We start from the raw sequence: 223,925 nt of genomic DNA, 5'->3' as shown, positions 1-223,925 counted from the left end.
TCTGCACTGCAGGGACAACAGGCGGCGGGCAGTGGGGTAGGACCCCCACGTGTGCACTGCAGGAACAGGTGGGGGGCAGTGGGTAGTGCCCCCACGTGTGCACTGCAGGAACAGGTGGGGGGCAGTGGGGTAGTGCCCCCACGTGTGCACTGTAGTGGGGTGACACAAACCCCAATTAGCTCCCCCCTCTGCTTTGCAAGACAACGGGGAGGATGGGGTGTAGGTAATACACCCCCAAATACGCATTTCATGGCGGGGGTTGATACAGACCCCAGCTGACTCCCCGCCCCTGCCTGCATCACGCAGGGAGAACTGAGCTGGCTTTCACTTCTGCTCAAACTAGACAAGGAGCTGCAGGGCCTTGGGCTGGCCACACCCAGGAGCGTGTGCTTTCCCTCCCCCATTGCCTCAACCTTTGGGAAGCTCCTTAATCTGTAGTCCGGCCCATGCTGAGTCACGCTGCTCTTTAATCCATTAGCAGCCGGACTCTCCTCCTCAGCTCAGGCCAACAGCTGCAGTAAGGACAGGCTCAGCAGCAGCTGGTTACCTTGGTGACCCACTGACCAGGCCTGATGCTCCCCACCCTTCCTCTAACAAGTACACAACAGCATCACCCCACTGACATGATCCAATACAGTGGTTTATTGAATCCAGCCCCCTCCTTGCCCTTGCTACAGCCACACAGTTGTTGTGTAACCGCAGGAAAACATCGCAGGAGGTTTTCTTGTGGTCATTCACCATTTCCACTTTTTGACCTTGAAGACATCACTGCAGGGCAGCAGTGTCAGCCAAATGGTTCTCTTCTCCATATGCAGTGATCCCCTGACAGGAGAGGGGTCTGGTGAGGACTCAGACTGTGGTATATAAGAGTATGTCACAGTACAGCTGGGAACATGCCTCCCACCCCAGACAGACAGACACACATTAGCTCTGCTTGAGCTACCAGCTATAAATAGTGCAGACGTTGCATAAGGCCTAGGCACAGGAGCTCAGAGCTGTGCGGAGGGCAGAGAGGCTTCTGCCGCAATACAGAAACGCTGTCCTGTAACTCTTTAAAGACTAGCAAAATAATGTATTAGGTGATGAGTTTCGTGGGGCAGATCCACCTCTTCAGAGCTGGAAAATCTGCCACAATAGTCACAGTACATTTTTTCACTTCGTATCACAAGCAAAACTAGCTGGGTCTGTCTGTCCTGCCTGTATAGCCCATCTTGCCACAGCTCAGCATGTGACCACATCCATGGAACATGCTGCTTTTCAGGCTTCTGCTCACATCTGGAACAACAGGTTTGGCAAGCACTAGCCCAGGCTGTGCTCATTTAAACCAGGCTCTGGTGGCTAAGCAGGAGTGTAAAACATGCTAATGCTGCTAGACCCACTCTCAGAACTGGGACTGAGGGGGAAGGGGCAGGAGACCACTTCCTCTTAAGACTTTGTCATTGCAGGATTAGGAACCTTGTAAATAAAAAACCAAAACTCCCCCAGCTTCACAGCTATCGTCGTCATCCTCCCCGCTCCTGCCTGGAGCTTGCCCTTGCAGTCTCTCACCCACACCCGCAGCCTGAGTCTAGGACCCAGGAAAAAGTTCTATCTGCAAGTCAGGGCCTTCCAGGGCAAACAATGATTCTGTAGCAAGTTGGGTTATTTCTACTCCAACAGCACTCACATACACGGCTGTACAAAATTAAAGTGCCGGCCCTAGTGTTGAAGGGCTGTTCACACCCTGCCTGGCAGAACAGCTGTGAAAAATCAACTGCTTAGAGAAGTTTAAGGCAGCAGCACTCTCTGAGGAGCATCCCAGACATGGGGTAGCTTCTTTTTAACTAGAGAGGAAGTCCAGCTTTCACTGAGCCCTTCTCCCAGCATTCCCCTCTGGTCAGAGCCCAGGCCTGGAACGTTAAGCTACAACCAGCTAAAGAGAGAGTTAGAATTTAAGGGCTTGGGCCCTGAGAACACCCCCACATATCCAACATCCACACTGCAAAGGGAAAAAACAGGAAGAGGAAAAGCAGCAATCTGCCCAGAGGCCGAGTTAATGCTAGTGCCAAGTGGCAGTGTTTTAGTCCTGGGGGCAGGTGGTATGAAATCTGATCTGAGAACTAGCAAGAAAGTTAAGAGCGTGGGGTGAACAGAACCCAGGGCGTGCTAACAGCAAACACCCTGCTCCATCCAGGGGACAAGATCAGAGGGAGTACAGAAATGGATCATAAGGGCCTCCCACACAGTAGCTGTGGCCCCACTGTGTTCCCAGAGCGGCCGGACAACCCACACCCGGCTCAGCAGAGAGGTGTCTCCATGCCAAGCCACACTGGACAGACTGCAGCTCTAAGCAGGAGCTCAGGGCCTCCACTGGTGTCAGCCTTGGGGATGGGCCAAGGGAGAGACAAAACTCCTCTGGGAAATGAGGCGAGCAGGCTGGAACCAGGGAGCCTGTGTTTCAGCCACTGTCCACAGCTGGGCCGGGTGTGAGCACAGCAGCAGCTGTTGCGGTGGAAGCTGAACCAAGACAAGGCAAAGCGCTGAGCTCAGCCCGCTAGGTCCCACTTCCCCCAGGGCCAGAGGGGCAGCCCTACTGCCCAGTGCTGTGCCCTCCCCTTGCCACTGGCTCAGGATCTGCCCCATGAAAACACCTGCTACTGACAACCCAATAGACCTGTCCTGCAATGGGGGGAGAAGGGTCTCAATAGCTCCTCCCCTACCCCGCAACACCTACCCTGCACCAGGGACATGGACCCCAGCTAGCTTCCAGCCCAGCGCCAGCAGCAGCTTGGCAGCAGAGAGGGGAGCACCGGGAGACCCCGGCACTCTCTTTTCCACCCACTCTCTTTTCCTGGGGCGGGGTCGGTTGGAGCTCCCTGCTCTGGGTTCCCAGGCACTGTCCAATTAAAGGATGGCTGTGACCGTCTCCTGCCCGTCCCGCCATGGTGAGGGCCCTAGGGAGGGCTGGATAGCAGCCGGTTGAATTCCGCCCTGGTGGCAGGGCCAGAGTACTCTGCCCCGTGGCTCAGGCAAGGGAGGCCAGTGCCACTCTTCACTCATGGAGCCAGCAGGGGCTCTCCAGCGGCACTCAGACTGCGAGCCCCAAGCGCCCAGGAGACGCTGGCACTGCCTGCTGGACGGGCTCCCGAGCAGCATGGCAGGGCTGGGAGCGGGCTCACCCTGAGCGCTGTACGTCACAGCTGGGCTACCCGCCCAATCCCATCTCAGGGTCTCTTTAGAGAGCGTGAGGGGCCATGTGTGCTGGGGTGTCTGCAGGGAGCCAGTGGGCACCGGCCAGGCACCGAGCTCCAGCCTGCTGCTACGGCAGCCGCACCCCCTCAGCAGAAAGCAGGCGCTGGGGAGGCCAGCGAGATCAGCCCAGCCAGGCTGGGGGCCCAGCGTGACCCATTCCACCAACATGCGCCGGTTCCCCCACCCTCTGTGCCATCTCTGCCCTGCAGGCCCGCGCCCAGGAGCGGGAGAGATCACCTGGATGGCTCCACTGGCCCGGCCAGGGCTGAGTAACACAGGTGAGGATGGGGGCCTGAGGTGGACCCTTGTGCCCTGGTACGGGCCTGAGTCTCACACCCCTGCACACGGGCACTCCCCAGCTGGGCCAGGGCCTGACCCCTGGAGGGGAGGCTGCCAGGGCCCAGCGTGGAGCCAGGCCAACCCAACGTGGCCTTTCAGAGGCCAATGCCCCAGCCTGAGAGCACAGGGCGGCTGGCAGAGGGAGGCTGGGGTGCCGAGGCATTTTCAGAAACAGGCTCCTCCAAAGGCGGGGTCGAGCCGTGGTCAGCGAGGCAGTACACATGGCCGCTCTCCTAACCACGGCCACCTCCCTTCCGGCCGAGGCCCAGCCCGCCAGCAGCTAGGGTGGGGAATGCAGCACAGGCCGGGAACATGTCCCCTGCAGCAGGCTGGTCCCACCCCGCGAGAGCCAGGCCCAGGTCCCTGCCACCCCGTGCCCTGCTCGGTCACACAGCTGCCAGCCCATCACACACACCCCAGCCAGCACAGAGCTGGGCTCAGAACCTGCTGAGCTGCCTCCCAGGCCAGTTCCCAGCACAGGCAGTGTCCGGCTGCTCCCACAGGCCCAGGCCAAAGTGTCCCTTCGGGCCTCTCCGCCCCTTGCGCCCTGGCCTGGGGCCGTCCCCGGAAGCGAGTTCGGCGCTCGCAGCCCCTGGGTGCCCCAGTGCTGCTGCTGTGCCTGTCTGGAGGGCCCAGTCCTCGTGAGTGCTCTTTGGTGCCAAGGCCTAGGGGCGCTGGGGCCTACACCTGCTCCTCCGTGCTGGGGCCTCGGAAGAGCGACTGCTTCCTGAGGCTGAGCCGGGCGCACCGAGGGCACGTGGTCGAGTTGTCGTAGTAGCAGTCCCTGGAAGCGAGGAGGAAGGAGGTTATGCCATCAGCCCGGGCGCTGGGGAGCGCAGGCTGGAGACAGGCAGGGCTCTGGCCTTGCCGGGCCTGCTGCTGGCAAGGAGCTGCACAGCCCCCACATTCACGGCCAGCGCCCACCAGCTTGGGGGTACAGAGCCTTCTCGGCCAGGCGGCAGGGCCTGGCCAGTGCCTGGCGCCGGGGCCATGGCTGCAGAGCACGTGAGCCACATGCAGAGCACAGGGGAGGCACCCTGCCAGGGACCAAGCTGCTTCTCCAGCCAGGCAGGGCCTGGCCCCACCCCGGCATTGCAGAGGCCCAGGGGCTGTACTCAGCCCCTGTTCACCCCACTGCACACGCACACACTGCCAGCCGTGATCCCCAGAGCCCAGCGCAGCCAGGCAGGCCCAGCAGAGGCCCTCGCAGCTGGACCTCAGCCCGTGCCAGCTTAGGGCAGACCGGCGCTGGGACCTTGCACCGTGGGGGCAGCCTCCAGGCCTGGCTCTGCCCGCGGGGCAGACGCTGGCCCCCAGCCGTGCAGCCCACGGCTGCTCCCCACCCACCTGTGGAAGACGGCGGAGCAGTCTGTGCACACCGAGGTGTGGCTGTCGAATGGGAAGAGCACGTCCCCTTCTTTGCAGAGCTCACACACAAAGCCCTTCGCCTGGCACCGCTGGGGACAAGAGTGCAGCTCGCTCAGCCCTGTGCGGCGCGGGCCCCTTCTCTGACCCGCCCCCCCGCTGCCCCAAGCCGCTGAAGCCAGCAGCTCACTGGGCTGGCAGGGCCCTGGGGCTGCAGTGCCTCACCCACTCCCACCTGGGAGGGCCAGGACAACCGCTAGCGCTGGGAATGCAGCCTCCCCCGGGGGAGAATCCCCCGCCTGCCGCCCTCTGCTAGGGCCGGGGCTGTCTGGGCGTCAGCCTCGGCACAGGCGCAGGAGGAGCAGGGGGAGGGGGTGGTTGCGGCGTCCCTGATCCCCGGGCCAGGAACGCCCCCGTCCCCACCTCGCAGTCCAGCTTGATGTGCTTGGCAAAGAGGGTGTGGATCTCCGTCAGGGAGCAGCTGAGCCGCCCCGCCTGGACGTCGATGAGGTCCTGCAGCGAGTACATCTCGTCGTTCTCCACGAAGTGCTGCCGGTCCTGCAGCTGAGGGGAAGAGCCGTCACTGCCGGCCTGCCACTCTCGGCCTTCCCTAGCCCGCCCAGCTGGGGCTCAGACCGGCTCCCCAGCGCCACGCCCTGGCCCGGGCTCTGCACCTAGCCATCCTGCAGCCCGACAAGTCGCCAGGGCACAGGTGCAGGAGCTGAACTTCCATGACGGACCCGGGATGAGTGGGATACAGGTCACCCAGACCAGGCTTGGGCTCACAATGGCCATCAGCTCCATCTCCCCTGGGTCAGCTGGGCTCGCTGCCGCCACCCGCTGTGACCCGAGTCCCCCCCCTTGCCCTGGGGGAGGCTCCCCTGCATGCGGCTCCTGTCCTGTAGGGACTCCACGTACCCTGCTGCAGCGTGCGGCTGCCACACCCCAGGGAGTCGGTGTTTTCCCAGCCATGTGCGGAATACATTTTAGTGCACCCAGACCTGTGCGGACGTGCACCACCACCAGACCCACCAAGCTGGCTGTGGGCGCTCTGCTAACCGCCTGGGCAGCCACCCAAGCCCCCAGCTTCCAGGGAACGCTGCACAGGCCCCAGACTGGAGCACAGCCTGGTGTGTTCCACCTCTGGGCTCAGGGCACCCCGAGGCAAAGCTGCCCCCAGACAGGGATGGGCAGTGCCCTGCCTGGCACCAGCGGGCACAGGCAGAAAGTTTGCACCCTGCCGGGGTTCCTGCCCCCAGGAGTTCAGCACTTGGCCCCGCAGACACGCCCGCACCTGAAGCAGCAGCCGCGCCTCCATGGCCTCTTTGCAGGTGATGAAGTAGGGCTTCATGAGCAGGATGTCCTGGCGCAGCTTCTGTGGGCAGAGGGGGCAGGTGGGCTCAGGACCCGGGGCTGATCACCTCACCTTGCACCTGTCTGACAGCCACCGCGGGCACACGCAAGGGCCTGGCAGTACCGGGAGGGGGTGATGGGAGTTGGCCCAGGGTGGAGCAAAACTGTGTCTTCTAATTAGTATCTGTTACAGGGCCCGGCGAGCCGTGGAATGACTTGCCTACAAGTCCTGCTGCTTCTACTGCTCTGTCTCTCATGCAGGGAACACTGACTGTCCTGCTCCCTTCTTGGCATTAGCAATGAAGCCGTGTCCCTGGTCTGCATCACAACCCGCGCTGGGTCTTCCAGCAGCTCCGTCTGGCCCGCTGTGTGAGCGGGAGAGGGGGTGAGCGCCACCAGCGCCCAGGTGATCGAGAAGTGGAAGCTCTGAAGGTACCAGGGAACAGGCATCGGGTCCTGAGGCTGCACTGGCTTAGCAGCTTGATGAGTCCCGGAGACAAGCACAGACCCCCCAAGAGTGAGGCAAGGCTGGGCAGCCTGACAATGCCCACCCCAGGGGCACGCCTCCGAGGGCGGGTGACTGTGGCACACCACCGCACAAGCCAGAGATGCACACGGGACGTAAGAGTCTCAGATGGGAAGCGCCTGCGACAGGGCTCTGGGCTCTGTCCTGCACGCCACATCGTGGAGCAGCCCCGACCCCTCGCTCGGTCAGCCTGGCCTGGCCCAGCCGGTAGGACGGACGTGAGCCACCAAGGACATGGTCTTTCCAGAGCAGATGCAACCTACGCCCCTGCTGTATTCTCAATACACGCGTCGTTTGCCTTCTGCCCTCGGAAAGCTCCCATGTGCTCCTCAGAAGCACACCCAGGGGAGACACAGCTGGGGCCCCACACAGCTCCCCTGCCCAGCGGGAAGAACAGGCGTAAGCCAGGCCTGGGGGCGGGAGCTCACCGTTGCGGCCAGCCGAGCCCAGCAGCACTCACCCGGATCTCCACCAGCTCCTCCACGTAATTGAAGAGAAGGGGGTTGATTTCCCGCAGCTTGAGCACCGGCCGCGACACCATCAGGGCCAGGTACCGCATGCTGCAGCGGGAGACCTGGGCCCGGAGAACACAGCACCCAGCTATTGACCGAGGCCAAGGGCAGCACCACCCTGCGCCCATGGCCTCCGCTGCCGCCCGCCAGCAGCATGAGCGCCTCCCCTTACAACCGCCCAATGGCGGCGCACGGGGCGGGGAGACGCCACACAGGCCCTGGGCAGGGACTCTCTGCTCCGCCGTCCATCCCAGCCAAGCAGCTGCCCGAGCGCCAGGGAGTGGGCTGCAGCCCAGCTGGGAAAGGCCCTGCCACGCTGGGGCACCAGGCCAGGCCCCTGGAGCGAGCCCGGCTGAGTCCTGCATCAGCCCCCAGCCGCAGACGGGCACTGACTTTGGTCCCCGCTGGCTCCACGGCCCCCCAGCCCGAGCCCCTCCCCCGCGGGCCACTCGCCTTGCGGGCGTCGAAGTCCCAGTTGTGGATGGCGCGGGCCGGGATGACGGCGAGGTCGTTCCAGTGGCAGCTGCTGCAGTAGTACAGGCCAGTGTAGTCGCACTGTCTGGCCTCACTGGGCACACCGCCTGCACAGGCCGCCAGGTCAGTGGGGAGCCACAGCCCTGCCAGAGCCCCACCCCAGAGCCAGCCGCCCCGCTCCCCAGACAGGGCGCTCTGCTCTCCCCGGCCTGCCCCCAGAGCCCGAGCTCGGCCGGCTGGGGAAGCGTCACTGGCCCTGTTCTGCACCTGCCAAAACAGACTCAGAGGGGGAAGTGACTCACCCACCAGTGCGGAGTGAGTTGGGGCAGGGCTGGGACCAGGAGCCCCCAGGGGCAATGCCTCCTCCCTGGAGCTCTGCTGTCGCCTCCTCCTGCTCCCTGTGCTCAGCCCAGCTCCTTTGTCCCCACACGCCAAAAGCAGCCTCCTGGCAGGCCCCAGCCACGCCTCGCACAGCCCCAGGGCTGCCCAGAGGGGGCTGCACACAGGTGCTCCCGTGAGCTAATCCCACTGGAGCCCTGCTCTCCCTGGGGCGGTGGCAGGAGGCCCTGCGCTGCTCCACGCCCAGCCTGGCCATGCATCAGCCAGGGGACCCTACCGACGCACAGGCCCCGAGCACGCAGGCCATGGGGAGCGACCCCATTCTGCCAACGGTGGGAGCGGGGGGCCTGGAGAGGCCGTTACCAGTGCCTGCCCCGGGCACTGCTCAGCGCGGGCGGCCCTTACGCAGGGAGATGGGCGCCCGGCACTCCGCGCAGCGGTAATCCTGGCTGTCCAGGCCCGTCTCGGGGCAGATGTTCAGCTCGTACTCGGCCTGGTGGCTGACCTTGGACCTCACGCAGGGCTTGGTGATGAGATTCAGGCACTTGCTGTGACAGCGATAGTAGCAGCCTGGGGAGGACATGGCACAGAAACCGGGGTCACTCGCCCGGCCCAACACCTGCCCCCTGGCCAGCAGGAGACGGGCCCGCGCCTCGGGGCAGGGGGGCAGCAGAGAAGAGAGGGGACACGTAGGCCCGCAGGGGGCTGCGCACGTCTGCCGCCTGCACACCCCCTCCCACTCCGGGAGCTCGGCGGCCAGCACCGGAGGGCAGCTCTGCCTGAGCAGGGCCTGGCAGGGCTGCCCTCACCGGTGCAGGTGTACCAGGTCTGAATCAGCCCCCAGATGATGGCGTTGCACTTGTCACACGTCTGCTTGACGCTCTTGCTCTTTTCCTTGTAGAAGCGATGTTCCAGGAGCACCCGGATGTTGGGCTCCTCTTCGCCGGGGTCCTGCAGCGAGATACACGGTCGCCCGCTGCTCGCTGGGCCCCCTCCCCAGCCGGGGGCAGCCCTGGGCCTTGCTTGGCAGGTCAGCAGGCAGCGTGGGGGAGCCCTGTCCTTGGCTACCTGCAGCGGCTGCCCCATGCCACAGCCACAGCCACTAGAACACACGGGAGCCCAGCCTGCAGCCGGCTGCATCCCCCTCCCTGCCCCAGCCCCACACCTTCAGCTCCTGCAGTTTCAGGCGCAGGTGGATGAGCCTCACCACGGCGTCCTTCTGCCTCTCGGAGTGCTCGGGGAGCTCCAGGATCACCTGCTTGCACTCCTCGATGGCCTGCCGCAGCTGCTGGATGTCGGAGGCCAGGAACAAGCCCTGCAGGCGAGAGAGGTAAAGCCAGTGAGTGGTGCCGGCCCCATAGTGCCCTTCCCTGCCTCTCCCACAGCTCCCCGGCCACAGCAACTTCCCAGGTGACTGGCCTGGCCTCCCCATGCTCCCCAGCCCCCGAGATGCCGCCCCTGGTGGCCTGGCCTCCCCATGGCTCCCAAGCCACCCACCTGCCCCCGAGATGCTGCCCCTGGTGGCCTGGCCTCCCCATGGCTCCCAAGCCACCTGCCTGCCCCTGAGATGCCGCTGCCGGTGGCCTGGCCTCCCCATGGCTCCCCAGCCGCGCATGACTGCCCGCATAGGCACTCACCACCGGGCGGGAGAAGTGGTCCTCTGCCAGCCCCAAGTCCATCACTCGCTCGGAGCCTGGGAGTCCAGGGTCCCCCCGGGGCAGCCCCCGCAGCAAGTCTGCAACAAGCAGAGCATATGGAGAGGGGAGGGAGCCCTCCGCCGGGGCAGGGCCAGAAATAGCCCCACCCCTGCCTACAGGCTCACCCCCTGCAGCACGCAGCCCAGAACCCCACAGCCCCGGGCATGGGCCCAAGGGGCAGCCGCATTTACTGCCCTCCAAAACAGGAGAGGTGCCTCTCAAGGGCTTCCCCTGCTAGGACCTTCCCAGTGAACTGCCCTGGAGCAGGACACTGCTGGTTCAGAGACCCCTCGCTCCCCCCACCCTGGGAGGCTGCGCTCCCACACCTGGCGCCCGCAAGCCTGTCTCACCTCGCAGCTCCCTGTGGCCCCGCCCTGCAGAGCACGTCTTGGGCCCAGGCTGCCGAGCACCTCCTGTCTCCCGCACGGTCGCCTGCCCTGCAGCCGTGGGCGGACGAGCCAGCACAGACCCAGGGGGTCCTGGAGCCCCAGCTGCTCAGCCCCTCTTCTGCTGGGAGAATCTCATGTCTCCCCCGCGCCAACCCCCAGGCTGCAGGGAGCCTCCCAGGTAACAGCCCGTAGGTCTCCGGCAGCCCAGAGTCAGGCTGGGAAGGCCCCCACCCCTCTGGCTGCGGCTCTCAGAGCTCCCAGGCATGGTGCCATGCCCTGGTCACTGCGTGCTCCCCCACCAGCAGGGCAAGGGCACCCACACTAACCTTGGCAAGACAGGTCCTCCCCAGCCTCCTGCTCATGCTGGCCTTGCCCTGGCTGCTTGTTGAAGGGGTTGAGGTGGGCCTGGCGAAACCGAGCCAGCTTCTCGTCATATTCCATAGCAGGCCAACCTGTTGGGACCGCCAGAGGTGAGGGGAGCTGCGGGCACCAGATGCTGTGATGCTAGAGCAGACAGTGCCCAGCCTGGCCTGGCCCAGCCCGACTCCCTCCGCCCAGCACAGGAGCTGACAAATGATTTCATCCAGCCACTGCCCTGCAGCGCCACCCCACGCCGCCGGCTCTGGGGTGTGTGCCACAGCTCACCAGGTAGACAAACCCGCTTCTCTGCCTGCCTGTGTCACCGGAACTGCTTCTAACCCAGGCAGCCACACACCTGACAGCCAGGCCCTGGCGCCCCGACAGGACAGCCTGCTGCCCGCACCAGCCACCTGCAGTTACTGCCTACCAACAGCTCTGGGCTCACGGGTCCAGCTCCCAGGCTAGTCCCAGCACTGACACCTGGCCAGCAGCGTGCCCTGGGAGCTCAGAGCCTGGGTGGCCGCCCGGGAGAGGTAGGTGCCGCCCAGCTAGTTAGCAGAGCGCCCCCAGTGGGCAGCCTGGGGTTTTACCGGTGCCTCTGCCCAGGTGCACATCACATTTACTCTCCCCACGGATGGAAATATGAGCGGGAGCCCTGCTGGAAGAGCGCGTGCTCCAGCCCGGCGGCCCCGACCCTGCCTGTCCCTGGGCGGATCTCCCCATCCGCGTGCAGGAGCAATGTGATGTGCGCTGTGGCGTCCGCAGCTGTGCCTCACCGGTCCGAAAGCTGCCCCCTGTGGGCGCTCTGCTAACCAGCACTCGAATTTCTCCCCCGTGGTCACACAAGGGCCCAGCCTACAGGGAACCCTGCTCCAGCCCAGAGGAGGGCGCCTGCAGCCCCCGGGTGCTGCGTGGGGCCCACAGACGTTGCCTGGCCCACGCGCAGAGTCTGCGGGTTTCAGTCTGTGTCGTTTCCTTGCAGCAGCACTGCCCTGGCATGCGCACACACAGCACGGACGCAGGAAGGGTGCCGCGTACTGACCGCATGCAGCACTGACAGAGATCAGCCACCAGCCCACCCTGCACACACCAGGGACGCCACTGCAGGGAGCAAAGCTGCCCCGCGCCGGGAGGCCGTCTGGGATACGACACCCCTGCCGCCCACTCACTAGCCTGGGTTGCCCACTGCTGGTCCAGACAGACCCCTCCCACGTACAGCTGAGGAATGGAGGCAGAGTGGCGACGGCACTGGTGACCCATGCCCAGGTCCTGCTCCAGTCCTCTACCCACAGGCCAGCCTGCCTCCGATGGCCAGGTCTGCACACCAAGACTGATGCAGCTGGGTCATCCTCTTGGGGAAGAGAACCCTGCCCCCGGCACGCAAAGCAAAGGCCACCTGGCCCCCGGCATGCAGAGTGTGAGGCTGATGGAGCCCTTCCGGCACAAGGCGAGCTGGAGGAACTCCGTAGGTGGCCACACCCCTCCCCACGCTGCAGTGGGGCAATACAGAGGAGCCCCCATTTTCACAGGAAAGCACCACAGCTTTGGGTGTCTTCTCCTTGGGCAAGCCCTCCTAGTGACAACCTAACACAGTGGGGGGTTAACACCTCAGTGTGCTGGAGAGAAGGTGCGGCCCTGCCCTCCCCTCCCCTCCCCACTGCCACCCCCCAGATGGGCAGAAGCCCCAGAGCTCATTGTGCTAGGGACTGCACAAACAACGGGCAATGCACACAACGCCCCAGGGACTGGCGTGTCCCCCCTGCACAGGACACCGTCGTAATACACACAGGCCCCAGTGGGGCCCAGCCCCACGTCCCATCGCTGCTCCTCGGCCCACGTCAGCCAGTGCACACGGTCAGCGGGACTGGCTGACTCCCATCAGGACGTCCAGGTGCCGGGGGCGACAAGCCAGCTCCCAGGGGACAGCGCAGACAAGGCTGCATGGAGGTAACGGCCCAGCCACTTCAGCACCGGCTGGAACACACGTGGGGCTCAAGGCGGGCGCTTACGAAACAGTCCACCACAGCCAGCTCCTCCCTTGCCCGCTGGTCTACACAGCGCCTGCACCGCTGCACCTCGGGAGCCTGGCGGGTGATTGTCACAGGTAAAACCCTCGTGCAAGCTCCGTTCCACGGGCGCAAGATGCTTACCAGGGCGGTTGCCCCATGGGCAGGGGGCTAAGCTACACCAGCCCACGTAATCGGACGTCATTGTCTGCGGTGCAGCTCCTGCGCTTGCACGGGCCCTTCGAGCTGGTGCTGGCGCCCAGGAACAGGAGGCTCTGCCTTCCCGCCGGGGAGGTCGGCCCAGCAGAGCCGTGGCTGCTCCCTGCTGGTCTCTGCAGAGCCGAGCACGCTGCCAAGGCTACGATGGGAATCCCACTGCGGTACTTACTGAGTGAGCTGCCTGGCGACCGGCGAGTAACTCCGGTGTCAGCACTTTCACTTCTGAGTTCCCCGAACTCGCCAGCAGCCGGAAGGGAAAGTCCAGTGCCGGGTGACGCTCTCCTGGGGCTACGCTGCAGCGCCTGCTTAATTCCCATTTCCAACCCCAGTCCGTGTAAAGACACTGGTGGGAGCAGCCTGGCCCCTGCAATGCCGCAGACCCTGACCGCCACGCTCCGGCTTGTCCCCCAGCCAGGCCGCACAGGGAGACAGGCGCCTGTGCTCCCAACTCCAGGCCAAGCGGGTCCCTAGCTGAGCCCCTGCATGGGCCTGCGACACCCAGCCGAGGCAGCCCCGGAGCAGAGAGGGCCGAGCCTGGCCAGGGACAGGACTCACTTCGGCCAGGCCGCACTTGGGTAGCAGCCCAGGGCAGGACCTCGAACTCGCACCCCGGGGGGCCCGGGACCTCCAACTCGCAGCCCCAGCCTAGCGCCCAGGCGCTGTGCCAAGGAAGGCAGGTGCCAGCCGGAGCCGGGCCCCACATACAAGCACCTTCGCCCGGCACGGGGACCCCCAGGAGCAGAGCCCCCCAGTAACCGGCCCTGGCCCCCAGGCCCGGCTGGCAGCTGGCGGGTTGAGTGCCCCCGGCTCCTGCCTCCGGCTGAGCGCCCTGGGGCTTGAGCGGCTCCCGAGGGGAGCCGGGGCCGGCTGCACCCCACGAGCCCCGTCGCCATGGGGCAGCCGCGGCCGGCCGGGCGCAGGGCGGCAGAGCGGGGCTGGGTGCGCGTTTCTGGGGGCCCAGCTGCCTCCCGCGGCACCGCCCGCCCCACTTCGCACCCGCGTCCCGGGACCCCCCGCCCGGCCTCACCTGCTCATGGCCCACCGGCTCCGCCGCGCCCGCCCCGCTCCGGCTACATTGCAGCGCGCCGGGCCGGGCCGGGCCGGACCGGGACCGGCGGACGAGACGCCGCTGCTGCCCCCACCGGCCGGCGGACCGCGCGGGGCGGGACCGGCCCGGGAGCTCCGCCCACCGCCCCGCCCCGCCCCGCCGGGGAATCGGGCCCCGCCCCGGCCCTGCAGCTCAGTGCCGCCGCCGCGGGGGGTCGCAGCGCCTGGCGGGGCGCGCGGTGCTGCCCCCTGCGGGCTGTTGGCGGAACTGCTGCTCCGCGTGCCCCAGGCCAGGCGCTGCCCGGCTCCTCGCACCTGCGCTCCCGGCCAGGCCGGGCACAGACGCCGCAGGCCGGGCCCCCGCCCGCCCCGGCCCGGCCCGCTGCCCGAGCGCTGGCAGGTCCCGGGCCGCCCACGGCATCAGCCTGTGATGGGGTTCAGGGGTCCCCCTGCACTGCACCCCGGCCGCTGGCAGGAGAGACTCTCACTCAGCGGGTACGACAGCAGGTTTATTAGGCAACAGATGCCCAGTTTCTCACAGAAGCGTCAGTGCAGCCGCCAGAGACAGTCCTTCCAACCCGTCCTGGGGGGAAGGCCCCGAGCGGTGCCCCTCTGGGGTGTAGCTTCCCCCCTCGCCCGGCTGGCTGCCTTCCAGCTCCTCTTCCCCCAGCTTCCTAACTGCCGCCCCCGATTCAAAACCCAGCTCGGCTCCTCCCTGCTCTTTGTCCAGGGCAGAGGTGTTACCCGCCAGTTGTAGCCCCAGGGTCATCCTTAGCCACTGGGAGCTGCTGCTTGCCTGGGACATCCAGCCTGACTCACACATGCACCCCCCCCTCCATCACACAGCCCTGCCGGGACAGCCCAGCAGACGCCCTCTTCCCCGCCTGCCAGCGGCTCCCCCAGCGCCTCCGCCGCCGGGCAGAGCTACACGGGCCGCGGGCCGGGGCCTTGGCGAGGCAGCCCCCGCTGGGAGGGGCTCTCTGGGGTCTGGTGCAGAGGGGACCGAATGCCGCTCCCTCCATCTGCTCTCAGCTGTGGGCACCAGGGAGCAAGGGGTGAGGCCAGCAGATGAGCTGGCGTGAGGGGCCCTGGGGTGAGGCTGGCATGCGAGGGGCCCAGGGTGAGGCTGGCATGTGGGGCTCCCTGGGATGAGGCTGGCATGCGAGGGGCCCAGGGTGAGGGTGGCATGTGGGGCCCCCTGGGATGAGGCTGGCATGTGAGGGGCCCCAGGGTGAGTGGGCCCAGGGCAGGCCAACGGGGAGCAAGGCCCACACAGCACAGGGGAGAATGAAACAGTGGGGTTCAGCTTTGCTTCCTGCCCCCTTAAGGAACAGCTGCCCTGTGCCCTCCGCAGCAGCTGGAGCCTGCCTGGCGGAACAGCCGCCTTTGGGCATTCACTGCTCGCCCCCCGGTGGGCTGGGCTGGCGGAATCCAGGCTCCCGGGGGACACAGGCCTCTGCGTGCTGAGCACTTCCCCCAAACCAGGGACTGGGCTGAGCACCAAGCGTGCCCATGAGTGCCATGCACGGCACAGTGCTGGGGACTGTGCAGGGGAAGATGCCTTCTGTTTGCTGGGCCACAAACCCCAGGGCTAACGGCTTCCTGGGCAGTGCCTCCCTCAGCACCCAGCCAGAGCAGCCTGGCAGCACCCAGAGCGATGGTTCCCATGGCCGGCAGCACAGCCTTCCCTCTGCTGCAGCCAGGCTGGGCCTGGCCTGGGGCCAGGGCTGCCCCAAAGCCAGTGTGAGGGAGTTTGGGAGTGAAGGGGATGCAGCCCCAGGGAGGGCCAGACAGGGCAGGTGAGGACACAGCCAGCTCCTTGCCAGTGTGGTGCATGTAGTCCCCATCCCGCCCAGCTCGGTGTGAGGTCACACAGGTGCAGACTCAGCTCCAGGCAGGAAGGGCATGAGCGCACTCCAGCAGGAGAGGCTCCGGTCTGCTCAAGGCAGGGCAGAGACACTCTGCAAACCAATTAGCTAATGAGCTTAAAAACCCTGGTGCAGGCAGCACCTCCCAGCCCCCACCCTGCTCCGAGCTGGGCCATCAAAGGGGCTGCCCCCAGCCTGCACTAGGAGGGGCAGGAAGAGGAAGGAGAAGCCTGACTGCCCCTTTGCCAGAAGGCTTTTCCCTGGCTGAGGCTGTGGGACCTTGGGGAATGGGAGCAGGCCAGGGTGGGAGGACGGGAGCCCTGGAAGGGAGCATGAGGCACAAGGCAGAGCTGACCTGTCCCGTCCCAGCCCCACCACGGAGATAGAGCCAGGGGGACCAGAGAGCAGAGTGGGGCAGAAGTTTGGTTCGTTGACAGAGGGGCCCTGCCAGAGGCCCAGCACATGCAGACTGAGCTGGAGCCTCACAAGCCAGAGGCAGGAGTGACCCTCCCAGCAAGGCTCAAGCTGCTGCTGTGTCCTGGCTGGGAGCTGGCCTCAGCGGCAGTCAGAGGCTTCTGCCCCAGGACAGCCCAGAGCACCCAGGGCCAGGCTGGCAGGGCTGGGCAGGGCCGGGCAGGGCAGGGCAAGACAAGCTGCTTCCCAGGGCGGGTGCAGGATGGCAGGGCAGGAAGTGCCCCTCTCATTGCCTCAGCCCTCACTTCCTCTGAGCTTTCCCATGTCTCATCCCTCCAACCCCTGGCAGCCCCTAACCTGAGGGGAGATTCCTCCTCCTCCCCACAGCTGACCAGTGCCTCAGCCAGGTATCTGCCTCCTGGAGCATCGCCCCCCTCAGGGAGGAGTTCGTGCTTGTGCCCTGGGAGGCCACGGACCAGCCAGCTCTCCGCAAGGGGCTGGGTGCCATCGAGGATGCCAACAGTAGCTCCTGGAGCTATGGTGGGCACGCCCAGACTTGCCGAGTCCCACCCCTGTCAATGGAAGGGCTGTGCCCAGCAAGCCCAGGAGAGCCTGGCAAAGAGTGCAGTGCTGGTGGGGCAAGGAGAGGCCAGCCTCTGCACTAGGGAGCCCTGCGCCCTAAGGTGTGAGCCACATGCAGGGAACCAGCTGCTGCCACGCTGCAGGGTCACCTTCATCTCCTCATCCCATCAGTGGCCTCAGGGAGTCCCCAATTGCCCCTCCCCACCCAACCCAGCTGTTCTGTCCTGGCTTGGGGCAGGGCCAATGCCTGGGGCAGGATTCTGGGGTTTTGCCAGGGCTGTGCCACACTTCCTCAGCCATGGAGCTCGCTGCAAACCCAGCCCTGGTGCTCCAGAATCCAGATGCCTCCAGGGGCCAGACTGGGCAGCGTTGTGGCAGACGAGCCTGAAGCAGTGGCAGAGGTGGGAACTGCCCATCTGTTATCTGGACAGGGCAGGGCTTCCCCAGCCCACAACTCCTGGGAGCCTGTGCACATCCCCTGCTCCCTGCAGCCTGCCACCCCCACCCAGCAGTTATCACACCCCTGGTGCAGTAAGAGTCGAGGGACAGGCTGGGCTGCAGGGCCCCTGCCACCTGCTTACCATGGCTGGTGGAGAACTGCCAGCTGCGGTGTTGGGCCTGGCCTGCTGCAGAGCCCCCAGGACCTGGGCCAGCCATGGCATGGTACAGGGGGCTGAACGCTTGTAGGTGGGTTCTGGAACCCTTCACGTCCCACGCCCACTCCCAGCCAGGCAGGGCTCTGGGGCCCCAGGGCAAACACTTCTCATGCATGGACGGGTGTTGCCCAGCTCACTTATGGGGGTGCCCAGGGAGGAGCAGACTGATGTCAGGGGCACATCCAGCTGGCACCAGGCACAGCTCTTATGCATGAGCCCTGAGACAGTTCTGGGAACAGATGGCTGGGGTGGCCCAGAAGGGTCTGCTTGTGTGACCACATGGGAGGGGAGAGGAGTTTATTCACTGGTTTAGTTGCATGTGTTTCCTATTGTCCTGTGGCAACACCCAGTGATGCCTCAGTTTCCCCAGGCACAGCATCAGTACACAGTGGTGAGGGGAGTTTCAGTGTGATGACTTCTCACACCTGCCACAGTGGGCCCCCAGATGACCCCTTTCTTCCCTGGGACAGAGGCGGAGGAGGGGCCTGGCGGGTTGGAATTGGAACTGAGCTGGTGAGTGGGGCAGTCTGGGCTGGCTGGAGAGGGAGAAAGGAGGACCAGGGTGTGATGGAGTGGGGGGGGGGGGGGTGCATGTGTGAGTCAGGCTGGATGTCTGAGGCAAGCAGCAGCTCCCAGTGGCTAAGGATGACCCTGGGGCTACAACTGGCAGGTGACACCTCTGCCTGAACAAAGAGCAGGGAGGAGCTGAGCTGGGTTTTTGAATCGGGGGCGGCAGTTAGAGGCTAGGAAAAGGGAGAGCTGGAAGGCAGCCAGCCTGAGGAGGGGGAAAGCTACACCCCAGAGGGGCACCCCTCGGGGTCTTCTCCCCAGGACAGGTTGGAAGGACTGTCTCTGGCTGCTATGCTGTTGCTTCTGTGAGAAACTGGACATCTGTTGCCTAATAAACCTGCTGTTGTACCTGCTGAGAGAGAGTCACTCCTGCCAGCGGACGGGGTGCAGTGCAGGGGGACCCCTGAACCCCATCACACAGGGCCCGGCTCGGGGACCCCTCTGGGCCCCTCTCCCCCAGCTGGATTGTCCTGACGGCTTCTGGTTCCTGTGCTGACAAGTCTGTTCTACGCTGTGTCCCTGTCTCCCGTCACCTCCTGTTCTCCTGCTGAGCGAGAGCCGCCTCTACCTGCGGCTGGGGCAGGGCCTGGGTCCCCCACATTCTGTGACAGCTGGTTCCTGAGGCCCCCCCATGGGTACAGGCTGCATTTCAGTGCAGCTCCCCACCCCCCCCGGTTCCCACTGACACCCATTAGGCCCCTCTCAAACCTCTCACACTAGCCCCCCAGGAATCCAAGAGATGTTCTGCCTGGGGCATGGAGAAAGACTGCACCCCCACTCTGCTCGCAGCTGGGAAGTGGCAGTGCCATGATTCCCACCAACGTCCCCCACTGACACCCTCGGCCCAGCCCTGGGGCTGGACCAAGGAAGAGCTCACCAAGTACTGGACAGCAAGAAGTTTATTAAGTATTCAAAAGAAACAAACCAGTAAAAAACCAAACCTCGGGGTCATGGGCACGATGGAAGTCAGGAGGGCGGGAACAGCTGCGCTAACTCAAGGGCAGGAGGGGACGGTTAGTAAATACTGAATGAGTTAAAATTTGGAACCCTTAATCAGAAGCCACTAAAATATTGGCTGTCTAGTACTCAGCTAACAGGCAGTGAAGACGAAGGACTGTGCTGGACAGGAGGGAGCCTTAGGACCTTGACCTTCAGGGTGAGAAACTTGACCCAGGCCAATTCTACAGGCTTCACTTGGCACCCTGGGCCTCAGATTCCTCCTCGTCGTCTTCATACATCTCCCCTTCCTCTTCTGCCGTGGCATCCTGGTACTGCTGGTACTCTGACACCAGGTCATTCATGTTGCTCTCTGCTTCGGTGAACTCCATCTCGTCCATGCCCTCGCCGGTGTACCAGTGCAGGAAGGCCTTGCGCCGGAACATGGCCGTGAACTGCTCCGAGATGCGCTTGAAGAGCTCCTGGATGGCCGTGCTGTTACCAATGAAAGTGGACGACATCTTCAGCCCCCGGGGTGGGATGTCACAAACTGCCACCTTGACGTTGTTGGGGATCCACTCCACGAAGTAGCTGCTGTTCTTGCTCTGGATGGCCAGCATCTGCTCGTCCACCTCCTTCATGGACATGCGGCCTCGGAAGACGGTGGCCACCGTCAAGTAGCGGCCATGACGTGGGTCGCAGGCAGCCATCATGTTCTTGGCATCAAACATCTGTTGGGTGAGCTCAGGGACGGTGAGGGCGCGGTACTGCTGGCTGCCACGGGCCGTGAGGGGGGCAAAGCCTGGCATGAAGAAGTGGAGGCGAGGGAAGGGCACCATGTTCACTGCCAGCTTCCTCAGGTCGGCGTTGAGCTGGCCAGGGAATCTCAGGGAGGTGGTGACGCCGCTCATGGTGGCGGAGACCAGGTGGTTGAGGTCGCCGTAGGTGGGCGTGGCCAGTTTCAGGGTTCTGAAGCAAATGTCGTACAGGGCCTCGTTGTCGATGCAGTAGGTCTCATCTGTGTTCTCCACCAGCTGGTGGATGGACAAGGTGGCATTGTAGGGCTCCACCACTGTGTCGGATACCTTGGGGGAAGGCACGACGCTGAACGTGTTCATGATCCGGTCAGGGTACTCTTCACGGACTTTGCTGATGAGGAGGGTCCCCATGCCTGAGCCGGTGCCACCACCCAGGGAGTGGGTGAGCTGAAAGCCCTGCAGACAGTCACAGTTCTCACATTCCTTCCTCACCACATCCAGGACTGAGTCCACCAGCTCGGCTCCCTCTGTGTAATGCCCCTTGGCCCAGTTGTTGCCTGCACCACTCTGACCTGTGGGGGAGAAGACACAATGGATCTCCTCACTTCCATCAGGGGAGGGGGCTGGCAGTTGCCAGGTGTAAGCCATGGCTGGTGCCCTTTGCTGCAAGAATTCTGTCTGCTTGAGGCAATCCCAGTCTCTGCTGGGCATGCCCCGCCATTGGGTTCAGCAGCCACTGTATGCCCAGCAGGGTTGCTGTCGGGATAGGAGAGCCTGGCCATCTCATGGGAACAAAGGCAGTGAGCGGCCTGCGTCAACCCCTCAGCCTGGCACTGCCCACCACCTGGAGCACCATGTGCAGGTCTGGAGCCCTTTCCCCCACCTGGCTCTGGCTGCTCAACTGACTGAGCTCCTCTGGGCTGGGAGCTTATCCTCTCTGCGCAGCCCTGGGGCACCACTATACCCACACTGCGCTCCAGACATGGCCCATGGCAGCAGGGAGCTGTGCCCCAGGAAGCCTCCCACGGCGGGAGCAGGCGAGCCCTGGCTGCCAGGAGAGGAGGCCACACAGAGCAGGAAGGTGGCTGGGAGCAGCTGCTGGGGGTTGGGACCTACCAAAGATGAAGTTGTCTGGTCTAAAGAGATGTCCAAATGCCCCAGATCGAACGCTGTCCATGGTGCCAGGCTCCAGGTCCACCAGGATTGCACGGGGCACGTACTTGTGAGCTGGAAAAGAGACCACCAGTTCCCTCTTAGCTGGGCCGGCTTCCACTGCATAGCCGTAGGGGCCTAAAATGCCAGCTCATCCACTGAGACTCCAGCCTCAGCCCCAGCGCTGCTGGCCCCTCCAGACCCTGCCAAGGGCAGAGCTTTGGCACAGCCACCAGGATGTGGGGACGAGCTCAGAGCTCCATGTTTGGGAGCAGGCTGGGGACTTCCCTGTCTCTACACTGCTGCCCCTGCAGGCAGGCGCCTCTCCCTCACACCCACAGGCAGACCACTGACTGAGTGCCACTGGGCCCTGCTCCATATCCCAGACAGGCAAGTCAGGGCCTGCTTGGCCCTCCTGTTAAGCCCAGCCGGCTGCACCAGCAGCAGCAGCTCAACTCCCTCTTCTCAGCGCAGGCAGAGGCGTTGTCCCAACTGCCCTGCGAGGCTGGACTGGCCGGCAGGGGCAGCACAGGAGCCAGGCAAGTCCAGGCCATGGTGCCTGGGGCAGCCCAGCCAGACATGCCATGGCAGCAGGGCTCTTCCAGGAGTGCGCAGGGCAGTGTCCCCCAGCAGAGGGGGCAGGGCTCCCCTTTGTGGTAGGGCAGCTCAGCCAGACAGCATGGAGAGGAGGTTCTGGGTCGCTTTGTGCATCCCCAGGCAGCCCTGCCCAGGGCCAGAGAGGGAACCCCGGCACCGCCACACCCAGAGCCCAGCACGGCACTCACAGGAAGCTTCATTGTAGTACACACTGATCCTCTCCAGCTGCAGGTCAGAGTCTCCCACATAGTTGCCGCTGGGGTCTATGCCGTGCTCATCGCTGATCACCTCCCAGAACTGCGGAAAGACAAGCAGGAGGGGCTGAGCTGTGGGCACCGCCCGGCGCCCTACGGGCTGGCATCTGGGCACTGCCAGGCAGCGCATGGTGCTCTAAGGGCACAGGCTGTTTCCTTTGTTCTGCAGCTGAGGACAGTGCCAGACTGCTCCACTCCAAAGACAGCCGCGGGCTGCAGCTTGGCCAGTGGGGAGAGGCGCCTGGCCCCCAGCAGGTGTGGAAGCAGCCGCTGACCCACACACCACAGTGTGGCGGTGCCCCACTCTGGGCGCGCTCTGTCCGGCCTGAGGTGCCCCCTGCCTGCTCGGGGGAGAGGCCTGGCCTGGGGCTTGGGCCGAGGGCAGCTGTGCTGTGTCCTTGCTCTGGCCAATGGTCGGCTGAGACACACAGAGCCAGGGCGGCCTGTGGCCCAGCCTGCCCAGCGCTGCGACCAACCCAGGCAGTGATGGGCAGCAAGGGAGGATGGGAGGGCCAAGGAGGCCGAGGCCCAGGCCGCTGCTGGCAGAGCCCAGGAGCTAAGGTGGGATGGTCCCTGTGCGCCTCCCGGCAGGGGCTCGTGCTCCCTGGGGCGCCGGGGGGGGGGGGGGCTCTGTGCTGCGCCCGGGAGGGGCTCGTGCTCCCTGGGGCCCCGGGGGGGGGGGCGCTGTGCCTGGGCCGGGAGGGGCTCCTGCTCCCTGGGGCCGCGGGGAGGGCCTAGCTGGGCACCCGGGTCCGCTTGCACCTTCTGTGCCGGCGGAGCTGGTGTAATGGCCCCTCCCAGCCATTGGAGCGGGCCGGGCCGGGCCGAGGAGGGCGGACCCGCTCCACTCCAGCAGCCGCCCGCGATCACCGGGCAGGGCGGCGGTACAGCGCGGCGGGAGCTGGCCATGGTGCTGCAGCGCGCCGGCCTCCAGCCCCAGCCTCGGGCCAGGCCGTGCGGCGGGCTGGGGGCGGGCGGTGCCCGGGGACCGGCGGCAGGGGAGGTGTGGGCCGTGGGGTGGGCGGGGGGGGGCCGGGCTCCCAGGAGGGAGTGGGGGAGCGCAAGGCGGGGGGGGACACACCCTCCCCCGGGCTCCCAGGAGGGAGCGCAAGGCGGGGGACACACCCCCCCCGGGCTCCCGGGAGGGAGGGGGGGAAGCACAAGGGGGGCCCTGTGTCGGGGGCGGGGCGCTGCCGGCGGAGGACTGACAGGGCCTCTGCGGGGCTGGCCGGGGGCCGCACTTTGCCACTGGAGGAGCCGGAGCGGGCGCTGGGAGTCGCTGCAGACGGAGCGCGGCTGGTGCGGGGCTGCGGCCGGCCAGGAGGACACAGGAGAGCGGCCCGCAAGGGCAGGGCGCTCGGATACCCCCGCGCCGCGCCCTGCAGTGGGGCTGCGGGGACCTGCCGCCAGCCTTGGGCCGGGCACCCGCCGCTTCCAGGGCTAATCACGCCCTGCTCGGCCTAGCGGCGCCCGGGGCCCCAGGAGAAGGCGCGGCCCCGGCAGTGATCGGCGCTCAGCCCCGGGGCACAGCGGGGGGACCAGCCCGGCCCGCTCCCCCTCGCGGCCGCTGGAACAAAGGCAGCGCCCCCCCCGCCCCTCCCCGGGCAGGGCAGGAGGCCGCGCCAGGCCCAGCGGAGCGCGGTCTCACCCCCAGCAGCGGCTGCCAAAGGGCCAGAGCTCCATTGTCCGCCCGGGGGCCTGGCTGCGCCAGCGGCCCGCCAAGGTCACCCAAGGCCGGGGAGCCCCGGCCCAAGGGTGCCCAACAAAGGACCCCGCCTCTGCGGCCAAGCGCGCGTCACCCCCGCGGGCAGGTCAGCGCCGGGGCTGCGAGGCCGCTCCGCTCCGGCCCTGCGATGCGCGGCGCTGCGGCGCGGCTCGGGCCCGGCCCGCGGGAAGGGCGGCCGGGGAGCAGCCCTCGGGCGGGGCGGGGCAGCGCGCCCAGCGGCCAGGCTGGAGCTGCCCGAGCGCCCGGCCCGGCCCGGCCCTTTGTTCCCCAGCTCCGCAGTGCCGGGGCGTGGCCCGCTCGCCCCCAGCCGCCCGCCGGCACCGCCCACCCCGGGCGCCGGCCGCGGCTCGTCCCCCGCCCTCCGCGCCGCCTGGCTGGCCCGGGCCGGTACCTTGGCTCCGATCTGGTTGCCGCACTGGCCCGCCTGGATGTGCACGATCTCTCTCATGCTGCCGGGGCGGCGGCTGCGCTGCGGGCGGGCGGGCGGCTGGGGCAGGAGCGGGGCGGGCTGCGGAAAGCGGCCGGGCTCCGGCCGGGGCCTTTTATAGGCGCCTCCCGCTGCATCGGGCCGGCCGCTGACGTCACCCGGCCGGCCCGCCAATCAGCAGGCGCCGCTGCCGATGCTGCGACATCCCTGCAGCATCAGCACCAGCGCATCCCTCGCCCGGCGCCGCCCGGCCCCGCCCTGCGCCCCGCCACAATGGGCCGCCGCCGCGCCCTGGTGGGCAGACGGGGACCCCGAGAGAGCTGTGGGCGAGGGGAAAAGCCCCTCCGCCGGGAGGGGGGCGGGGGCGCTGCTTTCAGCGCGGCCTAGGGTGAGTCTGGGCTCTGGCCCGGTCCCCCTGCCTGACCGGCGGAGTCACCGAGGCGCCCTCGCTGGGGCTCAGCGCTGCGTGTCCGGGGGGCGCTGGCCAGCCTGGAGCCTCCGCAGGGCGCTGCCGCGGGGCGAGGGCCGGGCCGCTGCTTCCCAGGCCCTTTGCACGGCCGCTGGCTCCATCCTCCTCCCCCGCCCGGCTGGGCCCTTCCCCCCGGGGCAGAGTCTGTGTGCGGGGCCGGCGCAGGGCGGCTGCCGCCCTCAGGAGCAGCCCGAGCGGCAGGTAGGAGCTGCCCGCCCGAGGCGGCCCGGCAAGGGGCTGTTACTCGGTGCCGCCCCGCTGAGATGGGCCCGGGCGGGCGGGCGGAGCTCTGGCCAGCCGGTTCTGCTCGGCGGCGGAGGCCCCGGGAGCGCCGGTGGCCGTGAGTTCCCCAGGCACACGGGTTATTGTGCGCGGCTCGGCTTTCCTGCCTGTCGGCCGGCCTCGCCTGCTCCGCTCCGGCCCCGGGCCTGCCTGGCGGAGTGTCCCTCCCCGTGTCCCGAGCCACGGCCCTTCCTCGCCGCCTGCCCCGGCAGCAGAGGGGCCCGGTCCGGCGGCGGCACGCGGTACACGGGGCCTCAGAGGAGCCGACCATGGGGCGCAGCTCCGGGGTGCAGAGCCCCCACGTCTGGGGCCGGTACCCCTCAGCAGCTCCCCACGGAGCCTGAGTCCCCCCGCTCCGGCTCTGGGGTCAGCCAGGGCAGGCGGCTTCCTGCCCGCCCAACACCCGGCCTGTCCCCGCTCCCCCGGCTCGGACCCGGCCCGGGGATTCCCGGGGGCCATGGCCCTGGCGGGTGCGGAGCAGGGCTGAACTCCCCGCCTCGCTCCGCCGCTGCAGCTCGCCCGGGCCTCCCCCGGATCCTGCGGCGGGGGGGCAGAGCCAGCGGCCCCTCCCGGGTCAGTCCCTGGCCGCGGGCCTGGGCGGCGCCACGGAGGAGCCCCGCCCGGCTCCTCACGCTCGAGCCCGGGCCGGCGGCTCTCCAGGCTCGACGGGCCCCAGGTGCCGGGGGAGAGGAGAAGCGCAGCTGGTCCGCCCGGGAGAACAAAGCCCCGCCCGAGCCACCGGGCGGTTCCCTTTGTTCAGTCCAGCCCCCGGCCGGAGCCCCCCCGGCTGCCATGGTCCTGTCTGCGGCGCCCCCGGGCGGCAAGGCGGGGGGGTGGGCTCGGCTGTGCCCCTCCCGCTGGCTCAGACCCTTAGCCCTGTGTCCGGGCAGCCTCAGCCTCCCCTCCCCTCCCCGGCAGCAGGCCGGGCCCCCGTCTGAGCACGGCCTGGCAGCTGCATTGCCCAGGGGTTCGGCCAGGTACGGCGGGTCCCACCCCCGGCCGGAGCAGGCCCGCTGAGCCCACCGGGGGAGGGGCTGGCAGCTGGGTGCTTAACGCGGGTGAAGCCTCCACCGGCGACGCCCCGTCCCGGAACCCTCCCGTGGGGCAGCTCACTGCACCCGGCGTGACTGCGGACTCAGACCGCGGCGCCCCGCCTGCAGGGCCCCCTGCTTTACCCACTAGGCTCACTGCCCCGGAGAGGCCGCGCTGCAGCGCCCTGCACACAAGGCCTGAGTCTCCGCAGGAGCCGGGAAGGCCAAAGCTCCGGCATTCCGAGCCCTGGCTCCCGCTGCGGAGCAGCCTCGGGGCTGCTCTACGTTCTGTGTCCCCTGCCCTGGCCCCGTGTCCCAGCAGCAGGGCCTATGCCCCAGGGCAGGTAGGGGCCTGAGCGCCCCCGTGGGGACCCTGCTGCTGTGGGGTGCTCAGGGCCATTGCTACGCCGTACCCGGCCCCGTTGTGCGGCAGGAGCAGCCCACCGGGGCGGGGTCTGACCCAGCGGGACCCGGAGACGCTGGAAGAGGTGATGGGCGCCTGCCCCCGGCTGTCCGGTGGAGGGGTGGGACCGCAGCAATGTGATACCCCCTGGCGCTGAGCCCTCCCCGGAGCTAGGAGAGAAGGGAGCCCCCCACGGGCACGGGCAGGGACCCCCCCGAGCACGGGCAGGGACCCCCCCGGGCACGAGCAGGGACCCCCCCGGGCACTGGCAGGGACCACCCGGGCATGGGCAGGGATCCCCCGGGCAGTGGCAGGGACCCCACCCCCGGACACTGACAGAGACCCCCCGGGCACGGGCAGGGACCCCCCACCAGGCAGTGGCAGGGACCCCACCCCCGGGCATGGGCAGGGACACCCTGCGGGCCCGGGCAGGAGCTGGGCTGGAGAGAGGCGAGCTGCAGGGCAGTGACAAGAGGCCCTCCCATTGCACTGCCCCACTGAGAACCCCCCGCCCCGGCCCAGCCCCTGGGGCTAGAGCACTGACCTGAGCCCTGCGCTGGGGGCAGCCCAGGCCCCGCCTCACCCTCGCCAGCTGCAGACAGTGCAGGCCCGCAGGGCAGCCAGGGACCAGCCTTTGGCAGCCGGGATTGACACTTGGGCTCACCCCACGGCCGAGGGGAGCCGCGCCCCACTGCATGCAGCCGGCTGGCTTGAGAGGGAAGCCCCTTGCTGGGGGCCTGAGACCACCATCTGGAAACCAGAGCAGGCAGGGAGCTGGGAAGGGACGTGGAGCCACAATGCCTGGGCCAGGGCTGAGGTCCTGGCTGCAATGGGGTCCAGGGCTCCCCAAGCGCTGCCCCCCCCCACGCAGGAGTGACTCACTCAGCAGGTAGAACAGGCAGTTTATGAGGCGACAGAGGCGCAGCTGAGCACAGAGGTGTCGGTGCAGCCGGCAGAGACAGTCCTTCCAGCCCATCCTGGGGAGAGGAGCCCGAGGGGGGCCCCTCTGGGGTGTAGCTTCCCCTGAGCCAGGCTGGCTGCCTCCCAGCTCCCTCTCCCAGCTTCTAACTGCCACCTCCCATTCAAACCCCACTCGGCTCCTCCCTGCTCTGTGCTCAGGGCAGAGGTGTTACCTGCCAGCTCAGGTTCCAGCCCCAGGGTCATCCTTAGCCACTGGGAGCTGCTCTGCTTGTCTCACACACACCCAGCCTGAGTCTCACACATGCACTCCCCCCACTCCATCACATCTCTCCCCTCTTCCAGACCGAACTGAGCGGGGTCACTTAGCCAGTGACCTGGGGAAGTTCGGGGCCCTCCCTGCGTGACAGGGCATCGGCTATGGTGTTGTTCCCCTTCACATGGACCACCTCCATGTCGTAGTCCTGCAGGAGCAGACTCCACCGCAGGAGCTTGGCGCTGGCCCCTTTCATGTGATGCAGCCAGGTCAGGGGTGAGTGATCGGTGTACACGGTGAAACGCCGTCCAAACAGGTACGGCTGCAGCTTCCCCAGAGCCCACACCATGGCCAGACATTCCTTCTCTATGGCTGTGTTGTTCTGCTCCCAGGGCAGCAGCTTCTTGCTCAGGTACACGATGGGGTGTTTCTCCCCCTTGTCGTTCACCTGCATTAGCACCGCTCCCAGCCCCACGTCTGAGGCATCGGTGAACACCAGGAAGGGTTTGTTGAAGTCTGGATTTGCCAGCACTGGGGCCCTGAGCAGAGCCTCCTTCAGCGAGCAGAGGGCCTCTTGGCACTGCTCGGTCCAGACCACCTTGTCAGGCTTTCCCTTTTTACACAGCTCCGTGAGGGGGGCTGCGATGGAGCTAAAGTGGGGCACAAACCTCTGGTAGTTCCCCGCCATCCCAATGAAGGCCTGGACCTGCTTCTTAGTCTGGGGAGTTGGCCAATCTCTGACAGCCTCCACTTTAGCTGGCTCTGGCTTTAAGCAGCCACTGCCCACCTTGTGGCCCAGGTAGGTCACCTCAGCCATCCCCACCTTGCACTTCCCTCCCTTGATAGTCAGCCCGGCTTTCTGAACTCAGTCCAGCACCTGGCTGACCTGGGACACATGGTCCTCCCATGTCTGGCTGAAGATGCAAATGTTGCCCATGTGGACCAGGGCAAAGCTCTCCATCCCTTTCAGTAGCTGGTCCACCAGACGCTGGAAGGTAGCGGGTGCCCCCTTGAGGACGAAGGGCAGGACCAGGAACTCATAGAGCCCCACAGGGGTGATGAAAGCTGACCTGAGCCGGGCATCTTGATCCAATGCCAATTGCCAGTACCCCTTGGTGAGGTCTATGGTGGTGAGGTAATGGGCTCCTCCCACCTTATCTAAGAGGTCATCAGGCCTGGGCATGGGGTAGGCATCCAATACACTGATGGCGTTAAGCTTGTGATAGTCCACACAAAATTGGACAGACCCATCTTTTTTTAGGGCCTAACACCACGGGAGAGGCCCAGGGGCTGGAGAAGGGTTGGATCACCCCCCCAGAGCCAGCATGTCTTCAACCTCCCGCTCTATGTCCTGAGCCGTCTTCCCTGTGGCTCTGAATGGCACGCACTTGATAGGGGCGTGGGTGCCTGTCTCTATTCGGTGGGCAGCCAAGTCAGTGCGTCTGGGTCTGTCAGAGAACAGCCATTGGTGTGAACACAGCACCTCCCTGATCTCCGTCTGCTGGGCAGGGGTCAGCTGGTCTGAGAGGGGAATAGACTCCAGCAAGGAGCTGGAGCCAGTCACTTTGAGCAAATCCACCAAGGGATCATCCCCCTGCCCCTCCCAGTGCCTGCACACGGCCAGCACCAAGTTGTCCCTGTCCCAGTACGTTTTCATCATGTTCATGTGATAGGCCCAGTGGCTGTGGGCCCAGTTCGACAGTTCCACCACATAGTTCACCTCATTTATCTGTTTGACGACCTTGAAGGGGCCATCCCAGGGATCTTGAAGTTTGTTCCGCCGCAAGGGTACGAGAACCATCACTTGGTCCCTGGTGGCATAGACTCAGGCCCTGGCGTTACGGTCATACCAGATCTTTGGCTTCCTTTGGGCCATGGAGAGGTTCTCCCCAGCCAGGCCCATGAGCTCGGTGAGTTTTTCCTGGAAGGTCAGTACATACTGTACCACTGACTCCCCTTCAGGAGAGGCCGTCCCCTCCCACTCTTCTCTGAGCAAGTCCAGGGGTCCCTGTACCCTCCTTCCGTACAGCAGCTCAAACAGGGAGAACCCCGTGGATTCCTGGGGCACCTCCCTGTATGCAAACAGCAGGTGGGGTAAGTACTTGTCCCAGTCTTGGGGGTGCTGATTCATGAAGGTTCTCAGCATCTGCTTCAGAGTCCCATTGAACCTCTCCACCAGCCCATTGGTCTGCGGGTGGTAGGCTGTGGCCCAGGTGTGCCAGACCCCACACTTGTCCCACAAGCTTTGTAGCAGGGCTCACATGAAGTTGGACCCCTGATCTGTGAGGACCTCCTTGGGGAACCCCACTCTGCTGAAAATGGACAGCAGTGCATCCGCCACAGTGTCAGCTTCGATAGAGGTCAGGGCCACTGCTTCTGGGTATTGCGTGGCAAAATCTACCACCACCAAGATATATTTCTTCCCAGAATGCATTGCCTTACTGAAGGGCCCCACTATGTCCATAGCCACTTTCTGGAAAGGCTCCTCTATGATGGGCAGTGGCTTCAGGGCGGCTTTCCCCTTGTCCCTGGTCTTCCCCACCCTCTGGCAGGGGTCACAGACGGGCAATATTGATGGACAGCTGCAAAGACCCACGGCCGGAAAAAGTTCTGTAGCAACCTTCTCCTGGTGCAGTGGATCCCCTGGTGTCCTGTGAGTGGGACATCATGGGCTAGGTACAGCAGCCTGCGCCAGTACTTTTGGGGAACCTCTGGACCTCCCATGGCTCCGCTTTGTGTCTGGGAACCCATTCCCGGTACAGGAATCCCTTCTCCCACAGGAATCTCTCCCTGCAGCCCTCCCCCAGCTGTAGAGCTGGGCTGAGACTGGCCAGTTCCCTCAGCTTCTGCAAGGAGGGGTCTCTCTGCTGCTCTGCCTGGAACTCTTCGGCCGGGGCAGGGGTTGAAGCCACTTCCCCTTCCTTGCCTGGCTCCAGGACCACTGGCCTGAGACCTGGTTTTTGGGGGCCCCCTTTCTCCCACGGTGGGCCCCTGTGGCTTCTGTGACTTTGGCTGGGTATCTACCCCCAAACCTGGGAGAGCCCCCCTTGCCTTCTTTGGCTGCGGGTCAGGACCAGGGCACGAGGGTGTTCACCTGTCCAGTTCTCCAGATCACCCCCCATTAGTACATCCGCAGGCAAATGGCTGTGCACCCCCACCTCCTTGGGGCCTTCCTTAACCCCCCATTTTGGGTGCACCCTCGCCATGGGCACCTTGAAAGGGGTCCCGTCAATTCCCCTTACAGTCAGGTGGGAATTGGGTATCATGAGGCCCGGTGCCACCACCCCGGGCCAGGCCAGCGTCACGTCAGCGCCTGTGTCCCAGAACCCTGTGGGCTTTCTCCCATCCACCTCGAGGGGTGTGAGACACTCGCTCCACAGAGGCGGTGCTGCCCCCACTCTGTAAACTGATCTCTGTGCATTTAGACCCCCTGAGGAGCTGGTCTGTGGGGTCGGCTTGGCCCAAGCTGAGGACACAGTGTCAGCACCACCTGCCTTGGCCGCCAGCCCCTCTCGCTGCTGGGACTCCACCCGGTTGATTCCATGAGCTGCCAGCCTGCTCAACCTGTCTGGGAACTTGGGGCACTGGGCTGCTCTATGCCCCTTCTGCCCACAGCCCAGGTCTTGCTGTGTCCCTTGGGTCAGCTGCTCTGTCCAGGCCCTGGCTGGCCCTCTGGGGGGTGGGGGGGGCTGGCACCTCTTTCCTAGGCTCGCCCCATAGGTGATCCCCTCTGTTGTACAGCCAGGAACCGGTCTCTCTGAGACTCCTGCTCTCCCTCTCTCTGGGACTCCCTGTCTTTCTAGGGTTCACTTTCAAATCTGGCCTGGCTGTTTATGAAGTCATCTGCCAGCCCCCCCTGCGCTGTGTGGCTCCCCGGGCACCTGGTCCTCCAGCCGCACCCTCAGGTCAGGTGAGCACATCTCGTAGAATTCTTCCAGGACTGTCAACTTGACCAGGTCCTTTATGGTCTGGGCTCCCATCCCAAACATCCACTTTTGGCAGTATTGCATCAGGCAGGAGGCTGCATTAACATAGGTTTCCTCTGGCCTCTTCTGCACCTCCTGGAACTTCTTCCTGTGAATCCCAGGAGTCAGCCCGACCTTATGCAGCAGGGCCTGTTTGACCCATTCATAGGCCCCAGGCTGCAGCCCCTCCAGCTGGCTGAGCACGGCTGCGGCCTTCTGGCCCAGAGGTGTCGGCGCCATTAGGCTGGGGGAACCTCGTGCAACTCACAGGCTCACTCAAAGGAGGTAAGGAACTCGTCCATGTCCCCTGGGTCCTGACCCTGGGCCAGCAAGTGTGTCTCCAAGTGACTGGCCCCACGAGCCCCCTGGCCTTCTCCCTGCTCACCGCAGCTGGAGCCTCTTTGCGTCTCTTCTCCGCCACGGCCTGCTCATGCTCCCACTCTCGCTCTCTCTCCTCCTGCTCTCTCTCCCGTTCCTGGCGCTCCTGGTCATGCTCTCTCTCCCATTCCCGAGCTTCCAATTCCTTTAATCACACCTTGAGCTCCAGCGGTCCAGCTCTGCCCAAGAGCTGGGAGTCACTGCACGCCACTGCTGGCCCGGGGGAGGGTCACTGCATCCCCCACACAGGAGCTGGGAGTCACTGCACCCCCGGGGCTGGGGGGGGATCACTGCACCACCCCTCACTCAGGGCCTAGGCATTACAGCACCCCTCGCAGGGGCTGAGGGTACCTCACCAAAGGCTCTTGTATAAATTAGGTTGTCGTGGGATAAGAGGGAAGATCCTTTCATGGATTGAGAACTGGTTGAAAGACAGGAAACAAAGGGTAGGAATAAAGGGTAAATTTTCTGAATGGAGAAGGCTAACGAGTGGTGGTCCCCAAGGGTCAGTCCTAGGACCAATCCTATTCAACTTATTCATAAATGATCTGGAGAAAGCGGTAAGTAGTGAGGTGGTAAAGTTTGCGGACAATATTAACCTGTTCAAAATAGTCAAGACAAAGGCAGACTGTGAAGAACTTCAAAAAGATCTCACCAAACTGAATGACGGGGCAGCAAAACGGCAAATGAAATTTAATGTGGATAAGTGTAAAATAATGCACATTGGAAACAATAACCCCAAGTACACATTCCATATGTTGGGGGCTGGTGTAGCTACAACTAGTCACAAAAGAGATCTTGGGGTTATGGTGGATCGTTCTCCAAAAACACCCACGCAGTGTGCAGCAGCAGTCAAAAATCAAATAGGATGTTAGGAATTATTAAAAAGGGATCGAAAATAAGCCAAGGAGTATCTTACTGCCCCTAGATAAATCTATGGTACGCCCACATCTGAGATAGTGTGTAGATGTGGTGGCCTCACCTAAAGAGAGATATCCTGGCACTGGAAAAGGTTCAGAAAACAGCAACTCAAATCATTAGGGGTTTGGAACAGGTCCCGTATGAGGAGAGGTTAAAGAGACAGGGACTTTTCAGTTTAGAAAAGAGGAGGCTGAGGGGGGACATGATAGAGGTATATAAAATCATGAGTGGTGTGGAGAGGCTGAATAAGGAGAAGTTATTTACTTGTGCCCATAATACAAGAACTAGAGGCCACCAAATGAAATTAATGGGGAGCAGGTTTAAAGCTAATAAAAGAAAGTTCTTCTTCACTCAGTGCACAGTTAACCTGTGGAACTCCTCGCCAGAGGAGACTGTGAAGGCTGGGACTGTAACAGAATTTAAGACAGAGCTAGATAAACTCATGGAGGTTAGGTCCATAAAAGGCGATTAGCTAGGAGGTAGGAATGGTGGCTTTGGCCTCTGTTTGTCAGAGGCTGGAGATGGATGACAGGAGACAAGTTGCTTAATCATTGTCTTCCGTCCACCCCCTCTGGGGCACCTGGCACTGCCACTGTCACAGACGGGACGCTGGGCTGGAGGCACCATTGGTCTGACCCAGTAATGGCCGTTTTTATGTTCTTGTGTGTTGGCGGCATGGCCAGGGAGACCAGGCCTGTGGGGCTGGGGCTGGCAGTGTCGGTGTCATAGGGGCACTGAACAGACTCCGTGGCCCCCTCTGCGCCCCGGGGCTCCCCACTCGGTGACTGTGATACAGGCTGCCCAGCCACGTGCCTGGGGGAGGGGTGGGTGCCGGGGGACCCTGTGCCCTGGCACTGAATGGCTGCGGCCCTCACGGCGCACTGCCCTTTTCTCTAGGGCCACCAGGGCGGGTTCCCACAGCAGCTGGCCGGGCCCTGGGGCTGAGGAAGAGCCGGGGGCTGAGAGAAGGGCTCTGGGCTGTGAGGACTTCGCCGCTGGTCCAGGAGTGGCCGCAGGGCGCTGGGGAATTCGCGGCAGAGGAGCCATTCCTGGGAGCCAGCGCAGCATTGTTCCCAGGTGGGCCGCCAGTGCCAGGCAAGCGTGGCCGAGCCATCCTCGGCCTCGCCCGGCGCCGCTGCTTCCTGGGGGGGGCCAGGGCAGAGGAGCCAGCACAGCCGCCCTGCGCTTTGCCCAGGCAGGTTCCAGCGCCTGGCTGCGGTACTCGCCCAGCCGCCAGGCCTTGCGCGCACCTCTGGACCGGCGTCTGCTCTCGGGGGGGTGTTGTGCATGTGTGTATGTGTGTGTAGTGCATGTATGTGTGTGTCTGTTTGCGTGTGTGTCTGTCTCTGTGCATTTGTGTGTGTCTGTCTGTGTGTGCGCGCGCGCGTGTCTGTATGCGCGCGTGTCTGCGTATGCGCGCGCGCGTGTGCGCGCGTGTCTGTATGTGCGCGTGTCTGTGTGCACGCGTGTCTGCGTGCGCGTGTGTGCGCGTGTCTGTGTGTGCGCGCATGTGCGCGCGCGTGCAGCGTTCCCCGGGCTGCCGGGGGACAGGCTCGGCGGCGCGGCGGGCCCGAGGGGTGCAGAGAGACGGTGCAGCCGAGGCTCCCGCAGGCTCCCCGAGGTGCCTCCTGCCGCTTTCGCCGGGCGGGGCGAAGGACGCGGTGTAGCCGGGGCAGGGCGCGCGGGTACCCGGAGCCTCCGGCAGCGCCGCCCGGGCGGGGCTCAGCACCCTGGGGAGCGGCGCGCGGCCGCCTTGGCAGAGCGAGGGGGGCTGGGACCCGGCCGGGGGGCGGGGGAGCCGTGCCAGCCAGGGGAGCAGGGACTGGCACGGGGTGTCTGCGGGGGGAGGGGCGCCAGGTGGGGGGGGTCTGTGATGAGGAGTGGGGGAGGGGCGTCGGCTTGGCGGTGTGTCTAGTGTGTGGGGGAGGGGAGCTGGTGTCAGTGTCTACAGTGTGTGGGGGGAGGGGCACCGGCGTGACGGTGTGTATAGTGTGTGGGGGGAGGGGTGTTGGCCTGGCAGTGTGTTTTACGGGAGGGACATCGGCATGTCCGTGTCTATAGTGTGTGGTGGGAGGGGCGTTAGGATGCTGGTGTCTATCGTGTGGGGGGGCCTTGGGGTGGCAACGTGTACAGTGTGAGAAGGGAGGGACGTTGGCTTGGGAGTATCTATAGTATACGTGGGCAGAGGTGTTGGTGTGGCGGTGTGTATAGTGTGGGGGGGGGCGCTGGCGTGGCGGTGTGTATAGTGTGTGAGGGGAGGGGCGCTGGCGTGGCGGTGTGTATAGTGTGTGAGGGGAGGGGGGCCGGCGTGGGTGTGTGTTTAGTGTGTGAGGGGAGGGGCGCTGGCGTGGGTGTGTGTTTAGTGTGTGGGGGAGGGGCGCTGGCGTGGCGGTGTCTATAGTGTGTGAGGGGAGGGGTACTGGCGTGGGGGTGTGTTTAGTGTGTGGGGGAGGGGCGCTGGCGTGGCGGTGTCTATAGTGTGTGAGGGGAGGGGCGCTGGCATGATCGAGTGTAGTGTGTGGGGGAGGGGCGTTTGCATGGCAGTGTCTATAGTGTGTGGGGGAGGGGCTTTGGCATTGTGGCATGTATAGTGTGTGAGGGGAGTGACGTTGGTATAGTGTGGGGGGGGCATTGGTGTGTTGTGTATAGTGTGTGGAGAGAGGGGCATCAGCATGATGGTGTATACAGTGTGTGTGAGGAGGGGTGTTGGCGTGGCGGTGTCTATAGTGTGAGGGGGCGTTGGCGTGGCGGTGTGTACAGTGTGTGAGGGGGCGTTGGTGTGGCGGTGTGTATAGTGTGTGGGGGGTGTTGGCGTGGCAGTGTGTATAGTGTGAGTGGGCATTAGCGTGGTGGTGTGCATAGTGTGTGAGGGGGTGTTGGCGTGGCGGTGTGTATAGTGTGTGAGGGGGCATTGGTGTGGTGGTGTGTATAGTGTGAGTAGGCATTGGTGTGGCGGTGTGTATAGTGTGAGTGGGCATTGGCGTGGCGGTGTGTATAGTGTGTGAGGGGGTGTTGGTGTGGCGGTGTGTATAGTGTGTGAGTGGGTGTTGGCGTGGCGGTGTGTAAAGTGTGTGAGGGGGCATTGGCGTGGCGGTGTGTATAGTGTGAGTGGGCATTGGCGTGGCAGTGTGTATAGTGTGTGAGGGGGTGTTGGTGTGGCGGTGTGTATAGTGTGTGAGCGGGTGTTGGCGTGGCGGTGTGTAAAGTGTGTGAGGGGGCATTGGCGTGGCGGTGTGTATAGTGTGAGTGGGCATTGGCGTGGCAGTGTGTATAGTGTGTGAGGGGGTGTTGGCGTGGCGGTGTGTATAGTGTGTGAGGGGGCATTGGTGTGGTGGTGTGTATAGTGTGAGTAGGCATTGGTGTGGCGGTGTGTATAGTGTGAGTGGGCATTGGCGTGGCGGTGTGTATAGTGTGTGAGGGGGTGTTGGTGTGGCGGTGTGTATAGTGTGTGAGTGGGTGTTGGCGTGGCGGTGTGTAAAGTGTGTGAGGGGGCATTGGCGTGGCGGTGTGTATAGTGTGAGTGGGCATTGGCGTGGCAGTGTGTATAGTGTGTGAGGGGGTGTTGGTGTGGCGGTGTGTATAGTGTGTGAGCGGGTGTTGGCGTGGCGGTGTGTAAAGTGTGTGAGGGGGCATTGGCGTGGCGGTGTGTATAGTGTGAGTGGGCATTGGCGTGGCAGTGTGTATAGTGTGTGAGGGGGGCGTTGGTGGGGCGGTGTGTATAGTGTGTGAGGGGGCGTTGGTGTGTATAGTGTGTGAGGGAGCGTTGGCGTGGCGGTGTGTATAGTGTGTGAGGGGGCGCTGTAGTGGCGGTGTGTATAGTGTGTGGGGGGCGTTGGCGTGGCGGTGTGTATAGTGTGTGAGGGGGCGCTGTAGTGGTGGTGTGTATAGTGTGTGAGGGGGCGTTGGCGTGGCGGTGTGTATAGTGTGTGAGGGAGCGTTGGCGTGGCGGTGTGCATAGTGTGTGGGGGGTGTTGGCGTGGCGGTGTGTATAGTGTGTGAGGGGGCGCTGTAGTGGTGGTGTGTATAGTGTATGAGGGGGCGCTGTAGTGGCGGTGTGTATAGTGTGTGAGGGGGCGCTGTAGTGGTGGTGTGTATAGTGTATGAGGGGGCGTTGGTGTGGCGGTGTGTATAGTGTGTGAGGGAGCGTTGGCGTGGCAGTGTGTGTAGTGTGTGAGGGGGCGCTGGCGTGGCGGTGTGTATAGTGTGTGAGGGGGCGTTGGTGTGGCGGTGTGTATAGTGTGTGAGGGGCGCTGGCGTGTTGGGGTGTATAGTGTGTGAGGGGGCATTGGCGTGGCAGTGTGTACAGTGTGTGTGAGCAGGTGTTGGCATGGTGGTGTGTGAGGGGGTATTGGCATGGCGGTGTGTATAGTGTGAGTGGGCATTGGTGTGGCAGTGTGTATAGTGTGTGAGGGGGTGTTGGCGTGGTGGTGTGTATAGTGTGTGAGCGGGTGTTGGCGTGGTGGTGTGTATAGTGTGAGTGGGCATTGGCATGGTAGTGTGTATAGTGTGAGTGGGCATTGGCGTGGCGGTGTGTATAGTGTGTGAGGGGGCGTTGGCGTGGCGGTGTGTATAGTGTGTGGGGGGTGTTGGCGTGGCAGTGTGTATAGTGTGAGTGGGCATTGACGTGGCGGTGTGCAGTGTGTGGGGGGTGTTGGTGTGGCGGTGTGTATAGTGTGTGAGGGAGGTGTTGGTGGGGCGGTGTGTATAGTGTGTGTGATGGGGTTCTGGGGTCCCCCAGGCTCTGCACCCTGTCCTCAGGCAGGAGAGTCTTTCACTTAGCCGGAGAACAGCGGGTTTATTAGCCGACAGGACACAGCATCGTACAGAGGAGTCAGTACAGCCGGCAGAGACAGCCAGTCCAATTCATGTTGGGGAGAGGAGGCCCCGAGGGGCCCCCAGAGCCGGGGCCTGGCCCCCTCCTTTGTCTCTCTCTCCCTCAGCCCAGACTAACTGCTTCCAACTCCCAGTTTCAATTCAAACCCCTCAGGCTCCACCTCCCCCTTTGTCTGCAGTACAAAGGTGTTACCTGGTTGTTAGGGTTACCCTCAGCAGGAGCCCCGCACCCTCTGTGAGCCACTCACACACACACAGGTATCTCCCACTCCATCACATCTCTCCCAACTTCCAGACCGAACTGAGTGGGATCACTCAGCCAGTGACCTGGGGAAGTTTGGGGCCCTCCCCTCGTGATTGGGCATCGGCTGCACCCTCAGTGCTCCCCTTGATGTGCACCACCTCCATGTCATAATCCTGCTGGGAGAGGCTCCAACTCAGGAGGTTGGTATTGGCCCTTTTTATGTGATGCAGCCAGGCAAGTCCCTTTAGTTTCCTCAGGTTGGTTGGTCTCCCTGCTTCTGTCTCTGGTCCATTAGCCATGTTCTCAAGTCGGGCAGGCAGAGCCCATACAGATGCTGCAGCACCAACAGATTAAATATTTTTTTTTTGGTCTGGGCCTTGCCCTGTCTGACCACCAGTTCATACAGCCGCTTCAGCCAATGTTTGGAATTCAGTTACAGTCCAGTAAAGGAAGGTACAAATGCTTCCACCCTTGGCATTTAGCCAGACCACCAAAATGGTTGTGTGCCTCAGTTTCCCCTTCCATGCCACACAATAGGTTTGGAATGTTCCTTCTTATGTGAGAGGTTGCAAGACTAGTTACAGGGAACAATGGTGACATTTCAGAGTTACAGACTTCTTCAACATACAACTCATGCTTTTACATTAGTCATTATGTTACATGGCTTTTTCCAAACATTTAGTACATGGTACAATTTTACAGCTTTTGGTAGCAGCACCCCTTGGTTACAGCAGTTAGCGTGAGTAACAGAACAACCCCATTGCAACTGTACATTTACGTTGCTCTTTGGTAGACCACAACCTTTGTGCAACATCCTTGAAAATTTGGTATTTTGGGGATAAATGGCTGAGGCCTTTTTTAGCACCATTAAGTTTTAATCTTCTCTCTTGCCCCCTGGGGTGGAAATTTGATCTCTCTGGCTGTGCCCTCCCTTCTAACAAGAGCTGGGCCATTGATGATCTCAGGGAGACGGCCCCCTCCCAGCCAGCCTGGAAATTTGCAAACCAAACTGCTTTCTGAGAGTTGTTTTGTGAGTCCCAGACGCAGAATCCACATGGATGAATTCCTGTTTATCCCTTACTGGCCCACCAGGACCACAGCTCCTTTGTCCTTCCCCCTCCAACTACTGCCTCCCCATGGAATCAGAAGTGGAGTCCAGTATAAGAATATAAGTGTTTTCACCATCTGGAGATGGGGAATTGCTGGCCCTCTCCTGCATTCTACAGAGACTGACTGTGCAGCTGTTTTACTTGGTTCTTACAGGGCTGCTTACACTACCTGATAGTTTTTACTTTACTTGCATCAACTTCCAATTCCCGAGAAACTTTTACCCTGCCTGCTTTGGACCCTTCCAGAGCACAGCCAGTGTTTCATACTCAGGCAGGTCCTGGCCATCAGGAGCTGAAACAAACTTCTCCCCAGGCAAAGGGTTGCTCTGGTGCTTACAGACAAGCACCTTTCCTGTTCACTCTCCTCCACCTCACTCCCATTTTCTGCAGTCCCCACAGACGGGTCAGGAAAAGTTTCAGGGAAATTCTTTTCCTCAAGAGCTCCCCCAAACAACAACTCACCCCTGTCTGGCTTCACAGGAGCACTGCTCCCTTGAGCCACAACCAGCTCCTGGGTTTCACCTACACCCAGGATCACTTCTGGCCCATTAGGCAGATTCCCATGTAATCCCCCTCCAGGCAGACAGCCAGTACCACCGGACAGAAGGTCAGGGTCCCTTTCCTCCCTTCTGCTACCAGCTCCTTTATCTTTAACACTCAGCATAACTTCATTGCCCATCTGTTCTTGTGTCCTGGTGAGAGGATGACTCTGGTAGGACAGAGTCCTCTCACCCCCTCCCAATAACACCTCAGCATCAGGCAAAGAACAAGTACCAGAATCGTTTGGTCTCTGGGATTCCCTGATGATACTAACTGGATCAGACCGAGTTAAAGCATCATCCCCCCTGAGAGACACAGAGGCAGGCCCACTTCCCATCTGGGCTTCAGCTGCCCTTAGATCCAGCTCTGGGATCTTGGCTCCATCTTGAGCCCCCACAGGCTCAGGCAAAGGATTCACTTCCCCAGAAGCAGAAGCACTTTTCTTGCACCAAGGACCAGTGTCCTTAGCAGGGATACCACTGCCCATCCCAGAGCCATTTCCTCTGTTCCAGCCCCCATGGCTGGATTCAGAGACACACCTGGAATGCTCTTTTTTGGTGGATCCTTCTCCAGCCACCCCAGGCTGGTGAATCTTCCTCAGACAATGGGCTAGTTTTCTCATTGGCACCTTTTCCAAACGCAGGCTCTGCTCTCTCCCCAGGCTGCTGCTGCTGTTCAACACAGACAGACAATGGGAGACACTCTCTCCTTTGTCCCAGCCCCCCGGCTGGTCTCCACACACACACAGAAGGTGAAGCAGCTTCTCTCACATACAACTTGCCATTCCCAGTGGACAAGCTGCTTTCCTGCACAGACACACAGGCACCTTCCTCGGCCCAGGCCTGGAAAACTCTTCGCAGGTCCGTCTTGGCCACTAGTAGATGATGGGTTGGAATCGCTCCTTCCCTCCTTGAGCTGTGGCAGGCCACTCGGTTCAGAACTCCATGCAGTCCAGGGTTCCCTGCCCCGATCCGGGCTCACCTCTGCAGGATTCTCCCCAGCCCTCAGCTCCGCCACTGCACATCCACGCTGCCTTGTCCAACTTCTTTAATCTCGATTCAGTTTCCAGGTGCTGCCACTTCACAGCGGAGTTGCTCAGCGTGGTTGCAGGCTCTCAGGCTGATGCCCTCTGCACCCCACGATTCCTGGAAGAATCCCTTCAGAGTGCCAGGCTCCTTGCGGGTCACAAGCTCCCTGCGGTTAGGCCGTAGGCCCCTCCGCCCTCTGGGACCGACTCCAACAGACTCCCAGGAGTAACCCCTCCTCGGGTGTGACACCCCCTCTCGAGGACCACGACCGCAGTTGCTTGGGTTCGGCTGCAGGCCCCTCCGCCTTGGGGAGCTGCACCTCACTGCCCTTCAGCACACCTGGGTCTCGCAGGCCCCCCCTTCTTCCAGGGCCCCGGTCACTTACTGCTGGATGCTCCATCCTCGGGGTGCAGAACGTCCCACTTCTGACACCAGTGTGATGGAGTTCTGGGGTCCCCCAAGCTCTGCACCCTGTCCGCAGGCAGGAGAGTCTTTCACTTAGCAGGAGAACAGCGGGTTTATTAGCCGACAGGACACAGCATCGTACAGAGGAGTCAGTGCAGCAGGCAGAGACAGCCAGTCCAATCCATGTTGGGGAGAGGAGGCCCCGAGGGGCCCCCAGAGCCGGGGCCTGGCCCCCTCCTTTGTCTCTCTCTCCCTCAGCCCAGACTAACTGCTTCCAACTCCCAGTTTCAATTCAAACCCCTCAGGCTCCACCTCCTCCTTTGTCTGCAGTACAAAGGTGTTACCTGGTCATCAAGGTTACCCTCAGCAGGAGCCCCACACCCTCTGTGAGCCACTCACACACACACAGGTATCCCCCACTCCATCACAGTGTGTGAGGGGGCGTTGGTGTGTATAGTGTATGAGGGGGCGTTGGTGTGGCGGTGTGTATAGTGTGTGAGGGGGCGTTGGCGTGGCGGTGTGTATAGTGTGGGGGGGCGCTGTAGTGGCGGTGTGTATAGTGTGTGAGGGGGCGTTGGTGTGGCGGTGTGTATAGTGTGTGAGGGGGTGTTGGCGTGGCGGTGTGTATAGTGTGTGAGGGGCGCTGGCGTGTTGGGGTGTATAGTGTGTGAGGGGGCGTTGGCGTGGCGGTGTGTATAGTGTGTGAGGGGGCGTTGGCGTGGCGGTGTGTTTAGTGTGTGAGGGGGCGTTGGCGTGGCGGTGTGTATAGTGTGTGAGGGGCGCTGGCGTGTTGGTGTGTATAGTGTGTGAGGGGGTGTTGGCGTGGCGGTGTGTATAGTGTGTGAGGGGCGCTGGTGTGTTGGGGTGTATAGTGTGTGAGGGGGGCGTTGGCGTGGCGGTGTGTATAGTGTGTGAGGGGGGCGTTGGCGTGGCGGTGTGTATAGTGTGTGAGGGGCACTGGCGTGTTGGGGTGTATAGTGTGTGAGGGGGGCGTTGGTGTGGCGGTGTGTATAGTGTGTGAGGGGGCGCTGGTGTGGCGGTGTGTTTAGTGTGTGAGGGGGCGTTGGCGTGGCGGTGTGTATAGTGTGTGAGGGGGTGTTGGCGTGGCGGTGCGTATAGTGTGTGAGGGGCGCTGGCGTGTTGGTGTGTATAGTGTGTGAGGGGGCGCTGGCGTGTTGGGGTGTATAGTGTGTGAGGGGGGCGTTGGCCTGGCGGTGTGTATAGTGTGTGAGGGGGCGTTGGCGTGGCGGTGTGTTTAGTGTGTGAGGGGGCGTTGGCGTGGCGGTGTGTATAGTGTGTGAGGGGGCGTTGGCGTGGCCCTGTGTATAGTGTGTGAGGGGCACTGGCGTGTTGGTGTGTATAGTGTGTGAGGGGGTGTTGGCGTGGCGGTGTGTATAGTGTGTGAGGGGCGCTGGTGTGTTGGGGTGTATAGTGTGTGAGGGGGCGTTGGCGTGGCGGTGTGTATAGTGTGTGAGGGGGCGCTGGTGTGGCGGTGTGTATAGTGTGTGAGGGGCGCTGGCGTGGCGGTGTGTATAGTGTGTGAGGGGGTGTTGGCGTGGCGGTGTGTATAGTGTGTGAGGGGGTGTTGGCGTGGCGGTGCGTATAGTGTGTGAGGGGGCGTTGGCGTGGCGGTGTGTATAGTGTGTGAGGGGGCGCTGGTGTGGCGGTGCGTATAGTGTGTGAGGGGCGCTGGCGTGTTGGTGTGTATAGTGTGTGAGGGGGCGCTGGCGTGTTGGGGTGTATAGTGTGTGAGGGGGGCGTTGGCCTGGCGGTGTGTATAGTGTGTGAGGGGGCGCTGGTGTGGCGGTGTGTGGGGGAGGCGGGGGATGGGGCAGGGTGCACAGTGTGGGGGGGAGGGGCGGGCGGGGCGTTGTGCGTGGCGGGTGCTTCGCTGTCTGACTCCCCGCGGTTGCCCCGGCCCCGCTTGCAGCCCCTCGGCCTGTCCCTGCCCAGGCCCGATGACCCGGAGGCCCCGCGCTCGCTGCCCCCCCGCCTTGTCCCCCTGCAGGCCGGGGCGCTGGCGGGCGAAGGGACCGGGCGGGGCAGTGCGGGCTAGTGGCGAGAGGGGCTCGGAGCCAGGCCCCGGCACGGCCGCCTCGTGTCACCCCTCCCGGGCCGGGCTGGGCCCAGCGCTGCCCAGAGCTTTGCCGCGGGGCCCTTCCCGGCTCCCGCCCGGGGCGCAGGATCGGGACCCAGCCCCGCAGCGCGAGTCCAGGGCCCGGCCGGGGCCCGGCGCTCCCCGGGGCTCTTCGGGACCTTCTCGCCGCCGGCCTCGGGCACACGTGGCTCCGCTCCCGCGGTGGCAGCTCCGGGGCCGCCCCCCGGCAGGGAAACCCCGCCCAGCCCAGGCCGGCGGTGGGTAACCCTGGGCCGCTGCCTCGCCCTTCCCGGCCGCGGGGGCACGTCCAGGCCGGGCCGGGCCGCAGCTCCCATTGGCGGCACCCGGCGGCGGCCCGTGACTCCCCCCGCCGCCCTCCCTGGGCGGCCCCTCCCGAGGGGTGCGCGGGGCCCCCCGGCGGCTCCGGACAACGGCGCACGGGCCCGCGCTCAGCACAACCGCTGTCAATGGGCTCGGGCTCCGACGGGGCCGGGCACAGCGACCGCGAGCCGGGCCGGGCACGAAGAGCCTGGAGGCCGGGGCGGGAGACGCCGGGGGGCGAGCGGGGAAAGGCCCTGGAGACGGGGGCGCGCAGAGCAGCTGCGCTGGGCCGGGAGCGCCGGGGGCCCCGCAGCCGAGCTCGGACGGGCCGCCAGGGAGGGGCGCCGGGTCCGGTCCGGGGGCGGCGGCGGCCCGCGCGGGGCCAGATGCGCCCGGAGCGGGAGGGGGAGTCCCGGGCCCGGCCCGGCGCCAGAGCCGCAGCCCCGGAGCGGCCCGGGGAGCCGGAGGGCCGCTCGCCTCGCGTCCGCCGCACGAAACGCCAAGGCCCGGCAGCGCCCGGCGCCCCTGGGCCGCGCGGTCACCGGCGGCAGCAGAGCATCTCCCGGAGCGTCCGGCGCAGCTCGCGGCTGCGGCAGGCGTAGATGAGCGGGTCCAGCGCCGAGTTGCAGATGACGAGGAGGAGGAAGAGGTTGAAGTAGCTGAAGGCGCAGGCGCAGGCGGGGTGCCGGGGGCAGGTGACCAGCAGGGTGAGGTGCAGGAAGAAGGGCCCCCAGCAGAGGAAGAAGGCCCCGAGCAGGATGGTGAGGGTGAGGGCGCCCCTGGCGCGGCCGAGCGGGTAGGAGGCGCGTTGGCGCCGCAGGCGGGAGATGCGGCGGGAGTGGCGGCGCGCCAGGGCCAGCATGTGGATGTAGAGCCCGGCCATGAGCGCCAGCATGGCGAGGAAGAAGCCCACCAGGCAGACGAGCACGGCGCTGTTCTGGTGGTAGGCGATGAAGATGCCGCTGGCCACGGTGCTGGCCGCCCAGATGCCCGCGATGGCGGCCGCCACGCGCCGCGCGGTCATGATGCTGTGGTAGCGCAGCGCGCAGAAGATGGTCACGTAGCGGTCCACGGTGATGGCCCCCAGGAAGGAGAGCGAGGACACCATGGAGGTGCAGATCATCATGTCGATGGCGTTGTCTATGTGGCGGAGCAGCCCGGGCCGCAGCACCAGCGCGCCGCGCTCCAGCAGCGCCATCACCGCCGTCTCCAGCAGGTTGCCGGCGCTCACCAGCAGGTCGGCCACGGCCAGGCAGCAGATGAAGTAGTACATGGGTGAGTGCAGGTTCCTGTTGCGCCCGATGGCCGCCACCACCAGCAGGTTCTCCAGGACGCTCAGGACGCCCAGCGCCAGGAAGAGCTCGTGCGGGATGGCCACGCTGGGGCAGGCGCCGCTGCCCGCCGGGCCGCTCCCGTTGGCGGCGGCGGTGGCGTTGAGCGGCGGCTGCGGAGGCGCCGCCGCGGCCATGGCGCGGGGTGGCCGCTCGGGCCCCGGGGGGCGCAGCACAGCCGGGCCGCCGCCGGCCGCGCGAGGCACCTGCAGGGCCCCGGCCCGGGCCAGCCCCGCGCGCGCCGCAGCCCCTCCCGGCCGAGCCCGACCCCGAGCGCGGCAGCGGGGAGCGCCCTCGGCGGCCCCCTTTAAAGGCGGCGCGCCCAGCCCCGCCTCCCCGCGCCCGGCCGGGGGCGGCCACATGAGGGCGGGAAGTGCGAGCGGCGCCCTGCCGAGCGCCCCGGCAGGCGGGGGAAAGGGCTGCACGCGCCACAGGGGCCCGGGGATCCCCCAGCGCTGCCCCCCCCAGGCCGGAGGGACCCCCGCTCAGCCGGCACAACAGGCACATGAGCCGGCGACCGAGGCGCAGCTCAGCACAGAGGTGTCGGTACAGCCGGCAGAGACAGTCACTGCAGCCCAGGGGCGCCTCCTGCAGGGCCGCTCGCTGTGCCCGGCAGGGACCCCGGGGCGCCTCCTGCAGGGCCGCTCGCTGCGCCCAGCGGGACTCCAGGGGCACCTCCTATAGGACACACTGCCACAGACAGCTGGTGGGTACCACATGGGAACCTGCCTCTGGGGCCACTCGTCACCAACACCCAGCAAGTGCCATGGGAGCGCCCTGCTCTGGGCCCATCTCTGAAGACACCCAGTGGGCACCTCCTCACGGGCGGGTCCCTGCAGCTACCCAGTGGGTACCACGCAGGTGTCCGCCTCTGGGGCCATGCACAGCAGACACCCCCCCATGTTTAGTCACAGCCAGATGCTTCTTAGCGGGGCTCACAGACGGATTCTGCCCTGCAGAACAGGGGCTGGGAACTCCAAAGGGCCGGCTTTCCGCCTGCCCGTGTCAGCGGGTCACACGGCCCTACCGCTGCAGGCCAGGCAGCGCCAGCGCAGGGAGCAGTAAGGCTTTGCCCGGTGACCACCTCCTCCTGGCCCCACAGCTGTGGGGTGAGCCGTGTCTATAAGCAGCTCACTGACTGGCCCCCAACAGCTGGCTCCCCCGCACGGGGGCCTGGGCATTCGGGAGCTGGTTCAGCCAAGGCCCAGCATGGCCACTCACGCAGCCCATGGATTTACTGAGGTGGGACTCACGGCTCAGAGCGCTGCCTGCTCGGGCCCATCTGCTTTCTGGCTCAGCAGCTTCGTGCACACACGGCCGAGGCACAGCTGTGGTGTGCGGACCCCCATTGCAGCCCCGGCCTTTCACTGCTCCCAGCCCTGCCTGCGCTCCAGGGCTGTAAAGTCAGGGCTGGGGCAGGAAAGTACCAGGGAAATGCTATTTACTCCTTCCTAAAACACAGGAGCTGGGCACCCAGGGAAAGTCACAGGTGGCTCGGCACGGCACGGCACGCCGGCCAGGGCCAGGGGATGCTCCGCAGGGTTCAAAAGAGAACTGGGTGGGTTCATCCATGGCTACTGGCCAGGGACAGGCCCCTGCTCTGGCTGGGCTTAGACTCTGGCTGCCAGCGCGGGCCTTGGGGCGATCACGCCGTACAGCACCATTCTGCTCTTTCCCTCTGGCTGCTGGTGGAAGAGAGGGCGCTATGCAGACGGCGGCCCATTGCTCGAGCCCAGCTGGCAGGTCTCATGATCTTAGCCGCTCCATGCAGCCAAACGAAGGGCAGGTTGTTCACAGGAGTAGGGAGCCAGACTGCAAATGCCTCAGCCCGTGTCCCAGCAAAGGAGCATTGGATGAGCCCGGCACCATCAGGACAGAGCAGGAGCCATGTGTACATTGGAGCTGTGAGCGGCAGCAAAATGAGCTGAGGCCAAGGGGGCCCGGGTGGGGGAGCACTGTTCCAGGTACTCAGGCCCAGGTGTGGCTGAGGCAGGGCTTCCCCAACCCGTTTCTCCCTGCACCCATTCTGCCTTGGGGCACTGAGCACCCTCTCTGGTGGCAATCCCCTTGTGACACTAGGAAAGCTGCAGCAGAGCCCAGAGTCCAGGCAATGGCTGCAGGGCATTGTGGGTACTAGAGAGCTTGAAGGGAAGGGAGACTGACACCCCCCCGTCAGCAGCAGCCCTGGGTGCTGCTCGCTCCTGGAGATGGGGGTGTGCCTGCCAGGGGAATCGGGCAGAACAGTTGTAGGTTGCCAGGCCAGGAGGCAAACAGCCAAGGGCAGGCCCAAGCCAGGCCAGAGAACTTTCTGGGACTCCCGTCTCAAGCCAAGAACTCCTGGCTGAGCCGTCGGGTAAGGACAGCCAAGCTCGAGTCACTTGTCCAGCAGCCAGAGCCTGTGACAGCCCGGGTCACTTGCTCCAGGGGCTGTGTGATGGAGGGGGGAAGTGCATGTGCGAGACTCAGGCTGGATGTGAGAGACAAGCAGAGCAGCTCCCAGGTGCTAAGGATGACCCTGGGGCTACAACTGGCAGGTAACACCTCTGCCCTGAACAAAGAGGAGGGAGGAGCCGAGCTGGTTTTTGAATTGGGGGACGGCAGAGAGGCTAGGGGAAGGGAGAGCTGGAAGGCAGCCAGCCTGAGGAGGGGGAAAGCTACACCCCAGAGGGGCACCCCTCAGGCTCCTCTCCCCAGGACGGGTTGGAAGGACTGCCTCTGACTGCTGTACTGACGCTTCTGTAAGAAACTGGGCATCTGTTGCCTAATAAACCTCCTGTTGTACCTGCTGAGTGAGAGTCACTCCTGCCAGCGGACAGGGTGCAGTGCAGGGGGACCCCTGAACCCCATCACACTGGTGTCAGGAGTGGGATGCACTGCACCCACGGATGAGCTCCCAGCAGTGGCTGACTGAGCGCAAGAGAAGGAAGGAGCCTCACAAGAGCCAGAGGGGGAACAGAGCAATTCCTGCAGCTGCTGCTGGTGAGTGGATGACCCGGGAGACAGCGGGGAGATGGATTATACCCGACTCCTGAAGGCAGAGCTAGCGGGGCTGTGCAGAGAGAGGGGCCTGACCGTGGGGAAAGCAACCAAGGCCCAGCTGATTGCCCAGCTGGAAGAGAATGACCGATCCGGGGTGGCAGAGCCTGTCCCGGCAGGAAGTGGCCGGTCACCCTCAGGAAGCGTTTCGGATTCTCTGACAGGAGCGGGGGCTCGACGCTGTCAGAAGCACACGGTGCCCACCAGGTCGCGCTCAGCTAGCGGTGGTTCATCGCAGGCAGAGTCCTCCGCCGCAGAGCTGCGACGGCTGGAGCTCGAGGTGAGATTAAAGGAACTGGAAGCCCAGGAACAGCAGAGAGAACATGACCGCCAGCTACAAGAGAGAGAGCGAGAGCGGGAGCATGAGCGGGCCATGGCAGAGGCAAGACGCCAAGAGGCCCCAGCTGCGGTAACCGGGGAGAGGGGCAGACGGCTCGGGGTGGCCAGTCACTTGGAGACGCGTGTGCTGGCCCAGTGTCAGGACCCAGGGGACATGGACGAGTTCCTTACCGCCTTTGAGTGAGCCTGTGAGTTGCACGAGGTTCCCCCAGCTGAGTGGCTCCGGCATCTCACCCCCTTGCTGGGCCAGAAGGCCGCAGCGGTACTCAGCCAGCTGGAGGGGCTGCAGCCTGGGGACTATGAACGGTTCAAACAGGCCCTGCTGCATAAGTTCGGGCTGACTCCGGAGATGTACAAGAAGTTCCAGGAGGCGCAGAAGAGGCCAGAGGAAACCCATGTAGATACGACCTCCCGCCTGAGGCAATGCTACCAGAAGTGGGCGTTCGGAATGGGAGTCCAGTCCGTAGAGGACCTGATTGAGCTGGCGGTCCTGGAACGATTCTATGAGATGTGCTCACCTGACCTGAGGGTGTGGCTCGTGGACCGGAGACCAGGGGATTCACACAATGCAGGGAAACTGGCAGATGACTTCTCAAACAGCCAGGCCAGGTTTGAAAGTGAGCCCCACAAAGAGAGGGAGTCCTGGAGAGACCGAGAATCTCAGAGAGACCGGTTCCTGACCGTACGACAGAGGGGAACACCTCTTGGGTGGGCCCAGGAAAGAGGGGCCAGCCACCCACCCCGCAGAGAGCCAAGCAGTGCCTGGACCGAGCAGTGCCAAGAGGCCCTCTGCACGCTGAAGGAGGCTCTGCTCAGGGCCCCGGTGCTGGCAAATCCAGACTTCAACAAACCCTTCCTGGTGTTCACCGATGCCTCAGACGTGGGGCTGTGGGCGGTGCTAATGCAGGTGAAGGACAAGGGGGAGAAACACCCCATCGTGTACCTGAGCAAGAAGCTGCTGCCCCGGGAGCAGAACTACGCAGCCATAGAGAAGGAATGTCTGGCCATGGTGTGGGTGCTGGGGAAGCTGCAGCCGTACCTGTTTGGACGGCGTTTCACCGTGTACACCGATCACTCACCCCTGACCTGGCTGCATCACATGAAAGGGGCCAGCGCCAAGCTCCTGCGGTGGAGTCTGCTCCTGCAGGACTATGACATGGAGGTGGTCCATGTGAAGGGGAACAACACCATAGCCGATGCCCTGTCATGCAGGGAGGGCCCCAAACTTCCCCAGGTCACTGGCTAAGTGACCCTGCTCAGTTCAGTCTGGAAGGGGGGAGAGATGTGATGGAGTGGGGGGAGTGCAAATGCGAGACTCAGGCTGGATGTGAGAGACAAGCAGAATAGCTCCCAGGGGCTAAGGATGACCCTGGGGCTACAACTGGCAGGTAACACCTCTGCCCTGAACAAAGAGGAGGGAGGAGCCGAGCTGGTTTTTGAATCGGGGGCGGCAGTGAGAGGCTGGGGGGAGAGGGAGCTGGAAGGCAGCCACCCTGAGGAGGGGGAAAGCTACACCCCAGAGGGGCACCCCTCAGGGCCTTCTCCCCAGGACGGGTTGGAAGGTCTGTCTCTGACTGCTGTACTGACGCTTCTGTAAGAAACTGGGCATCTGTTGTCTAATAAACCTCCTGTTGTACCTGCTGAGTGAGAGTCACTCCTGCCAGCAGATGGGGTGCAGTGCAGGGGGACCCCTGAACCCCATCTCAGGCTGATTTCTCTCACTATTACACATTGGTGCCCTGCCACCCTCGGCCCATCAGGGTCTGACCACGTCGCACCACACAGGCACCAACAGCCCAAGGGCACAGTGCCACTGTGGCCATGGCTGTGCTAGCCAGGCTTAGGGTAGGCCTGAGCTTAGGCCCCCGCCCCCTGAATTTGCTAGAATGCCCTGAGAGAGAGTCCTGCCAAGACCCACAGCTGTGCCAGGCTCGAAGCCCTCCCCCGCCTCGGGCGAGCCCTAGCTCCAGGGCCTGAACAGCAGCTGCCTTCTCTACACCATTCGCCTCCCAGTTGCCAGAGGCACCAGCCAGGTATGATCCAGAGCCCATCAGGGCACAGAGGAGAGGTGGGGCGCAGAGCTTGGATCTCTGCCCTCATGGGGGTCTGAGGAGTCTGGGGCCCAGATGGCTTCCACGTACGGTACAGGCCCCAGGGCAGCCAGGGGGCACTGGCCCCTTGCAGAAGGGCCCCAATCCTGGAGGCTCATGGCCTCCAGCCACAGCTGGGCAGGGAGCAGCCGTGCTGCTGGGAGCCTGGGCCCCATCCCTCCTCAGACCAGCACCTTCCCGCACACACAGACCCAGTCAGGTTACACCCTACAGGGACCAGGCCTGTGCCAGCCACTTGGGACACCTGCTGCTGGGGGGTACCACAACGGTACTCAGGCCTGACCCAGCCCCCTGGCTGCCCAGCAGCCACCGCTGCCGGCCTGCGCTGGTGCGGTGTGCTGCATGTAGTGTGTGCCAGCCTGTTCCTCCCTGCAGCCGCACAGGTAATGTGCTCCTGCAGTCAAGGCCCGGGGCATGCTGCAGGTGTGCCGGGGGCAGAGTTAAGGTTACATTGGTAGGGCGAGTGCTGTTTCCAGGGACATTGCCAGCGTGCACCCCGGGCACTGCCTCCCCATAGCACGGGCAGCACAAGGCCCAGCAGAGGAAGCACAGACGGACTGCCAAAGCCCACACCAGCTGAAACGAAAGCCGGCAAAGGAGACAAAGACAAGCCTGGCCACTCCCCCCATCCCCGGTGCACGTCCCGCTGCTCAGAGGAAAGCAGGAGCCCCTCCACTACTAGGCCTTGTGCTGCCTGCGTTCTCCCAGGGCCGGGGATAAAGGCGAGTGTGTTTGGGCAGGAGGGATGTGGCCCAGCTGATCGTCATGTGCCTTTGGGTTCTTGTTGATGCCTGAAGCTGCAAATCTGCCAGGGAGGAATTGAAATATTATCCAGCGGCTGATCCCTGCTGCAGCTCCCAGGCCCAGGGTGTCGACCGCCTCCTCTCCTCCCCTCCCCTCCATCCCTCACTGGGCACGTGGGGACTTGCCGGCTCCAGGCAGCCATAGCGCAGAGCATGGCTGGCACGCAGGGTTCCCAGGCTCCAAATGCAGTGCAGCTGCTGCCTTGCCTGGCTCAGGCCCTGCCCCGCACACGGGGTGGAGACGCTGCTTCTCCTAGGGTTGGTGCAGAGCCCCAGGGCCGAGCTGCAGCCTGGCCAGGAAGCCCAGGGCACTGAGCTGTTCCGTGCTCACGAGCGCCATGTGAGCTCTGGCCGGCCCATTCACACGGGGCCATTCCCAGGGCCAGCCAGCCCCTTCCCCAGTGCAGGTCTGAGAGCCAGCCACCAGGCGCTGGAAGAACCCCAGGGTCTCTCTGGGACATGACTGCTGGCAGCTCAGAGCCTGAGCCAGCCAGGCAGCCCGCCCTGGCCCTGTCAGTCAGAGGACAAAGGGAGAGCCACCCCTGCCCAACCTGGGCCAAACCATTTCCACCCCAGTCACCATGGGCTGAGGAGAGCCCTGCCGCTAACAGCCCCCCTGTGGGACAAACCAGGGCCCCTCAGGTGGGTGCCAGGGAGGAGTGGCTGATGGGGCGCACTCCAACCGGCTAGGGGCCACAGCCAGAGTCGGGCTGGGCCTGGCATCCCAGGGGGAGGCAGGGAAATGGAGAAGGAATTGAAGCCAGGACAGAAACACTCCTGCCAGCTGACAGCAGCTTCCTTGGCTCCAGCAGCAGACGGACAAGCCGCAGTAATGGTTTCAGCTCTATCAACGGGCCCTTTGAGAGCCCGGCTATGAAAGGCCTGTCTGCTGCTTCGAAGAGTGGGAACGGGACTGCCAGCTGCAGCTCCAGCAGCTGCTGAGACATGGCGAGGATCCGAGGGGGGATGCGCAGGCTTTGGGCTCCCCGCAAGAGCCACTTGTCAGAGCAAGACCTGCTGGTGGGCCTTGCCATCGTGCATTGACACAGCAACACCTCCCAGCACCTGCGCTTCCCCGGGGGAAACGGGGACATGTGAGCATTGGGGGAGGCACCCCCAAAACCCCAGAGGGGGGAATAACGGGCCTTTCCCTTTCCACCCAGGGCATCACGGGCCTGCCCTGAGCCTCCAACCTGAGGGTCGCAAGCCCAAACCACCTGTAGCCTGGAAGCAGGGTTTGACCTGGCCAAGTACGGAGCCGAGCGCGACGCTGGGAAGCTGAAACGAGCAAGGAGCAGAGCGGGGGAGAGCCGGACCCAGCCGGGCAGGTGGAGACGTCAGGAAGTTCGACAAGGCTCTCGGCACTGGGGCCGGGGAAGGCCCCTGGGTGGCTGTTATTCAAACACAAGGCCAGAGAAGTGAAGGTGGGACTAGGCTGGTGTAACCTGGCTCCAAGAGGCTGACCGGGATGGGGTGGAGCCCTGGGTAGGACACGCTCACGAGGCTGTGCGGCCAGGGAAGGCCTGGCTGCGGCGTCCCCGCTCCAGCGTGCCCCATGGGTGCGTGAACGGCCAGGGCACGCCGGTTTGCTCCAGAGCATTTCTCTCAAACTAAGTTTGGCTGCCAGTCCGGGGGCAGGGGGGCTCACCGAGGGAGGCGCCTGGTACCCGCCAAAAAGGTGCGAAGGGGGGACGCCAAGGGTGGGTCATCACACCCTTTACTCTAATGCCGGGTTACGCTGCAGCTCACATGCGCCATTGGCCTGGGCTGCTCCTGAGGGTGCCCGCTTTCCAGCGTGACCCTTCCCTGCAGGAGCAGGGGACACGTGAGCAGAGGAATGCACAGCGGCTGCAGTCCCTGGTCGGGGGCCAGGCCCTTTGGCGGGCTCCCGGCAGGACAAGAGTTAAAACGCCACGCCAAAGCTCTAACTTTGTTACACAGTGGAATTTTAATTCCCTCTGTGCGACTCAAAGCACAACAGCTGCTCACATGAGTCCCATTAGCTGGACGCAGCCTGTCCCCAGCAGGCACTGCAGCGCCCGGGGTGAAGCAGCGCACAGATGAAAGCGGAGCAGGGGGACAGGGAAGGCTTTTTTTCCTTACCCGCAGGGGCAGACGGCCTCTTCGGGCATCCTGGATCTCCACCATCACGGGCCAGACTAGGATTCCTGCCCTCCACGGTGCTCTGCCCTGACCCATTTTAAAGTCACGCTCGGGAGCTCGGCGACGGATGAAAAGCCAGCCCCATCCTCCCAACCCAGGCACAGCAGCCACTGCTCCTGCCTGCACCAGGGTGTGTGGAGGGGCAGCACTGGAGCCACCGAGCTGTCACAGGAGTGTCCTGGGTCCCCTCGAAGGGGAGGCACTGCTCTGGGCCACTGAGCTTCGGGAGCTGGCTCCCAGCAGTGGGTGCTTTCGCCTCCAGCTGCAGAGGCTGCCAGACTTTGCCCTGCCGACAGGCTCCTCCTCAAACAGTGCCCACTGCGGGGCAGGGAAGAGAGAGCGGGGCCTGGCAGTTGCCCTGAGCGCTCGCAAGCCATGGATGGCTGCTGCCCTCTTCAAGGGCTGGGTGTTACGCAAGGTGGGCAGGAGGGGGGGACACACCGCCTGCCAGGCCTGCACCAGACTCAGTGGTGTTGACTCGGCCTCGCCCCGCAAGCAGCACCCCAAGGACTCCACTGCCAGCGGCTGGAAGCTCCGGAGAGACCCGAGGGAGCTTTGAAAACCCGCTGCTCAGCTGCAGCCTGTAACCCCCATGGGAAGAAGCAGAACTGAAACCAGGCCCGGCCTCTCTGCTCGGTGACTTTATTCCGCTGCAGCACATGCAGGAGGGCAACAACACAGCACCGGGTGGGGCAGGGGAGCTCAGTCCCAGTCGGCATCTCCATCGGGGTTCTCGTCCTGCGGCGGCTCCTGGAACTGGATATTCGCCAGCATGTCCCGCATGGCTGCCATCAGCCTGTTCACACCCTGGTTCAGATCTCGCCCAGCTCCAGCCTCATCACGTCCGTCCTGTCTGACTTCCCCCTGCAACACGGCGCCAGGCAGGTCGTGAGCACAGGGGAGCCCAGCGCTGAACCGCTCCCAATGGCAGCGCCTCTCCGTCGGCGAGGCCCTTAACCCCACGGGTCGGGTCAGGGCATTCAGCTCCCAGACTGCTCCGGGCTCTGAGACCAGGGAGGGACTTGATCTAAGAGTGCCACAAAGCACTCACTGCCTGAGCAGCTCTGGAGAAAGAGTGCCAGGATTCTGGGCCACTCAGGGAAAGCGGATGTGGAGTGCATCAGGAGATGCGGCTTCCATGTCTGAGTGACTGTCACTTCCCTGCTGTGTGCCTCAGTTTCCTCATCTAAGCAAGGGAAGAACAAACGTGAGGTGTGCTCTGGAACGGCTGTGCAGCACTGAGGAAGTGTTATAAAATCATACGTCAGCAGCTGCTACGGGTAAGGGAGCAAAACTGGCCATTATAAACTCACTGCCTGAGTCAGATCAGCACAAACCAGGGTGCAAAATTCCTTCAGCTGGCTTAATCACACAGTGGTTAAAAAGGCCCAGCCCAGCTTCATAGGAGGAGCTGTCGTCTTGCCCAGCTGCAGGGGTATGATATGGCGGGACCAACACCCAGCCGGGCCAATGAACAGCTCCCACCAAGACTGGTCTCTGCAGCTTCTAATACAAAGCTACATGTTTGAAAATGCAGGGCTCAGCATACAGCTGTGCTCTGCCATCAGCTCAGCATCCAAGGGGAGGCAGCCAGGTACAGCTCTGCACACCAGCAAAGCTCTTCAAAAACCTCAGCTGTCCTACCGAATTAGTGCCACGCACGAACCCTGCAGCCAGAATGCCCACATGAGCAGTGCCTCGGCCACCTCGTTTCTCTGACTGGATGGCGCGTCTGCTGCTAACACGACCTCGCGACTAGCACTCCCCAGCTTCCTGGGTGGAGGGAAGTGGTTTGTCTTCACGTGATTCTCTTTCAAATACTCTGCCCCGGCTGCAGGAACGAGACCGCGCTACCGCACTGGCGGAAAGGAGGAGTCTCACCCGCCTGCAGGCAGACAGCCCAAATGGGGCCCTCAGATCTCACGGGCACAAGACATTAAAGGCAGACATGAAAAGGCTTTGGATCTGAGGACACGTCCTTTCCCAGGGCACAACCCTCCCCCTTCCGCAGTGTAGAACTCCGACTGTGGCCGTTACACCCACAGCCGCCAGTGTGAGGTGCTCTGGGTTGCTGGCACGCACAGACTGCTGTGCAGGAAGGGCAGGTGTAGAACTGCAGCGTGCAGTAACTCTACGGTCACCCACGTACCTGGAGGGTGAAATTTGGCAGCAGCGATCGGAAGAAGAGCGATAAAGTGCTTTCGTTGGAGGGACGATTCGTCCTGCGAAAGGCAATGCCACACACCCCAGTCAGGGAACAAAGGGCACAGGACTGGACTCACCCCAGCTCGCTTTGTTCCTCAGCAATGCAAAGGTTTGCCATGAGCACCATGGTGGGGCGACTGGAGCACAGCGCTGAGATTCACTCTGGCGGGGGGTCTCTCGCCCCCTCTACTTGAGGCGGGAGCATTTCCATGGGCAGGCAGGTTGCACCAGAGCTCCTCACACCTCTGCCAGGCACACGATGCTCAACAGAACAGCCTGGATGCTGACCGGCCTGCCAGGGCAGCATCCAGCCCAGCCAGCCTACAGGCGATTCCCACCTCATTCAGAGAGGCTGCTGCTGCCAAGGGGTGCTCTGAAGCTGTGCTTGCCCTGCGGGGTTCCACAGACTGTCTCAGAGCGACCCACAGGCAGAGACCACCCCCCCACAAGGCCAGTGCTCGCTGGCCGGGTCATACAGATTACTGGGCGCTGCGGGTCACACTGAAGGAGGGAAAGATTGAACGCCAAGCCCTGAGAATGTTTAGTTAGCATCCACCTGCTGCGCGCCTGGGCACCCCCCAAAGCCACCAGCTGTGCTATGCAGACAGCCCCAGGCAGAGCAGTACCTTTCTGGTCTTGTATAGGAGATGATGGAGTCCAGAGGAGGCAGAGGGTCAAAGCCCATGACGGGCTGAGCTGTCACCTCCTTCCAAAAGAGGGACAAAAATCAGAGTGGTGCCAAAGCAGTGCTAACATCTCCTGCCTGCCTGCCTGCAGGAGCTGCAGGGCCACGCCGTGTGGCGGGAAGGTTGCTGCTTGAGCCTGGACCGTCCAGGGCTGCTGGGACAGAGCCCTTTGTAACGTGAAGACACTCACAGCAGCCCTGTTGTGGCGGCTGGTGCGGGTTCCAAGACCCTAGGTGATGGCTGCCAGACACCCTGGCCCAGCCCTGGTGCCCCGGGGAGGGATGCACTCTGCAGGGAATGCGTGCGGAGGCATGTCCGCTGCTCTTAGCTTGTGACATTATTAGGCCTGGGACCTCCTTCCGGCTTGGCTTCCTCCCTTCCTGCCACAGGGCTCTGCCTGGCACACCGGGCTGCCCTGCTCCCAGAGGAGGGCTTCTCTGGGGCACCTGCAACGGCCTTGCTCCTTCTGGGGTAGGCAGCTGTAGAGACCGAAGGGGTGAGGGACGTGACAGACGCGGCCAGCAGGGGACACAATGCCCCACTGTTACTCACCAGGGGCAGTGCTGCCGTGGCTTCCTTCAGCTCCGAGAGAAGGACGTGGCGATAGATGTTCCTGGGCGCGCTCTGGTACCGCACCTCCCGCCTGAGGACAGAGGGAAGAGCGTCACCGACCCAGCACGCGGCGCCACCAAGGTTTCGTCCCCAGTCCCGCTTCGTCCCAGCCACCTGTGGTCACACGTGTCGCTGCGAGCACGGCCGGGCGCCCAGGGAGGTGGGGGGGTTCTCCAGCACTGACCAGCCCCAGCCTTTCCCTCCCTGCACCCTGCAGAGCTGGCGAGCCAATCCCTACCACAGACAGCCCAGCCCACCAACCCTGCCCTCAGCAGCGGGCAAGGCCAGCGCTTCCCCAGCCGCCTGCTTGTTCTCCGTCCCGCAGGGGGCTGCCTACGTGCCCAGGGAACCCGCCTGCTCCTCGGGTTCATTTCAAGGCCCGTCGCACAGCCAGGTCGGAGTGGGGAAAGCAAATCACGGGACCACCACCAAGCTAGAACCAGAGCTCTCGGCTCACCCCCCTGCTGGCCCCTGTATCACCACGGAGACCTCGCCGTCCCGGCCCCAAAGAGTCTCCTGCCACTAGGAGCAGCCGCACTGGGCCAAGAGCCTAAAATGGGGCCAAGGTGCGGCCATCTCTGCCCCAGACGGGCAGTGCTGCTAACCCTGGGGCAACAGGACCTAGGCGGTGAGCTCTTTAACTAACCCCTCCCACACCGGGGAGCCTCGAGGCCATTTACTGCCCCGCGCTGCTCACTCTGCCTGTCCACCACCCCTTCGCACCCTGCCTCCGCTGGGGCTTGTAGGTGGCGCGGGCAGGGCAGGGCCTGTCCAGCACCCAGACACGACCGGATCAGAACAACTGCAAAGGGCCTAGATGTGGCTGTTCGGGGCTTGGCTGCATGCGGCGGTTCCCCTCGGGTGCTCCCGAGGGGACAGAACCACCGTTGACTCCCTGAAGGAGCAGCTGAAGGAAGTTCTCAGGCTCAGATCCTGGGGCGCCGATCTCCAGCCCGGCGCAGAGTGAGGGGTGCAGGGCACAGCCTTTCCAGCAGCACATCACTGGCACGGCTGAGTCCAGGCTGACTGCGCTACGCGGTCCTATGTGCCAGACTGCACCCAGCAGGGGAATACCTGCGACGGGGCCCAAGTCCAACAAGGCCCCTTCGTCTGGACCTCGCTACCCTCATCAGAGCCTCTCGGGGCCTCCGGCTCTAACATCTGCGCTTCTGGGTCTCTGCTGGGGAAGCAGGATCTGCCCCAGCCCCGGGTACTCACTTCTGTGCAGCCTCCTCCACCACCGCCTCCCTCGCCTCCACTCTGCGCAACACTTCATGGACGTTGGTTTCCAGCCACGCCATGACGGCGGGCTCCTTCCACAGGGAGTGAGTTCTTCCTACGTACAGGCAGACCAGCTGGTTCAAGGCAGGAGGCTGGCTGTGGGGGACAGTGTGTTATAACAGCAGGCCCTGGGGCCCCCGTCTCAGATTCGCACAGCTGCCCTCTCCCCAGCCTCCACCAACTTATTCTGTCTTGTAGGGTTGTTCTCAGACAGGGAGGAGGTGAGAAACTGCCTCTGAGATCCAGGTAGGGAGATAACACCAGAGCCAGACAAGCCCCAGGAGGAGACAGCCGGTGCCACTCCCATGCACCCACTCTTCTCTGCTGCAGCTGCACCAGCGCTCACAAGGCCAGAGACGAACTGCTGGGCTACCCATACCGAATACCGAACTGGGGGTTTCTACTGAGCATCCTCTCATACAGCTCCAGCTCAGCCTGCTGCACAGGTGCAGACCGCACTCTTCCCCGCCCTGCCGGGACAGGCAGGCACTCCGAAGGACTGCTTGGATGCAGAGCGAGCTGAGAAACCCTGGAGCGCTGCAAGGCAAAGCTTTGATTCGCCCCGTTGGAAAGCTCGGGGAGCCCGTACCTTAGCTGAGCTTGGAGTCCAAAAAAAGAATGCGAGGCAACCATGGAGTCTGGCTGCACGCTGCAGTGATCCAGCAACAGCATGAGAGCTGCAAGAGAAAGCCAGCGGTTGCCTTCAGCACACCAGCCAGGGCCAAGGGGCTGCAGAGTGCTGCTGGGGCGGGACAAAGGCCAGCTGGGAAGAGCAGGTCTCCCTGGGGCGCCGGACGGAGAAGACAACAGCTGCCAACGTTAGCGCCGAGGACTCTGTAGCCCACGGCCGGCAGAAACGGGCCCTCTGTTCACACTGCGGGCGCCAAACCCTTCAAGGGGTCCTTTGTTCAGCCTCGCTGCCCAGAGCTGAGCAGAGGCTGCTCAGGGACCGTCCGAAGGAATCAGGTAGTGTCGGGTGGGTAACACTGCCGGCCCCTGAACGCAAACGCAGGGCTTATTCTCCTCCTCCTGACCAGCAGCAGGAAGGCCGGGGCAGGGGCAGGGCCAGGCCCAGGCCCAGGGCCAGCCCAGATGAGCCCCTTGGTTCAGAGAGCGTTGGCTAGTCCTGCCTGGAAAGGCCAAGCCGTTCGGGCAGCCATGTCCCAGAGGTGCCGTGCCATGCGGCTCGGCTCAGCTCTGAGCAGGTGGGTGAAATGGACAGCGACAGCAGCATGACGCTGCCTCGGAGGAGGACGTCCGGATCAAAGCATTGCCTGCGATGACTCAGGGTCTCCGCCCCAGCCTGGGCAGGTGCGAGGTGTGAGCTTACCCCTGGGGTAGAGGCACTGAGGCCTGGGCAGGACAGGAGGGCATAGCATGGGGGGGTGGGAGGGAACCCGGGTAGTTCCTCACCCCTTTCTAACCAGTTACAGGCCGAGGGTGCAGAACATTGCCCCCCACTCCCACGCGCTGTACATGGCCAGTTCCCCCTCAGCCAGGAGCCGCCACCACCACCCCAGACCAAAGGCCTGGGTGATGGTGCTGAACTGCAGCTGGCCTGGCGCCCGAGAGCCACACACGCCTCTGTGCTGGGGTGACCCCTCAGCCCACCCCCGCAGGAGCGCCAACCTTGCCCTTGGGCACGGAGACCCTGGCTGCTGTGCTGGGGGGTGAATCCAAAACCCACGTCAGGTGGGTTTGCTGCTACACTTACCACCTGGGAACATGATCAGCGCGTTCTGCAGAAGGTGGGCAGCTCGCTCCCGCGCTTGGCTTAGCTCTGCTTCCGAGAGCTCAGCGTCCTGCTGGCTCAGAAAGAAATACGCCAGCGGCACCGAGAAGGCGAAGTTTGGGAGCTGGGACAAGTTCCGGTGACCCTGAGGATAGAAGACAAACGCCCCCTGAGATGGTAACACTGGTGCCTGTCTCAGGGCTGCTAAGTGACGCTCCTGGGGATCCCCACTCACTGTGAGACCTCCAGGGAATTATTGCCTGCTCTGTGCCTCAGCGTGCGCATCCGTACAATGGACCAACTCGCATGCTGCTGGCACAACACTCAGGACACCTGGCTCGAGAGCCAAGCACAGTACCTCACGGTATGTCCCACGCAAACAGCTCAGACAGCCCGTGCCTGCAGTTCTGCTGGTACAAGGCCCTGGCCCACGCCCCCCGTCAGCGCACCGCCCTCCCTTCTCAGCCCTGTGCTCACAGAGACAGGTCACCGAAGAGTATGCAGCCCTAGGAATCGGTGCTTGTCCAGTTCCCACTCGCCTCCTGCCTGGAGAGCCTGTGTGATGGAGGGGGGGAAGTGCATGTGCGAGACTCAGGCTGGATGTGAGAGGCAAGCAGAGCAGCTCCCAGGGGCTAAGGATGACCCTGGGGCTACAACTGGCAGGTAACACCTCTGCCCTGAACAAAGAGGAGGGAGGAGCTGAGCTGCGTTTTGAATCGGGGGCGGCAGTTAGAGGCTAGGGGGAGAGAGAGCTGGAAGGCAGCCAGCCTGAGGAGGGGAAAGCTACACCCCAGAGGGGCACCCCTCGGGGCCTTCTCCCCAGGACGGGTTGGAAGGACTGTCTCTGGCAGCTGTACTGATGCTTCTGTGAGAAACTGGGCATCTGTTGCCTAATAAACCTGCTGTTGTACCTGCTGAGTGAGAGTCTCTCCTGCCAGCGGACGGGGTGCAGTGCAGGGGGACCCCTGAACCCCATCACACCTGCTGCTGCCTCACCTCCCACTCCTGGAACAGGCGTGCCAGGAAGGCGTACTCCCTAGCTCGGAGGCACAGCCAATCCACGAGCAGCAGCACACACAGCGGGTCATTCTCCGGGTCCAGGCTAGGAGGGGCGAACCAGAAGAGCAGGGTTACGAGCGCTCCTGGCACAGCTACTTGCCTGGTTGAGACGCAGAGCACCAGGCTGGGCAGCACAGCTCCGAGCCCACGTCTATGGGCCTGGAGGGAACTGAGAGACTGTACAGGAGCCGTCCCAGCTGGCCACAGTGAAAAGTCCAGGCACGGAGCCCAGCTTCCCTGCAAAAGGCTGAGGTCAGGGTCTCCCACGACCAGCCCGAGAGCGCCCTGACAGCTTACGCAGGCAGCGCTGCTCCTGGGTGCAGGATACTGCACCCGACGCAGGGAGTGATTCAGGGACCTCCTGCCTGCCAGCGCAGAGGACGTCAGGTTAGACAATCACAGGCCAACAGCCTGAGAGCCATGGAACAGCCAAGCGTGCCGACCGCCCCGCAGAGCGCGAAGGCGGTGCAGGGCAGCCATCAGACCCAGCCCTGATCTCTGGCTCCTGGACCCCGTGACACCCAACGTGTGTGTGGGGGGCGTGCGCGGGTCCCATGTGCAAAGCCCCACCTCGACCTGATCAGCAGGGCCCCCGGACAGAGCGTCAGCATGGCCTGCCCTAACTCCATGGCCGTGCCTGGGCTAGCCCAGCTCCTTTGCATGTTGTCCAAGGCAGCAGAGCAGGGAGATTCCCTTCTGCCAGATCCCTGGTCCATCCCAATCGCTCAGGCTACACCAGTCTGCACCAGGGCCTTTCAGCATGGCTGGACTTGCAATGGTGGGCAATTTTTGACAAGCCTGGTGCAGATAAAGGCCCCCAAGTGGTGATCAGAGCCTGCGCTCCGTGGGCAACCAGAAATCTCAGCCTCAGCTCAAGACGGACGCCATCCACATTCCGCGCACACTCCCCAAGGGGACCCTGCCCCAGACCTGCCCCTCACCTTAGGATCAGTTTGCAGAACTCCAGGGCTGTGCGGGGACAGCCTCTCTTCTCCAGGAAGACCATGTGTTTGAAGAGAGACAGGTAGAAAGCTCTGCAGGGGCCAAAGTGGAAAGGTTGAAACATACAAGACTCTGTACGTCTGGAAAGGGGAATACTGTGGACCTGGCCCCTCTGCCCGGTGTGCCAAGGACTGCTCCCCCGTCAGCATTCAACCCTCTGGCTCCAGCTGAGGACCACCCAGGCAGGACTGTGGACAGCCAGGTGCTGGCTCCTCTTTGCAGGACTGGTCCGTGTTTCTGCCTGAGCCGAGGGAGCCCCGCACAGCCTCTGGCTGTGCCCCCAGAGCTGGGCCAGGGGATATGGAAGATGGGAGAGGGAGTGTGGCATTCCACTCTAATTGCAGGGCCCAGGCTGACGACAGGCCCCTCCACCCCAGTGGCTGCCACGTGCGACTCCTGGCTCCCCGGTTACAGACGCTGGTGAACTGCCGGCAGCCCCGGGTGGGCAGCACTGAGCCACCAGCGGTTTCTGCTGCGTCCCGACCGACCAGTCCCTGCGCAGCGGCAGAAGCTGTGGATCCGATTCACTAGGCACTAACTGAGACCCTCCGCCCGGTCTCATTCCGCCCCAGCACCCCGACAAGAGCGAGAGGGTGGGAGAGCCCCCACCTGTTCTCAGGTCTCCGATAATCCAGCCTGCAGGTTCCACTGGTGAGACTGAACACAGGGTGAAATGCGCACTCCAGGCTGTACAGCGCTCGCTCTGCACAGAACATGGCACAATGAGGGGCCTGGCCACACCTCACCCCATCCCCCCGCCTGGCAGCGAAAGGCAGCACTCGGACACCCCGGCAAATGGCGACTTGGGGCCCCACGGGTCTTGCTGGCTGTGGCTCCGAGCAAGGAGTCTCAGCAGAGACCCAAAAGGCTGAGTTCCTCTGAAGGTGAGAGCCAAGCAGAACCCCCGTGGCCCTGGCTGAATCTCTGCCGTACGGAGGACTGCAGGTGAGCTCTCCTCCCCCACACTATGGCCTGGGTGGCACAAATCCGGCAGCAGGAGGCCAGGGCTCAGGGATGGCTACCTTAGCATGAGGAGCCAGAGATTCTGTCCCACGCGCGGGCCTGGTATCACCCCAAGCGATACCGCCCAATCAGCAGCAAGCCAGTGCTGACCTCCCTGTTGTTCCCACTCTCCAGTGACGGCCCCATCGATGAGAGAGAGCCATTATCTGTGTGTTTCAGGTCTGTGATAACACCCAGCTCTCTTGTCCACAAGGCGGGGACTGGAGCATCCCCAAAGAGGCCCCAGCCCTGACTGGCTCTCAGCACCACATTCACACCCTGACTGACAGCTGGCGAGAGCGTCCCTTCTCAGAGCTTCGCTGCTCCCCGCTCCCATCGACGGGAGGCAAGTTGTGCCTACAGAAAGACAGGCCGGCGCTGTGGGCGCTCTGCTAGTCCGCTGGGCGGCTGCCCCAGTGTTCAGCCCATGGGGACACAACTCAGCAGGGACCCTGACTCCCCTGCAGGGTCTTAGCCCACTGAGCCTAGCACGGCTGAATGGAAGACCCCTGCATCCCTACAGAAGGGCTCAGAACTGGCACTCAGCCTCCAGACACTTGCTACAAGCGCACACATGCTTTCCCAGGGCTCAACCCATAAGGTCCCCTAGCTTCTGGCCACACCCAGGGGCTTTGCAAAGGCTCTGGACCCCCCAACCATTCAGCAGATGTATTTTATGTCTATCATCCCCCCACCACCGAGCATTCTGGGGGAGGCGGGTCCTCCAGGAGCCCCTATCCCCCCTCTGCCATCCCCAAAGGTCTGGCCAAACCCTACTCCTCCTACTGACCAGCACCCACCAAACCGCCTGATGATGCAGCTGCAACCACGTGGGACGTAACTGAGCGACCAGCTGGTGAGTTGCGGATTCTCACCCTGGCTTGCTGCACAGCCCCGAGCGGGTTGGAAGCCATGGTCATTACGCAGCAGAGCTCAGAGGCTATTTCCTACACTGTGTCTGATCGACCTGCTCTCACACTGGGATACGGCAGGATGCCCTGAATTCCCTCCCTCCCTCCCCAGCAAACAGCTCACTGCCTGGCTGACACAGGGCCGAGTGTTCACCCACCCTCTGGGAAGAACTGCCCGAGCTTAGGAGACAAGGAGAGACTGGAAGTCATAGCCCCAGAGGGGCTTGGGAGCTGGCTCACAAATCTGTAAATCCCTTCCACCTTGGTATGAGTGACCGGACACCACGGAGATGCGGAGCTGGGAGAGCCCCTCTCACCAGGGGCGACGCTGACCACAAGGGCTGCCCAGGCACGCGGCAGTGCAGTCCCATGCCACCTGCCCCCGACTGGTTTTGTTCCTCGCTCCCAGTTCTCACCTACAAGGTCTCGAGCCATCTCCTGATCCTCCTGCATTCGACACACCTCGCTGAGCTGCAGCAGCGAATCCACGTGGTACGGGTTCATCTGGAGCAGAAGCTACGGGAAGACAGGAGCAGCGGGGTGGGTTTGACTAGGCTCTGACACACAACAGCGCTTCTTTTTGCCTGGGGCCCTGGGGAGTCATAAACCGCGAGACCGGCAGAGTGGGAAACCCTGTGCAGAGGGCGGGGGGAAGCGAGCATGAGACAACCGGCCATGCTCCTGCGGGTGAAGGTTATGGGATCACATCCTAACCCATAACCCAGCGCTCGGTGCTGGCACTTCCGAGCAGGCGTGGGGCAACCCCTGCGGACAGGCCAAGTCTGATGGGAGAAACTGCCCCGACCACTAGCTACTGAAAGGTTCTCCCATGCAAGCCAGCGACACCACTGCTGGGAACCCCGGCGCTCCCCTATTCACGCGTTTGTGCTCTACGGAATCGGGTTAGACACGCTGCCTAGGGGCCTGCAGGCACCGCCATCGTCCCAGGCACACAGACTGCTCGGCATTAGGAACCCCCCAGCCATGTAACATTTCACCTGGACTCAGCTCAAGAGAGAGAAGAGAAGAAAGCGGTAGGACAGACACATGCCAGCACTGAGCAAGGGGCAGGGGGGATGGGACCAGAGGTCCTGTAAGAGGACCAGAACATGGTACATGGGAGGTCAGTCCAGCTCTGCGATACGACATGGGGAAGCCTGGGCTGACCCAACCCAGCTGTCTGGCGCTCAGCTGAAGCACGCTTGGGGAAGACGTGCACTGCACCTTTGCAGCGATCCCTGTGGCTGGTTAATAAGTAGAGTTGTCAAGCTCAGGAGAACAAACTCAGCAACCATGACCAGAGGACAGGAAAGCAAAAGGGGGTGGAAACAAGGATCCTTTAGGGAGTCAGAAGAGACCTTATTTACCAGACAATGGCCCCTTTAAAACACATCTCCTAAGGCATGTGTTTGTGCTCTTCTAGGGCAGGGGTTCCAGAGAAAACATGTTTCCATTACACTGCACTGGGGCCCAGAACAATTCTACTATAAGCTTGTTACTGCGTGCTATAAATGGCGTTATCGGCTATAATTAACTTGGACACACACAGTAAAACTTCAATGCACAGACTGTTCTGCTAACATACCGGGAAAAGGCTACACATTTTTCTCTTCCGTGCCATTTAGTTTACAAACAGAACGTCTGTTATTTTAGACCTTGCCCTTAAAGGTCACTTTACGCTGCGCAGTATTTTTGACTTTCCCAGCTGAAGAGCCAAGACAACAGAGCTTTATTTGGGAGGTTAGTTCTCAGTGGCTACCTAGAACGAAGAGCCATCCAGGGGCTTAATCATGGGCCTCAACTCTGCCCGGGGACATGCTGGCAAACTTGTCAGGCACCCCCAGGGTCACAATTCCCCTGCATGATGTGCAGCAGCTAGCAGAGCTCACTTGTGCTTGTGAAGAGCTGTGAGCCACAGAGATTCCCCATCTCCCCAGGTAATACCCCTCCTGTGCCGAGCTGCTGGCAGACAGGAGGCTACATGTCCTAGTCTGCAGCTCAATGAAACAAAGGCTGGGACTTTTCGTCCTCACATCACACAGCCACACTCGAGGTGACGGTGTGTAGATGGCTCTGGTGGCAAAGCACCAGGCGTCCCTTTTTTACAACATACCACGATATTGTTTGGGTCCAGAGACTCCACTGCATCCAGGAACCTGAACTGCACTTGCTGGTACTCTCGATGGTGCTCAAATGTGAAGTGCAGGACCCCTCGGCTTGTCTCCAGCAGCCTCATGGCGATGCCTGAAGGTGCACAGGATCAGCCCGTGAGCCCTCAGGGAGACAGAGGCAGTGTCCGCCAGCTGCCAAGAACGAGCTGGTAGCACTTGGGAAGGAAGGTGGCGCCCATCAACGGGACCCCAATATGCCTGTTTTCAAACTAGCTGTTTGTGCAGGGCTCATCTAGGGGATTTCCCCCTTCTAGGAAGTCCCTCCTGCCCACCACTTCCACAAAACACCGGCGGCCTGCCCTCCCAGGCGCCCATCCAATCTGCGGGCACAGCAGCCAAGGGAAGGAAGCAAGCTCAGCTGAGACCTCCCCAAGGAGGAAAAACGTTCGGAAAAAACGCGAGACCCCACGTGCCAGTCCTCGGAGACCTCTGCCCGGAGGAAGGAGGGCTGCACCACTGCACTGACAAACTGACTAACTGCTGTATCAGCAGGGGCAAGCGTGGCCTTGGTGGCTTGTCAAACAGGCTGCATTCTCCGCAGGCTCCAGGAAGAGCTGTGCTGGCAGCGCTGGGAGGTGGAGGCAGGCTGCAAACAAGAGACGTGAATCTCAGAGCACCCATGGACCAGGCAGAGCGCCTGACAGCTCCCCCGAGAGCAGGGAAGAACTGGCCTGTTTTGCTGTAGCGTGGCCAGGTGTCCTTGGGAACAGTCAGCCATGTACTGCGGACGTACTGACGCTGCCTCTGCCGTGGCCTGTGGGAACCAAACACTACATCAGAGCTTCTCTTCCCTGGACGCACCACGTGGAACAGGACCGAAGCTAAGCATGGGATGGGAAGCAGATGACAACTCTCCAGTACCGGGACATGGAACAAGCAGATCTGACACAAGTTACGAAATGAATCAAATCCCTCTCGGTCTCCCCTTGCCCAGCGGGTTTTTGCTGTAGTTTGACCATGGTTGCCATGTGCAGGGTCCCGTCAAGGCTCAGCTTTCACCCTGGCTTGGCCTCTTCGCCTCTCTGCTCGCCAGCTCCCTTCCCCAGCTCCCATGCCGACAGACCCTCTCCTGCCACTAGGACTGGAACAGCTTCCCACTGCCTGTTCACTCTGACAACAGCCCAGCCCAACCTGCTCCCCAGAGCCCAGGCCTCACAAAACACGTATAGGACCAGTGACAAGGAAGAGCCAAGGAACACCCGACCACCTTTCCAGGAACGCAGCCAGCCCGCTCCCTCTGCCCTCGCACTAGTCACCCGCTCTCCGCCTTCCCACTCCTTCTTAATGAGCACCCTGCTTCCCAGAGCCTTTCAGAAACAGCCTCTCCAGCTGTCACTGCAATGGCTTTGGGCTTGCACTTCTTCTGTACTGCTCCGGCCTCCCCTGCGTGCAAGCCCTCTGAATCAGGGTATCAGCATCTCGTTTCCAGGGACGATGCCCAACATGTGACAAAGACATAACGAGACCTGCCCAGGTACAGCACATGCAGAGGAGATAGCTGGACTGCATCTTGGGGTCTGCAGCACCCAAGGATATGTGAGCCCAGCTGCGGGGACTGGCCCACTCAGACCCCAACCCAAAAAGCCACACAGAGGTTGTACAGTAGCAAAAGCCAACAAGAAAGATGAGAGGCATAGCAAGAAACCGCGAGGGATACAGAGCAGCTAGGGCGCTTCGGAACAGCAGGTGACTAACGAGGGAGGAGAATGAATCTGCTGCCGTTTTGACTTGCTCCACACAAGCCTGTCGCACTTCACGTTTACAAAGTAATTACTTCTGTCTCCCTCGCGGTCCTTTGCAGGCAAGGGAGTCCGGAAACGCTTCTGGGCACGCCCTCTCCACCCGCCGAGCAGAGGGGTTGGGGCGCAGTCTGGAACGCCCCGGACATGGAGAGAGGCTGATGCAAACGCAGGCAATATTGCAACCCTGGTCTCACCTCTGATCGCCCAGAACGGCCCGAGCCCCGAAGTATCTCTTCAGCTCAGTCTCTGGATTCAAGTTTCTGGAAAATTTAAGAGACAAGGGAGGAAACCACCAAGAATTAATTCAGAACAAGCTTTTCTGGAGCAGTGTTCCACGCCAGGGTCCTCACTGGCACCACCTGTTTCTGGTCCTGCCCTGATGCCCAGAGCTGGGAACTACGCAAGGGTTTCAACCGGTTATTCTATGGTGCGTTTCAAATAATGTGCTGAGTCACAGAATCACAGTGCTGCTCCCTCTAAGGCAGCCGGTGTGCTTAGTCTAACGCCTCAACAGAGACGTTCTCTGTTCAGGGCTGATTTATGGATATTTATGCTTGATCCTAAACAGAAAAACACAAAGGGCCCCAGTTTCTCAACTGTTACACTTGTGAACTAATTGCTCTGCACAGGCCATTATCAGACCCGCGAAGAAGCCATCCACCCACACAGCAGATACTGCCCGGGCAAGGCAGCCTGTCGCCTGGACAGGACACGTGACCTACCAGGGCCTGCCTGAGTTAAATTACAAACTCACTCGCAGGGTGCGTGGAAATGTTGGATGCTGACTGAGCAACCCCAGCCACACCCAGAACCAACCCGCCAGCCTGCTCCGGCTAGCTCTCTGCCCAGGAAAGGGCGACAGGCTGGGCTGATGGATTAAACCCTGATGGTTACAATCTGGGGCTGACAACTTGACCATCATGCTTTCTACACATGGGCTGTGAGGGGAGGGGCTCACATGACTTGTGGGCAATGTTCCCTCTAACCTTCTCCACCCATGTGCGGAATACATGTTTTACACGCACCATGCCCTATGGACGCGCAGTGTCAACAGAGACACAAACCCTGGCTGCGGGCGCTCTGCTAATCGCTGGGCAGCACCTGAATCTCTCCTGGGCAGCCACACAAGTGCCCTGCCTACAGGGAACGCCGCTCGTGGGTCTGTAGCTTTTCGGCCTGAGCACATGTACAGTGGGTACATCTGGGCTGCAACAGAATCCCGTCGGGGCCAATTCGTTTCTCAGCTGTTTGTTGAGCAAAGCAATGGAGCCAAATTGGTGGTGGTGACACGTGGACAAGTTTACCGCTGGCAGGCCCAGCTGGGGGAAGCAAAAGCAGTGCCATACAGACCCCCTGCGGAGGCTGGGCCATGCTGTGCTAGGCACCAAGGCTAAGGCCACACTGCACTTTCACTGGGAAAACTTTTGCTGCTTGGGGGTGTGAAAAAGACATCCCTGGCCCAGCAGAAGTTTTGCCAGGAGAAGGGCTGGTGTGGACGGAGCTGTCGGTGAGAGATGCTTTCCTGTGACAAAGCACCCGCCCTTCATGCAAGAGGTTCTCTTTGGTCGGAAGGAGAACTCTTTCCTGCCGACAGTGAGTGGCTACGTTGAGCGCCTGAGAGCAGCCAGGCTTTAGCGGTACAGCTGTGCAGTGTTGTTATAGTCTGAGTAGTGCTGTCAGGAGGAAGCGCAAACCCGTCTGGATGCAGCTGCAAGGTATAAATCACCTGCCCAGATTTGGTGCCTTACCCCAGCTCTTCAGAGGCATCTCCATGAGCATTACGAACAACTCAGCCTTTCAAATGAAGCAATTGGTGGGCAGAGTAGGGGCTGCCCTCTGTTACCAATGCTGCAGCCCCTTTCATGCAGGGTCCCAGCTCATAGCAAGAGGAAGCATTTTATTGCAAGACTCCCAACGCTGCCTCGGGATAGCACAAGATCAAAGACCTACAAGCCACAAGCAAGGAAAGGGTGCCCCTGAAAAGCGCCAGGGAGACACATTACCTGTGCTCCACATAGAGCAGAGGCCGATTGTCTGTGGTTACACCACTCTTGGTTTCATAGGACAGCTCGCTGGAATCCTCCATCTTCTCCAGAAGGCTGTCAATGTCTTCCAGGGCATCGTCTTCCTTACGGCACCATGCAAAGACATCATGACTGTTACAAGGACTTGGGGAGGAATTAAGGGAAAGGGACAGAAAGTGAGAGCCCATTGGATCCCCCCAAACCACAAAACCATCAAGGGGAAAGATGCTGGTTTGAAAGTTCCCCATTTAGTAACTTGCAGCTGCACACAGACAGGCGGGCAGGCAGGCTATGAAACGGGAAGACAAATCCATGTAAGCAAGTGCAACCCTGCTAGGTGCTGTCTGTGCGTGGGTACCAAAGCACTTCACAGAGATGGACAACTGCAGTCCAGGCCGCATGTCCCAAGCATGGAGAGGCAGGGGTGGTACTGACTCCCAGTTCGAATGCAGACATACCGGAGCCTCGCCAGCTGCATTTCTCTTGTTCTTCCGTTTCTTTTTCTTCTTCCGGGGCTTGTTAGTTGAGACGGGCTAGGGAGAAAAACAGAAGAGGTGCCAGTGAGTGCGTGGGATGGAATCAGCAAGGAAGGGGGAGATGGCATTTCAAACAGGGACACAAGCTGCCAAGGATTGACCGAGACTGCCAGGAGTCAGGGAAACAGGGAACAAGATTGTGACCTCTTGCCCTCCTAGTTCCCAGAGTGCGTCAACTGTCCATGCCCAGACCGAAGAGGTTAAATGCAAACCTCAGCGTTCGCATAACAGTTTCTGGGACAGAATATTCGATACACGCTCAGACAAGGAACACTGCAGTTTCTCTAGGGCTGGAGAAAGTTGTTTTAACCTCCCTTTGCTTTCCCAAGTCTCAGCAGTCATCAACATTCGTTTTGTTGGTTCCTTCCTTTGTACTCGGGAACCTCAAAAAACACTCATTACCACAGGCGCCTGTTTGTTTCTAAAACATCACTAATACAGACTCCCCGCTCTGCCCAGGTGCAATGACTGCACCATATGGTGCTACTTGGTATTGTACAACAAGGCAGACAGGCGCAGTCTTCTCCCCCTGCACACAGGCCTAACGACTCATGGCCAGAAGTACTGGCTCCACACAGACACTGTGTCTGGAGAGAGGTATCAGAGAGGTCGCCGTGTTAGTCTGTAGCTTTGAGAACAACAAGAAGCCCTGTGGCACCTTATAGAAAGCTCACGCTCCAAAATATCTGTTAGTTTATAAGGTGCCACAAGACTTCTCATTGTTCTCTGTGTCTGGAGCTGTACCCACAGCTCAGGCGTGCTGCAGGCAGACGCCAGCTGTGAGAGAGCATGTACATTTCATGATCTGAACCTCTCAACTCACTTGCCCCTTCTCTGACGAGCTTCCCACACAGCACACCACAGCCGGGCTGTTCTCCACCTGCACCTCCCTCCTGACACTGTTAATCCCCCGACTTCTCTTCAACGGAGACCAAAACTGAGACACCCCACAACACAGCATCCCTGTCAAGCCCTCCTGAAATTCAGCTCTTCACCTGCACTGCCCCAGGCCTGTTTGAAACCTTTATGGAATTCTGCGTATGCGCCTCTTTGCTAAGACAACAGACCCGTCCCCGTAAACAACCAACAATTACCGCTACTTCTACACTCACCGGGAACGTGGACGGCTGCTACGCAGTTTTAGGTCTGCCAACTGTGTACCTAAATATCAACTTTGCAGCTGTCAACACCGGTCCCTGTCTTCACTGCAGAATGTCAACAGGCTCCTGCTGACGCTCCTTAATCCTTGCGGCTCGCAAGGAGTTCTGGGTTTGACACTGAGCCTGGAATGCACCATTTCACACAGGTGTGCAATGGCGCCCCGGACAATCGAACCTAAGGCTAGTGTAGACCTAACCTAAGGCTGGTGTCCAAAGGAGGGAAAAGAAAAATAACTTCTATTTCATGCTAGCCAGGCTTTCCCCATCGCCCACTTCGCATGAATTTAGCACAGCTTGGACCTCTGAAACCCGAGACACTCTGGTCCAACATCACTTATGGTTCAGCAGAACCATGGATGTTGCTGGACCAGACAGCCCCAGCAGCTGGGATTGGGGCCAGCTGAGTGGCTGGGAGCTTTAGCCTGGGCCAGGCAGCCACAGCTGGCAACAGAGGGACTGAGAGCAGCCAGGGAGCTGCTGGCAGGAAGCTGGGGAGTCGCAGCCCTGGTGTGATGGCCAGAAAGCCGGCAGGGCTGTGGCACTGCTGGGAAACGGCAGACCGTGGCAGCAAGGAAGCCGCTGGCCTGCAGCCCCACTTTAGCAGTCGAGAAGCTGGTGGGGCTGTTGTAGCCAGGGCCAGGAAACCGCAGTCAGGGTGAGAAGCTGGTGCCCAGGGCTGGAGAGCAGGGTCCAGGAACAGGAAGCAGGCTGCCTGCAGTCAGGCCAGGAAACTGACAGTCCTGTGGCCGGGCCTAAGGAGTGGAGGCTGGTAAGGGCCACTCGTGGTGTCAGAGAAGCATCCGAGGCTGACAGCTGGGAGCAGGTCCAGAGGGCATTGGCATTCCTGGGTCCGGGACTGCTCAGGTCCTGAGGGTGCCGGACCAGGGAAGTGCAACTGCTACCATAACTTTCTCTTCACAGCTGACCGCGATACCCAGCTCACTAGCACCTCCAGGTATTCCACCATGCAGGTGAGATTCCACCCTAACCCTAACCCTCTACCAGTGCACCTTCCTCCCACCATAGCAATGCCCTGCCATTCCAGTCCTAGACCTCACGCTGCCAGCCAGGCCCAGGTGCACAGTGCTTTGGGGAGGTGGACGAATAGCATCTCGGTTCAAACCTGCCAATTTCTCTTGCTCCCTAAGGCAGGGCGTTGAGCTCCGGTCCCCAGAGGGCACGGACAGATGCACTAGCCCCTTAAGGCTTGCTGCCCCAGGTGCCAGTAAGATGAGGGAGCGAGAACTCTTGCCATAACAACGACCAGTCCTTAATTGCTGAACATTCCCAGGTACCTGCAGTTTTGCCACTGTCTGGTCCTGCTGCTGAACCTCTTCACCTTCTCTCTGCCCATTGCTCTGCGGCTCTTCAGCTTCAGCCTTCTCGCTGCTCCCGGGGCCATCCTGCTCCTTCAGTCTGGAACCTGCTGCCTCCTCTTTGGGTCCCAGATCCTCCTCCGACTCCTCGTTGGGTATCTATGCCGACAGGGGTACAAGTCTCAGAAATCTGGGGAGAACAGAGGGATGGATACTTGCGAAGTCTGCATCGGCTCCCACCAGCACAACGTTGCACATGGGAGCAGGGATCTGTAACCAACTCACTTCTACAGACAGGGAGAGAAAAACCCCACCAGCACCAGCCTGACGGGGGGTGGGAGGGCAGAAGCCAATACCGGCCATTCAACAGGAGCCTACAAGAAATCTGACAGCAGACTGGCTGTGGGTGTGCCGTGGCTGGAGCCTGCCCTGCGCACCAGCGCTGCCTCCTCGTTTTCTGGTGCCTCCTGTCCACCTGGGCCCATCCGTTCTCGTGTCCCACTCCACTCTTTGGAACTGAAGCCGTGTTTGTACAGCACCTGATGCAATGGGGGTCCGACCCCGACCAGGGCTCCCAGAGCACCAGGATACACACCAGAGCAGAGACACGGGGCTCAGCCTGGCCGGCTGCCTACGCACATCAGTGGCGGGCTGGGAAGACAGTGCAGCCGGGTGGTACCTGCCCTACTCCAGCACCGCTGGCGTGGCCTGGGCAAGCGGCTGTGGGCAGAGAGTAGGGCACAGGCCGGGGCAGGGCGGGCAGGGCTGGCACACTCCCTCACTGCCACAGCAAGGCGGGTGCCCGACCCAGCTCCTGCCAGCCAGGATGGCCCAGCACCCACTGCCGCCCCCGCCAGCACCAGGACAGCTCTGGCCCGTGGGGGCAGCTTGCAGCATTACAGCCCGGCCCAGCCCGGCACTTCCTTCCTTCCTACCGACCTCCCAGGCCAGGCCAGGCCAGGCCAGCCCCACCCCTACCGTCCCACCCGGTCCCTGCCAACTCCTCCTGCTCCCCCCTGCTCTGCCCCTACCGGCCCCGCCCCACCCGACCCCCTACTCTCTTCTCTGCCCTGCCCAAACCCCCACCCGACCCCCTGCTCTGCCCTGCCCCGCCCCACCCCACCCCTACCGACCCCCCACCCCCTGCTCTGCCCTGCTCTGCTCTGCTCTGCCCTGCCCAAACCCCCACCCGACCCCCTGCTCTGCTCTGCCCCGCCCCGCCCCACCCGACCCCCTGCTCTGCCCTGCCCCACTCCGCCCCACCCCCACCCGACCCCCCACCCCCTGCTCTGCCCTGCCCCGCCCCACCCCATCCCACCCCTACCGACCCCCCACCCCCTGCTCTGCCCTGCTCTGCTCTGCTCTGCCCTGCCCAAACCCCCACCCGACCCCCTGCTCTGCCCCGCCCCGCCCGACCCCCTGCTCTGCCCTGCCCCACTCCGCCCCACCCCCACCCGACCCCCCACCCCCTGCTCTGCCCTGCTCTGCTCTGCTCTGCCCTGCCCAAACCCCCACCCGACCCCCTGCTCTGCCCCGCCCCGCCCGACCCCCTGCTCTGCCCTGCCCCACTCCGCCCCACCCCCACCCGACCCTGCCCCGCCCCACCCCACCCCTACCGTCCCAGCCGGTCCCTGCCGACCCCTCCCCCCAGCCCCGCCCCTACCGACGCCCCCCCGCTCCTCACCAGCTCGAACAGGTTGCTGACCCCGCCCCGCTCCGGCCCCCTCCTGCCGCGGCCCGGCTCCTCCCCCGCCCCCGCGGGGCCCAGCCGCAGCCCCCCCGGCTCCAGGGGCTCCTGGCCCCGCTGCTCCCCCCGCAGCCTGCGCAGCGCCCGCCGCGACATGGAGCCCCGGCCCGCTCCGCTCTGCGCCTGCGCGGCAGGCGGTGCAGGGGCCCTGCGCGCATGCGCATGCGCCGCTCTCCCTTCAGTCCCCTGGTTCACGCTCCGCCCGGGAGGAAAGGCGTGAGATAAGTCGCAGCGCGCGTCAGCGGCTCCCCGGCCCTGCGCCCGGCTGCAGCACGCGGGGCAGGAGAGGAGCCGCACCCCAGGGTGTCCCTGACCCGCTGCCCCTTTCCCCCTTGGGCACAATAAAGTGTTCTGAGCAGCCAGGCGTGTGCGGCTGTGCACCCCCCCCAAGGAACATACGCACCCTGGGCGCTCTGCCGGCACCTGGGCTACCCGCGCTCACCGCTTACCGGGGGCACTGGTGCCCAGCCGTGGATGCGTGCAGGAGGGACGAGCAATGGACAGAATATTGCCGTCACACCCGTTTGGTGTGTGCCAGGTCCCTTTGTCCCTGGCAGTGCTCATGCAGCTTATGGCACGGCACGGCACGGCGGCGACGCACTCCCCTCCCAAAAGGACTTTAAACCCACCATGACTCGGGGCCCTCACAGGAGTGAAGGCGAGGAACAACCACGTGTCAGTTGAGTGCTTCTTATAAGTAAGCCAAACCCTGCTATTTTGCGGCTGCCGGGGGTGCTGCTGGGAAGCCAGGCAGCACTGGCTCTCGGTAGAGCTGCTGCTTTCGGATGCGCAGCCCTCTGCCCCTTTGACCTCGCTCCACTCCTCTGTTTGAGTGGTCCAAGGCAGGACTATCAATCCATGGGCAGTGCCTACCAAACAGGGTGTCACGTGTGGCCCTGGCTGGGCCTGAGGCACTGCCACAAAACATCATTAATAGTGATAAAAATTATGCACTCGTCTCTGGTTGCCTCATTCCGCTGCCATCTGCTCCAGCCCTGGACGTCCCCTTCTCAGCTCCTGCTTCCTTCTTTGTTGCCTCTTCTGATCCCACCTCCACAAGATCCACTTCTGCAGAGCTGCCCACAAGCCCAGTGCCCTTAGTCAGGCTGTAGGGCCAGCAGGCATTGCTGGTAGGAGGTGGAACGTGCTCATGTGCTTTGTAACCACAATGGCAAGGCCATTGTTCGCCCAGGTGACAATCTGGTCTCCCTATTCGCCCCTCCTCCCTGCCACGCTCCATTCATTGTTTTCATTCACTGCATCTTGTTTCCACGTAGACTGTAAATTTTGGGGGCAGGAACCAGGCCTTCCTGTGTGCACAGCACTCAATGGGGTCCCCAGTCCAGTAAGGCCTCACTACTGCTGCAGTGCAAGAACATTAATTGTCAGGCGTGTCTCCCCGACCCCCGAGGTGCAATGGCTCCTGGGGGCCACACCTACAGCCTGCACCTATTGGAAGAGGCAAACTTTTATTCCCTCTCCGCTGCGCACAGAGCAGGCATCACAGGGCCTAGGGTTCTGCTCCCAACAAGGATGCTCTTGCTCCTGGCATCACCACGTCAGCAGCCATCTGCAGTTTTCCAGAGCTCAGACACAGGACTGCTGTGCTCCGCTGGCAGCACGCAGGGAGTGGGCAGCTTGTGATGCTCACTGGGAGTGCACATCATCTGTGCCTCTAGGTCCTCCCATGCTCCTTCCTGGGTTCTCTCCGCCAGCTCTTCCCCCACGTCCAGAAAGAGAGGCTCTGGCAGCGCAGGCACAAGTGACATCATAAGGGACACATGCTGCTCAGACAGGGCTTTGTTCCCCCCACACCACACAGACATACGTGTTACGCACCAGCAGGCTTCCTCAGCCTGTGCAGATTGCAGTGACGCTTGGGAGCAGAGGGAATTGAGGGTTATGCAAATTAACTGCACAGGGCTGGTTTACATGGATGGGTGGGGGCTCAGGCTGCCTGGGGGGCACACAGTGGCACTGGGTGACTGCTCCAGCTCTGTCGTGTTTATATATGCGTCAATGAGACATGCCAGGAGTGAGAGGGACTACCAATGGAGGCTCACGCACATACTGCGCCTGCTGCCTGTGCTCCGAGGACAGAGGGGTCCCTCTGCTGGGCTGCCTTTCTCTAGCACTGAAATTCACAAATCAGTGTCAGCCAGCCCTGGTCTGGAGAGCTCGCTCTGCGCCTGAGCCCCCTGTTGCACCAGGAGAAAGCCATCCACAGCAGGAGCAAAGCAGTTCCGCAGGGCTGGAAAAGCTCCTTGCAGGGTTCCGGGGCCCACAGGGACAGCAGCTTCTGTAACCACAGCAGGCGGTCCCTGTGCAAGGGACCAGATTCGGCCCTAGCGTAAAGAAGTGCAGCTCTCATATGGCTGAATTTGGACTGAGACTGTTCTTAGTTGCGCCAGCCCAGTGGGGCCCCAATCCCAACTGCAGCTTCAGGCTGGCACACAACACACGGCTCATGAACAGGCCATGCGGGACAAGGTGCTGAAAAGCACTTGCCTTCCTCTTCTCCGCACAAGCCCAGGGCAGGCTGGCCCAGCAAGCGCGCTGCCCTGGCCAGCAACTGCCAGGTCCAGGTCCCCTCAGAAGAGAGATTAAAGAGACTAGCAGTTTTCAGCTTAGGAAAGAGGAGACTCTGGGGGATGTGACAGAGGTACATAAAATTATGAGCGGTGTGGAGAAAGTGAACAAGGAAAATTATTTACTTGTTCCCGTAATATCAGAACTAGGGGACACCAGATGAATTAATGGGCAGCAGGTTTAAAGGAAATTCTCCTTCACACATCGCACAGCCAACCCGTGGAACTCCTTGCCAGAGAAGGCTGTGACGGCTAGGACTATAAGAGGATTAGAAAAGAGCTAGATATATTAACGAAGGTTAGGTCCATTAATGGCTATTACGCAGGAGGAGTAAGGAATGGTGTCCCCCGCCTCTGGTTGCCAGAAGACGGAGATGGACGGCAGAAGAGAGATGGCTTGACTGTTACCTGTTCGGTTCACTCCCTCTGGGGCACCTGGCTCTGGCCACTGTCGGCAGACAGGACACTGGGCTGGAGGGACCTTTGTTCTGACCCAGTGTGGCCATTCTTATGTTCTTCCCCCACAATTCCTCCCACACCAATGTCAGGAGCTCTCTGAGCTCTGTGCAGTGAAGTGCTCGCTGGGTTGGCCTCCATCCATGCAGAGCTACTCAGCTAACTTCCCAGTCCAGGAATCCGTAGGTGCTGACAAAGTGTTATGAAACCAACGCTGCAGCTCAAAATAGGGATTTATTAATACGGGAGCAACCGTATGTACAAAAGCAACCCTGCCAGGTCGGGTGCCCAGTATTTACAATGTACATTTCAGCGGCACGGGATGGGCTGTGTACAAAACACGGCCGGTGAGTCAGCCATGGACAGGACGTGAAGGCAGGGTCACTCTCAGGCGCCTGTCAGCTGTGACACGGGCAGGAAGGTGCGTTATTGCAGACAGCTGGCAGGAGGATAAGGCATTGTTGTTCTCACGCATCAGCAAAATGTGGCCAAGTGAAACAGGGAGAAGCAAGCAGGGCGGCACCGAAGCAGGCTGATCTCGCCCACCAGTGCCCAGGGCTGCGGCGTGTCACTGGCATTCACCAGGATGGCACCTTCAGTGTGGAAAGGAGCTGCCAGGTCCAAAGCTCAGTCACTTCGTGCTGTGCAGAGATCCCTCATGTGCCAGCTGCGGCCAGGCTGAGGCTGGGCGGCACTGAGAAGTGTTGGGTAGCAGTGTGAAAGTCGCGCTCCGGCTTTGCACCTCGAGGCTGGTCAAAGCGCCAGGGTGGACACAGTCAGACCTGCAGGAAGGTGCTGTCTGCCAGCACAGCTATTTGGTTTGGGGAACGGGAAAAGCGCTCCTGGACCAGCGTGAGCTGTGTTCCCTCCACAGGGCCGGCCGGCGCAACCAGCTGACACTCCCCAGCGCTGGCCAGGCCAGTCCTGAGCGTCTAACAGGCCCTCCGCAGGCACGTCCCCTGGCTGTCCGTGTACCAGGTGTGTGAAGTAGGCCTTCTGTGGCACGGCCCCAGGGCCAGAGCTACTGAACTCAGGCCCTGTCCCAGGCTTGTTTGAGCATATGGCTGCCGACAGGGCGGGCAAAGGGGGCAGCTGCCTCAGGGGCTGAGGGCTGGCTGCCATGGCCACACCCCTTCTGCCTGAGGCCCCGCCCTGTCCAGGGGCACTGAGCCGGCCCCCGTTGGCTCCCCGGACACAGGTTGTATTTCCCTGGGTCCCAAGATGGTACACCAAAGGCTAGTGGCACATTGTGGGACGGTCCCCTTGCCCACCCAACTGGGGTGCTTTCCCTGGGCTACGGCCCCTGGGCAGGTGCAGTCTGGGGGGAGATGGTGCAGGCTGTACGCTGAGCACCTGCCCACGCGGGAAGCCCGACACACGAGGACAACTGTGCGTGGCTGAATTCCCCATGTCTCGCTAGGCCCTGGGCCAAGGAGCGCACAGCCTCACTCAGCCGCCAGAGGCCAGGCTACCTCGCGCCAAGGATGCTCTGGGGCACATCTGAACAGCAGCCGTGGCTGGCGAGCCGTGCAGGCTGCCCTGGTGAAGCAGCAGGAGATGGTGCTGAGGGGTCAGTTGGACCCCACAGGGCTCCAGACACTCAGTTCTAGGCTGGGGCGATGTTGAGCCCCCTCTGGATGCACTAAGACAGGGGAGAGTACAGACCTGGGACCCTGGCCTTGCCTCGCTCCAGGGCTTCCCTGTCGTTCTGTGACGAGGCAGGTCCAGGGACCAGACCGGGTGACCCACATGAGCACTGGAAGTGCCAGGAGATGCCAGGAGCCCGGGGCTGGGCATGGCAGAGGGTTGGGCATGCTCCCCATTCCACGCAAGCAGGGCCTTTTCTCTCCAGCTCCTTCCCTAGAGAGCAGCAGCTGGCCAGGCTCTGCTGGATGGTAAAGGGCAGCGGTGAGAGCCAGGGAATGTCAGTATCACATGGGTACCACCTGAGCCCCCCCACGGAGACGATGGGGGGGGCGGGAGGAGGCTGAGGCTTAGCACACGCACGCCGCGGAACGGCAGCTGCCGCCATCAGGAGCACAGGGCACACCGGCCTTGCCACGCAGGCTGTGCTGCCTAGCCCATGCCAGGGGCAGCCAGGGCAGGGCACCCTCGTCTGTGCTCCCCCGACCCAGCGCTGGGGGATAGCACTGGCCTGGCCCCCGGGGCCGGGCAGCTGCTGTGTGCAAAGCCCCACTGCATATTAACTGCAGCGCGCTGCAAGGGAGGGGGGCAATGGAAGGGGCGGGGAGGTGGTTTGTAGGCAAGGGCATGGCCAGCTTCACTCTAGCCATGCCATGGCCCTGCAGGACCTGCTGCTGGCCTTGCCCCGGCTGCCTGCGGCCACTCTCTCCCCTGCTGCTGCACAGGCCCAGTGCAGCCACCCATCCCTGGAGAGCAGCACACACAGGCCAGCCCTTCCCAGGGACCGACCCCGGTGCCACACACGCAGCCTCGCCTCCCACAGACAGATGTCCACAGCCCAGTGCTGGGGACACAACCCAGCTGGCGTCTGTGCGCAGCAGGCGGCACTGGCAGGGAGGCCCCCGGGGCGTAAGAGTCGGGGCTGACAGCATCAGGCAGCCAGGGCCGGAACAGGAAGGGGAGGTAGCAGTGAGGACAGGCCGACGGAGAGATCCCCACCTGCTCAGCTCAGCCAGAGAGGAGCATGGAAGTCCCCACTCTCAGTGGTGTGCAGGCATGGGGCTCTCTCCTGGGCAGCAGGGGACGCCAGCCTATGCCTTGGGCAGGGCCTCGGGCATGGCCTCACAGGGCTCTGCATCCCATCGGCTGCCCAGCTCAGGCTGTCACAAGCACCAGGCCTCGGATTCAAGCACAGGGCCCAAAGCCCAGCCTGGGCTTCTAGCCAGCCCAGCTCCGGCCGGTTCCTGGTGGGGATGGAGTCCTGGGGGCCTCCCAGCCCTTGACCCCAAGGCTGCGCTGCAGGGCTGGAGGGGCTGGGGAGGGGAGTGCAGCCATGTGCCTGAACCCAGTGGAGGCATCTGGCCACAGGGCAGAACCAGCCCCTTGCCTTGCGCTAACCAGCAGCACAGCCTGGCCCAGGAGCCTCCACCACCTGCAAGGAGCCTGCTCCTGTCCGGAGAATCAGCACAATGCAAACAGAGCAGCTCCTCCCTCCACAGCCTCAGCCAGCTCCGCAAACCAGCTCCCCCCGGGGAAGGAATGAAATGCCCCAGGGCTACTCTAAGAGCCTGGGTCCTGCCCAGGCACATCCTGAGCCAGGGGTAGTGAAGGCACTGGGGTCCTCCTGCCCTCCCCAGAGACACCTCGCCCGCGGGGGCCTCAGACGCTAGCCACAGCCTGGGGACTGCCACGGGCCGGCGGGCCAGCTCCCTGCTCGCTACAGTCGGTATGTACCCGTCCCCGTCTCCAGGGCACCGCCGCGGAGGCTCGGAGGGGCACGCGCAGTCAGGCGGGGGGGTGGCAGCAGGCCTTGGCTGGCAAGTGTTGGGCAGCAGGGCCATACGGAAGCCAGCTTGTGCCCGAGCGTCGGTGGAGTGGGAGGGGGCGCCCGGAGAGCCCCGGCTTCTGGGAGGTGTGCTCATTGGCAAGCCAAGGTCTGCACAGGTGCGAACACTGCTGAGTTGCCTGCGAGGCTGCCAGGCCCCCCCCGTGCCCCAGGGTGGCATGGCCCGGCAGCGTGCCGGCGGAGTCCTTCACTGGGGTTTGGCAGCGTGGGTGGGCTGGATGTAGAGGGACTGCGTCTTCCTGCCCTTGCGCGGCGAGGTGTTCAGGATGTCCATACTCTTCCGGCTGGAGCTGATGACATCAGTGACAAAGCTGGCGCAGTCACCGCAGATGTCCTTCAGCATGGAGCCGTGGGCATAGATGTGGGGAAACTCCTCCTCCACCCGCTGCCAGTGCAGCCCCTGCAGGGAGCTGCAAAGCACGGCCTTGAGAAGCAGGCGGGTGCTTGGAAATCCCCATCCCACCCACTCTGAGCCCCTCAGCCGAGGGTTCTGCACGCGCCAGTACTGGGGACGATACCCCGCTGGAGCCACAGTAATTTAGAAGCTTGCCCGAGCTCAGACGCCGAGAGAGAAGGGGTGGGGCGGGGCGGGGGACGGGACCCTGCGGGCACATGCAAGGGAAGCTGGAGGTGGATCATCACAGCAGGACCCCGGTGGAATGGCCAGAGAGGTCGGAGGAGAACCAGGAGAACCAGCACTAAGGGAGCCCAGCCCAGCCCACAGGACTGCAGAGCCTCCTAGGGGTGAAGGAGATGTGAGTGGGACAGCCCCTGGATTGGGCCAGGGGTCGGAGGCTGCGGGGGTCAGCGGCTGGGGGAGTCAGCGTCTGGGGGAGTTGGCGGCTGGGGGGTCAGTGGCTGGGGGAGTCGGGGGCTGGGGGGGTCAATGGCTGGGGGAGTCGGTGTCTGGGGGAGTCGGGGGGTGGGGGAGTGGGTGGCTGGAGGAGTTGGGGGCTGGGGGAGTCGGTGTCTGGGGGGTCAATGGCTGGGGGGTCAGCGGCTGGGGGAGTTGGGAGCTGGGGGAGTCGGGGGCTGAGGGAGTCAGTGTCTGGGGGGCCAATGGCTGGGGAGGTCAGCGTCTGGGGGAGTCGGGGGCTGAGGGAGTCAGTGTCTGGGGGATCAATGGCTGGGGAGGTCAGCGTCTGGGGGAGTCGGCGTCTGGGGGAGTCGGGAGCTGGGGGAGTCGGGGGCTGGGGGAGTCGGGGGCTGGGGGCGTCAGCAGGAGCAGGTTTGGTGGACTGGAGAAGCTGCAGCTGGCCTGGAGCGGGAGGAGAGCCCCAAGGCAGTGGCTGGAGCCGGCAGGATCTGTGAGCCTGGGGGGTGGGAAGCAGGTGGGTGTGAGAAAGGAGAGACCAGACCCTGTCTGCACCTTGAGGGAGGGGCTGGGACAGCTCTGGGCTGGGGACCGTGGAAGGGCTGGGTGGAGACTCAGTGAGTGCCGGGAGGGGCGAGATCTGGGCTCAGCTATTGGGAAGCCCCCCAGCGCATCAGCTGGTGAGTGCAGGGCAGCAGCGCGGCCAGCGGTGAGAGCCTGGGGGGTCAGGGATTTGGGGTGGGGGGCTGCCAAGGAAGGCGAGGGGCTGGCGGGAAGGAGGAGGGGAACAAATCCGAAGTGAGGGAGGAAGCCTGGCTAAGGAGGGCCAGAGTGAGGTCAGGCACGGCCGACAGGACACTGGTGCTGGGTGGCGCTGTGCTGGCAGGAACGGGGAGGTGGAGGTTTCTGCTCTGTGATGATGGGTGCTCCCCACTCTAGTTCGTCTCGTGCCCGCTGGAGGCGCTTGGAGCTCTGCAAACAGCTGGCCCTGCACAGGACGGCCGGGACAAGTGGCTGGAGAAGAGCCAGGAAGATACAACCCATCCTTGCCACGGGGTATCAGCGGGAGGTGCCCGGCTCTCTCTGGATTGCCCTGTCCACCAGCCCAGCCACAGGCTTTCCCTACAGGTTCCCTGGCCTGCCCACAGGGCTGCACCACCGCTTCGGCGCTGGGTGCTGCTGGTGCAGACACTTAGCTTCCTGGGGCCGGACCCCACACCGTTCACACCCACAGCAGCCTCGGGCCCCTAGGTTGCCCTGCCTCGGGTTCTCCCACTATGGGCCCCCTGTCCAGCAGCTCTAGCTGCCGGGGCTGTGTGCAGGCTGTGTGGGGAAGGCCGTGCGTGGGACAAGGCCACGCTGCAGAGCCGGGTGGGCGGGAGGAGGCACTGGGGGGCACTTACTGGAAGGCGTCTCTCCTCCTCAGCACTGGAGCTTTGGCAGTCAGAGACCCAGGGAGGCTCTCGAAGCCCAGGGCGTAGACAGGAATGTGAGCAAGCTTCTTCGAAGGCATCTTAATCTGCAGCCCAGGCACAGAGGGGAGTGTCGGGCGGGGGCCTTTCTCTGCCGTGACGCCCCTTGGCCAGCAGAGCTGTACCAGCATGACGCAGGGTGACACGGCAAAGTGACACAGGGACGGGGGCACAGACGGGAGCCAGCCTGAGGCCAAGGCCTGCATTCCCGCACGGAGGAGCTGCCAGCTGAGACAGGGTTACACCTGCGCAGGACGGTGCCTACCCCAGGGACCAGGCCAGGCGTGGACTAGCTCGTGCCTAAGGAGGGACTGTGACATGCTTAGCAGCCCCCGGCACTGAGCTCACAGCCTCAGCATCATGGCGAGCCAAGGCTTTCCTGCCAGTGGGGGCAGCAGGTCCCAGCTCCCCCCACAGAGGGGGGTCCTGTCATGGCACGTGGGAGCAGGCCACGTCCTGCAGCAAAGCTGGGAGCAGCAGCCCGGCGGTGCCTGGCCTCCCCTCTGATCAGCTAAATGCTGGGGCCTCGCCACAGACTGTGCATGGGGGGCTGAGAGCCCCCGCCCCAGCATCTGATGGAACCCAGGCCCTGGCTGTGAGGGTGGCAGCTTCCCTAGGGCCAGCGCCCCTATTAAATATGTGGTATGCCACAAAGAATCACCTCCCGGACCCTCTCCACTGTGCGATGGCCAGTGTCCTTCCTGGGGGCTGACCATGGTGGCCAGAAACGGTTAACTGGGGGCCCCCAAATGCTACAGGCCTGACCTCTGCTGCAGCCCCCAGCTAGCTCGGTTCGGCTCAGCTCAGCTCAGCTCAGCACGGCACACACAGCAGACTGTGGGCTTCCAGCGCCTGGCCCATCATCGGCCCTCTGGCACGCTGAGCCAGGCATGCTATGTCTGCGGGAAGGGCCTTCCAAAGAGAGGACCAGGCAGGGCAGAGAGGCAGGAGGTCCCAGCAGGTGTCCGGTCTCTTACCTTCAGGCTGCAGGCGGTGCAGACGGATCTGAAAACAGAGCAACAATGCCAGGAGTCAGTACAGACCCTCATTCCCCCGGGCCAGGGGCACCCCCAGAGCAGAGCACCCTTTGCTCACCTCTTGCAGAAGAGACAGGCTGGTGGCCAAGAAAACAAAGGGAACTTCGTTTTGCAGCAGCAGCAGATCTGTGGATGGAGAACGGTCGAGATAAAGGATCACTGCTTGTTCCTGCTGGGTCCCTGCCCCCCACCCCGGGGCCTCCCTCCCAGGTCCCTGCCCCCCACCCCGGGGCCTCCCTCCCGGGTCCCTGCCCCCCACCCCAGGGCCTCCCTCCCGGGTCCCTGCCCCCCACCCCAGGGCCTTCCGGCTGGGTCCCTGCTCCCCCAGGGCCTCCTTGCTGGGTCCCTGCCCCCACACCACAGGGCCTCCCTCCAGGATACCTGCCCTCCCCACCCTGGGACCTCCCTGCTGGCCCTGTCCTCCCACACCTACGCCACCCACAGCTCATGGGAAGGCTGCGGTGCCGGCCCAGCCCCAGCACTAGCCCTCACCTTCCCTCTCTTGAGGCTGGTGTAGAGCTCCTTACTCTGGAGGAACTTCTCCATCTCGGCCGTCACCAGCACTCGGCGCACGTTGACCATCTCCTCCACCGTCAGGGCCAGGCTCTCCACGGGGTGCCTGAACTCCTGCTGCGGAGACGGGAAGTGGGCACCGGCACCTGGCTGATCACTGCCCCCCGCCACGGGGGGAAGGAACTAACTCAGGAGGTGTCTCTGGCCCAAGCCCCTGTAAGGGCTCTGCAGGAGATGCAGCTGCTCACGCAGGGGTGGAGCCAAGACCCAAGGGACAGCAGCGGGGATGAGTTCCCAGGCTCTCCCCTGCCCGGGTCCCACAGCGATGCTTGGCTGGGCACGGCCGGGGACGTACGAGCGGGGGGGCTGTGCCTTCCGGGGGACCCAGACTCGTCCCTCTTTGCACCATTTTCTCTGCTAAAGCCACTGTGGGGATTGGGTCCGGCTGCTGCGTATCAGCCCTGTTCTCCGCACGCCCTCCCCCGGCACTCCCCAGTTAGTGCCCCTCCCAGCTGCAGCCCCTTCCTCCCTCCCTCCCTCCCAACCGCAGCCCCTCCCTCCCTCCCTCCCAGCGCCCCCTCCCAACCGCAGCCCCTCCCTCCCTCCCTCCCTCCCTCCCAGCGCCCCTCTCAACCGCAGCCCCTCTCTCCCTCCCAGCGCCCCTCCCAACCGCAGCCCCTCCCTCCCTCCCTCCCAGCGCCCCTCCCAACCGCAGCCCCTCCCTCCCTCCCTCCCAGCGCCCCCTCCCAACCGCAGCCCCTCCCTCCCTCCCTCCCAGCGCCCCCTCCCAACCACAGCCCCTCCCTCCCTCCCTCCCTCCCTCCCTCCCAACTGCAGCCCCTCCCTCCCTCCCTCCCAGCGCCCCTCCCAACCGCAGCCCCTCCCTCCCTCCCTCCCAGCGCCCCCTCCCAACCGCAGCCCCTCCCTCCCTCCCTCCCAGCGCCCCTCTCAACCGCAGCCCCTCCCTCCCTCCCAGCGCCCCTCTCAACCGCAGCCCCTCCCTCCCTCCCTCCCAGCGCCCCCTCCCAACCGCAGCCCCTCCCTCCCTCCCTCCCAGCGCCCCTCTCAACCGCAGCCCCTCCCTCCCTCCCAGCGCCCTCCCAACCGCAGCCCCTCCCTCCCTCCCTCCCAGCGCCCCCTCCCAACCGCAGCCCCTCCCTCCCTCCCAGCGCCCCTCTCAACCGCAGCCCCTCCCTCCCTCCCAGCGCCCTCCCAACCGCAGCCCCTCCCTCCCTCCCTCCCAGCGCCCCTCCCAACCGCAGCCCCTCCCTCCCTCCCTCCCAGCGCCCCCTCCCAACCGCAGCCCCTCCCTCCCTCCCTCCCTCCCTCCCAGCGCCCCTCTCAACCGCAGCCCCTCCCTCCCTCCCTCCCAGCGCCCCCTCCCAACCGCAGCCCCTCCCTCCCAGCGCCCCTCCCAACCGCAGCCCCTCCCTCCCTCCCTCCCAGCGCCCCCTCCCAACCGCAGCCCCTCCCTCCCTGCGCCCCTCCCAACCGCAGCCCCTCCCTCCCTCCCTCCCTCCCAGCGCCCCTCCCAACCGCAGCCCCTCTGGCCAGCCCTGGCTTGCCCCCCACCCCACTCTGCTGCTGCCCCTCAGTGGCGAGCACAGCTCCTGGCTGCTCCCGCCCTGGCTTCCCCTGCGGGATGCTGCAGAGCTCAGGGCAGCCTGGCCAAGCCCCTCCAGGGACCAGCAGCAGATCGGCCCGGCCCAGCAGCCAGGCCCGCCTCTTTTCTTATTCTTCAACGGAGACACACATCTCCCCGAGCTGGCAGGGGCCCCGGGAGGTCATCGAGGGCAGGACGCAGCACCATCCCGGCAGATTTTTGGTTTTAGTCCCTTTGTCCCAGAGCCCTTGGCCTGCTCAAGGGCTGAGCTCACAGCCCTGGGTTTAGCAGGCCGATGGTCACACCACAGAGCACCAGCGGCCGACCCCCACCCTACCCAGCCGACCTCCAAAGCTGAGCGAGTGGTGTGTGACCCAGAGCCCGCGGCCTGGCACCCCCTGCCCGGGGGACTAAACACTATCTCCGGCGCTGGCAGGTTTCTGGCTGTGAACGGGCGTGTCGCTCACCCCTGGGGGACTGGGCCCCCATGGCGCAGGGCTCTAGCACCAGCCAGCTCAGAGTGCGCAGCCTGGACACCTACCAGCCACAGCTGCTTGGAGCCGGCATCTGGGGCGGGCCTGGAGCCGCCCTCCAACCTTTCCTGCACGGCGCCCAGGGAGCTGCAGCCCTCCGTCAGTGGCATGGCACCGGGGCGGGTCTGCTGGTAACTGGCCGGGAAGGAGCCTGGCCGAGAAGAGTGCAGGCAGCCAGTCAGTCCTGCTGAGCGTTGCTCCTCCAGCACCAGCCTAGAGGGAGCGCTGGGACCCTCCGGCCCCAGGGCCAGAGCACGGGGGGCAGGGGGCAGCTGTGCAGGGCCTGACAGGGACCAGGGTGGGGAAGGGCTCCAGCACTGGGTCTGCAAGGCCAGCACCAAAGTTGTGTGGCCACAGGTATCCTCTCCAGGTGCTGAGCTGGGAGGGAAGGGAGGCGGGGGAACGCTGGCGGGGCTGGGTCCCAGTGCTGGGCACTGCTGCCAAGCCAGGGGTGGGGCCAGGAGCTAGGGGGGCAGGGCTACTGCAGCACCCCTGGATTTATGTGGGGCTCTGCTCCTGGCCCTGTGCCAGGGCTCTGCCCCCACCCCCTGCTGTGGCCCAGCCTTGTCTGTGTCCTACCCTGGGAGCCACAGCCCTGTCCCAGCCCCAGCTCGAGGGGGCAGTGGGGGTGTGGACTGGGTAAGGGGGTTGCAGCCCCCCCCGAAATGCTCTGTACTGTGCAGCTGAGATGCAGAGGAGCCCCCGGCAACTACTACAAACGAGGACTGGCCCCTTCCTTGGTCGCTAAACTGCGACTCTCTAGAGCCTGGCACCTGCTGCCGAATCTCTGGGAGGCACCTTCCCGTAACCAGGGGAGGGGCAACTGGGGACCCAAGGGGGGGACCTTCCCGTAACCGGGGGAGGGGCGACTGGGGACCCGAGGGGGGCACCTTCCCGTAACCGGGGGGGGGCGACTGGAGACCCGAGGGGGGCACCTTCCCGTAACCGGGGGAGGCGCAACTGGAGACCCGAGGGGGGCACCTTCCCGTAACCGGGGGGGGGCGACTGGAGACCCGAGGGGGGCACCTTCCCGTAACCGGGGGAGGCGCGACTGGAGACCCGAGGGGGGCACCTTCCCGTAACCGGGGGAAGGAGCCCCCTTGCAGGTGCAATCCCCAGTGCTTGTGCGGGGAGGGGCTGTATCAGCTGGGCGGGGAACTTGCCCTTACCTTCCATGCTGGTCCGTGCAGGGCTCATGCTCCCTGAGCGGGGTCTTGGCTCCGACTCGTGGGGTCCCAAGTGCCCGGAGCTGGGCTGGCCGATGCGCTGCTTGCTCTGGAGCTGGGCCAGGTCCTGCTCAGAGAAGGAGCGGTCCCGCTTCAGGGGGAGCGCTGAGCCCGGCTGGCTCCCCATCTCGGCGCTTGGAGACTCCTCCTCCTGCAACGGTGCACAGAGCAGCGAGCACACGGGCCCTGGCCTGGGGCCGGGCGGCGGTCATGGGCCCATCCTGCCACCACCAATGGGCAGCTTGCCGGAGTGCCAGGCCCTGGAGCCAGCCTGGCTGCTGCTCTCTGCACACCCTCCCGTGCCCAGAGAGCTGGTCCGCACAGGGGCCAGGGGGGCCAGGGCTGGGCTGGTGGCGGCGGCTGCGGCTGCGGCAGGGAGGCTGGAACTGGCCATGCCTTGAGCAGAGGTTCCAGGGACCCAAGCCCACTGGGCCACCTCCCTCAGGCCAGTCGGGGGTCAGTGGGGGAGCTCCCACAGCCGGGCTGTCCCCTCAGCCATCGCAGGAGCCACTCAGCCTCCTGGCCCAGCAGGGGCCTGTCTCCTCTCCCGGGACCCTGGGAGCAGTTTTCCCATCACTGCCGGAACTGCTACACTTCCCCATGGCCCCTCTCCCTCAAGGCCTTCTCCCCCTTTCCTCGGGGCTCCCTGCCCTGGGGCTAGCTGGCGTCCGTACTGCCCAGCCCTGCAGCAGTGCCTGCTCTGCCCGGACTGACTGGGGGGCTGTTAAACGGGGTGAGTGGGGCCTTCTTTGGATCCGAGTGTCCACATCAGCCTCACGGCCTCGGCTGCCCCTGCGGGTTAATTGGAATGAGGTGAGGACGTTCGCCCGGAGTAGCCGTTGTGCCGGGTTGTTCCAGGAATGGAAAACTGCTTATCCAGCGGCCAGGCTGTCTGCCTTCCGTTACCCTGCAGCACCCCCTGGCGGGGCCTGTCACACCACCCCTCCAGGGGACGGCTGCCAACGAGAGGAGGAGAGCGGAATGGCGGTGCCCCACTTAAGGGAACAGGTGACGCTCTCTAGCAAGCCGGCCAGCCGGCCGAGACCTTGCCTCGGTGGGTGGTTTGGTTCTGGAAGTGCTGCTTCAGAGTGCAGAGTCTAAGTGATACCAGGCAATAAGCTGAGCATGTGCCGGATGCAGAGAAACGGGCTCCCTCAGGGATCTCTCTGCCCTTGCGCCAACATTTTTCTATCATACTTATGGGTCGGGGCCACCAACTGGGCTGTGTGCAAAGTGGGCAGCTGTCCCAGGACCCAGTGATTTAAGAGGGCTGCGGGCCACCACGTCCTTTAAATTACTGCCGGAGCACTGTACGGCATGGCCTGGGAAGCGCTGAGAGCTGGCTGCCCCTAGACCGGCCCCTTCTGTCCAAGACTCTGCCCCTTCTAGAGGGGGCTGTGATGGAGTGGGGAATACCTGTGTGTGTGTATGGCTCACAGAGGGTGTGGGGCTCCTGCTGAGGGTAACCCTGACGACCAGGTAACACCTTTGTACTGCAGACAAAGGAGGAGGTGGAGACTGAGGGGTTTGAATTGGAACTGGGAGTTGGAAGCAGTGAGTCTGGGCTGAGGGAGAGAGAGACAAAGGAGGGGGCAAGGCCCCGGCTCTGGGGGCCCCTCGGGGCCTCCTCTCCCCAACATGGATTGGACTGGCTGTCTCGGCCTGCTGTACTGACTCCTCTGTACGATGCTGTGTCCTGTCGGCTAATAAACCTGCTGTTCTCCTGCTGAGTGAGAGACTCTCCTGCCTGCGGACAGGGTGCAGAGCTTGGGGGACCCCGGAACCCCATCACAGGGGCCCTAGAGCCAAGGCCCCCCTCACCACCTAGGGCCCAGCAAAGTCTGTCACCAGCCCTTATATGGATTACCTGCCTGCAAAAATGTCACGGCAATTCAGAGACGTGCCTGACACCTGTCTAACGGCAAAAGACGGAGACTGCAGAAAGGCTGGACTAACACACGGCAGCCGTCAGTGGCTATTGCCAGAAGGGGAGACTAAACACAGGCTGTCAAAGTATCAGAGCAGACCAAGATCTTCCTTCCATCGCCTCAAGATAATAACATAACAACACAAGTGTGGAGGGGGGAAAATTAGGCAAAGGCACAAAACGAGCTCAAACAAACTAGAGACATAACAAGTAACAAGAAAACATGCTACGGGTATATTAGGAGCAAGCGGAAGACCAATGACCAGGTAGGACCATTGCTCAATGAAGAGGGGAAAACAATAACAGGAAAGGTATAAATGGCAGTAGTGCTCAATGACTTCTTTGTTTCACTTGTCATCAGGAAGGCTGGTGGTGCCTGGATGCCTAACGTAGTGAATGCCGGAGAAAGGGAGGTAGAGTCAGAAGTTGAAATAGGGAAGGAACAAGTTAGACATTACTTCGAAAAGTTACATGCCTACAAGTCACCAGGACCTGATGAAATGCACCCTAGAATATGCAAAGAGCTGATTGAGGAGCGATCTGAGTCATTAGCTATCATCTTTGCAAGGTCATGGAAGACTGCAAAAGGGCCAATATGATGCTCACCTATAACAAGAGAAATAAAGACAACCCAGGAAACTACAGACCTGTCAGCGTAACTTCTGTACCAGAAAAGATAATGGAGCAAATAATTAAGGAATTCATTGGCAGAAAATCTAGAAGGTAATAAGGTGATAAATAGCAGCATGGATTTGTAAAGAACAAATCTTGTCAAACCATGGCTTAATCACTTTCTTTGATAAGATAACCAGCCTTGTGGATAAGGGGGAAGTGGTATGAGTGGCATACCTAGACTTCAGTAAAGCATTTGATATTGTCTCATGTGATCTTCTAACAAATAAACCAGGGAAATACAACCTAGATGGGGCTACCATCAGGTGGGTGCATAACTGTTTCCAGAGAGTAGTTATCGGTGGTTCACAGTCATGCTGGAAGGGCATAACGAGTGGGGTTCCGCAGGCACCAGTTGTGGGGCTGGTTCTGTTCAATATCTTCATCAATGATTTCGATAGTGGCGTCGAGAGTATACTTATAAAGTGTACGGATGATACCAAGCTGGGAGGGGTCGCAGGCGCTGTAGAAGAAAGGATTGTCATTCAAAATGGTCTGGACAAACTGGAGAAAGGGCCTGAGGTAAAACAGGCTGAAATTCAATAAGGACAAAAGCGAAGTGCTCTGCTTACAAAGGAACAACCCTCTGCACACGACAAAATGGGAAATGGGGGCTAGGAAGGAGTACTGCAGAAGGGGGCTAAGGGGTCGCAGCGGACCACAAGTTTGTGACACTCTTGCGAACAAAATCAAACCTCATTGTGGGACGGATAAAAGGGAGTGTTGTGAGCAAGACACGGGAACAAGTATCAGAGGGGTGGCCGTGTCAGGCTGGATCTGCAAAAGCAACAAGGGGTCCTGTGGCACTGTATAGACTAACAGAAGTGTATGAGCATGAGCCCAGAGAGCTTATGCTCATACACGTCTCTTAGTCTATACGGTACCACAGGACCCCTCCTTGCTAAGACATAGGAAGTCATTCTTCTGCTCTACTCTGCACTCATTAGGCCTCAGCTGGAGGACTGTGTCTAGCTCTGGGCACCGCAGGTCCGGAAAGATGTGGAGAAACTGGAGGTGGTCCAGAGAAGAGCAAGAGAGATTATTAAAGGTCTAGACAGCTCTCCGTGATGCAGCTAGGACTTTGCAGACGCACTGCCTGGCAGCTCCTCTTGCGCCAGTCTCTCAGGGTGAATCTACACTCACCGGCTGATCAGCCGCAGCGTGGTCGATCGTCCGGGGTGCAATTTGGCCGCGTGTTAAGATGTGGCAAAATTGGTCTCTCTGGGCTCGGCTGTCGACCCTGGTACTCGGTGCTATTGTACGGAGTCAGGGAGATGGGCGCGCGCCTGAAGGGCCCTGGTCTCCACTAGGTAAGAAAGTCGATTCGGATATGTTGATTCGAACGACACTAGCGGTGTAGCCTGACCTGCACGTTGGAAATGGGCTTTACACCCCAGTGCAGATCTCGCCTCCGGAGTCTTTCCTGCATGCCCCCCCCGCTGCTGAGGTGACGGGTCAGCTGTAACACGGCACCCTGCTGAGCCCCTGGGGCAGAACTGGCTTGTTGTGCCCGACGCCTCTCTCTGTGGTCTGCCTACCTGGTGTTTTGAACCTTCTGTCACCTGTAGTGGCCACCACAAACCCCCAACCAGCCAGTCAGTCCACACAAGGAGGCAATGCTAGAAAAGCTCCCAAGAGGCTGGGCGCCTAATTCCCACCCAGCTGGGAGCCTGGGGCTGTTGCTTCATTTATTTGACTACAGAATTTAGCCCTGGAGTTCCAGCCCCATAGGTGCAGTGTCAGCTCACACCCACCTCCAGCCAACCGGGAGGTCCCCTGTGCTGACGCTACTCATGAGGGCAGCTCTCCTGGGTGTTCTGTGGGATGGCCAGAGACCAAAGCCTTGGCTGTTCCCAGCCAGCAGAAGGCAGCACCTTGTAAGTCCTAGTGTCCTCAGCTGGATTTGAACCAGTGACCTGGAGGAAAAAGGCTTTGCCCCTGGGAAGGGAAGTACGACCCTTCTGGGGTACAACGCAGGAGCCTACAGCTGGGCCAGACAGGGGGGTTGGGGTAACGAAGGGGGCCCTCCCCCACCGCAGCTGTGGGCTATAGAAACAGGAAGAGGAAGTCAAGCCTAAGGCATGCGGGTAGCAGTGGGCCGTGGCTGTTTTCTTAGGCCCTGGGAAGCCAGCTTACCCAGAGAGCGTCTGTGAACTTCAACTCTGGGAGCTGCCCAGGGCCCTGTGGTGAGGGTCTTCGGTCCCACACCTCAGACCTTCTCCTGGCCTGAGGCTCTAGTACAGTGACGGGCGGCCCAGGCTAGCGAGTGGGCTGCACGAGTGGTCCTCCTTCACCTCCATGGGCCGCAGGCGTGTGGTAACCCAGACGGTCTCCCGGGATGGGGCAGTGCTACTCTGCGCTGGTGCCCTGCCACAGCGTGTGCGTGGTGTGCGACTGGGCCATAGTGGCGCTGTGATGGGTGGGAGGCTCTCACAGTGTGGTGGGCGAGCAGCATGCACCCGTGCCCTGGCTTAAGGGGCATGTCACCTAGTAGCGCCGGAAGGAAAGCACCTCCGGGGATGGGAACTGGCAGAATCTGACAACCCTGCGCTTGGGCAGCAGCAAATGAACCGTCTGGTGGGCCACACGCACAACCCCAGTGGGCCTTTGTTAGTGTGTGTGGGGTGGGGGTTCTCCTGGCCTCAGGGTGAGCCCCCTGCTGCTCCAGCCAGGAAGACGAACCTGGGGCAGGGCCACGCCACTGACCTCACGCTGGGACAAGCGAGCTCTGCGACCCAGCGCACGTGGCTTTTGGATATGGATGCAGCCCGCTGTGCTGCTGGGCGGATGCCAGGGGCTTGTCTCCCTGCCAGCCAGCTGCTCGCTGCCCCGGACAATGGCTCCAATCCCAGAAGTCTGAGCTCCCTCCCACCAGCACCTGCAGACAAACCAGCCCTTACTTCAGAGATGTTCATCTCCTCCATCTCGGCCAGCGTCGGAGCCTTGAGCAGAACCCTGGGCCGTGGGCGCTGGGTGGGGGTGCTGGACTCAGGGACAGAGAGGTTAATGCAGGAGGTTGACTTCACGTTGCTGGAGCAGGCATCCGGGATGCAAGGCAGGGAGCCAAAACCTGTGAGGCAGGAGAGGGGAGAGATGCACAGGTGCTCAGGGCAGGGTGGGAAGGAGGCTGGCATCCTCCTGGAGGGGTGCTGTTCTGTGGCCTAGGGCCACCGCAGAGCAGGCTGCGGTTTCAAATGGCCCTGTGCCACAGGGAAGGGAAGTGAGTCTCTCTGCCTGGACAGAGCATGGCGCAGAGAACTCCCCAGCCCTGCTGTGGGGAAGGGGTCAGTCCCGAGAGCTGCTTGCACCCCGCACAAGCCCTGGACTCGTGAGGCGAAGGGGGCCTAGAAGGCCAGCCCGATGGCAGGTGGTGGGGAAGGGTCAGCCTGGGACTACAGCTGTCACTCGCGGCTCCCTGGAACGCAGACTGGGGGGCTGGCACCGTCCTGGGTTCAAACCCCACGGGCAGCCAGCAGGGGGCACTGTTATCCTGGCACTGGCTTTGCACAGAACATCTGGAGCGGTCACATTCCAGGTGTGCCTGGTGCTCCGGGCCTCAGCACCCCCCTCCCTGTTCAGGACTTGCCCAGAGCGGCCAGCCTTCCAGGGCCCCCAAGCGCCCGGCGGAGGCGAGACCAGGGTGCGAGATGGAGCCGGGCAGCTCCGGTGCCTGCTGGGGTGGTACCTTTCTGGCCCAGGGGCCGCATCTCGACGGGGCGAAGCTTCCTCTCTTGTTTGATTTCCTCCAGAATCTTCTCGTGGAGCGTTCTCTGCTTCTGGGGCATGGGGCGCAGCCTCCGCTCGGACGCCTGCAGCAGGGGCGGGAGCAGAGGGGTAGGGCATACCCGCTGCCATCCATGCCTGCCTGGGGAGACGCTGCCCTGGGCAGCTGGGAGCCTAGGCCGCCCCCACTTACGCCAGGGCTGCCCCTACACCACGCCTGCCTCTCCCCATCTCCACAAGGACAGCATGGCCTGGGACCTGCAGCCTCCCCAGGCTGCCTGTTCATGTTAGACTGTGCTCCCCACTGCCCCTTGGCGTGTGCTCGGCCTCCCAGGGGCAGAGGCCCCGGCAGGGCACGCAGAGGGGGCTGGATTCTCAGTCCTGGAGCCAATGCTGCGCCCCTGGTGCCAGCTGCGAGGGCCCTACATCACTTACGTTCCCTTGGAGCAGGAACACTTCCTGGCTGCCGGCACTCTGCTGATCCGCTGGCCAGCGCTGGAATCTCTCCCGGGCAGCCGCCCAAGCGCCCAGCTTCCTGGGAACGCTGCGTTACTGTCAGGGCAGGCTGCGAGCGTTCTGCTGAAGGCAGAGCGCTGCGGGTTCGGGCCAGCCGGGTCTCTGCAGCTCCAGCCACAGCCGCCAGGGCCTCACATCACTCCACCTCCCCAGGGGGACGTGCCCTTGGCTGGGGGCTCCTGGGCCGAAGCATGGAGGAGAGCAGCCCCAGTGCCAGGGCATGCACAGGACGGGGGGATCCCGGAGCAATGCTGGGAAACCCCGACAGTGCGACACCTGCAGAAGGGAGGCTCCTCCACTGACTCAGCCCCTGGGACCCTCCAGGCCCCTGAGCGCAGGCAGCCAGGAACCCTGTGGCCCGGGCGCCCCGGAGTTCACGCAGATTTTACCTGTTTCAGTGGCGGCCGTGACCGTATAAAATCCAGGATCAGTTCGTGGGCATCTTTCTTCACCCTGGGGGGGATGTCCCCGTCCACCTGGTGGGGAGAGGGACGGAACAGGAAGTGGCAGCAGTGCTGCGCGAGGGGATCTGGGGCTCCGAGGGACCCCGGGTGAAAGCTGAGTAACGCTGCTGCAGACAAAGCAAACGGGGACATATTAGCACAGGGGCCTCACGTGGGGGTCGGGACCCTGCAGGGAGCCACACAGTTACTGCATGGGGGGATCGTGAGCTGTCAGCCTCTCACCCCAAACTCTGCCACGTGAAAGGGGTCACCAGCAGCAACGCGTGAGAACCACTGGGTTAGCAGGGGTGCTGTAAGCAAGGCAGAAGTAATTCTTGGGCTCTGCTCTCGGCTGATTAGTTTTCAGCTGGAGTCATGTGGCCAGGTCTGGGCCACCTTTCTGGAGAGCTGTGGTCATGCGATCCCAGATCAAGGAAAACGATTAAAACAGGCTCTAGAAAACGTGACCTGTGAGGGAAGAGGGAAGGGTTTGGGCGTGTTTATCTGGAGCAGAGAGCCCTGAGGGGAAGAGGGTGACAGCTTCCAGGTACCTGACGGCTGCTACGAGGAGGGAGAGCATACGAGGCCAGGACAGAGAGAAGTGGACTTAGATTAAGGGCAGGTTAGGCTGGACACTTAGGAGAAGCTTCCGAGCTGTCAGGGTGGGTAGGCTCTGGAGTGAACTGCCCAGGGCGGCTGTGGCTTCTCCCTAGTTGGGGCTGTTTAAGGGCAGGCGAGACAGACACCCGTGGAGGACGAGCTAGATCCTACGGAGGCCTGCCTCAGTGCTGGGCACAGGACAAGCTGCCCCCTTAAGGTCCCTCCCAGACCCCGGGCCCTCTCTACTGTGGCAGCGCTGGGGTGAGCTGCTCTGCAGGGAGGGACAGGTAGGAGAGGCAGATGCCCAGCAGTGCCGTGGGCCCTGCAATGAGCGTGGGCTCCAGCACGTAGGGGGCGTGAGCCCCGGCACCCCACGGCACTCAGCGCTGGCTGTGGCTCAGCCCAGCCGGGCTCACGCACCATGACTTTGCGAAGCTTGTAGTTGCGCGCCCGGATGTCCTGCATCAGCATCTCAAAGGGGGTCAGCTGGTACTCGGTGGGCAGGGGGTCGTACTGCTTCTCCTGGACCTTCTTCAGCTTCACGCCATGGCGCAGCTCCCGCATCAGCTGCACCCACAGCCGGGCCTGGAACGACACAGCGGGCACCGCCCCACAGCCAGGTGTGAGCCTGCCGCCCCACAGGCAAGGAGCCCTGCTAACCACGGCACACGTGAGCCCTGGGAGCAGAGCCCAGCGGGGCCCCGTGTCTGCTCTCTGCATTGCTGGGACTCGGTGTGGGGAACAGCCCCACGCCTGCTTCCCGAGCCCTTCGCTGGCCTGACTCTGGCTCGGGGCGATGTTGCTCCAACCACTGGACATGACTGCCCATGTCCTGCTCCACGTCACAGCCGAGGCCGTGGCTAGCCTGGCTGTCCTGGCTGAGGCGAAAGGGCAGCGTCCATATGGCGCAGCGTCCTCCCGCCCAGCTGCCCCCCGGACCTGGTGTGAGAGGCTGTGGAGAAGTGAGGCCATGTGCCCAGGTCCAGTGCCCCCACGCCCTGTGTGCTCCCTGCGCTCCGGTGATGCTGACTGCCCGGCCCTCTCAGGGGTCTGCGTCCAGTCCTTGAGGAGTCCCCAGTAGGGCTTGGGGGTCCCCATCTTCGTGGTGATTTCCCACCAGGCCTGCAGCACCCCTGCTTGGTACGAAGTCCCAGCCTGGCTCCCCAGGGCTTCAACCCAAGCCCAGCCCTGTCCCTGCCCCGGTCCCCTGCTTAGCAAGAGCAGCTGATCACCCGGTGCCGCTTACCCAGTCCGTGTTCCGCAGGTTATCGAGCTCATCCACCGACTGCTCCTCCTCCTCCTCCTTCAGCTTCCTTAGCATCTGCAGAGGCAGGGACCTGTCACCGTCCGCCTCGGGGTCCCCGCAGCCCGACAGTGCCTGGGAGACGAGTGACCCCCGGGCCTGAGGGCAGAGCAGAGGGCCCAGGCAGCCTGTCCCTCCCCGTGGGCGCTGTTACACTGTCAGCGGGTAAGGGGGGTGCGCAGCTATTCCACCTCAGCTCCACGGGCTCAGCTCCTGGAGCCACCTGGGCACTGCCCCACAGCCCCGCTGCAGCACTGGGCGGCTGCGGCTGGGGGAAAGGGTCCCTCCTCCCCACCCGCAGCAGGGAGCAGCCCAGGTGAGGCCAAGGCCACCCCCTGCCCCACCTTGAGTCCCCCCAGCCCTGCAGCCCCCTCCTGCACCCCAAAGTGCAGCCCCTGGCCCCCCCCAAAGCGCACCCCCAGCCCAGAGCCCTCTGTGCACCCCAACCTCCATCACTGAGCCCCTCCCCAGCCCCGTGGCCCCCTCCTGCACCCCAAAGCTCCACCCCAAAACCCACACTCCCAGCTGGAGCCCTCCCACTTCTGCACCCCAACCCTCCACCCCAGCCCGGAACCCTCCTGTCTTCTGACCCCGCCAGCCCAGTCCCACCACAGGAAGTTAGTTCTGTGCACCAGTGTGGAGGTGAGGTGTCGCACGCACCCTCCGTGTCACACGTTCCTTCCGTGTCGCACATCCCCTCCGTGTCACACATTCCTTCTGTTTCGCACATCCCCTCCGTGTCACACACACCGTGTCGCACGCACCTTCCATGTCACACGTTCCTTCTGTTTCGCACATCCCCTCCGTGTCACACACACCCTTTGTGTCACACCCACCCTCCATGTCACACGTTCCTTCCATGTCGCACGCACCCTCCATGTCACACGTTCCTTCTGTGTCACACATCCCCTCCGTGTCACACACACCCTTTGTGTCGCACGCACCCTCCATGTCACACGTTCCTTCCGTGTCGCACATCCCATGTCACACACACCCTTTGTGTTACATGCACCCTCCGTGTCACACGTTCCTTCTGTGTCGCACACTCCCTCCATGTCACACACCCCCTTTGTGTCGCACATCCCCTGTGTCAAACACACCCTTTGTGTTGCACGCACGTTCCGTGTCACATGTTCCTTCCGTGTCACACATCCCGTGTCACACACCCCCTTTGTGTTACATGCACCCTCCGTGTCACACGTTCCTTCTGTGTCGCACACTCCCTCCGTGTCACACACACCCTTTGTGTCGCACATCCCCTCCATGTCACACATCCCCTGTGTCACACACCCCCTTTGTGTCACACATCCCCTCCGTCACAACCCCGTGTCACACGTCCCCATGTTGCACACACCTCCACGTTGCATGTTCCCTCTATGTCGCACATTCCACGTTACACCCCCCCGTGTCAGACACCCCCTCCATGTGGCACGTCTCCTCTGTGTCACACACACCGTGTCGCACCCCCATCTTGCACCCCCGTGTCACGCACGCCCTTTGTGTCGCACACCCCGTCACGTCACACATCCCCTCTGTGAGGCACTGGCAATGAATGGAGGGCCGGCCCCTGGTCTGGCACCTCCCTGCAGTGTTGGCCTGGCTGGTCACTTCCTGCCCTCGTGGGGGCGGCGCTGTGCTGAGCTGCAGCAGCGTGTGCCAGCTGGCGTGTGCTCCGCCCGGGGCAGCTCATAAATGGGCTGCACGACAGAGCCGGCAGGTGGTGGGAGGAGCCCGGAGGCCCTATCCCCGCTGGGTCCCCTGGCTCCCCTCTCCTGCTGCTGCCAACCTGCTGCCTCTGGCCCCCCAGGGAGCTGCTGCCACCCTGCGCTCTGGCTGGGCACAGGCCTGCCCTGCCCTGCCCTGCCCTGTGCAGGCGGCACCCAGGACTGTGCTGCAGACGTGAGTGGCACGGCTCAGGTCCAGGCAGGCGCGTGTCTCGTGGCCGGCAGGGCCTGGGCCAGCCGAGGGGAATGACCTGGGAAAGCCAGGAAGTGAACAGAGAGGCCAGGAGCTGGGCCCTCGCCTGCTCTGCCTGCATCAGACCATCGCTGGCAGCCTCCCACCTTCTCCCTCCGCCCGGGCCTGCTGCGCGGGGCCTGTGAGTGTGTGGGGCTGCCCAGGGACGGCAACACAATCAGTCAGCCTGGCCCTGCCGACAGCTTGTGAGCCCCAGTACACCCGGGGTCCCATCCAGCCGTCAGGCCGTGCAGGCGGAGCACGGCTGACCCTCTTCCCCGGGCCCTCGCCAGGGTGATTACGGCACATTGTGGTCTGCAGGTCTCTGTCCTCCTGTCCAGCCTTGGGGGTCAGCCTCCCTCTGCCCCAGCATCCCAGTAACCCGCAGCAGCTCAGCCCCTGGGGCGGCGTTTTGGGAGCCCCCTCAGCTCATGCCCTGTGTGGGTTGGCAGGTGGGGCAGATGCACTTTTCTTGAGCAGCCGGTTTGGTAGCACCGCTGACCCCCCAGGTCCCAGCACCGGCCTTCACCCTGGGATTTACAGCTCCTGCCTGGAACTGATCACTGCCTTGTGATTTCCCAGAAGGGTGGGGTGCCTCTGAGCCGGCAGCTTAATCTTTAACCCCCTTCACGCTGGGCCAGGACTGGCCAGAGGAGGCACCACTGGAGCCCAGGTGCCAATGGAGTCTCCCAGCAGGAATGGGGGAGGCCATGGAGCAGGCGCGCTGCGAAGGCAACGCCGGCCCTGGGGAGGGCTCCTGCAGCCCTGGCACGTCCTGGCTGCTCCCTGGCCGGAAGTTCTGGGTCTCACCCCACCACACTGTCTGGCTGCACCCAGGGCTCACTGCAGGCTCTGGGAGGAGCAGAGAAACGCCAACCCCCAAGCCTGCCTGCCTGCCTGCATGGGACGCACCGCTCAGCTCCAGGCGGGGCTCCCAGTACTGCAGCAGCCCGAGAGGCAACGCTCTGCAGAGCCGGCGTATGCACAGAGCCTGGCCAGCAGAGCCCCTGCCCTGGCGGGCGCCTCGGCATTATCAGTCACCACCTGGGGCGCCCCTCCCTTCCCTCCCCACCCCGCACACAGCTAGTGACGCTCGTCCCGGCCATGCCCAGCTCTGGCCCTGGCGCCCGAACAGCAGCAGCAGCAGCAGCAGCAGCAGCAGCAGCCGGGGGCCCCGGTGCACACAGCTCCATGTGCACTTACGTCTCCTGCTGGGAGGCCCAAGCCAGCCCCGCTCCCACCCACTGCACTGCTGGTCCCTTGCACGGCTGCCAGCAGCGGGACTAGGTGCAGAACACTGCAGCCCAGGCACATCCTGCCTGTGACCGGCCCCCAGGACAGGCAGCGACTCGCTGGGACAGCCTGTATCGCCCAGGGACCCCCGGGCCCTGCACGGAATGGACGGCTGCAGGCTGGGGACCCTGCCCGGGCACACACTGTCAGGGCCGCTGGGACACAGGCCTCCCAAAGGGACACGGGAGTGGCAGGACAGCGCGGTGTCGGGGCCAGGGGCTCGGCAGGGACGCCCCACAGAGAGCGAGGGGCCCCCTTCTCCACTGAGTTCTCCCTGGGCTTCACGCCTCCCTTCTCCCATCTGAGCTAGCAGGGCTGGGGACAGTGGAAGTGCGGGCTGATGGCTGAAGCAGAGGACTGTGACCCTGGCTCTGCCCAGACTCGCTGGGCGCCAGGGGCAATCTGTGAGCTGGGCGCCGAGCAGCTCACTCCCAGGACGAGGGATGGTCTCAGGTGGCCCTGGGGCTATCAGCGAGGAGCTGGGCGTGAGCTAAGGCAAACAGGGACTTTGGGGAATGCCGGGGGCAAGTGCTCTTGGTGAGACGTAGCAGCCTGGCCCGTCACCTCCCAGCGGGCCCCAGTCACAAGGCTGGGCAAAGCCCTGGAAGAGAAGCCGTAGGGACCACCCCTGCCCTGGCTGCTCCTGCGCTGACAGGAGTCACCCAGGGCGAGGACACTCCACAGGCGTGCGAAGCCGGGAGACAGACAAATTCACATCCCTAAGGGAGGCCAATTCCTGCCCCCGGCAAACCCTGCCCAGCTGAGCACAGCCGGGCCTGTGGCCAGGGCGAGTGACTGCATAGCCCTCGGCCACAGTCCCTGAGGAGACCGAACGGTGGGACTGGCGAGGCTGGGCTGTGCGCTGCAGATGGCTGCTTCCACTCGCCACCAGGGGACCATGGGGTGCCCAGGCCCTGCTCCCCGCAGGGCTAGAGAGCAGATTTCTAGGGGCTTCCCTTAGGGAGCAGCCCCGCAGTGCAGCCCACCCCAGCCCAGGGCCTGGGCACTCTGCGTCAGGCCTCTCACGTGGGCCCGCTTGGCTGGGTGGCCTAAGGCTGCGGCCAAGGGCCCGAGCACGCCAGCAGCAGCATTTGCTCCCGAGTGACTTCCCCTGCCATGCAGCTGCTGCCCCCTCATCAGAGGGCCAGGCCAGGGGCAGGCGTCTCTGGCAGTACCGCGGGGTGCACCCAGCCCGGCCCCACCGCCACGGGACGCAGCTCCCAGGGGCGGGTGGCCCCAGGCTCTCACCTCCTTCGCTTCCCGGATCTTGGTGAGAAAAGCCTTCAGCTCCAGGGTCTCCATGAAGAGAGCCCTGCACACCGCCTGGTAGTGGGCCTGCGCCTCCCGGGGGGCCGTCAGGCGCGTGGCGCACATCCGCATGGCCTGCCCAAAGGTGCGCACCGCCCTGGGGAGCCCCTCTGCCGCCTCCTCCTCTTCATCCTGCCCCCCGTAGCCCTCGTCCGCCAGGCCGCAGCCGCTGTCCTCCGAGTCACTATTGGCCATGAGATCTATCAGCTGCTCCAGCTGGGGGCTCAGCTCCCGCTCCTCACTCTCGTCCAGCCCCCAGTCCAGCGCCCGGTAAATGGCAAATCCCAGCGACTGCACCATCTGCAGGGAGAGCGGGAGAGTGGCGCGCGGGTGAGGTGGGGCGGACGGGCTGGGAGTGGCCAGGTGCACAGGGGAGGCAGCCGCCGCAAGGGCCGCTGGCTGGTGTAGACGCTTGGTGCACAGCCTGATCCATCAGCCCAGCGCTCTGGGCAACCGGCCGGCGCTGCTCCGCCCCGCCCCGAGGGCAAGGCAGAGCTCGCCGCGTTGGCGCTGAGGAAGGCCCCAAGGAGAGGAGGGTCAAGGCAGGGGAGGGGCATCGTGCAGGTCTGTAGCCGTGCTCTGGGGTGGGCCTGGCATCACAGACTCGTGGGGTACTAGCACCGGAAGGACCTCGAGAGGTCACCGAGTGCAGCCCCCGCCCAGCCGGCAGAGCCGAGCACCGTGTAGCTGGGGGCCCACAAAGTGGGGGTTGGGAATTTCCTGAGGGGGCGCAGCATGAGGGGCTGCTGGGTCTCAGGCTCGCCCCTCCTGGAAGGCTGCATTGTTTCCAAGTCGGCAGCGCGAAGGATGGCTCTGCACTCAGCAGCGGTTCCTTCCCCTCGGAACAGTGCCGAAATGTCCCTCGGGCAGGATGCGGTTACATGGGGGGCGGCTAATTGCAGGGAGGGAAAGTGAGGCCCAACGGAAAACATTCGCTCCCCCTGATCTAGGCCAGCCCTGGCGGGTGTGTGTCTAACCCGCTCTTAACTGCCCCCAGATGGAGCTCCCACCACCTCCCTTGGTAGCTCACCCATCGTCCTGTGCCCCCACCCCGCTGCTGCCCCCACTGGGCCCTGGCTTTCCATCCCCGCGCAGCGCCCCCAGCGAGCCTCCTCCCTGTTACTAAGTGGCTCCCGCTAAGGGCAGTGCTCAGTGGGGGTCTCCCTCTGGCCTGCCTGGCCATGCCACACCCCCGCCCCACACTCTGCCCCAACAGGGTGTGCAGCTGGTGACCTGGCAGCGACAGCTCCCTGGTTCAGGCCCAGCCCCTGGGCCCTGGGTCTGCCTGAGAATGGGGGAGTCCCAGACGGCCACATGGTGCTTTCCTGAATGGAGGTCCCAGTGCACAATAACCACAGGGCACAATGTCGCTTTTCCTCCCTCAGCCCCCCCCACATGCTGACGGCCGGCGGGGTCGCAGCAGGACACAGCGAAAGGAGAAGTGGGTCTAGAGAAAGCAGGAGCATCTCCAGCTCTCCCTCCCCCCGCCCGTGCCAGGGCCGCTGCCAGAGCCGTGGGTGGGTGTAAAAGGACCCCCTCGTGCATGTGGCTGCACACGCCCGCACACGCGACACGGGATTGCTTTGCGTGATCGGTGCTGCGACAGACCACTTAGAGACATACCTGCGCTTCCTCGGAGGGCGACAGGATCAGCGGGAGCGCTGTGAAGGGAGAACCAGACACGGTTAATGCTCCAGATGCTCTGCGAGCTTGTGCCTGCGAGTTACTCACACATCACTCCCCAGCACAGCAGGGCCGCTGTGACCCGCTGGGGTGCGTTCCTGCAGAGGCAGGCTGCACACATTTCCCAGCAGCTGGGTTACCGCGTTCTAGCCTGGCCCCAGGCCCCATGGGGGGTGACACGCTAGCTCCCCAGCAAGCCAGTCTGAGGTTTCGTTACCCCCCCAGCTAGGAAAAGGCAGCTCACTTCAAGGTCAAATTCATCTACCTGCACCTTCTGGCCACGGAGTCTGGTTCTGCCTTGTCAGTAAGGCCACCCGCCCCACCTCCGACCTCCCCGCACGCCTAGGGCTCAGCGATACATCACCTTTCGACCTTCTCTTCAACCGGCAGAACAAGCTGAGCGCCACAGGCCTCAGCACCAGGCTTGTTCTCCAGACCCGGGGTCCTTTCCTGCCCCTCCTCTGAACTTCCCAGCAGTGAAGCGTGCACACCAGCGCTCGACCCAGGGTCTGAGCCGTGCCTTACTCATGCTGTGTACAGAGGCGCGAGTTCATTGGGACCGCACAGGTCCCTTTGCACACAGCCAAAGTCCACATTGGCCCTTCTGCCGCAGCACTGCACAGAGAGCATATTGTGGGTGACCGTGATGGCCCCCAAATCCTTCCCTCAGTCACCACTTTCCAAGACAAAGCCTGTAGCTACAACCTGCATCCTTGGTTCCCCAACGTATTACCCTGAACTGGCGGTGTTCTAGTGTGCTTTGCTGGACTGTGATCTTTCACCCTCTACTCCCACTACCCACCGCCAGGCTAGTCTCTGTGTCAGCTGCAAACTTGGCCAGAAGAGATTGTATATCCTCATCCAGTTCACTGGAAAATACTTTAAATGGCCGTGGACTCAGAACTGGTCTCCGCGAGGCCCCTTACTGAAGCCTCCTCATTAACAACTGCATTTTGCGGTCTGTCAGCGCGCCAGTTTTTAATGCATTTAACATGTGCCCTGTTAATTCCATATGATGCAAGCTTTTCAATCCAGGTGCCACGTCGCACTAAGTCCAACGCCTTAATGTATAGTATTGACACAGCTGCATTTATCAACCAAAGCCGTACACATGTCAAAAAATAAAAAAGATAGTGGGCTTGTCTGACAAAGTCTACCACCCACGAAAGCAAAGCTTTCTGGAATTACCTGTACTCTCAGCCTCTAATTCTGTATTGATAAAGACCTGAATTCCCTTGTTTTAGTTGGGCTGGACATCAGCCTAAGCCACCTGGAAGCTCAAGGTCATCCTTTATGTGGCTTTCAATGTTGGCATTTGGCTGATAGTCCTGCAGTCCCGAGGAATCTGCCCAGCTGTCTTAGAAAGTCACAGAACTCCTCAGCCAGCTCCTTTCAGACCCGTGGGGATAAGTTATCTTGCCTGTTAATTTGCAAATGTATCAGTTTAGTTGGTGCTGACTCACATCCACCTTTGTTACAGAGAATCAGCTTTGCACCTGCCTCATTCCTGCTGCAGGAGTGGAACAAAGGTCATATTGGGAGAAAGGTCTATGGTCTGTGTTCACAATAGGGCCAGAGCTGTAGGCCCTACCACAACAGTACTAAGCAATCCCCCCTACCCCCAAAGCCTACTGCTAAGGTATCACATGGGAACCAGGAGATCCCTCTCCACCATGGGGGCTGTGATGAAATGGATGAAATAAAACAATCAGTATTTTTATTTTAGCAATTTAAATGTTCATACTCCTGAGCAATTCTGGGGGTGGACACTTCGTGAACATGCCCCACACAGTTCAACCCAGAAGGCTGGGTCGGGGACCTGGGTTTTATTCCTGACCTGTGGAGCAATCCTGGGGGAGCCACTCACCCTCTCATCAGTACAATGGGGACAGTGAGGCAGGGCTGCCTTTGGCAGGGGAGAAGGACAGATCCCCGGGTTTGGAAACACCAGACTGTTGTTGGCAAAGCAGCAGATGACTGGAGAACAGCACCACAGGGCCATGCGGGCAGGACAAGGCTAGAGAGCCGTGGGGGCTGGAGAGTGGCGCCATGTGGCTGTGGGGGCTGGAGGGACTGACCTCTGCGGGCAGACTGAAGGGCAGAAATGGGTTTGGCTGGGCTAAATGGAGACCGGAGGGGAGACACATGATACACCCTGCATAGAAGTGTCACTGATGGGGCGGAGTTACTGAAGCACACCCGTGGGTACAGCTAGGAGCGAGGGGGGCACCAATCTCAGGGGCACTGTTTAATTGTGAGGTTTATGAGCATGTGGGATCCTCTTCCCAGGAAAATGGGTCATTTAAAATTAGCCTGGCCAAAGCACTGGTGACAACGCTACAGAAACAATCCTGCACTAGCCCGGGGGGGGAAGGATAAAGTCACCTGAGAGACCCTTTCCAGCATCTCTTTCTGGGAGAAGCACAGCTCCCAAAGCACTTACTGGATTTGTGTTCACAAGGGAGTGAGGACCATTAGCATTCCATTTATTTAGTCAATAGTGCACTGAGTGACTTCCAGACAAAGCGCTCACCCAGCACACGAGCAGGGCAGCAGTACGTCTCCGACAGGGCTCTGAAGGAACCGGCAGGCAGCGAGGTTGCTGCAGCACTGCAAGGTGGGCCTGCTGTCCAGAACAGCAAAGGGAGCCCTGCAGATCTGCTCCAGGAGGGTTCTAACAGAAATCCCAGTTTGCTCAGGTAGAGTGAAATTCACCCCCGGCCACGGGCTCCAAGATCTCTGCCCCCAGCCCCAGAGGAGTTAGGGGTGGAGGGCTCAGGCCAGCCCTCTGCCAGGGGCAAATTTCACCCACTGTCACTCATGGAGCTCATCTCAGGGAAAAAGGTGCCCCTCGCTCAGAACAAGCCCTAGCAATCAGAGTGCATGCAGGACACCTGGGGGGGGGTCACAGCACCAGGCCTGAGAGGGAGTAACAAGCGCCCAATGGCGTCCCTGAGGGGGAGTAACAGGTGCTCAGTGACAGCCCTGAGAGGGAGTAACAAGCGCCCAATGGCGTCCCTGAGGGGGAGTAACAGGTGCCCAATGACAGCCCTGAGAGGGGGTAACAAGCGCCCAATGGTGTCCCTGGGAGGGAGTAACAGGCACCCAGTGACAGCCCTGAGAGGGAGTAACAGGCGCTCAGTGGGAGAAAGATAATATTGTTTTACTCAGTACTGTTTACAAGAGCTCTCGGCTCCTGTGAACCACTGTGGTGTGGCGGGATGTGTTCACACCATGTCACTGGAGGGACAGTTACACGTGCTGGGATGCACTCACGTCCACTTGCACTTGACTGATCTCAAGAGTGGCGTCCTGTGCTCATCGGTTTGCTACTGTAGGGTCTCTTGTGACCGCCAGACTGGACACACTAGCTTGCTACTGGAGCCTGGTGCGCCGGTGCACGAAGCAGGCAGGTGGGACTGCCCGCGAGTACCACGCTACACAGAAAAGAGGAACAACTGTGTTTGAATGTTGCTTTGTCAGCACTGCTCTACGACAGCTCCCCATACAGCACGGACAGGACTGCAAGGCAGCACGCAAATGGGGCTGACAGTATAGCCACGGCAGCTGCTCACACTCCAGACAATCAATACCCTCTGGAGTCAGAACGGCACTAGCTCAGCACCTGTCTGAACAGCAGAGGAGGCAAGAGCAGCGGACCATAAAATCACAGAACTGCTGGGCTGGAAGGGACATCAGGTCCAGGCCCCCCTCCTCCCCTGCACTGAGACAGGACCACGGACACCTGGACAGACTTTTGTTCAACCTGTTCTTAAAAACTTCCAGTGGTGGAGATTCCCACAGCCTCCCTGGGTAACCGATTCCAGAACTCAACTGTCCTGTAATGAGAAAGATTTGCCTGATATCTAATCTTCAGTCTCCCTTGTTGCAGATAAAGCCCATTACTTCTTGACCTCCCTCCATTAGATGGGGAGAACAATTCACCTTCCTCTTTATAACAGCTCTTAATCCAGTTATTTACAGACTTGCTATAGACTGCTAGCAATCTTCAACCATAGGAAAAGAACAAGTTAAAGATTATTTAGCCAAGTTAGCTGTCTTCAAGTCACCAGTGCCTGATGAAAGTTTCCGAGAACCCTCAAGGAGCTGACTGGGGAGATAGCAGAGCCACCAGCTGCTTATTATCTTTGCGAAGTCACAGAAGATGGGAGAGATTCCAGAAGACTGGAGGAGGGCCAGTACAGTGCCCATCTATAAAAAGGAAAATAAGGACAACCCAAGAAACTAAAGACCAGCCAGCTTAACTTCTATACCACGAAAGATAATGGAGAAACTGAGTCCACATCTGCATTTCCCGGAAGATCAACTTGCTCAGGGACAAACTCCTGGAGTTCCATTGCACGTCTGGTAGGGACATGTGAAATCGACCCATCGGGTCAGCCACTGACCCCTGTACTACTTGCTATCATGAGGAGTAAAGAAGGTTGATAGGAGAAACTCTCCTGTTGACCTTCCTCAGTGAGAATGGCCACATAAGTCAATTTCAGATAAACTGATTCTAGCTACGTAATTGCCCTAGCTAGAATTGCATACCTCCAATCAACTTATTTCCCTAGTGTAGACTGCACCTAATTAAGGAATCCATTTGCAAACCTCTAAAAGATAATAAAATGATAAGTAACAGTCCACACAGATTTGTAAAGAACAAATCATGTCAAACCACCCTGGCAGCTTTCTTTGATAGCACAACAAGCCTTGTGGATAAGGGGGAAAATGTAGGCAGTGTATACCTAGAATTTAGTAAAATATTTGATACAGTCTTGCATGATCTTCTCATTAACAAACTAGATGAAGCAAATATAAGGTAAGTGCCTAACTGGTTGGATGACCATTCCCGGAGAGTAGTTATCAATGGTTCATAGTCAGGCTGGAAAGGCACAACAAGAGGGATTCCTCAGGGATTAGTTTTGAGACCAGTTCTGTTCAATATCTTCATTAATGATTTAGATAATGGCCTAGAGAGTACGCGCAAAAGTTTGCAGATGATACCAAGCCGGGAGGGGGAGCAGGTGCTTTGGAGGGTAGGTTCAGAATTCAGAATAATCTGGACAAACTGGAGAAATGGTCTGAGGTAAACAGAATGAAAATTAATAAGGATGAATGCAAAGTCCTCCACTCAGGGAGGAACAATATCTGCAAATATACGAAATGGGAAATGACTAGGAAGGAGCACTGCAGAAAGAGACCTAGGGGTCATAGTGGACCACAAGCAAAATATGAGTCAACAGTGTGCTGCTGTTGCCAAAAACCAAACCTCATAGTGGGATTAGTATGAGCAGGAGTGTTACAAGTAAGACACAAGAAGTAATTCTGCCGCTCTGCTCTGCACTCATTAGGCCTCAACAGGAGTTAGTGGCCCATTCTGGACACCACATTTCTGGACAAATTGGAGACGGTCTAGAGAAGAGTAACAAAAAAACTTTCAAGTGTAGAAAACACATCTTATGAGAGAAAATTAAAAGAACTGGATTTGTTTAGCCTGGGAAAGAGAAGACAAAGACAGGACATGAAAATGGACATGCACCAGTCAGGGACAGGTCCAGATAGTGCTTGAGACTGGACTTGATGACCTCTCCAGGCTCCTTCCAGTTCTAGGATTTTTACAGGTGAGTTCCCGTCTCAAGACTAACCTTGCCCAGTGTTTTAACCCTTCCTCACGCGTCAGGTTTTCTAAAAGTTTTCTCATTTTGGTCGCTCTCCTCTAGAATCTCTCCAATTTGTCCACATATTTGTCAAAGTGTGGCATCCAGAACAGGACACAGAACTCCACCTGAAGCCTCACCAGTGTGAAATACAGTGGGACAATCACCTCCACTCCTGTCTCTCGCACACAACACTCCTGGTCATATGCCCCAGGACAAGACTAGCTTTTTTGGAACTGCCTCCCGTTGTTGATTCCTATTCAGTTTGCAACCCCCTGTAACTCCCAGATCCATCTCAGCCACGCTGTCACCTGGCCGGTTATGCCCCAGTTTGCAGTGGTGTGTTTGAGTTTCCTTCCTAAGTGTAGTACTTTGCGCTTGTGTTTATGGAGTTTTGTCTTGCTGATTTCAAGCTAATTCTCTGATTTGTCAAGGTCATTTTGGATGCTAATCCCAGTCTCCAAAGTGCACACAATTCCTCCCGGCTGGGTGTCAGCCACAACTTTTATAAGCCTAATTCCACTCTGCTGTCCAAGTTGCCAGTGAAAATATTGACCGGTACCTCCCCAGGTCTCCAGAAGAGCTAATCAGGCCTGGGGGAAGCCCTGAAACTCAGTCCCCTCTTTTCCACCTTCCTTTTCCAGGGAGCTGGAGCGTGAGGGGAGTGAGGTGCCTCAGTCCGGGGCCACAGCAGGGAGAGTTTTGTGGCTTTTGTTTGTGGGGTTTCTTTTGCTTCTCACTTTCTTGACTGATTTTTCTGGGGGTTGGTGGCCCCCGACCCAAAGCACTTCCCCACCCCGGACTCTTTGTGTCAAGTATCTGGTCCCACTCAGTGTTCCCTGTAAGCTGAGCCCTTGGGCAGCCCCCCAGGAGAGAGTAAGGTGCTGCCCAGTGTGATGGAGTGGGGGGGGGTGCATGTGTGAGTCAGGCTGGATGTCTGAGGCAAGCAGCAGCTCCCAGTGGCTAAGGATGACCCTGGGGCTACAACTGGCAGATAACACCTCTGCCTGAACAAAGAGCAGGGAGGAGCTGAGCTGGGTTTTAAATCGGGGGCGGCAGTTAAAGGCGAGGAAAAGGGAGAGCTGGAAGGCAGCCAGCCTGAGGAGGGGGAAAGCTACACCCCAGAGGGGCACCCCTCGGGGTCTTCCCCCCAGGACAGGTTGGAAGGACTGTCTCTGGCTGCTATGCTGTTGCTTCTGTGAGAAACTGAACTTCTGTTGCCTAATAAACCTGCTGTTGTACCTGCTAAGTGAAAGTCACTCCTGCCAGCGGACGGGGTGCAGTGCAGGGGGACCCCTGAACCCCATCACACCCAGCTGATCAGCAGGGAACTGGCAGCCCCGCTAGCCAGCCATGTTTGTTTCTACTGGTGCTGTTCATCTGCTCAAGCCTCAGGGCACAGAACAAAATGGATTTTGCCCATGGAGAGAAAAAATTAGAGGGACCCTGGTCAAAATTTACCTTGTTAGTGAAGACTGAAGCTTTACGGGCAACAAGCACCCGGTCTCTTGGAGGTCACCAGCTCTTGGCTCTCCTTCCCTGCTGGGTGGAGACCGACACTTTCCTTCTATTTTCTCTTGCTCCTAATGTATTTCTAGAACCTCTTCTCGCTGCTTGTTCCGCCCTGGCTAAGTGACGTTCATTTGGCCCCGGAGCCTTTCTCATTTTGTTCCCACATGCTTGTGTCAGTCACTCCTTTGCACTCCTCCTTAGCAGCTTATCCCTCCTTCCACTTTCTGTGGGATTCCTTTTAGGTTGGGGGCCATTCAGCACCCCGATACAGGCATGCTGGCTTCTTATCAGTCTTCTCGTCTTTCTTGGCATCAGCACAGTTTGCTGATACATGTGTAAGGCCATCTCTCTGCGAAGCTGCCGGCTCTCTGGCGCTCCTTTTCCCATTAGAATTGCTCCCCATGGGACCTTGCCTGCCAGTTCACTGAGTTTGCTGAAGGGCACCTGTTAGAGGTCATTGCCCATATTCTGCTGCTCTGGTGCCCTCCTTTCCTTACAGTCATAAAATCGACCTTTTCTTACCCATTCTTACTCATGTTGCCCTTCGCCTTCCCTCCCAATCCCTCCTTCTCAGTCAGACACAAGTCTAAAATGGCGGCTCCCCAGTTACATCCGGCACCTTCGGAAACAAAACCTTGTCCCCAGGATAGACCTGTGCTGCTCCATGACTTTTCCAACACCCGCCTGGGGAGCTGACATCCCCTTTCCAGGCAGGTTTTGTATTTTGCATAGCTCTGTTACTTGCTCTAGAAATGCCTCCTGCCCCTCCTGCTACTCCTGCCATGAGTTTTCGGCCACTCAGCCTCTCACTCTCCCTCTGGCTCTCAGAATGCGTACGTACACTCTCAATATACTGGCAACCCTTCTGTACTTCTCCCCCACTTGTCCTTCCTGAACAAGCCACACCTCCCCATACCAACAGGCCAGGCAAGAGATTTACCCCCACCATGCCAGTGAGGCCCATCTAGTGCGAAAGTAGCTTAGGAACCAACACTTCTGGTCCTTCCTGTTTACTCCTCACCCAACCAGCAGCCAAGATGGCAGCAGAGTGCTTGGCCCTGGCTGGAGTCCCAGGCCTGTAGCCCCTCCCCAGTTCTGCCCCTTTTGCCCACAGCACCACCCTTCCCATCCAGCTGCCCCATTCCACCCTGCACTGCCTTTACCCCACTGCAGCTTTGTGACCCAGTTGTAGCTGAGACCCTCCAGCCCCAGGGTCATGGCAGGGGGAGATTTTCTCTCGGCCCCCAAATTGGCCCATGTGACAATCTGTCGGCATCACACCCGGAGCCAGAGGCAAAGCCGGCAGCAGAAGAACCCAGGAGTCAGGGCTCCCAGGACTGTGGAGTAACCTTGTCTCCTTCACCAACAGAAATCTTCCCAATGAAAGCTATTATCTCACCCACCTGGTATGTCTAACATCCTGTGCCCAGTCCGGCTACACTTATACTGGATAGTCACAATGAATGTTGCTTTTAGGACAGTTCCCTTCTCTTGTTCTGTCCTTGGTGGGCATTCCCTGGCTACGTCTACACGTGAAGCCTACATCGAAGTAGCCTATTTCGATGTGGCGACATCGAAATAGGCTATTTCAATGAATAACGTCTACACGTCCTCCAGGGCTGGCAACGTCGATGTTCAACATCGACGTTGCGCAACACTACATCGAAATAGGCACTGCAAGGGAACGTCTACACGCCAAAGTAGCACACATCGAAATAAGGGTGCCAGGCACAGCTGCAGACAGGGTCACAGGGCGGACTCAACAGCAAGCCGCTCCCTTAAAGGGCCCCTCCCAGACACAGTTGCACTAAACAACACAAGATACACAGAGCCGACAACTGGTTGCAGACCCTGTGCATGCAGCATAGATCCCCAGCTGCAGCAGCAGCAGCCAGAAGCCCTGGGCTAAGGGCTGCTGCACACGGTGACCATAGAGCCCCGCAGGGGCTGGAGAGAGAGCGTCTCTCAACCCCTCAGCTGATGGCCGCCATGGCGGACCCCGCTATTTCGAAGTTGCGGGACGCGCAACAACTACACGGTCCCTACTTCGATGTTGAATGTCGAAGTAGGGCGCTATTCCCATCCCCTCATGGGGTTAGCAGCTTCGACGTCTTGCCGCCTAACGTCGATGTTAACATCAAAATAGCGCCCAACACGTGTAGCCGTGACGGGCGCTATTTCGAAGTTAGTGCCGCTACTTCGAAGTAGCGTGCACGTGTAGACATGGCTCCTGTGGCCCAAACTTTCTCTTCGAATCAGCTCTGCTGCACTTCTCAGCTACACCCACACGAACTATCAGACGGGGCAAGGTGCTGCCTTGGGGCTCCGTTGCACCCCTCCTCCCCCAGGCTGCATTTACAAGCACCATTCAGTCCTCACCCAGAAGGATGGTACCTAAGGATAGGGCTTTGAAGGAGGTGGAAGCAAGGGGGAATGGGATACATTCAGATCTCCAACAAGGTTCCCCTGCCCTCCAAGAGGCACCCACTGCCTCCTATGTACACCAAACCAGCATCATAAGCCATGCAGGTGTACAATTTTGCATTAAGATTCAATACCAATTATTTACAGAAGTCAGGGCTGGTAGGCCAGAGGCAATGCCTCCAGGTCCTTCTCAGGATTGCCAGTCCCCTAGAACCCTTTCTGGTCTGGGAGAATGATGCTTTGCTCTCACGAGCTAGAAATGCAAGACTCATTTACAGGCAGAAACACTGCTGGAGTCATACCCAGTAAGGTGCTAATGCAGAAACAAACGGACAGTCTGTGGGCGTGCTTAGGAGGTTCTCAGCAGTGCTTTGCACCCTAAGCTGCACCTGGGCTAGACTCTAGCCTTGCATCCCCCTGCTGAACTGTTGCATCCAGTGTAGTCTGGGATATGCTAAGTCCTGAAGCCAGGCAGCACCAGAGAGGGTTTTGTGCACATCATAACCAGGGTTCCCTCTGACCTTTTCCTCCATGTGTGGATTTTTTCCATCCATGTGCAGAATAAATTTTATGTGCACTGAGCTATGTGCAAAGGTGCACCACCTGTATAGACAAAACCTAGCTGTGGGCACTCTGCTGATCAGCTGGGCAGCATTTGAATTTCTGCTGAGCAGCCACATAAGCACCCAGCTAACAGGAAACAACGACCATAATATGTAACACTCAGTAGGCAAGGGCTGCACAGAGGCCCAGCTGAGCCACACCAGGGCTTCCCAAGCTAGGTGTTACAGACTGGGGAGGAAGCGCTGGAGGGGAACATAAGCTCCTTGTCATAACTCCACCCCCCGTCCTACCTCACAGCTGTAGAAATCCTCCTGCTCCCCCCAGCTCTATCACACCAGCCCTACAAAACACACATGTGGGACCCTGCTGCTCATTCCCGATCAGGAAAGCAAGAAGAGTAAACCTGCTGTGGCTGGTGTCAGGTCTCCTCCAACCCAGATTCCTCTGAGGACCAAGAGAGTCCCCCCTAAACAAAGTGCTGAGCAAGCACCCAGCTAGGAGACAAAGGCAGACAGACAAACAATGCTCCAGTCTCCTACGGCTGCTCCTGGTCCTCTAAGAGCATCTTGTCCTTGCGTTAAAGCCCCCAGCTTGTCCTTTCCGTTTCTAAACATGGTGAAGCTGCCCAGAGTAGCACTTGTCAAGAGAATCACAGAAGTTTGGCCAGGAAACAGGCAATAATGATTCCACTAAAAAACAAGCAAGAAAGCACTTCCAGCATGCAAACTATGCATAAAAGCACTGGGGCAGGCCCTGCAGCCCCCAGCATGTGTAGCGCTGTGGTGAGAGGGAAGTTGCAAACAGAAAACCCTAGCTATGGAAAACACATGTTACAAATGGAGGCTTCTCTGCAGGAGTGGACGTAGCAAGGAACAGCAGTATCGTTCCTCCAGGGACCATTAAAATGATGCAACTCTTGGCCGCCTTCCCACTGAAGATATCAGCACTGTCTGTGGGCAAAATTGGCTCTAATGATTTAATGAACAAAGCCTTAAGTCAGATCCCAGAGTGTTTTCAGTGTGGTGCTGAGCAGGGGTGTCCTTCTGCATCTGAGCACACATTTATTTAAACAGGAACTGTCCGGGAATGGCCTCAGTCATTTTGAGGAGCTGCTCTGAAGGGGGTTCAGCTAATATCAGCAGAGTAACAACCCAGCTGCCTTGTTCAGCACGGAGGTAGAAATACGGCTCTGGGCATGGCAAGAGAGCCCCTGTTGTGTCAAAGGCAAAGAGCAGCCCCTGAGTAACATACGTATGTCTTTGTACAGCAAGCAACTGCCAGCTGATCTCTGGGGGTTTAGCCTCCTAAGCCTCAGGAGGAGGAAGAACTCACAAGTGGCCCAGGCATGTTAATTGGAATTGTTCAACTAACTGCCACTGACTCACCTGGTAATAAGCAGCTGGGAGTGTGCAAGGGTCAGCACGTGACGGGACAAGGTGTGGCTGTCGAGAGGCACTCGGAGTGAGGCTGAGGGCCATGTGCCTTGAGAATTCCAGCAGAGAGGCTATTGCACAGGCTGCAGGAGGTTTGCTCTGTAACCATAGGGAACCTGATTTCTCCCTGACACAGCTGGAGAATGCTGGGTGGCCTCAGGCAGGGCATTTAAGGGATGCTAACATGAAGGGCAGAGTGTCTCTGCTCTGCACCCTCCAACCTCACAGGATTTGACCCTTTACCTCTGTTTGCTTCCTCCTCTGTAAAACTGGGTTAACACCCAACAGAATCAAGGCAAAAAGTAATATGCCCACATCTGTACAGAGCTTTGAAGATGAAAAGTGCAGTACAAGAATTATTGCGACGATCATTATTATTACCTGCATACTAGCTTTTGGGTGCAGGTCTGAGACACCCATCAAATTGCAAACATCTTCCACAGGCATGAGGTGTAATTATAGACCATAAAACTAGCAAGATTACAAGATGTGTCTTTGTAAGAGACGCTGACCTCCTGGCTCGTGACCAGGTAATACGCATCACCCCATAAAGTCTGGAGCTCAGTTTTACACATGTAATTTAGACATTGCCTACTTTTGTGTTGCTAGTGTCTGTCACTGCTGGGCCTGGCCTGCTGCTTCTTGACAGTGGATGGAGAAAGGACACCTGAAAGGACTAGGATGCCCAGTGACTAGCTCCCAAAGCTATCTGATCTGCTCTCCCAGTCTTATCATCACCTATGGTTTGAGTTTTTTAAAATATTTCTGTGTCTTGACAGGTGCACGTATCATGTGCCTGAGATATTGACCTCAAACTAAGCAGCTTTACAGCTGCTTTAATATTTAATATTAGTGTTAAATATGAGAGAGAACCAGGGCGGAACAATGACTGAGATAAAATAAAACTTCATGTCCTCAGGTGCCACAGTACTTCCTTAATGTGCCCTTTTCTGCGTAAACACTGCCCACACGGATGGGCCATTACCATTACTAGTTATATTTATTGTTATTTCACCCTTAGACATGAATTGATTTGGTTTATTTCCCGATGTTAACTTAACTTTCCCACAATATGTTTTTGTCAGTAAATTTCTTAATACACCAATTCTAATGAGCACTTTTCACCCCAAAGAGCTGGAAAATCTGCAGAGCGGAATACTTCTAAACCTTTGGATCAACTACAATATCAGCTTCCCAGGGCCGGGCCGGGGCTGTTTGTGCCCAGGCATGTTTTCTGGGGCCCAGCAACTTTATTTTTCCAAAGCATTTCCCTCTATGGCCCGGGACTCAGGCGTTCTTCCTCCTGATCGCTTTGAGAAACAGCCAAGCAGGGTCTGCCCAGAGTCTACGCTGCACTGGGGACTCGGCTCGTTTTCCGAGGCACAGGAAGCCCCAAGACTCAGGTTTCACAGGGGACAGCCTGACAACAGCCTCAGTCACAGTGCCCCGGGGCCAGGCCTGTGTGGCCCAGCTGCCTCCTCACCTGCGCGCCACTCCCAGGGCCCCAGCCCAGCTCTTGGGGCGGCTGGCAGAGGACAAGGAGCGGGGCACCTCGGATGCCCCTAGTGCCACTGCCTGCAGGTCCCAGGCCGGTTAACCGCCGGGGGAAGCGTCCCAGGTGGCCAGGGGCCTGGCAGCCAGGACTTCTCCATCCCCTGCGCTGAGCCCAGGGCCGGGCAGCGTCCCTGTATCCCTTGCAAAGGAGGCTCTGGATCAGCTGGTGGGGCTGCGGTGCCGGGGAGTCGGGCTCGGACCCCCACGTGGGCGGGAGGGGTGAGTGGGCCCTGCAATGTGGGGAGGGGACCCGGGGTTACCCTGGCAGCCCCGCGGCTGAGCCCCCCGCCCCCAGTACTCAGCGGCCGAGCCCCCCCTCTGCCTAGCGCCCCTCCGGCTGAGCCTCCCACCCCCCGGCACTCAGCGGCCGAGCCCCCCTCTGCCGAGCCCCCCGGCTGAGCCTCCCACCCCCCGGCACTCAGCGGCCGAGCCCCCCTCTGCCGAGCCCCCCGGCTGAGCCTCCCACCCCCCAGCACTCAGCGGCCGAGCCCCCCCCCCGCCGGCACTCACCGGCCGAGCCCAGCTCCCCGCGGGCGCTCACCGCCCCGTCCCGGTGCAGCAGGATGTCGGCCGTGCCCCGGATGCGGCCCGCCGGCCCCCGCCGCCCCGCCAGCCCGCGGCAGCACTGGTAGCACACGGCCCAGGCCTGCTCCTCGTTGAGGGGCTGCTCGTAGCACTTCAGCACCTCCTCCAGGGACAGCGCCCGCGGCTCGGGGGCCGCGCTGCCGCCCGCCTGCGCCATGCCGCCCCATCCGCCCCGCCGCCCCGGGCCCGGGCCGCGCCGCGCCGCCGCCGTCTCAGCCCCGCCGCCGGCCTCCGCCGGCCCGCAGCGCCCTGTGGAAGCCGCGGGCGGAGCCGAGGGCGGGCCGGGGCCGGGCCGGGCGGGGCGAGGCGAGCGCAGCGGCGGGTGCCGCGGTCTGGGCCAGCCCAGGAGGGCGCCCCCCTTCGGCGGGTCACCCCGGCTGCGGCTCCTAGAGCCGGGGCCTCTGGGGGTCCTAGCGCTCGGCCTGCAAAGGGCTACAGTAGCGGGTCCCAGCCTGGCCTCTGGTGCGGACCCCCAATCGTTCACTGACCCCCCCATCGCCCCCAATCGTTCACAGAGCCCCTAATCACCCCCAATCATTCGTGGACCCCCCAATCATTCACTGACCCCCATCACCCCCAATCGTTCACTGACCCCCCAATCGCCCCCAATCGTTCAGAGCCCCCAATCACTCCTCAATCGTTCACTGACCCCCTATCACCCCCCAATCGTTCACAGAACCCCCAATCACCCCCAATCATTCATGGACCTCCCAATCACCCCCCATCATTCACTGACCCCCAAGCATTCACAGAGCCCCCAATCACCCCCCCAATCATTCATGGACCCCCCCAACCACCCCCATTGTTCACTGACCCCCAAGCATTCACAGAGCCCCCAATCACCCCCCCAATCATTCATGGACCCCCCCAACCACCCCCATTGTTCACTGACCCCCAATCGTCCCCAGTCATTCACAGAGCCCCCAATCACTCCCCCAGTCATTCATGGACTCCCAATCGTTCACTGATCCCCAATCACCCCCCAATCATTCACTGACCCCCCAATCGCCCCAATCGTTCAGAGCCCCCAATCATTCACTGACCCCCAATCACCCCCAATCATTCACAGACCCCAACGGAAGCCAAGTGTAGGTGCTGTGCCTACCTCATTGGATGGAGGGGAAAACCACAGGGTAGAGTGGCAGACAGCTGTATATGACAGTGCTGGAAGAGATTTAGTTTAAAATAACAATTGATTGTAACTTTGCAGTTTATTTAAAACTTATTGTCTATGATCAATACTGTGCCCCCAAGGCTCCGCAGACCCCCACTGGGAACCACTGGCCTAGGCACAAGTGAACAGCTGGAGCGCTGGAGTCAGCGGGCCCAGGTGTCCACAAGCACCATTAACACCCCCCTGTCGCTGGTGTATCCATTCCTCCCGGAAGGGACAGTCTCTGAGGATGGGCAGCTCCTCAGACACTTCTGCGGATGTAGGACGGCTCAGCCCAAGGGCAGCAATTCAATCCCACCCTAGTCAATCCCTCTGAAGTATCCATGGCCAGGCCCAGACAATCCCCGTAAAGGCAGGGCCATAGTCTCTGCGGTAACTGTCCAAAACTGAGAGCACTCGGCAGCTGGCATCCCAGAAGCGCAGCAGCAGCAGCCCACAGCAGTCAGAACTGCAGGGGTATCATTCCCAACTAGGAATTTGGCTGGGACTTAATTCCAAGAACACTCACAGGTCTGGGCCTCTGTTTTGCTTTCCACCTGAAAGCTGCACCTTGATGTGCCCTCCTCCCCCCACCTCCTGGGACACTGCTATTTTTAAGTGGCGCAGAGGAAACAGTGACTATGGAGTCACCAGCCCCCGCCCCCCCTTCCTGCAGTTCAGCATCCTCCACCCCCAGGGCACAGCTCCTGGTTCAGTCCTGACTTGACTCATGGGTGTTACCTAGTCCAGGTAAGCCCCCTCAGATGAGGCCCCATGGAGCATCTGAGGAGCCAGTTTCCCCACCCAACTCCTCATGGTCCCCTGCCAGCCGCCCTGGGGAGTCCCAGTCCTCTTGGCCTGTTTCTACCCACCACAGCCACAAACACGCCTGAGGATGACTGGTTCCCCCTCTCATCTCTCCAAATGCCAGTGGTCTAGGAAAGGATATGGGTCAGGTCTAGTTCAGGGGGTGAATTATGATGCAATAAATAAAATGTTAAGTTTTTCATGTATTTTAGTTTTTAAAAAATTTAATGTTTTTTAAATTTGCCCCAATTTCATACAAAAATCAAATTCCAGCCCTGGTAGTTCGTATGAGGGCTCTGTCTGTGGGACCCACAAGAGGCCTCCAAGCAGGGCTGGAGCAAGAACTGTGCCCCTGCAGACACTTGGGTCAGTGGGGTACCAGTTTAATAACCTAGCACAGGGCACCAGAAATCCTAAGGGTGGCTCTGCTGGTACATGTAGATAATCTACTGACCCTGCGTGAGGGCAGGACATGATTTCTAGCACATGCTAGGGCACAGTACACAAACACTTGTCCTCTCCATTCAGAGGGATCTGAATACGGGTGAGAGATGGGCTGGGGACATCAACAACGTATTTGGACAGTACTCACAGCATTTTTGTTTTGGGGAAGGAAGAGTATAGTGAGCAAGGCTGGAAACAGGCCTGTTTGCAGAATAGTGCCATCCACACAAGCTTACTTTGCAACCCTGGAATTCACAAACAAAGAACATGGGATTATCAGTGGGGTTATTCAAATGTGCAGCCTCAGGGACCCAGACATGTTGGGGGGGGGACATGAGCCCCCATTAATCCCAGCCGATTATGAACTGGCTCCAAGAGTGCTGCAAATCAAGGCTCAGAGGGGTAGCTGTGTTAGTCTGTATCATTGCAAAGCAAAGCAAAGCAAGCAGTCCTGTACCACCTCACAGACTAACAATATTAATTATTAGGTGATGAGCAGAAGCTTTTGCTCTTTACTTAATAATACTGTCAGCCTGCTTTGTTTTGTGGCTCAAGGCTGTTATTGCTATTACTAGTAATTTAGCTGATTTCCCTCTCCCCGGCCCCAATTAGCACTTTCTCCCTCTGGTCTCTTTCTGGTAACTGAATCCCTTTGTGACTGTCCAACACGCTGCTGATGGACTGCATGGATCTCTAGAGAAGGGATGCCCAGCACGGCAGCTAAATGAAATTTGGCTCTGGGAGTGTAGGGAGTAGAAAACTCACCATATTTACAGTACAAATACTGTGCTCAGTGGGAGTGCTCCAGTGTCCCCAAGGAAACAAAAGCAAACATCATTTTACACTTCTGCCACACCCTATAGGGCGTAGACACTCTATTCCCAACTTGTGTGCTGTGTCCGTCTTTAACTTGATTGCTCATAAGGGTTTTAAAGGTGTCTTTTCTTTCCCTGGGGCCATATGTGGGCATCGGGCTTTACAGACAAAAGACAATAGGGCCAAATTCTGCTCTCATTTACACCAGCTTACATCCAGAGTACCATGGGGACATTCACCACTGGGGACACCAATGCGAGTGAAGAATGGGGCTCAGGTCTCTGGCCCCGAAGTTCACAACTCCACTTACACCCAGAGGTGGAGTAAGAAGGGATCATGACAGATGCTGCGGTGGAGTAGGGAGAACTAAGCAGTGCATGTTATCCGGGCGGCAAAGCACATATGACAAGGGTTATAGGCTCCCCGCATCCACCCCCATACTCTGAGGTGAAGATTCAGGGTTCCTAGCCGTGGAAAGGAGTGAGTTTGAGAGGAAAATCAAAGATGCAAAGGAGGCTGCAATACCACCAAGGTTTTGTCCAGTATACAGCTTCTCTTGCTTGGGGGCACGTACCACTGCTGTTACATGCTGTGATTTCCAACCCCCTCCCAGTTTTAGTGTGTTTAGCCTCTCAGCACCCTGTGGTGTAGGGATGATACTCACTCAAGCTTACAGAGGGAACGCCAGGCCCAGAGAGGGTAAGTGAGCTGCTTAGGGTCCCACGGACATCGACAGCAGAGCAAGCACTTCAACATTGTTCCCCCACGCCTTAGGCAAGTTACCATCCACTGGACCATCCCGATCCAATCATGCCTCTGGGGTGATATTTAAAGAACAAGAAATTGTTTGAGATCTTCTGCTTGCTCCAGGAAGAAGTATTCTCCCCATTTAGTGCACCAGGGAGAGCCACTGTGAACCCAAAGACGTGCTTGACCACAACCGCTCTGCTCTGGCAGGCCAGAAATGCTTGGCTGGCTCTGCGGCTCTCGGGTTGCAGTGAGTTCTCTCCCTGCTTCAGGGAGCAGTTCCCTCTAGAGCTGCACCTGCTGACAACAGGGCTGGACTGGGCTCAGGGAACAGAGGCCCACCAGGGCACACTGGTCATTCAGCAGGGTGGCTGCCAGCGGCTCCTCAGGACCAAAGGCAATCCCTGCCTGGTGCAAGGCCGCACAGGATCGGGACCCACAGCAGGTGTCAGGAAGAGCTTTCATTTTGCTCTCATGCACCAGCATCCCCTGAGAACTGGCACCCACAGTCTGGAATGTGGCTCAGTCCCTCCCCCCAAATGTTTTCTAGAGCTGGGCTGATTGTAGATTGGTAATTATATGCATGTTAATTACCAGATAGCACCTTCAAATTGACTCAGTGCTTGTAACAGAAAGGCCCTGCTCTGGAGAGCTTGCAGCCTTATTACCGGGCTGGAGTGCTTAGAACCAATAAAGCAAGCACCTGAGCCAGGGGGTCTGAGCCAGCGTGTCTGGGTCCCATTCTAATGGGCTCACCAAGACTCAGTCCTGCTAATGGGTGGGAGGAAAAGGGGCAGTTGCCCCAGGGCCTGACATTTCACAGAGGGGGTTGGAGCTCTGGGCCCTTTGAAATGCTGCAGCAGTGCTGTGTCCCCGCTCCACAAGTGGCTCTGAAGAAGCATGGGGGGGCCCCCATTTCTAACTGCCCTAAGCTCTCCTCCTTCCACCCCTGGCTCCCCTCCCACCTGGCCCCCATAGATGTTCGCCCTGCTGCCAAGACTCATGGTGGCTCTGAGCCCCAGCCCCACTGCCCAGGGCTAAGGTCACGTCTCCCCCCCCGAGGGCAGAAGCTCTTAGGCTTCGGCTTTTGCTGTCACCTGCAAGTCACCAGGGCCTGTCCAGGGTTAGTCTTGGGGCTCCCTTCCTGGGGTCCCATAGTGATGTCAGTTGCCAGCAAGGGGTCACTGTGCCCTGGAGTTTGGGTGAAAGGGGAAGGGGTGGAAGCTCATGGCTGAAGGAGAATACTTGACTGTCCACTTTTCAAAGTCAAGCTTCTAGATCGCTCCAGCATAAACATTCACTTCGGCAGGTCGAAGGTTGAGGAGAGCAACAGACTGAAGAGAGGCGGCGAGCAGACTCGACATGGGAGTTCCCAGCTTGCGGGGCTTGGTGAGAGATGGAAGGGACACATGGGTGAGGGAGGGACACGAAAGCGGGGTTGAGGCTGCCATCCACAATGGTATGGGGCCTGGTGCTCTGGGAGACATGAGCAACCCCCAGGTGAGAGTGACTGCAAGGGGAGGGACCTGCAAGCACGCAGTCTGCATCGGAGGCACAGTACAATGGAGAGCTAGCAAAAAGACTCGGAAGGGGGAGGGTGGAGGCTAATCCAGTGGAAACGATGGCTCAGAAAGCTGAGGGAGGACTGCAGCCAGCCGAGGCTATCATCAACACAGCCCCACAGGAGGAGAGGACAGCTCAGCACACAGGAGGGTAGGGCTGGAAGGGACCTCAGGAGGTCCAGTCACCTGCGCTCAAGGCAGGACTAAGTAATAATGAAACCATCCTGACAGATGTTTGTCTAACCAGTTCTTAAAAGCCTGCCGTGCCAGAGATTCCACAACCTCCTTAGTGATTAACCACTCTACCCTGACAGGCAGGAGATTTTTCTTAATGTCCTTCCAGGGCCACCCTGGCTGTGCCTTAAGCCCCTTGCTTCTTTTCCGTCCTCAGTCCTATGCACCCCACCACAGAAAGGCTCAGCTCTGGGGCTGAGCCTAGCCCTCCCCATACAGGAGCGGTGTTTGGGTTCGTGTTTATCCTGTAAATACACTTCTTGATGGGTTGTTTTAGTAATGACCTTCGTTAGAAGGTGAACCCTGAGCTTGTTGCCTGTTGCAGAACAGACAGGAATGTGAATGAGACAAGAGGAGAAGGGTGCAGGTGTTTCCTGCTTTCAGTCTTGTTTGCACACAGGCCAGCTAGCACCCTCCGGGAATAGAGCCACGAGGCAGGGAGAGGAGGAGGACGCCACAAGGAGATGCCTTCGCACCAAACTCCACAGAATCTATCGCGATGAACAGCAAGAGGTTGAATGACAAAGGACACCCACCTAGTTTGGGTGAATCCACAATTAATACACAGCCAAGAAACAATTATATCCACCCTCTCGACAGCCTAACTAATAACTCCGGGTGTGGAGGTGAGGGTAGGCGAGTTCTAAAGCAAAAACAAGAAGGAAAAAGGAGCGATGAGGAAAAATCGAAGTGCTGTGCAGGTGGGAAGTATTAGCATGTCACACTGCTGTCTATCTCAGGCTCCTGAAGCATCGTTCAGACATTACACTCATGCTCACAGCACCCCTCTGGGGTAGCTACATCCTGTTTGAGCTATTTCACAAACTGAGAAACTATGGGACTGAAAGGTTATATAGTTGACAGTAAGACTATAGCAGCCATGAATAGAACCCAGGAGTCCTGATGCATGCATAGGCCTAGCACTGACCATTAGACATAGGTAGTTGTGCAAGAGGTTGAATGCTTTGTATATTGTTTATTTTGAATAAATAAATTAATTGTGAGTATCTTTATGTGCAGGTTATGCCTATGGACCACATTAAATCAACATGCTCACATAAGGAGACTGTTTCTGGTTAAAATTCAGATATTCATATACTCTTACCAGTGGTACTAATACATCTGAGAGCATCAAAATGGAAAATATGTTACAGGTCTGGTTTGCTTTTTATTTCTGCTGCTTGTTTAGTTTTGCACATGATTGGAACTGACAAAGAAACAAGACTACAGGAGTCAATTCTTCTTTCATCCACAGACAGTTTCACTTTCTGGTTCCCTTGCACGACTGTTCACCTGCAGACATGGCAAGGCAAATTATTGCTTTAAAATCAAACCACTCCCATTTTCACTTAAAGAAAAACAATGACAACATTGTAGCAAATCAATGGATGCCACTGCCATACCAGGTAAACATGCCCGCCCAGGCCTAGAACCCAAAACACAGGCCGCTAGCACAGGATTTAAGTGAAACCTTCTTTAGTGGATAAGACTAATAGCTTTTCTGATTCTCTCTCTGGTCCATGGAGAGCAACCCAAGATCATGGCCACACTCCTGTACTAATTACACCTCTACAGCCAAAATCTGCAGCCCTACAAGCTCAAACAATGGACCCTGATTACCCTACAACTGTGACCTTTATTCCCATTAACGTGCGTCAGTTGCCTGAGGTCAATACTGCACATTCGATGGCAGGACGGAGTTACGAACCTGAAAGTCCAGCACAGAGCAGGAACCACGAGCACTGAAGCCATGATTCTGAAAGCCCAGCTACGCTGGACAGGGCACATCATACGAATGGAGGAGTCGAGAATCCCTAAGCAACTCCTCTATGGTGAACTCTCCCAGGGCCAAAGGAATCAAGGCAGGCCTTGCAAGAGGTATAAGGACTGCGTGAAGGACAGCATTGCTCATGCTGGTTGAAAACCAGATCAGCCAGAGCAGCAAGCAAAAGACCGAACAGGCTGGCGTGCTCTCGTACGACACACTTATGGCGTGCTCTCGTATGACAACTTTAAAGAGCAGCGACACGTACGCCTCATTGATGTTCATGAAAGGAAGAAAGCAACAGCAGCAGCCGCATGAACAGAGCCAGGACATTTCCCTTGCCCCATGCCGTACAAAGCTTGGTCTCCTCAGCCACATGCGAATCCACAACCGACGAGCCTGTGCAAGCTCAAGATGTCATTGTCCAATGCAACGGACTACCTACTACCACCTGCAGTACACACATACCTGACAGATGCGGCCAAGCTGGCTCCTTAAACCATTGTCTCTCATGTAGCTGAGGTAGGCTGTAAGAGTGCACTCCACCACAGAGGGCTAGCCAGCGTGTTCTGCGGCCCATCGGGGACGAAATGTTTCATAGGCTGAAGTGTAAATGACTTGACAAGATATAAAGCTGGGGAAAAACAGACCCAGAGAATATCACTCCAATAGACTTAAGGAACTGTGACCATCAGAGCTTTATTGTCGCACTTTTCTATAGGGCCAGGCCTGGAGTTTCCATTCACCCCAGCATTACATCTGCTTAAGTCTACCGATTTCTGTCTGACTTACACTAGCATAAGGCTACATTTACACCGCCAGATAAATTTGACTTTATTAACTTCAATCTTATAACTCTGGGTTTTATACATTTGATTTTGAGTCTCCTCACTTCCCCCCAAAATCCACACAAAGTCGAGTTAGTGCTGCTACACTGGATGGTGAAACATTGACTATTTCAGCAGTGCACTGGGGGAACATATCCTACAGTTCCCTCAGCACTGCATTCTGCGCTCTCCCCTCAGGCCCTGCTGCACCCCCACTGCTTGCAGAGCTCACCCTGCTGCCTGGTTCCTGGACCCCGCAGCTTGGGGGACCCAGGAAACTGACCAGTGCTACTGCAGCCGGCTCGCAGCAGTCGGGAGCCAGGTGCAGCGGGGAGCCAGGTGCTGTACTGGTCAGTTTCCTGGCTCCTGTGAGTGGTGGGGAGCCAGGTGTAGCAGCACCAATCAGCTTCTGGAGGCTAATGAATTCGATTCAAAGACATGGCACTTCCACACCAGCCTTCACTCGAACCGTTAAATTCAAACTTGACACTACATCTACCCGGTTTCAACGATGTTATGCTATCCATGTTAGTGCTCCCAAAATCAAGCTAATGCTATTCACAGTGAAGACAGTCACTTGGTACAATGGAGCTAACTGCCTGAAATTTCAATTTATCTCGTAGCGTAGACATTGCCTCAGTGAAGGGCGAATCAGGCCTTATTGCCCACACATAGAAAAGCTGATATCTAAATTTCTACTGATGATCACAAAATGATTTAAGAGACACACTGACTGGGACAGATTTCATTTGGGGGTGCAGTGCCAAGGTATTTAATTTGAAGAACATAAAAAAGAAGTCCCATTTTCTTTCTAGATTCTTTTTCATTAATATTTTAATTAAAATCCATCCTCTGAACAGACTGCATTGACTCAGAGTGCCTTGCAAATAGTGTGCCAGATTATATATAGCCAGCGGTGCTAACTGCAACCTACTAAGCCTGTGAAGTTGTAGAAATCTGTCAGTAGTATTAAAACAGAAAAATCTATTCTTAGACTGACAGCTTCCGTGTATAAAGAACAAATGTAGTACAAATGTTAGGCAGTTACACTGACAACCTGCTAAATGTAGGATATTGGTGCAGAGCTATCTGCCACAGAACCATAAACATAGAAATGACCTTGTCCATCCCATGCAATCCAGCTTCCTGTCCTGGCCAATGCAGAACTGGTCCCTACAGTTTGTTTTCTAGTAATTTCTCCCATCTAGCTTTAAAAATCACTGCTGCTTCCCTGGGCAAACTATTCCACAGTCAGAGGAAAAAATCCTGCCCCCTCCTCCATTGCTGCAGAGGGTCCCAGCTTCAGCACGCTCAGGCTATGTCTACACTCAAGAGTTTTGTTGACAAAACCCATGGAGCGTCCACATTCCCAAGGTGTTCTGTCGACAGTAAATCAACAGAACGTGGCACTTCTGTCGACAGCATTCTGCCGCTCCCCCTTGAGGAAATTCTGTCTGCAGAAAGCTGGTCTGGACATTCTGGGGGGCCCTGTGTTGACAGACAGAGCTTCCAGGACAGCGAGCAGCCCTGTCTGCTGTGCTTCCGGTTGGCTGTTCTGTTGAGAGAGTGTCCAGGGAGTCTGGCCACTCTCTGTCGACTGAATGGATCCCCTTAGGAGTCTGTCTGCGATCTGTCAACAGATAAGCTCTAGTGTGGACATAGCCTCAGTGCAGCTCTGCGGCCTCCAGGGGGCACAGAATTTGGGGACCTTCCACAAGGAGACTGAACCACTATCACGGCCCCCTGCATGTCAGTATGCCACAGGGCTCAAGGGTGGGTTAGAGGTCCACAGAACAGTTAGCAATTGCTCTAGCAGAACTGGGATCAGGGGCCATCAGAGAACAGTGTTCTAGGGAAGGTTCCTTTTCTCCCAAACTTCCTCAGAGTGACCTTTGATCAAACAGTTGGCAGGAGGGAGAATGTAGCCACTGATGAGCTCACAGACAGATATTCAGCTCCAATTATTCTTCCCTTAATTTCATCCCATCCGCCTTGTTCTATCCCTTTGTACTGGGCTAAAGAATTCCTTCCCTCCCTCCACGTTTACATCTTTCAGACAGCTGCAGGCAGTTATACCTGACCTAGCAATTGTCATGTAGCTAATCCATGCAAAGCTAGGTATTTGATTCTGCCCAGGTAAGTCAATCCTCACCAGCCCACAGTCATTTCTGTTCTCTCTAATCTGCCCTCCTGGATTTGGCAACCTTGATAACAATTCTTCTGATTTGTCAACCTTGATAACAATTTTTAGATCTCTGTGCTTTGTATATTGAGTCTGTTCTGTTATGGCTATGATCTGAAGAAGTGGGTCTGTCCCACCAAAGCTCATCACATAATAAATTGTTTTGTTAGTCTTTAAAGTGCTACTGGACGGCTTTTTTGGTTTTTCCTACATGTTTCTTGTAGTGACCCCAGCGTTGGACTCAAAATGCCACTCGCCATCTCCCCAGGAGAGATGAGAGGGATTGTCCATTGACTGTTCTATACTGTAATGTCTTTGCAGAGGTAGTTCAAGATTGCATCAGCCTTTTTTGCTGCCAAAGCATATTGCAAATTGAGCTCCACTTTGCTCCCCATTGCCAGCCCAGAGCTCTCAGGGATTACTCTTTCCCTGGTTTACTTAAAACCTCCCTTTTCAGTACTTGTCGACCATGATGATGAAGTACCTTCTCTGAAGGCCTCAGTCTGCCTTTAGCAAATGCAGCATTTTGCTCTACTTTTTTATATTTATTTGCTTATCTGCATATGCACCATCATCAGAGCTTATGGTATTTGCACAGCACTGAACAGTGCTGTCTGGTGAGCAGCACTTCCCGACTCCACAGAGGGTGCACCCTCCCACTGTATTCTTATGTGTCCCACCAAAAAAGGTGGCTTTTAAAATATTTCTTGGTGGTGGAGTGTTGGATTTAAAAAAGTCCCAAACCCAATCCAATAGATAACTCCAACCAGTCACCCTTAAGCCACAATTCTACAGAGAGTTACATGCAGGTGAACTTCTGTCTTGGGTTGAGTCCAATTAAGTCAACAGACTGCTTTGTGGACAGAGGCATTTTTCCATGCACAGCTCATTGCAAGATCTGGCTTTTAATTTTCTCCTCCCAAACATATACCGATTGCGTGCCTCTGATCCCATGTTCAGGAAACAAGAATGGCAGTACTAGTAAAGATCATCAATTATTTCATGCCTTAAGTTCCCACTCAGTCCTGCCCATGTCTGAAATCAACTCACACAAAGGCATGTGAGATTAGGTGGCATGACAGGATTACCTTAACATACACGTGAAAGCTTAGTCACCATAGTTCTGCCAATGCACCAGAACCAGCGTGCTACGGATGCCAATTTTGACTATCCATGCAGCCCTGCTGAGACATTTCAGCTCTGGCCTGCGGCACCCCCTGCTGTTGCAATCTTGAGACACTTCTGAATTGAAAATACCTTTTGCCCCAGACCAAGCTGTTTTTGTGATTGTGTACAAAAGGGGGAGGCCACACTTATTTTCCCTTTTGACCTCAGGCTTCCTGAGCTGACAAGCTAGCCAGCTACTCCCCTGCCCCATTGCCCAAGCCCCCAGCCCCGAGTTCACAGACTCTCCTGCCGAAGAACACTCTCCAGCCTTGTATGCTTCATTGCAGAGAAACATGCAATGCTATAGACCTGAGGCCTTCAAGCTGTGAGCCAAGTTAAACACACTCAGCAAGCTCCAGAGGTTATTGTTTTAAACCTCTCAATCCCCACCCACCTAACCAGCTTCAGAGTCTAAGTGGGCCAGTATGGCACTCACAAGGCTGATGAGCATTTAGACAGGTATTCTAGGCATTATAATCTAGTTCTTCCCAAACAATCCCATAGACAACACTGCGCAGTACTATCTTAATTTATCCAGGATCTTCAGCACACATGGTGGTGTAGAAGATGTAGAGGAACACTCTCTAAAGAATTAATTTATATTCTAGATATTAAACAATGAGCCTTGTCTTCAAGTTGAACAGGATTATAAAGAACAACAAGAAGTCTTGTGGCACCTTATAGACTAACAGATATTTTGGAGCATAAGCTTTCGTGGGCAAAGACCCGCTTCATCAGATGCATGGGGGGTGTTCAGAGGGGTATTTAAAGAGTGGGGTCCCAGAGGACACTCAGTGGCAGATTTAAGGGTGACAGTTCTGAAACAAAAAAATTTCAAAAATCAAGTGGAGAGAGAAATCTCTGAGCTGCAATTTATTTGCAAATTTGACTCCATTAACCATGGATTAAACAGAGACTGGGAGTGGCTCGCAGCTTACAAAGGCAGTTTCTCTGCTCTGGGTGCTAATATCTCCCCATCAGACTCTGACAAAGGCTCACATTCCCCATCTGATCTGACTTGTTTTTTCCTCTTTTGCTAAGTGCTGTTGATACTGGGCCATTTCCACCTGGCTGAATAGAACTTGTCAACTCTGGCCCTCCCTCTTACTGGGACCCCACTCTTTAAATACGCCTCTGAAACCACCCGCCCCCCATGCATCCGGTCTTTGTCAATGAAAGCTCATGCTCCAAAATATCTGTTAGTCTATAAGGTGCCACAAGACTTCTTGTTGTTCTCAAAGCTACAGACTAACACGGCAACCTCTCTGATACTTGTCAGGATCATAAAGAGTTTTCTCCTACACACAGCATTCTTAGGCATTACTGAGTAAGATGCTAGGGGAACAACAGGAAGAGAATTCCCCACATTCAATTCCAACAGGCCATTTTCTCAACCCATTCCTGTAAAAAGAAACAGGGTTGTTGCTTCATTTGAAATACCCCATGAATGTTAAATAGTAACAGAGAGGTAGCCATGTTAGTCTGCCCCGTGAAAGCTCATCATCTAATAAATTATTTTGTTGGTCTTTAAAGTGCTACATGACTGCTGTTTTCTTTTGCTATGAATGTTAATGTACTTGGGATGTACTGCCCTTGTGCTGCTCAGAAGGAGTTATTACACCTCCCTCTGTGGGATTGTTTTGCTAACAGATACTTATACAATCAACGCCATCAGCACACTTTAGGGTGGGATTTCACCTGACCCCCCAAATTTAATTTCTATAAGATTTCTGCTCCTGGAAAATCAAAGCATTGTGCTTTAACACCCTTATCATCTCCTGCCTGGAGAATTGTAGTGTTTGAGTCCAAGAATATCAGATTTTATTTCAAAGAGATACAGGCTTCAGATTATACCAAGGTTCAGGCAGGTGGTGGGGCAAGCTGTGTAGCTTCAAAGCTTGTTTCTTTCACCAGCACAAACTGGTTCAACAAAAGATGCCACATCACTCACCTTGTCACTCTTCCTGGCACCAATATGGCTAGATCTCCATGGAATCACTATGATTCCGTAAAACAAAACAGCAGAAATGTAGCACTTTAAAGATTAACAAAATGATTTACTTGGTGATGAGCTTCCATGGGACAGACTCACTTCATCAGATCAATCTAATTTCCAATTCAGACTGACATTTATAAGTACAGAGGACCCTACTGCAATTTTTTTTGGTCCTCTGTACTTATAAATAGCAACGAAGGGTCCTGTGGCACCTTATAGACAAACAGAAAAGTTTTGCTCAAAACTTTTCTGTTAGTCTGGATCTGTAACAGCAACGAAGGGTCCTGTGGCACCTTACAGACTAACAGGGCTACCCCTCTGATACTGTACTTATAAATGTCAGTCTGTATTGGAAATGAGATCGATCTGATGAAGTGAGTCTGTCCCACGAAAGCTCATCACCAAATAAATCATTTTGTTAGTCTTTAAAGGGCTACATGGCTGCTGTTTTGTTTCGTTGGGGTACAGACTCACACAGTTACCTCTCTGTTATGATTCAGTATAGAGAGCTACAAAGAAACCATAATTTCTAAAGTTTCTGTTTCAAATCAGGTTCAATGCAATAAATTCTGATGGCCTGATTGTCTGAGCAGTCTCACTGGTGTCAAACCCACAGAGCCAAGGTGGGAAACAAACTAATTTCTGCCCATAGTACATTTATAAAGGAAAAATATCCAAACAAGCACAACTCCAAATTGCACCTATTCTGTTAGCTCAAAGAGTGGCCTCATCTTTTAGGCTGGAAGAAATTGCTGGCTAACTCCAGACCAAGTGAGGTATTTCTGCTCTAGTGCATGTGAAGGCTAAACACAGCCCCACTGATCTTACTTACTAGAAGCCACTGCCTTCTGCCATGCACATGTTTTCTCCGTGTTTCTATGAGCTGCCTGCACTCCAAAAGAATTCCCATGGAGGATCCCACCAGAGGAGCCCTTGCAGAAGATGAAGCTCCAATAGCTTCCAGCACTTTCCCTACCTTAAATAATGAGCAATCCTGTAGCAATTTAACAGATTAACAAATTTAGTTAGTTAGTCTTTAAGGTGCTACAGGACTACTTGTTATTTGTATCAGAGGGATAGCCATGTTAGCATGTAGCTGCAAAAACAACGTATTGTGCCGCAGCATCACAAATAACAAGAACAATGAGCAGTCCTGGGGCACCTCTTAGACTAACAGATTTTCTGAAGCATAAGCGTTTGTGGGCAAAGACCCACTTCATCAGATGCATGATGCCCACAAACGCTTATGCTCCAAAAATCTGTTAGTCTAAGAGGTGCCCCAGGACTACTCATTGTTCTTGTTATTTGTGACGCTGCGGCCTAATATGATTATCCCTCTGAGACCATTTCCCACCTTGTTAATTACCCCGATGCGTTAGCCACACTCCTAACCTGATGGTTCTTTGCCACTGGGGGCATTTGCAGTTAAACGCTGTTCGGGACTGGTTCCCATTTGCCTGGGGTGGTTTCCCTAGCCATGCCAAAGCCAGCAGAGCCCTCTGTGGAAATACTTCAGGCTACTCAACGGGATTCCTCCCTTGATGTAATTCAAGCCATTTACCCCAGCTACCTCTGTCATAAATGCCTCTATACCTTGCACCCTACACCTTCAGACACCTCCCACACCCCAGGGCCACAGGTCCCCGTGGGCTGGTTCCTAAACTCCAACTCCACCCGCAAGGAGGCGCCTCCTCCCATGGCTGCCGAGGGGCGGATGCCTTCCTACCTAAGCGACCCCCCGAGACGTCGTCTTCTTGCTGGCGCCACCACCAAGATGGCGGAATCCAGGCCCGCCACGGCCACTACCAAGATGGCGACCAAAAACCGCCAGTAGGCGGCGCCGGACAGAGTCCTTTAGCCAATGTCTGGTGACGACCGCGAGGTGCTGTAGCCAATGAGAGCGCAGGGCGGGCTGCTTGTGTTGTGCGGCGGCTGAGGAGAAGGCGGTCGCGGTGCTGGGCCGCGCGGGGATGGCCGCCGGCCCGGGCGGGCGCAGGGGCAGCCGGGCTCTGTCGGAGCTGCTGGGTAGGTGGTTGCCCTGGCCCTTCCTGGGCGGTGGGCTCGGGACTGGAGGCGGCGGTGGGAGCCGGGGCTGGGCCTGGTGCTTCGCTGCGCTCGGGCCCCCCGTTCCTAACGGCCCGAGGCGCTGGAAATGAGCGGGGGGCGGGGCCTCCAGGAAGGGGCGGGGCGGGGCGGGGTGGGGTGTTGCGTTCTCCTCGGCCGGAAGCTGGATCCCCTGGGCCGAGCACGAGGGTCGGGGGGGGGGGCCCGAGGCAGCAGCAGCCGGGCTGTGCCGAGCGCCCCACGTGGTCCCGCGCCCGGGGGAGCTGGAGGGAACAGACCGAGCCCGCTGGCAGCTCCCTCTGGAAACACCCACGCAGCGCGCAGCGGCGGTCAGTGAAGCGAGCAGGATGCGAGGAATAACTAAAGGAGGGACAGAGAATAAGACGAAGAATATCTGACTTCCCCTGTGTAAAACTGTGGGGCGCCCACGTCTTGAGTGCTGCGCGCAGATGTGGTCTCCTCGCCTCAAAGAAGATGTACTGGCGTTAGAGAAGGTTCGGAAAAGGGCAACTAAAATGATTAAGGGTTTGGAACGGGTCCCATATGAGGAGAGGCTAGAGCGTGGGTGTCCAACCTTTTGGCTTGCCTGGGCCGCATTGAGTGAAGAGGAATTGTCTTGGGCCGCATATAAGACACATAATATAGTTAATGTATATAAATCACATAATAATGTTAAAAGCTTACGATCTTGTGGGGCCGCATTATTAGCTGTCCAGGGCCGCGGGTTGGACACGCCTGGGCTAGAGAGACTGGGACTTTTCAGTCTAGAAAAGAGGCGATTGAGGGGCGATGTGATAGAGGTGTATAAAATCATGAATGGTGTGGAGAAAGTGAATATTGAAGAGTTATTTACTTGTTTCCATAATAGAAGAACTAGAGGACACCAAATGAAATTAGTGGGTAGTAGGTTCAAAACTAATGAAAGGAAATTTTTCTTCACGCAGCGCACAGTCAACCTGTGGAATGCCTTACCAGAGGAGGCTGTGAAGGCCAGCACTCTAACAGAGTTTAAAAAAGAGCTTGATAAATTTTTGGAGGTTAGGTCCATAAATGGCTATTAGCCAAGGGTAAAGTATGGTACCCCTAGCCTTTAGTCAAAGGCTGGAGACAGATGGCAGGAGACAAATCGCTTGATCGTTGTCTTCGGTTCACCTGCTCTGGGGCACCTGGCACTGGCCACTGTTGGCAGACAGGATACTGGGCTGGATGGACCTTTGGTCTGACCCAGTAGGGCCATTCTTATATTCTTATGTCCCTGCATCCTCCCAGCGGGGGCGGCACTCCTGGTGCTGTCCTTGCAGCCTGGGGCAGGGTGTGACATCCCGGCTGTGCCCGGAGCCAGGGCTTCTGCTGTAGGGGTGGGCAGTGAGTCAGCAGCTCCGTGCGTTTTCTGGGGTGGAAACTGGGTGAAATTACCACCATTTTGTGTCAGAGAGGCAGCCCAGTTAGTCTGTATCTGCAAAAACAGCGGGAAGTCCTGTGGCACCTTATAGACTGACAGATATTTTGGAGCATGAGCTTTTGTGGGGAGAAACCTGCTTCCCTTGTTTGACAAAGCAGGTCTTTGCCCACGAAAGCTTATGCTCCAGAATATCCATTAGTCTATAAGGTGCCACAGGGCTTCTTGTTTATATTTGTGAACTCTGGTGGTTTTATGAGACTTGAAAGCAAAGTTATGTGGATATTGGTCCTCTTTCCATCTTGTCTTTGTCTGCATACCTGACTCTCCCTTTACCTCTCAGATGTTTGGTCCATCGTTTCTTTGCTCCTTACCTTGGCTGTTGCACCTTGCTCTTTTGTGGCCTTTGCTAGCCCCACTTCCCCACAACAGTCACGGAGGTAGTCATGTTAGTCTGTATCTTTGCAAAACAAAAAAGCAATCATGTAGCAATTTAAAGACTAACAAAATAATTTATCAGGTGATGAGCTTTTGTGGGGCAGACCCGCTTCCTCAGATCTGGTAATAGTTTGCTGAAAATGAACTGGTACGATGAATACGTAAGAGATGGAAAACATTTTCATTTTATTTCATTTTTTTTCTGTCTGTTATTTATTCATCATGCCAGTTCAATTTCAGCACTATTTCCAGCTCTGAAAGAGCGGGTCTGCTCCACAAAAGCTCATCACTTAATACATTATTTTGTTAGTCTTTAAAGTGCTACATGACTTTTTTTTTGTTTTTTTTGTTTTTTTTTTAAAATCTTCCCCTGAATGTACAGGATACTGCTTCCCAGTTCTTCATGTGTATCATGGACTAAACCACATTATGGCCCTCTTTTTAAAACATCTGTATTGGTTACTGATTCATTTTTAGTTAGTTCAAAGTAGCCCTAATAAGTTCTCTCAGTCTTGCTAAAGCTACTGAAAAAGTGTTTTTGTAGCATGTGGAACAACTTTCCTCATTAAAAGAATCCCTTGTATTCCTTGGTTTTGTTTCAGTTTTGGCATAATTGGCAATTTGTATATAGAACGGTCTGATTTAGGGAGGAGCCCTGGGGATCAGAAGGCAGACATTGGTAGAGCTGTGTGTAGCACTAGCCCACACTTTGTCTGGCTCTCATTAATTTTCAAGCCTTCTTTTTCATGAACACAATATTCATGCATTTTAGAAGTAGACAAAATGAGTTAAGAAAACATTGTTTATTTTTGTTTAAAAACATTTTTTAGCAGGGAGAGTCAAGAAACAGAAGTGCACATTTGAAAGTGGACAGGAGCTTCAGGAAGCAGCTGTTCACCTTCTGAGTTGCCATCAGAACTTGAATGCTCTCTTGTTGGAGGTATGGCAGTTCATAATTTTGAGTTTGCTGTGCATATTCTGTAAAACCGTCACTGAAGTTTTGTCTCTCTACAGATCTTTCTGAAATAGGTATAAGGTGCATGTATTATAAGAACAATATCTTCAGTAAGTGAACATGTAGGAAATACGTGTAAAAGAAAACTCATGAGATTACATTCATTCTTACAGTAATGTGGTATTATAGCCTGAAATGGGGTTAACATTGTACAGAGCTAATTCAGATTGGTCTTTTAGCTGGAATCATTACTTGATAACTTCATCACTCTGTCCGCAGCCCAAGCAGGGATGATGCATAGGGGTCCATGAGGGGTCACATACATCCCCTGCACCTGCCCCACTCCCCGCACTTACTGTCACTGGTGTGTTGCCTCTGGAGGAAGAGGCAAGTGGGAGCAGTGCAGGGGCAAGAAGGCAATGGAGGGGCTTGGTGCTGAGCTCATGGGAATAAGGGGACTTCGAAATAGGCAGGGTCCTTTCGAAAAGGAGCCCCGTCGGAAAGAGCCGCATGGCGGTGAGGCGCATCAACTTCGAAGTGCTGCAGCCGCCCGCATGCTAATGAAGCGCTGAATATGCATTTCAGCGCTTCATTAGTAAACTTCGAAATGGCCATTTGCGTGGCCATTTCGAAGTTTGGGGCTAGTATAGACGTAGCCCATATGTAATATAGTGATAATGATGCTGACTTCTTCTGTAAAGTGCTCTGAAGCCTACAGGTGAAAAGTGCTATGCGAGAGCTAGGTGGTGTGTTATTTAACATGGATTTTTTTTTTCTAGTTGCTTCCAGCATTTGGAATGCTGTAGCTGGAAGGTACCATATGCAAGGCAATATGTTTATATACTTGTGCAAAGAGAGATTTTAAAATACTTTGTTTCTAGGTGGAAAATTCCAGTGAATCAAATGCACAGGGTGGTCCAGAGCCACAGAATGCTTTTCCAGAATCATTTGTTGGTGAGTGTGAGTGAAGTAGTACCTGTTTGAGAACGATGGAAAATTGTTTGCCTGACTCGCTGAACTTCTACCTGTCACCTAGCTCTAATTTGTTGTTCTATTTGCTACTTTTGTTCTCAGAAATAAGTATACAGTTGCAAGTATATGTGCAGCCCAATGATTCTCTCTTTGGTAGAATGAGCACAGCAGCAAGCCATGTTTCATATTGTTGTAAGACCTCCAAAGGTAGGCCAAGAGGAGGAGAATGGGAGGCACACAGGTGAAGTCCTTGGAGGAAGGAGGCATGGGGAGGGGGAAAGGATATGGAAGCACACTCAGACCTCGGAATGAGGTGGGGGCAGACAGAGCTCCCTGGCATGGAAGAGGTGGAATGGGGGATGTAGTCGCAGACATGAGAGAAGTTGGGGGATTTCAGGAGGTCTGCAATAGAGAAGGATGGAAAGATGCTTGAGAAGAAGGATGCAAGGTGCTCCTAATTTGTTTAATCAACTGGGTGCAAAAGCAGTAAAGTGTGTGACTACCAGTAGTAAATCTGTAGGTATTTATGGGAGTACTTTGTACATATGAGAGTGTAAGTACACAGCTGCAGTCAGTCACTTCTCTCAGTCCATCTTCAGTCCACTCTTTTCTCATAGTACGGTAGATACTGGGTGAGGCTGGTACATGGTATCTTTTAAATGATCTCTCAAATAGCCTTAATTGGCATGACTGTCCTACCAGTTATAAAACAATAACCTGTTTTGGCAAGATAAGTTTAACAATCTGCTTAGTAAAATCATATGTTCCTTGTAACACAGTCTCAGGTCTTTCTGCAGATTCATTAGTTTCCCAGAAGTAAATGAGGACTGTCATATCACTTTGTATTTCTAAAAACAGCATGGTCAACCTTTTCTAAGGCACCAAAAAAAAAAAAACAACCCTTCATCAAAATAACATTATTAGGTTTCCAAAGTCGAGCTCTCAGAAGTTAGGAAATGCCAGAATTAAGGTTGTCTGTGCAACCTTAATTTGATTTCCTTGTGTATATGCATTATGGTACAATTTTGAATGGTGTGATCACTGTCTCATTCCCAGGAGGAATACAGCTGCATGCAGTTGCCCTTCGTGATCAGCCAAAAGCACTTGCTGTTTAGGGCTTCGAAAGGCTAGGGCTGTATATGACTAGAGTTGGGGAATTTTCATTCACATCTTCCTATTTATTCCCTAGTAAATGCACTTAATGCTTACTGTTCCAGGAGTCTATTGTTGTCTGACCCATTGTTCAGTCTAGTTCCTTGAGCCTCCAAGACTCAGATCTGCCACTTGTCCTCCCTCAAGAGGTTACACAGTTCTGTCCTCCAATATATGAACAGTCCATTTAATACAGTGGACCCAAAAGATACATAAACATATTCAATAAGATTACCTAAAGATAATATTTATCACATACTATCCAGATGGTGCAATTGAGTATGCTCGGGTCTTCTCAGTGGCTGTGTCTGCACTAGCCCCAAACTTCGAAATGGCCATGCAAGTGGCCATTTCGAAGTTTACTAATGAAGCGCTGAAATGCATATTCAGCGCTTCATTAGCATGTGGGCGGCTGCAGCACTTCGAAATTGACGCACCTCGCCGCCGCGCGGCTCGTCCCAACGGGGCTCCTTTTTGCAAGGACCGCAGCTACTTCCAAGTCCCCTTATTCCCATCTGCTCATAGGAATAAGGGGACTTCGAAGTAGGTGGGGTCCTTTCGAAAAGGAGCCCTGTCGGGACGAGCTGCGCGGCGGCGAGGCGCGTCAATTTCAAAGTGCCGCGGCCGCCTGCATGCTAATGAAGCGCTGAATATGCATTTCAGCGCTTCATTAGTAAACTTCGAAATGGCCATTTGCATGGCCATTTCGAAGTTTGGGGCTAGTGTAGACACGGCCAATATCATAACGCATATAGCAGAGTGGACACCCAGGAAATGAGGAATACACAACTAATGACCACTTCTGAAATTGATTCATGGATATGCCTAAAAGGTGGTGTTCTAGAGTTGAACCACACAGTTCTGTCCTTGAGAGAGATGAAGAAAGTCAGGCCTGTGAGCTGAAGGGTCCAGTCAAGGGACAAAACTGTGATTCCTCCCCCCCACCCCTCATAACTCTGATGTAGTCTTTCTCAGTGCTGATGGGTAAAGACCCCTGGACTTTGAGTATCTTGTTAATTTTCAAATTCTGTCACTCGGAGAAGCGAACAATATCTATCATATTGATAGTCAGCAATAATTTTTTAAAGAAAAGATCGCCCCTTTTGAAGTGGTGGTGGTCTGTCCATTTTGTAGATGGGGCGGGGGGGGGCAGGTTGGGGGAAGGAAATGAGATAACTCATTATCAAGCAATATAACCAAAGCCAAAGATGGAGAGACTGCTAGCCAGGTTTAAACACAGGAGCTGTCAGTTTCCAGTCTAGTTCTCAGCCCACAATCCTCATGCTGTTAACTTTCCTTTGCAGTCTCTGTTCTGCAGGAGCAGGCCTCAAGGCTGGGAGTACCAATGGGAATCTTGTCCGCCAAAACTGCTGCTACTAGCATTGCCCAGATTTGTGAGGCTTCTGAGGAGTCCAGACAAACTGCACTGTTGAATGTGGAGCAGAGAGTAAGAGAAAAATTTGCTCTTATACCCAGAAAGATGAACGTTAGGAGAGAGAGGCTTTGTCTATGGTTATTCTTGTTTTTACACTTTCTTTAAGTCCACTCTCTGTCCTCCATAAATATGTATGTAGTCTCCAAAAGTTTTTTAAAAAAGGCAAAACCAGTATTCGAGCTAGAAAGCTGATGGTTTGGTTCATACCTGTGTGTTGTAACACCCTTTAGAATGGGAGTATTCTTTTCATAAACAGACGAAACTATTTATCCATAGAGATGGTACAGTGTGAATCATAGCACGGTAAGCTTCTTGTATATGAGTCTTCTTCAGTATGTCCTAGCCCTTCCCAACAGGGTTCATTTTGTTCTGTCCATTTGTTTAGTTTTTAGCATCCCTGCTTTCATTTATAGCTAATTATTATGTTTTGGGTTTTGTGTGTGGACACCAGGAGCTCTACTGAGACTATCAAATCACTCCACCAAGGCCACTGACTGGGCATCAGGTCTTGGTGATGAAGAGGCGATTCCTATGCTGATGCTTGAGTTCATAAATTCACATCACTGTAGTGCCATCACTAGTTTAACAAAAATAGTTGCAAGGGTGTATGTGTATGGCCGTGATTTCAGTCACTACTGACATGGTGTGCATTTGAACTCCTAAACCAAAGGTGAAAAGTTCAGCATGGCTTCACCTATTGATTCCCTGGGCCATTCAGTCATTTCAAATTCATCAAACAAGGGAAAACGGAAAGATGTCTGTAAAATTAGGTATAGCATTTACTGAGAGGATATTTTTTCCATTTTATTTTTGGGGCAATTCCAGAAAAAATTGTCTTGTTTGCTTCAAACTGTCAAGGATTTGGTGGCGGACAATGCCTTCTGTCATTTGCTGTTCTGTCAGGAGCTGTGGAAAATGCAGGTAAGACCTGACGAGAGGTACTGGTCCTGCAGACTATAGGGACAGAACGTTTAGATTATTTGTGTGGATTATGCATTCATCTCTTACCAGGGGAAAAGGAAGCATTATTTTTAGTATTGATTGACTTTGGCTTTTGGCATCAAAGAGTGGTGGTAAATGTCAGCTATTCTGTCTCTGCTTCTTATGTGAATGCGAATGTTTGTCAGAAATGCTGGATTGATAGCATTAGAGGCCAAATCTATTTTTTTCCACAAAAAATGTACAATTACATCTGCCCTATAAGTTTCAATCATTCCCTGTAGGGAAGGGTAATGACTATATGTGGGTTTTATTTTGTCACTTGTTACCTGTGTGCTTTCCATGTAGTACCAGTAGCAATAGTGAGGTCTGCTGTAGGCTTTATGGTTTCCCTGGCACGTCTTTCTTTTTTGCAAGTAAAACCTTGTTAATGGTAGATGTTTTGAGGAGAGAGTTGCTAGAGATTATGGACATGTGCCTGTGATGGACCATACTGTGAATGCTACGCTCAGGGCAGCAGCTAAATCCCTCTCCCACCCCTATTCCAAACTGGTGATTTATTCTATAATTAGACTCTCCAAGCCAATAATAAAGGAACTGGTGCCATACTATACTGGTTAACCAGAAGCCAAATACTGTTGTCTTTAGGCGTTCTAGCTCTTGGCTCCCTCCAGACAAGCAGGTTTTACATAGTGAGGGATTATTGAAAGCCTAATTCACGACATGTGAGGGTTTTACTAATCCCAAATAATCAGACACTTATCCGTTATACCAATATGTATCTCAGATTTTACCAAAATACTGTGCCATCAGCCAAGCCTTGAGCTGTGCTACACTGCACTTTTCGTGGTAAAATTTGAGAACACCCAATTCAGTTCATTTCAAGCCAGTGAATAGGCAGGACCTTGTTACAACTTCCTGTTGTTGTCCTGAACTGAAGATTAGACAGACAGACAGTTATCATTTCACTGAGGTATCCATTGCCCTTTTGGAAGGCACATAATCAGGATTATTCAAGGGACACAGTGACTGGAATGATTTATAATCATGATTTTTAATAAACATTTTGAAAGTGGATAGGAGAGAATAGGACTACTGTGATTCTTTTTATTGGTATTGTTGCAATGTTGAGCTCAGGATTTTCATGCGCTTAACTTGACAGTTAGGTTTTTAGTTTTTTAATGTTAACCACTGGAAAGTTTGCTACTATAAATGCTACTATCTTCCCTCTAAACTGTGTGGCTGCAGAGCCACCTGATGAGCCCTGTGCAAGTGCTCAGGGCTGCTAAGTACACAGCTGCTGTGGCTGAGAAAGAGACATGCTCCTTTGGCCCCAACAGCAGGGCTGGGTTAATAAAAATGCTTTAGCGGCTGAATCCCAAGGCCCTACACTAAGGAGGGTTCCCCTTTGTTCCGGGTCACTGGGTTGGAGCCTATAAAGCTTCTGTATTCAGAGCCAGCCCGTCCTGGTGGGAAGAGGAGGCAGCTCTGTGTGCTGCCACTCCTCTGTTCCCCTGACCCTCAGCTCCACTGCCCATGCCCACTGCCAAAGCCCTCATTACCCACTCCCCCAACCCTGATCCCCTTCTCACACTCTGAATTGCTCATCCTCCCCACCTCCCCCACAGACCATCCATGTGCAGAATGGTGCACATAATAATAAAATGCCCTGTGGAGGTGGTCGCACATCATCTCACTATTGTTGCACATAGGTTCCCATAACAAAATTCATTCTGCATGTGGACATAAAAAATGAGGGAACACCGCATCTGACTGCAGTGTTACTCCTTTTAGAACCCTCCCGTGTTGGAAGTTGTATGGTATCTGCACAGAGGTAACATTGTTAGCTTGGGAGAGCTTCTGGAGAGGTAAGTACAGATGTGTGTCTTCGGTATCTCAAAATCTACAGAAATCTTATCTGGGATTAGTTGTTAATGTCTTGGCCTGATATTTGCTGCAGAAGTTCTTATTTGATCATAAAAATAAAATTGGTCTGGAATAGAGATCTTGCTATGTGCAAGCTGCATGCTTCTGTCTTTGCAAGGCAAAGTGTTGTTACAGTTGTACCCTAGAGAATAAATTGATGTAGGACAGAATCTTTGATGACAGACTGAAGTTAGAAGTTGATATATTGGAATGATTAGGCTTTCCATAAGTTGCCATTTTTGGCATCATGTGGCAAAAACCTTATCCTGAGAACTTACAGATTCCATTCGGGGTTAGCTGCCATGTGATTGAAATACCACATGGTATTTTGCAAGTGCGTCCCAGGGTGTTCCAATAAATAAAAGCAATCTTTCAGATGTTTCTCTTATGGTTTGTAAAGAGATTGGAGACTTCTTGGCTCCCATAATATTGATCTTGCATTATTTTTCTGATCCTGATGGTGGAATAATTTAAATGCATTGCCTATTTTAATTAGTTAAACTTTGGAAAAACCAACCAGGTGACTGGAAGAAACCAGTCCCAGGAAGTTAGGTAATTCCTTCAAGGTTAAGAACTTTTTTCTTCCAGTTCTTTAAGGATATATTTTTATTGTGGAGAGAAATAATTATTTTAAAATGAGATTTCAAGATCAGTTGTCTTTCTGTGGGCATGTTCTTTCAGAAACATTTTGTAAAGGAAATAGAGCTTTCAGTTGGCACGACTTTAAGAAATAAATACCAACCGCATAGTCAGTTGTGGAGCCATCTGTCCTTTCTTGAATGTTAGTTGGAGGAAAATCAAATATCACAATAAAGGGAGTGAAACAAATCCTACCTGGTTTTTGTTGTGTTCTCAGCAATTCGGACACCCCTGCTGTGGTGGAGTGGCTATTCAGCAGCTTTTGTCTGTTGTGTAAGCAGACAAATGATTCATCCCTGCATCTGGAGATTTGTGAGCACGTACTTTCAGGTAACCCTTTTGAGTGTAGGTATTTAACACCATGTAGTCTAAAGTACTTAAGCTTTAGAATCTTCAACAGACAGTATTCTATGTAGAAGTTTAGCTATATGAAAACAGTGTTCAGCCTGTATTTTTATAATCTCTTTTGATGAAGAGGGCTTCGTTTCTATAACGTTAACACAGGGGTCAGCCACCAGAATAGCAAGAAAAGCCATTTTTTTCGAAGTCATTAAAGAACTCAGTAATTCAAGAGCCACAATGCATGTGAATATGAGACAGTCCTTAACAAATAATGTAAAACCAGACTTTTTATAACCCTATTTTAAGAACAGTGCACATACAATGATTTGTAATGCAATACATGTTTACTGCAGGATGTTCACAAGCCTTTCGCATATTCTATTTCCTCACACTTTACATGTGTGTTTGTACCACTCTTTTCCTGACTTTCACTTCCAAACCTTCTCTCTCTCTCTGGGGGATGCTGCAGGGAGTTATCTAAAGTTTTGAGGTCACATATTGTTTGCTATTTAGATAAGAGTTGTTCATTTTTGAGCTTTTATATGTTCACTGTTTGTAAAAAAACAAAAACAAAAAAATCAGGAGGGGTGTGGGTGTTTGCTTGTTTTTTTTTTTGACTCTGCGATTATTGCATCAAGAGCCACAAAAATGTCCTTAAAGAGCCACATGCGGCTCCAGAGTTGCAGGTTGCGAACTCCTGCGTTAAGAAAATTAAAGACAGTGAATTCTTTGACTTTTAACCTGGAACCATAACTTTTTCATTCTTTAGTCCTTCATAACTTTATTTTAATAATTAAGGGGATGTCCAGTCCAATACTTACCCATGAAAGCTCATTACATAATAAATAAAATTTAGCCTTTAGGGTACTGCATGACTGTTTGCTTTGCTTTGTTTTGTGAAGCCACAGAGTAACACGGCTACCCCTCCGAGACTACCTTCCAATACAGGCCATGATATCATAGTGGTAGCTAAAATCTCCCGGTCGTCTTCCCCCTACCGGGTCTCCACTATTCCATTTGTCTCTTGTTACTTTTAGCATGTAGCTTTACAATTAAACTTTTTATATTCTGTCACATGAAGGGCTAGTAGCCTGAAGTTCAGGTTTTGATCAACAACAGGTACTGGAGAGGGGGACATGTGACCAGCACTCTCTTTTCTTAATCGTGATCATGTCTCCTCCTGATGGTACCCATCATCCATTTTGGTACTAAAGGAGATTAGAAAAGCCCTAATGCTCATCAGGATTCTGTTTTTGTGTGTTCTCCTATGCCCACTTTTTGGTCTTAATTTTGTGCTTCTCTTTTCGGGTTCAGAAAAAGCCAAAAGCTTTGTCATTTGACTGAGGAGTAACAGTCAGCTCTTTTGACTACTGGAATTGCCAGGCAAACTCAGTTATTTGGTTGAAATTTTTGCATTTGCATTCTTGAAAACTCAGCATTCAGACTTTTTTTGTCTCTGACTGAATCTCTTCTAATAGTCGGGTGAGTTAATCCTTTGCCACAGGTCTCCTCAGGCACAGTGTAATTTCTTTTGTAGTGGTTTACCTGAAGAGTAAAACTTTGAAAAGCCAATGAGCTCTTCATGTATTTGAATTTGTAGTGTAACGAACAAATAAGAATAAGCCACTTAAAAAAATGCGTAACGTATATGACAAACAACATATTGTCATTTTATTGTATTGTGTGATGCTGAAATATTAGTAAAAGACCTGTTTGATTTAAGTTCTTATATGGCCACTGTCATTGAGGTATCTGAGCACATCGATGATGTCTGATACCTCTGGTCTTTGTGTATGAGGAATAATTCTGCCTGTAAGGAGATATGTTGCCCAACACTAGGTTAGCTAACTTCACTGTGTAACAAATGAAATTTGACCAGCAGTACCCCGTCTGGGAGGCTGGATGTGTTCTTTTGTTGTTGGTAAAAGAGTGCTGAAACAGTTCTCCGTTCTTGATTTGCAGATTTTGTGATTGTGCTTCTTCAGAATGGAGTTCAGCAAACTTCAGATCTAGGAAAGAAGATGGAATTCCAGAAAATTCCCCACGTAAGGGCAAAATGTTACTACTTACGCACTTTTTTCAAGCACCGTTGATATACATGTTGCTTTATGGCATTCAAAATAAGATGCGGTAGCTGTTACAAATTGCTTACAATTTAACATAGCTAGGACAATAAGTCAGGTGAGGAATTGCAGAAGTAAACAGTGAGGAGATGGTTGCAGGGCAATTTTTGGAGAGTTTCTCTTGAACCTTCCTGAACTAATCTATGAAACTGTTTTCTCTCCCCCAAAATTAATAGGTTTGTAAAGGTGATTTTTAGTATCATGCATTCAGGGCTACCACTTTCTTTTCGACATATAGATTTGGCTTGATTTCTCTGCTTCCTTTTCAGTGAGCAGTGTGAATTAATGTGAAGTAGTAGAACGACTGGGAATCCTATAAATTTGTGAAAAAACTATTTACAATACAATGTTAAGAGTTAATCTAGAATTTTTTTAGCCAATTTACTTTCTCTGGTTATAGTATTTAATTTCTAAAGTTCTTAATTTTGTTATTTTTAAATAGATCTGCAATGCTGTACTGCAAAAAATGTTGATATGTAAGTACAGTAAGGTCTCAGTACATGAGACCCCTCCCCTCCTGCCAGTTCTGCTGACCACCCGCGTATAGCTCCTGCTCACCCCGCCTCTGGCTCTAGCTCACTACCCCTCAGGTGTGACACTGGCTCAACCTCCCCAGCTGTGGTTCAACCCCCCTGCTGGCTCACCACCCCACACACGTGGCTCTGGCTCAACCCTTTCCCCCCCCCCCCCCCCCGCAGTACCATTTCCATCCTCCTGCCCTGGTTCAGCACCCCCCATGCGAGGTTCCAGTTCAGAACACACACACACACACCCCTCCCTCCCCCCCCCCCCCCCCCCCCCCCCGGTTCAAACCCCTCGCACATGGTCCTAGTTCCGTCCTCCCGCTCCAGTTCAACCCCCTGCACATAGCTGCGGTTCAACACCCCGCCCTGGTTCAAACCTCCCTGCCCCCGCCCGCCCCCCCCCCCCACAGCTCTGGTTCCATCCTCCTGTCCTGGTGCAGACCCTCTGTGGCCCCACGCCCACCTCCCGCAGCCCCAGCCCACCTCCAGGCTTAACCCTCCTCAACTGCCTCCCCACCCCAAGACTTACGTTTCTTCTGCTTCCCTCGCAGCAGAATGTGTGTTCTGCTAGGGAAAAAGCCAGATCCCCACTTACGCGAAGGTTGGGTTACGCGATGGTGTGTGGTACGGAACCCTCGCCTAACGTCAGGGTCTACTGTATTGATTATTTATAATTTGGAGCTTTGTGCAATTTACTAAGATTATACTTAGCTTCATTTTTTTTCCCCTAGGAGATTTTCAAGGTCATTAAGGACCTGTTTACCTGTATTTCCTTTGTGCTGCATCACGTGCATGACTGGTCACTTAAGATACCTCTGTTGCATCTTCTTTTATTGTATAACCTCTTGTTCTTTTATACTCTCTCTCTTTGACTAAGAACTTTGAATTTGCATGTTTGATACAAGTGACTTGGAGCTAAGTCCCTGTGACATCGTAAGACATCATTTTTAACCAGCAGAATTATCTTTATATAGTGATGTGGTGTTCACCCATGAGTCAAGAAGGAGACTTTTAATTTGAACTGTGTGTGTAATCTTCAAATAATTATTCTCCCTGACTGTTTCCCATGAATCATGTATCCATCTTGTGTTGAGCAGTCCAGATTGTGTTGCTGAGTGGGCAAAAATAGGAATGCCTGAATTTTCATCACAATTCAAAAAAGACAAAACATAAGTCAAAGCTCTTCTGATCATCAGCAGATCTTCCTGATTTGTGGTTCTACTGTCCACACAGTTTGTGCACATGCTTGCGTACAGTCTCTCTCTGTCTGCAAGGAGAGCACCTAGTCACTGCCACTGATGCAATATGCTGGTTATAGAGCTTTGATCCCAACATATGATTATCCTGCTGTTGACCAGCTATTCCTCTGGTTTCTCAATGGCAATATAATACCTCCTGGAACTTTATATAAACTGCAGGGTATTCCACAAAGGGAAAATAATAAGGGACTTCATAATAAATTCTTTAGCTTGTTTAAATTTCATCTGCTGGTGTTGAGCTCTTTACACTTAACTAATCAGCTTCCTTAAAGCAGATTTAGATATTTTATAATGTTTGATAAAGACCTGGGTGTCAGCGTGAGAGCAAGAGTGGGAGCATTATGCTTTGTATTGGGCGTACAGTGATAGTGAGCTCCTCTGTCTGAAGAACCAATAGTCTCCTCCATTTAACATTAATTTATTTTCCTTTAGGAAGGGAGAGGAAAAAATAGAAAGGTCTGGCAGCTAAGGAAAAAGTGTGGGGAATCTGGAGCCGCGACTACACCAGCCCCTTCCTTTTGAAAGGGGCATGGTAATGAGCGAGGTTGGAAGATGCTAATGAGGCACTATCATGAATATGCAGCACATTATTAGCATAAAAAAGCTATATGTACATAAATTGATGGGCCCGGACCTAATTCATCCTAGGATTCTGAGGGAGCTGGTGTATGTTGTTGACGAGCCCTTGGCCATTATCTTTGAAAAGTCGTGGAGATTGGGAGAGATCCCAGATGATTGGAAAAAGGCAAATGTAGTGCTCATCTTTAAAAAAGGGAAGAAGGGTGATCCAGGGAACAACAAGCCAGTCAGTCTTACATCAGTCCCTGGAAAAATCATGGAGAGGCTCCTCAAGGAAGTCATTTTGAGGCACTTGGAGGAGGGGAAAGTGATCAGGAATAGTCAGCATGGATTCATGAAGGGCAAGTCATGCCTGACCAATCTGATTAGTTTCTATGATGAGATAACTGGCTCTGTGGATAGGGGAAAATCAATGGATGTGATATATCTTGACTTTAGCAAAGCTTTTGATACGCTCTCCCACAATATTCTTTTCAGCAGGTTAAAGGAATGTGGATTGGATAAATGGACAGTAAGATGGATAGAAAGGTGGCTAGAAGGTCAGGCCCGGCAGGTAGCGATCAATGGCTCGATGTCGGGATGGCGGTCAGTTTCTAGTGGAGTGCCCCAAGGTTCGGTTCTGGGTCCTGTTCTGTTCAACGTATTTATCAATGACCTGGATGAGGGGTTGGATTGCACCCTCAGCAAGTTTGCGGATGACACTAAGCTAGGGGGAGAGGTAGATACGCTGGAGGGTAGGGACAGGGTCCAGACTGACTTAGACAAATTGGAAGACTGGGCTGCAAGAAATCTGATGAGGTTCAATAAGGACAAGTGCAGAGTCCTGGGCCAGAAGAATCCCAAGCATTGTTACAGGCTGGGATCTGACTGGCTTGGTAGTAGTTTTGCAGAAAAGGACCTGGGAGTTGTAGTGGACGAGAAGCTGGACATGAGTCAACAGTGTGCCGTTGTAGTCAACAAGCTAATGGCATATTAAGTTGCATCAAGAGGAGCGTTGCCAGTACATCCAGAGAAGTGATTATTCCTCTTTATTCAGATTTGGTGAGGCCGCATCTAGAGTACTGTGTCCAGTTCTGGGCCCCCAATTATAGGAAGGATGTGGATGCACTGGAGAGGGTCCAGCGGAGGGTGACCAAAATAATTAGGGGGCTGGAGTATATGACTTGGGACTGTTTAGTCTGCAGAAGAGAAGACTGAGGGGGGACTTGATAACAGCCTTCAACTTACTGAAGGGAGGTTGCAAAGAGGCTGGAGAGAGGCTGTTCTCAGTGGTCACGGATGGCAGAACACGGAACGATGGTCTCAGGTTGCGGTTGGGAAGGTCCAGGTTGAACATTAGGAAAAACTTTTTCACTAGGAGGGTGGTGAAGCATTAGAATGGTCCACTTAGGGAAGTAGTGGAGTCTCCATCCCTGGAGGTGGTTAAGTCTTGCCTCGACAAAGCCCTGGCTGGGCTGATCTGATGGGTTTGGACCTGCTTAGAGCAGGGGGCTGGGCTCGATGGCTTTTTTAGGTCTCTTCCAGCTTTATTGTTCTGTGATAATGATGCCTGGGACAATTTGAAAGTTCTGCTTTCGAATCGTGCACTGCCCATATAGAAGGCCCCCGGACTTCGAACGCTCCTTATTCCTATTTGGTTTTAGGAATAAAGGACTTTCAAAGTCTGGGGATCCTTTCGAAAGGCGCCTCTCTACATGGGCGGTGCGTGATTTGAAAACGGCACTTTCGAATTGCTGTGGCCACCATTATGCCAATGAGGCACTGCGTATTCATGGAAGTGCCTCATTAACGTCTTCCAACCTCGCTCATTACCATGCCCCTTTCAAAATGAAGGGGCTAGTGCAGACAGCCTGTATGTTTCCTGCATCTCAGCACATTTCCTTTTAAAGATGGCTCAAAAAGAGAACCCCAGCCCTAATGAAAGGGCTCTTCCTTTTAAGCTTAAGATTTGTGTTCATTTCCATTCTGTAATTTTGAGGGTTTTGAAGTGTTACTTACTAGATATAAGATGGGGAAACCCCAGAGCTAGGACAGATGGTAGTGAATTAACAAGCAGCATTCTGCTTTCTCTTTAATATGGTGATGAGAATTAGTCATCTGTTAAAGAATATGTGATTATCTAGCATAAACCCCCTGCCTCTATGCAGAACTGTATTGTATATAGTGGGACTTCACACAGGTGCACAGATGTACACTAGCGCATCAAACAATAGGATGTAAGGCCCTGGGTTGGGGATTAAATTTTCATTTATGTTCCTCTCTAAATGGATTTAATTTCTAGTGTGTTCTGGGGAGCCTTTTAAATGGTTCAGGGTTTTAAAGCCATTGTGTTACTTTAAGAAATTTTCAGAAGAGCCAAGTGCTGATGAATCGTTCCTGCTGCCCATTTCCCTAATGGGGTCACCTCCTTAAAAAGATGCACATGTTGCGTGTTCTAATTAGTTCCTCCATGCTGTTTAATTATACCATTCCTTCCACCTTTCCTTCTCTTTTCTGACTGTGTTTTGTTTTATGTTGTGGAATCAGGGGTACTTGATGCTATAGCTAATGAAAAACAGGAAGATTCTTCTCAGTTACAGACTGTGAAGTTTTGGTAAGAATCTGCTATGATTATTGTCACTGTCTTCCCCCCGTCCCACTGTCCTATGTCTGTTTTCTACAGACATAAAGCTTTATAAAATGAGATTATTTTAACCTATTTACAAATAATTTAAAAGTATGGATACTTATTTTTGGCTTTCCCTCCCTTATCAAATATACATATGTAAATACCTTTATTTTCTACAGATACCATCACTGGTAAGTGTAGTAAAACGTATATACAAGTACCACTCCTGAACTGTATGGTAGCCCCACACAGCAGTCTTTGATTTCCCCAGGAGTTATTCCTACCCCAGTTCTGCTTCCTGTCTCCTGCAACTTCCACAAATTCAGCTCTCCGCCTGAGCTTCCTGCTTTCAGACATCCTTAGCTCTGCTTTGATCCTCTTCCCTATTAACATGCCTGCTATGCGTACAGCTCTGCAAATCCACAGATACCCGCTCTATATCCACCATTCAGTTTTGCAGATATTGGAGTGTATGCAGATGCTGGAAAGGTTGGGGCACTCCTGGCAGGGAGCTGTTGTTGTGGTGCGCTGCCAAGCACTCCTACCACATAGCTTGACCTGCTCTGCCCTGTTCCCTAGTGCTTACCAGGGAATGGGGTTGCAGCGCTCCTGGTGAACTGTGTGTCTGGGGCCTGAGTGCTTGTCCCACTCCCTGTTAGGAAAACCTAGTGCCAGGAGTGCCCCACCCCTGCTGAGCCCTGGGGAGTAGGACAAGCTCCATTGTAGGAGCATCCTTTTCCCCTTCCCCAGTAAGCACTGGGGAGCAGGTGGAACGGGACCAACTTCACAAAAGGAGCACTTGGCAGTGCAGAGCAGGACAAGCACCAATGCCCCAGCCATGGGCTTGCCAGGAGCACCCCAGCCCTGCTATCCCATAAGCACTGGGCACAGCAGGACAAAACCCTTGCCCTGGCCATGCTCCTCCATTGCAGTGCCCCAACATACTCCTCAGAACCAGCACGGTGAAATTGCTTGCTGCAGATACAGGTGTATATACATAAAGGGCAGGGGGTGGATTGCAGATTTGATACCTGTTGTTTCTAGTGGATGTGGATCCACATTTTTGTATCCATCTGGAGCTCTAGCTATGCATCTTCACTCTTCAATCCCATTTTGTGGTGTTCTGTAAAGGTGATTGAGAAGACTACCCACTAACTTCCTTTTGTGTGTGTGATTTAAAAAAGCTTGTCAGTGTTTAATTCATTTTGGTAGTTCAGCTGGTGGGGGAAAAATATTTAGAGGGGAAAAATAGTCATGAACTGTACTCCATCCATTGCAGACTGTGGCTGCTGTTCCTTGTCCCTAAACAGTTCTTTTGTTGTTTGAATTTGTAGGTTGAACATATTCACTGTGACAATGTACAAAAGCACCACCTCTCCAGAGCCTTTGCAACAGTTCTTCGTTCACACCCTGACTGAGATTCTTACCTACAATCCATTACTGAAAGGTAGAAATCAAGGAAGGCAGGGCTAGCTCTTCATGCTGTAGCTAGTGCATTACTCCTCAGCTGTAATGTGTTATATCCTCACTGCCTGAGGTCTTTTTTTAAATTTATGGTTATGCATTAGGGCAGGAGGGCTGCTGGTCTTTGGGGCCTGCTGTAAAGTCTGACTTGTCTAGGAAGACATGCTTTCCAATCCAAATATGTGGAAAATAGCTCCATTGAACTGTGGTGCGGAGCTTCTTGCCTGCTGTTTGGGAGAAGTTTTCACATAGTACTGATTGCAAGTGGTCAGTTAAACTAACCTAAGCCCAAAGCAACACTTAACCAGGTAACTTTGCCCTGGTAATAGTAACAGAGAGGAAGCCGTGCTAGTCTACACACTATCAAAACAAAAAGCAGTCAAGTAGCACTTTAAAGACTAGCAAAATAGTTTATTAGGTGAGCTTTCATGGGACAGACCCACTTCTCCAGACCAGAACAGACCCAATATTTAAGACACGGAGAACCAAAGACAGTAAGCAAGGAGGACAAATCAGAAAAAGATAAGCAAGGAGAGCAAATCAGAGAGTGGAGGGGTGGTGGGGAAGATCAAGAATTAGACTGAGCCAAGTATGCAGATGAGCCCCTATAGTGATTCAAAGTTTCCATCCCTTAGACAAAGGGTCAACGGGCACAAAACAGACATCAAAACACTCCAGATCCACAAACCAGTTAGTCATCATTTTAATGGAATGGGGCATTCTGTCAGTGACCTCAAGGTATGTGTGTTAACGAAGAGACATTATCGCTCCGTTTTAGAAAGAGAGGTGGAGGAACTGACATTTATATTCAAATTCGGAACATTAACACATGGTTTAAATCATGATGTGAACTTTCTGAGTCACTATAGGGGTTCGTCTGCATACTTAATCTAATTCTTGATCTCCGCCCCCACCCCTCCACTCTGATTTGCTCACCTTGATTATCTTTTTCTGATCTGTCCTCCTTGCTTACTGTTTTTGGTTCTCTGTGTCTTAAATATTGAGTCTGTTCTGGTCTGGCTATGGTCTGAAGAAGTGGGTCTGGCCCACGAAAGCTCACCTAATAAACTATTTTGCTAATATTTAAAGTGCTACTTGACTGCTTTTTGTTTTGCCCTGGTAAGGACAACGTATGGTGTCCTTCCAGCAAACCAGCACCACCTTAGCCTATGACCGTGGCTACACTAGAGGTTTTGGTGACAAAACTGGTGTTCTGCTGACAAAAGCTAGGGAGCATCCAGATTCCCAAGGCGTTTTGTTGACAGTAAATAGTCAGAATGCAGCACTTTTGTCAACAGTCTTATCCCGCGCTCCATAAGGCTTAATGCTTTTACAGAAAGCTGGTCTGGATGTTCCAGGGGGTCCTCTGTCGAGAGACAGGGCTACCTGGTGTCCTGGAAACCCTATCTCCTGTGCTTCCAATTGGCCATCTTTTGTTGAGAGAGCAGCCAGGCAGTCTGGCCACTCTCTGTCAGCAGAATGAATCGCTCTTGCAATCTGCTTTGCAATTTGGCCCAATCTGTTGACAGAAGTTTTGTCGGAAGATCTCTTCCAAAAAAATCTCCTGTTGGCAAATCGTTGTAATCTAGACATAGCCTATGGCTACGTCTACGCTAGCACAAATCTTCGAAATGGCCATTTTGAAGATTACTAATGAGGTGCTGAAATGCATGTTCAATGCCTCATTAGCATCCACTGGCCGTGGCCCTTTGAAGGTGTTGCTTTTTGCTGCCGCATGGCTTGTCCAGACGGGGGTCCTTTTCAAAAGAACCCCGCCAACTTCAAAATCCCCTTATTCCTATGATACAGTCTGCTGATAGGAATAAGGGGATTTCAAAGGTGGCAGGGTCCTTTCCAAAAGGACCCCCATCTGGACGAGCCACGTGGTAGCGAAAAGCAGCGATTTCGAAGAGCGGCGGCCTGCTAGTGAGGCATTGAATATGCATTTCAGCATCTCATTAGTAATCTTCAAAATGGCCATTTCGAAGATTTGTGCTAGTGTAGACACGGTCGATGAGTTCAGATTAGTTTTGAATTAGTGGTGCTGCACTGAAATCGCAGTCTTTGTGTGAGAAGTCTGCATTTGAATGCTCAAGAGTTGAAAAGGTTGTGAGTAAGTGTCTGAAGTATATCTGGATGCCAGATTTCAGGGGGGTTTCATGTTTTTTGTTCCTTATCTAACTTTAAGTAAAACCAATCTTTTTTTCCCCCCCCCCACCACCCTTGGTGGATGCAGCGTCTGATGCCATTCATATGCAGAGAGAGTGGAGCTTTGCAAGAACCTGCCCACTGCTTACTACCTTGTTTCGCAAAGTATGTCTGTCTCCCAAGATTTGTAAAGGGAACACTGTTCATATTTCTGCACAATTTCTGAAAACTTTCACTGCTTTTTGTATAAAAATCAGTTTAAAATATATTTGTTCCGGTGAGTGTACTCTGATTTTTCTTGTTGAAATCCTAAAAATATACTCTAGATTGAGATGGGACTTCTCAAAATCAGTGCATTTGAGTCTCAAAATCTGGACCCTCTTGCAGTGGTAGGCAATGGTGTGATGGAAAGAAAATGTCATAAGATTTTGTTTGTTCTGATTGATTTTGCACATGTCTGAGAGTGAAGGGAGGAGAATGAAAGTAAAAGCACTAATTTTTCCAGCATCTAACAATAATGAAAAAAAAATAGTGGTGGATGAGGGGCACTTGGATTATTGACTTTGCTCCCACTGGAATAAATGGAAGCATTGCTGTTTGTATCAGGAATAGAAACAAAAAAGCCTAAGGTTTTGAGAAGATGGTGGTGTATTGGACATGTGGTTTTGTCAGAAAATCAGGCAGAAGGGAATTGTCTTGTTGATGAGGTTCTGTGGTATCCTGTGAGAAGAAAACCTTGGGGCATTTCACTCTAATGAATAGTTAGAATTCATAACTAAAAGTAATTCACTTGTTCCTGTCTTCCAGCTATTTGTGGCATTCAGTGCAGAAAAGCTGATGTGTCATTTGCAGCAGATTCTGGAGACTCATGAGGTGAATTGGCAGCATGTGCTGTCCTGCTTTTCTACATTAGTAGTCTGCCATGCTGAAGCGGAGCAGTTGGTTAAAGGTACAGAAAGCTGAGAAACTTGATCGGAAACCTATGTGCTTTGCTGTATCTTGCTTTCCATGTGCTGAATAGTCACTCGTAATCTTAAATTTATAATCACTGCTTTTAGGTGGCTTCAAACATTGTATATAATTGGCTGGTGTATTGATAAAGAAATGAGCAATTCAGGAGCTCTTCTTATCCAGTCAAATACTCTGGGTTTACACCTTGATACGTATGCCACATCCTCTGACTTTCCCATTTCTCAAATTTTAAATTCAGCTAGCTGTGGTTATGTGATATCCCTGTTCATTGCTAATGTGATTAGCAGCATGTTGTAGAGTCTGACTTCTGCCTTCATCTGTGCGTTTGCAATGTGATACTAGTAGTTGGACTCCATTTTTTTCTGACTTTCCTATTGTGCATTTAGTTGCTGTATTCTGTGCAGTGCTTGGAATTCCATAGAGTCCAAAGGTTTTGTTTAATAGCTAAAGTGCCTTTTTATTTTTCCTGAAAAGAAGTTAAGCTCAAGTCCCAAAGCCTCTCCCAAGTTTGAATTATTGTGTTGCCACTTGTCCCTGTTTCCCAGACCTCTTCTATCACTGACAATTGGCTGCATTTATTATATTAAAATATTCCAACACAATTGCCAAGATTTCATTGTTTTTACCACAACTATTTAGTGGTTTTGCTCTATTCTTTGTCTTTTCTAGACCTACTGAGCAGTCTACTGATAAAAGCCTTTGAAAATTATGATATGGAAAACTTAATAACTGCATTCTTAATAGCTCGTCAGGCTGCCCTTGAGGGTCCCTCTGTGTTCATGTCTTACGCTGAATGGTTTAAGGTAAGAATAAATAAGGACTAGCTGAGCATCTTCTCTCTTAGCTGAAGAAGTGTATACAAGGGGGAGAGTTTTAAAAAGTGGGTTGATATAAACCTGAACAAGGTGACCCTCATTTCTGGCAGTCGGCCTGGAGTGAAAATAGAGCGACAATAATTGTGTTCTCAGTGACACTGCATACTGGTAGTCTTCCATATAGCCTTGAATTTACAAATAAATTCTTCTTCAGTTATTTTAGCTCTCTCTGATCTTTCCTTCCTTAGCTTCTCTGTTTATTGGTCAAAATTGTCTTCTCCTTGCACAACGTTTGTTATGATCATGATAATTGAAACTCATTATTAACGTAAGTTGTAAACTTTATAAAGTCGTGTGTAAAATACTCACGCTTACCAAAATATGTAACTGTTGTAACATGTAATATGTTGTAACTGCATGTGTTGATTGGTTATCCTAACTGATCATTTGCTTTTACATTTGTGGTAAATGTGTGCACAATTTAGGTATACAAATTGTTGTGCTTTTTTAAACACACACACAAAATTTGAAAAGTTTGAAAATATATCCTGAAACTTTTGATGGTGAAATATTTGGGATTTATTGAAAAATGAACTGATTTATGTTTTGTGTGATCTTGGTAGACAGGTTCATTATCCCTGTAATGTACATGTATCAGAGCAAAGCTGTATTTACTCTCTGGAGAAACCTGTGCATGTGCTGTTTGTAATCCACATTTAACTATTTATAAATGTCCTCATGAGATAACATGAAGCCAGATTTTGATATTTACTGTTGCAGATGTTCTAGAAGTTGAATAAAAGAGCTGTTTATAAATAATATCCCTTGTTGAAGATGGGATTTCTACACTAAGGCCATGTCTACACTTGCCCCTTTCAAAGGGGGCATGGTAATCAGGGTGGTGGGAGATTACTAATCAAGTGCTGCATATGCATCGCAGCAATTCATTAGGCAAATTCTCCCACGTGGCAACTTCAGAGTGTCGGACTTCAAAGTGCCGGCATGCTGTGTAGCCGCAGGCACTTTGAAGTAGCACGGGCACTCTGAAGTGCGTGCGGCAACACAGCATGCCAGCCCTTTGAAGTTTGGTACTGTGAAGTTGCCACGGGAGAATTTGCCTGATGAATTGCTGTATATGCAATCATATGCATATCGCAGCGCTTCGTTAGTAATCTCCCATCACCCTGGTTACCATGCCCCCTTCCAAGAAGAGGGCAAGTGTAGACGTAGTCTAAGTGTAGCAGAGTGCAGTGGTGGCAATTTTTAAGGCAGAAGGACAGACGGTTCTAAAATGTTTTCCCCCTTTCAGGTTTCCTTTGGGAATGCCAGTGGTTGCCATGGTAACAGTAAGAAGGCTTTGGTCTTTCTGTTTGAGTTCCTGTCAGAATTGGTCCCTTTTGAAGCACCACAATATCTGAAGGTGAAAAGCTTCTTACAGAGATCATTTTCTTGTGGGTCTGTTGCAGACCTGCCCCAGATTTTGTTTCAGCTTATTAAACCAAGGTCACCTGGGCTTTGACTGGCCTGTCTATTATAACTCTTGATATGTCCCTCAGAAGAAGGATCAAGTTTTCTCTACAAAATAAACTAGCAGAGCATTATTTCAGTGCCGTGGCACAGTGAAAAAGAGAGTACCTCAGGAGGCTAAATTTAAAATTCATAAGCAATTTTGTATGAGGAAAGATTTCCTTTGCCATATAACTGGCTTTTCTGTGAGCTCTTAAGCAGGCAATAATACCTTGTCATTGTCATCCCTTGTCATGGGAGCTTTGGAGCTAGGCAACCTGTAGGGAGATGAACCAGAAGTTGGCATTTGTCTACAATCAAAATAGTAAACCTTGCTTTTAATTTTATCCTTTAGGTCCATATTATGCATCCCCCTTTTGTGCCAACGAAATACCGCTCCTTTCTCCTGGAGTACATCACGCTGGCTAAAACCCGACTGGCTGATCTCAAGGTTGGTGGACAGCCTTCTGCTCCACCTGAAAAATCCTTTTCCATCAAAGCATCAGCTGTTCTGAGACACTTATTTTTCTTATGACGCTTACAGGTTGCTATAGAAGACATGGGGCTCTATGAGGATTTATCTTCAACAAAGGAAGATATGCAGGTATGGGACGACTTTTCCAAAATAATTTCCACTAGCTTAGACTTGTTACTGTGGTGACACCTCAGTACAAAGTTGCACTGCAGTATTGGTCACGTGAATAACAATGAAATATATCAGCTCAGTAAAAATTCCTTTTAATTTTGTTTAGCATTTGTTATAGCATCTAGATGACTCACGTTTCAGGGAACTCCTTTGAGGGGTTGTCCACTGACTGTAGTTTTTTTTACAGTTGTGCTTGATTTATTTTGAGCTAGAGTTTTTACCTGGCATTGCTTGTGTCCTTAAGTCAATATTTTTTGGAAAAATAAACAGAATGCAGGTGCTTCATTTAAATCATTTCTCTGAGCTGGGGCTGAGGGCTTCAGTATTTGGGCTGTCCCTGAGAGAGATGACTACTCTAGCAGTTTGGAGCCAGATGAGAAGAGCCTCTTCAAGGCCACTGCAGCTCCCATGGGCACAGCCAAGGGAGGGGCGTGTGTACGTCTCCTGGCTCGAGCAGGTCCAGGCTCGTCTGTCCCCTGCTCTCCTCAGCTAGAGTGAGGAATGTAGCAAAATGTCCTCTGTCAGAGTGTGGGGACAAGGGGAACAGCTAGCAACATCCCTGTACGAACAGAGGGGCCCCCAGCCCTTCCTTAGTGGTACCTGGATGGTGGGAGGCTCAGGGCTGGGGCAGTCTGGGTCGGGATAGGGCGGGGCAGGAGTGCACCCCAAGCCAGCCCTTTCCATCTGCCTGGTGGCTCTCTGTCTTCTGTGTGGTTTTATGAGGAGAAGCAATCCCACTGCAGGCAAATTCAATTTTCTGAATGTAGGGAGGGGTTCAGCCTCTCCCATCTCTGTCCCCTCTCCTCCCCCCCCCCCCCCCAAAAAAAAAAAAACTTTACCTTGCATTAAATCATATGAAAAGGCGCCGCATGCTGCTGAATTTGGTAGTCCTACATCATACTGTTCAGGATGAAGTGTTTTTTGAATAAATAGGCACATAAAGGGAATAGTTGGCTTTATCCTTTTGAGTCACACTCCATTCTGTATTTTCCGTATTTTGGTTGGTAGTGCAAATAGGACAGACTGATGGAAAGTTGAAATAAACAAAGCTGAATTTATTTTAAAGTGGTGTGAAATAGGGTTATTGTCAGTGGTGCCACAGCTGAGTACATTGGTGGTTCGTCTCAGGAGGATTAAATTCTATTTCAAGCTCTAAGTGAAAGGGCCATCTAGTCTCTTCGTCATCTGCATTGGAACATTGCCACAAGTTGTTGCAACTTCACGTGACTAGCAACCTGCTTGAGAGACACCTTATATTACCATAATGGGCATTTTGTTTAGTTCTAGCCAGTGCAATAAAATGAAAATTTAAAGGTTCAACCCTATTAAAAAACCAAAGAGCATGAAATACAGATGATAGAGCCTCCTTACTGGGATACTTGCACTGCTACTTTCCATAGCAGCCTGTTTCACTTATGTAGTTGCACGCTTCATCTCTGTGCTGTAAAAATAAGACGTGTGTGAAAGAAAAGGCAGGAGTGATTTACTCTTTTATGCTAAAGCCTTAATTATATTGTTTCATCCTTGTCACCTGTGTGAGCCAGCCCCAGTGCCAGGCACTTGAAGATGTTGAAAAAGCCATTCGGATATTTGAAAATACGGGAAAGATCCCCACAAGTGTGATGGAGGCCAGGTATGGTACCTTTCTAGACATTCCTCAAAAGATTGTTTCAGGAACATATCAAAGAAAAAATAAGAGCAAAGCTTAGCATGAAAGCAAAGAAGCACTGGAAACAATCTCAAGAAACTAGCAAGAGCTGCATTAATTATATAAGCTCGGGCTATTTGTGCAGATGTTACTCAGAGGACTAAGAAGAACGTATGCATGCAGAAGGGAAGACACCACGTCCATTAAAAGGAATCTTTAGAGGATGATAAATATCAAGAAATGAATGTTTATAAATAGTGTATGGTGTGAGAACCCAGTGTTTAGTGCTATGAATATTACCTGGGAATTTGGACTCCTTCTTCTAAGAAGGAAACACTGCACAGAGAATAATTAACATGGTTATGGTATTTATTTTAAATTGCTGAGCTTTTATGGTTAATAAAGCTTGCTCTGTTTTTTTAACTGAAGCAACTACACTCAAATATCCTCATTTGTGTAGTGAGCAGAACTCACTTCTAAGAACATTAACAAAATTGCTCTCTGTATTTAGTAGTTAATCTTTTTTTTGCTTTCTGTTTCAGTATTTTCAGGAGACCCTATTATAATTCCCACTTTATTCCTGCATTGCTCATGCCACGTGTGGTTCGTATTTTTTCTTGTCCTTTCATTTATATGTTTGTGGGTAGCAAGTGCATTTCTGACTTGGCTGCTTTTGTTACAGCTCCCTGAAGTTCAAGATTTACGCATGGTGTTTATAGACTCCTTAAAGAGGTATGAAAATAAAGCACATAAGGCAAAGGGAGTTTCTGATTTTTCTAGACAGTTGTTGGAAATGTTTGACTACAGAATCGGGATCTGAGGCTCATGCTCTTTGAGAACTTGTTTGCAGAATGGTACCCACATAACCTGTTAGCAGATGGTATGGGTGGGATTTCTCACCCTCAGATACCTGATTTTGGTTGGCAGGTACAATGCCTTGCTGCTGGTGATGAGTTTGCTGCCATGGCAATACTTCAAGGATAGTGTTTGCTCTCTGGTGTTAGGAATAAGGGGCTTTTGAAGACTGGGGGTCCTTTCGAAAGGTCCCTGTTTACATGGGTGGCACGCGATTCAAAAGCAGCACTTTTGAATTGCTGGGGCTGTCGTCATGCTAATGAGGCACTGCATATTGATTGCAGTGCCTCCATTAGCATCTTCTGACCTTGCTCATTACCATGCCCCTTCCAAAAGGAAAGGGCTCGTGTAGACGCAGCTATTAAGTCATTATAGGCCCTGCTGGTATTCTTTAATATAATGTTGTCTGAAACAGTGCTAAATTAAAGCTCACTGGGGAATACTTAATATGCCCCAGAAGGGTCTACATGGATTTATTAAAACACAATCTGTTAGTACACTTTAGAAATCACACCCCTATAGAGGACATTACTGCCCCTTTGAGTACAAGCTTTTAGCTATATGTTAAATATTGAACTGATTTAATTTATCTAATCCTGCTATAAATACTGTAACGAACTTTTAGTATCAGATACTTGCCTGTCAAGTGTTTGGAGATCATACAGCCTTGATCTCTGTCTTGCCCTACACTTGAGATGAGTGCATCCTCTGTTCCATAATTTCACTCCCTTTCATGCAATCTTGCCCGTGTATATTGTATTATACTGCTACTCTCTAGTGTGCAAATATCTTGGTCTTATGCCAGGTGATGTCATAAAACTTGTCAAGTGTAGTGTCAGCTTTACTGCTACTAGTCTGTGGAAAAAATCATGTATAAAATGTAAAATATAGTTATGTGCTTATTTTAATGAGCCTCAACTCTGAATGAGGTTAAATGGTGTAAATAAAAAGAATTCTCTTATTGCAGAGCAGACAAAATCCCACCAAACCTGTACACAAGATATATACAAGCCTGTTGTTCTTTGAAAGAGAAACTGTTACAAGGTGAGAAAAATCTGTGTTTACTTTTAGGAATTAGTTTTAGAGAAATGAGCCAAGATTAAACATCTGGTTTTCACTGATGCCGTTTTAGATGAGATTTTTTTCTGAACCCGAGAAATCAGATACTTTGCCTAATTATAGATAACAGTGATAAGTGATTTTTTTTTATTACTTAGAACAAAATATATTGTAGTTCATGTCTGAGTTTATTAGGGCATTATTTGTATTTAAATATAGTTGCTTGGATAACTACCATTCACTGTGGTGGGTCTTAAGGTGTTTTACCCCCCTCTGCGATCTTGTCAGTGAGCAGTAAGTATAGTACCATCAACACTCAGTATTGAAAATGTTCCTGATAACCATGGCCCATAAGTTGTCCTCGGAACAAGATAGAAATTGTTGGTATAATTTCTCTCTGCATCAGACTGACTCTTACCTGCCTAACAATAAGGATTTTTTAGTAGTGGAAAAAGCTTCCTAAGGAGGGTGTAGAATCCCCATAATTGAAGATTTGTAATTACCAGTTTGAAAAATACTTGTCAGGGATGGTCTAATTTTACTTGCTTCTAAATCAGTGTAGGAGGCAGGACTTGATGACTTCTTGATGTTTCTTCCAGCCCTTCATTCCTGTCTTCCTAGAAAGAATCTTACAGAAGGAGGTTAGGGATTCCCTGTCCCTTTGGAGTTTTTTAAGAACAGATTGGACAAACATCTGTCAGGGATGCTCTAGGTATACTTGACTGTCTCTCAGTGTGGGGAGATGGATTAGATAATCTTGCAAGGTACCTGTCAGCCCTATATTTCTAGTATTCTGATAGAGACAAGTGATATAGAGCACTTCTCTTCTATTTATATAGGTGGATCAATAGAAATAGAGACCAGCTATCTCAAAGAACCTGTTGAACAGCTGAAGGCTGAGTTGGATGAACTGAGAATGCTGATCACAGACCAAAGCAAACACGATGGTATGTAGCAATTACATTTAAAGCTCACACAAGAGGCAACAAACCTCATTGCCAGCTCTGCCCGCATATCTACACCAGCAACACCATTACAGGACCTAACCAGATCAGCCACACCATCGTGGGTTCATTCAGCTGTACATCTACCAATATAATTTATGCCATCATGTGCCAGCAATGCCCCTCTGCTATATATATCGGACAAACTGGACAGTCTCTACGTAAAAGAATGAACGCACACACATCAGATATCAGAAATGGCAATATACAAAAACCCGTAGGAGAGCACTTCAATCTCCCAGGCCACACAGTAGCAGACTTAAAAATAGCTATCCTACAGCAAAGAAATTTCAGGACCAGACTCCAAAGAGAAATTTCTGAGCTACAATTCATCTGCAAATTCGACGCCCTCAGCTCAGGCTTAAACAAAGACTGCGAATGGCTGGCTAAATACAGAAGCAGCTTCCCCTCCCTTGGTATTCAAGCCTCCAGATCAACTGCTGGTAATAAGCCTCACCCTTGCTGACTGAGCTAACCTTGTTATCCCCACCCTTGCTCTGGCTTATTTATACCTGGCCCTGCAGATTTCCAAGACGAGCATCTGATGAAGTGAGTCTGTGCTCACGAAAGCTCATGCTCAAAACTTTTCTGTTAGTCTATAAGGTGCCACAGGACCCTCCGTTGCTGTTACAGATCCAGACTAACACGGCTACCTCTCCGATACAAGAATGTGGTTAATGGTAGCCAAACAGCAGTTGTGCTTCATGCCAAAGGTAGTTGAAGACTGGAGCCTTTGATTCATATAATTTTTCCAGGTTTGATTTTTTTTTTTTTTTTTTTTTTTTTTTTTCTCCACCTTTTTTTTGAGAGTGCCTAATTCATTTCTGACAGTTATTCATTTTAAGTTAAACTCTTAGTCAGTAAAGATCCCTAAATAGCTCTTTCATTTCCGTCAAAAAATAAAGTGGCCCACCAATGTTCCCTCTGCACCTTTTCCATCCACGTGGAAAATAAATGTTGTTATATGCCTTGACTCGTGCAGATGTGTGCCACCAGCAGAGAGACATGCTGCTGGCTGAGGGCGCTCTGCTTAATTATCTGGGCAGCATACGAATCTCTCGTGCCCAAGTGCTCAGCTTACGGAGAACACTGGGGCCCACCTCCCCTCCTATATTTGTGTTGTTAACAGCTGTTAAGCTGTGTGGTGTTGGAGACAAGGGAGCTGCCATTGAAATGCTCTCCCTCTGATGGAAGATGAAATACGATTCTTGTCACGTCTTTGACGGGCATTAAAGATCTTTTCTTTTTTGGTGGGGGAAGAAGAAACAAAGTTAATCATTGTGTACTGACTCCTTCATTCATGCCATGCTGATTAGGGTAGACGATCATGGCCCTCCACCACTGTGTGTTCTGGAGCATCTCCACGGCACTGTGGCAGTGCAGCCATGAAGTGATCCTATCCAGTATTGTCTCACATTGTCTACCTCGTCCTCGCTTTCCATTGTACTTTCCTGTCGTCACTAAATTTTCAAGTGCAGACTTTCTAATTACATGGCCTGTAAATTTTACCTGCCTTGTTCTTATCCCATTTAACAGTGTTCTTTTGCTGTTGGCTTCCTTTAAGACAGACTCCTTCGTCCTTTTGGTCGTCCATGAGATGCACAACATCCTTCTTAAAAACCACATTTCTGTGGCTTCAACGTACTTCTCAACTTGTTTACTGACAGTCCATGATTCGCATCTGTACACGAGGATTGGTTCTACGTAACATCGCAGCTCTCTTTTCCTAACCTCCAATGACAAACATCTGTTTGTGAGAGTGCTTCTCATTTTCTGAAATGCTGCTTTCGCTTGAGCGATTCTGCATTTCACTTCAGTTAAACGCCTACCATCAGATGTGACTTAGGATCCTAAGTACTTGAATTTAGTCACTTGATGAAGAACTGTTCCATTTGCTAGTATCTCATATGTTGGCAGTACCTTCATCTTCGTAATAACCATTACTTCCATCTTCGAGATGTTCAGCTTGAGTCCCTTCAGCTTGCTTTCTGTATTCACAACGTTAACCAGTTCCTGAAGATCTTTTTCACTTTCTGCTATTAAAACAGTATCATCTGCATACCTCAGGTTGTTGATGTTACATCTCCAATGTTTAATCCTAGCAGACCATCTATTTTGTGCATTATTCTTTCACTGTACAAATTAGAGAGATCAGGTGAAAGAACACAACCTTGTCTCACTCCTCATTTTTTCTTCACATATCTACTAAGGTTATTTCTGACCCTGATGGCTGCTGTCTGTTCCCAGTAGATGTTTTTAATTATGTTTTAATTATTCTCAAATCCTTCCCCTCTATATCCAGTTCTTCCAACAGCTTCATCATTTCTTCATGTTTTACTCCGTCAAATGCTTTCTCGTAGTCGATGAAGCACAAATATACATCCTTTTGAACTTCCAGTGCTCTTAAAATGTAGATTGTGTTACCCGTACCTCTGTCTTTCACAAATCCACATTGTTCATCAGAGATCTCAAGCCGTATTTGATTTTTTGAATCCGGTTCGTAATCTTCAGAAGAATTTTGGTCGTGTGACTCATGAGACTGATTGTCCTGTGCTGTTCACGTTCAGTTGCACATGGTTTCGTCGGCAGGGCAATAAAATGTGTACTGACTAACATTCTTGTAATCAATAAAGTAAGTTCCAATCTACTATAGCACTGTGAGAACTACTACAGAATGCATAGTGGATAGTCCATTGCCTACACAGTCACTTTGCTTGTGCTGTTATCTAAAGTTCTTTGAGATTCCATAAACTATGGAAATACATTTTATGAAAACAATTCTAAATTTATAAAATTGGCTTTTTCCTGGCAGTCAGGATGGGTGGTCAAGCTTTTTTCTTTTATGGTGAAATACGTCATTCTAGCAAATAAAGGAAGATGAAATAAAACACATTGATTTGGAGAACAGTATATAAAAGTTTGGTCATTTAAAATTTTGGGTTTGAGTATTTACCCCTTAAACATCATAGTAATTTATTCCTAAAGATGCAGTTATGCCCAGCATTCTACAAGCGGGTTGGCAGGAACGTTTGAGTTTATTTTGAAGATGAGAAGGTCTCTAGTGTATGACAGACTTTCAAATAACAAAATTTACTTATGTCAGGATATCCTGCAGCTGAATTATTTCCTTACAGTTGAGATTTGAAACTCCTGGAGCGATACTAAAGAGATGCATGGCAAGGCAGTAACATGTAATCCATTGGTCTGAGTTTGATATGCAGGAGTTTCATCCACTCCTTCGTTCTAAGCAGCTTTTTTGGGTGTTTGCAAGCCAAAGGATGCAATTAATTTTGCATTTTGAGTATATCAGGAGGGAAAATCTTTTGCTGATTTTCAGGATTTTTAGATAGTGTCCGGTGTGAATCTTTAAATGCAGAGAGTGAAGAATACACTACTTCCTTTCCCCCTTATATTTAAAAATTGACATACATCAAGCTTGGGAATTGGTGTGTTCTGTTAATTCCAGGTCCTTTTCTTTTTTCACGCTTGCCCATTTTGGTTTGCTACTTCTCTTGCTGTTCTTTCCTGCAGCTGTGCCAGCCCATATTGCCCTGATCTCTGAGAGACTGAGGACTGTCATGAGACGTACCAATGATGAAAATGAAGCCACAGCCTTCGATTCTCGGATCCAAGTTAATATTTGTGCTCCAAAACTTGAACAGCAGGATCAGTGTGTGAGTACTGTTGAGCCTGAAATAATAAGCAAATGAGTCAGTTGAATAAATGTAAATACATGTACAATACTTACCAAAAGCTGTCTTGTCTTTGAAGAGAAGTAAATTTATTTCCAATCTGTGCATCTTGCATTGCTGTACAGATAATATAAACCTATATTTAGCCCTTCAGAAGTGTTGGACCATCTGGTGAAGACACAGAGGTGTGTACTGTGTGCTAAGTAAATCTTTCAGATGGGATATGCTTTCTTTACAAGATCTGCACCTGGATGTTAATTTGGAGTGATATAAAACATTTCTGGTTTTATAACACAGACTTTGATTTGTGTCTTAGTACAAGTGTTCTTGTATACCCATTATAAACATTAACATTTTAAGTTTGTTTGGGGAAATGTGTTTGTATATATACGTCATAAAACTCAATCTAGACACCAGAGTAGAAATGAATGAGATGTCTTTCATTTCAGGTCATTGATCTTTTACTGATGTCCTTTTGCCAGAATCTGATAGCTGCTTCCTATTTTAACCCTCCTGAGAGGTAAGATGCATTCTATACATGTGGGCAGGTCAAACCTGTTTACTGCCCCATAATACCTGCATTGTGTGTGGGTCTGTGAAGACACCCTTGTTCAGATGTGGGATATGTTATACTGACCTTTTCAGGCACTTCTATCCTGAGCCTCTGTGGTGCAAAAACTAATAGATGGGAATAGACGTACCATGTGCTCTCCAGCTATCACTGAGTCTCTTCTAAAATAAGCTGCCCACTATGTGATTGCCCTTTTAAAATATTCCATTATCTACTGCTGCTTTTTTGTAGCATTAACGCTACACTATTTTATCAGAGGGGTAGCTGATTTAGTCTGTATCTTCAAAAACAATAAGTCCTTAAGAGTTTGCGTCTTATTGAAGAAGAATTTTCAGTCTGCCTTAGAAAGAGAAGCTGCAGAACTCTCTCATATTCAAATTTGACACATTAACATGTGGTTTGAACCGGGATGCAAATTTTCTGGGACATTATAGGGGCTCTTTTGCATACTTGGCTTAATCTAATTCTTGACCTTCCTCCCCTCCCCCCACCGCTCTGCTCTCTGATTTGCTCACCTTGATCATTTTTTTTTTTTCTGATTCGTCAACTTTGATTACTGTTTTTGGTTCTCTATGCCTTAAATATTGAGTCTGTTCTGATATGGCTATGGTCCGAAGAAGTGTGTCTGTCCCACGAAAGCTCACTTAATAAATTATTTAGTTAGTCTTTAAAGTGCTACTTGACTGCTTTTTTGTTTTAACAAGAAGTCCTCTGTCACCTTATAGACTAACATATTTTGGAGCTTACACTGTTAAGGATGGGGTGTGATTACTAAAGGTTACTACTGAAGCAAAGTTTGTTTTTTAAGCACTTATTTGAAACAAATCAGATCACAAGCAAAATGTTTTATGCTTTAGTTGCAAAAAGCAAATAAAAGGTCCTTCTGAGTTATTTTGGTACAGTCAGTGCTGCTCTGTGCTTGGGCACCCCTGCCATTAGCCTCATGGCCATCTTCAGCACGACATGGATGAAGCATAAAGCTTACTGCCGAGGACACAAGATCAAGAGAAGACTAAAGCATTTTGGTTTTTTGGATTTTGATCTAAACCTGGGCATGCCTCACTATAGTTCAGAAATTAAATATATGCTTGAACTGACAAATGGAAACTGAGAGTAAGACTAGGTTTCCACTGGGCCTTATCTGATGCGCTTCTTTGCAAGAAGAATGCAGCATTTGCTTGTGTGTGTAGTAGCAAATTTTTGTAAATTCTAAGGTCAAAATAATATCTTAAAAAGTAACTTCGCTAGCAGCTTACATGCTGCCTACAATCCTATCTCTAATGGGGCATATTTTTGGCAGCATTGCCATGCTCAATGGCTTTGCAACAACAGTTTAAATAACTGTCCTGATAGAAGACTCCTATGCCTGCAAGAGTCTCCTCTGTCCCCAGAGCAGCCTTCCTCTTCTTCAGGTCCCTCATGGAAATTCTTCTTTGACTCTATTGTAAGTTACTTGAGGCCGAGACCTCCTTTACATGGCATGTAACACCATAGGTGTATGGCACTGTATAAACAGCAGTTGTTATGGTGCTGAAGTGATTATTTTGATGAAGTGATAGTTGGGTGACATGTTTACACTCAAAGGTGCTTCAGATGCATGATGATTAACCATCTCTAAATCGCTATTTTATGTTAAAGGTAGCAGTGACCTTTGGCAGTAACATGATTCCATGCCTTGTGTCTTCTGTAGGCAGGGGCGCTGTTTGTCTCTGTTTGTGAAGATGATTTGTGGACAGAGATATCTCTTACCTGCCCTGTTGGCCAGGATCTGTCAGCTTATTTATCATCAGGTTAGTTTCCCAACATAAAGAAATGGAGGCTAACTATGTGCTAAGGTCTGCTTGGGCCTCCTCTCTCCACAAGTGTACTGAATACCTGTCTGTAGTGTGCTGTATGATGGAGGGATTTCACTAGTTTGTAGCTTTCCGAAAGAGCTCTCATTTTTAACAAACTCTTCAAACCTGGGCTCTGAAAACACAAACTCTAGTGTTCCTGCAGCAGTGTTAACTTGGCCATGTTGCACGTTCTTGTGAAGCACATTTAACAACATGAGCTGAAATGTATGAATTTTATATGCATAAGCAGAGAAGGTGTAATGTGGTCAGATTAACTCTTGTATTTCCAGGCTTTTAAAGTTTTTAACTATATAGCCTTCTTAATAGAAACGTGTGTATTTAATGTGTAAAAGGGTGAAGCACTGACGTTTAATTCAGAAGCAGCATTTGCGCATTAGATATGTGGAGTAAATACTGTATCAGCCTCAAGATCGTTTTTCATCCTCTGATTTTCATTCTGAGCTGGTGAAGGTAGAATTATGTGCCTAGTAGTTTTTCAGACCGCAGTTCAGTTCAGTTCAGCTAAATTCTGTGTTGCATCTCTCAGGAGGCACAGAACAGAAGGCTTGTCCTAGGAAGAGGCTTATGTCCTGGCACTCCCATATGGTAAGGGCTGCCTGGGGGAGGCAGGATAGAACTCTGTTCTAGAGCCCTTTATACTGCCATGTGTTCTATGCTTTAGAATGGATGTAGTTCTCAGGAGCTGTTCAAGCTCCTCTGTTGGAGCGAGGTAAAAGGGTTGTAATGTGGCATTTAGTATGGAATTACACATCCACCACTGTTACCAGCGTTTATCACCTTTTTAGGACCGTAAGTCGTGGTGCAAGATCCAGAGCTATTCCTTGTGTGTGTTAAATGCTATAGAATCTAAAATGCCGTTGGCTTTTAAAATTGTGCAGTGGTGTAATTTATAGTTAGTTGTACCAAGTTACTGTTATAGAAGTCTTATTTCTGCTGTAGAAGTAACCAGAAACAGCTTCAAAATTCCTGACAAGGAAGCGTTTTTGTCTAATTTAACTGGTGCTTTCCATCTGCTAAATTGCTCCTTTGCATTGAACTAGTCATTGGATAGTTGCAGTATTCTGCCCCTTGATTAGTTTGAGGTTTAGCTGACATTTACTGCTTTATTACAAGTGCTATGTGTCTTCTCATTTATTCATTTGGCTGCAGGGTCCTGCTCTAAATGATGCTCATGTTTTAGGACTATCTGCCTTTATGATTCATTTAAATGAATCCAAATCTTTGATTCCTGAAGTGGATGTTGAATCCAGAGTTCCCCAGGTTACCTCTGCAAAAGGCCTTTCAGTCACAGAGTACTGGAACCATTTACTGGTGTTCCGGACAGGGGAGTCCTTAGCCTTCTGTCTGAGGTGAGTTTCTTCTTTCCTCATGTACTAGGTTTCCCTCTTTGTAGGGGTGACTTGGGCTTGGCATGGGCAAGGATCCTGTCATGCAGTAGATGTCCAGTAGGGCACCACTTTCATCAGGGGCCCAAGTTATCATTTAGGTTTAAAGATGTTGTTTGAAAATTAAATTAGAAGTAGAAACTTTAGACCAGATGCACCTTAATGTTGCCCACCATTCGGGTGTGTAAGAGTTTTGGGGGGAGCCCACGGATTGCATCTAACTGAAGCCACCATGTGGCGGTGTAAACCACAGAGGTTCCAAATCCTGCTCAGCCTCTCAAAGATTAAGCTTTTTTGTTCTTGTGGCCTTTGCAGGCAACACCCCCATATTTAAAATTTGGATAGCTTTAGGTCAGCCCTGAATTACACAAAGTTGGGCTGCAGTCTTTCTCCCAGGCATATTAGTGTCATTTTATTCCCCTCTTTTCCAGACGTCCTGTGTCAGCTATGGAAATGATAGTTGTAGTTTCTTTTATAGCCTTGTTCTTTACGATCCATTGTCAAAGCTTGCACCATGTTCCAATGTGATTACATAGTTTGACCAGGCGGTCCCTGGATACCACTGCAATTTTCTTTAGACCATTTTGAAGTATGATATAACTTTTTTCCCTCCCATTTTCCTCTTGCTTGACCCTGGGCTCTCCTGGATGGAAAGCAACAGCAGTTGAAGATGGGGCTGATATGACCAAGGAGCCAAACCAAATAACTGTGCTGTCTCTCTCACTCTTCCTCACCCCCGCCCACCTCAGGTTTTGTACTGCAGCAGTGGCTTATTTTTTGTGCAAGTTTCAGTCCCTCTCTCGTGATGATTTATGCAACTTGCTTCCCTCTGGCCTTATAAAAAAGGTAAACATTTTAATGAAAAAATTTTCACTTATTAAAAAGGTAGTGCCACTGGAACTAATGGCAGTATTTATCCTGAATTCTTTGCGGGATGTGCTTTTGATCTGTTCTTATTCATTCCACATGATATACAACGACAGCTACCAACTCTATTTGCTTTTCTTGTTTCCTGATAGAGAATTGGACTGGTTAAAAGTCTAATACTACAGGTTAAATCTCTCTAATCCAGAACTCTGTCGTCCAGCAAACTCTGTAATCTGGCATGATTTTAGTTAGCCAGACAGCCACTTATCATGGGTGTGACCGAGGTTCCTGTGGTCCCATAAAGTTTGTTTCCAGCCACCAGTCCTGGCTCCTAGTGTTCTGTGCTGTTATTTAGCTGTGATTTACGTCCCTTAAGAGCACAGTAGGCAGTGGAAGTGTTGGTAATGTGCTAGAAAATATTGACCTCATATCATCTGTGAAAGTCTCTTGTCTGGCACCAGTCCTGGGCAAGAGACGTTCAACAATCATATTTTTGTCCCCAGTTCCATGATTTTCTTGATGTAGACCCGCTTCCTCCACACACGCAACCTATATATATATATTTTTTTTAATATTGGATTTTTGTATCAAGTCGCTGGGTAGTGTCAGACAGTTAAACCAATGAAACAGACACATTTTAATTCTAAGTTAAATCTTGGTCTGATTAGGAGGTTTATAGAGAGAAGGTTAACAATAATAGGGCTCCAATTCAAATGAATAGACTCATGGACTCTTGTGTTTATAGGGACTGATTTTTTAGTGGCACCTTAACTTTGTTACTATTTGTGCAATCGCATTTTTGGCAAATAATAAAATAAGGTTTTGGCAGTGTGTCCTTTTCTGTTGCCACACTCGCTACTTGACGCAATTGGGTACTGCACAGGGCTTTTTCCATGGATGGCAATGTGTAAGTTTCTACTGTCTTCGTTTTAGTTATGGTATCTTGTGCCCCGGCTGAGTTTAGAGGCTCGAGGAACAGGCCCTGAGGAGGACGCACCTGAACTGTCCTGGAGGTTCTTCTCCTGTCCCTCTGTAAACTATGTGAAAAACAGCCTCTGTTTATGGAAGCAAACATGCTTTCAAGAACTCTTGAAGGAGAAAGCATTCCAGGTAATACTCCTACCATCATACCATAATAACAACTTTTCAGATCTGCACATATCAGCATATCTTTCCTTGTATCAATAAAAAATGGGGTACAACTTGCAGATTTATTCCTTTTAACTCCGCTTGGGAATTCATCTGATGTGACAATTCTTTTCATCTAAACAAAAAAGCAGTAAAGTAGCACTTCAAAGATTAACAAAATAATTTATTAGGTGAGCTTTTGTGGGGAGACCCACTTCTTCAGACTTTTCATCTGTTTTGTCTTTCTGTTTTTTCATTAAAAAGCTTTTGTCTTTAGAGAAGTCATAGGCGATCATGAATGGAATATTAAGTTTATTTCACATGGTTAAAAAGGTCAATAAAGTGTATTTCCATGTATAACATTTTAAGACTTTGAACAGAATGGGTTTTTATTTGGCTGCTTTACTTACAGATATTTTGGAATTATTTTTGTTTTCTCCTTTAGTTTATCTGTTGCCGTATGTTGCAGACTGGTGTCTAGATATTGAGAACATGGGCACATTGCAAGTGTTTAAAAACACATGTGCCTGGTGGTTTTAAGAGTCTTTGAAAACTATTGCTGGCTTGGTTTGGATTTCTTGCTAGGAGAATGCTCCAGGTTCAAAATTAGTTCATGTGACAAAACGGGAACTGATAATTTCCTGTGCTGCTGTCGTGTGTGAGAGGGTGATTGATCGCAGAGATTTTGAGGGGGTGGCTGAGTTTCTTTTGGTAAACTAGCCGTGGAAGTCATGCTTCCATACTGGTGAATTCTTTTATTGTGCTGAATCTGTTTTTATCCCAGCTGTCTTTCCGAGAGTGGCTGCTGTTTGAGCTAGAAGTGCAACCTGAGAAGGATATCCTTTCTGCTTCTGAAAGGTAAGTGCAGAATGGTCCTGTAAAAATGGAAAATTGTCAAATGCTTTTCGAATTCGGTGAGAAATGTGAGAGAATGTCCTAAGCTTGGAGCTTGATGACAATGTAAATAGTCTGGCTTAAGGCTTGAACTGCTAATGAGCTCTGCATTTCAAAGAGCTTAAGGTATGTTAGAAATTGTGGATTTGGCTTCCCTCTAGGAAGCTATCCAAGGCAGGATCCCTTTGGTAATCATTAAAGGGATAAAATAGGGGTCAGCAGCCCCCAGCACAGGTGTCAAGAGTGGCACACAAGCCAGTTTTCATCAGTATGCGAGGGGCAGCTCAGCCCTACCCCTCCTCTCCTGTGCTGCTGGGAGCTTGCTTAAAGCCAGGCTGCCTGTGGATTATGCAAAAGACTAGCTAATGCTACCATCCACCAGCTAAACCGTAAAGCTCTGAATATTAATGAGTCTGTAAGTAGGACTATTAGTGACTTTTTAAAAAATATCACCAGCGCGCTCAGACCATACATGGGGGTCAAAAGGTCAAATTTCAGCACTCCGCCTCAGAGAGGTTGCTGACCCTGGGATAGAGAATTAGACAGAATATCTTATTGGCTATATATGAATTCCTGGTGTGACCACATCTTGACTACTGTGTGCAGATGTGGTCATCCCATCTCAAAAAGTTATTTTGGCATTGGAAAAAGTTCAGAAACGGGCAACAAAATTAGGTGTTTGGAGTGGGTGCCAGAGGAAGAGAGAGTAAAAAGTTTGGGACTTTTTGTCTTAAAAAAGGGAAGACTAAGGGGGATATGATAGAATTATAAAATCACAACTGCTGTGGAGAAAGTAAATAAGCAAAAGTTATTTACTTATTCCCATAACACAAGAATACAGGGTCGCCAAATGAAAAGAGGTAGCAAGTTTAAAACACAAAAGTATCTCTTCATGCAATACACAGTCAGCCTGTGGAACTTCTTGCCAGACAATGTTGAGGAGGCCAACACTTGAACAGGGTTCAAAAAAGCACTAGATTGATTCATGGAAGATAGGTCCATCAATGGTTGTTAGCCAGGATGGGCAGGACTGGTGTCTCTAGTCTGTTTGTCAGAAGCTGGGAACAGGCAATGGATGGATCTCTTGATAATTACCAGGTCTGTTCATTCCCTCTGAAGCACCTGGCATTGGCCACTGTCAGAAGACGGGACACTGAGCTAGATGGACTTTTGGTCTGCCCCAGTGTGGTTGTTTTTGTTCTTAACCTTTGGCCCACCACAGAATTTCACTAGATTATTTTCTGTCTCGACCTTCCGATGCCCAACAAAAAGAGGAGATTGCTGCAGGCCAACCTGTAAACACTGTGTGCCCAGCCTCATCACGTCTGTGTATTAACAAATCCCTCAAAGGAACTGTTAGTTTTTAATCTGTTCCTTTGGGGTCAACGCTTTCTGGTGTAGTATAGATTTATCTCATATGCTGGCTAGTATGGTACCTGTTTCTGCCATTCCATTTGCTTTGGTGTAGTTTGTTCTCTTTAACACAACGGAGAAGAAGCACTGTATTTATTTTATATGAATCCAGTCTTCCAATGTTCAATTTTGCAGGCAGGACTTCCATTACTGGGCATTATACCAGTGGTATCTTCCAGCGTCCTCTGCTTCTGGAGGCTGTGAAGGAGACCTGGAAAAGGCATGTGGTATTCTTATTGATACAGTTCTGGATTTCTTCCAAAGGTACTTTATCTCACATGATATCACTTGCACAGCAGTGACTGTTTTACTGTTAATATGGAAAGTAACAGGGTAGAGCAGCGTTTGATTCTGTACACTCAGCATAGTTAGGGAGGGTGCTTATACTGGGTTTTAATGCACACATAGAACCACCTAATTCTAGCTGTGTCATTGTTCTGACTTGAATCAGTGTTATAGAATGTTGCACCTCGCTCACTTCCTCATAATGGGTATGTTATGTGTGTCTGACTATTTTATATGCTATAGATGTCCACGTCTATACAGTGTTTGGGTTTTTTTTTTTTTCCCTCCAGAACTAATCTCTGACTTCTAAGGCTATGTCTACGCTACGAGATAAATTCCAATTTAATAAAATCCAGTTTGTTGTGCTGGGTTTTATAAATTAACTTTGTAGGGAGGTGAGGATACTTAAATTTCAAGTTAGTGCTCCCACACTAAATTGCCAAACATCAACTGTTGCAGCAGTGCATTTTGGGAATCTATCCCACAGTTCCCTCAGCCCCATAGCATTCTGGATTTTTTTGCTGATGTAGTATGGGGAAAAAAATGCCTCTCAAGTAGTCGCGGGTATGTGATGTCATTTTCCTGCATTGCATTGCCCCCTTTCTCCTCCTGTGGAAAGCAAATGGCCATTTTTGCAGAAGGAAAAGTAGGGAATCCTGGGGAAAGAAAGTCCAAATAGGCTCTCTTCAGAAGGTGACTGAACCATGTTAACTTGCTGCTTTCCCCCATTGAAAGATCACCTTTGCATTAATCCCTTTAGGTATGACTTTTGCCTGATCAGCCAACTAGCGTGCTGGGCAGGGGACTGTCATACTGCCCTGGGATCACCCAGGTGACTGTGCCATCTCAACTGGTCCCTCAGCTACTTCTCCCCCTCCAGCCCCGAAACCTCAGATTGCCATGAACGTCATCTCTGAAAATATTACAGGAACAGATCAGTGTGTGGTATCTGTACCCTCCCTGTACGAGGAGGGGTGGGGGATGTAGTTGACAGGGTACCTTTCTGCCAGCCCCCAGGTGGCTGCTGCCCCACCAAAGCATGGCAAAGACCAAGCTCTCCAGCTTGTGGGGCCTGTGAGGGACCAACCAGTCTCCTTGCCTTCCCCCCCAGTGATAGCCAGGCGCTCAAATCTTTGCTGCGGGAGGGGTGGGTAGAGAGACTTCCTCCTCCTCCTCCCCCCCGCATTCCACCCCCAGGCAACAGCCAGGCCCTGAAGACCTTTCCCACCGTCGGAGCCTTCACCATGTGCAAGCAAGAACATGGTTTTGTCTGGCAGCATGATCTGCACTGCACCACAGACGTGCTTTTTTGGGTCAGGGGCTACCAGGTGATGTGGTTGGATGGGGGATGGACCCTGACTGCATGGCACCTGTGGGGGAGCTGCGGGGGAGCTGGCCCAGTACAAATGTGAACCACCGAAAAGAAGTTTCTTTGCCTCATACAAGCATTGCCCCCTCCCCCACCCCACCCCCAGCCTAGCTGCCATGTTGTACGGTGGGATGTGAGCTCGCACCAGTGCTGAAAAAACATCTCTGCCTCTACTGCTATATCCTGTGCAAGGAAGAAGCCACCATCCCATGTTGGGGCTATTTTTTTTTTTTTGATGATAAAGAAATGAATTCAAAATGGCCCCAGGTGCCCACTTCAATTTCCCAGGTTTCCTGGTGCCGAATTCAAATTTGCAAGAGTCTTGTTACTTACTTCCTGCACTCTTGGAAAGCAGCGGAGAGGGAAGTGGCCAGAGCAGACAACCGTGGGGCATTGTGGAATACATGTGACACACCTGTGGAGGCCAGTAAAGTCGATGCACATAAATGCCATTTGCACATCAGCATTGATATAATTGTTGAAATTTGGACTTGGCGCTATGCCAACTTGCATGGTCAGTGTAATAATGTTGACCTTAGCACTCCCGAGCTCAACCTAATCGTGACATTGTACAACTGAGCAAAGTGCCTTAAAATTGACTTTATCATGAAGTGTAAACATAGCCTAAGTCAGCCATCAAAGTCTGTTACTGTATGTGTCTATATGAATAATGCATACATTCCAAACCAGCACCTGCCTTTCCACCATAATTAAGGCTTCAAAAAACCCTCTGATTTTATAAAATCTTACGTTAACAGTTTCATGTCATAAATAACCATTAACAGTTGAATAAAAGGTGCTTTCTTCCTCAGTACTAAACTACTTAGTATGTAGTCTTAAATTGTGGGCATCCCAGGACACTTCCGTGGCAACCAGTATAATCTCCTCCTGTGACTATTGCTGAGATGGAATTCCCAAAGGCTGCTGCCGGAATTATTTGAGTACAAGAGACAGACCTCTTCCCTCTATTCTCCACTGACCCCAACTCACAGATCTTGCTATTCGCCTAGTGTCCTGTCTTCTGCACATTAGTGTCATATCTCTGGTCAAGTTGCTCTTTCCAGGACATGTGCATCCTTTTCAAGTGACAGGCCCACATATCCACTTCTCTTTGAAGTGGGATTCTGCAGTCCAACCACTGTCTCCAGGTTACACCTCTGAGGCTGCCAGCTATGAAGCCTGTGGTCAGTAACACTACAGCAGCTTCTCTAAAACCAAGTAAGATTCATTTTGCCCAGGTGGTACACAGAAATGAGAAAAGCAGATATAAAAATAACAAAGCATAGTGTCTTAACTATGCTTGGCATTTTCTTCAGACCCCTTGGTAGACATAACTTGGTGTGTCTCATTCTCCCTGGGCGCTAAGTTACAGCGTGCTTGCTGCAAACCATGGCTCTCATACAACTCTATCTGGGCTTCAGCCTTGCTGATTCTATGTCCCTCTGTCAATGTCTGCTGAGCTGACCATTTTCCTCCTCCCTTTCTGCCAGCACATTATTTTTAAATCCCCCGTAGTATCTTTTGGTCTCTTTCCTAGCCTTGGGAAGAGAAAATCATACTGATTTGGGTGGTGGTGGTCTGATTGGTACCCACTTCAGAAACACTTGCTGAACAGAGAGACTGCCTTAGCTGTGTCATATTCTTCCAGGGTTTCTTTAACTGCCTCTCCTTACAGCTTCCTTTTGATTTCACTATATGCATTCAGTTCAGCATAAAGATAAAATAAAATTGAAAAAGGAAGCAATGTTACATCGTTAGTGAGAACTAATGCAAACACTTTCCCAATGTGTTATAGGTAGTGTCACTGAGTACATGTAACAAGGTTAGTCAGCAGGAGTCTCTCTTAATTCCAGGTCAGAGCTGAACAACTGTGGCCACTTGGAGACGTCGGAGTTTTGCATTCACAAAGGGACAGTCAATCCTGACATTCTCTGTAGATTACAGGTGACTTTTACATCATGCTATGGATCCATGAATTGGCATAACAGAATCCTTTCTAGACTGTCGGGTACAGGAGACAGTGCTCAGTGCTTAGATATGATGATGATTGATGTTCTTTATACCCCAAAATAGAGCCAATAAGAATATTGTTTCCAGTCTTTACTGCCGCAGTGTCCAATATGCAGTGAACGGAGAAGTGTATTGTGGCGACTGTAGGTTGGCAGGCTCGGGTGGTGGCTCCTCGGGTGCCATGCGGTGGCGGTGGCTTGGAAGCTCAGGCACCATGTGGCTGGCTCGGGGGCTGCACAGTGGCATGGCAGCTCCTTGGGCACCAAGCCACCCAGGTCCAAGCGGCACAGCCCCGAGAGCCGCGCAGCAGCCAGGGAGCCACTGTGCTGCATCGCCACCTGAGCTGCCTCACCAGCTCTTGGGGCTGTGCACTTGGGGCTGGGTGACTTCGGCAGCACAGCTCCAGCAGTGGCTCCGGTGGGTCTGTGGGGACAGGGGGTGTAGGGTGCCTGGCTGCGGGGCGGAGGGGGACGCAAGTGGCAATCGTGTGTCTTCCTTTTGGACACCACTGCTTTAATGTGTTAATTCGCATGCCCTTAAGGCACTAGACAATGGTGTCCAAAAGCAGGATACGTAATCGCCACATTCCCCTCCTCCTGCCCCCTCATCCGGGCACCCTACCTCCTGCCCCTGCAGCCTCACTGGGGCCGAGCCACCCAGCCCCAAGAGCTGGTGCAGCAGCTTGGGTGTTTGGTGTGGTGGCTTCTTGGGTGCTGTGGCTTTCGGGGCTGGGGAGTTCAAGCACTAAGAGCCATGCAGTGCGAACTGTCTGAGCCAGGTACTCAAGCCGAGAGCCTTTCGAGCTGCTGCCGCAACGCTTGTTCCACCAAACGGTGAGGCGTGTATGCAGAGAGCACCCTGTGTGTGCAACTCTAACGAGACACTTTATGCTGGCCATTTCGCCACGTGTGCGAACGCACAGCATAGCACTAGAACCATTCGGCCTGCCTTGTAACAAGCTGAGAGACGGAAACAGAGCTTCTGAAAACATGTAAGCAGCCAGTCTTGAAGCCGAGACAATGGCTGCTGGCATCACATGCTGAGTTACTTTCAGAAGTGGAATTCTGTTATAAAAATTGATTTGGTAGGTTGCTTCCCTCACCCCCCCTTTTGTTTACCAATATACCAGCATGTAGGTCCTGATGTGGAGAGAGAGTGAGTCCCAAATTAGCCTTGTAAAGAAGCAAGATCTCCATTTTCTAAAGATTAAGTGAGCTCTATTAGGTTGGTAGCGCTTCTATTTTTATAATTAGTTGTCAATCTAGTCAAGTTCTCTCTCTGCCTGTAGCTCATTGGTATGTAAAGGTACAAATAGGTCTGTCCACTGAAAACATCAAGGAAACTAACTTCCAGTCTGATCCTTCCTGATCTCACTGATCAATACAAACAGGATGGAACGCACATCAGCAGTTTTGGAGAGCGAAATGTAATCCATATAGCCAAGTAATCACTTCAGGCACTGAATAGTCAGTAAAACTGCGTGCCACTGAAATTGGGGCATGCAAAATATACTCTACTAAATTTGTATTACTCTGAAGTTTGATTCCCCAATGTGCCTCACAAACCCAAAATCTAAAGAAACTAAGTTCAGAAGAGTAAGTTGAAAACTGCACACTGGACAGATGTAACATTCAGAAACATAAACTCTCTCACTTCATGGGTTATTCAGGGAGTTCCATCACTTCATAGTGTGTTTATCCAGCTCAGGTTTACGGGCACGTGTGCAGTTCCTGTAAATCTAAGATAACCTCAGTCACTGGTACTGTAGGATGAAAGAGGATTGAACGTGCAGACTGATGTAAAATTGTGACATGTTTTCTTTGTCATCCAGGAAATGGTACTAGAGCTGGGGTGTAGGAAGAGTTCACTGAATGGGTGCTGGAATGAGAAGGGACACTTCCTATTTCGGGTTTTCCGGGAAAGGTTAAAAACTATAGGGAATGGCTCTGCTGTGAGTGAACAGCTGTGGAGGCAGCAGGAAGTGCTAATGCAAAAAAGGTAAATACAAACAAGTGCCGGAATGAGAGACTCTAATTTCATATCAAGCTACTTTCTGAAACTCCGCTACGCTCTGTACAATGCCAATGGAAGAATTGCACATCCTAAGGGCTAATGGCTGAAGTGGGAATATATTACATATTTTTAGGGCTGTCAAGCAATTTTAAAACATTAATTGTGATTGTGTGATTAATTTCACTGTTAAATGATATTGTATGCTTTGTTTTAAATATTTTCCACGTTTTCTATATTTTTAAATTGATTTCAATTACAACATGAAAAATTGTACAATGCTCACTTCACATTTTTCATTTCAAGTATATGCACTGGAAAAAAAAAAAGAAAATAATAATTTTAGTCCATCTGTTTCAAGTACTGTAGTGTAATCTCTTTATCATGAAAGTTTAATTCAATAATGTAGAACTATGTGCCAAAACTCAACAGATGTTTGAGTCGAGGTTTTTGGAAATTCTCTAAAGTCTACTGAAAATCAATCAAGTTTAGTATGACCTGAATGCGGTTCTCTGTCCTCTTCCTTGATTGCATGTTTTTTAATTTTACATTAGGATTCTGTTAAGTCTTCCTCCATCAGTTCTCATGATGACATGGCAAAGAGGAAAGAAAATGGTTTTGGATTGTGAAGATTTCTTTCACTTCGTAAACACTGAGCTGGTATGTACAATATTCTAAACAGTAGCAAGTTTGGTGATTGCCCAGGATAGGGTCTTACCCTTGAGAATAGAGAATGGGGAAGAGATTAAACACCATCAGACTTGAGAGCAGGAACTCTGTCATTGTGTTGCAACCTCAAACAGCCTATGTTTATGGCACTGCAGGAGATATCCAGATACCTGGAAAAGTTGTGATGATGTGAACCTTGCAATGACTATCAATGTATTATTATTCCTTGGTGTGCTCTTTCTGTGCAGCAAAATACACTGAGTAAGTTTATCTGGATTCATGAGGAGTATATTATGCTGATGAGAAAGGGCTCCTTGGAAATACTGTGAAAAGATTTGGTCACCTGTCACTTTGCTGGATGGGGTGAATGGTACCACAAATGGGTGCATAGCTGAGTAAAAATCACTGATTCGCAGTGTAGACTTTTGACCTACAAGGTGGTTATTTAACCACCATGTGAACAATAGGACAGCTACTTTCAGTTTTGTGGCCACCTTTGTCAAGTTGTGTAAAGTGTGCACAATTTTGGAAGAGGAGGATTCATTTGGGTTATACCCCCATTTTATTATTTCATCTCTCGTTGTTATTCCATCCCTTGTTATGGCTCTGGGAACCCATCCACAGTATTTTTTTGTTGCCATTAGAAGAGTTGTTAAAGAGCATTTGATGCAGAGAACTCTACTGCATTCCCTGGTGGCCTGGAAGTAAGAGACTGAACTTACATCCCAGTCTCTGATGTTTTTCATGACACGTCAGGGCATTGTGCTGTTCCCTGCTACATATATCTGGAAACCGAGACCCTGTCAGAAGCTAATTTTCCATCTGTAAAATATTAGTGGGATATTTGGAAACAGTAGCTGACATAAAAGAATAGCTTCATCATGGTTGTGCCATCCACTTCTGGGTCTCCCTCCCTTTTATATTCTCCTGGTATTAATCAGCTTTATTTATTTATTTCGTTACTCGGCTTCGGGCAAGCCCATCTGTCCCAGCATAGGCAAAGCAAGAAAAATCCGCTCGTCCGGGGAGACTCACTCTACCTAAAATTACATCTGTTGTCCGCAGTGAGCAGAATTATCTGTGTTACTGTCTAGTGACAGGAATCGCACAGCACTGTGTGGTGACTGACTGATAATGCTTCACGGGAGAAATGACGTTCTGAGTAGGGACTGTGTTCTGAATGAATAATTGTGCTTTCAGAAATATTTACTCCGCACTGTCAGACCTAGCCCTATAGTGATGTGTTGCAAATGGATTTTACAGAAGGTTAGAACAACACAAAACTGTGACCCTCTGTTGGATTAAACTCTTGTCCCTCTTGTTCTGTTCCAGAGGAATATCTGTTCCAGAGGTTGTGCACTCTCCTATGACATCACTGCTCACTTCTTCAGGGTAATGGCTAGTTTAACCTTCCCCCGCCTTTTCTCACAACGCAGAGACAGAATTTGTTTGCAAAAGAGCAATTTCCTGACTTTCACACTTGGACCCTCTTCTGATATTATTACTAGAACTGGAATGTGCAATTGTGCAGTGGTTTTTAGCACCCAAAACAGGAACTTTGTTTATGTAAAGTCCTCAAACAAATATTTTGAACTGTGGAAGAGGAATAATGGATATAGCTATTTGTATAAGAGGTGGTGAAATGTGAGAGAGTTTTGGTCAGCAGGTGTTTGAAGTTTTACTGAAATGTTGTAATTTTTCACAGTAAGAGAGAACTAGGTTCAGGGTAGGTTTGAGGGTGTGATATTCTCCCTTCCCCCCGCCCCCGGGATAATGCTGACTCTTACAGTTTATTTGTTGACAACATATGGATTTGAAATATGTACAAAAGATATATTATTATATAGTCATGTTGCACTTGTGTGCTCCTCCAGGGACTGCTGAATGCCAGTTTGGAATATGAGGAACCGGTGAAAGTGATTGATGATGTTTTGAAAACATGTCAAACCAAGTGTCCCATTATCATTTCCTCTGCAGCGGTAAATATTCTTAATTATATTTCTGCTGTGATTCTGTTTTAAGAACTGACTCCAAAATATGATGCAAACTGTAGATGAATTTAGAATGTGATAGAGGAGGGATTATGGGAGGCAGACGGGACTAGTTTGTATCTTGCTATTTTGAGTAATTTTTAGTAAAACATTAGTTACGTTGTCTTGACATGTATATGTACATATCTTAATATGGAGTTAACACTATTTAAAAACATCTTTCATTTTTGTGTGTGCACTCCCGATGCAGCAGTGCAGGAGAGTTTTGCCTAGCAGTATCCATAGAGGGGTGGCAGTCACAGCTTGTGGCAATAACTCCTCCCCTGCTATGTGCAGTGGGGGTGACACAATGCTTCTCTGTTCTCCTTGCTTCCCATGGCTGTATCTCCCCCACTCCTATTGCCCCTGGTGCCTCCCTACCAATCCTCCATCCACGATTTAATTTGTCCTCAGATTTCCTGTGGCTGAGTGAGTCTGCTGTGGAAGGTGAGATGTATATGTTGGTTAAGATCACTTTTCGCAGCTGACTGACTCAGCCACAGGAGTACATAAATGACAGTGATTTGGACATGTGTATGTGTGGATATGTTAGTGCTAACTAAGCATTTAGGAGAAAAGCGTGAGTGGCTACCAGCGAGAGATGCTGATTGCACTCTGAGGCCATCAAATCATTTGTCGTAAGAACCCCCTGTTCTAGCCGTACCTCCTGACCCGTCTGCAGATGTAGCTGCCGTGTTCTCACTTTGCTGGCTCCCTGAGCTCCAGCTGCGAACTTTGTCAGTTTCCAATGTTCTTCCAGCTGTGGTGGCTGAGGTTGGAGCCAGTGCTCTGCTCCCAGTGGAAGAGGCTGTTTGGAGCACCACTTGCACAGGAGTTGCAGAGACTGAGGCAGTGCCAGCATTCTGCCACGAGGTAAGTCTGAGGAGCCGGAATACCAGCTCATGGGCAGACATGAGAGTGCCTTCAGTGCCACGGGTCTTTCTGTGTAAAAGTTCAGTGCACAAACTTATGCTCTGCAACTGATTGCTGGGCTTCTGGGGTCACATTTGTAGGACGGCTTTATGCACAGATCGACGTATGGATTTTAAGGCCAGAAGGAAATGTTATAATCTCTTAGTCTGACCTCTGGCATAACACCAGCTAGGGAGGATTTTACCTTTTCATCTTGGGACATAGCCAAGCCATGTGAGAAATGTAGGTCCTTCAGGTAGAAGACAAAAGTTAATTAGTAGGTAAGAGACAGGAAGTAGCCTTGTGCAGTGGTGGCGAGTCTGACGTTCAGTTGATATTGTGCCCTTTTCTCTCTGCTCCTCCCAGTTTTCATGAGCCCTCATATTGGTGCTGTGCTGCTCGTCTGCTGAATGTGCAATCCCCCAAACACCACCCCTCCTTTCCTTTCTGGTTCTGCAGCTTTCCTTCTTGACACAGTAGGTGGGCAGAACTGGGGACTCATATATGTGATACGTAACTAGATGTTCCCATTCTGAAAATTATACTAATGCTAAAAGCTGAAATAATGTGTATATATGTTAATTTACGTTAGAAAGCTTGTGATTTAACCATCCTTGGACCTGACTTTGGGGCAGACGGGTTTAGCATGGCCACAATCTTATGGTCAGAAGTGTTAGAGAACTGCCTGTCTGCCTGGGAGACCTCTTTGTCTTCCAACTTCTGTTCCTTCAGTAAAGACCTCGTCAGTTGCTTGCTTACTTCATTGCAGCCTTGATTAGAAGCCCTAAATGTCTGTCCTCGCTCTCACCCATGCGTATTCCTCTCCTGAGTCATACATTGCTTTTATCTCCCAGCTTCCTCTCTTCAAAGGCAGAGTTTTCCCTCTCTGATACGTCCTGGATTTCTGCAGCCTTTCTACACTTTACTGTTCAACAGCAAGGAGCACATGGACAAATGAGAGAGATACTGAGGAGCCTGGGGTCTGACACAGAGCAGGCAAGACTAGACCTCTTTAACCTTTGTCATTCTCTATTTGTAATTGTTCCTATACCATTAGTAAATATGAACGTGATTGTGTTTGTATCTGATAACACCGAAAGAAATTGTTGTACAGTACTAAACCTTGTAGTGAAATCTGGTTTCTGGGAGGGATATGGCTCCTAAATCCCTGCCCCGTCCCCAGTAAAGTTGTGTCAGGTTGTATAACTCAGCTTGTTGGGATTTTCTAAGTGGGGAAAAAAGAAGACTCTTCCATGCACACTCCCAAATCAAAAACCAGGTGTGAGCACTGAGAAGCTAGCTAGGACCCCGGGGCGGGCTGCAAGCCGTCTGCCTGTTGAAGGCAGCACTGGTGAATTCTGAAAGGAATTTCAGCATGGTCTGTTGTGCTAGAAGGTTGATGGCTCGGAACTGTATGCAGGAAATGAATAAGGGCACTCAAGTTCTGGGAACAGAGCCAGAGAATTCCCAGAGAGGGGGCTCCCATTTTCCCCTGTTAATTTGGTGTTCTCTGTGTGCACAAGAATTTCCAGAGAACTTGTCACTTCATATGGGGAAATGCCCGGTCAGAGCAGTTTGCTATTTGTCAGAGGAAAGGAGGTGCTGTTGGGCCCTCACCAGAGCATTCCCCCCCGTGCAGAGAAGGACTTGGAGAAATCTTGTAATATTACCAACTCGCATTTCAAACTATGCAACATATTATCCCTGGACAGGTGGGAAATGAGCTGCTACCGCCATTTGTGTGCATTGTGTCAGCTCTTAGAGGCTCCCGTCAGGGAGGCAGGCCCTGTTTCACTGGGTGCTGACCAGAGATGTAATAAAAACTGTGAACACTGAGACAAGCTTCAATCTAAACATATGGCGCGGAGCGATAGGAGGAAGGCAGGGTAACAATGCAGTTACCAAGCTTCATTAAATGAGTACCCCTCAGAACAAACTGCCCAGCCACTACCCTGGGGTTATGTTTGCGTTTGGGCACTACGGATTATATAAATAACACGCTGCCTCTTTTGCTTGCAGCTCCTAGTGTGTCTGTTGTTCTTTGCACTCATGGACATCATCTTGACCAGATTAGCACCGAAGGTAACTCCAATCCCTGTCTCACTAGATTGAAAATCCACTAGGCCAGCACTCCCCAGCTTGATGGATCCTCCTGCTAGAGCAGGGAGTAAGGAATGTCTCAGGGAGATCACACACAAATCCCTGCACTCTCCTATCCTGTTCATAAGCCAAACACTGCAGCCCTCCTTTGACTGTAACCACCTTCCCCTATCACACTACAATTTAATATTTGTCTTCCTGGCTGAGTCATTGTTTTCATACCTTCCCGTTCAGTGGCCTTCCAGCCTTGCTCCCCTAATCTTGAATGAATAAAAATAATGCCGCTCAGCCTTCATGTGGCATTTGGCATATGTGGGTAGTCACCTTCCATAAGGCAGGTAATAGACAGTGGCAGTTGACAGGAGAAATGTCCCAAAGAGGAAGCAGCATCCCCATCCTTGCCCTCTAACACAGACCAAAGAGAGAGGCTAGGGGCCATAGCAGCGGGCTCATTTTGTGCAATAAGGTTTGGAGCATTTTTTTCCCCAGGAAAGGTTTTGGCAAAGGTTGATCTGAGCTGCTCTGAGCACAGGGGTGATGGGAAAGGAGGCTTGGAGACAAACCAGTCAGGAGAAAAGCACGGACTGTGGGAGAAGGTGGGGACAGGGCTGGATGGAGAAAACTGTCTGTTAACTAATGCTGTTAACACCCAGTGAAATGAGTGGTGACTTAGTGCCCTTTGAAAGATACTGAGCAGGGCAATGACTTGTTCCCAGCACATAGCTTTGGGCTCTTTGGAAAAGCTTTGGTCATAGGCTGGGCATTGCTCTTGCCACAGTTATTGATAACCCCCTGGTCACAGCATGCTTTGTGCTGTGGCCCAGGGTCATCTGGAGTCCCCTGCATTAGCATTAAGGCATGTGACTGCAGTGAGGTGGAGGAACGCTCTCGCTGTGCTTTCAGTGCTGCACTTGATAAACTTTCCCTCTTCCTCCCCGGGCTGTTCGCTGTCTGGAATGTAACAACATCTCCGTAAGGAGTAAGCCTGTTCTTTTCTGAACTCGGCAGGAGGGGCTAGAAGCTCAAAAATCTTTGGAATGGTGCCTGGAGCTGCTCCAGCGCTTGGAGGAGCAAGGCATGTCCTGGCTAGCGCTCTTTCAGTCCGCAGAGAAAGGCAAGTGCAATTCTCCTGCCCCAACTTGCAGGGATACAAAATGGGGTGCGGGGTGCTGTAAGGAACTACCTGTGGGGTCTAGTGAATGTATTGTCTGAAGCAGCCTATCCCCCTGCTAAGCAGCACAGAAAATACAGCCTCTTTTGGGGCATAAAGGAAGTCTTGACTTCAGGTGTCCATGTGGTAGCACTGTCGGGCATCCATCAGCTGCTGTGCTGAGGCAGGAGCCCTGTGAAGGGCTGCCTGAACCTTCACTGAATGTAACACCTTGCTCTTGAGAGGGAATGGAGTCCAAACAGGGTAACCCTCACAGTAGCTGACAGTGGGAGCTTGTGCACGTGCTAGACAGGTTGGAAACACCCCTAGGGAGTGATCTGAGCCAGATAGTTGGTTATGCATGATCTCCAGCTGCTGCTCTGCTTTGAAAGTGCCTGAAGAGAGCTGATGATACAAGCCATTTTATTCTTCTCCTGTTTTTTGGATATTGCAGACCGTGGAGCTTATCAAATTCTACACCATGCAACCTCAGACCAATACATCAGCCTGTTACCTGTTGCATTCTACAGGTAACTGCAAAAAATACCAAGTGACTTGTTTGTGGGAGAAGAAAATGTTTGGCTCCCATACCCAGGTCCAAGCAATTCTATACATGTTGTTTAACTGAATTGAGCTTAGACAACTGTGGGAAGACCATTCCTAATAAGTTTGCCCTGAGTTTGGGATGGCTGTATTACTTCATGGCTGAAGCACCCCACCTAAACTGGCTGTATCAGTCACTTCAGATTTACCTGTCCTGTGGGTGAACCCAGCTGGTAACTTACACAGCTAAGAGTGCCTGCATCCCTCTGAAAGTCATTGCTGCTTCTGTTTGACTGGCTGTGAAAGCCTTCCCTGCTCTCCAAGACCACCTTGCACTCTTACTCTTTTCACCAACTTGCAGAAGTGTGATTTCCAAGACTGTATGAGTCCATCTTCTCTTTGATAGAAGTGTCCATTCACACTTCCCTGTGTTCCAAGCCGGCAGGGGGCAGTAGTGTCCATGGCTGAATAGAGCAAGTCTCATTATGAAACCCCACGAGTTATTTTCAAACGAGGTGGTGAACACGCTGTGCGTATCTTTGCCCTAGTGTCTCTAAAGACTTATAGTGAGGTGCTTGGTGTGATATGCTCATTCCATTCTCGAGATACCATCACTGGACCTAACCAGGTTAGTCTCAGAATCACGGGCACATTCTCATGTTCCTCAGCAAACATCATATAAGCCATAATGTGCCAACAATGCCCAGATGCTTTGTATATTGGACAGACTTCAAACTCTCTCAGACAAAGAGTTAATGGGCACAAAACAGACATCAAAACACTCCTGATCCACAAACCAGTTAGTCTACATTTTAATGGAGTGGGCCATTCTGTTAATGACTTAAGCGTCTGGGTCTTATTGATGAAGAATTTTCACACTGCTTTGGAAAGAGAGGCTGCTGAACTTTTTCATATTCAAATTTGACACTAACATGTGGCTTGAACCAGGATGCAAATTTTCTGGGACACTATAAGGGCTCTTTTGCATACTTGGCTTAATCTAATTCTTGACTTCCTGCCCCACTCCCTGATTTGTTCACCTTGATCACTTTTTTTTTTCCTGATTTGTCAACCTTGATTACTATTTTTGGTTCTCTGTGCCTTAAGTATGAGTCTGGTCTGGTATGGCTATGCTCTGAAGAAGTGGGTCTGTCCCACAAAAGCTCACCTAATAAATTGTTAGTCTTTAAAGTGCTACTTTACTGCTTTTTTTTTGTTTGTTTTTGTTTTTCATTCCCTTCCTTGTGACTCCTCTAGTCTTAGCCCTGGCTTTCACCAAAACCTGCTTAACAGAGAGCAAACCTTCCTTTATGTTGCCGTCAACATGTATATCCAGCTGCTTCAGCTCTACCTGGAAGGGGCGACTCCTTTAAGATCAGATCATGAGGGACAGCATCTACCCTGTGTGACACACGTGAGTGGTGGTCATTCTCCTCTTACCCAGGTTAAGCTTCCTCTCCACACCTTCATTTGTTCACTTGCCTTTACAAGGCATGCTTACTTTTGGAATTGGCTTACCTACTGTCACTACAGTACAGCACCCATGTGGGGAGGGACTGCTGATACTTAGGAAGGTCTGGAGGAGTCAGAGTCTGTGTGGTATAGCATGATCAAGGCAGATGAGGAAATAGACATGCCCCTTGCTGGTAGAGGACTGTAGAGTGCATTTTAATTTTACGTAAGTTGAAACAATCTGATCTGTAAACAAGATAAAGTACCTAAACTACTTGTGTGTAAAAAAACCGAACATTTTCACTAAACATGAAAGTGATGATTTCAAGTGACTCTGCTTTCTGTCTTGAACCTGATGTCTTTTCACTAGGTGGATTCGTTAGAGGTGATAACCAACGCTCGTCAATTTCTGCTACACTCAATTGCATGGTGCCCTAAAAAGAGCTTTATACATATGCAAGAGGTATGCTGAATTCTCCTGTTTACTTCAGTTGTCACTGAACACCCACCCCATACCCTCCGTTTACAGTGTCCACGTATGTGCAGCCCTTGGTCTTTTTTGCAAGACTAATCATGAACTAGCATTATCCCCAAACCATACAGCCTCTAAATGCCACTTCCATTGTACTTTTCTGGCACTCCAGATCCACTGTTTGTTAGGAGTCAGCTGTTGCCTGGCCCTAAACTATGCTGACCCGCCTCTTTGAGGCATGTTTTACTATGTGGCAGAGGGCTGAGTGGGTGCTGATCTTAGGTTGCTTGGAAGTAGATGTAACGGGCTTTTAACAGCACTTTTCTTTTAACTCCGAGTTACTGGATCCCTGTGGAGAGTTTGACCCAGAGATGAGTGTTGCCCTCCGCCATTCCTGGAAGCACGCTGCAGCTGAGGATTGCTATGATGAACCAGCCCTCTTCTGAGGGATGCTGGCAGAGAAAGACATGCCTTGCTTGGCAGCTGCAGAAAGAAATCTTAACTAAGACAATTCTTGTGGAATCCAAAGAAACATACTGACAAGAAAAAATTGTCAGCTGCTCTCCATTTTTGCAACCAGGACTACTTGATTCAAATTGCTCTCTAAATAATTTATTTTACAGGCAAAACCATGAAGCTCTGGCTAACAATAAAAAGTAGGTTAAATTTTTCACTTTAGACTTGCTTTGGGAATTGTAACTTTTAAAAAAGTCTAGTTTTGTCACTCCCCTGTCCTGCATAAGTATAGATTCATCTGACCAGGAACTACATACATGCCTGCAGTTTATACAGCTACTTACTGCTGTGGTACAGCTTTATCATCATGGGGGAAAGTGTAGGCCAGCCAGTTCCTTTAAATTAGATGAAGGCGGTTTAGTACAACACTGCTGAATTTGATTGAAGCATGGCGATTCACAGCACAGAAAAAGCTTTTTTTTTTAAAGCAAGCTGAACTATTTCCACTGAGTTGGTGTGTGTGGTTTTTTTTAAATCTATTAAGGTGTATCTTAAAATCCCCCACTCTGCATGGTTTATACAAGACTGGATCATTCCACACCTCCAGCAGCCCTTCAAGTGGGCTCCTGCTGCGCAGTCAGTTCTGGTTTTACAGCCTGGCTTTCCACAGTCCCTGGAGGATTCACCAGGAGGATCTGTTCAGGCTCCAGGGGCTTGGCTTTGTCCTGAGTCTGGGTCAGAGGGTGCACCATGGACATGTGGACATTGAGGTTATGGGCCTTTTCAAAACGCTTCCCACACTGGTCACAGGCAAACTCCAGCTCTGCCTCAGCTTTGTGTTTGGTCATGTGATACTTGAGAGATGCTCGCTGTCTGCATTGGAAACCGCAGATTTCACATCTGGAAAGCAAAATGCAATTAGAGTAACAGGCCAGGGCCCCAGCTACACGTAAGGCTGCCAGTAGTTCACCACTCGTAACCACCTCATGAGACTGCACTAAAAGTCTGCCTGACCCCAGCAATAACATGGGTAACGGGGTTGGGAAGATGAAGATGAAGGGGGTGACAGTGAACACTATTTCAGCACTACAGCGGAACCTCCTTGGACATTGGGAGGGGCAGCACCGTACAGTGCTCCCACCTAGGTTATAATCAAGTCAGTCTGACCTAAAGAGCTCAATTGCTTTTCTGGTCCATTACTTATTCTGTGTCCTCTTGGAAGTGTGGCATACTGGGTCCAGTTCTAGCTGCCAGCAGCAGCAGCAGCTGCATCAGTGTGAAAGACAAGGAGAGATTTCCCTGGTGATGCAGCCCAGGATCACAGACTCTTTAGGCCCTAGCAGACACTTGCAGTCAGCTGATTCTCCACTATGCCCCCCCCAGATCTTCTTAAGGGTCACTGTGTCCCAGACCAGACTCTTCCAGCCTGCAAGTAGGGCCTGTGTTTTGTTCCTACACAAACTCATTTACGTCTGTATTAAAATGCGTATTGTTGTACCCCTTTCACCAAGTGATCCAGAGTGCTCTGTCCTCACTATTTACCAACTCACCAGTGTTTGGATCTACTAGGAGCTGAGGCTGTACACACGAGACAGACAGAGCTTGAGAATGAGCCCACCAAAGGAATCCTAGAAGCAGCTAATGGTGCCCCTAGTTGAACCAGTACAGGGAGACTCGGTCCAGACCATGTAAGGTCACAAACCCAACTGACAGCCAGGAAGCGTCTCCTTAGTTACTCATCTCCCCTCCCTGCTGGACGCAGGGGCCAAAGACACCCCTATCACTATGACACTTCCTATCATGGGCAGCAGCTCCACCAGGGCCATGGTTTCCACTAATCACAGGGCTTCTGCCAGTACAGTACAGCAGGACCTAGTTTAGGTGAACTTTTCTGACCCTGCTCTAAGAGGTTTCTCTAAATAAACACCATACGCTTGCTCTCATCCTGTCTAGCAGTGGTGGGCGGCCTGCAGGCCCTGTGCAGCCATTGCGTGCTGCATGGCCTGCAAGATATTTGGTTTTCCACTGTCTGCACACGGGTGCCAGATTCTGGCAGTTTCCATTGATGTAGGTGTTTCTCCTCCTCCTGGTTGTTACTAAAGCAACATACACGAGGCACAGGTGCTTGCTGGTCATACACAACACTGACTGCTTCCGCGTCCAATCAGTGCTGCTACAGTTCACAGCACCGCTAGCAGACTACCCACTCCTGGGAGACCACCCTGGTTATGTCAGTCCTGTTGGCACTGGTGAAAATGCCAACACTGTGCTGGGACGGGCCTTACTGCTCTGAGTAATGGAAGGAAATCCTACAGCTTCCACCCCGGGATCTTCAGTGTTCTCTAATCACAGGGCTGTAGCAGTCAGGAAGACTGAACTAACGTGTTCAAGGGGGTCCACATGGTGACCCATTCATTTACATTATCACTCCCCTCAGAGGAACACAAGGCCAAAGTGCACTTACTGGAGGGGCTTGGCTCCTGAATGGCGCATCTGATGGACTGAGAGGTGTTTGCGTTGTTTGAAGGTCTGCCCGCATTCGTCACAGATATAGTTGCGTACCTCTGCAGTGATGACAGGGAAAGGATGAAGCAGTCAGTGGCACTGTGGACACTTCAGCACCTCCAGACACTGATCCACAGAAGCCCACGCTTACCAGAAGCAATGTAAGCTAAACCGTGAATTCCAGAGCTCCTGCCCTAGCACCTGATGGGGGAAGAAGCTCAAAGCCTCCCCAGGGCAGCACACCCTGGAAGATGATGGGTACCCAATGGAAAGTGGGAGGGGGGCATTGAAGCCAATACAGCAATGGCAGTTTCATACCCAACACAAGTTCTTGGCACAGCTACGGCGCCCAGAGCTTAAGTACAGTGAGGTCATCGTCTTGTTCTTGCTTCACACCCTCCCTCTGGCTGGAAGCAGGAAGTACCTGTGTGGATGAGTTTCACGTGGCGCTGTAGGTACCGATCGATCATGAACACCTTGTTACAGCCAGGGTGGGGACAAGGCCTCTCCCGAACCTCTTCATGATGCTCCTTTATGTGTTTCTAAAAGTTAGGATTGGAGACAGGACTCTTAGAGCCTCCTGGGGTAAGAACTTAGTTCACACTCTGGAGCAATAGCTGAGAGCACACACCGGAAGACTCCACATAAAACCCACGAGCACAGACTACGCATCAGATCTAGTTTCTCTGAAGTGAGTCAAGCCTGCGTCTGAGCCAGCAAGCCCGTTCCTTCTGTAGGCTTTTCACAGAACCTTCTTCCACCAGCACTAGGCTCCAAGCAGCGCCTTAACCAATGGCATTTCCAAAAGGGCTTCCCAGCAAGGCAAAGGCAGAAGGCCCAGAGAGAAGATGAAGCACAGAGTCATAAGGAGACCAGGTCCTCTTTCCACTTGGAATGGAACAGAGACCTCACATGAGGCAGGTCACTGGCTGAACTGTTCACTGGAACCCAGCTCCACCCACCCAGAGAACGGAAAGCAGTGCCCCCAGGCCATTAATCTGTACTCACATGAAAGGTGACTTGTCCCCTTTAATGCCTCCCAGCACCTACACTGGAAACAACAAGGCCCATGTTAATTCTCCACTTACCTTCATGCCATCAGCCCCTCTGTACACAGCTGTGCATCCCTGGTAAGGGCACTTGTAAATGGTAGGCAGCTCCTCCCTGAAACAAGAGAATTACCCCAGTGTGGCTGTGCTCATCTCGAACCCTCTCCCCTCCCGGCTCAGTTTAGTTACCTTTCACATTTGATCTTTTTCTTCCAGCCGGGCTTGGGTCCTGGCTTCTTTCTTACTTTGGGCTCCTCGGCCTTCTTTGCTTCCTTATTGTCACTCCTTTTGTTGCCAGACACCCTAAGGCAAGGGACAGCCATGAAGAAATGAACAAGAACCTTTGGGATTTAATTTTCCTTCATTTCCTCAAGTCTAATGTTCCCTGTGTTGGCTGGACTAGCCCAGCAGTGTGAACAGAGTAACACAGCAGAGGGCCAGAGAAGCACATGTGCTCTCTCAGCCCAGCATGAGACCAGCTGCAGCACTGCACAGGGAAGTCAGGGAGGAGGAACACAGCTGCCAATAAATAACACTCATCTGCTGTCTTCCCTTGGTTGGGTGCCCCATCCTGCAGAACCCAAACAGGTGCGTGAAGCCCATGCTAATGCCGGTATACCCTGTCTGTGGATAAACAGCAGCAACCAAGTTGTTTCAAAAGGCAAATAAAAAAGGCCTCTTACTTCTTGTCTGGATACGGCTCAAAGGAGTCGTCGGAGGACTGCACAGCTCTCTTGTCACTTTCATCGTCACTTGCGAACTCTCTGAGAAAGAGAAGGAACTTTATTATCCTGGGTCTGGATGAACCCTCTGCACTAACACACTCACAGGCAGGTCTCTTCAGCAGCTAATATGTGTTCTTGAATCTCCTGAACAAAGTCATGGCAACTGAGGCAGCAGAACAGTCTCCTCTCACAGCCTCCCTTGGAGGAAGATAAAACAGCCCTTCCCTGCTCAGGGGACAAATGTGACCTCCAGCGAGGTAGACGCCGGAGTTTCAATACTTGCTGGATTCCTGCTGAGCTGTGCCAGAGGAAAGTCTGGCCCTGCCGTTAGAGACATAGGGGAAGCTGTGTCACAACCAAGCTCTGCTATGGCAGGTTTGCAGAGCCAGAGCCTAATACACTTGTTCTGACACAAAGCTAGTTCCAGTGCAGCTCATTCCACATCTCCTACCACCCGCCAATAGGCTTCGGCTTTTGATCCTGGCTATAGAACTGAAACAATTCTGAGGCCAGGAGGGAGCTGAACGAGCACTCTGGCCTCTGTTAGGTAAGGGGTTGCAGGCTCTGGCCTATGCTCTCATCAGGCTTGCAAAGGGCAGGTGAGGAGTTTTGACCCAGAACAACTCTACGAAATGGCCACTTACGTAGGAGTGTCATTTTAGCCTTGCTCCTGGGAATCCTGCCCTTCCCTTCCACTGTTACAGGGGGTTACAGCAAACACAAAGGGCCTGGCGCTAAGTGTCTGTACTGCCCCTCCCCGAGTTCACATCCAACAGGCAGGCTGCCTTGGCAAGTAAAGACAATTCTCTGTGTGCAGTCCAGTATCTGACAACCAGCATGGGTCCCTTTTGGGCCCCACCCCAATGGGAATTCTGCAATCCAGCCTCAGGCACTGGATGTGAGAAGGAAGTGCGAGACAGGAGTAGAAGCTATGTGGGCCTGCAGCGCTGGAAACCAGCTGAGCGGCTCCAGCACAGAGCTGGACAATACCAAACGGGTCTTGGAAAGACACCCAGGGCCACACTGCTGGGAAATCCTTTTCCATGCATTGCTAAAAGCAACTCTCAGCGCCTGCCAATGCCATTGAAAGGAAAACAGGACGTAATTAGGGGAAAACCCATCCAGGGCATCAGCTCTGTGAGCTTTCCCAAGCTCACTGCAAAGGAAGCAGTTGGTCAGATGCTGGGTCCCAGCAAATGAGAGCCCCAGGCTGATTGTGTTCATGCTGGCAAAGAACAGTTAGGCTATTTGAAACCCACTCTTCTCTCACCCCTCAGAAAGGTCACTGAACTCGTCTTTTACCCGCTCATCCGACGTCGAAGACAGAACCTGCTTCCCACTCGACTGGCCTGGGGAGGAAAGGAGAGAGCGCTGTGTATTACAGACCAAGGCGCTCACAGAAGGCAGCAAACCTGGGAGAACTCACAGCCGCAGCCGGCCACACTCGCTCTGTGGCGGGAGGGTCACTACATGGGCCAAACCAAGCTGCTTTGACTGCAAGGGCTCCAGAAGATCTGCGCTATCACTTCCTAAGCTCTGGGAACGGGTATGGAGCCTTTTTGCCTCAATGCCGATATCACTGAGTCTGGCCCACCCCCGCTCCTGATGGGTGGAGGTCGCAGATCTGAGGCTGAGCAGTTTTCTCTCATGTTTCCTCTTGATGGCACCAGGAGTCTCACTCGCCCCTTTTTCAGGTGCGTGATCGAGAACGAGGTGGAGTCACCCTCGCCCACACCCACCCGTGTCACATAAGCAGATCGTCTCCACTGATCACACACAGCACCTCAGGGAGGGAGGAGACAGGCCGATGCCCCAGGAGGCCGACGGTGATTGGAAGCAGCTCCCGTAGCACTCGCTACTTACGAGCTTGCTGCTGCAGTCCAGCTGGACATTTCCCCTTGAAAGCGGCGAGGGTGGTGAGCTGGTTCTGCACACCCTGCCGTGGTGCGGGAGAGGGAGGAAGCCAGGCCATCCCCACAGCTGCTCTCAGCTTCCCTTGGGACCATGGAAGTGTTGGCAGGTGTGAGGAGCCACGGAAAAGGCCTATCAACTGCACTGCATTGTCCAGCCCCCGAAAGGCCCACATGCGACACTGAGCGGCCTGGGAGACATGCAGCATGCACAGGGGCACTCCTCCAGCAAGGCACATTTCTCCCCCCACCCCACCCCATTTTTCATCTTGATTCTACACTGCGGCACAGGCAGGTTTCATCCCCTGCAATGGACAGGGACACGTAAGCACCAAGAGGCAAAGTGACTTGCTCAAGGCCACGGAGCAAGTCAGTGGCAGAGCCTTGATTTGATTCCACATGCTTCTGGCCCAGAGTCCTGTGCTCAGTGGTCCTCTTTCCACTGTTTGCTATGAAATACACGTCCTTTCTGCAAGGCTCAGTTTCTGACAGCAACATGGACTGAACTATAGCTTCCCCAGCACGGTGCCTGTGTCATGCTGGAGGCCTCCACAGCCTTGGAGGCCAGGGACGGAGGCCTTCTCCTCTCCCCACGCAGTGGGAGGTCACTTTCGAGGCAAACCTCTTACCTGCGGCACTGCTCAGTGGCGAGGCCGACTGGGACAGACTTTTCTCCTGCACAGAGACTGGACAGTCCAGTGGTGAATGAGATGAATTCCTGCTCTGTGGCAACTGATTCTGCGTGCTCAGTGGCTCCGATGTGGTCCCTTTGTTTCCTGGCTGCTCGCAAGCAGCTGTCCTTGCTGGAACGGGCTGTGGCCTGGGAACGGAGGCAGCCCCAGGGTTGTCTGCCCCTGCCCCATTGCCAGTCAAACACTGCGCTGTGCTCTTGTCCCATTTCCAGGTCACAGACAAGGCACTGTCAACAAGCACTGTGCTGCAATCAGAATCTGTATCCATAACGTAGTCATGCCCATCTGCACAGCTCCACACGGCTCGAATGATCCCGCAGTACTCGGACGATAACACACGCTGCAGGCTTGGCACAGCTGGGCAGTTCCCTGCATGGTTGTGAGTCCACGAAACCAAATTATGCAGGCACTGAGGGCTGGAAGTGATCAGGTCTACTGTTCAAGGGGAAAGAGGAGCATGCAAGCGCTTAGTTGCTCTGGCAGTACCAGGCTATACCCACTTGCTGAGCATGCAGATGACACAGCCTAAGGAGCCAGACACACCCCAACCACCCACCCACCAGCCAAGCAGAGAGGAGGGGCTGTAAGATGCCCAGAGAGCCTGGGGGCGCTCAGGCAAGCAGAACATGCAAAGGCACTTCAAGGAACAAATCTGAGGCTTCTTCCTGGGCAGGTTTTAAAAATAACTGATCTCTCAAGAATACTAGAGAGCGTTTTCTGCTTCTCTGCTGGCTTCAGGGGCCGTTCAGGCAGACCTCAGAACACAGCCAAACGTACTGAGTTCCACCCCTCTCCTCTGGGTGCCCCTGCCGGAGCTGGGATGGGGAGACTCTCCCTCCACTTGCCCAGACAGGGGCAGGAGCCCCAGCCCGCTCCACTTTTGGGAAGGCTCCAGGACCCTTGGGTGGTAGGTTTTGAGCCTCCAGTAGGAAACCCCCCAACGGGTGACAGAACTCACAAGAACAGTCCCATGTCATTCTGTACGGCGCTTACCCAAACAGGGGGCTTCTGTGTCTGACCGTGGCTGCACATCGCTGCTCCTATACACAGACAAAGCAGCACATGAGGACTCTCTCCCAGGGGGACAAAACGGGGCAGTAACAAAACTACATGTATCTAAACATGGCATGAGTAGATACAGGCTCATCCACTGGCTATGGAGAAAACAGTCAGCCAGTAGCTGTTCTCAGCTGCTAAAAATACATCCAGTCCCTGGAGCCTAGTGCCCTGAAATTCCCCAAATAAACTGACATCTGCAAACACCAGAAATGCATCACTAGAAACTGAACAAGAATAAAAGATAAAGCTCAGCACGCACTTTCCCTTTGACTTTATCTGGCCCGTGGGAGACGCGTTCACCCGCTGAATGAATGTCTTGAGGACGCTGCGACACTTGTAGAACTGGGCATGGCATTTCTTGCAGACGTACTGCGGGAGAGTGGGATCTTGTCGTACTGCGACCCTGACCAGTCGCTGGAAGTCGGCAAAGAACACTTGATCCACTCGGCGCTGCTTCTCTGAGTTCTCGCCTGTCACAGGAACCTTCCCAAAAGCATTCCGCAAGCTCCTGGAGGAGAACTTCCCATGGCAGAGCCGGCAGTACCCTGTGCTCAGCGCTCTACCGACCCCTGCGGAAGAAGGAAGGGTGAACTCTCAGTTCTTACCAACGTACAGGGTCTGTCGCGTGCATTTGGGGAGCGCCTCTGACGCCAGGCCAGACGGGGCCGTGGCCCGTGAGTATTGCCGCAGGACAAATGTCACACAACAAGCCAACGCCCCATCTCAAGAGCACCCTGTGTTCCGAACACCCAGGGGATTCCTTCACTCCAGCCCATGAGCTAGGCCCTCGTGGGCATGGGATGAAACCCTGCTGTGTACACCTGTGCTCAGAACAAGCGAGGGCATGGATGCAATGGGATTAAGCAGCACGACGGAACACAAACATCCTCCTCTAGAGTTCGCTACCCACCCCCAGGATTAGATCTAAGGAACACACCCTACCTGCCCAAGGACTGAACAGCTGGTCTCCAGAGCGCCCCTCCTCGCACCCGCCCCAGGGAGCGTATCCCTCCCAACTTGTGCTGGGTTTCCGTTCTGCCCTTACGTAGAGGGACAGTAACTCAGCTCCTCCAGGGTGTGAGACTGCTTGGCCACTGCATCCCAGCTGCACACAGCCCACGGGCTTGCCCACCGCCTGAGCCAGCAAGGGTGCACAGCAGAGATTTCTGCCCGCTGACCCTAACCCAGGGGCTCTGAGGAGCCAGTGCAACATTTCAAATCTTGCAGCTTATCAACGAGCAGGCAGAGAAGCCAAGCACTCAGCAATCATTCCAGCACTAGCCACCAGGTTGAAAGCCCCCACAGGGCTGGGCTTAGCTCACTGGACACATCATGGTCCATGTTAAATGCATTCATGGAAAACTGGGCTGATGCCAATGCAACAGTGATGTCACCAAGCTGGTCCACCTTAACCTTGCCCTCTCGACGACATTCCTGCACTGCAAATTCTCCTCCGGCCCCTCAAGCCCCACCGTGCTCAGCGAGTGCACTCCTGGTGCACAGCCAGGGGTACTGTGCAGCAGTGAGCATGAGAAGGGCGTTCTAAGGGAGCTGCGGTGGGATCTGATACCAGGGACTGCAAGCAGTAATGTAGGGCTTAACACCTCGCCCACGTCTGCCCTGAACTGCACCGTCCTCTGTAGCTGTGTCCGCCCATGGTAGTAAAAGCCCTCCCTGCTCAGGAAAAGCTTGAACGCCACTGCGGGTTTGGGCAAGGTTCTTCTCACTGGTTACACTGCAAGAGTTGCAGCCTGACTCCACCTGTAACGGTCTTTGCTTTGAAAAAATGTTTCCCCGCTGAGCAAACAATGCAGCTTTTTCAGATACAGCCATCCACTTGCGCACACTACACATCAGACCCACGCCCTCAGTGCCTGCAAAAAGGCATGCTGGCTGGGGAACCTCACCAACCCGCCCACGCTCCTCTCCCCCATGCCCTTTGCACAGCCTGCTGCCAGGGAGGGGGAGTACTTCCTGGCTGCAGCGATGGCCAGCTCCTGCCTGGAAGCTGGACAAGGATAACCCGGGTAATTTTAATCCTAACTCGTGTAACTTGCAGTAGAAACCTTTGATGTCCATCATGTGGGCGGGCACCTCTCAACACAGAAAGGGTTAGTCTGTCTTGGCCCCAACAGGACAACTGTGTTCTGTCACCCCAGCAAGTGGCCTTAATTTGCTGCAGGTGACAGGTCAGGCCCACAGACAACTTCCTAAGTCTGCTTTGTCAGCAGCTGACAAATCACACAGCTGGCAACATCCAGTGACACTTCCCCTGCTGTCTCTCCTTTCACACAGAGGTGCGTCCCTGCCGAACACTGCCCCAGACAGCAGGCTAGGGATACCTGTGCACCACCCTTCCCAGCATTCACCCAGAGAGGATGACAACTTTCCACTCCACGAACCCGTCTCTGGGGCCAATACAAGCAGCCTTCCTCCTGGATTTAATTGCCCACAGCCCCTTCCCCATCACTGCGCTGCATTTCCTGGGTGACAGACCATTGTCCCCTCAGCTGTGGCACTCTGGCCACCTCCAGGCCCCCCCTGCCCTGGTTTGCTACTCCCACAACCAGGGAGCTGCTTTCCTGGGGGGACTCCCACCAGGTGCCAGTTCGCCTGTCTCCAGGCTTCCCCCTTCCTGGTTCTGTTCTACCCACACAGGACAGGCACCGCCAACTCCCTTCCTTTTGCGAGGCCAGCAGGCCCTAGCACTGCGCCTGGCTTGCTCCGCACACCTGGCTGGCACACACCGATATTTCAGGGTGGGGTGCATGGAGGGTGAGGGTACGACATGGGGTGTCACCCAGAACCCAAGCTTGCAAAGCACCCTGCATGTTACAGGGGCCCCCCCAGAAGTGCTCCAGGGTAGAGGGCTACGCCTGCCTGCCCCACTGGTCAATGCAAGGGGCGCGGGCCCCCAGAGAGAGTGGGCACAGCCGGGCCTTGCACCTCTGCAGGGGGGTGACACCACTAGGGCCTGGCATGGGGGGGAGCAGCACCCGAGGCAAAGGGCAGCTCTGCGGGCACCGGGAGTCTGGCTCCACCAACCGGGCCACAGCGAGGGGCAAGGTGCAGGCCAGGCGGGGAGCGGGAGGGCCTGGGGGAGGGAGGGCGCTGGCCGGAGCAGGGAGTTGGGGGCCAGCCAGGGTGCAGGGGGCTCCGGGGGGGTGGGAGTCCCCTAGGGTAGGGGCAGAGGATGGGGAGAATCCTAGGGGGGGAGGGAGCACTGCCGGCGGGGGGGGCCCTGCCAGGGAAATGGGGGGCCCTGGCCGGAGGGGAAGTGGGGGGGGTTAGTCGCGGGGGGGAGGGGCCCGGGCGGAGGGTTGAACCCCGGTGGGTTGGGGGTCCCCGCGAGGGAAGTGGGGCCGGAGGGGGGGGAGGAGCGGGCCCGGCCGCGGGGGGGTCCGGGGGGAGAGGAGCCGGGGGGAGGGGCCCAGCCGGGGGGGCCCGGGGGGAAGTGGGCCCGGTCGGGGGTGGGGGAGGAGCCGGGGGGAGGGGCCCAGCCGGGGGGTCGCGGGGGCAGAAAGGGCCCGGCCCGGCCGACACCCACCTGCCTCCTCGGCGCCGTCCTCCGGCTCGGGCTGCGCCGGGGCCCCGCGCGCCCCCTGCCCCGCCGCGCTGCGCCGCCTGGCCTCGGCCCGGGGCTCCGGCCTGCGCCCGCCCGGGGACAGGAACCGGCCGCGCCGATCCCGCTTCATCGCCGCCGCCCGGGCGCTGCGGCCTCCCGCCGGGGCGGCGCGGGACGGGGGGGCGGCACAGCGCCCCCTGGCGGCCGGAGGACCCGCGCGCAGCCCCGCCCGGGATCGGCGCCTCCCCCGGGGGCCCCACCTGGCTCCCCGCAGACCCCGGCCCGGCCCTGGGGGTCCGTGTCCCTCCCCGGGCGGGGCGGGGCTGGTGCCCCTTGTAAGGGGGCCGCGGGGGACATCCGGGCGCTGTGCCTCAGTTTCCCCGGCTGCAGAGCGGAGCTGGGGGCAGGCGCGGTGCTGCCCTATGCGAGGGCGGCCCCGGGGTGTCTGTGAGGTGCAGCCGGGCGGAGGGGACCAGCCCGGGCGGGACACACCCGACAACAAAGCCCAGGGCGCAGCCGACCGACTGCCCGGCAGGCGCTGGAGCAATTTCTCTCGTGGGGAAACAGTGACACTGCCCCGTATGGGCTGCGCACCGCCTCCCGCCCGGGGTGCTGCCCCCTGCGCCCCCAGCCCCAGCCCCCCTGGGGGAAGGGTAACCCCAGCCCCGCCCAGCCCGGGGTGCTGCCCCCTGCGCCCCCAGCCCCAGCCCCCCTGGGGGAAGGGTAACCCCAGCCCCAGCCCGGGGTGCTGCCCCCTGCGCCCCCAGACCCAGCACCCCTGGGGGAAGGGTAACCCCAGCCCCAGCCCAGCCCGGGGTGCTGCCCGCGCCCAGGCGCCCCACACATCATCCCGGGGGGCCAAGGCAGGCGGCTCCCCCCTCGGCACTGCTCGGCCCCAGCCCGGCCGGCCGGGAGGCGTCGCAGAGCATGCGCAGTAGCAGCATGGTCGCTGCTTGCGGCGGGGCCCGGCCCGGCCCGGCTCGGCTCGGCTCGGCCCCGGTCTGCCATGGCCGCCGGCGGGGACGGGGCGGCCAAGCCGCTGCAAAGCGCCATGAAGCTGGCGGCCGGGGCGATCGAGCTGGACACCGGGAACCGGCCGCGGGTGAGCGGGACGGGGAGGGTCCCCCCCGTGTGTCCCGCGTGGGGCGCAGGCGGGGCAGTGGCCGGTGCCCTGGGGCGCTGCTGGCACACGGCCGTGTCCGGGCTGGAGGCGTGGCTGGCTGCGTCCGGCTGGTCCCGTGGGCCGGGCCGGGGCGGGGCGGGCGGCACTGCAGCGGGGGCCCCAGCCGCCTGGGCGCAGCGCCGTGGGCAGCTGCCCTGGGTGGAGGGGCAGGCCCCGGGCTCCTGGGCCCTGGGCCCGCCGCGGGGCAGAGCCGCGCCGTGTCCCCGCCCGCCCTGGGGCGCTCCCTCCAGGAGACGGGATAGCGCCGTGGTGAACCCCAGCGGCCAGTCCCAGCGCCCCCAGGGAGACGCCCCAGCACTGCCTGCCCAGGGCCCCCAGCGGTGCTGCTGCAGGGGCCACCTGTCAGCCTCCCCTGGTGCCCGCTGCCAGCCCCTGGCCCCCAGGAGGCCCTGGATCCTGGGGGCACTGACTCCTTCCCCCTCATATTGGAGACACTGCTCAGCGCCCTGCCGGAGTGAGGTGTATAGCGTAACCGCCTCCTCCGCCGGGTGTCCGCCAGCGCCCTGGCCTTTCAGCTGCAGCAGGGTGCGTGGCTCTGATTTCTGGGTGGCTGGGTGAGTGGCTGGGTCTTGGTGAAGGTGAAGTCAGTAGAATGAGCTGCTCCTGAGCCCTCCCTGTCTGTGCCGGCAGGAGGCCTACTTAGAGTACCTGAAGAGCATCAGCTACATTTCCCAGGCCTTGCTGGAGGAAGCCACAGCAGTGAAAGGTACGAAACAGCCTCCGATCTGGCTGACGTGGTGTTTTCTCCCCCTGGCTCAGTGTGGGTCACTGCCTGTGCACCTCCCAGGCCCAGCGTTTCAGGAAGGACTCCTGATGTCTGGGGGGACACAGCAGAGATGAAAGGCTGTAACGCTGAGGGCCCCCACCAGCAATTCTGCCCCAGCTGGGGTGGGGCTCGGTGGCCCACCCAGGATTCTGACTCTGCTCTGTATTTTCGGAGTTGTTTGGGTGGTTCAGTGCCTGGAGAAGTGAGCCAGTGCCCTCGTCCCTGCAGCCAGCCGGCGGGGGCAGGCGTTGGGAGCCACAGGCAGCGGACGGTGTGCAGGGACTGGCCTTGGGGGGTTACCGTCTGCCCAAGTACACGCGGGGGCCTCCCGTGGTGGAAGGGAACTGCTACTGCTGAAGCAGCCAGCAGCCGGCAGTGTCTGGCAAAGACTTCTCAGCTCTAACCGCCAGGCGTGCCGCTTGCACGCTGGGGTGTGTAAGCCATGCACTACGCACGTCCTGCACCAGGAACCGCGGCCTGGCAGTTCGTGTGCAGCTGGTGTTCTTCAGCCCCTGCTGGTCACCTCTCCGCCGCCTCCTTTCTGGCGCAGGACTGTAGGTCTGAGGCGCATCTGCTCCTAGGGCCCAGGTAAATTGGAGGGGTTGACATGTGATGTTCCAAGTCCCTCCTGCCCTCGCAGGCCTTAAGCTGAAGGTGCTTGGGGCTGAACAGACACGTCCTGACCCCCAGCAAAGAGCCCATGGACATCCTACGTCCTGTGGGGAGACGGGTAACCCGTATGGAGCATCCTCAGAGGCAGGGCAGGCTGCAGTGCTCAGGGATCACTCTGCGCCTTGAGACAGGGCCCTGCGCTTCAGCAGGATCGGGACAGTGGGGCAGAGGACAAGCTGGCCCTGCCCATTGGGCTGTAGCACACAGCAGCCCTCTGGAAAGCAAAGACGGTGCCGGCTGGAGGCCTGAGAGGGTCTAACTCCATCCTGCCCATTGCTCTCTGCTTCTGTCGGGGCTCACCGTGCAAACCCCATTGCCCATGCCAGGTGGGAGCGAGGCCGTGATGCCCGACACCCTAAAGATGCTGAAGCTGGCAGAGCAGTGCTTGGAGCGCGCCAGGTCCAGTGTGGCCGTGCTCGGTGAGTGGCCCCCAGCTGCCGGGTGAAGTCGAGACGTGGCCTGTGAGGCTGAGCTCCACAAGGGAGCAGCCACTGGGCTCCCTGCAGCAGACACGCCGCATGGGCAGTGGATGGAGCATGAGTGCAGCGGCCCGGGCTGGCCTGCCAGGAGCCCCAGGGAGGGGGGTAGCTCTGCCGGGGCGGGGAGGGGCAGCAGGAGGAGGCTGAGCTGTACCTGGGTTGGCGGGAGGGAGTCACTGATTCTCCTCTGCAGCAGGGGAGGGGAGACTGAGGCTGGCTCCCTGAGGCAGTGCAGTGCTGCTGGCTGAGTGCTGGAACCCCCGGGAGCAGTCTGGGGTGCTGGGAGGAGCGGGAACCGGCTCGCCCGGCCCGGCTGCCCCCGGGCACTCAGCAACACCGGGCGTCTCTGCGTGCATCTTCCAAGCCGCGTGCGTGCTTGCACCCTCCTCTTCCCCCAGTCCTAGGGAAGGGGAAGTCGGCGGCCCCTGAGAGTGGCCCCAGTCCTGCCCCCATCTCCAGGCACCGCAGAGCCTGCTCGGATGAGGGTGGGAAGCTGTCGCCCTTCCCGCCCCCGGAGCTCTTCCAGCAGCTGCAGATGGCCAAGGCCCAGGGCACCAAGAGGTGAGTGAGACGTGGCTGGGCCTGCGGCAGGGAGTCTCCCCAGCCCCTGAGCGCTGCAGGGTAGGGAGTGAAGAACCTCCCATGGGACCACATGCTCTAGAGCCAGGTTGGCACACGGGGAGGCTCCCTCCTCTCCACTGGCTGCACAGCGGCTTGGGGCAGCTGTTGGTGGCACTACAGGCCCACACGGCCATTCCTGGGCCAAGGGGGCCACATGCTGCCTGCTGAGATCCAGGAAGGGTCTGGGTGCTGGGCTTCCAGCTGCCTCCTTGGATATCAGCCCGTGGCCAAGGCTCCGGCTTCCAGCATGGTCAGTCCGTGGTACCTGCCACCCTGCCCATGCTGGGCCGTGTGACCCCAGCTGCCTGGCTGGGAGGCCAAGGGGCAGGACCTCAGGTGCCTCTCCTGCCAGGGGAGCAGTTTCCTCCTTGCTAGCTGAGAGCAAGGAGACTCCCAGTGTTGGTGCCTCCCTGCCCGGCTCCGAAGGGGAGAGGTGGGTGGCCTGTGGGTCCATCCAGGCTGGGTCACCACGTGGGTGCAGAGACCTGGGATTGCCTCGCTCTTCCTCTGGGCTGAGCAGGAGCAGGGCTGGCGCCCACGCCGGAGGGCCCTTCCTCCCGAGTAACGGACAGCTCTCCTGTCCTCGCAGGGAGCTCACCCCCCTGGAGGAGGCAGCGCTGCAGAACCAGAAGCTGAGAGCTACTTACGAGGCGCGGGTGGCCCGGCTGAACCCCAGCCAGGCTGTGCAGAAGACTTCTCTGGCAAGTGGGAACCCCTGTGGTGGGCGGGAAGGGAGTCTGGAGGCTGGCGCCCAGCCTGGCTGTGCTGAATGTGGGGGGACCGAGGTCTCTGGCAGGGGTACCAGTCTCTGTCGGCTGGGACGTGGGGAGAGCCCTGTGTCACTCCCTGCGCTGCAGGGCCAGGGTGGGTGAGAGCACAGCTGGGGGCCACTCCTGCTTATCTGAGCGCCATGAGAGCCTGGGGTCCCTTGGTACCAGAGTGCTGAAAGGGGGTGGAAGGAGCTCAAGGGCTGGGGAACCCAGACACACAGAGGGGACGAAAATGGGAGGGCCCCCCCCCACCCCCGGAGCCTGCTTCGGAAAGCGTGCGGCGGCTGCCCCCAGGCGTTCTGGGTAGTGCCACGCATGTAAGCTTGGCTCTCGAGCTGCTGCGAGGGACCAGCCGGCTGGGCCCCACCGGGCGCTCCTGTTTGCCTGCCCAGCCAGAGCCTGGCAGTGCCCGGCTGTCCCCGAGCGGCATCGGGGGCGTGTGGGAAGGCTTGGGCGCTCCTGGGGCAGCCAGTCCCTGTCGGGGCACATGGGGTGCCCGGCCCATACGCTCTGCCCCAGCACCCTGCAGAGTGCGGCCCGTTGGGCAGCAGACGTGCAGTGCCGACGGGGCCTGGCTCTGCTTTGCAGACGCTGTCACTCCAGCGGCAGATGATGGAGAACCTGGTGGTGGCCAAGGCCCGGGAGGAGACAGTATCCTTCCCGCCCTGCCGGGGGGCGTGTACGGTTCCCAAGGGGCTGGCAGTGCACGGACCCAGTGTGCTGCTTGCTGAGGGGCTGGGCTCGCCCCCTGGCCCAGGAAGAGTTGGGTCAGTGGGCTGGGGGCTGGCGGAGGAGAAATTCCCCTGGTGCAGGGGTGCTGCCTGGGCTGAGCCCCAGGGGAAGGGCCCAGGAGACGGCACCTCTTAGACCTAAACCCAGCAGCGCCAACCCCATTGGCATTTCATCAGCGTGGTGCCTCCCCTGGCCTGCTCCCGGGTGCCTGCTTCGAAACCCCTCCTGGCCAGGCCCAGCTTGGGCCCCCGGGGGCAGGGAGCTGGGAGGGCAACGTCTCAGGCTTCCCTCTTCAGCAGCGGGGGCATCAGTCGGGGGGGCTGCTGGGCCCCTTGGCCTGTCGCTGGGAGGTGGCTGTGGTGCAGGGCTGTGCTGTGGCACTGGGGGGCCCCAGCGCTGCCCTGTGAGGCCCAGGCTCTGCCCGGGGCTGCGTGTGGGCCAGCCCTGTGCTGTGCACTGGGCACTGTTGGCTTTCGTTGCCGCTGAAGCCAGCTGCGGGGTGGAGATGCGGCTGTGGAGCCTTAACTCGGGCGCACCCAGCTGCAGAGGAAGATGGAGGAGCGCAGGCTGCGGCTGCAGGAAGCTGCCAACAGGTGAGCAAGGCCAGGGCTTGGGGTGGGCCCTTCCGGGGCGGGAGACCTGGCAGTGGCAGGAGAGCTCAGGTGGGTGTGGAATGGAAACCACCGTGCCCCCTCTGGTTCCCCTTGGCCAGCCCTGGAGGGAGCGATTAGGGCTGGGCTCATTTGCATGTTGTTACCCAGCATGCTCTCCCATCTGAGCTGCCACCAGTGTGGGCTGGGCTCCGGGAGAGGCGCGAGCGTCCGAGGGACTCGCCTCCGTGTCCCTCCTCGCCAGCGGCCGAGCAGACGTGTCCAGCCCTGCCTTGCGCGGGTTCCCATCCAGTGCCGGGGCTGCTCGGCCATGCAACGAGCAGAGCTGATAGACGGTCGTGTGTGGCCTCCATGCATGTCATAAGCCTCAGGCTGGCCACGTCCCGCCCGCCAGCCAGAGTCAAACCTCGTCCGCACCGAGCTGGCCGTGTGCCCAGCCCCAGCTCCCTGTGCTCCTTCCACCTCCCCTCCGAGAGGGCGGCAGCCTCGCAGCCCAGGCGGGGAAACGCAGCTCAGAGCGTGAGCAGCCCGGTGCCAGGTCCCATGCAGATGACAGCTCCGTGCCTCCTGCAGCCACGGGGTGGCTGGGCTCTCGAGGCAACAGCTGGAGTCGGTGCCCTGCAGCCTGGCCTCCTGCTGGTCCCGAAGGCCCTGTCTCTAGCAGCGGGGGTCTCACATTGCCTGTGATCTCTCTTGGGCAGAAGGTTCTGCAGCAGCGTTGCTCTGACGCCGGAGGAGCAGGAGCGGAGGGCTCTCTATGCTGCCATCCTGGAGTACGAGCAGGATCACGTGAGTGGGGGGCGACTCGCGCTGGTTCCTTCCTCCTGCACAGAGCTCAGGAGCTGGCTGCAGCCTGAAGGCCGGGAGATGTTCCCTCCCCAGCCTGCTGCCCTCTGCCCTGGGGTTGCTGGGGGTCACGGGAGGAGCCCGGCCCTGACGCAGGCATTCTGGTCTCTGCTGCTGGGGGCGTTGGGAGCCCTTGGAGGTGGGGGGGGGGCTATCTTTTGTGGTGGCCTTGTCCAGGGCTTGCCAAGGGGGAGCCGCACCCTCAGCCGCTCTCTGCTATGGTTCTCCCCCCGCCCGGCGCAGGAGTGGCCGAAGCTCTGGAAAGCCAAGCTGAAGACGAACCCGACAGATCTCTCTCTGGTGTCTGGCCTCATCTGCCAGCTCCTCAGGTAGCCCCTAGCAGGAGAGGTGACCCTGGGCCGGGGGCTCAGAATGCAGGTGGGGCTGGGGCTGGGTCCAGCTGAGCTGCTCCCTGGCTCTCCCAGCCCTGGCAGAGGGGGCGGCTGCCCAGAGGGTGCTGGGGGAGGGGTTCCCGTGGGGCTTGGCAGGGACGCAGCATGTCTGGCCGCCGAACTCCGGCCTGTGCCTGGTGAGATCCCGACTGGGCCCCTAACCAGAGCACGGTGCTGAGTCCAGCCGTGCGGGTCTGGGCCGCAGCCCCGGCGTGGTGCCGTGTGGCTCTGGGCCTGTGCTGTTCCTGGTGGCTGGGGTTCCCAGACGCTTGGGGTGGCCTCCAGCGTGCCCCAGGCTGAGCTCGGGTCCCTGGACCTGCCCTCTGCCTTCAGCTCCCCCAAGCACCCCATTTGCCAGCTGCTGAGGAAGCTCCAGCACGCGATCTACAGCCGGCTCTACCCGGTCGTGAGCCAGACCCTCGCTGACCTCAGCCCTGCGTCCAGGGCCGCCAGGGGCCTGTCCCTCTCGCTGGATGCGGAGGGACTGCTGAGCCCAGGCCCTGGGGGCCGGCGACTGAGGCCCTCCCAGAGCCTGCACTGCATGGCCTCCGTGCAGGAGAGCGACGCCCTGAGCTTCCAGCACAGGCTCTCCACCACGCCCCTGAGCGACGAGCAGCGCGGCAGGGACCTGGGGCCACAGTCCAGCCTGCAGGAGGAGCCGGCGGCCGCCTGCCTGGCCACCAAGGAGAGCTCCTTCGAGGACCTGGAGCTGTTCCTGGCAGTGCCGGAGAGCTGCCCCCCACCGGAGCCCCTGGCCGCCCCTGAGACAAGGGCCTGTCTGCGGGAGCAGCTGAAAGCCATCGTGAAGGACATTCACAACTCGATGGGTGAGGGCCGGAGAGGCCCCCGCAAAGCACCCCGGCAGCGCAACGAGCTCCCTCCCGGGCTTTGGCTGGGCGGGGAGTAGAGCCACAGCCGTGCGGCTACCCTGAGAGCAGGCCCAGAGCACCCCACTTACCCAGCATGCCTCTCTGCCAGCGCACCCCAAGCTGCCGCTGTGCCCAGGCCCCCCAGTGCGGGGGTGGGGGGAGAGGCAGCCTCCCCGGCGCCCAGCGCTGCCCCGTCTGGGGAGGGGAGGCAGCCCCACCCTGCCCCACCACGCAACAGTCTGCCCTGCTCCCGGCTCGTGGCAGCTTGGACGGCCAGAGCCTGGGAGGAGCGAGGGTTTTGAAATGTGCCCCAGGGCAGCCGGTTGGTGCCATCTGACTCTCAGCCAGGCAGCTCATGGAGGGCAGCGGGGGCCAGCCGTGGGGCAGAGCTCACTGTGCTCCTTGCTGTGGGGCTTGGAGGAGGCCCCAGGTGTGAGGCAGTCGGAGCCGCTCTGCAAGCGGCGGGGCCCTGCGAGCCGCTGCCAACGGCCTGTCAGGCTGGAGGCCCCAGCGTCGCCTCCTCGCTCGCCTGCAACCCCCACGCCTGTCCCTACTTCCCAGGGCAGCGCCGCAGCAGGGCAGGGCCCCCCTTTGCGGCCAGCGCCTCCAGGCAGGGGTGGGCACTCGCTGGTCCCTGGCTGGCCTCTTCCCCGGCACTGCCGGGTGCTCCCTCCCCCGGGGGCCTGGCCCTGCCTGCTGCCCAGAGCCCATGTGCTGACTCCTCCCCGGCAGCCCTCCCTGAGCTCTGTACTGTCTGTACCCTCCCCCAGACAGGCTGCTCTCCCTCACCCTGCTGGCCTTCGAGGGCCTCAGCTCAGCCTCCTCCAAGGACCAGTGCCTGGCGTGCATTGAGGAAGCCTTTTTCTCCCCGCTCTGGGCTCCCCTGCTGGCCCTGTACAGGTACCGCAGCTCTCCTGGTGCCCCAGTTCGGCCGGCGGGGGCCCTGGGGTGGCAGAGGTGCAGGGTGTAAGGCGGGGGGCTGAGGCCCAGGGCTGTGCCTGCGCCCGCCAGCTGCCGTGCAGAGCCCCGTTCTCCAGACTGGCGGTGCAGGCTTGTGCGTGGTTCATGGCAGTGCCGGCGGGGCCAGCCTGTCGCTGCGGGGAGCCGGAGGCTGGCACCTTCTGCGCGTCCCCTTGCACGGCGCGTGGGGCCATGTTACGGGGCAGGCGGCTGCTGACTCCCCTCGCTGGCTGCACTGGGGGCATCTGGCAGCCTCCTGGTGGGGCCCAGGGCAGCCTTTGGCTGGGCAGAGTTCAGAGCACCCCTTAACCCCGGCTCCTGTGAGGGGAGCGATGGCTGGCCGGCCCCAGTGGAGACAGTGACGGCTTGGGGAGGCCCCCTGGTAGAACCAGCCCCGAGGCCAGGAGGCACCTGCCTTAGCCCCCAACTAGGGCACCTGGGTGGGAGCTGAGCGCCTTCCACACCCCCAGCCCTCTGCCCTCTGCAGGAGGGTCTACCAGGCCCGGGAGGTGGCCCTGGCCAGGAGCATGGAGCACCACAGGAACCTGCCCCCCTCGGAAATCGGTGTCTCCGCTGACCTCCTCCCCCAGCACAGCCAGGCCCCCGCGGCAGGGCCCAACCCGTACGGCCGGGCTGTGCAGGAGCTGGGGCTGATCCTGCTGGAGCGCTGCCCGCAGAAGAAGCTGGACTGCATCGGTGAGGCCGGCTCTGTCTCTGGGGAACCAGGCTCCTTGGGTTGGGTTTTATAGAGTGGTCAGGAGTGGCCTAGTGAGAGCAGGGGAGCCCCAGACTCTGCTCTGCCACTGGTTGCTCTGGGACCTTGGGCAGAGTCATGGCCCTAGCGTGCCTCAGTTTCCCCTGCCTGTGTCTGGGCTGGTGGGACTCAGCCCTGGGGGCAGAGGGGGTTGCCGGGAGAGCCGTCCGCAAAGGAAGCGCTAGAGAAGGACTGTGCCCTCCTCCCTGGGGAGGCGGGGCCATGGTCGGAGCCTGCTTGCAGCCCGGTGATGCAGGCTCCTGTGGCCCGTCTTGGGAGCAAAGATCTCCTGGCCTCATCTTGCCCGCCTGTCCTTGCTCTGTGCGACTGGTCCCGTCCTGCCCCGTCACTGCTCAGCCATCAGAGCCTCTCCCCGAGGCGGCTGGAGAACCGGAGTGTGGCTCTGGGCTGCAAAGCTCTGCTCAGTCCCCCTCTCTGGTCTCCCTTCTCCGGGGACGGCCCTCCAGGCCAGGCTCCCAGCGTGCCCTCTGCTCGCCAGGGACTGGCCAGTAGTGTGTCTGGTCAACCTGCCAGATGGGGGAACCGGCAGCTTTAACCCTTCCCTCACTGTCCCCCCATTCTGCAGCCCCCACTGGTGTTGGTGCCTGCCTCCTGTCAGAGGGTCGCACTAGCCTCAGTGCAAGGCTGACCGGCCCAGGGTGGCTATCAGGGATGGCATGTGGGAGCCCAGTTCCCGACTCTAACCGACTGGGGGTCTCACACTGCTATCTGGGAGAGCTGGGCAGTCACACAGCAGCAGCTGCTCCTGCAAAACTGCCCTTCCAGAAACCCATGGACTCCTTCCCTGGCAGCGTGGGCAGGAATGGCTGGAGTTGTCACTGGGGTGCCAGAGAGGCAGGACGTGTGGCCCTGTGATTTGGATATCAGTGTGGCCCTGGGTAGACTCAGGTTTACTTCCGTGCTCTGCCACAGACTCCCTGTGGGGCCTTGGGCACATCACTTAGCCTTCCCATCCCGCTGCTCTACGCCTGTGCCTCGGGGCACTCTTAGCTGGGCAGGGGAGAGAGCGAGGTGCGAGCTGCTGGTTCTGTGTCCCTGGTGCAGATGCAATGGGTGACCGGATCCCTGGGTCCTAGGTCTGCTCTGAGCTCCAGCACGAGCCAGGGAGCTGCTTGGCCCTGGTGCAGAACGGGCCTCGCGGCATTGGCCAGTGTCCTGTGCATGTGTCACTACCGCGGGTGGCTTGTGTCTTGCAGTGCGCGCCCTCCGTGTCACCTGTGAGTGCGCCGAGGAGTACTGCTCTGCCCTGGAGAGCCGGCGCCCGCCCCCGGCAGCGGCCATGTGAGTACACGCTGGCGGAGCGCTGGCGGCAGCGGGGGCGGTCTGGGGCAGGGCAGCACTGGCTCCGGTAGAGAGGAGTTGGAGGGCAGAGCTCTGTGTGACCCCCACACCTGAGGAGCTTGCGGGGTTATAGCAGAGTTGTTAAACACCCCTCGCCCCCGGGGAGCAGCTGGGGGGCTGCCCCCTTGCTGCAGAGCTGGAGCTGGTTCTGGGCCCCATAGAGGCAGGGGTTCCCTCCAGTCACCGGGGCTGCTCCCTGAGTTGGCTGCTGGCGGTCAGCCGGGTGCCTTGGCAGATTGCTTCCGACAGCGCCTCCCGCCGAGCCCAGTCGGGGGTTCCGTCTGCACCGGGAATGGCAACTAGCACGTTGCCAGCCGGCGGGAGCAGGGAGCCGCATCCCAGCCGGCTGGGGCCAGCAGCAGGAGGGAGCTGGACCTGTCAAAGGCATTAGAGCGAGGTGCCGGGGCTGGGCTGGGCTGGGCTGCCTGGTGTGGGGAAAGCCAGAGACTGTGCGAGTGGCAGCGTGTGCTCAGAGCTGGGAGCCTGTCACTGTGCAATGGGCCTGGGGCCTCCTCCCCCCAGGGCGCTGCAGCCCTGCCAGCTCTGAGACTGGCTGCTGCCCCCGGCTGTGGGTGCGCCCGGCGTGGCTTTGCTCCAGCCCAGGGCTGCAGGGGGCTGTTACGGGGGCACTGAGCCCTCCCCTGGGCCGGCCGGTCTGAGCAGGGGAGTCGGTGCACACTTCCCTGGTGTGCTCTGCTGCGGCCCCTCGATGTGGTGCATCCCCGCCCTGCGGCAGGCAGTCCCAGGCCCCCCAGTGCCTCCGCCCGGGAGCGGGGGGCAGTGAGCCCAGTCCCGCCTGGCTGGCAGGCAGGTGCCCCACCTCGAAGGAGCCCCAGTAGAGCGTTATTCCGCCCCCTTTGCCACGGAGTGCCCGGGCCTAGTGTGCCCCAGTGGAAGGCCGTGCCCAGGTGTGACGTGGAGCGGGGGCGCAGTCTGCCCCGTGTAACGAGCCGGGGGCGAGCAGGGCAGAGCTGCTGCCCGTTACCCAGGCAGGCTGGAGATTCGCGGAGCCGCTCCTGGGGCGTCCCCAGCCCCATGGCAGCGGGTTGTGGGCGTGGGATCTGCCTCGGGTGCGTGGCGCAGGGCAGCGCAGCAAAGCCTCTGCCCGCCGGAGAAGGACCCGGCAGAACCAGTCCGTGCTGAGCTGGGCCGTGCCCCCTGCAGTGGCGCCGACGACCTCCTGCCCATCCTGTCCTATGTGGTGCTGAGGAGCAATCTCCCCCAGCTGGCAGCAGAGTGTGCGGCACTGGAGGAGTTCATCCACGAAGGGTAGGACGGGAATCCTCCCCCCGGCTCGCCCCTTTGACACGGCTGGGGCCATGTGCCGCCGTTCCTGGATTAAAACCCCGGCTGCGCCGTGCCCCTGCCTAGCGGCCCGAGGCCCTGAGTGGGCGAGCTGGCCACCGCAGGGGAAGGGCTGGCTCAGAGCTGGGCAGGCAGGGGGCCAGTCTGGGATGGTTTGGGCCACAGCGAGCCACTGCCCCCTTCCTGTCCACAGCCAGCCCAGAGCTCCCCAGCAGGGCAGTGCTGGCAGGGACACAGTGCCCCCCTTGGGGACCTCCCCTCCAGGGCCAGCTGACACACGCCCTCCATCCAGTCAGGCCGGGTCCTTGGTGGGCAGCGCGGGGAACCTGAGCCCCAAGAGCTGATAGGGTTTTTCTGGCGTGCAGGGAGCGGGGAGGGGGGCTGGCAGCTGGGAAAGCAAGGCAGTGGGTGGAGCTTCCAGTGTGTCAGCCTCTTTCCATCACACATCCCGCTGGCCGGGGACCAGGCAGGAGGCTGCAGGCTCTGGCTCCGCACGGGCGGGGTTCCAGGCTCGGCGCCCAACTGCAGCTGCAGCAGCTCTTGCTTGTTCCCACTGAGCCGTCTGCCCTTGGGATCGTTAGCTCCTGTCTAATGCAAAGGGACTAAGCCCATCTCCTCAGGCTGGGGCCTTGCATGGCAGGGACTGCAGAGAGAGGGGATTTGGTTCCACCAATGCTCTCGCCAGGCCCCCCAGGTCTTCGGGCTTGTTGTGTGCAGAAGGGAGCTAGACAGAGCAGGCCCTCTCCACGGCAGGGGTAAGCGGTGGCTCAGAGGACACAGAGCAGAAGGACCTGGGTACAGGCCCCGGGCAGGGCTGCACCCAAAGGTGGCTGAACGATGGCTCCTTGGGACCATTCCAGCAGTGTGCCCCCAGTGAGCCATTTGGAATGGAGGGTTCCCATCAGTTTCAACCCCCCTGACTTGCAGGATCCCCTGTGGGTGGGTAAAGGATGGGCCCTTTGGCAGGGAGCACTCAGGGACTCGGTGTTTGCTAGCAGGGACAATTGATGGATCTCACTGGCTTTAATCACATTTTGCATCTGTACTGGTGTGATGGGGTGCAGGGGTCCCCCTGCACTGCACCCCGGCCGCTGGCAGGAGTGACTCTCACTCAGCAGGTACAACAGGAGGTTTATTAGGTGACAGATGCCCAGTTTCTCACAGAAGCGTCAGTACAGCAGTCAGAGACAGTCCTTCCAACCTGCCCTGGGGGGAGGAGCCCGAGGGGTGCCCCTCTGGGGCGTAGCTTCCCCCCTCGCCCGGCTGGCTGCCTTCCAGCTCCCTCTCCCCTCCAAGCTTCTAACTGCCGCCCCCGATTCAAAAACCAGCTCGGCTCCTCCCTCCTCTTTGTTCAGGGCAGAGGTGTTACCTGCCAGCCTAGGTTATAGCCCCAGGTCATCCTTAGCCGCTGGGAGCTGCTCTGCTTGTCTCACACATCCAGCCTGAGTCTCACACGTGCACTCCCCCGACTCCATCACAACTGGTAGTTATTCTCCTACAGGGAGGTTGCTTTTCATAGGCTGGTAACCATTAAAACATGGTGATTTGCACCTGAATACAGCCTTTGTGCTAAACTCAGTGCTGCTCTTTGCTGGCCGGAAGGACACGCTCGATCTGTGAATGTTGGAGTGGTTGTGTAGCCGAACTTGTGTTTAGTGAAATTCTGAACCTTTAATTTTTCATTGCTAGAAAATGGCGAGTGACACCTCTCTGATTTACTGGCTCATTAATATTTCGTGATTCGTGCCAAGTTCTATTTGGATAGAAATTCAAATTCAATTGTAATGCACAAAACCAGTGTTTTAATTACAAAGACCAATGAAATACAATGATCGTAACATTTCTGGAGACACAAGACAAGTTGTTTACAAAGCTGGTGAAAACACATTTGCACTTCAACCGAACTGCTTTGTTACACCAAGGAAGTCCCCTCGGTAGCTGGTAAAGTGCACTGATTGTTTCTGGTTGCGACATCTTCCAGAACAATAGAACTAGTCGATCCCGTCCTCTCACGTAGTTTTCGTTCAGAGAAGGAAAGAGGAAAACAACCTGTCCTGCTTCTTCAGTCCCAGCAGGTTCCTTAACTTTGAACAAACTAGTCACGGAGCTGAATGGGTTGAATAAACTGCAACAAAGGCAACGCCCTCTCTGCACCTGCGGGCGAGGCTGGTGTGGCCCTCCCCAGAGTCAGGTTCCGAGAGCGTAGCCAGGGAGTTTCGCCTGTTGAGTGCTTGGAGTCTCGTTACAACCTGGCAGCAGACTTGTGCTGCTTCTCGCTGCATTGAATGCAGGGGGTTGTAAGAGATGAGTTGAGGCCTTTCCGTAGGTTCTCAATTTCAGAGTCACTTTGAGTCATATCCTTTTGAAACAGAACCCGGTGGTGAGCGTATCCGCCCCTTGGCTGGTAAACCAGAGCGCTTGCCGACTGGGGAGGGTGGAGGCCAGCGTCTGGGAAAGAGAGGGCAGCTTCAGTTCTGCGGTGGCCTCGGACAATTCGCTGCTTCTCGATGGCTTGGCTGTGCCGGGCCTCTGTAAAGGCGGTTGGTGCTGGGCTGGCCCTTGGGAGAGCTGCTCAGAGCTGCCTGCGGACAGGGATTAGCCCCGGGTCTGCAGGACTAGGGGGTGGTGCCCACGCCGGGGTGGGCTGGGGCTGTCTCGGCAGTGCCGCGTGCTGCTGAGGCTGATTGCGTGGCGCCCACAGCGCTCTGATCTCGTTTCCGTGCCAGGTACCTGATCGGCGAGGAGGGTTACTGCCTGACCTCCCTGCAGAGCGCGCTGTCCTACGTGGAGTCCTTGCCCAGAGGAGCCGTGGTGCAGTAATGGGGCTTCGCACCCGCCTGCTGAGCGGCTGGGCCCTGGCGCGCCTCCTCGGCTGGGAGATGCAGTGACGCCCGTCTGCCGGAGACTCTAGGTGGGGCCGAGGGGCCCTGACATGAAGAGAACAGACCATACGTTGCCCCCTTCCCTTGCCCTGCCTGCTGTGAGGGGCACGTTCTGTGCAAAGGGTTGGGCCGTGCAAAGGCTGACCCCTGCGGAGCCCCAGGAGACCAGGCTGCTGGTGGGGTTGGACCCAGGTGCCCATGGGAACTGCTTGGTCCTGTTGTGATGCTCCTTACAAGCCAGTCTTGGCTGCCTGCATGTCGGGCGTCCTCCAGCCTCCCCGTGGCACATGGGCTCCAGGAGGGGGAGGAGGCTGCCCAAGGGCGAGGCCGGGCTCCGGGTCCCCTCCTGTAACTGGGAGGGGCAGCTCGCGGGGCGCTCAGCCCTGACAGCTGCTGCTGCTGAGCGTGCGGAGGGCTCTGAGCAGAGTGCAGGACTCCTGGGGGGCCTCTGCACCTGCTTAGTTTGCAGCCTCCTGGCCAGGCGAGGGCAGCCCCGGACCAGAGCCCAGCCCCCTGCATTCTCTGGGCGCTGCTGCTGCCCCCAGGTGATCTCGTTCTGGCTGTGCCGTTGCCGGCGTGCTGCCCGGAGCTGCTGCTGGGCACTGACCCCACGGTCCCTGCGGCTGAAGCAGCAGCACCTACTCGCCCACCCTCGAGCTGCCCCGGGCGGGTGCTGTGTGTGTAAAGCCTCTGTCCTGGCATGATACCTGGCCTCTCAGCCCCTGCCCCACGCGCCCAGTCGGGGGCCTGGCGCCAGCACAGGCCGATTGGTGCAGGAGCTGGAGGCTGCCGAGGGTTGGGGCAGGCGACGTGTTCCGATCCCTAGGACCAAGGGCTGCTCCGTTCTCCCAGCCCGGCGTGGGGGGCTGGGCTGTGCCAGGGCTGCTCTGTTCCCCTGTCCCGGTGTGGGGGGCTGGGCTGTGCCAGGGCTGCTCTGTTGCCCTATCCCGACGTGGGGGACTGGGCTGTGCCAGGGCTGCCTGTTCTCCTGGCCTGGTGTGGGGGACTGGGCTGTACCAGGGCTGCTCTGTTCCCCTGTCCTGGTGTGGGGGACTGGGCTGTGCCAGGGCTGCCTGTTCTCCTGGCCTGGCGTGGGGGGCTGGGCTGTGCCAGGGCTGCTCTGTTGCCCTATCCCGACGTGGGGGACTGGGCTGTGCCAGGGCTGCCTGTTCCCGACTCAGCTGCTGTGCCCTGACTGCTGGAGGTGAAAAACTACTGGATCTGCTGACGTTACTTGAATCCGTCCCCGGGCTGCCTGCATTGCCCTGCGTGGGGAGCTGGGAGAGGGGGACACGGTGCGTCTCTCTGGGGCCAAGCTGGACCACCCTGGCGCCCCTCTGGCTCAGGGAGAGTGGAGGTAGGGTGACGGCTGGGCTGGGGGAGCGCCCATCTTCCCAGGGGGAGGGGCTTATATTTAATTTATATGGACTAGCCAGGCCCAAGGGTCACAGGTGTTAACGTGACCCTGTCTGAGGCCAGCACTGAACAGCCTGGCTTTGGTGCAGACCCCAGCCTGCTCCAGGCCCCGGCAGCCCCAGGGCAGAGCCTCTGCGCTTGCTGGAAGATGGACACGGGCGGTTCATCTCCCAGGGTTTGCCTAGTGCGGCCATGTGAGATGGAAGCATCACGGCTCCCCCATTGCCCCTGGGGCTCCTGGCAGCCGCGCGGCATGAGGGAAGTCACCGGCCAAGTTTGTCCCGTTTTCCTCCCTCTGTGAGCGCGGCAGGGAAATCGATCCCTGGAGCTGGTGGGGTCCCTCAAGTCCTTTTTCCCTGTGGCGTAGGCCTGGCCCTCGCCCTGCAGCCAAAGCTGAAGGAAGACAGCCGGGGCCTTTCAGCCCAGGCAGCGCTGGGTAGATTTGACGCCCCCGTTTGCTGGAGGGATTTTAGCTGGCCCAGCCCTGCCCCACGGAGCGGGCGGCAGAGCAGCCTGTCCATCCCCTTGTTGTTGGCTGCCAGGCAGGCCTGGCTCCTTCCCACCACAGCTGGCTGCAGGGGCGTAGGGTTCACCCGGCGTGATTGTCCCACAGCCCCTGAGCTGCAGCACTTGCCCTGTGGGTTACACTGGCAGCCTGTCTCCCACCACCACTGGCCCCAGGTAGCAGGAGTTCAGGGCTGGCATGGCTGCATCCCTCCGGAGAGCCCTGGGCTGCAGGGGCCGTGCTCTGGGCTGCTGGGCCATTGAGTCCCCCTCCGCCTGGCGGTTCAGTATTCCCAGGGGGCGGGTGGCACCTTCCCGCTGGGGATGGGCAGCCGGCCACCCTCTGACTTTTCTGCTCCCCGCCCAGGATCAGGTTCACATGCACTGAGGCCTGTGGGGACATGCACCAGCCGCAGGGACATGCTGCCAGTGAGGGGCCACGCTGTCTGCCGCCTTCCAGGCTGTGCCAGCCCTTGTCCTGCCCCACACCTCCGCTCTCCCCCAAGCCTGCTTCCGACTGCCTGTCAGAGGGATCGTCGGGTAATAAACAGCTGCGCCCAGGGGCTCCTCTCGCCTGTGTCCAGTGTGTGAAATGAGAAGCGAGGAAGGAGCTGCAGCCCCGGAGAACCTGAAGCCCCCCACCCTGTAGCTCCCAGCTGTGCTGTTCCTGGAGGGGGCTGGGGCTGTGGGCTCAGCCGCACACCCAGCTGCATGGCCGGGGCGGTGCTCACTTGGCAGGGTAGCTCTTCCCTGCCCTTGGCCTGGCTGGGGGGAGGAGATTCCTGGGCTTGCTGCGTGGCCCTGCTCTGGCTGCAGTGTGAAGAGGGGGCTGGAAGGGGGGCAGGTCTGTGGGGGAGGCGGTGGCTATGGTACCACCATGCAGCTCTCTGCTGTAGCCTCACTTGGGGTCTTCTGCCTGGCCTCGGTCGCCTCATCCACAAAGCGCTGCCGTGGGGCAGAGAAGGCAATGGGCCCATGGCCATCTGGCCAGGAGCCAGCCTGGGGCTCCAAGGGACAGTCACAGGAGGTGAAGTATGGTCCCCTGTGACTGGTGGAACTCACTGCTGCAGGAGGTTAAGGCGAGTCGGAGCTGGGCTTAGCCAGAGCCAGGTGGGGTTGGTGGTGAGGCCAGCCAGGCTAGGGCAAGCAGGGGCCTTGTTCCTCCTGCCCTGGGGACAGAGCCGGTGCCCAGAGGGTCCCAAGAAGGGGGAGGGGGCCGTGCTGCAGGAAGGGGTGTGGGCGCAGGCTGCCCTGCCCCCGGGACAGCCAGCAGTGGCTGTGTGTGGGGGGCAGACCGGGCTCCCGTGGGCTGTGCACTGGAGCCAGCAGGTGCAGTGTGAAGAGGGAGCAGAGCTCAGGGCTGCAGACCTCACTGGCGCCCAGCCCTGCTGCATCCTGGCAGGCGTGAATGCTGCTCCCCGGCAGGGGCAGGAGCAGCCCTGCAGGTGCTCCGAGCCCCCCTAACCCTGCCAGCCCGCATCGGGCACAGGGCCGTGCAGGCGCAGCAGCGAGGCCCCATCCTGCTCTTTGCTTTGGGTGCTGAGCAGGTCCCTGGCGCAGCTGCTTGGGAGACGCCGAGGTGTGGACGTCCGTGTGGGCGCTTGAAGTTTGCCCCATCTGCATCAGGCCCTCTAGGACCTGGCCCCGCAGGCCGGCAGGACGCAGCGCTGAGCTGCTCTGGCCAGCCAGGGCACGACCCCTCCCCGCAAAGCAGCAGCCCTTCTCCCAGCCGCTGCCTGGCGAAGGAGCCGCCCTGCTGAGCTGAGCCTGGGGCTGGAGGTGCTCCTGGCAGGGCAAAGGGGGGCAGCCTGCACCCCCTGCAGTCTCAGCCCTGCCCAGGCCTCTCCCGGCTGGGGCGGCGACTGACCTGCGGCCGTGGGGACTGAGCACTGCAGAGGACTCGTGGAGCAGCCTCAGCAGGGGGGTGAGCAGGGGCCTGGCTCAGAGCGCGGCGGGAGCCCCCAAAGTGCTGGTGGCTACGACCTCTGTGCTCAGCAGACCTGGCCCACGGCCTGGGGTGCTCGGTGGGGGTAGGAGCCAGCCAGGCCTGTTGCAGCAGAGGGACGGGGCCCAGCACAGGCCCAGCTTTCTCCTCCGGAGTTCGGGTACCTGTCACCTGCGGGGACCGGCCAGGCCCACGGGAGGGAGTTGCTGGGGGCAGCAGCTGCTCTGGGGGTGATTTTTCTCTGGGCCGACTTCTCCGCCTGGGCCTGGCAGGGGCAGCGCCGCGACCTGGGCGAGCCATTGCACAAGCCCTGTTTATTGAACCGTGCTGAAGCCCTGCAACCAGAGGGCAGCTACGGGGGGCAGAGCCAGGCCAACCACTGCATGCACCGGTCAGGGGTGCGCAGCTGGTGAGGGCCCGGCCGGCCCCAGGGACGGGCACATGAGGCCAGCGCGGTGGAAGGGCTGATGCAGCCGGAGGGGACGACAGGCGGCCAGGCTGGGGCAGGCCCCTCGCTAGCTGGCTGCACAGCTCTGCCTGGCTGGGCGCAACTCACCGGAGCAGGGTCTGGAGGCGCTGCCGTGGGGCCGGGGCCACAGCTGCTCCTGGCTGAGCTGCACGGTCCGGGCCCACCCTGCATCCCCACCCGGGCCTGGGAGGAAGGCGTCAGCCACGCCAGCTGCTCGTTCCTCCTCTGCTCACACCTGGCCCGGCCTGTCCTGTCCTGCGGGGTCCAGCTGGGCAGAAAAGGGGCGTAGGGTGCCGGGGAAGCTGGGGCCCCAGCCGGGAAGGAGGTAGCAGCTGCTCAAGTGATCCCAGCCACTCGCTAGGCAGAGAGCAGGGCTGGCAGCTTCCCCACAGCATCTAGGCCCAGCTGAGAGCCCCTCCCTGCTGGGGCCCAGAGCCCAGGGCGGAGGGACCCAGGAGACCGGGACAATGGAGCAGGGGGCTGAGAGCAGACGCTGCAGAGTGCTGCACACAAACTGCCCTGTGGCCTCAGCGCTTCCCCTCCAGGGCCAGGGGCTTCAGGGGGGCGGGCGAGTTGGCGCACAGGACCGCCTGCGAGACGCTGCCCTTCTGCCCCTGCGCGGCCACTTCCAGGGGCTCATGCAGCCAGGCCGCAAGCAGGCCTGGGCCACCACCCCCATGTTAATCTTCACGTCGAGGGGCGGGAGCCACTGACGCCGGGGCCCAGTGGGAAGGGCCCTTGTCCAGGGCGGTGTGGGGCTGGAAGCCAGGGAGCAGACTCTCGCCCATGTTCCTACCCCCAAACCTGCCCCATGGCGCTAGGTGCTGGCGGACACGTTGGAGGGGCCGGCTGCCCGCGTTCCCGCCCCACGGCGCTAGGCGCTGGCGGACACGTGGAGGGGCTGGCTGCCCGCGTTCCCGCCCCACGGCACGAGCAGACGTGGAGGGGCTGGGACAGACCGGCTACCCGGGGGCTGTGAAGCAGCGGCACTGGGCCTTTGCTGACTGACAGCCGCCGGCCTGGGGACACAGGCCCATGTGGCTCCATCCTGGGGCAGGCAGGGTTGCAATGGCCCCTGCACCCGCCTGGCACCGACCTCGTTCAGCTTGCAGGGCACGTCCGGGTACTCCTCGCAGAGCACCTGGCAGAATGCCAGCACGCTCGCAGCCCCCCAGCATCAGGAACCCTGTGCCCAGCCTGAAACAGCGTGTGGTGGGCAGAGCCCACCCCCCAGCAGGCCAGGGCTCGGCTCCCCCTCCCCTGTGGTGACGGCGTGTGAGGCGCTGGGGTTCTCCCTAGCTGGGAGGAGAACGCCTGCCAGGAGGGGAGGGTGCTCAGCAGCAGCGTTTCCAGCACCTGGGCCGGGGGAGGCGCATCAGACGTGTGCTCCTTCCCGCAGCAGCCCCCATCCCGCCCAGGCAGGCCGCAGCCCCCCCCACCGCCCCCGGCTGGGCCCTGCTGCCGCCCTTTGGAGCCGTGCAGAACTCACACGGGGACCCTGCTTCTGTCTCCGTCCTGCTCCCTCCCGCAGCGGCCGAGCCCAGTATCTCCACAGCACTTCCTGAGGCCTCCCACAGACCCCCAGGGAGCACGACCTGGCTGCGGTTTTACACAAGCTCGGGGGAGGCTGGGTCCCTGCCAGCCCCCTGCTGCCTCCTCCCCAGAGCCAGCTGCACGGCCTGCCCACACCCACCCGCTGGAGCTCCTGCGGCGTCTGAGTGTGGGCCAAGCCTCCCTGCCACCAGCTGAAGCCCAGAGACGACACCACAGACGCTCTGCAGCAGGGCTCCCTTGGCCGCCTGCGCTCCCTCCTCAGACCCTGCAGGGACTTCAGCAGCGAGTGCCACCGGCGCCATGCCCGGCCCTGTGACCACAAGGGGCCAGCAGGGCGCCACCCAGCCCTGCCCTCGCTGCAGAGCCGTCCTGGCCAACTGCCTCTCCCCACCACCCCCCGAGTCCGTGCCCTGCTGGCCGGGGAGCCTGGGCATGGGGGAGCCGGGCTCGGGCAGAACAGCCTGAGGGTGCTGGCTGCACAAACCTGCTCCCTCCTGCAGGGAGCTGCTGACGGCCCAGCTGGCTGGAATTCGGAGCCAGGCCTGCTGGCTGCATTGCTGCGTTAGATGGTGTCACAGGCCACACTCCAGGTTCCCTGGCTGGTAGGGACAGGACGTCCGACAGGCCCAGCCTGCAGCCTGGCTCTCGCTCACCTCCGGCCCAGCTGCTCTGGTGTGGGGGCACAACGGCCGCAGGCCCTGTGGCATGAAGCGCTGAGCTGTGGGGCCGGATTTCCAGCCCCGGAGCGAGGTCTCCGGCAGGGACAGCCTGGTGCCTGAGCCTCTCCCCCGGGAGCCCTGCCAACGGAGCTGTGGCTGGGCCCCACCGCACGCCTTGCCCACGTCCCCGACGTGCTTCTCCAGCCTGGCTCCAGCGTGGGAGACGACAGCGACCTGGAACCCCGGGGACGGGAGGGCACTGGGGGGTGCGGCACACAGGGCCCTGCGCCAGCTGGCAGAGCCTTCCCATGCCCGGCCCCTCGGTCCCCAGAACCACCACAGCCTCTGCCCAGGGCTTCCCACACCCTCCCCCAGCGCTGTTCTGTTAGGGAGGGGCTGTGGCTTGTCACCCCAGGCCTGGCCCACAGTTGGAGAGGGGCTGCTGGGGGGAACCTCTGGAAATGGGGGAAGCTCCCCAAGCCGGGAGTGGGGAGGTGCTGCAGCCGGCCCCCCACGTCCCTCTCCCAGCTGAGGAGCAGGACTGCTGCAACCCAGCGGCAGCAGGTCAGGAGAGCTGGGCTGAGGTCCAGCTGCTGCACGCTCCAGCCTAGCACAGGGAGGCCCTGGGACCCGGCTGCAGCAGGAGCCTTGGGCCAGCCGGACCCTTCACCTTCCCTGCGTGGCGGCGAGCAGCTCTGCCCAGCCCTGTGGCAATGGCAGCGTGCCACGGGCCTGTACTCTGGGCAGATTGCTTGGGGCAGACCTGGAACTGCCCTGCCTCTCCCGTGGGGCAGGGCCTCCTTTGGGGCAGCGATACAACATGCACATGCAGCTGTGCCGCGGTCAGGGGACACACACTGGAGCTGGCGTGCTCGCTCCCATCAGACCCCGGGCTGGACACAGTCACTCATCCGGGCATCCCGCCCAGGCGGGTTGACAGCCCCAGCTGCCTCCTGCCCCCGGGCCTGGACGCTGGGTGCAGCCTTCGACGCACAGAACCGACCCGTGGCTGGAGAGGCTGGTATCCCAGAGCTGAGCGGAGCTGCCGGGGGCTGAGCGTGGGAACCAGGGGCTGCCGGGGGCGGCAGGGTTACCAAGGCAGTGGTACAGGCTGGTACTTCTGAAAGGGAGCGGCCCTGATTTCCGCTCTGCTCTGGCTTCCCAGGGCACAAATGCTTCCCAGCAGCAGAGCCAGATGGCTGGGTGGGCGCCAGGGGACGGACGAAGGGGTGGGGCCAGGGGGGTCCTGGCGCTGGGGGGCCCTGCCCAGGGGTGGGGTCGGGGGGGGCCCTGCCCGGGGGTGGGGCCAGGGGGGTCCTGGTGCGGGGGGGGCCCTGCACAGGTATGGGGCCGGGGGGTCCTGGTGCGGGGGGGCC

The 223,925-nt window shown here is 56.4% G+C and overlaps 7 protein-coding genes across 16 annotated transcripts; 2 read left to right on the top strand and 5 right to left on the bottom strand.

Moving 5' to 3' along the window:
• Nucleotides 1-622: 622 nt before the first annotated feature.
• On the bottom strand, nt 623-13,960 carry DEF8 (differentially expressed in FDCP 8 homolog). 4 transcript variants are annotated; one of them, XM_075008914.1, is made up of 13 exons: nt 13,838-13,943; nt 12,980-13,112; nt 10,552-10,677; nt 9,777-9,874; nt 9,305-9,454; nt 8,949-9,090; nt 8,545-8,709; nt 7,780-7,907; nt 7,275-7,388; nt 6,230-6,310; nt 5,359-5,499; nt 4,918-5,027; nt 623-4,354 (listed from the first exon to the last, which is right to left on the bottom strand). In XM_075008914.1, exons 3-13 carry the CDS (start codon nt 10,664-10,666, stop codon nt 4,252-4,254), a joined length of 1,347 nt encoding a protein of 448 aa, XP_074865015.1. In that variant the 5' UTR covers nt 10,667-10,677; nt 12,980-13,112; nt 13,838-13,943; the 3' UTR covers nt 623-4,251. The 4 variants fall into 4 exon arrangements, with proteins under 4 accessions (XP_074865015.1, XP_074865014.1, XP_074865012.1 ...); XM_075008913.1 differs by lacking the exon at nt 12,980-13,112 and adding an exon at nt 12,736-12,949 and having other exon boundaries at nt 13,838-13,921; XM_075008911.1 differs by lacking the exon at nt 12,980-13,112 and adding an exon at nt 12,736-12,949 and having other exon boundaries at nt 5,359-5,493; nt 13,838-13,888.
• A 4,887-nt stretch (nt 13,961-18,847) lies between these two features.
• On the bottom strand, nt 18,848-44,497 carry TUBB3 (tubulin beta 3 class III). Its single transcript, XM_075009138.1, has 8 exons — nt 43,541-44,497; nt 42,836-43,252; nt 31,038-31,230; nt 24,217-24,410; nt 23,762-23,945; nt 21,579-21,687; nt 20,758-20,868; nt 18,848-20,213 (listed from the first exon to the last, which is right to left on the bottom strand). The coding sequence occupies exons 1-8, from the start codon at nt 44,464-44,466 to the stop codon at nt 19,138-19,140; spliced, it is 3,210 nt and encodes a 1,069-aa protein (XP_074865239.1). The 5' UTR covers nt 44,467-44,497; the 3' UTR covers nt 18,848-19,137.
• Nucleotides 44,498-53,401: 8,904 nt separating this feature from the next.
• On the bottom strand, nt 53,402-74,063 carry TCF25 (TCF25 ribosome quality control complex subunit). Of its 2 annotated transcripts, none has more exons than XM_075009033.1 (18): nt 73,905-74,063; nt 72,200-72,379; nt 69,667-69,741; nt 69,188-69,312; nt 67,379-67,444; nt 66,114-66,196; nt 65,385-65,515; nt 63,688-63,787; nt 61,968-62,061; nt 61,298-61,390; nt 60,294-60,399; nt 59,280-59,442; nt 58,155-58,242; nt 57,503-57,661; nt 56,225-56,315; nt 55,613-55,692; nt 54,931-55,003; nt 53,402-53,645 (listed from the first exon to the last, which is right to left on the bottom strand). In XM_075009033.1, exons 1-18 carry the CDS (start codon nt 74,061-74,063, stop codon nt 53,484-53,486), a joined length of 2,028 nt encoding a protein of 675 aa, XP_074865134.1. In that variant the 3' UTR covers nt 53,402-53,483. The 2 variants fall into 2 exon arrangements, with proteins under 2 accessions (XP_074865134.1, XP_074865135.1); XM_075009034.1 differs by lacking the exon at nt 73,905-74,063 and adding an exon at nt 72,506-72,638.
• Nucleotides 74,064-77,232: 3,169 nt separating this feature from the next.
• On the bottom strand, nt 77,233-124,872 carry SPIRE2 (spire type actin nucleation factor 2). The gene is made up of 17 exons (XM_075008468.1): nt 124,855-124,872; nt 119,411-119,507; nt 117,964-118,022; nt 103,064-103,101; nt 101,381-101,740; nt 96,827-96,901; nt 96,001-96,165; nt 94,927-95,013; nt 93,984-94,107; nt 93,199-93,368; nt 87,643-87,850; nt 86,482-86,624; nt 84,317-84,454; nt 83,883-83,950; nt 83,765-83,792; nt 82,719-82,834; nt 77,233-80,911 (listed from the first exon to the last, which is right to left on the bottom strand). The coding sequence occupies exons 5-17, from the start codon at nt 101,738-101,740 to the stop codon at nt 80,689-80,691; spliced, it is 1,905 nt and encodes a 634-aa protein (XP_074864569.1). The 5' UTR covers nt 103,064-103,101; nt 117,964-118,022; nt 119,411-119,507; nt 124,855-124,872; the 3' UTR covers nt 77,233-80,688.
• A 7,656-nt stretch (nt 124,873-132,528) lies between these two features.
• Nucleotides 132,529-189,290, top strand: FANCA (FA complementation group A). The gene is made up of 41 exons (XM_075009137.1): nt 132,529-132,583; nt 138,843-138,985; nt 139,799-139,894; nt 141,707-141,780; nt 142,695-142,807; nt 144,782-144,864; nt 145,385-145,418; nt 149,831-149,897; nt 151,247-151,359; nt 153,613-153,689; nt 154,332-154,473; nt 155,166-155,299; nt 156,621-156,731; nt 157,173-157,268; nt 157,362-157,421; nt 159,008-159,096; nt 159,654-159,714; nt 159,794-159,843; nt 160,934-161,010; nt 161,865-161,972; nt 165,561-165,703; nt 166,171-166,241; nt 167,983-168,082; nt 169,298-169,497; nt 170,283-170,379; nt 171,334-171,510; nt 172,313-172,386; nt 173,971-174,099; nt 177,343-177,433; nt 179,331-179,497; nt 180,064-180,169; nt 181,511-181,570; nt 182,053-182,157; nt 182,969-183,081; nt 183,975-184,116; nt 185,140-185,202; nt 186,229-186,334; nt 186,825-186,900; nt 188,171-188,327; nt 188,736-188,828; nt 189,176-189,290. The coding sequence occupies exons 1-41, from the start codon at nt 132,529-132,531 to the stop codon at nt 189,281-189,283; spliced, it is 4,161 nt and encodes a 1,386-aa protein (XP_074865238.1). The 3' UTR covers nt 189,284-189,290.
• Nucleotides 189,291-189,322: 32 nt separating this feature from the next.
• On the bottom strand, nt 189,323-200,989 carry ZNF276 (zinc finger protein 276). Of its 2 annotated transcripts, none has more exons than XM_075008824.1 (11): nt 200,781-200,989; nt 197,493-197,802; nt 197,168-197,214; nt 196,112-196,606; nt 194,843-194,921; nt 193,531-193,611; nt 193,037-193,150; nt 192,887-192,962; nt 192,223-192,340; nt 191,758-191,857; nt 189,323-190,193 (listed from the first exon to the last, which is right to left on the bottom strand). In XM_075008824.1, the coding sequence occupies exons 1-11, from the start codon at nt 200,926-200,928 to the stop codon at nt 189,908-189,910; spliced, it is 1,854 nt and encodes a 617-aa protein (XP_074864925.1). In that variant the 5' UTR covers nt 200,929-200,989; the 3' UTR covers nt 189,323-189,907. The 2 variants fall into 2 exon arrangements, with proteins under 2 accessions (XP_074864925.1, XP_074864924.1); XM_075008823.1 differs by having other exon boundaries at nt 189,332-190,193; nt 196,112-196,609.
• A 767-nt stretch (nt 200,990-201,756) lies between these two features.
• VPS9D1 (VPS9 domain containing 1) lies at nt 201,757-218,486 on the top strand. 5 transcript variants are annotated; one of them, XR_012647458.1, is made up of 16 exons: nt 201,757-201,900; nt 202,612-202,687; nt 203,746-203,838; nt 204,297-204,459; nt 205,109-205,220; nt 205,878-205,940; nt 206,562-206,614; nt 207,334-207,421; nt 207,722-207,807; nt 208,204-208,697; nt 209,510-209,639; nt 210,187-210,395; nt 211,671-211,755; nt 212,980-213,084; nt 215,847-216,031; nt 217,163-218,486. XR_012647458.1 is itself a non-coding variant. In XM_075008616.1 (15 exons), exons 1-15 carry the CDS (start codon nt 201,805-201,807, stop codon nt 215,938-215,940), a joined length of 1,947 nt encoding a protein of 648 aa, XP_074864717.1. In that variant the 5' UTR covers nt 201,757-201,804; the 3' UTR covers nt 215,941-218,486. The 5 variants fall into 5 exon arrangements, 2 of the variants coding, with proteins under 2 accessions (XP_074864717.1, XP_074864718.1); XM_075008616.1 differs by having other exon boundaries at nt 215,847-218,486; XR_012647460.1 differs by lacking the exons at nt 212,980-213,084; nt 217,163-218,486 and having other exon boundaries at nt 209,514-209,639; nt 215,847-215,884.
• The last annotated feature ends 5,439 nt before the right edge of the window (nt 218,487-223,925 follow it).

This window comes from Carettochelys insculpta, chromosome 14 (genome assembly GCF_033958435.1).
Source record: "Carettochelys insculpta isolate YL-2023 chromosome 14, ASM3395843v1, whole genome shotgun sequence".
Taxonomy (NCBI): Eukaryota; Metazoa; Chordata; order Testudines; family Carettochelyidae; genus Carettochelys; species Carettochelys insculpta.
Note: the sequence above shows the minus strand (reverse complement) of the source record. Positions and strands in the feature narration are given on the sequence as shown.

Bases quoted from the DNA above. Each gene is read 5' to 3' on its own strand.
- DEF8 (XM_075008913.1), bottom strand. From the start codon at position 12,796: ATGACGTCCGATTACGTGGGCTGGTGTAGCTTAGCCCCCTGCCCATGG. The intron at 9,091-9,304 runs GTGTGGGGCTGG...ATCTCGCTGCAG, and splicing joins TGAAACTGCAGGAGCTGAAG to GACCCCGGCGAAGAGGAGCC. The intron at 7,908-8,544 runs GTAAGGGCCGCC...CGGCCTGTGCAG, and splicing joins CCGGGCGCCCATCTCCCTGC to GCGGTGTGCCCAGTGAGGCC.
- TUBB3 (XM_075009138.1), bottom strand. From the start codon at position 44,466: ATGGCCGCGGCGGCGCCTCCGCAGCCGCCGCTCAACGCCACCGCCGCC. The intron at 24,411-31,037 runs GTGCCCGGGGAG...CCCCGCACACAG, and splicing joins GGGTGCGGCTGGAGGACCAG to ACTCTGCCCCGGGGGGAAGG. The intron at 23,946-24,216 runs GCAGGGGGACCG...GGGTGACGTCAG, and splicing joins TCGGTGACTCCGCCGGTCAG to CGGCCGGCCCGATGCAGCGG.
- TCF25 (XM_075009033.1), bottom strand. From the start codon at position 74,063: ATGTCGCGGCGGGCGCTGCGCAGGCTGCGGGGGGAGCAGCGGGGCCAG. The intron at 69,742-72,199 runs GTACCTGGGAAT...TTTTCTCCCTAG, and splicing joins AGACAGTGGCAAAACTGCAG to CCCGTCTCAACTAACAAGCC. The intron at 56,316-57,502 runs GTGAGTACCCGG...CTCTGTCCTCAG, and splicing joins GTGGAGGAGGCTGCACAGAA to GCGGGAGGTGCGGTACCAGA.
- SPIRE2 (XM_075008468.1), bottom strand. From the start codon at position 101,740: ATGGTGCAGTCGCTGGGATTTGCCATTTACCGGGCGCTGGACTGGGGG. The intron at 94,108-94,926 runs GTAAAATCTGCG...CCCCTGCTGCAG, and splicing joins CACGGCCGCCACTGAAACAG to GCGTCCGAGCGGAGGCTGCG. The intron at 84,455-86,481 runs GTAGGTGTCCAG...CCGTCTCCGCAG, and splicing joins GCTCCAAGCAGCTGTGGCTG to CAGGAGTTCAGGCACCCCGT.
- FANCA (XM_075009137.1), top strand. From the start codon at position 132,529: ATGGCCGCCGGCCCGGGCGGGCGCAGGGGCAGCCGGGCTCTGTCGGAG. The intron at 154,474-155,165 runs GTACAGAAAGCT...TGTCTTTTCTAG, and splicing joins AGCGGAGCAGTTGGTTAAAG to ACCTACTGAGCAGTCTACTG. The intron at 166,242-167,982 runs GTAAGATGCATT...TGTCTTCTGTAG, and splicing joins TATTTTAACCCTCCTGAGAG to GCAGGGGCGCTGTTTGTCTC.
- ZNF276 (XM_075008823.1), bottom strand. From the start codon at position 200,928: ATGAAGCGGGATCGGCGCGGCCGGTTCCTGTCCCCGGGCGGGCGCAGG. The intron at 197,215-197,492 runs GTGCGTGCTGAG...GTCTGTGTATAG, and splicing joins CAGATAAAGTCAAAGGGAAA to GAGCAGCGATGTGCAGCCAC. The intron at 191,858-192,222 runs GTACTTCCTGCT...TCATCACTGCAG, and splicing joins CGTGAAACTCATCCACACAG to AGGTACGCAACTATATCTGT.
- VPS9D1 (XM_075008616.1), top strand. From the start codon at position 201,805: ATGGCCGCCGGCGGGGACGGGGCGGCCAAGCCGCTGCAAAGCGCCATG. The intron at 207,808-208,203 runs GTAGCCCCTAGC...CTCTGCCTTCAG, and splicing joins CTCATCTGCCAGCTCCTCAG to CTCCCCCAAGCACCCCATTT. The intron at 209,640-210,186 runs GTACCGCAGCTC...TGCCCTCTGCAG, and splicing joins CCCCTGCTGGCCCTGTACAG to GAGGGTCTACCAGGCCCGGG.